The sequence below is a fragment of the Ceratotherium simum genome, chromosome 17 (genome assembly GCF_057802395.1).
Source record: "Ceratotherium simum simum isolate JZ-2026a chromosome 17, ASM5780239v1, whole genome shotgun sequence".
NCBI classification, from domain to species: Eukaryota; Metazoa; Chordata; class Mammalia; order Perissodactyla; family Rhinocerotidae; genus Ceratotherium; species Ceratotherium simum.
Window position 1 is genome coordinate 38,496,522 of NC_141916.1, and position 288,358 is coordinate 38,784,879.

Consider the following 288,358-nt stretch of genomic DNA (forward strand, 5'->3'; position numbering starts at 1 on the left):
ACAGCTAGAAAGCAGAGGGACCAGGATTTGATCACGAGCAATCTATCTCAAGAGTCCATCTTCTTATCCGTGATGTTTTGTTCCCTACAGTGAACAAAAGAGCAGCCCAAGAGTGAACTGAATGATTGTGTGTTCGTCTTGGACCTAATAGCACACCACTCTACAGAGATGGTATAAGGCTATTTTGATGGAATCAGTGAATAAATGCCATAACCTTTTGCAGATTTATTATGCATCAGTCGATTTCAAAGAACATCTGACTTTAATTTGATTCTTTATAGTAAAAAATATTTTAATAACAAAAGTAATGTATTCTAAGTTGAGACAAAATCAAACAATATAAAAATTTATAATTTAAGAACGTTTTCCCCTACCAAAGACCACACCCCAGAGGTAACTACTGTGCACAGCTAGTATCGAGCTTTCAAACCTTTTTATGGACATACACACACACACATGCATACATACATACAGTACTTTTTCCACAAAATGGAATCATTTTATCCATATGACATTGACGAACGGCTTTTTCACTTAATTACACATGACTTCTGTCTATTTCAGTGTATGCTCTTTCTAAGGGCAGTGTAGTAGTCCATTCTGTGTGATACTTTACATGCGGTTTCTCACTTTTGTATCATAATTCATAGTTTGCAAAGCATCTTACATTCATCACCTCGTGGCCAAAAAGCTTTGGTTAAACAGATTTATGCTCATTTTAATGAAAAAGGAGGAATGAACATCATTTTTCACATTAGTACTCTCTATGAATATGACCAAGAACACAAAAGAAGCTTACTAGCAGGGTCTGAAATTCTTAGTATTTTAAAATATTTTTAGGAGTGACTCCATCAGCAAGAGATCAAATAGAAATAAGAATTTGATGTGTTTCTACTTCCGCTGTGACCCCAGTGAGCTCCCGAGCACCAGTGGGGGTTGGGGGGTGGGGGGTCGAGAGTAGACGGTATTAGGCAATGTTTGACCACAGGACTAAATTTCCCCCAGTGACTTCATCTGAGCTGTGACACTTTCCCTGATTTCATAGGTAACTCCTTGGGGGCTGAGAGGGATTTGAAAAGCCAACACAGTGTTGGCTGAAAGTAAATCTGCTTTCTATGGCACCATATGGGGGAGGGGGTGTGTTATTTTAACACCTCTCCTACTTAGCGCTCTAGTGGAATGCTCAAGGTCCTTGCATCTTTTTGTGCTATTTAAGCAGCAATTCTATTTTGTGCTAGGAAGACACATCTCCTATAGAAAAGAGCACTCCTCGCATCGCTGTATCCTTTGCTAGAGATACTTAAGGTCCTTCCATTGTTCAGATGCAAAGTACAGAGTCGTCAACTCAGTACCATTTGACCCTCTCTTAAACACCCTGGTGTTTAATTTCAAACCATCTAACATGGCTTGAAATTTACACCATGACACTATTAGAGTAGGCAAAGGCCCTAAAAGTTCTTTGTCATACTTTAAAAATATACATAGAATATCTGAATTGGCTATCTTTATCTCCTCTGGCTTTCTCCCATTGGTCCAATAGTAAGCATCAGTGATACACAACGCTGGCCACATTATGGCTCAGCCAAAACATGCTTTTCCACCAGTTTTTCAGAAGACTTAATTATCATTAAGGAAAGCACAGAGAGTCTCACCTAATAAGAGGAGATTCAGCATAGATATTTATTAGAGAATTGAAAGGGAAACAGAAAACTCAGTGTAGACAAGAGTCATCAGAGAATGTTCTGGGCTTCACATTGCAAGGAAGGGCAAGGCAATCAAAGAAGATGGATATCAAACAAAGAAAGGTAGAAGGGAAAGAAGATAAACCACGGTGGCAGCTTTGACCATGGTCTTACAATCCCCAAGATTGTGTGTGTGTGTTTGTGTGTGTGTGTGTGTGTGTGTGTGTGTGTTATATCCATGTTGGAAAGAGCTGAATTGTGTGTGAAATCTTGAATTTCACTCTTTCTAGTAACATTGCCTTATCTCAGGATGACAGGACTTCAATTGCTTCACTTTGACTAAACGTGTAGAAGAGAAAGCTGCCTGGAGAATATTGTATTACACACAGCAGTGAGGACGGCCTGTGCAGAAACGTAAGGCATGTGATAGATGGGTAAGGCACGGGTGGCACTCTACCAGCTCGTGATAAGTATCTGGCACATCTGCAGCATCACCAAGTGGTCTCTGATTTAGCAAAAGCATCATAAAGATATTCAGTGTCGTAAAAGTAACACTTTATTTAACCTTTCTGTACAAACTTTAGAAGCATTAATCTGTCACAGTAGGCTCTATCTTGTACATGTAAATGGATGAGACTCTGTAATCAAATCCTAAATGTGTATTTGCAGCAATATGGCTTTTCAGAAGAATGTACGATGGGAAGCCACAGACGGAGCAGGGGACAATTAAAGGGATGGCACCACGCTTGGTGAGATCTTTTACTCCCTGAACGGAATATCCCAGGACTATGCTGATTTCTGAATTTTCATGTTTATTTACCAGGCAGCACAACTTTATTGGGACCCCACGAGGCCTCTCCTGCTCTGTCACCTGCAATGGAGACTCATTTAGGCAGAGAGAAACCTTGCACGGATGTGATTCAAGGAGCATTCTAATTTCCTTTCAATGCCAGCTCCAATTATGGACTGCAGGTATGTGTTCTAAATATTTTGAGTCTGAGAACAGTCCTAAAGAGAAAACACTTTGTGAGTCGTAGACTTGAAAAGGGCAGGCCGCGGCTTCAGGTCTTGGGATTTTGGCTCAGTACTGTTCCCACCCAGATTGTCCCAGAGAGGAAGGAGGCATTCACAGATGCTGCCAGGCCCATTGGATATCTGCCAGTCTGTTTGGAGCTTATGATTTATCGAGCCTTAAATTTCAGCCACCAGAAACAAATTCCTCTTGACCAAACTCAAAAATCTTAGATTGCTTTTGTATAAAATATTCATTGTTAAGGGTTGGGACAGAGGAGGAAAGCAATGACTTAGATTTGACTTCAGATCAGAAGAACAAGGATACATTAAATGATATTGATGTGAATAATATCAGCACATTTTCTTCTCAAAAATCTTTGCAAGATTTGCATACGTGTTTATTGTGCAAAACATATGCATCTTGCCTGGGATATATTTCATTGTGTAGCATATGGTTCCTTTCAGCAAAGGATCTTAAATGACTTTAACAGAAAGAGCTCCCCCTTTCATTCACTCCCAGAGAGTAAGGTGCTATTTAAGAGGCAATAACTCTTTCCTGAGGGCTCTACTTAGGCCCTTAGTAACCGACTTGTAAGTTGCACACCCATCAGCTTTTCTCCCATCACTCTCTCTTGGCAGGGCAGGCTGGGCTTAACTGCCCCGGGCAACCCAGGCACTGCAAATCCATAATGGAAAGCAGGAGTGTCTCTTGCTCACAGTCTAGATGAGGGATTCCCAAAGGGAAATCCAGAAGAATTATAACTTAGGGCATCACTGTCCAATAGAATAATAATATGAGCCACAAATATGAGCCATATACACAATTTTGAATTTTCTAATAGTTACATTTTAAAAAGTAGAAAGAAGCAAAAGAAACTAATTTTATATATTTTAAGCAATCCACTGTATTAAAGATATTATAATTTCAACACCTAATTACTATAAAAATTATTCATGAGATATGTCACATACTTTTATTGGTACTAAGTCTTCTAAATCCAGCATGTATTTTATTCTTATGGCATGTCTCAATTTGAATGAGCTACATTTCAAGTTCTCAGTAGCCACATGTACCCACTGGCTACCATATTGTACAGCACAGTTCTAGGAAGGATGCTGAAGGTGAGCCACAGAAATACATCCAAGTGAACGCTATTCTATGACACAAGAGGCAAGTGACAGGGGCTAAGATGACGATGATGATGGTGATAGTGGTTGTGGTGATGATGTCATAACAATTTATACTTACTATTACTTTTTTACTGTTTACTACTAGTATTATATTTGTTTGTTATTATTTTATATGTTTATGTGTCTATTATTTACCACTACTATTACTATAGTGGGCTGTTTTAAAAGTGTTATATGCATTTACTCAATTTTCAAAAGATCCCTAAAAAGTAGATAATGTTATTACTCCCCCATGTAGATGAAGAGACTGAAGCACAGACATAGGATACTGAAAGAGTGTGAAAGGACCTAGTGGATGAGAGCAAGGGGCAGCAGAGGGCAATAGGTGAATGGGGACTGTCTACACTCAGGCTTCTAGGTCAGTGGCTCTGTATTTTCATGCACTCCTAGTGTTCAGTGCCGTGAGGGGTTAGGTCCATTGCATCAGCTCTGCTAAACTAAATGGCGTCTGAGCCACCATAAAATTAACGCATTTCCCCAGGTAGCTAACTTACTGCCATAAAAGGTAAGTTGAGAGAGAAACTGAAGATAAAAAGTGTTAACAGAAGTTTATACAAATGAGGATAAAAGTATATTTGGAGACACTCTTCCATCCTCAGCCCCCAGTGTAAATATTCTGTGATTACCTGTGCCCAGGTCACTGGAGGGCAACTTTCTTGCATAGACCTTGATGTGTGTTATGTCCAGGGAGCTGTGGCCCTAGAGACCCTGCGCTGTGCTCTTCTCCAGGCTGTTCTGGTCTGGGAATGTAAGGATTACCAAAATGAATAAGGCATAGACTGCAAGGAGCCCCATTTAGTGGGGAGGATGGAATCTTTGCCACCTAATTCTAAGACAACGTGATGGAAGGATATGTAAGACTCTTAAGTGATAAAGAAGAGGAAGTCAGGGAGAAAGTTAGGGGGAAGGAGCTGTGTTGGGGGCCAGGCAAGGTAGGAGTTAACACTAAGCAGAAATTCAGAGGGTTGAGGAGTGCTCCCGGAGGGAAAGTGGGAGAGGTATCCCAGAGATGCAGTCCTACTTATTCATCTTATAAATTGTGCTGGGAGCACACCAGCACTTTTTAACTGAGCAACAGGAACACACATCCAGTCAAAAACTGAGTCATTTGGCATTAACAACATCTTCACATGCCAAAAAACACGGCCTGACCCACATCACTCTTTTGCACACCGAAATATATATATTCACTCTAAGAAATGATGAGAAGTAGTAATATTTTTTTTTTCTTCTTCTTTCCATGGCAGCACTCTTGCTCCACACCCAGACTCTGTGCAATTTACACGTGGGAAAGATTGGAAATGTCATGTGACATCAGCTCAGCCCACAAGTTGGAATGGGAATCTGTTGGCAAACTGCAAATTATTGGTCCTGCAAAATTGAGATGGGAACATTGACCTGAAAAGAATGTGTCTTTTTGTTTTTACAATGCCATTTAGAAATATGACATGAATATGCCGAAATACACATTAAGTATGTGAATTTTAAACTCCATAGAGAAAAAGGGAGAGAAACAGGTAGAATGAAGTGCAGAAAAGACAGCGTACCATTTTTCAGGATGTAACTCTTAGCATCTCTTTTTCCTCCCCAGAAAGTACTGAATATTGATAACAATTGTGAAGACTCTGAGGCCTCTTGGTATTTTGGAGAACATTTCACAAAGCAAACTTTAGTAACGTAAAATGGGTAAACATGATGTGAAATGTATTAACACATTTGGTGAATTCTGCAAATATATTTTTACACAATTAGCTTAATTATTTAGATACATATTAAACTTTGCTTGCCTCAAGCAATTTAACATGGAATGTAATTTCACATATTATCACAGGAAAAACACATTTATAGAAAATCTGTGTCTTTCATTTCATAATAACACTTCAACCCATCATTATTTGAGATATAAATAGATAGTTTATATTTCAAGGATGATGAACACTGTATTTCTGGAGAAAGTGTCTCCTAATGCAGTGAACAAGTGGTCCCCCAAATCCATCTCTGTTAATTTGTTGTGTTGAAGTAGACCCTGGTACTGCTCCATTGGTGATACAATAACAATATACAAAACAGGGTGCCCCCTCATTCTGAACTGAAAATATTTCCTACAATTTATTTTGAGGGGTTTTAGAAGTGAAGAGCATGCAGAACTAATTCAAAAAGACTTGCGAAGGAGGCAGGATGATTGCAGTTCTGCACATTCCCATGCTTACAAGGCAATGGTAGTCACTTCAACTTTAAAAATCCTGCCCTGTAGTCACTGCTTACAGTCTTTCCATTAATTTTTTTTTTTGCCGAGGAAGATTTGCCTGAGCTAACATCCATTGCCAATCTTCCTCTTTTTTTTTTGTATGTGAGCTGCTGCCACAGCAAGGCCACTGATAGATGAGTTGTGTAGGTCCACACCCAGGAACCGAACCCTGGGCCGCCGAAGCGGAGTGTGCCAAACTTAACCACTAAGCCACCAGGGCTGGCCCTTTCCATTAATATTTTCAGTGGACTGTGTGTAGCATTACTTCCTGAGAGGGCAAATTATTTTTGGAAGTCCCTGTATCAGTCATCTTTGCAACATAAAAAAGGGAGCACTAATGACAGGAATATTTTATGTTTGCACAGTGATTAAAAGATCTTTAAAGAGCTTCCACGGACATTATTTTATTCTGAAACAACTTGACGATCTAGGCAGCATTTAGTATTGGCCATTTACACTTGGAGAAACTCCATTTTACAAGGGGAGAAAATAAATCTTAGAGAGAAATAACTTGCCATAGTCACTTAAACTGTGACCACACAGACAGAAGTATTTTTATCAAATATGTTTTTGGCATTTTACTATATGACAAGCAATAGCATTTTGAAGTGAAGGGGAATATATAATATATATAGATGTATACACACACACATTTTCCAAAAATTATGTTTTAATTCCCGGTTATGTAGATTTGATCTCAAAAACAATCACCTTTTCTACATTTTATTTAAGAGCTTCTGGAGGTAGTAATATGAGGAAATTCTCTGCCTGAGGGGATAGATGGGCAAAGAGAACAACCAAAGAGTGGCGTCCCAAGCTGACACGACTGTGAACCTCAATGGCACCCTGCTAGCCTTAAAAGACTTTCTTTTGGGTTAGAAACCAGTCACACAGGAAAAAGGACCCCTTTGCTCCATTTGTGTTGCTTTTCATTTATAACTAAGCTAAAGGAGATGAGAAGAATGTCTCTCCAGCTAGTCTGGGTATGTAGCAAGTAATGACTCAAGGAGTCAAAGGCAAGACTCTATTAGAGAGAATCTGAAGGAGGCGTGGGGCTGCCAGGATGGAGAAATTCACTTGCAGACGTGTGCACAGCTCAGGTTGGTGTTAATGTCAGTTTAAATCCTTTTCCACTTGACAGCCGAGCCTTGAGAAGGGGCTTTAGCTGCCAATCTGACTGAGGGTTGACGCCTCAATTAGAAAAGCTTCTGTTCAGGGAAGATCCCAGAGTGGAAGAAAGAGGAAGCCACCTACCTCATATACCCAGAAAAGGTGGGCCCAGCCCTCTCTGGAGGACACGACAACACAGTCGACCTTTTACCTTCCCAGTTTTAATGTGCTCGTTTTCTGCAAACCTGAGGGCCCCTAATTGAGCTATCTATGATGTGGAAGCCCAGTTTTAAATCATGTTTTTCTGAAGTAAAATGTTCCTTCGTCAATGAATGAGCCTAGCTGACAACCCAGGATCCACCACTCACTATGGGTTAGTTACGCTCTCCTCCTCATCCAGGTGCATTATCTCAGAGGGAGAATTATTTTAAAATGCCTCTATGTGAAAAATGGTCATTGTGTGTGTTGCAGAGACTGCAATCCTCCCTAGACATTCCATTTGCTCTCTTGCAGTTAGGTGGGGTCAAGGGACGGGTCCAGCGAAACGTGTGTGAAATGATATGATAGCCACTTCTGGGCTGCAGCATGAAAAGCTGCATGTGGGATTCTCAATCCTCTCTCTTTCCCTGCAATGGCGATTGAGGAAAGCTTGTGTTCCAGGGGAGCAGCTACAAGACGGCTGAGCCTCTGTCAGGCTGGTTTTCCTCAGTGACCTTGTGGAGCTGAGACTGTCACTCACTCACATCGAATATGGCCCATATGTGTGGATAAATCTAGGCAGGGTTAAGCCACTGAGATTCTACCACTGTTACCTGGCCCTTCCTTACTAATGTAATAGGAGAGCTACAACTTTAGCAATATTCTAAAGCAACTAAATGGTGAAGTGAAGACCCACATCAGGAGCCTATAAAAACATGTCTATGTTTGCAGAGTTGAGGTTTGTCCTTTTCTGTTTCAGCTCCTGATGGAAAGAATTTAGCAGTAGAGAAACAAGTCAAAATTAACTATTTAGTAGCAGGGCCTTTTGGAAGACTCACAACATCTAATTGGTTGCCAACTTTGGTATGTTACCTACTAAACGTATGACACATCTGTTCATTTCTCTCCAATTCTATTAGCATTAGCTGAAGCCACCATCGTCCCTCATCCAGAGTGTGGCATTCACTCTAGGTTACCCTCTACTCCAGTGACCTCATTTCAGCCCAAGTTCTTTTCACTCCCCTGGTTAGAAATCTTCAATAGGTTCTCATTGCTCTTAAAACAAATTCCAAAATATTGAATATTTCTTCAAAGGCCCTACATGAATGGATGATAAGGACGAGAGGCATGAAAGGTCTTCCCGCTTAACTTACTCCATGGTTCCAAAGAGTCCCTAGGGCCAACTTGTCTATACCTAGTCAGCTAGTGGAGATCTATCTCTGGGTTCAAAATGGAACCCCTGGAAATAAGCTATTTAGTGTCTAGCAATACTCATTTCCAAAACTGAGGATGAAGAAGTGGGAGGAGATAAAGATACGCTTACAATGAAATGGATTAACATTCTTCTAAGTCTCATGCTTCCATAAAATTTAGCCTTTTGGTCAAAATTATTTTCCAAAAACTCATTTGGATCTTGTGACCTCCCACTTAAAATTCTCTCCTAGTCCTTACAATGTTCTGGCCTAGGCATTTCTCTTTGTCCCCAAAATGCACCATGCCCTTTCACAATTTCGTGCTTTTATATGTGCGTATGAGGCAGACGGGAGCTGGAAGACCATTTTCCCCTTTTCATTTTCTACTTTCTTCACCATTTTCAAGAACTGACTCCAATGTTACTCTCTTGTGAATCCTTCTCTGAATCTCTCAGATTTAATGGAGCTCTTCCAGCAATGGGTGAATAGTTCTGCACCAGGTTCAACCATGTAGTGTTATCATCGATATCATTATAATTATGTCATATAATTATCAACATACATTATATCATATCATTATGTGTATATCATGTCATATTATTATGTGCTTCTTTCTTCCTAGACTATGAGTGTCATGAGGACAGGAACCCCATATTATCTAGCTCAGCGTCTCTCCCTCTTCCTCAAAATCCATAGACCAATTCTAACATCTAATGTGCATCATAAACTCTCAAAAAATGCTCTTTTATGTATCTTCCTTTTGGATAGTGATAGAGGAGAAACAATAAACTATTGGGAGATATATAGATATATATTTCTTTTTTCTTTTGATATCCTGAATGATTATATCACAAAACCTTATTAATGGACGTTACTTAAAAAGATTGTTATTACTTTACTCAAGATGCTTTTTGTGAGGTTCCCCAAGATCCTTAAATGCCAGGAAGAGTCAAAGGGCAAAGCGTTGCTGGGAACCACTCTGAGCAATAAAAATGGTGCATCTGCCATCTAGTGGTGATCCTCTGTAAATGCACCTGGACCTGATGAAATGTCGAGGGTCATCCTATGGTGAACAGAGTCAAAATAACACGTGAACATGTATTGAGCTCCTACTAGGTCCCTGTCACTGTGCTTAGGATTATCTAATTTAATATTCAAGACCATCATATGCACTAGACCCTATCTTTACACCCATTCTAGAGATGAAAAGTTTGAGGCACTGAAAAATTAAGGTTTCCAGCCCTAGCCCCCTGACTTCAGAGCCCATATCCTGAAAAACTATGCTATAGTAAATGATGGTTAACTGAGCTAAGCTCTACGCAGAAGCATTATTTCTGTGTTAATAGACATAATAATTATTAAAACGTTTATAATTTTAGAGTTGGAAAAATATATTTACATTTGTTTTAAATTTATAATAGCCCAATTACTATTATCCTTGTGGTACAGATGGAGAAACTCTATCTCAAAAGAAATGAAGTAATCGCTTAAGGTCTCACCGCCAGTAATTGACAAAGCCAGGATTCAAACTTCGGTTTTATTTTCTAAACTCCATACTGTATCCACTGCATTACATTTCAAGTATAGTGATAACAAAATGTCACAAAGAATTTTTAGAAGCCTATGTTTTTAAAAAATAGGTTTTCAATCTTCAAATGTTTAGTGTCTCAGTTTCCTTGAAGGTTGAGTAAATCAACGGTTTGAAGAAGAGCCTGGGACCATCAGAGCACAAACAGGATTGAGCAGCCAGTTTTCTTATGGAGGCTCTCCTGTGCTGAGTGTTCTATCTGCCAGAACATTGCATCTACCGATAAATCAGATAACCAGCACCAGCTTCCAGACCCAAGGAAAGACCTGTCTCTCTCTGAGCATGGCTGCCTTATCCCATTTAAAATAGAATGTTTTTGTTGTCCTGACAACCACCAAATAACTGATTGTCACTTCCTCCAAACATTCCAAACCTCTTAGGAAATCTGCTCACACACTGCCCCAGTTAGCCAGTGGGGAAGCTCTAACCAGCTCCTCTGTCTACTGTGCTCAGGTCAGAGGTACATGTAACTTTATAACACAAATCTCAGCTTCTGGTTATAGAATATGTTCTTTCCCCTCATTGAAATGCCCTCTATGTTCATTTTGGCCATAGTTCAACCTTTCTCATCTTTTGTCTATTCAATACTTCATTTTATTCCTTCTGGATTAAAATCCTGTTACATAGTCCCTAACTTCAAAGAGCTTGCAATCTGGTAGAATGATATATACAAATTAAATTAATAGACAAGATAATTACAGATTGTGCTGAGTGACAAGGAAGAAAATAAACAGCTGACGGATGGAGAGTAACAGTGTTTCTGACATTTGAACTGAGACCTGAATGAATAAAGGGCAGAGAAGTAGGGGAAGTTACAATTAGTGGGAATGTCTGTTTGAGCCCCTCAGACTTGCTTCCATGGTCTGCTGTCACTGCAATTTCGCCTCTAATCTCCTTCCTACCTTCTCATCTTCCCATTTATCTTCCCGATCTCTTGGTATTTATAGTCTCTCAGTACACGTCGGTACATAGATTCACACATCCCTGCCCCTTATATTTGTGCATCATGCTTATATGCAAGCTCTTTAAATCTCTGTTTTCAAAGTTCTTCATATTTATACTTCTCTTGACTGCCTTGGTGTGGTGGTTGAAGTAACAGAAAAGTAACAGGCAGATTTTTGTGGTGAGAGAAAGGAAATGGAAAAGGGGTAAAAATATCTGAAGGAAATGATTCTGTGTAGACAATGGGTTTGATTATAGAAGGCTCAGGGCAGATGAGAGCTACATGATCACAACATTGGCAAGTAAAATGCTCTAAAGAGGAAGAATTTCAAGTGATATGAAACTAGTTGTTCTTTTAGCACATGGATGATTTTGAATTACTTGTATTTTGTGACATCGAATAAGAATTAAACTCTTAAATATTTTGCTGCCCACAGAAATTATCTCTTTATCACAACAATGACAAGTGTGTGGGTTGTTCTTTGGTGAGGTGCATAGAGCCTCAATTACCATCCCTTCATAGAGAATGTATTATGTGAAGAAGAATTCAAAGTGTCTCTATAAAAGTAGAACTTTCGTATTCAATAATTTTGTGCTCTGTGTTTTCAAGTCCCATCCCTTCACTTTCTTAGTCCCTTCCAGAATATACAAACAAACATAAAACAATGACCAAAGAGAATACTCATTTTTATTTATTCTTCTTAGGCTAGCAGAGCCAGAAAATCCTTCACAGAAGAGACAAGCTAGATTATATTCAACCTCACGCACCATCAACACGATTGTCAGCCGTGTAGGCTGTTCATTACAGTGACGGTATAAGAAGCAAAGTGAACACAGCTGGATTTTCAGATCCCAGGTTGAGTCCGCAGGGCTGACTGTTAGAAACATCATCTTTTCACTTATACACTGAGAAAATTTGATCTGAAAGTCATTGAGGGAGAATATGGAAGCCCCATGATGTCACTCTGACTGAGTGACTTTTCTATTTCTGAGCTTTGGTTCAACACAAACAACTGGCAACATAAACAAAATGATTATTAAAATGATATTTATAGATATATAATTACATGATGTTTAGAATTTTGTAACAGATATGTTTCTTTCAGATAATTCAAAATTCTGAACTATTTTTCAAAATAATTAATTCCACACTTTAAAAATTTTATATATTCTTTCCTATTCATTACCACCCAAAAAAGCCACTGTTTTTCTTTTAGGGAAAACCACTGTAGCTGGTTTAATAGTTATAGTAACAGCAGTAAAAGAACTTTCTAATTGTTTGTCTATTATTGATCTTTGGTTGAGGATTTAATTTTTACTATGTTTGTTTTTAAATATCATATTTAGAATTATTTTGTTTCAGATCTTAAACAAGTGGACCTTTGTTTCTGTTCCAGAAGTTATTGAAATGCAAGCCAAGGTATTCCATATGCTTCTTTTTTACTTAACTGCTTAATCAAACCATTCTTCTGAAGGAAAGGGGATCATTTCATTCATTCTTTACTGCCCATTTAATTAATTGATTCTCTTCATAGAGAACATGAAATTGATGTTTTGAGACTATCTCCCTGGAAAAAGAATGAATATAATATCTGCATATATATGTCTTTCCATCACTCACGCATCCTTCTCTCCCTCCCATCATATAATTCATAAACAGCCGGCATTGACCTGGCAACGTTGCAAAACACGTGTGTTACATTCTGGAAACTTAGATCAAAGTAGAGTGTCTCCGGATTGTTTCTTGGATTCTCTAAATGTCTCAAGACTCTGTTTCATGGTGTAGGCTTTTCATCTCATCTAACTCTCAGTTCTCTGCGATGGAAACATTCTTGAAGAAATATATTCTAAAACGCGCATGCTTATTTCTCATACGACAAGCCAACTAGCTGAATCTTTCACCTTGAGCTACTGTACACAACTCAGCCATTTTCATTTTATTCAAAATGAAAATTTCTTTAACATATTACCCATCTCCTGACTCATTCTATTATTTATTTTCTTCATTGAACTCCTGTATTTGTGCAAATCATTATGAACCTTAATTAGGACATTAAAATTCTCTACAATGATCCTCTTTTGTCACAGGGATAGAAGAGCTATCTCTTGGCACTTCCCTCACACTGTCCTTTAAAATATTTAAAGGCAAAAAATCAGAGACTCAGCTTACGCAATGCACTTTATCTTTGCTGAATCATGATACAAAGGGCCAAATCTTCATATACTGTCAGCTGCTATAACATGCAATAAGTCCACTTGTGTCAGTTGCCTATTTTCCCAGTTTGAAATGAAGATGCTTTTATCACTTTAAAATATTCAGCCAGAATTGCTGAAAAATTAAGAAAACAGAGAAGAAAAGTACTGTGTCAAACAAGATATGTGTCCCTTCTGATTTCAATCAGGCCTAGCCAGTTTGTTCCGTCCTTGTGGTTTTACTGCCTAAGGCAAGCCAGTCGCTTGCACTGGGAGTGCCTGGCTCTCTCTCTCTGTCTGTCTCCTGTGTCTCTCAGTCAAGCCAACCAGCCTCATGGCCAAAGTTTCTGGCTAGTGCATCAATTCTGGATTATATGGAGTCTGTGTCCCCAGCGATCATTAAATGGGCCAGATGATGAAGCAACCGAGTTCGGGGGAATTAACTCCTCATGTATGAACTCTGACCAGTGGGTCAGCAGATGGAGAGCTGGGTAGGTATTCTACGTCCTTTATTCAGTCCATGAACTGCTCTGAGGTCTTGTCATGCAGTCTGTCCAGAGAAGTATCAAGTGTCCTACTGAGCAGATGTATCTGCTAAGTGACCTTCTAGGTCTTTGAAGGTCATCATGAAGCACTGGCTGAGTAACAATGTACCACATTGCATTGCTTCCTGTACCTTTCTACCTCCTCTCCTCTTTCTCATTCTCATTTCCTTGGGTTTGTACCTCTAAGTAAAGCATCAGCACTTAATTCTTACCTCAAGTTCTGCTTTCTAGGGAGCCTAGGCAAAGGCAAATACAATAAAAGCAGTAGGCCTATTTCTCTTTTTCAGTTTGAGAGTCTATAAAAATTACTGAGAAACATTAGCCTCAATGTTAGAATCTCTAATGGTGCATTCGCCCCATATGCATGAATTTCAAAGTTTGACTTAATACTCCCACTGATATGTGAGTGTCCTAGCGTAAATTATTTAGTACCTGATTTCATTTAATATTCATATTTGGAATGTTAAAAGATCTAATCTTTTCTTTATGGGTTTTTTTGTTTGTTTTTCTGAGGAAGATTCTCCCTGAGCTAACATCCATTGCCAATCTTCCTCTTTTTTTTTTGCCTGAGGAATATTAGCTCTGAGCTAACATCTATGCCAATCTTCCTCTACTTTATATGTGGGACACCACGACAGCATGGCTGGTGAGTGGAGTAGGTCCGCGCCTGGGATCCAAACCTGCAAACCCTGGCCGAGCGCAGAACTTTAACCACTTGGCCACGGGGCTGGGCCCTATTTATGGTTTTAACAAGTAATTTATTTGAAATATTTGTTTTTTAAACTGGTATCACCTGGGAAAATGTTGACTTTACAGTAGACAACCTTGGCAGACTCTAGCTTAATCAGTTGGTCAAACGTAACGTCATCAACATTGAAACAATCCAACATCATGTGAAGAACAGCACATCACTATTGTGGTATTCCTGACCCAAATACATTATATGAACCTAACCATGAGAAAACGAGAAAACAAGCCTAAATGGAGAGACATATTCTAAAAAGTAGCTTGACTGCACTCTTCAAAGCATTAGATCAAATAAGATAAGAAATGCTCAGGAGTCATTTCTAATTAAAAGAGGCTAAAAAGATGTGACAAATAAATGCAATGCATCCTCCTTGATTGGACCCTGAAGCAGGGGATAATAACTATAAAGGATAACATTGGAACAGCTAGTGAAATTTCAATGTGAACTGTGGATTCCATAATATAATTGTATCAACATTAAATGATACCCAAAGAGGGAAAGGTTGGGAAGAGCAGTGCACAGGAGAGGCAAAAGGTTGAAGAAAGAGCAGAGTGTGTGTGTACTCATTACTTAGGCTAACACCAACTATGATAACGAACAAACCCAAAATTTCCAGAGGCGCACAAAAGAATAGTTTATTTCTTGCTTATATAACAACCCATGTAGCTCTTCTGGCTGATGGACAGCTTTCTTCCACATGGTGATTCAGGCATCCACTCCTTTCCATTTTGTGGCTCCTCTATCCCTTAGCATCTCATGGTCGTCTTCATTCAGCAGTGGAGGAAAGAGAACTGATAAGACGTGATTGTTTCTAAAGTCTTTGGCCTGTTACACATCACTTCCATTCACATTGCGTAGGCAATGATTAACACATGGCCACACCTAGATACAAGTGGGGCTGAGAAACGTAGTTACTGGCTGGGCAGCTGCCTCCACTCAGTAACAAAACTCTATGGAAAGTGGAGCACAGATTTTTGGTGGATAGGGCAGCAGAGGGAAAAGATTTTCCTGTGTTATATAATTTGCAATCAAATAACTATTTATTGAGCAGTTACTGTGTGTCAGACATGATGCTAAAAATTTTACTGTCATTCTCAAAATTCCAATGAAATAAGAATCATTATCCCCATTCTACAGATAAAAAGCCAGAAGCTTTGTGAAGCCAAAAGCAACTTGCCCAAGGGCACACAACTGGTTGATGGTATTTTGAGGTTTGCCTCGCTGTCAATTCCCCGTAGTGGTTACATACATGAATTTAGGATGGGAAGTCTGATTCAAATCTTGGCTCTGACTTTTTAGTTCCATGACCTTTGGCAAGTTATTTTGTCTTTTTAAGCAGCAATTTTTCTATCTATAAATGGGAATAATGCTGATCTCATAAAGTTTTTTTTTTTTTTAAACAAGAATGCTTATAAAGTGCTGATCTTGGTACTTCGCTAAGTACAGGGGATGCAAATATTAGGCAAACCTTCCCTGAGTCCCAGTACTGATTCCTATTAGCCCTGGGATTCTTAATCTCTCCCACCCTTGGCTTCCTCACCTGTCTAAATGGCTGTTAAAATTAAATGGCTTAATATATAAAGTGATTAGCTCAGTGTGTGTTGCATAGTAAGCATTTAATAAGTGTTCATATTGGGTTCCTATTTCTGCAGTAACAAATTACCACAAATTTAGTGGCTCAAAACAACACAAATTTATTATCGTACGGTTCTGGAGGTCAGAAGTCCAAAATCAGTCCCATTGGACTAAAGTCAAAATGGCAACATTGCTTCTAGAGGTTTCCAGATTCTAGAGCTGCCTTCATTCCTTGACTTGTGGTCCCTTCCTCCATCTTCAAAGTCATCAGTGTACTTCTCTGCTCTCTGACCTCTTCTGCAGTCCTTACATCTTCTCTCTCTGGTCCTCCTGCCTGTCTCTTATAAGAACAATTGTTATTACATTAGGCCCACCCAGTTGATCCAGGGTAATCTCTCCATCTCAGTTCCTCAACTTAATCACATCAGCAAAGTCCCTTTTGCTATGTAATGTAAAATATTCATAGTTTCTGAGGATTCGGATGTGGCTCTTTGGGGACCATTATTCAACCTACCATAGTGTTAACAGCAATATTTGTATAATCAAAAGTTATAATGCATATATGTGACTAGAACAATTCTTGGTATTCAGTAAGAACTTGATAAAGCTTACCTCCTTCATCTCTCAAAAAATCCTTAACAACCTCTGGTACTTGAAGAGACCATCTTGGTTCCCTAGATAAAATAAGAAGAATCAAAGAACTGACCCAGCCAATTCAATTCGAGAGAGTAAAAGCTAACAAGAAAACAAGCAAATAAACAGCTGATGTGTCTGAGTTGGTATAAAAGTTTTGGATGAAATTGAGATGTTTGTTTGTTTGATGTCTTTTTTTGGAGAAATCTGAATATTTTAGCCTTAATCTATTTTGTGCGGAAGACCTGGCTCAAGTCTCCTTTCTATTTTCTCATAGTTTAGCTAGAACTATTGTCTCCAGGGCTTTCTCTGTTGTGGAATGAGCCTGTAGCAAGATTTTGGAAGACGCTGGGCCTTTACATACTCTAGGGACACTTCACCCTTGGGCTTCCAATGGGAGAAGTCATTAAAGACACAGCAGGATTAGACATTTAGAAACTTCTATGTACATGAGAGGATCCTAGCTTAAAAAGTAATAATTGTTTTTAAAAAAAGCCAAATTGCTCAGCTGAACCTGTAAATGATCTGGCTTTTAGTTTCTTTAAGGTGTATTTTATGACATTAGAAACATGAGACCATGTGTTATCTGGCCTGGGGAGGAAAGCAGCACCCCTAAATTCTAATCATTTCTTTCACCATACCAAAGGAAATCTCTTAAGGCTTTAAAAGGTTGGGTTAACAACACTGAAAATATTTTTATTTTTCACACTCCTCTGCTTTTCTTGGTTCCATCTGGGACCAGAAGCTAGCATGTTGAAATACCAGGAGAAAGGCAGTCCTCAAATATTTCCAGCCTAACAAGAGGCAGGAAATAGCAGAAAGCTCAGAAGATTTTCTTTTCTGCTTACAAGATTTCCAGGCTAATTTAATATGTTAACAAGTTTGCATAGGTATTGCTCAATGTGACTTGGGAATACCCAAGTTTTGAAACCTGCTCGAGTTTTTGTGTTCTGAAAATGAATACTCATCTTTATTGTCATTGGGTTATTAACTGTTAATATAAATGATATTTTTATTTATGTAACAACTATCTTGTGGGAATTCCAACATCTTTAAATAATATGACTATGGCAATTATTTGCTCTCAAAAGGTCTCATTAGGAGATCAGAGTTGAGACGGAAAGTTATGATTTTTTAAGACAAGCATGATGTTGGTTTCAGTTCACTGACAAATGCAGCTCAGTCTTTATTTAGTTATATGAATAAATGCAAGAAAAAGTAGGAGGAATACCAATTGTTTAAGAAACCTAAATGGTTTAGCAAAGAATGTAAAAAATATCTCAATATTTTCTGCACATAAGTAAACTCACCAACTCAAAGTTCTCCAAATATGGCTTCAGAATGCTTTGGAGGAGCCAGAGCCAACTCTCATGAGTCAACAAAATAAAAATACCTTGAGAGAATGATTTAATAGCTACTTCCCATTCCTGGTTGTAATAGAATAGGCCTAATTTGTTTTTTTTTAAAAATCTACAAGACATTGTGAAATTGGGCTTTGTTTGATGCTTGGACCCTTTTCATACACTCATACTGAAAAACATGAGCGACTCTAGGGAAAAGAATAATTTGCAGCAGCAGCTTTTAGTCATAAGGGATTTAGAGATCATGGACATCAATGAGACTAAGCTTTCACACTTTCTCAAAACAGTCCAGAAGCACAATGGATTTAATTCACACTAAGCACGCATTCATGTGAAATTTGTTTGTCCTGAGTCTTTTTAGATCATCAACATGCTGAAGGCAGGGCTGTGTCTGTAATATATCTCATAGAGCATCTCCAGTAGGTTCTAGTCATGGTTCAACATTTATGAAGCAGCCAGTCCTAGGTCCCAGAAACTGGACTCTATTAGATTAGAACCATGGCTTCCTAAGCATTTTTGATGAAAGGATTAATTTATGTATCTCATCATAAAACGTTTATTGGCTTTCGACTATATGCCTTAGATGAGACTGTGCTTTGGATATTCAGGGATCTCTGTCTTTATGGAGTTTACAGTGTCACAAGAGAATACACACAAAAACAGTTTAACAAACAAACGTGAAATTACAAATTTAGAAAAGTGCTGAAAAAGAGAAGAACAGAATGTGGGATGGGAGAAGAGGGTTCAGGAAAAGCCTATTTCTTTAGATAATAATTAACATGCAACCTGGATTCTTTAAAAGAACCAAAGAAGAGCATTCCAAGGAACTACATGACCTACTCATGTTATAGGATAGTGAGCGACCTGGCCAGCTCAGCCTTTGGCTCATTGATCAGAGAAATTGCAAAAATATGTCACCCATCTTCTGACCTGAACCCATCTGGCTTCTCAAGAACATTTTTTGAGTCCCTTAACTCAGGCTTGCTATGGTGTACTCTCTTCCTTATCTACCTACCATCCTCCTGGCCCCCGGGGAAAAGTCAAGCTAAGTGTTCTAGCCAGCATTAAGTGCCTTCCCTACTGTCCCAACAATATGGCCTCCCAAGCCCACATTTGTCTGGTACTATCATTTCCCATCACTTCTAAGTGTCCTCACAATTTCAAAAGGTATAATTGACCTTCCCTAATAATGCCATCACAAGAAGGAACAAGTCTGGAAAGTTTAAGGGGTCATGAAGTCCTCATACCCAGTACCCCTTTGTTTACCCTAAGCTCCATGTTCCTGATTCATTTATGGTTTGATTCTCTTCTCATTGAACTTGTGTAGGTAACCATGATGGAAATAGGTTAAACTCAAGCAGGAGAGTGATAACGTTGTTGACATGGGTTCTCCAGGAAGAATGGAACTATGCCACAAAGCCACAAGTATATGGGGTCCACAGGCAGATAAGATGGAATTTTGTTTGAGGGTGAGACTGTGTTTATAGCCAGATGAGAGACTACAATTAGATTTTGAACTTCTAGCTCTCTTTCTAATGCATTTTTTTAAATAAATTTGCTTCAGTTACCTAGGCTAGGATTTCAAGAATTAAAATACTTCATATAACTCTGAAATTTAATTTTTAATGATGTTAAACCAATAATTTAAAAAAATTTAGCGACCAACTTTGAATTTTTACCTGCCATCCTAATATTAGGGCCAAGTCTCACTTGTAAGGCAATAAATTGAATTAGGATTAATACGCAATGTTATGGAGCCACCTGCCTTGTTTAGACAGGGGAAATAAGCAATTATAACTTAATTATAATGCATCTCTAAAAAGTTGGCACCAAAGAAGGATGGAGAAACATCTTTAAACCACGCTTGTCCACTTTTCTGACTCCAGTCAAGTTCTCTTTTTATTGATCACACCCTCAAAGCACTAAAATGTTTCTCAAAAGAGAGTAGCCAGGCTAGTTAATGACCTCACCTTTCCAGAAGTGTTGGCTGAATTCTTCCCCTTGTATACTATTCCCTTGTGAAAAACATTTATCGTTGCGCCTTTTAAGGCTTAGAATTAACCAGTTTTTTCTGCCTTTTTGCAGAACACATAAATATTTATGTGCTTTGATATGTCAGTTTTAGGCCCTGAATTTTTGGTACTAGGGCTTTATCAATATAAAAGGTATGTATTTTTAGGTGGTTTGATCATTGTATAATCATAGGAAAAGGATACAGAATCTTATCCTTTATGGGCATCATTCCCTGAAAGATAACAGTTTCATCTTATGATCTTATAGTTCCATTATGTTTTTTGCTATTGAGGGTTGTTATATTTAGCTTTATTTTGTGGATAGATAGTTATTGAGGCTGTGTCAACAAAGGTAAAACATTCACTCTTTATTTAACAAACTTATCTGCTTAGAGGTAGACATACCAAGATAAATAATGCGTGGCCCTTGCCCTTAAGATACTCATGACTAGTGGGAAGAGAGTCAAGGCAACTCAGATGCTATGAGTGAAATGGAGGATGTCAGAGAAGGCTTCCTAGACTACATGGTCCTGGCTACTGTCCCGATAGATGAATAGGGATTAACAGGCAGAACAAAAGGGAAGGACATTCCAAGAGGAAGAAATAGCATCATAAAGGAATGGAGGAATGAAAGAACATAGCATATTATGGGAAATGAAAGAGTAGTGTGGAAATGAACGATGACGTCCATATGGGGAAATAGCTAGAGATGAGTGGGCAGCTTGTGGAATTTGCACTACGAGGCTAAGGAGCTTGGGTGTTTTTGTGAAGCCTCTGGAGAATCATAGAAGGACTTTAGAAAGGAGAGCAACATAGTCAGATTCCTAATTTAGAAAGACATTCCTGGTGGCAAGGTGCAGGTGGGATTGGGGAAGGTCAACTAGAAATGGAGATTCTTCGGATACATACTGTACTAACATTGGAGAGCAGGGAGTCAGGCTAGAATGGAGGCTGAGGCAACGGAGATGGAGAGGAGAAGTGCTGTGTTATCTGTAGGAGCTGGTGACTGGCTGGACGTGGGATTGAGGGAGTTGGAGAAATCTAGGATATCTCAGAAGCTTGGGAGTTGCCTTGGATGCAGAAGAGCATGGAGCAATTTGTCAGTGGGTGCAGTCCGTATTATGGCCAAAGTGGATAATTAAAGCAATGTCCAAATTGCTCTTTGCTAGTTACAGTAATAGCTAACAGGCAGTGTGGGCTGGCCCTGTGCCAGGCCCTGGTCTTAGTGTGTTCCATGTGTACAGTACAAGGATTGAGAGCACAGACTCAAGATCCAGACTGTCTGAATTCAAATCCCACCTTTGCCACTAACTGACTGTATGACCTTGGGCAAGTTACTAAATCTATACTTCCGTTTCCTCATTCATAAAGTGGGGGTGATAATAATAAAACTGACTTCATAATATGGTTGCAAGGATTGAACAATTTAATATAAGTAATTCACTTAGATGAGTGAATGGCATGTAGAAAATTTTGACTGTGTTGATTATTATTATCACATGTATTAACTCATATAAACCACACGAAATCTAGAGATAGGTACTATTATCTCTCTTTTCCAGAGAAGGAAATTGAGGCACACAGAAATCATAGAGCTAGAAAATTAAACCAAGCAGTAAGCCTCAGGAGACTTTTAACTACTTCACCATAGTCTTCTGTGTAGTGTTTTGGGAGCTAAATTCAAGGTTATTAACTGGAAGGGCCTGTTCCAGGTAGAGGCAGGTAGAGGTCTGAGTGGTACAGGGAAAGAAGTCCCAGCACTCACCATTCTATTCAAAGCAATACCTGAATCTGACACTCCTCTGGAGGTGCTGACAGCTGTAATAGTCGTGTCACCATGCTCACTTAACAGCAAGCACTCAGTCCCTCTTAGTAGAGAGGCAGAGCATCTCCCTCCCCCACCCTCCGGCCATTCAGCTGATTCCTGCTTCCCCGCGCCTTGTTCCAGGACTGCGCAGACAAAGGACATGTCTAACACACCACTGCTATAAATCAGCTTAGTTTGTTCCACTTTCAGCGTTATTTTGTCTGTCTAAATACGTAATAGCCTTTGTGAAATTTGGAGTTTTCAAACTTTATTTTTGTGGAAAGAGGCAGTTTAGCATAGTGGTTAAGAGTCTTAGCTTGGGAATTGGAAAGACTTCTCTGGCTCTGCCAACAACTAGCGAAATTTAGCAAATAAAAATGCTGGATGCTAAGTTAAATTTGAATTTCAGATAAACATTAAATATATATTCTTTAGTATTTCAGTATATTTGTTATATTTCCTGGGACATTACTTATACTAAAAAAATATATCCTTTATTTATCTGACATTCAAATTTAACTGGGCATCTCATAATTTATTAACTTCTCGGTGCCTCCATTCTCTCACTTACATACAGGGATGATAAAAGACAGTAATAGTGACCATGATTGATATTTGCTATAAATATTAAATGAGGTAATATGTATTAAGCACACAGGAAACGCTCCATGTGTATTGATTGTTGTTATTGTTATACTGGGATGATGGTAAGCTGGCAAAGCGCGAGGGAATTTTTCAGCACTGATTCTTTTGATAACATTTTAAAAAGCTTTAGAATTGGAAATGAAAGATGTTCTGCCCAAGCTACCTTTGTGCGTCTCAAAGACGAAAATATAAATCCAACTTCCTTTTTCAGTTTTTTCACGAGAAACTGGGTAAATAGCTCTTATTTCCCAACATAATTTTCATATTTTCTCCTAACTCTTCTGCCCATAAACTACCTGCCAAGTTAACTATATAAAAACGAGAAGGTTCCAGGCACTCAGGCCTTTATCACTAAAAATAAAGCGAAAGTAAGATGAAGTAGAGCTCATTAATCTTCCCCTATTTTCTTGGGAAGAATTTGGCAAAAACAGATTCTACAGACGCAGCCAGCCATCTCTGAAGGCTATCTGCCCTGAGCCAATTAAATATTACACAATAAGTATACCCAATAATTAACTAATGAATTGGTTTCTTTGGGAAATGATCAGAAATGTCAGGGATGGAAGAATATTTAGATGGCTTCTATGAGTCCTGCTGAAGAAACATCTGGTTCTTTTTTCTTCCATCAACATGCACCCTGACGGGTCCCAAATTCAAAAATGATTATATTTCATGTCATTTATGTGCCTTACAGTTTGACAAATTTAACTTGTAAGAATAAGTGATTCCGTGTTCAATTTACGTTGATCCCATTTTCATCCAAACATCCAAAGAGAGAGAACCATTATAGATTGATAAAAGCTGCTGATTGATCTATTGATTTCCAGACCTTAAATCTCCTAGGGAAGTCTTTGTAAAGTTCGTGTTCATAAAATTCTTGTTCTGCCACAAAAGCTCCCAGTGGATTGTGTTTCTCAACTACAAGGAAAATCATCAGGGACAAACCCAGAAAATGTTTCTTTAGTATACACTACGCAGGAGGGCCTTCCAAATTCAGTCTCAATCTGGTTTCTTCAAAGGTTTATTTTTATTTCATTTTTGAAAACTTTTAATTTGAAGAGGGGGGAAAAAGCCCTTTAAAGCATAACAACCCGCAGTGATGTAAGTGCCTTTCTGTCTCATATATAATCATGTCTGTTTGGACGTGCTGGGTGTCATGTCCAGGGCTATGGTGCCACATTGAGAACAATATTGAACTAAATAGTTTTGATAGAACAGCCAGACCTTTTCTTGGGGCTCCTGCTATATTGCATATCTGCTTCTTTGTACACAACGGGGTGAGCGAGTGATGGAAGGCAGAGAGTTCAATTGTGGTTAGAGTCCAAAAAAGAGCCATCAATGGAATCTCTTTACTGATTTACACTAATACCTGGAGACAGAGTACAGATGAGTATATTTTCCAGGTTATCAGGGATAAGAAAAAGGAAAATTATTTTTCTAAAATGTGCACTCTGGTACAATAAATGCTGTGGGTTATATCCATGCAGATTAATGTCAGCCTGTGTGGGCTAGGCTGAAAGAACTTGGTTCATCTCAGCTCCTCTTCTCCATTGCTTTATGGAAGTAGTTTATGGGTAGTGGGTTGTGTGAGTGAACTCTAGATGCATTTGTCTCTAGGCAGAGTGTTGTATGTATTTATTGACAAGGAGCTTCATCTTTATGATTGTGTAATTTACTGAGATAATTTATTGAGATTTTAACTCAATAATATTAAGTGTTAGTGCCACTCTCCAAGACCTCCACTCCCATCCCAGAGGGTAGGTAGCTCAGCTTGTAGTTCTGTGTGCCTCAGGGTAGACATAAGAGGCTTTATTTTAAAAAAAGAGCTGAATTGACCAAAGGAAAGGAGAGGCTCAGAGAGCAGAGAGGCAGAATCTACGAAAATTGGTAGATATTTTCCAGAAGACACAGAAAGAGGATGGGTTCTGGGGCCTTCATGAGTGATGGTAGACCTGTATCAGGCTCCCAAGCAGTATTGAGAGAGATGACAAACGTCTAATGGGGCAGTGTGTGGATGCTGATGGGACCTCACTCTAAGGGCAATGTCCTTCTGAGTCTCACTGAAGGATCATGGTGCCCCTACTTGGCACAGAGGGAAGGATCTTCTTACCTTGTGTTGGCCACGAAGGCTTACTCAATGATCACATGGCCTTATCCATTTACTACAATGGACTGAAGACTGAATCCCATTCAACTGATAGTAACAATTATCTTCCCTTGAGTACTATTTTGATTCTTGCACCAGAAGTTTTACCACTACTAGGAAATTTGGAATCTCCTCATCCTGGGTTTGAGGTCTTCCCAGCATGTATAGTGAATAAAAATTTTTAAATTAGAGGTTGCAATTTGGCAATTTATGGCTAAAAGTACAGCCAGTAGATACATTTTGTTTAATTAGCATGGTGTTATTTGAATTTGAGCAACATTTAAAATTTTTTAATCAGAAGATTTCTTTAAAAATCTAGATTTCTGGTTTCTTTTAAAAAAAACAAACAAACAGATAATCTGGCATCATTAGGCCCAGATTCCCACTGTATCCATCTTTCAGAGTTGGATACTGAATATGACATAGTTTTCCAATTTACTACAATTCTTTCTACTCCCTTGTCTCCTTACCCAGGTCTGCTTCTCTTGTTTGCATGTGTTGCATGGTCTTTGTAGGCATATTTGTTCGCAATTTCTTTAAACTGAACAGAAATAAATGGGTTAACTGGAATCAGGGGTGAAGTTCAAGGACTGAAATGTGAAAAATTGAACTCTCAAGGAAAGGCCTTGATGAGTTCAGTTTAGCTTACTAATTGGGGTTAGAAACATGGAGATTGGAATCTAAGTGGAAGGAGATGCAGCAACGTATTAATATATTAGTCTATTGCTAGGCAACAAATTACCCCAACACTTACCAACGTGAATCAACAGCAATCAGTCTTTGTCTCTCACAGTTTCTGTGGGTCAGGACTATGAGAGTGGCTTGACTGGTCAGTTCTGGCTTGGTCTTACATAAAGTTGCAGTCAGACAATAGCTGGGGAAGGGATTCTCGTGAAGGTTTCTTCACTCATGGTTCTGCAGCCTGGGGAGACCCTCTTGGCTGGAATAGCTGGGAATCCTCAGGCGTGCATCTCTATTTCTGTATGATCTCTCTACCTGGTCTCCCCAGTGGTCAGGGCTTCACGGCCAAGTGTCTCAAGGGAGAGAGCCAGGTAGAAGTTGCATTCTTTTTATGACAGCTTCAGATACCCCATAGCCTCATTTCTGCTTCACCTCACGGGTTGGAGCAGTCACAAGCCCTCTCCTACATTTGAGGGAAGGGAGCATAGACCTTGCCTCTTGGTGGGAGGGGGCATCAGTCAAGTTGTAAGTAGAGCAAGTGGAATGGCAGCCATAGATGACATCCACCTTTGGAAAATGCAATTTACCGTGAACAGAAACAGGAAATAAGGTCAAGACTCCAGAAAATCTGAATGATATAAAAGCAAATAAGAATTCAGGTTTCTTGATAAGAACAAAAAATAGAAAAGAACGTCTGAAGACTGAAATATACACTTGCATGTGTTGGTTTGGTTTTTCTCCACCTGACCATAGCCCAAAGGTTAACTTGTGCATGCCCCTGGCCACTTAACATCACCAGGTTCTGAAACCCTCTCGTATTCCCACCCGGGACAGTACCACTTGTTGTTACCCTGTTCTCTACTTCAGCTAGGCACACTGTCTCACTATCTCCTTTGAACGACCAGCCTCTCAGCCTCTGCCTAGCTTCTCTGATCTGGGTTGCTCTCCCCTCCTTTATTCAATCTGCACCCCTTCTGCCTTTAGAATTTGGGACGACATTCTCCTCCAGGCAACCTTTCAGCTTCCGTCCCTTCGGGAACCACCAGATTGTACAGATTTCTCAAGCACGGTAACTGGCCCTTGACTATTTATGTACCTCTTTAAAAATGTGAGTGGGTTTTAAAAATCATTATTACCCTTTCTTTTCATTTCAAGAGAATGTTTGACAAAGAAGGAGCCTCCATTTTCTCATTTTGCAGGTGGGGAAACAGAAGCCAAGCTAGATGAGGAGCCTGCCCAGGCTTCCAGAGCTGGAACTTGGTGGAGAAGAGCCACAGCCTGCACCCCCTGACTTGTGGTTTGGAGCTTTTTGCTTCTCAGAGGTTAATTGGGGGGTAGCCCACAGGCCTGGACAAGCCTGGCCCACAGACAGGTCTAGATTGGCTAGCACACAATGTTGTGTTTTCTTTTGTTTTGTTTTTAAGGCTTTAAGTGGGGCATGTACTTTACAGTTCTCTGCAGACTCCACTAATCTCTCCCACTAAGTCACTCACATAGCTCATTAACTGCCTGATCTCTGAAGGCATTTGAGCTTCTGCACGCCCCTCCTCCTCCATGCTACAACTTTGTATACTTCCTAAAGGGAAGAATTTTCCTCTAATAACAGCTGACACTTGCTGATCTTCTACTATGTGCCAGGCAATTTACATGCATTAACCCATTTCATACTCAGAACACTCCTATTGTCATCCCCATTTTATAGATGAGAAAACTGAGACACCGAGAGGTTAAGTCATTTTCCCACATTCTAACCTATAGTAAAGACTGAGAGCTGGAATTTGAATCCAAGCACCTTGACAACAAAACTCATAATCTCAACCACTCTGTTGAAAAAAGTCTAGGTAGACAAAGGGCGATAATAATAAATGTGTGTGGATCTAATCAACATTGTTTAAAATAGTTATGTTTTCAGATTGGTAAAATCTATCTGTAGGTTTATATTTGAAAAACTAGGATGATAGTGTACTAATGCCTTAATGCGGCTCATCTGCTAAGTGAAATATTATTGTCTATGCATCGTGAAAGATGACTTTCACTACCTCAAAAATGCCCACCATCTGGGTTTGATTTTTTAGGCTAAAACTCAAAATTTAAGCATTTTAACCAAATCACCATCTAAATCTTTGTTTTAGTCTCCAAATGCTTTTGTGGCTAGTATATAGATGAATGGAATTCGAAAGTGGCCGTTAAGATTACTATTGCATGATGGAAACTAGAGTCTACCACATAAATCTAAACCCTTCCATAAATTTTAAAAAAGATTTACTGCTCAAAAATAAAAATATAAATCATCCTCATTTTCTAAATCATTGCTGCTGATGATCATACTCAGCGTGGCGAGAGATCACTATATTATTCTGGATATAGTACCACGTCTAAATTTTCCAAGTAGTCTCAACTGCCCATGGGATTTACTACTTCATGTACTTGCCAAGACAGAAGGTATTTCTGCATAATTCCTGTAGCTGAACGTTACTGATGCTCAAAGTGCATGGAACATTTAATATGTATAGCGAGTCCAACATGATTAGTTATTGACGTGAATTACGATTTTTACACCAAATCATTGAAGGCCCAATTAGAAAATTGATCAGTTTTGAAGAGTCTGTCTCCTTAATCTCTCCTATTTACAGAACAGGATTTGGCAGCAGGGGCAATTCTCAATAGGGTCAGATACTGGTGAACCTTAAAGACCAGAGTAAAGCACTTGAACCCTTACAGATAACAGAGGACCATTTAAGGTTTTTTTTAACAAAGTCAGTGACATGATCAAAGAAGTGTTTGGGGAAGGTTCATCTGGCAGCAGTGTGTACAATGTTCTCCATCACGTGGTGACAAGAAAATGGCTGTGTGGACAGAAAACAGTGAATTAACTCATGTCAGCATGTGAAGAACAAACTAAGTTCAACAGCTATCAATCCAAACCAACATTCAGGTCTGTTATCCTGACTGCTCTGATCCCTTTCAAGTCATAGCTTTAAAACTCTAGATGGTTACTGACTGGAGGACTTTGCAGACTGTACTTGGAGGTCTAAGGAGAAAGAGAAGGGGCAGGAAAGCTGAGAGGCTGTGATGCAGTGAGAGGAACACCTCGTGTGTCACAGGAATCGACTGGAAGAGGACAGGTGAGCCACAGTAAGTCTAACTTCATTGAAGACCTTTTCATGGGGCTTGGGATTATTTCTCACTTCCTGTTGTTTCCCTGAGCTGCTCCGTTCCTTTCCAGATTAACCCTTTTCTTGTACCTTCTGCAGCAGATGCCCAGCCATCCAGGCAGTTTTGATTGGTTTATGTACTGGTACAGTCTGGGGAGGTGTCTACTCTATCTAGTGCTAAGTGGGTGGGCAGGCATTTCTCAAATAACCCATCACCTAAGATCAGCCGTCTTCTACGATGCCAATGCAAAAGAGTTGACAAATCACTCATCCAAAATATTTTTCTAGCCAGTTTGGATGATACTGTTTTATTGTTATACTGTTTCAGAAAATTCACTGGAATTGGGAACTGCTCTCACATTAAAAATCCCTGATTTTGTTACTTATATTCCAGCATGGAGCCAGATCTGTCTTAAATCAGAGGAGAGGAAACTCTTGTCCTTAGGGCAGCCCAGCCTTCAGACATTTTACTGTGTCCCAGCTCTGCACGGCCTGTCTAGAGACTTGAATCAACCAGCTGGAAGATAAACAGGCTGGGCAGCTCAGAGACTTCTGAGCTAATGCTTATCTCAGAATGAGATGAGTCTCTTTTTTCACGTTTTTTTCTCTGAACTTCCCCTCTCTTGTTTATTCATTCAGCAAACAGCCATTGGGCATCTATGGCATGCCCATATTACACCATGTGATTGGGATGCAGAGGGAAAAAAAGAGAGTAAGGTACCTGTTTTATGGGCCTTATTGTCCAGAGGGAAATGCAGATATTAAGCAATCGAACAAACAACTGAATGCAGAATTTGAAATTATGATAAGTTCTATGAAGGAAAAGAACTGGGATGGATAAGAGAGAGATCTGCAGGGCCCACCTACTTGAGATAAATTGCTCAGGGAAAACCTCTCTGAAGAAGTGATGTTTTAGCTAAAGCCAAAAGGATTAATAGGAACTAGTAGGGTAAAGGGGTTTACAGGAAAGGACATTACCAGTATAGGAAATAGGAGGTGCAAAGGCCCTGGGGAGGGAAAGAGATGCTGGTAAGTGCAAAGAACTAGGTGACAGAGTCTGTCTGTCTGTCTGTCTCTCTCTCAGTTTCTCTCTCTCTCCATCTCGCTTTCCTTACCCTTCAATTATCTCTATTTTTCCCTTATTATCTCATTTTCTATCATATTCTTTTTGTTACTAAGATTCCTCCATAAATTGCTATATAAAACACAAACATTTTTAGGGAATTAGGGCCATAATTCCAACCTGTATTTGCTATTTAGAAGTTAGGCAACACTTCTTGTAGGTCATCTACATGATCTAGGCCTTTAAGTTCCACTGTGGGAAAAGGTAATTCCCTGATTTTAAGAGTCCCAGAACCTCATAAGGAAAGACATAAATCCATCCGTTAATGAACATGGGGATCTACCGACATGTCTGAAGAACAGAGGGCCTTGATGGAAGCCACATTGTGAGCTTCTGCGAGAAAACCAACAAAGACAAGAGGGATGTATTGGGTCACCGAGATGTAGAACCCAAATGCTAGAGGAAATTGTGGCTTTTGCAAAGTACGAGACGGTCTGAGAACTTGCTCTAAATCAGATTTCTGCGAAGCCTCTCTGCCCTGGGAGGAGAGGGCTGACTTCAGAGACTGCTAGCTGTCTTACCAATCAATAGCCATTGTCTCCTGCTGTCTTAGTATGAAAGCTCAATTTTGCTTAGAGTGGTGTTGTGCGCAGCTAAAGGGCTACGTATCTCAGCCTCTTTTGCAACTGGTGTGAGCATGTGACTAAATTCTGGCCACGTGGTAGTGTTGTATGGGCCTTCCAGAAATATTCCTTAAAAGGAGCTGACTCAGCCAGGAGGTGTGCCTCTTTTTACCCTCTTCTCATTTTTCATCCTGCTGGCTGGAATGTGGCTATGATAGCTGGAGCTCTAGCAGCTATATTAGGTCATGAGGTAACCTTGCAGAAAGAAGCAGCTTTGGGTCCTCATGACAATAAAACTTCCATACTAGCCCTGACCTGCTTACCTTGACATTTATGTTACATGATCAAGAAATACACTTCTATGTTATCGAAAGTAATGTTTTGTTTTGTTGTGGTTTCTTCTGTTTTATGCATGAAGGGTAATTTCTTAAATATGCAACCAAACCTAACCTTGATTCAAGGTTGCATGTTTAATTCAGTTAACTATTGTAGACAATCATAATTTATTATTTCTCATGATTCTGTGGGTCAGGTTTTTGGGCAGCACATATCTTGGCCATTCTCTGGTTCTATGTAATGCCAGCCGGCGTCACTCACGCAGCTGCATTCATCTCAGAGCTTGGCTAGGGCTGGGACAGCCAAGCTGGCCTCTGAATCTCCAGGACCTCTCTCCACGTGGCCTCTAGGCACTCAGTAGTTTTGCTTGGACTTCCAGAATGCCAGCTCTGTTCCAAGAAGAAGAAAGAGAGGGATTCTAGGTCTCCTCAACCTATTCTCAGAAGTCCCAGAATATCTACTGTACCACATTCTATGGTCAAATCAAGTCACAAGCCCAATCCAGAGGCAAGAAGAGGGAAATAAAGTTACTTCTTTATGTTAGGAGCAGCACGCGTGCACAAGAATGGCAGTAATAATTGGCAGCCATATTTGAGGACTACTTTACCAAATAGTTAAAGTAATAACAAATCACCAGCCATTTGAGCTCCTCTGCTGCAAAACTGCCTGCTGACCTCTGGGTGGAGAAACTGAAAACCTATTCTGAGGGTACTATAAAGCTGGTGAAGATGATGTTGCAAGAGACGACAGAGAGGCTCCTAGGGGGAGATGAAAGACAGGTCACTACCACCAACAGTGTGACCCAGGGTGTTGCAGGGTGACATCAGTGTAGAACAAGACACAGCAGTGGATTCTGAGAGCAACAGCGAGAGCAGAAAGATTCCGGAATCAAAGGAATTGGTTCAAATTATATATGAGAGCTTCCTCTTCTTTCCCTCTCCTAGTCTCCTACCTCCATCTTCTGGTCTCAGCGCAGACCTCTGAAGAGACTTAAGGGTTTGTTTCCTCTGTTTGGAAGATGGGACAATTGATTAGGTGTACCTGGTGGCACAAATTGTTAAAGTGACCTTCCTAGGATGCACAAACTGGTGTTGTCCAAGGGGCGTTTAAGTTACATAAGGGTATAATATTTGCATATTCTTCCCTCTTAATTTAAATGTATATTTATTTATATGTTTTTTCCTATATATACCTACCCATAGGAAAAAGCCTGAAAGGGTATATACAAAATTGTAATGGTTACTATCACTAGGTGAGTTTTTCTTCTCTTTACTTATCTATACATTTTTTACTTTCTAAAATGAACATGTATTATTTTCCTAATTTCTAAGTTGTTTTTAGTGATTATATGTAATTAACTATTTCATGTTTCCCTGAGGAAAAAAATGAAGTTACTTCTCGCTTATAAGTGGCCTTTAAGTGATCATTTTCACAGCAAATAGGTAGTCATCGTTGCTAGGAAAGGTCCCAGTCTCGCCTCAGATCTGCTCAGTGTAACAGTAACACTCCTGCACAAAGATTCTCAATCCCATGATATACATCTTAGGTATTTCAATGCCAAAAATTAAAGAAATTTCAAAGGAACCACCAGAAAGTTGAATTATTGAAATGCTAAGGAAGACAGGCCCTCAGAGAACATCGCAGGGAGTCTTCACAGTTTTTAAGGCTTTATCTGAAAGACCTTTGCAGAATAAACATGGTACTCAATTTATGTTTCTCCAAAGGGCTGCTGGAATTTGAACTGGTGCTCCCAGAGAGTATTTCAAGGCACATGTTACATCACTAACCGATAAAATTTCCATTTGGCATCCACATGATCCATGTGTTCAAAATAAGAATTTTTATTTAATTTCAAAATGAACTAATTCATGCAATCAGTCTACAGATGTATAGGATGTTGAATGGAGTAGATCGGCCTGGGCAGGAGGAATAATATACTGCTAGGAAATGTTGCATCATATTTACATAAAAAGTTGGCATTCCAACATTAAAATTCCATTAAAATACTACATATTTTAAATGATAGTACTTTTATAAGATGACACCTCCCAGTGAAGTAAGGATTTTGTACGTTTACTATTCTTCTTTTAAATGTCCCTGTCGTAAAGGTAATTATATACCTCCTTTCTTTTAAAAAACCTATAGGGGCTGGCCCCGTGGCTTAGCAGTTAAGTGCGCACGCTCTGATACTGGCGGCCCAAGTTCGGATCCTGGGTGTGCACCAATGCACCACTTGTCCGGCCATGCTGAGGTGGCGTCCCACCTACAGCAACTAGAAGGATGTACAACTATGGCATACAGCTATCTACTGGGGCTTTGGGGAGAAAAAGGAAAAAAAAAAAAAGGAGGAGGATTGGCAATAGATGTTAGCTCAGGGCCTGTCTTCCTCAGCAAAAAGAGGAGGATTGGCATGGATGTTAGCTCAGGCCTGATCTTCCTCACCAAAAAAAGAAAAACCCTAAAAAAAAAAAACCTATAAAAACAATCAGACACAAATAACCTAAATGACTATAAAGGTACCTCTAGAAATATTTTGAATATGATATATATCTATATGAGTGTGTATGTGGATCGATGGAAGGAAAGATGGATAGATGGGATAGATAGATAGATAGAGAGATAGATAGATAGGTAGATAGATAGATAGATGATAGATATAGATATTCTATATACAATATACTATGTGCATAAATGTACACACCTTATAGGAAATACATTTATCGGCCAAAAATACCACCCATAATCATAATTAAAATATCTCCTTATAGATTAAAAATTATATTTTTCATATTCTTGTTATTTTGAGCTCTAAAATTATTTGAATGCCATGATATAACAATCAGAGGAAAATTCAACCTTGTATATCTTTCCTGGAACACCAGAGAAGAAAGATCAAATACTTTGACCCTCATTACCGGTAGTTTTTCACGTATGATTAAATGATTTTTAAAAAAGTCATCCTGTTTAGGAACGCAAACATAGCAGTGTAATTCACATGTAGTGTGCTTGGGCATTCATGTGCTGTCAAGTACCCATAGACTGTAGGCTATAGGCTACAATAAATTCTACATGGCAAACCCCTGAAACATTTGAAAGGAAAAAAGTCAGAAATTATGATGAAATGAGAACTCCATTAGCCACCAAGGGAAAAAAATGGCTAGTGCAGATGCAATGCAAAGGTCTTCTTATAGTTTGCTGTGTTTTTGCCCATTTTAATGACCACACAATGTAAAATTGTTGGTGGACCAGACTATCACATGTTGCTGTGCTCACATTTTCTCAAATTTTTAGACCAATGAGCAACCCCAAGTTAGAACTTAAGTGACACTGATTTCTTAAGAAGATTCTTTACCCAACACAAACTCAGAAAATTTATTCCCATTCTTGCCAATTGAGCAGTTTCTATGATTTTGTTCTTAGTTCTAGCATGGTTAGATTATTGTGATAAGCAGCTATTAGAAAGAAACTGACAACATAATACATGGAAAACCTCTGTTGATAAGATTCCTTGATCTAAATTTATAGATCCAATATACATTTCCAGGGCAGCTAAAGTTTAATGGCAGGGTGACCATGGACATAATAACAACAAGACTCCAACAGCTTGATATTTTGAGTTTTAAGGCATTATATTTCAGAGGAGAGAAGACAAATGTTATCATCTCAGTATACTGAGAATATGAAGCAATAAGGTTCCAAGTCTTATCCAAAGACTCATGCAAATCCAATGCACAAGCAATTTCTCCAGCTCTGCATTCATTGATTTATTCATTCATCCATTAAACAAAAAATGTATTGAGCTATGAGCTAGCAGGGATTATGGTGAGCTCAGCTATAGAGCTATATTATAGCTCTATATTATAGAGCCTCTGCTCTAGCTGCTCCCAACTAATGCAGGCAATAATGTCATAAGTATGGTGATATATATATTGGTGCTCTGACAGCCAGAGGAGAGAACAAACTAAATTTCCCTGGAGGAGTTGGGAATGGTCTCAGAGTAGTGACATTTGAAATGAGACGTAGAGGATGAGTAGGAGTTTACCAAAGAAGGTTGCAAGAAGGGCATTCCAGGTGGAGAGAACAGCAGGAACATGGAAGCTTTAAAGAGAATTGAATGTGGAGAACTAATTAGCAAAGGTACACAGGGTGAAAGGGAAAGAACATGGAATTAGAAAAGAGCTACTTAAAATTTATTTGGAACCAGTTGGTATGGAGTAATTTAAAAGATGATAGCAAAATGTGGTTTGCACTTCATTGTAAAGACCAACACACATCCCAGTTTTTCACTCCTTGTGTGGTAGATAGATGGGTTACGGATGTGCTAAAATATTGGTCTCTTAAGCCCTTCTTGGGTCAGCCAGCAGAGTCTCCATGAGTCAGATATTCCAGGTCCCACCTCTGTCCATGAACAGCCTCTTCCATTCATCACAGTACACTCTAAAAATATTATCATCTTCTATACCTGTTATGCACAGGCAGAGGTTGTGAATCACTGGCCTACTGAGCTAAAGAGTATGCATTCTAGGCAATAGAGAGCCCGTGAAAAATGCTAGGCAGGAAAGTGGCAGTGGGAGTCATTAGAGATGGGAAGTTGGCCTCAGAGGTTATTGCAATAGCCAAGAGAAGAGAGGGTAAAGACTTCAGATATTTCTCAACTGGGTCACTCTTGAGCTCTCTTTGTGTCATTCTGTTGAACAGAATTCATGTTCTGCATGGCAAGACCTTATCTTAGAGACACAGAGACTCTGGGATATCAGACCAGGACCACAGAACTGATTTTTGTAGAGAGGCCTCCACTGGGGATAAAAGAGAATATTTAGGTCTAACAATCAAGATTTGGCTCACAAAATTACTACTTTGAGCAAAAAAGGTGAGGCTGAGGCTCTTCCCAACCTTTAGGTGTTAGAGAATGTTTCAAAAAGTCAGCTTTCTAAGAACTAAGAACCACAGGTTTATGGCTCAGGCTGTGACCCAATTGACTGTCTGTGAGAAGAAACAGTTTTGACAGAGACTAGAATGTAAACTCCATGACAGTAGGAATCTGGTCTGTCTGGTTCACTGGTCCTCATTGCCTAGACTAGTGCCCGACACTTTTTAGGCATTAAATAGATACTTGTTGAATAAGGGGATGACACTACGGTGTCGGATACTGACATGTAAATATCCTGTGGCTCAATTCATGGGGAATATGTTCATTTTTCTATAGGAGGGATTATAAACTCAAAAGATAGGCAACCTAAAAGAAGTGTTGCAATTCATATATCTATATCTCTAATATATCTCTCTATATATCTATGTAGAAAGAGAGAAAATGTGGCAATTTCTATTTTATATATATATGTATACACACACATATATGTGTCTACGTATATATACGTATACCTATGCATACAGAGAGAGAGAGATTTCATTTATTTAGACCGAAACACCCAAGGATGAACAATGGAACTCAATTCCACTTCAAAGCCAGCTCAGCACTGATGGCAGTGGCTGCATTTGAAGAAGCGACTGGGAATGCAAACAACAGCTAAGGAGTGACTAAGTGACAGACAGAAATGATGGAAATCCAGGAGGCATAACACCAGCAGGGCCTTTGGCAGCAGTCAAGTCACACAACAAATTTTCGAGGTAGATTGTGAGCCATTGGTGTCCCCAAGTTTGGAGAGCGCATGGAGATGGGGAAGGAGAAGGTAGAAATCCAGGAATAACAAGTCAGTAATGGGTGAGGACTCAGAGAAAATTGTCATTATCCATCATACTCATGGGTATTCGCTAAACCTGCTGGCATGGTTCAGGGAAACAAGGGTTACACATGCATTTGCAAGGATCTGAATCTGCTGTACTCCAGCTGTAGCAACACAGAGCCAGGGAAATGGACCATAGTATGGAAAATATAGTGTGTGATTTACTTCTGTCATCTTGTAAAGCTGAGACAGATTTCTGCAGCTGCATTGGACAAGCAGAGATCCATTGAGCTCATTAAGATGTCAATGACCAATCATGTGCACCATGTTTTTCGAGGTCCATAAGTCTATTCACAATTCTGAAGTTCAGAATCCTCCAGAAAGCCAAATTTTTTATTTTTTATAAATTTGATGATTGAACACATGTAAGGCTACTTTCAATTTTTATCTCATTTACTGTGAATATCCACACATTTCGCTGCTGAAATTTAATGATTGGGTGCTGCCCCAGACACTGCTGGAGGTATTACATAATGTATGGTACGTGCACCAAACTACCTTTCTAAAATCTTAAACATCCTGGATTCTGAAGCCCATCTGGTCTCAGGGGCTTCAGATAAGGGACTGTACATCTATATTCTACTTTTTCTCCCATAGAAAGAGTCTCATTTTGGATTTAGAAGCATTTTGTAGTAATTATTTTTGTTGACCCTTTCCCAAAATAGAGTTGTGCTTCTATTCTTAAACTTGCTTCTAATTGCACACTTCCATGCCTTCCAAAAAGAAAACAGTAACAATAATAGCTAACACCATGTGCTCACTATGTGCTCGACCCCGTGCAAAAGTTTTATATTTGTTTTTCTCTTAGTGACATGTAGCTGGACCTAGACCCTGGCACCTTACTACAAATACCAAGGACACACACTTGCATTCCTCTTGGCTCCTGAATGACCATTGTCACTGAATCTTCTTTAGACCTCTGCCTTGGTGGTGCTGAACAACTCCAACAGCTCCTATAGAGGGTCACATTTGACTCCATGGGATTCCTCAGGCCCTCACAGCACCTCGTTTTTTCTATTCATAGCATTGATCATATTTGTCATTGCATTTTTGTTTCTCTGTCAAATGCCATTCTCCTCATCATACTTCTCACCTCCCATGAGGTGAGCACTCTGTCTATATTAGTCACCATGGTTTCTGGTGCATAATAACTGGTTTCAGTTAATTATTGCTACATAATAATACACCATCCCCAAATGTAATTGCTTAAGAAAGAAAATAAAATATTATTTTCACAATCCTGTGGGTTGCCGGGCAGCTCCTCTGCTGGTTTCACTTGAGCTCATTTATTCAGTACACAGTTGTCTGGGCTAGATGGCCCAGGATGGCCACACTGACACGTCTGGTAGTCGATGCTGGATGATGACTAGGTTGGCTTCCTTGCGTGCAGGTCTCAGGGTTTCAAGAGAGCGACAACAGAAGCCTCAAGGCCTCTTGAGGCCCAGGCTTCAGAGCTCACACCTTGTCACTTCTGCCACATTCTTTTGGTCAAAGCGAGTCACAAGGCCAGTCCTTTCAAGGAATGGAGAAATAGAACCCTTGATAAAAGGAGCAGCAAAGGAGCATGCACACTGGGATGGGTGGCATTTATGCTATGAAACAACTTACCACATTCTACCCTCTGGCCAAAATTTCTCATAATCCTCCCACATGTAAAATATGCTTACTCCTATCCCAATACCTGCAAAAGCCTCATCCCCGGTATAGCATCAGGCTTGAAATTCACCAGCTGATGCTTCCCCTCTGATCCACAAACAGATGAGGTTTCTCTGTGGAGCCCCTCAGCTCTCCAGAGACCTGTGAACCAAAACTATAAGGAATCTGTCCTCTCTCACTCAAATATCTAAGAAACAAAGATGACACACAGAAAAAATAACCACACTGAATATTCTTTTTTAAAAAGAGAAAGAACTGGAAGCACGTAGCTGTCACTGGTCACTGGTCACTCACAAAGCAACTGTGACATCCAAACAGACACATGTCTAGGGACAGGGAATATTGCCTGATTGGGACCTATTTCTTCTTCTTTGGAGTGGTTCTCCAATCCATTTTGTTCTAACACTCTGGACTGTTTGCTTAGCCTTCTAAGTCCTTCTCTTTCCATAAAAAATAGCCCATGCTTGCATCTAAGTGGTTCTCTCAGCTTGCTTTGTGCCTGTTGGAAGTTGATGGCCCAGAGGCTTCTTAAACTGCCTCTGTCCTTTTTAATCCAAGTCCATAGAGCTCCTTTAAAATTCTTTATGGGATTTCTATGAATCAGATTAGAGTCTACTCCATTAGACAACAGCCAGGCTCACTACAGTCATGCTCTGCATGAGGAAGTTTTGGTCAACGATGGACTGCATATATGATGGTGGTCCCATAAGAGTAGTACCATATAGCCTAGGTGTGTAGTAGGCTACACCATCTAGGTTTGTGTAAGTACAATCTATGATGTTTGCACAAGGACAAAATCGCTTAATGACGCATTTCTCAGAACATATCCCAGTCGTTAAGTGACATGTGTCTGTATTCTTGTCAAAACAGGCTTCTCTCTAGTTTTGGAGATGTGTCAAGTTTGAGTGATGTGTTTGGATTCACAGAAGATCTTTTGTTTCAGTGAGAGGTCTACTAGGCACTACCTTAAATTATTCTGAGGTTTTATGAAAAGATCTTACAGCCACATCCTTCATTTGATCTTGCCCATCAGGCCTCATTTTATTCAATGTAGCCTGGAATGAATTTTTTACCCACATTTTAATTTTCTTTGATAATCTTTTCCAACCCAGCACATCCTGGGTCTTCTCTATTTTCTCTAAGTTCTCCTTGCAAACTAAACAGTTCGTTCTTTATTACTCTTGCTCTTCCTGCATTTTATTACATGCGGCTATAAAAAGCCAACTCATACTTGTAGCATTCTGCCTGGAAATCTCCTAGCCAGATCCACAAGTTCATTAGGAAAAATTTGCATCTTCCAAGTACAGAAGGCAACATTTTGCCAATTGTTTGTCCACTATACAACAAGAGTGGTCTTTTCTCTACCCTCCAACAGCAATTTCCTTATTAATCTCCCAGCATCTACTAATCACCTCCTCACTGCCTCTCTAGACACCAGTTTCCTCCACTACCAAAGCCAATGCCACGTTTTAGATTTCTGTTATGACAGCAGCCCACCTCCATGTACCAACGTCTGTTTTAATTAACTATTTCTGTGTGACAGACCACCCCAAACCTAGTGGCTTATACAACAATGATTTCTTACTTTGTATACAGTTCTGCAGGTTGGCTGGTATGTTCCTCTGCTGCTTTCATGAGGTTGTTCATGCTGGAGGTTGTCTGAGCTGGGAGGTTCAAAATGGCCTCACTTATCCATCGGATGATTGGTATTGATTGTGGCTGAGGAGTCTTCATTCTCTTTTTTGTGGTCTCTTATCTTCCAGTAGGCCAGACTGGCCCTCTTAAATGGTGATCTCAGGGCGTCATTCCAGGAAGGCAAGGGCAGAATCTTTAAGACGTCATGAGGACCAGGCTCTGGAACTTGCACAATGTCACTTCTGCCACATTCTGTTGGTCATAGAGATTTACAGAGCCGGTCCAGATTCAAGGAGGTAAAGAAACAGAGCTCTCTCTGGATGGGAGAATGGCAAAGCCACAATGCAAAAGGATATGCATACTGGGATGGGAGAAATTTGTGGCCATTAAGCAATCTATCAGACTAGAATCTATTGAATGAGTGAATGTTTAATTTTTATTTAGGGTGTGAACATGGCCTTAGTCTGTGATCTCTACTTCTTGACTCTGGCTCCAACTCCATGGCAGTGTGTCAGTGCTGGCCTCTAACAACAGACTCATAATATGAGACTTCCCCAATGACTGTTTATTCTCTGATCTCCCCCCTTTCTTAATCCTGTCAACAATGGACCCTCGAATATCCTATCTCCGCTGTTTCTCCATGTCATATTCTAGACCGATCTGGAGGAACACGTACATCTGGTTTAAAATCCTGGCTTTACCATTTATTCATTATGTGACCTTAAGCAGGTTATTTAAATTATTTAAAATATTTGCCTCATCAGATTTGTGGGATTAAATGGCACAACGAATTAAAGTTCCTGGCACATAGTAGTAAGTTAATGAATGCAAATTTCTTTCTTTGTGTCGCTAGATAGCAAAGGACATCTAATGCAAGATTAGAAGTACGGATTTACAGGCAATGCTCAGCTGTTGATAGTTTGTAAACTAGGAAATTACAAAAAGTAAAGTGGTTGAGGAATTAAATGCTCAGCTATGTATGACTTCTATATTATACTATATTCTTCTACATTATTCTGCAACATATGTATAATTTCAGAGTTTGTAAAGAAGAATATTGCCATAATCCCCATCCAGTAATGGATTATTCAATTAATCCCTAAAGATATGTTTAAGATGCTAGAAAATTAGGGCACTGAAGAAAAATTGGAAAATTGTGATATTTGATGATTTTATAAAGGGCTATGAAATAGTTACCAAGGGAAAACCCAAAACTTTGTCAGACTTTCCTACACACACATACTTTAAAAGTTTGTGTTGTTTTTATTTTTAAATACACAGTGTAGAAGGTACTATAGTTATAGTCTTCTCAGTGCTTTGTGTCTCTGATCCAGCCTTTCCTTCACATACCATATAAAATCTGAGTCTTAAAACAGCATTACTAGAGATGAAACGGAGACTAAATATGAAACACATTTCATGGTAAGAATAAATGATAAATCTTGGTTGCTGGTGGATTGTGAAGATTGATGGCAAGGGAAAAGTTAAAGATCTCACTACAATCACCATTCAACCAATATTTCACATCACCCAAATCATCAACGCTAGGTCAAATAAATTAAATACCTTGACTTATTCTTATATACTCTATCTTATTACATATCAAGTTTTCTCTTCTCTGAATGCTTCATATTTTCAGCACTAAGTCTATTTTAAACATTATATCTTATTTAACCATTGGATCTTTGAAGAAAGTGCCAAATAGTAATAATAATAATAATAATAATAATAAAAAAATACTGCCATGGATGATGCAATTGTCTCAGTTTGCCACATTTCTTCACCTCACTACTAACCTCCATCATTCTCTATCCCCATCCCTCCACGAGGCCAGGAAAGACTGAGTAGCTGGGGTCAGGGATTGAATTCCATAAGATCAGAATTGGGAAGGACCTGGAGGGTTAAGATGGCAATAGTAGAATATGGGAACAATGAAGCCAAAGACCTGGAGAAAGACAGAGTCTGGGGCGAGTACACATAAACTCTGGGTCCTGAGGGCTGCAGATAGGGATGACACCAGGATCACAGAGTGAGGAGTTTAGAGGCAGGTGGAAGCATAATCAAAGCAAAAGCAGGTATAAGAACCAAGGCCAGCCCAGGTTATTTTGGGTTAATGTATGTAGCTCCCTTTTATAGCAGATAGATGAAGCATAATAGGTCAGACCTTCAACAAGGTCAGGGTGAACCCAGAATAGAAATTCAGTGGGTATATTTTTCTCTTAGCATGCTTGATGTTGTGTGGCTTTAAGCTTTGAAGACTTACTAAAATTTGTGTGTCATCCTTTATGATGCCTTTACATTAGTAAGACTCATCAGTCAGCCCTGAGCTCATAGCAAAATTAAAGGCCTCCTCAGTTATTTATTTGACAGTTTAGACACATGTCCACAAAGGCAGTGGGAAGAAGCAGCTAGCCTTTTGGAGAGTTGTGACTCAAGTGAATTTAACTATATGGCAGAAGTCAGATTCAAATTTTATCATTTGCAATGACGCATTCGAGAAAATTCTATAAAATGAAAAATCATCAACTGTGATCGAGGCACATCTAGAACTCTATAGGTAAGATATTCAGTTTGACTTTTTATAAGGTACTTTATCCACATGAAGTAGGTCAGCTTGGTCCCTCAGTTTGAGCTGAATATGTTGAGTCAAACAGTAGTGACCTCACCTAAGAGTAATATCATCAAAGTGATGTTTTTCTTCTTTTACACATTTTTGAAGCCAGGAAACCTTTCCACTGTGTTTTTAATGCCCCAGAACTCCTAGACCTATGGGACCTGAAGGTAATGGAGCAGACACAAATGAAACATGTCCTTCATGACCATACTTTTCTTTCAAAAACCCCCAGAGATTTGAAACACAGTTTGAAAACCAGTGGACTAAGACAATGATTTAAAAGATCTCTTCTTTTCTCTTGAGATGTAGGTTTAACTCCAGTGTAGGGATCCAAAGGAGACAGTGTCAACTGATTTTTATATGTGTACTGCAAGTTTTCTATTTTTCCAAAGGGCACATGAGTTTATTGAAAAAGCACAAAGTCAGAGTGTCTAAACTCTGCAGAGGTGCTTATATACTTCTGGACCTTCTTCTAGTAAACTATATACTATTGAAATAAAAGTGCTATGTGAATTGAAACTATATAATATATACACACACTCACTCACACACATTTATCCCAGGAATGACAAACTCTTGTGTTGTGTTTTTAAAAAAAACTGATCATTATTTCATTCTTCAGATAGCTCATCTCCAAATGTATCTTTTGGGATGCAGGTAGTATTCTGAGGCATATCAGAAATGATTCAAGTAGCACAGACAAATTTCTTCTCTGGCATGAAGCTAGGTCTTAGATTCCAACAGCAATTCAGCAGTAAGAATCCAGTATAAGAGTTATTAAGTGGGCCTCCACAAAAAGCCTCCTCTTGGTAATTGCTACCTCTTCTTCCTCTAAGCCTTGAATAGAAGAGCATGAGAAGGTCTTATACTTTGTGATTTGAGGTAATCAATGTGTGTATTACTTATTTAACTATGAATTTAAAATGCTATTAAATATATCTTCCTGGGGCTTCATATCCAGATATATTAGCAGTTTTTAATTGATCTTATGAAACTCAACAAAAGCTATTATGCTTGTTTAAAAAAAAAGAAAAAGAAAATCCTCTAGTGAACATGTAATAGTGAGTTCTAGAAAGCCAGATAATTTCTTTGCTTAATAATAGTTTTCTTTCCTCTTGGCTGCAGATTCTCATAACTAGCACGATGCCAAACATTCGAAGATTGGATTATGGCCTGTCGTACTTGATTATTTTTGTCAGCATGCTGACCCGGGGTGCCCTTTTCTTGTGTTGTTCCTTCTGTTTCCATTTTTCATGTCATCCAGCTTTTCATCTTGTCAATCAGCTTTTGACTTCCTGATTAAAGTGTCTGTCACAGGAGCAGCCTGGTCTCCAGTCAGTTGTTTAATTTGTTCCTCATGGCATCCAATTGAGTTATTCATCTGGCCCAGCTGTTCCCAAGTGCTTCCAGCATCACTTTTTCATGTGTTTGGGTTTAACCTCTATATCTATGTACAACAGTGTGAATTGTTCCATTCATACTGTTGACTGTGGATTGCTTTGCCTTCTAATGTCTTGACGCTACTAGGCTGGCTGCTACGCTGTGGCCAAACCAACAGAAAGAAGCAATATTTCAATCTGATGTTATGGTAACAACTACAACTAAACAGACTAGTTTTCAAGAATTATAGCAGGCCCCCTTTTTAACAATTAGGACGATGTAATGGAAACTCTGGACTGTTCGGATTCAGATCCACCCAAAAATAATGTTGATGGTACTTGGCAGAGGAAAGGAAACATTAGTCTGCCAACATTGTGGATATTGCCACGAATGCTCCAGGACCTATTTGTTGCATTAGGTGACATAAGATACTCTCTTGGCCTGAATTGGTGCAGATATCCAACTGGAAAAATGAAATTAAGTAAATCTGCTGAGTTTGCAAGCTAAAACTTGTCTTCTAGTGGTAAGATGATTTATATTATGCAACATTCAAGAAGCCACATAATGCAACAGGAAACTGGAGAAAAAGAAAACTAGGGTACATTTCCCCACTCTCCCTTTTAGCCACTCAAACTTAATCAATTCAAAATTCCAATAGATTGTTTATGAGTGAGCCATTCCTTCCTGCTATTCCTATCATGTTTCTCCTGCACCCCTTACAAACTTGAAATGGTAATTCCATTACAGCAGTCATGAAAATAACCGGAGACCATGTGCCTAGGACTTAAAAGGATGTAGAATGAGTCTAATGAGAATCAGGCAGCAGGCTTAGCACAACTTCACAACCTACCTCCCATTTTGGCTTGATTTCATGGAAACATTTGCAAGGAATTCTCTTGTTCCTATAAGAATATACATTTATTTCCTTAGGCTAATAATATGGGATATAGTGAAATGATGTACAAATCCCGAAGAGAATAAAAAGTTTGTAGCATGATATATGGGGAAGGCTATTGCCAATCAAACAGAGAAAATAAAATCATTTTTCTGACTATAAGTTTCACAAAATATTTTGAATTTTCTCTGAGAGGTATTGTACATATACTAACTCATATTATTAACAATAATACTGCAACTTCTTTACAGAGGCTTAATATATTTCATTTTTAATTAGAAAAACTATTGTCAAGTAAATCTGACTTCAACCATTAAAAATAAAATGTTTGGGGATCACAAATCATGGAGGAAAATGTAGTTTGAAATGTATATTTCTAGTTTTCTTCTGGTCAAATAAACCCAGAGGTCCCCCAGTGGAGGTTTTCCATAATGTATTTCTCAGGAAAATAATTTTTTCAATCTCTTCCCTGGGAGATTTTTCTTGTCTTTGGTGGATTCACTTTTCCAATATTTCCAAATTCACATCTCTGGAGGAGTATCCCCATGAATCTTTTCATTATTATCCCCAAGAAAGTGAATACAGAGAATTGGTACTCAATATTCATTCCATCTTTCTTCTAGCATGTCTTTCTGTGCTGCAGAGGCTACAAAGTTAAAAATCGCATTTGCTGGACTCCCTTGCAGCTAAGGTTCCAGATATGCTTTAGGTCTGTCCCATCAGATTTACTTGTGAAAGATTTGGAAAGTGTAAGTGAGATAAAGGCCACTATTTTACCATTTCTATTGACTATGCTTGCAAGCATAGCCCTGGAAGTACTGAGTTTTGCTGTAGCAGTGTTAGCAGATGTTTCTGTGTCAAGAGGCAAGATGCGGAATAATCATTGTTTGCTGGGGAGAGACCTAATAGGCACAGGACGACTGTGAAGCCAACAATTGTGGATGCAGTGACCTAACTCGAATCATACCTAAAAAGTGTGCCCCAGGAGCTTACAGTAACAGGCAGTGGCTTTCTGGTTCTCCACTTTTGCGATTGTGACTCCCTTGCTGGGCCAGGTCTATGTTATTCCTCAGGGAGTTGTTCCTTGAGTTCTAACCCAGAGCCTGCTCTTGTAGTCCTTCCAAAGGTTTGCAAGCTCCTTATTATTCCTTGTATCAAATACCTGACTTAAAAAGAGTAATTTTTTAACTGCAAATTCATCCTGAATGATACTATTCATCTTTACACTTCTTCAAAAATCTCTTGTTTTACTGTCAGTGTCATAGTGCAAAGAGCAGATGCTTTGGAGTCATACACATATTTATTAATTATGTCACCTTGGATAAATTTACGAGCTTATCTAAGCGTCAGTTCCTTCATCTTACAAGATGAGCAATAATACTTAAAGGCACAGCTGGATATAAGGACAAAATGAGATAATGAGATAATAAATGTTTAGTGCCTGGAACACTGATGCAAACACTCAACAAATGTCAGTGCTCTTCTCCAATGTTTAAATTTGAACAGTCAGTTCCCAACATAGTATTTCCCACTAAGCTGATCAAGGATCACATTTAGTGAGGAAAAGAAGACTCTGGGACAATATTTTATATTTCTTTAAAAGCACACTCCTGTGTCAATCTGGATCCAGTGAACCAACTACCCGTGGAAACCAGTACTGAGTTTTATACAAGAAATCAGATGCACTGAGATTTCCAGGTTGCTATACTGAACTTTTTGAAAAATAAAATCAAACAAACTTTTGTATATATTCCTTGGGAATAAAGAGCACCAGGTGCTACGTGTGTACATGCTTGCTTAACACCATGAAAAAAGGAAGTGACTGACCCTCAATCCAAGAAGGCTAGGTTAGAGATAATAGTAGAATTTGAACCCTACCTCTGTGCCTAAGCCTAGGACACTTTTTCAATTAGTAACACAATAAAACCACACTCGCATTCTTTCAAACAGAATAACTTTGGATTGTCAGCTGGTATTTCCTTTCAAAAGGAGTCCATTCCAGCTGCATGATGCACTAAGGCATTCCAGAATCCTTCTCAATCTTCTCACAAGATGTGAGAACTTCACTATATCCCATATTATTAACCTAAGGAAATAAATGCACATTATTATAGGAATAAGGGGGGGAAATAGAAAGATGGACTCACAAGAAAGAAAGAGAAATACCGAGATGCTGAAATAAAAATGGACCTGAAATCCAGCAGGCATATGGGTTAGAAGATACTGCGGTCATCTGGGAATAGGTTCTAATCGCTAGAGGCTTCAGTTTAAAACTCGATAAATGTCACAAAGAGAAATAAAGCTTCGGGCATATTTGAGTAGGAAGGTAGAAATGAGAATTCTATAAGCCAGAACCATCAATGGCTTCATCCTTGGTGAAAAGAGATACTGGAAACACACACACACACGCACGCACACACACACACATTGGGCAAGGGAAATGACAAGGATCCTTGCCTCTGCCTGGGGATCTGGGTCAAGAAGAAAAAAAAAAAAATTGATACCATGAGACATGAACAAATGGGGCTTGATTTTGCACATTTTGGGAGACACAAGAATTATCAAACCAATAACTATGCAGGGAAAAAAACTGATATCAGGCATTTTGCATAAGCAAACGCAAATTCAAAACTCTTTTGAAGAAACACTTCCACAACTAAAGCTCATTTGGGACTCTCACTCTCTCTGTCTCTCTCTGTCTCTCTCTGCCTCTCTCTCTCTCTCTCACACACAAACACACACACACACACACACAATGCCTGCTGCTGCTGACTTCACAATCAAAAAATTTTAAAGACACACAAGAAGACAATCCATCATTAGCAAAACTAAATACACATAACCCCCAAATTTGAGATTGCAGAAAAATCTGAAAAATCTGCAAAAATAAATATGCTTAAAATGATAACAAAGGGAATAGAAACCATAAGGCAAAAATGACACTGAAAAAAGAAAATTGAAAAAGAATCAATGACATAAAAAAATAATATATATAGCTATTAAATTAAAAACAAAATGGACATATTAAAAAGCAGATTAGATACAAGTCAAAAAACCGGTAAAATGGAAAATAGATCTGAGGATCTTATGCAGAATAGGCACATATGTATAAAATGGTGTGAATTGCATAATGTTGAGAGATGTGGAGAATAAATTAAGTAAAAAATAAAAAGGCACCTATTGGAGTTCTGGGACAGATTAGAGATAATGGTAGCAGCATACTTTTCAAAAAGAAAAAGAAAAAACTGAGACCTTTCCTAAATGACATATATCTTCAGATTCAACAATCATGATGACTAAAGAGAAGTACAACAACAAGTCCCCCCATACAAGACACTGTCAATGCTCTGCCCATATTCCTTTCATCTCTTCTTTCTCCCCACCCCCAGTATCAGCTCCTGGTGTGCCTTCACTCCCCGCTCTAACCTGCATCTCTTTGGCAAGTGTTCCCTTTACTACATATCCTCACCAATACGTGTTATCCCTTGCTTTTTTGATAATAGCCATTCTACCAGACGTGAGATGATACCTCATTATGGTGTTGATTTGCATTTCTCTGATGATTAGCGATGTTGAGCATTTTTCCATGTACTTGTTGGCCATTTGTATGTCTTCTTTGGAAAAATGTCTTTTCAGGTCCTTTGCCCATTTTTTTTTTTTTTTTTTTTTGTGAGGAGATCAGCCCTGTGCTAACATCTGCCAATCCTCCTCTTTTTTTTTGCTGAGGAAGACGGCCCTTGGCTAACATCCGTGCCCATCTTCCTCCACTTTACATGGGACGCCGCCACAGCATGGCTTGCCAGCAGTGCGTCGGTGTGCGCCCGGGATCCGAACCAGCGAACCCCGGGCCGCCGCAGCGGAGCGCGCGCACTTAACCGCTTGCGCCACCGGGCTGACCCACTTTGCCCATTTTTAATTGGATTGTTTGGGTTTTTTTTGCTATTGAATTATATGAGTTCCTTATATATTTTGGATATTAACCCTTATTGGATAGATGGTTTGCAAATATTTTCTCCCATTCCATAGGTTGCCTTTTCATCTTGTTGATCGTTTCTTTTGCTGTTGAAAAGCTTTGTAGTTTGATGTAGTCCCATTTATTTATTTTTGCTTTTGTTGCTTTTGTTTTTGGTGTCATATCCAAATATCTTTGCCAAGACCAATGTCAAGGAGCTTTTTCCCTGTGTTTTATTCTAGGAGTTTTATAGTTTCAGGTCTTATGTTTAAGTTTTTAATCCATTTTGAGTTAATTTTTATGAGTGGTGTAAGAGAGGGATCCAATTCCATTTTTCTGCATGTGATTATCAAGTTTTCCCAGAACCATTTATTGAAGAGACTATTCTTTCCCCATTGGGTATTCTTGGCTCCCTTTACAAATATTAGTTGACTGTATATGTGAAGGTTTATTTCTGGGCTCTGTATTCCATTCCATTGGCCTATTTGTCTATTTTTATGCAAGTACCACCCTGTTTTGATTACTACAGCTTTGTAATATATTTGAAATCAGCAAGTATGATGCCTACAGCTTTGTTCTTCTTTCTCAGGATTGCTTTAGCTATTTTGGGTTTGTGGCTCCATACAAATTTTAGGGTTGTTTTTTTCAACTTCTATGAAAAGTGCCATTAGAATTTTGATGCATTGAATCTATAGATAGCTTTGGGTAGCATGGATATTTTAACAAAATTAATTTTATGATCCATGAACATAGGAAATATTTCTTTTTTTCGTGTCTTCTTCAATTTCCTTCACCAAAGTTTCTTAGTTTTCAGTGTACAGATCTTTCACCAAGATTATATTTATTCCAAGAAGTTTATTGTTTTTGATGCTATTGCGAATGGGATTGTTTTATTTTTCAGATATTAATGTTGTTAGTGTATAGAAACACAACTGATTTTTGTATGTTGATTTTGTAGCCTGAAACTTTGCTAAATTTGTTGATTAGTTGTAACACTTTTTCAATGGAGTCTTTAGGATTTTCTGTATACAAGATCATATCATCTGCAAACAGGGACAATTTTACTTTTTCCTTTCTGATTTGGATGATGATAAAAAAAAATCTCACTTGTGAATGCAATGAACAAATAGGAAGGGTGCTTTCCTCTTACCCTGTCTTATGCGTCCAAACTCATATTTTTTGTTCCAGTGGTGTGCTGGAACTTCTCTGCTGTACTCCTGGATTTCCACAAGGCTCTCTCATCCATGGGTGATTGTCTAAGATAGTGTTCTCCAGGGGATCCTGGACCACAGCCAAGAGGGGCTGGAGCAAGATCATGGGCTACCGCAGGGTCCACAGCTGGGACCAAAGTTTGTATGTCTATTACCTGATGCATGACAGGCAAGCCTCCTCCCAGGTCCCTTGGTGTATGGTGCTGGATCCCTCATCTCCCACAGAGGCACTTTGGTCTGTGGATAGATGCCAGATTGCTGCTGAGGGGGGTAATATGAGCGAGGGATGTCTTATTCAGCCATCTTGCTGATGTTACTCAGACATAAACTTCTGTAGAAGAATATAGTCTAACATTCTAGAAATAGGGTTGAGGTAGATATTATTTGTGATGGTTGTGATGGAGTTACAGTATTCTAAGATTTCTGCATTGATTGGGAGGAGGATAAAGCTATTGATTAACTTTAGACTTTCTAGGTGAAGCATAGAAATTAAAACTCAAAAACTGCTGTGAGAATAGAGAAAGAATGGATATTTAATGTGTAAGTCAACAGAGAAGAAAAGGAAATAAACTAAAACTTGATCAATCAATAAAAAGCAAAAAATATTTTTTTTTCAATAAAGAAGCAAAGAAAATCAGAGGAAATAGAAAAACTAAATGAGATTATAAAAATGTATTTAGATAGATCAGAAATCATAATAAATGCAATTATTGATGCATTAACCTTGCCAGGTAAAAAGAAAGCGGTTCCCAGAAATGTAATGCTTTAAAAATCTAACTGTATTCTTTTTACTAAGAATTCTTTTTACTAAGAGTCACACCTAAACAATTATAATACAGCTAGGCTGAAAGAAAAAAAAAGTAGAATTAATCCCAATTAATATCAAAAAAGTCTAAAATAGTCACATCAATAAAAAACAAAATATATTTTGAGAAAAAATTATTAATGATAAATAGGAAAACCCCATAATTATCAAAAGAAGTTTGTCTAGGAATATATAATCCTGAACCTATACATGCCTTACAAAGGAATGTCAAAATATATAATACAATTATTTCAAAAATCACAGGATAAATTAACAAGTTATATGCATAATGCTTAAATTTAACATCTCTCTCTCATTAATAAATCAAAAAGCCAAAAATTTAATAAGAATATAAAATATACAGACAACCCAAATAGAAATTTTGGTCTAAAGGATATATGGACAACTCCATTCATAAAATTAGAGAGTATAATTTAAATATTGTTAAAATTAGGGAATATTTTTTGTTTTCAAGTATATATGGAGCTATACGAAAATTGAACACAAAGGTACAGAAACCAAATATCATAAAGTCAAACACCAGTATAATATAGACTTCATTCTTTTAGTGCAATTAAAATAAGTGAGAATGTATTATAAAAAATAAATTGGAAGGTACATTACTACCAATTTTTCAGTAAAAATATTAGCCCAAGACCAGCTTGGGCTTCACTGGTGAATTCCACCTAGCATTTAAAGAAGAATTAACACTGATACTTCACAAATTCTTCCAAAAATTAGAAGAGGAGGGACCAATTCCCAACTCATTCTATGAGGCCAGTATTAATCTGATACCAAAACTAGATAAAAAATAACACAAAAAAAGAAAACTAGAAACCAATATCCTTTATGAATATAGCTGAAAAAATTTCTAAGCAAAATACTATCAAACTGAACCCAGCAATGTATAAAAAGGATTATGCCATGACCAAGTGGGATTTATCCCAGGAATGCAAGGTTGGTTCAATATACAAAAATCATTCTTTGTAATACACCTCAATAATAGAATAAAGGACAAAAAAATAACCCATATGATTATCTCACTAGATTCAGAAAAAACATTTAACAAAATCCAACACTCTTTCATGATAAAAACACTCAAGAAGCTAGGAGTAGGATGGAACCTCCTCAATATAACAAAGGGCATTTATGAAAAATCTAAAGCTAACCATAATTAACAGTGAAAGAATAAAAGCCTTACCCCTAAAATCAGGAACAAGATAAAGACATCCACTCTAGTTACTTGTATTTAACATTGTGCTGAAGGATGAAGCCAAGACTATTAGGCAAGAAAAATAAATAAATAAAAGGTGTCCTGATTGGAAAGGAAGAAGTGAAACTTTCTCTATTTGCAGATAGCATGATCTTGTGTACAGCAAATACTAACAAATCCAATAATAAACGTTAGTACTAGTAAATAAATTCAGTAACGTTGCAAGCTTAAGAACATACACAAAAGTCAATTTTATTTGTATACACTGGAAATGAACATCTGAAATGAAACTTAAAAAAAATTCTATTATATTAGCATCAAAAAGTATAAAACACTTAGGAATAAATTTAGCAAAAGAAGTGTAAGTCTTATACAACAAAAGCTTAAGAAAAAACACTGTTGAAAGAAATTAAAGAAGACATCAGTGGAAAGACATTCCATTTTAATGGATTGAAAGATGTAATATTGTTAAGATGGCAATACACTCCAAATTGATCTACTGATTCAAGGTTCCCTATTAGGATCTCAGCTACCTTTTTTTGCAGAATTTTGCAAAGTTGTCCTAAAATTTATATGAACACACAAGGGAGCCAAGAATAATCAAAATAATTTTGTAGAAAAAGGAAGTTAGAGGACACACACTTTCTGATTTCAAAACTTACTACAAGGCTACAATAATCAAGACAGTGTGGTAGTGGTATTAGACAATAAACCAATGGAAAAGAGTTGAGAGTCCAGAAATAAATTGTTAAAGTTATGGTCAACTGATTTTGAAAAGGGTGCCAAGACTATTCAATGGAGAGAGGATAGTCTTTTAACAAATGGTACTGGGACAAACAGATATCCATATACAAAAGAGAGAAATTGAACTCTTATTTTATACCATATACAAAAATTAATTCAAAATGGATCAAACACTTCAATGTAAGAGCTAAAACTATAAAACTCTTAGAAGAAAACATAGTTGAAATAGATTAGGCAACATTTCCTTATATATGACACCTGAAGTACAAGCACCCAAAGGAAAAAAAAAGCAAACAGATGAACTGGACTTTATCAAAATTAAACTTTGTGCTTCAAAGGATACTATTAAAGAAGTAAAAAGACAACCATGGAATGGAAGACAATATTTGCAAACCATTGTGTTATAAAAGACTTAAACCTAGGTTATTTAAAGCACTCTTACAACTCAACAACAACAAAATAATAATTCAATTAAAAGCTAGACAAAAGATATGAATAAATATTTCTCCAAAGAAGATACATAAATGGACAGTAGCACATAAAAAGATATTCAACATCATTTGTCATTAGGGAAAAGCAAATGAAAACCACAATGAAATACCATTTCACACCCACCAGGATAGCTATAATAAAGTAAAAAAATAAATAAAGGACAATACCAGGTGTTGACAAGGATGTGGAGAAATTGGGAACCTCACGCATTGCTGGTGGGAATGTATAATGGTGAAGCCATTTTGGAAAACAGTTTGGTAGTTCCTCAAAAAGGTAAACGTAGAATTACCATATGACAGCAATTCTACTCCTACATACCCAAGAGATTCGAAACATATATTCACACAAAAATATGTAAATGAATGTTTATAACAGCATTATATATAATACCTAGAAAGTAGAATGTCACGATGTCCAGCAACTGATGAATAGATAAATTAATGTTGCATATCCATACACTGGAATATTATTCAGCCATAAAAAGAATGAATGCTACAATATGGATGACCGTTGAAAACATTATGCTAAGCAAAAGAAGCTAGCAACAAAAGGCAACTTAGTATATGCTCTCATGTATATGATATGTCCGACTAGGCAAATCCATGGAAACAGAAACTAGATTGGTTGTTGCCTGAGGGTGGGAGGAGAGGGAGATGGGGAATGACTGCTAATTGGTACAGGATTTATTTTGGAGGTGATGAAAATGTTCTGGAATTAGAGATTGGTGAGTTTCATAACCTTGTGAATTTAATAAAAATCCCTGAATTGTACATTTTGAAAGAGTGAATTTTATGGTATGTGCATCATACCTTAATTTAAAAATCAGAAAAAATAAATGAAAAAACTATATAACACGAGAAATTTTAAGACACATTTTAAAATAATTATTAATCCACAAGCCAGGGAATGATGTGAGGGTTCACATATCATGTGAACCTATAATGCACTGAGAGACTAGGGAAATGATCATTGAATGTAAATCTATAGACCCACTGGACCAGCATGGACTTGGGCCAAGATCCACTTATCAACTAGCCTCTGTATCAATTCTATTCTATTAATACTATGATGACATTTTGGGTCCTCTTGTAGGTGTCAGACACTGGTGAGAGATCATAATTTTCCATTATAATGGCTGATATCAGCTGTCTGCCCATTTTTCGTTTTTTGGCTTACAAAACTCAAGCCATCCCCTCATTGTGTGGCCATCAGTCTTGCCCCTGGGAATAACATGGTATATTAGCCATTGCTAACAAATCCCAGAGGGCCTAAGCATCTTGGTTGCCTCTTCAACTTTGCTGCTTGTTACAGTAAGTATGCTCACTTACCTTTAACAATTAAGTGCCTCCACATGGCCTCTTTGGTCACAGACTGCTATCATTCCCTTTGAAATCAAGAGTGGAGTTCTAGAGCAACATCTGCTACTGTTAACTCCAGCCTACAGAGGACAGTTACCCCTGAGCGTGTAGACAATGCTTGAGTCACCCTCACTAGCAAAGCAAGGATCCTCCGGGTCCTCCTGAGGAACATTCTGCTGGAGTAGAGTCCTCTGAGAAAACTGTCAGAACACATCTCAAAAATGTCCTACCAAGTAGCAAAGAAGCTGTGGTCTTTTCTACCAATTCCTATCTCCCATTGGTTGAAAATTACTCCTGGCGATGTAAACGCCTCAGCACTATTAGCCTGTTCAGCACACCGCAGATCTCAGAGGACCGGAAAAAGCCCCAGGCAGAGAGATGCAAAAAGTTGGAGGAGGGCAAAAAGTTTGCCCACTCTGCTGTGGGCAAAGCTGCAAGAATGTGCTGAAGGAATGGGGGGGGGTGAGTCCCCCAATGTTTCTGCTTCTTATGACATAGAGAAATTCAACTACATGAGCCAACCTTAACTATATAGAGGGATGACTATATTATTGCTGTTTGCATTATTGGAGAAAAAATGGAAATAGGCTAATTATTCATCTCTTGGGGAATACTAGGGAATGGATAAATAAATGGTTTATTTATCAATATAAAACACTCAGCCATTATCATGAATGAACTAGATTTACTTGTATTATTAGGGACAGATCTAAAAACAAAATATTGAGCAAAAAAATAACTTGGAAAATTTATATACAGTAAATATATATATATTTTAAAACCTAATTCTAAACCAATACTAAATAATGTGTTATTTATGGGTATCTGCGTATGTAATAAAATTATAAAAATGTGCATGGAACAATATATATAAACTTCAGAATCTTGGTTACTTCTGAAAAGGAAGGGCTAAACTCAGACGAGGGGTTAAGCTGTTTTTATAACACATAGATTTTGAAAGAAATTTTAAAAGGTAGTCTGAAGCAAATATATCAAAAATGTTTATAATTATTAAATTGCATGGTGAGTAATGTGCATCTGTTATATTTTGTTTGAAATGTTTCATGACTTAAAATTTAAATTTATTTTAATCACTTAAACCAAGTGGTAGATTAGAAGATATCTTAAGGTGGTGATTCCTAGGTATAGCTGCTCATCAGAATCATCTGAAGAATTTTTTTTAAAAAAATATATGCCTGGATCCCACCCAAGGAAAGTCAGTTTCAGTAGACCTGGAGCAGAGTCCCAGAATTTTGTTAAAAGTTTCTTGAGTAATTTTGATATATATTCAGCTCTGGGAGCTAGTGACTTTGAGATATATTTCTTCCTCCAGGAAATCTAACTTATTCTAGTTTTTGGTTCTATAATTAGAAGTTAAGCAATTCACTTGTAAACATTTTCACTAAGTTATAGCACAATAATTTGCCCTTTATTTTTAGCGAAATAACAAAGAAAGCTTTGGGATTTGCTGTAAAATCATTGATGAGTACATTGTCAATTGTGTTATTTGGTATCATTTTACAAACTATATTTTTTAAGAAATGACATTTATACTTCAATGCCAAGAAAAAAAATCTGTCTTTTGAATAAGTTATATTTTTCCTTTTATCAGTTAATTATTATTATATAAGTAATTATGCATAAATTTTTCACTGGGCTGCCAAAAAATTCAGAATGAAATTTAATACTTAAAAAAAATCATTATTTCTATTTTAATAGCTTTAATGTAGTTGTGTCTTTTAATGAAAGCCACTTCAAATACTTTCTTCAAGTAGGTTTGGTAGGAATAATTGATGATGATGATGATAGCCACTGTTTTGAGGGGCTTTTGCTAAGTGACTGCATAAACTTAATTTTTTAATTTGATCCTCAGCTCAGCCTCCTAAGGTAGGAATATTGTCATTTTACAGAAAGCAAGTCAATTAGCAAAATAGCTTTTCTTCACTGATGAAGAAAATCGGAATTACAGTAAAAAAGGAGAACTTATCAATGTACATAATAAATTATTTCCCTACGTATCTACCCAACAACTAGCCACTAGTCTATAGCCACTATTGTGTACAGCTTTTGATAGCTCTGATTCTCAGTTTACCCACTTGAAACAAAGGAGATAGGTGTGGTTTCAAAGATTCCTTCCAGTTTAATATGGTCTTAAGGCATGAAATTTGTAAGGTTGACTCTAATACAGTGGCTGAGATGGAGGGCAACTTTTTTCCCATTTGCTCTCTTTTTCGCAGCAGAAACCAAAAGTATGGGCAGAATAGAGTTCTAGGGACTTTGCAATGTTAAAGATAATAAATACAAAGGTAATCTGTAGCCTTGGAACTATATGAGCATTTCCATTCAGTATACTTCCTCTATTTCTACTCTATCTCATCTAAGTCTTCTTCAAATAATGTAGAAATGGATTACGATTAATAAAAATAATAAAATAAATATTGTTACTATATTTTTAGGTGAAAAGCATTGTATAATAAAACATAATTAACATAGTGGATGTCAAGCTGGACGTACATTCAAGAGGTCAGAATCTAGCCCAAAATATTGTTATTCTCTACTGTCCAAATATTTGTTAATTGAAATAATTACAACAACATTAACTTCTTGGATGTTTTTGTATGACTGTGTCACAAAGGTTCTCACCCCTTTTAGTTTGTCTTGTTTATACTAATGGACAGAAAAACAGCGGGTTGCATTAAAGGACATTTTAGAGTACGCTCATGTTCTACTTGTTGATGTATTCATATCGAAAACCATTACGTCTTGAAGAGCAAATTTGTTGTAGGGTGTGCCAGAAGAGAACTGAAGCCTAAGGGCTTGGATCTGCACATGCTGGGTGGTGGTACATTTCTGACTCACCCAGATTTATAGGAAGTACCCAAGAAATTGCTGGGACTGTTTTTAGTTACTTCTGCTTGGTGATCAGACAGGCATATAACCAGAGTCTTCAGAACCATTTGGGAGGGCCAGGAAGTTATAAATATTCCTGGGAGATCATAAAATAGGTGCTTCTCAAAGAGCCTGACAGTATTTTCTCCGAATCAAGTGGCATCATTGACAGGTGAACACTTCTAGGGAATCTGAGGGCCACAGAAGCTTGCCCATCTGACCTGGAGTGCTTCTGGGTCCCTGTGTAGCCATCTGTGTGAGAAAGTCGTGTCACCTTATGTACTTGAAAGCAAGTTTACCCTTTGCTTTGTCTGTTGGTACCTTTGTATCAATCATATCACCACCACACTTTGACAACCATTCATGGAGTTACCAAGAAATCAGACATAAACTCCACCACTCTCAAACTCACCCATCTAAAAGCATTTATGAGAAGTCCTAACAGCAAATGAATTATTGTAAAAACTTTTAGATCGTGTTTGGTAAGTGACATGGAAGATACAGCAATCACACCTTGTTCCTCTTTTTTTCTTCTTTCCAAGTGGATTGGAACAGTGCAACCGAACCAGAGAGAAGCTCCTCAGCTTTCTTATCATCCCCTCAGGAGCAAGGGTCCATTTCCCTCTTTCATTCATTTATCACCCAATTATCAAATATTTATTGAGTGCCTACTATGTGTCAAACCCCATGTGCTGTCAGGCTCATGTTGATCCCCTCTGCCTGAAATATTCTTCCCACATTCTTCTTTCTTGGGTGAATTCCTCCTTAGCCATTAAGTACCATCTAAAAGTCTCCCTCTGTGAGGGCTTCCCACACTCCTTTAGGAAGCCAGGCTTCCCCTCTGCTGTGCTAGGGGAGCGTCACTTCACACTCCTAGGACAAACCTTATCACATCTGTTGTTCTCATTAGGCTGTGAGTTTCAGGACAGCAAGGGTGATGCTTTCTTCATCGTTGTGTCATTCATTGAACTTGGTATATCTGTATCGAGCACATAGCTCCATATTATTTTTTATTCAAGGAATAAGTAAATATATGAATGAGAGCTAAGTGATATTTCCCATGCATTGGATTTTACGTGGAACTTTGGACAATTCACTAAATCGCCTTTTTGATTTGGGCTTCCTCTTTGTATAATTGAGTGATAATACTTATCCTCTCTCCTTCTGTGAGATGTCACAATGCTTTAAAACTTTGAGTATAGAACCCTAGAAATGTCTTATTGTTGCTATTAGATCCATTGTCGCCTTGCAGTTGACTTTATGGCCTCAAAGATTTAGAAAAAGAAATAGTAACGATAGGGTCTATGTGCTGTGTCTCACATTTATTAGATGGTCAACTTCCCCATGGCCTGCTTATTAAGCAAGAGCTGTTTTAGTGGAATTATAGGGCAGCAAGAAAAACTGAAGCAATTTGAGGACTAAGAGAGAAATGAGGAAATAACAGCATCATGTCTAGATAACTCTTTGACAAAATTGATTCTGAGGTTAGAGGGAGAAACAGAGCCGTACCTGGTGAGGAATAGGACCAGACTCAGTTTGTTAAGAAGGCAATGTGGGAAACAAGTAGAAGGATGCTCATTGCAACACCATTTGTAATAGCAAAAAGAATGGAGGGATACTTTAGTATATTCATGCGATGAAATAATACGTAGCAGGAAACTATAATGAACTAAAACTGTGTGTCAACATGAATAGATTTCACAACATAATATTGAATAAAATATCAGAATGACGTACATACAGCATATTATTTGTGAAAAAATTTTAAACTCACAAAGTAGTGCTATATATTGTTTCTGTATACACTGATTTGTTGTAAACACATAAAGATTGGAGAGGAAGGATGCTCATCAAATTCATGAGGATGGTTGCTTCTGGGTAAAAAAAAGAAGGAAAAGAACTAGGATTGAAAAGGAAAACAAAGTGTACTTGTTTTATGATTTAAATATATTTTGTCCTATGAAGTGTAAATCTAAGCATAAATTGGAAAACATTAACCATTTATTAATTCTGGGAGTTGGGTAAATGAGCATATGTAATGTTGTTCTCTTGAATACTCCACAGTTTTTAAACAAACAAAGAAAACCAAAGTCAATAGGAGGGACCCAGTTAAAAGAGGGAGCCATTGGAAGTGAGAAAGACTAAATGTAAAATTTCTCAAAAGCAAGTAAGGAATGGGATCCAGAAAAAAAAGTGGAATTCATAACCTTAGGAAAAAGGTTATCAGAAGCTGATGGGGCAGATTTGGGTGGGATATTTGTTTAAATTTAGAATGACAAGGGATTTCCTACATGCTAGGGAGTGGCAAGAAATAAGGAAGTAAGTTGGAAAACAGCAGAGAATACTTTAAAAAATAATTTCAGGGAGTAAGTGTGAATTGACTAAAGAAATGTTGCAAAGCTGCCCAGAAATGGGGTTTCCTTTTTGGTGATCATGAATTTCTAGTGAAACCAACTTGTCCTATTGTGTAAATTTCTACAGCAGTATGCAGGCCCAAAGAAAGCAAGGTTACACTTTTTTAGAATTTTCTCGATGCATGTGACAAAAAGAGAGAGGGGCCAGTAAATTCAGGTTTTAGGGAATATTATTACTTAATGATGTATGAGGGAGTCTAAGCTGGATAAGAGGGAAATTAATAAAGAAAATAAAGAGAAAGCTTACGAATTGGGAGAAAGCAGAGGATTCATAAGACTGGAGGTCCCATTGAGGTCACAGAATGATAATGGTGGCAGAAACTGAACTAATTGTGTAATTAGTGATTTGAGAGGTAGAACAGTTATAGATGATAACGTGAATTAGTGATTTGGGCCAAAGGAGGGGATAGCTAAAGTACAGTGGAAGAGAAGCTCATGGAGATGGGAAGTTCAAGAGTTTATGTGGCTATTGGGTCACAGGGGCGATTCACATAGACATCTAAATCATACTGGTCAAAGACAGGGCTTGGTAACTCTTTCACTGCAGAGATTACAGCTCCCTTATGTCTCTGCTTCTAATTCATCTGCCACTATTGATACATTTTCTGTGTTTCCTATTTTTTTTTAAAGAGGATCTGTTTGATTTGGTCTGTCATCATCCAGTTTGTGGTTCCCTGTTGGAATTCTGAGAGTCATCCATGGCCTAGGTCACTGGCCAGTCTACACAGGTTGTCTTTGAGTTAGTCTTTGCTTAGCTTGTCCAGTTTCGATTATAGAGAACATGAAGACCTATGCAAGGTCCTCAGAAGGAAACCGTGAATGGGTAAACGCAATAAGCATTGTGTGTGTGTGTGTGTGTGTGTGCGCGCACATGTGATTGTATCACAAGCCATTTCTTCATATACACTCATGTTCACATATCTTTATTCAACCAGGCAAGATTAAATAAAAATATTTTTAATTGCTTCCCAAAGCTGCTCACCAGTATCTTTCCACTGGAAATGCCAGGGGAAGGAGAAGTACCAGGGCACCTTCAGCCAAGCAAGGCATAGGAATTACCAGTTAGCAAGCACACAAAGCAAGCACACCTTCCTTTCAAAGATGTCCAGGATCTGGGAACTGTGGGAGCATTGAGGAGTAGAGGGGTTGGGCCTGGAAGAACAAGGGCAGCTATGTGTAGTTGGCCAGAGCTGTGGTTTGATGCCCAGTGGCATTTATTCCGGGCATGGAGGCACCTACCTATATGCATGACTGATTTAACTAATATAAAAAGTTCTTTCTTATTTTTGCACCTTGAGCACAAGGAAAAAAAAGGGTGACAGAAATCCAAAATAAATGAATAAAATCAATATATTTTTTTTTTTTTGCTGGAAAATACGAGTGAACTATACAGTAAACCCTCACAATATTTCCATCTGCTAGGTAGATGAATCCAGAATCGTTTTACATTTATAATTACAGAGGGAATGTGTGAAAGACCCTTAGTCCTTTTTTCCCTTCTCTTAAAAAAATGCTGAATAGAGCCTTTAATACTCAATCTTAAATGAATGTTGTATATTTTGGCATGGTGTCAAAGTGTTAACAGAACCTGTACTATGTGTATTATGGTCTTCGAAAGGGAAAAAACAAATAGTTTAACACTGAGGTATTTTGAAGCAGGTGCTCTGGACAATTAAAGAACTTTGTGGCTTTTGAAGGCACCCTTCCAACAACTAGAAATCTGAAAAATGAATACCACACTGTCACTTTGATAAAATATCTGGTTTTTGCTTCTATTGGGGAAAGAAACCAGAACTCAAAGAACACAGAGCAAGTTATGTTTAATAAGGTGTAATGCACAAGACACTACTTGAAAGCTGCCAGTAGCCCAAGAAATAACAGTTTATATTCCTTAGTTATTTAGATCCAACAACAAAACACCAATAGTTTAGCTACTCTGAAATTTTTGACTTCACTTATTATCATCATGAAACGAATCAGAATGTATAAAAATTACAATTTAGGATAGACCAGGCTATCATTGAAACTGGAATTTTGTAATATAAAGCAAAGGGGAAATATGTGTTAAGAGAACAAATAGCAAATGACATAGAATTAAAGGAAAATAGGAGAAGAAAAAGAAAATGTAAGAAAAACGGGGGTGCGGGGTGGGCAGCAGGGAAACTGTAGGACAAAATGTAAATGAAAGAAAATGGAAAGAAGAATCACTTGGATTGTTGAACAAAACCCAGGTTCTAGACCTGGATATTTTCAACAGAGACAGACGTATTCTTAGCGATAAATAATTATCTCAAGTAGCACTGAGACATTAGGGAACTAACTCAATGTTTTTGAACATCAATCAGTTTTATCACCCTTAAGAGGAAAATATAACCTCTTCTCTGTATACCTTACGTGACTTTATTGGGTTTCCAATGAGACAATGGTTGTTAAAACACCATGAAAACATCAAGTGGATATTTTTGTGAAGGTTCAACCTAGAATCCTATAAAAGCAAACAAAGAACAGTCTAGAACAACACACCATCAAAACTCTGACGGCAGATGGTGACCTAAAGAAAAGGAAAGAATAACAGCCCAGCAAACAATGCCCAGCTCCCCCTGGGGGAAAAAATCTGAGCTGTGACTCATTCTCAATGAGGGAAGTAATGACCTTAGGCTGTACATTCTTCCTGAATTCAGAAGATGACACAACTGTACTTGTAACTCATACCAATTGAAATGCCTTACTGTGGCCTAAACTAGTCTTGGTCCTATGGGTGCATAGATTGTCGTTAACTAGATAGATAATTGTACCAACCTCTACTTCTACTGCAGTATAGATAAGGCTTTTAAAACAAGTCGTTTAACCCATTGTGCTTTCAGTAACTACTATAACCATTATAGGATTTTTAAAAAATTTAAGATGAGAAATTTCAGTATCTATACTCTTGACTAAAAATTGGGGGGCAGGTACTAAATTCCTTGCTAAAATTCATCTGGAAGTTAGAGTCTAAACGTATTTTCCCAGACATATTCACTTTATTATTTTTTATTACCCTTCAATTCCTAAGAAGCTTTCTCAAGGTCTATTTCATTTTGTATCGTATTCTCTATGTTTCAATTAGGCATTTGCACATTTGTCTTCATTACTATATAATTATATAACATTTATAAGTTTAGCTTTTCTTTATGAAACTCAAAGCAGTTAATGGGTTTTGTGTAATTTATTTTCCTCCTCTCCCCCCCCACTGAACTAAAGAATGCATCATCATGCCTGTTTTACTGATCAATCATCAATTTGCTTCTGTCTCAAATGCTGGTCAAGGCTCCATGTTACTCAGGCTCTCATTTCCCAGGTCCAGTGGTTTTTAACCCTTGTCTCACTTAGGAATCACCTGTTGGGCTTTTGAAAAATAGCCATGCCCATGCCCTACCTCAGACCAATCAAAGCAGAACCTCTGACAGTGGGGCATGAGCATCAGTACTCTTTTTAAATGCCTTAGGTGATCCTAAAGTGCAACCAATGTTCAGAAATATTGCTCTAAAGCAGTGCCTTTGAAATTTTAATGTGGGTAGAAATCATCAGAAGATATTGTGGAAATATTGATTCTGATCTAGGTCTGGATGGTCCCTGAGATTCTGCATTTCTAATAGACTCCCAGGTGATGCTAATGAATCAGAACCCAGAACACAGAAAATTATTTGAAGGACTATCTTCTCAATTCTTCCAAGGATAGTACACAACTAGGACTATTCTAAATGCGTAGGAGGGAAGTTAGTTTACCACAGACAATGGACTCCTTAGGATATCGGGGCTGAATTCTTACAAAATCTGAGTTGAGAAAGGCGACTTCATCTGTGAATGGAAATTAACGTATAAAGATCACTCAATACATTTCACACCTTGACAGCACATCTTAGTCATTTCTATCCTTATAACTTCCACTAACTAATTTGCTAACCTGGAACTTTCTAGAGTCACAGGACATTAATACTTTCTTCAACCACTTCTACACTTGCATCCTCTCATTTATTCAAATTCTATTCATCCTCAAATCCCTAAACTTTGGCCTTTTCTCCATGACTTTACTGAAATCACTCCCTCCAAGATCAACAACTTCTTTGGTTAAATCCAATGAACTCTTTTAACTCCATATTATTTGACTTCTTTTTCATCATACGGACTCCTTCAACCTTGAAACCTTCTCCTTCCTAGCTTCTATGCCACTGAAATCCACTCGTACCTCTGAGCTTACTCTTTCTTCCTCTGTCCGTTCTTCCTCTTTTTCCCTTCGACTGTCTATCTCTTATGCGCTGGCTAACCTTGAGGTTTTACGCTTGTCTTCTCACTCTACTCACCCTTCCTGAGGTATCTTGCCTAATCCTATTGCTTTCTTCAACGTGCTGATGACTTCCAAATTCATGCTGACTTCCAAATCCATGTCTCCAGACCAGAGCAATTTCTAGACTCATATTTCAATTGCTTATTATATCTCTTGGCCTGAATATCAAATCCTTCATTACCTAATCTCAACCCATCACTATCCTCAACTCTCTCTTTTTCATGGATCCTCTATAGTTAACATCGTAAACACTAAACATACAAGTTAAATGAGAAATAAGAGAGGTGTTGACAACCTGGGGAAGGACAGCAGGGAAGTAACACCTTAAGAATTTCCCTAAGTCCAAATTCTGCCCTTCAGCTTTACAGGTTCAGAAGGCTTATTTTATCAGGAGCTGCCTCACAATAAACCATTATCATCAAACCAGTGCATAAAATCTGTAAGCCAAGTTATTTTAATAAATTGCAGCTCTAATTTAATAAATTGCAGGTCCCATCCGTGTGACCAGGACATTCTCTTCTTATAGAAAAACCTACACGGGAAGTCAAATTATAACCAAATGTTTTCTCAATGAGCATGGAATCAGTGCAGAGGAGTAGTTAAATGATTCAAAGGTACAATAGAATCAGATTAAGATTCAGTCCTTCTCTTATTCTACAAATATTAATGGAGCACAATGACTGAAGCTTTGCTAAGGATTATAATTCTTAAAGTTTGTCATCCAATAACCCCTCACTCAGCAAGCTGCTTCCTGACAGCTGCTGGCCTTCATGACATTTCTTTTTCTTTCTTTCCATCATTGATTGACCCCACCTCTACCTCCACCTATACTGCCTGTTAATTGACACAGTCACTGATGTCTTCCTGTTTTCAATTTTCTTTCTATCTATTCCAGCCTCAATGTCTTGGAAGCCATTCCTATTCTTTAAAATAGTTGCACTTCTCTACTCTAAAATTATTATTTATTATATATTTTAACTCTCAGAGAGAAATTTTATTTTTAACTTCTAGGGTTCCTCATTGTCCCCTAACCATCACCTACAGATACCATCATTCACCTATTTCAAAATCCTGGGTATTGTAGTGACTCCTTTTCCTCTTTCATTTCCCCAAACATTTAGATACCAACTATGGTAACTTGCTTAGCCCTCATCTTTTCTCACTAGGAACACTGCTGTAGCATCTATCTGCCCCCCCACCTTCAGTATGGAACTTCTCCAACCCTTTCTCCTCAATGCCTCCAAAGTTCGGAAGTAGAAACTGCTCTTGTTGGGACTATCAACCCAGGCCACACAATAGCTAAGCCTGAAGCTGCTGTGTCTAACACAGTGGTTCTCTAGTGGGAGATGTTTTCCTCCCAGGGGACATTTGGCAATGTCTGGAGACATTTTTGGTTGTTGCAACTTGGGGGATGCTACTGGCATCTAGTGGGTAAAGGCCAAGGATGATGTTAAATATCCTACAATGCACACGATGGCGCCCACATCGAAGAATTACCTGGTGCAAAATGTCAGTAGTTCTGAGGCTGAGAAACTGATTAACATCGTCCTAAGCAGAATAAGGCATAGCCACTGTACTCATGCCACTCATCACTATCTTCATAAATATATGCCCCCAAGCTATTCTCTACCACATGCCATCAGTTCCTAATGTTCTGAAATTCGTTTTCTCAGGCTTACCCTTCCACTCTGCCCCCAACTCCTCTCCCTGTGCCTCTTAAAATGCCACCTATAGTCTGGGCACTTCCTATATCCTCAGCCTCTTCTCAGAGCATCCCTCCAACTCCCTAACTTATCTGAATCCTAGTAGTCCCTGAGGAGACCATGTCTCGTGTTAGTCTTTTAGTTTGTTTATTCTCTCACACTTTATAAAACTCAAGACTGAGAAGTGGGAATGTTGTTCTCCTCTAACCCCCAACACCGCCTACATCCAAACCATTTCACCTCCACAGTCTGGTTCAGAATTCTGCTTTTTCTCTCTCTTTTATTCTCATGTTATTTGTCTATATGCTCTCTTCTGGTCTTCATTTTTGTCATGTATAGCCGTCCTGGTCATTCTTCTTCATTCATTGAAAGTGCTGTCTCCTGGCCATCATTTCTGGGAACTTAAGCATTCTTGTGAACATACTGCAAATCCTGGTCTCTCAGTTCCTACACTATCTCATGCCCAGTGACATTCTCCTCCACTCCCACAGTCACACCTTCTCATACTTTCTCTGTTCCTCTATTATTGAACATACTGTTTCCCTCCATGGATATCCCTTCACCCTCTACTTTCTTTGAGTGACTTCTGGTCACATTTCAGGACTCAGCTCATTCGTTAGCTTCTCAGGGAAGTCTGGGAAATATGGCCAGATCTCCTGCTATGAGTTAGTGCAAACATCCAGTGAAAACACATATCTTTGCATTTAGAAAACTTTTTAATGATTTCTTATTTATGCATCTGTCTCTCTCAGTTGATTTTACCCTCCATGAAAGGACCACATGTCTAATTTGCCTTGGAATCCCCAGCAACTAACATAATGCATGGCACATAGCTGTTGATGTGGCTTTCTCCACTCCCCCAGGTGGTTTCAGTTGTCCTTGGAAGTTTTAACGGGAAGAACAGTCAAGGCAGCAGGCTACACCAATTTATAAAGACCAATAAGAGGATAAATGCTGCTGACCAGTCCTGGAGTATGTCCATGCAATGACACTAACTGGTTGCATAGTGTCCGATCCGGTCAGAGACACAACAGGCTTGCATGTCCCTTCTTTGTTATAGTCCTAATATGCTAATACAATGCTGGTTGGTTTTCTTCCAAGTGTTTGCAAACAATATTATGTTCCTGTGGTCAAAACTATGCAGGATCTAAATGTTCTCTTCTCATTATATCTCTCTAATGCCAGCTTGTATGAAGTTGGTCTGTTTTTTTTTTTTTCATTCTCCTTTTATGTTTGATTCTGCTTTTTAGCAGAGGTCCACATTTCTCTGCATATGCCTACAGATTTCTTAAGTACTCAAGATTCCATTTCTATTTTATTTTACTCTCTATAAATAGCAGGCACTTAATAAATGTTGATTCCTGAGAGGATCACAATTTTGAGAAACTCACGGTCCTTTTGTGGTAGAGTAGCAGATGAACTTCCAACCTAGAGAAAAAGTGCCAATCAGCCTGTGCTCCCAGATCAATGACCCAATATGACCTAAGATTCATTTTCATTTTTCTTTTTCCTTCTGCTAGACATAAACTCCTTGAAGACAGAACTCCATCTTATGCTTTTGGTACCCTTACCTTCTGAATAGTGCCTCTCAAAGAGTGGACACTCGAAGTTTGTTGGATGAATAAAACAGTGAATGAATAAAACAGTGGATGAATAAAACAGTGAATGAGGAACAGTCTCCTTCATACAACACCCTTATGCAATATTGAGGGAAGCCATCTACAAACTTAGAGCAATTAACAAGCACACTAGCATATCCGCCATGTTTATATTCTGAAAGATTACACCAGTAGAAATTCTTGTGAAATAAGAACTCTCACTCAATGGTGAAAACACTACCACTTAGAGATTCTAAAGAGAATTCTCCTCTTTGTGTCTCAGTACAAAAATGTGGAACTATTTGTTATATGACAATCATTAGATACCAATAATTTTTACAAGGGAATTTATTATAAATAAACAATTTCAAATAAAATTATAAACAATATCTATTCAAAATCTTTAAGAAGATGCTTTTTCCATTTTTTTACTTCTTATGTTGACAAGACACAAACTGGGTTTGTCTGATGTAGATCAGTGACTTTAAAACAAGTTCTAGTTCTGATTTATACTTCTTCCATTAAAATCTAGGTGAAATATTAGACAGAACTTCAAAAAATAAGAGTTTTGAAAATGTCCACTTAAAAATAGTATCTTACATTTCTCTGGGCTCTGTTGGTTTTTACAACAGTATCGTAAAATTCATTGTATTGACTTGTTATGTGGCTGTTAAACAACTGTCACATATCTTCATTTCAGGCATAACTATTTTAAATGATGAGTGATGTACATATACACACTAAGACAAAGTGTTGAGAAGTTGATTCTTTGGAATGAAAGGCATACACAGTCGTTAATGTTCTGCAGTTAGAAATTCCGTATTGAATTTTCATTTCAGATCATTTTAATAATACTTCATGTCGTGATAAAACTAAAAGTTCTCTCTTTAATATGTTTAAATTCCTAATTTATTTAAGCCCTCAATGTCAGTATTGGATTAAAAAACTTTAAGTAAAAGATTTTTTAAAAAACTGAAAAAATCTCAACACTACTTCCACAATTAGATCCTGCTCCACTCTAGCCAAATTATTGAACTATCTTCTTCATTATGACCAATTCTTTACTACCTGCTTCCCATTATGTTTATTAAGGAAAGAATGCCAATTGGCATTAATTATTTTATTAAACAAGTATTTATTTGCCTACTATGTACCGAGCATAATTCTAGACCCTGGGAATGCAGCAAATAAGAAAAACAAAATAGACAATATCACTGCCTACATGGGAATTTATATTTTAATGGAAATATTTAGAAAAAGAAATAAGACAATGGCAAAATAGAATATCAGGCAATAAAAGTGCCAACTGGAAAAATAGAGCAGGATAAGAGGATAAAAAATGATGGTAATGGCATTTCTGAGGGAGTGAAATTTGGTCGGATACAAGAACGAATTAAAGAAACAACGTAGGCAAAAATCTTGGGGGAGTGCCTCAGCAGAGGAAACCACACTACAAAGGCCTGGGGCAGGAACATATTTGATATTTTCCAAGTGGAGCAAGAAGTCCCATGTGTCTGGAGTAATGTGAGTGGGTGGAGGATGGTAGGCAATCCAGCCAGAGGACGGATTATGAAGGGCCTGGCAGGCCACTGTGATAAGGACTTTGAATTTCATTCTAAGTGTGAGAAGAAGCCATTGGAAGACAGAGGAGAGGAGTGTCATGATATGATTTGGGCTTTAAAAGGCTCACTCTGGCTGCTACGTGAAGAGTGGAATATTGGAGAGGAGGTAGGAAGAGAGAAAGCAGAGACACTAGTTGGAAGGCCACTGTGGTTATCCAGGTGAGAACAATTGCTTCTTGGATTAAGGTGTAAGAGATGTAAGTGGTGAGAGGTGATCAGGCTCCAAATATATTTTTTAAATAGCACTGACAAGATTTCTGATAGATTAGATATGGTGTGTGAAAGAGGGAAATTAAAGATACTTTCAATTGGACAAACGATGGTGCTATTCCTGAGAAGGGAAACACTGATGTCAGAAGAGCAGGTTTACAGTAAGAATAGAGCAGAAGGATAATTTGAACACTTAGTGGCTGATACAAAACTGATGAGTGACATCAAGCCATAGATTCGAGAAGCACTATGAATCTCAAGCAAGACATATTCCAAGAAAATCACTTTCAGGTCCATCATAGTAAGGAGAAAATCTTACAAGTAGATAAAAGGAATAAAAAAGATTTTCTTCAAGAGAATAATATTTAAACAGACTACTGCCTTCTTAACAGAAACAAAGCCAGAAAGGAATGTAATACTATCTTTAAAACCCAGACAAAATATCATTCCTATCCTAAAATTATATACTAAGCAAAAATATTTTTGAGAAGAAAGAAAATAAATATGTTTTCAAAAAGTAAATATAACAGAATTTGGCACCAGCATAACTACCCTAAAGGGTATCTTCAGACAAAAAGAAAATGATCCTAGAAGGAAATCTGAAGATGAAGCCAGGACTAAATAGCAAGAAAAAGAATAAAGGATAAACAAAAAGAATATTAACTGTAAAATAAATAATCATATTTTCTTATGCAGTTTAATATACATAAAATTAAAATAAGTGACAACAGGGGCTGGCCTGGTGGCATAGTGGTTCAGTTCGTGCGCTCTACCTCAGTGGCCTGGGATTCGTGGGTTCAGATCCCAGGTGCAGACCTACACGCTGCTCGTCAAGCCATGCTGTGGTGGCGTCCCACAAAAAAAAATAGAGGAAGATGGGCACAGATGTTAGCTCAGGGCCAATCTTCCTCACCAAAAAAAAAAAAAGAAGAAAGAAAAAGTGACAACAATGTCATACAAGTCAGAAAAAAGAATAAGTTGAATTAAAGTATTTTACATTATTGTGTTGTCTGGGAAGAGGATAAAAGTATCAAACAACAAATGATTTTGATAAGAAAAAGATGCACATGGTAACCATGAAAAAAAAAAGTAAAAGAGCACATAACTTCCAACCTAAATGGGCAGGGAGGAATGAAATAATAAAAATTTACAATCATTCCAAAAACAGGCAAGCAAGGAGAGGGAGAAAAGAAAAAACATAGAACAGTTGGGACAAATAGGAAGCAAAAAACAATCAATATTTAAATTAAATGTAAATGAACTAAATGTTTTAATTAAAAGGCAAAGTTTTCAGACTGAATTTTTAAAAATGCAGTTTGAAAGAAACATATCCAAAATATAAGTATACCAGAAGAAACAGAAAACATGAACATTTTTATAAATATTAATAAAATTGAATCCATGAGGTAAAACTGATCACAAGGAAAATTCCAAACATAATGGGATTACTTGTGAATTCTGCCTAATGTTTAAGGATGGAATAAGGTCAAATATACACAAAATATTTCAGTGAATAGAAAAGTGGGAACACTCTCTATTTGTTTTGTGAGACCAATATAAACTGAAAATCAAAATTTAATGAGGACATTATAAGAAAGGAAAATTGTAGTTCAATCTCATTCATGAACATAAACGATGTGATATTAAACAAAATACTATCAAACCAATATAACAATGTGTAAAGAGAAAAATAAAACTTGACAAAGCCTTTATTCCAGAAAGGAAAATTTGGTTTAACCTTTGAAATTTAATTGACATATTTCACCATATTAACAAAATAAAGGAGATACAATACTCATTTATGAGAAAACTCTTGCAAAGTAAGAGCGAAAGAAATCTTTCTTAACCAGATAAAAATATCTACCAAAATCCGAGAGCAAATGTTACACTTGATTTTTGTTGAAAACTTTCCTCTGAGATTGGGCAATTCAATATGATTGACATTTTGAAAGCTAAAATTTCTCTGTGAAACTAGAACAAGATAAGGATGTCTGCTTATCACCTTTTCTATTCAGCATTTTTGGTGGTCGTAAGCCATGTAGTAAGACATGAAAAAACATACAGAAGGACTATAATGGAAGAAAAATTGTTTTATTGTTTTTCAGATGGAATGATTGAACACATACAAAATTCAGATGAACCTACAGATAAAACTTCTAAAATAATATGTTAGCGTAATAAGATTGCTGGACTAAAGATAGAAAATAATATTTAAAAAGAATTCCATTTACAATAAAGTTCACAAAGTAAAATATCTACAAAAAAATCTAACAAAAGATGAATAAAACTCTTATACAGAACTTTATAAAATGCTATTAAGAGAAATTAAAGAAAATTGAAATAAATGTTCATGGACTGAAAGACTTAATTGGTCTATAGATTTAATTCAATTCCATTAAAAATATCAAGATGGCTGTGTGTGTGTGTGTGTGTGTGTGCAAGTGTGTGTAATCTGACAAGTTGACTCTCACATGTATGTAAATTGAAAGAACCAAGAGTAATTAGACACTGTTGAAAAAGAGAAACATAATGGAAGAAATTGCTCTGCTACATGTCAATTTAAAGCTAAGTAATTAAGACAATGGGATATTAATGCAAGAATAGACAGATCAATGGAACAGATGACAGATCCTCGAATATATGAAGGATTGATTTATGAAGAAGGTACAAAAGGGCAGAGCACTGGGAGAAATATAAAAACTGTGATTGAGATCATAGGATAGCCAATGAACAAAATGTACTGAATATCAACTCCTACGCAAGTTATAGGCAAAAATGAAATCCAGGTGCATTGTAGATCTAAATATGAAAGGAAATCAATAACGTTTCTTGAAGTCACTGCAGAGAAGTATCATTATCCCTTCACTGTGTTAAAATAATTCTAAAACTACTAACCATAAAAGACAAGGTTGTTAAATTAGACTATAGTAAGAGTAGAACTTTTGGTCACAAAAAGACACAAATAAAGAGTGAAAAAGCAAACCACAGAATGGAAGTATTTATAACACATGTAACTTACAATAGGCTTAGGTCTAGAATATACGAAGAATTTTAAAAATCAAGAAGATAATCTAGTAGAAATATGGGCAAGAGGCTTGAACAGTGCTGCACAAAAAAAGGATATCTAAATGGCCATAAAGGTGTAAAAAGATACTTATTGGTTGTGAGGAAAATAAAAATTAAAACCAAAATAAAACAATGCTACAAACCAAAGTGCCTCAGATTAAACAGACTGGCAATGACAATGTTGTCAAGAATTTAGAGTAATAAGAACGTTCATTCATACGTTGCCAGTGGGAGTGTAAACTGGTATAAACATTTTGGAAATAGTTTGGTACTGTATCAGTTAAGTTAGGCCATAATAATGCTATTTATCAAACAACAAAAAAATCAATGGGATGTACCAAAAAGCACCGATGTAGCTCACGCATCTTATGGTGGCTGGGCTCAGCTGATCTACGTTGGCCTCTCTCTGCTGGGTGTTGTGACAGGGCCGGCTGGGTCCCTTGTCTACAGATCACTTAGGAATCAGATGATCTGGGCTGGGCTTAGTTGCAACAGCTCATCTGGCTGGGCTCTGGTTCTATCGACTCTCTTCCTTCTGGACTATTATCTTTCCACCGGAATTTATCTTTGTCAATGAGATCTGTAATGAGGGAAGATTTAAGTTTGACTGAACTCTAAGCAAATAGCAGTTTGAGCTGGCTGAATATAGTTATTTGAAGAAAGTGTAATCTCTTTTCTTTAGAGCTGTTGCAAAATATTTGAGAGATTTGCACAAAAGGTAGAAAAAAGAACAAAGATTAATCATTCTAATTTTAGTAAAAGAATGTTCAAGACTTGGCCCTCTCCTCTTTCTTCTAGAAAAGGAATAAATAAATAAATAATACATCTCTTTTTCTCTCCAATTCCTTCACTCCTTCCTACTATTTACCCATTTACAGTACTGTTTTCTGGTTTTCTAAAAGTATTTAAGTACTTTCTTGAGATTTTATACACATTTTATCCCTTACCCTCAGCTATTGCTCTTATTCATTTCACTGCAATTACCAAAATTTATAACTACAGCTACAGTTTTTCAGAGTTAATTTTCTTCCACATCTTTTTCTCAGTCTTCCTAGAAAAGATGAAGAAAGTGGGAGGAAGGTGAGAGCTTGTTGATAAGCCTGATTCTTATTCTGTCCTAGTGATGTCTGAGGTGTTAATCTTGTCTTTTCTTTTAATCTAGGTAATGATAATGGGTTGTTTTCAATATTGTCCCAGCTTCATTAATATGTATGCTGTCTGCTGTAATTTCTTTTTCACTCGACAGTACTTTGAAGCTAACTTTATAAGCTTCTCTCCTGCTTCAGGCCTAACTTTGATTTTCTTTTTTCACTCTCCTATGTTTTCTCTTCATTTGCCCCTTGTGCTTTCGGTTTTATATCTCATTGCAGCTCCTGCTTCCTCTAGTCACTGCTTGAGCATTATTCGTTCTGGCTACTACATATTTTGTGTTTTATGTTTGGTCTTTCAGTATCTCATCAATTTCATGCTTATGAAAACTTTATAGTGAACTTTAACAATAGTAATTCTCGATTATGCATTTATTCAATATGTTAGTGCTTATCTTGTGGCAGACACTCACTGTCCTAAGACCATCTCGCACATCACTTGGACGACCCAGTGCTCCTACCTCACATGAATGAAGGAATTGGGGATACTGGCACCGATATGCACCTTCACTGGGTAGCTGGCACCCAAGTTCAGCCTGGGCCCCCACCCCCATAAGGCTGCTCTCATATTCACAAAAGTCCCCATTGTCAGTCAGACATTGTCTAAAAGCAGAGTGGGGGTCTCCCTCCTAGAACGCTTTCTGCAGAGCGTCCAGCTGGGATCTACTCCCTGCACCCGTCACGGTATAATGCCGAGAACATGAGGTCTTCACAGACCCTTCAGCCAAGCATCTGCCTTTAAGTTTTCTCAATAAAGCTTGCTTTGTGCTTACATGCCATGAAACAGGTGTTTGCCTTCACCTACAACTCCCGAACATGGAACATACACAAAAAGTCCCTGTCTTTGTGGAAGCTCAATGAATGAGAGATACTATGCAAATAGAGATCAAATTTATTTTAGGCTGTCAGAGAGCATTTTGGTTATTAATTTTTGCCTGGTAAACTCCATTGGTTTGGATACTTTTAGCTTATTTCCATTCTGGTTTCCTTAACAACTTGGCTCTGTCCCATGGCAGATACCTCCTGCCAAGTCATCCACTTTGTGCACCTATAGGCAACGGAAGAAGAAAGTTAAGAAAGTAAATAAATTAGACCCAACTCACAAAATCATTGAAGAACAAAATACCCTCAGCCAATAGTCAGGACCACTGTCTCTTTACTTGGGAAGCAGCAGCTAGTATTTGTCTCATTTTCTTCACTGAGATTTTCTTTTTTCCTTTCCTACCTAATTTATAGGAATTATGAATGAGAGGAGGAAAAAGAGGTTCTAAAATTTAAATATATAGAAATGGATAACTTAAATTTTGGGTATTTATTATGAGGCTATAATCTTCCAACATAATCTCCTAGCTAAAATAATAAGCACAGAATTGATAAGATTAAACACTGGTAAAAATTTTCTCAGGAAGAACTAAGACATTCATTCAATCATTTATTTCTTCATTGATTTACTGATTAAATACCAATTTCAAGGTGGATCAAGCCAAAGTTTTAAGTATTGGGATAGTGTAGCATGAAGAGGTGTTGGCCAGGGTTGGGGAGAATTCAAAGATTGACAAGACACATTTCCTATCCTCAGAGAGATCACAGCTTCGCTCAAGGTGCCGAGAAGTGTGATAAGTGCAATAATAGAACATGTAGTAAATTTTTCCAGTTCTAGGACACCCTGCGTTGGTTTTGGTCGTCTCAGATTAATAAGATAAACACAGTAACAACAAAAATAAATATAGCTTATGAATTTTTAAGGTAAAATATTGACTGCCAGATGTTCACCCACAGCATAAGAATCTCCAGCACAACTCCACATGGTAAGTTTTGGAGACATTTGCAATAAAGCACATCCCTAGACTACGACGCCTCTGTCAGTCTACTCCCAGTTTGGTTGGTCCAACTCTCCTTACAGTAACAACCTGCAATCCATGAAACAGTACTGATGCATCTCTTGTTATCTTGTGTTTTACTGCAAACTATCAGCAAGGAAAACTCCCCATCTGGTAGTGTGTGGTCCTCCCACCAGGCAGAAGAGATATTATGTAGACAACTTCATGTCCTTCTAATATCCTTTCTCCACCATCAAAGTTAAAGCATCCCAAAGATTGCATTTATAAGTCTACATTGCAGGCAGGGAGAATATGAAGAATCCCAGCTCTGATTCTCTAACTATACCCCAATCATTAAAATAATCTGTTAAGTATTCCAAGATAAAAACAGAACGCAGGATGCTGAAGGTATAGCTCTAATCAGAGGTAAATAAATAAAGGATGTTAAAAAATTATTATTTATTACAGAAGGTACACAAGAGAACATAAGAAAGGAACATAAGAGAGAGAGAAAAGTCAACCTAACAAGAAGTATGGTTGCAGAATTATCATGAAGCTAATGAAGCTTAAGCTTCAAGACCTCTCATTTGCGTTGGACCCTCCAGGGCCTTGAAGAGAGGGACCCTAGAAATGTGTTCACTTCATCATATGTAAAATTTGCAAAGTGATTATATTTTTAGCAGCAGTTGGTTGACTGTTATCTTTTTCTATTCCAACCACACCTTTCACACATTTTTCTGATCCTTTGAGTGGCTTTGGAGTAGTTTCAGAAATTTTGGGGATCTGCCTAAGAGGAAGAGGAGTTGGAAATAATAGATTATGTTTGTATGGTTCCCAAGCACTTTCATGTATATCTACATCCTACAATAGGCATTGTCCAGGGATACTCCTGAGAGCCCACTGACAGTGCTGCTCACCCAATATTGTGGATGAAGACATTGCAGAATTTGTAGACATATTAATCTCATTGGAGAAAATGATGCCTCAATAATACTTGAAGATGACCACTTTGGTATTTTGTAGCAGTTATGCTTTCTTTTGGGTTCTTCTTACAGTATAATAATTTTAAACACACATGCCAATTTGAGTTTTTCTTACACTTACACTCTTAAGCATAAAAAGATGATCTGCCCATGATAAAGCCTTTCAAGATTTGCAACAATGGGTAAAATGGCATTTTAGGGGCTCTAAAATATATTTAGAAGATTTGAAAGAGAATTCATTTTCTGTCCCAGTTGCCCCAGCTATAAATGGATTTAACCATTGTAGCTACCTGATAGGATTGTTTTGATGATCAGGTGAAATAATACATTAAAGCAGCTCTAAGAACATTACATTAAGAAGCTCTAAGAACAGTGACTGAACCATAGGAAGCCACTGTCTTGTTCCACACACATTTGTTAAATGTGCACAAATTGCACCTACAAAGAAGCCTAAATATAATCTCTGCCCAGAAGGAGGATGCCATCTCAGCAGAGAGATAAATATGTTAACAATAAGGTGACATAAATGTTCTAAATACAAAAGAAAAGAAAGAATTGGGCGAAAGTTATGACTGAGGAGGAAATACAGTGAAGAATAAATCCAGGCAAAGTGTTTGGTGTTTGGTGAAATTTTATTTTAATAGCCCCTCAGAGTATTTTTATTTCCTAACACAGGCAGATAAAAAGCTCAACAAATAAACTGCAAATCATATATTTTTAATTATTTGATAAACTGAATCACACCAGTTTACATGAGTAAAAACCTACATCTGATGCATCTACAAGCACTGAGATTAAACCAAGTTTGGTAAGTGTCTATCTGTAAAATTAGGAGTTGCCCAGAAGGGGACTCAACTCTGACTAAAATTCTATGTCTGTCATTCTTAGTGAGGTCTTTAACCTGTGGACACATTGATTTCCTTGCCTGTAAATGGGAGCTGATGATATTTATGTTCTCTACACACCTCCAAGGATTGTTGCAAGGGGTAAATAAGATAATGGACATAAACACACTCTAAACTTTGGGAGTGTTATATGTGACAGAGCATTATCATTATATATGGGAGCACAGCATCATTCAGAAAATCATCTGAAACATCGAACCCTCTCAAGCTGTGGGCCAGTGGATTGCCAGAGGTAGCTGCAGATGCTAAACTTATACACACACTGTATGTATATAATCCTCTTCTAATCTCAACTCAACTCCACTAGAGCTTTGTAGCCAAACAAAAATTTGAAGGATCTTCCTGGGTTTTTGAGATTAGCCCTGATCTGTGCTCCCACATCAGTCCATTACTGGAAAAATCTCAGTTACAGATGTGGATACAGGAAAGATGAGGTTATGATGTTAATTAGAATATAGAGTTCAGTGGATAGAAAGTCTGTTGATGTGGAATGGATACAGATAAAGAAAAATCTAGCTGTACTGCACTCTATCTACTAATTAGGTCCTCCAAGACCATTGGAGGTAGTGTAAGGAAGCCTAATCTGCTATTGCCTATGTTGGCTAATGAGCTTACTCAAAAGGTTAATAAAAAGATTAATAGAGAGGTTAATAAAAGTCTTTCATCATCAAGTCAGAATAAAGCCTATAATATTAATTTTTCTAAAGTTTTTAACGACTTTCTATCATAGGTACATATACATAACAGGTAAAAAAAATACAATTTAACAGCAAAAATATTTTCTTTAGAAAAACACTAAATTCCCACATTATCTGTGGCTCTTCTAACTGTAGTCCTATTAAATATTTAAATGCCATTGAAATAATAAATTGTCTTCTTTTTAAAATGTAGCTTTTTAATTGAAAGAAAAATGTACAAAGACATTGAAATATTTTATTAATGGTCATCCAATTTCATTGGAAGTTTAGAGCCTTAGTTCTTATTTCTAACTTTGCTCAGCTCAGGAAGATGTAGATTTTCTTGGCAACAGTTGCTGTGTAAAATATTCTGAGATAGAATTTTTTATCATAATTAATAATAGATGAAAATTTCTGAGTTTTTGATGTTCTAAACTCTATGCTGTTTGATTTACGGTGTCTTTATAGTTGTTTTTCTGGTAATGCTCAGCCTCTTCCTGTTGGTATAAGGGTTAGTCATCTTTTTTTTTCTAGATGGGTCTGATATTTTTTTCCTTTTTTCCATACCTTCATGCTTTACTTGTGTATATAATTTAATAAAAAGACCAATTTTGTCATAATGAGACTGGACTACAAGTTTTCTAAGTTTCAGGTGGAATTTTTAGCAGATCAGTATATGGCTACCAAAACACTCTTGCTGTATGCATCCTTGTAATGTAAACACTACATGGGGGCGTCACAACTTTTAAAACTTCATTCCAAAAGAGATCCTACTCTAGTGGCAATTATCAAAGCTAATACATAAATCTCCTTCACTGTGAAGGGTTTAGTACAAGTGCTTGCACAATTTTATCACTACATTATCCTTTTCGTTTTTTTACTTTTTGTAGTTATTGGGGCCATTTAAAATGGAAAGTTGAGATATAGTTTCCATTCAAACAGTCCAAATAGGAATTTTAAAAAAATGCTTTGCATGGAGAGCAGTCATAGAGACTGTAATCCCCAATTGTCTTCTGTTTTTCTCTATGCTCTCTCTCTTTTTTTGAAATATAGGTTCTTGAGCAGGCGGCAAGAATATATATTTCTATCACGTGCTCCCTTCCCTTTCCTTTGTCTTCTCCCTCGCTGGTATCTGCAATCTGACTGCTAATTTGCACCTCTGCAATGGGATAACTTCATTGTTTTGATGTCCGATTATCAATTTGCACCTCCTAAGACATGCAATGTGTGTCAGATTTATTGTTGAGCTTCTGTGCTTTTCAGTGGAAATGGATGACTCTCTCTGCCTATAGCCTATGAGGTTGTAGTCGAGGCAGAGCTTGCTGGTTTTTAGCCATCTACATCTTAATTTATAACACTGCAAATTTTGTTAAATATTTTGGTAGAAAGGATCATGAGTCATAGCTAAGCGTAGTTACTCTAAGGAAATCCAGCATGACTGACCATTTTTAGTTTTCATCATTATAACTTAATAAATAACCACTTATTTTTCTTCTGATAACCTCGGGCAATAACATTCTTTGGTAAATGTGGCCTTGTAAAAACTATGCTTGGGTGGTCTATGATTACTACTATATAGTCAGGCAATTCTCAGTTAGTAACTCTTTTTCAAGAATTAGAAAAATGCTTAGTGAGAAAATAGGTTCTTTGCAAACAGCTGCATGTCTGCATGTTTGTTAGGAAATAAAAAATTATGCCCAATGTAAATTGAGGCATTTCCATTCTCAAAATGTGATAATCGTTTTCCTCGAAGCCTGAATTGGCAAAGTGTTCACTACAGTTCCTGATACACAACCGTACTTCTTTGTAATTTTTGCCTGTTCTAAAAACAGCTATTTTCACATCAGTATTTTTGGGTTGAACACCTTTCAGGGAATACTGTGTCAGTCTTGAAAATCAAAGTTACATAGTTAGAGGCCATAAAGAGGTAAAATGCAATGTTTCCATCCTTCCTAATCTAAAGAGAACAGGACTTTAAGTAATAGTTTAGTGCAGAAAAATTAATTTCAAGGAAAACATGGGCCCAAACCTTAATAATAGTGTAAGACTTTACAAAGTATATGTGCCTGAATCTCTCTAGCAGGAAGTAAACAGTGAATTGTGTGTGCGTGTGTGTGTGTGTGTGTGTGTAGGCGTATGCTTAAATCCACCAGAAAAAAACAAACAAACCAGATTGTTTAAGTGCAAAATACAGTATAGTAACTTGACGTCTGAAGAAATAGTTAACAGTTTACCTAAGATTAACTGCTAAAACATATAAATCATTAGATGTTAATATTAAGAAACATAGTTCCCTGGTATAGTCAGTCAACTCTAAATTATTGCATTTAAGCTTTAATCTTTCATTTACTTTGTTAAATATATTGTTTTGTCTACATGTTTATCTTGTACTTGTATCCTGTCACTTAGATATCAGAAGCTTTTTAAAAAAGTATATAGAAAACAACATGAAAATTTTCAAACATAAAATAAATTAAATCTTTTGTAAATGTTCATCTTGAAGTCTCTCTAAATATTGCTGGAGATTGGGAATAATTTAATTAAAAATTATATATTTATTGAAACATTTAAGAGAATTCTGTAATGATTAGAAACTTCATCAGACTGTGAAAGGGGCATTCGATTGTGTAAGGACATGTGTCCCAGGGATACCACTGACAAAGACCATGAACTTAACAACACTTTTTCCCACCCTGAGACTCTAAACTGGAGCTGAACTTGAACACTAAGGTCCCTTCTCACTCTAAGTTGCTGTCATCTTTTTGGATCACAGTAGACACAGAAAAAATGAGATCTGGTCCATGAGCAAAACCACACTTAACACCAAAATACCATTTCAGCAGGCTGATTACTCTCCTTTAATTTCTCAACTCTCATCTCTCTGGATTTCCCATTGCTCTAGTCAAGACCAGAGAAGATCTGTTGATCCTAAGTCCCTGTGCTTTTACTTACACCTTTCCTACAACCAGTATATGGTCTAACCTTCTTTAAGAAATAGCTATAACTTCACCTAACCCAGGAAGTACGTGTACCAGGATATTAAATGCAACTCTTCTGCTTCTCAGGATTTCAGCAGAGGCTTTGAAGGCCAATGTCATAGCCTGGGTTCCCCAGAAAGGAGAACCACAGTCTGAGGACTTATGTGGTATTCCTTTATTAAGGAGGTGGAGGGAGGAAATGGGCCATAAATCAGGGAAGGAGAAAGAGCAAATACGAGGATGCATGATGGAGATCGCCATTGCTAAATGTAACTGATTGCTTCGTCTTTCAAATTGTCTTCTAAGTTGTATAAACTACATCCAGGATAGTCTGTCCTAAGTGGGGAAAGATGAAGAATGAAGAAAGAATTTATCCACCATCTCCTACTGAGACTTGCCTCATAGGGCAACAAATCTCCTGCACTTCCAGTTTGCACATACATGAGTGTTGATGGGGTCCCATGGTTTCTCACACCTCCATCTTGGTAAGGAAAGGCCAGTACTTGGCTTGAGTCTGTGCTGAGGCAATGGGAACCTGCTTTTGCATGAAATTCCTTGGAACCTATGCAGCCCTGGTTGCTGCAGCGTGCTGGTATAGAAACAGGTGAGGTTGAGAGGATGTGAAGTCTGTTAGAGGTATGTGGTGCCAAGGTGCCAAATAGCCCTACATTCTATGCCAAGGTGCTAGACCACCCATGCAGGACATACTAGGGGATTATGAAATTAGCTCTGCTAAGATTAGCCCATCATCCATTTTCAAACTAGATAGGAGAATGTAAAAAATTCATTGGGAGAGGTAAAATGATTGAGAGTGAGAATTTCTTGGGAGAACTGTTCAATATGCTACTATTCATTCCACCCCATCCCACACTCCCACAATAAGGAAGAGGAGAAGTTACATCCCCCCACCTCAATCTAAGTGAGGGGAGCTTGACATGTGATGCATAGATTTGGAAGAACTTGGGAAGTAGTCTCTGACTCACGCCAGCTTATTCCGAAGACGCAAGGCTATGAAGCTGTCCCTCCTTGATGGCAAATCAAACGGAGGGAGGGCTGCAGGGAGAATTGGCTGCTTTGCCACTTAAGGCAGGGCAAGGGGGCTAATCTCCCATGGACCAGATGTAGACTGTATGGGAGGAGACCAGACTGTGCTGTCTTGAAAGGCACTCTTCCTAGAAGTCTCTCTGAAGGGGATGAGTGACTCCAGCCTAGGGTGGTCCCTGGGAAGCTAGCAAGCAGAGGGAAAAACCACAAACCACCATCAGAGAGGAGAGCTCTAAGAGAGATATCTCGTACCAGAGCGAGTCTGGAGGGATGAAGGGAATGAACCAGTTTACCTGCATTCAGATTACACAGCCAGGTTACAACTCTACCCATCTAGTGAGATCTCTCTTCACCTCTCTTTCATTGCAAGTTTTGGTGGGATCAAATAGCAACTAGCAAGTGGTAGGGGAGAGAATGGAAAAAAAAGAAGGAAAAAAACCCACCATGTCGCCTACTGCAGTTTTCCTTGCCTGAGACAGGCAAGAACGGTGGAAGGAAGAACATTTAAGTTGGATAAAAGATGGAAGTGTCCACTGGATGGAAATTTTTAATTACTGAAATGGGATTTTATGACTAAAAGCAGACAGAAAAGCTACTGGAGGTGCCCAAGGTTTTGACAAAAGGTGGGGAAAAAAAATAATCCAGAGCGTGGGATCTGAAAGGGGAGTAGGATTAAAAAATTTTTTGACCTGCTTGCCCTCTATATACTCAAGCTTATTCAATGACATGTTTAGATCACACTGCCCCATTTCAGTCTTGTTCTGCCCCTGATTCTGGGCCTCCACACGCCATTCAGACTCTTTCACTTTGAACCTTGTCTGTGACTCTGCATTTCGTCTCCATTTTATCCTTAAGCTAGATCACATACTTCTTACGAGCTCTTATACTTCGCTTCCCATAGCATCTTCCCAAACTATATTGCCACACTTTTATCAGTGACTGTAGGATAAGAAAGAACTGTGGTTGGGCAGTTGCTGCTATGCATGTATCACCATTTCTTTTCTTTATATAGAAAGCTCACCACCTTCCCACACTCAACGCCATGGCCCGGAGATTCCCCATGGTAAACCTTGCTAAAAGTCTCCGAGAACTGGATAGTATCAAAGAAAAAACCTTATTGATTATTTTTCTATTTAAATATTGCAGCTAAAATAGCTAAAAAGCATATTTTATATCATCAAGTAAATGTACAATAATGCCAACAGCTAATATTTATTGAGTATTGCTTATGTGCCAGGAATCACACTAAGTGCTTACATGCATTATCTCATTTAATCCTGAGAGCAAGCATTTATAGCAGATAGAATTTTCCCCTCATTTCAAGGATGAGGCTCAAAGAGGTTTGGAGACTTGTCAAAGGCCAAACATCCAGAAAAATGACAGAGATGTGAGTCTGAGTCCAGAGACTGAAATCTTAACCACTAGGTTACACTATTTCTCAGTGACAATAAATTTTAAAGAGAGGAGAACTTGGTAAAAACAGAAATGAGGTTTCTGTTTTCCACCAGGAATCAGAGGTCTGCTCTGAAATCCAGCAAAACTAAGTTTCTTGACACTGTGGGCCAGTTGTCACCAACTCATAAGAGAATTTAACCTAAAGTTGAGACAAATCTTCCAGGCATGAAGGAGAGCTTGAGGTCACTTGTAAGTCTAGAAACAACCCTACAGGCCCTATTCATCTCTGCTCTACTGGGGATTTTATTTGCTTTGTAGCATCTATGTGGAAAGAATTCTTAACCTCATTTAATCAATGAGGAAACAGGACAAAAGTATTAATAGACCCAGCCAAGTTCACAGCCTCAGGTTCTGAGCGGCTGAGTTCCTAATGTCTGGCCTTTTAGAGCATTGGGCAAGAAATTGCCACCTCGCTGTGTGACATAATAGTATAAAAACACGTGCAAAGTTAAAGGGTTATCCAATTTAACTAAGCATAAAAGATACCCTATGACCTATAGAATACTGCAAAAGGCTTCCTTAAACACATTCTCTATTTAATTAATTCAGAATGTATTTATGGGGCCTCCACAGTGGGTGAGGCATTGCAACTCTGATGTTGAGGGAAGGTAAACAACTCTGATGTTGAGCAAGACTTTGGAGGAGCAAGACTTTTGACTCAGTCTACTACTTACACAGCATCGCTGCTCTTATGAATTTATTAAGAGTTTATATACGTATGTTGTTATGTCAGGGGACGTATGGAGTGATGTAGATAGAAACGGACCCCACCCTCCAGGGGCTTCCAATGTGGGGTAACTTAAGTCATATCCCTCCCACCTCTCTAGTTTAAAATAAACATTAAAAACACCTAAATTGGGGGCCGGTCCCATGGCTTAGCGGTTAAGTGCACACGCTCCACTACTGGCGGCCCGGGTTCGGATCCCCAGCGCACACCAACGCACCGCTTGTCCAGCCATGCTGAGGTGGTGTCCCACATACAGCAACTAGAAGGATGTGCAACTATGACATACAACTATCTACTGTGGCTTTGGGGAGAAAAAGGGAAAAAAAAAAAAAAGGAGGAGGATTGGCAATAGATGTTAGCTCAGAGCCGGTCTTCCTCAGCAAAAAGAGGAGGATTGGCATGGATGTTAGCTCAGGGCTGACCTTCCTCACACACACACACAAAAAACACCTAAACTGGATGAATTAGTTTTCATATTCATAACAATTATATTTCACCACTGGATTTCTGCAAAATGGCTTTAATTGAATCTACCATAATTGTATATAGCATATAGAATGCTGTCCAAAATTTATGTTCTAAGCATAAATGTGGGTTGCTTGCTTTAAATATTTTTACTGTCTCCTATACACTATTACAGAGTAAATTTTTAAAATTTGTATGACTTTGAGTAAAAATGTGTATGCATTATCAAAAATATTAGTGAGTTAAGACTAAAATAAATTATTACAGTATGAGATTTCTAAAGATTCTTTTCTGTAACATCTAAACCTGTCATCTTCCTTGCTTCCTTCCTTCCTTTTATGAGAAATTGGCAGAAGTTGAAAATTTAGTATATAAGAAATATTTAAATCTGCATTTCTGATAACTGCTTATATTTTAGATTTAATGCATGCATTAGTTAGAAGCACAAATTGGTCAATTAAAAAAGTGAATGTTCTTTGAAGATCCTTTGTAAAAGAAAAGACAGTCACTATTTCTGGAGAATTTAACCTGAAGTTATCTTCGTCAAAGGCCAGAGACTTACTTCACAGCACCTAGTATTTATTGTTTCCTCTAAGTCTTAAAAAAACATCCTGAAGAAAGGAAGTATGTGAGGAGCACGGGAAGGGACAGAAAACTTGGCAGAGAAAGAACACATAGCTCACTGGAACAGCTTCGAGGAACATGTGGGCTGCAGAGAGGGGGGTAACTTATGGTCGTTGTTTCCTATATAAAGACAGCATGAGAGAAAGGTGACAGGAGTAGAGGTGATCCCAAGCAAGTTTCAAAAAACGCTCAATGTCTTTTCTGTCCAAAATAGAGCCTCCAAAAGTCAAGAATTCTTTATTTTCATTGTAATCAGGCTATATGCTACAAATAGAGAGCTCATCAGAATTTAGGAATAAATTCAGCAAATGTCACCATCTGAAATTGAGGCAAATAAGAATCAACATAAAACAGAAGAGCTTTGCCATCTGCAGAAGTAACTCATCGTCAATATATTGCTGATCAGAACACAGGATTCCCCATTTCCAATTGTCAAGGTTCCGGGTATCACCCATAAGGCATCAAGGTGACCATGTCAGAAAGACATGACTAAAATGTTAAAGTAAAGAAAGCCACGGCCTGCATGACAATTATATAACACCTTTGGCATGAATGAACACTGCCTCTGATGACAAATAAAATGTATAATTTGATATTAAGAATTTCCCTGTTTTTAGGGGAAAAGGGCTCTTAACATTTAGTTGATCAATCCTGGTTCTTTAAGCAGAAATATTTTAGAAATGAGAAAAATAATTCCAAGTAGACTTCTATCCCCACTACTCCAATGACAGTTCTCTAGTTCCAGTCACCAGTGAGCTCAATCTTGCCAAATCAACTATTTGTCCTAACCTGACATGGATTCTCAGCAGGATTCCATTCCTCCCTCTTGAGGCGTTCCCTTTTCTGACACATCCCTCTCCAGGTTTCTTTCCATCTCACCGGCTGTTTCATTTCCTTTTCCTTTGCCAACTTCTTTACTGCTTAATCTATAAATATCAGGATTCCCTGAGGCTTGGTAGTTTGTCCTCTTTTTTTCTATATCTACTTATTCTTTGTAAGTGATCTCATTCAGACCCATGGTTTTAAATACCATCTATGTTCAGGTGACACTTGATAGTACATCTTGAGTCCTGAGTTAAAGATTTATAGATCCAACTGTCTATTTGTCATTTCCACTTAGATGGGTAATGTGTATCTCAAAGGGAATATAACTGATAACACACTTTTCATGCCCCAATCTGCTTCATTTCAGCAAACAGCATCTTCATTTGTCCAAGTGATCAAGTTGTAAACTAAAGCACAGCCTTGATTTCCCTCCCTGTCTTGCACAGGTGCAGTCTGTTAACCCAATTCCAAAGCATATCCTTAATCTGTTCACTTCCCTCAACTCAAACAGTACTCTAGTCCAAGTCATCTGGACTACTGAATTGGCCTCAAAATTGATCCCTACTTCCCTGCTGCATCCCTCCAGTTCTCTCCTGAGATCTTTAACAGATAACATCTCTTCCCTCTTTAACTCTTCACTGCCTTGGCATTGCAGTCAGAATGTAAACCCAAGATTTTGGCCGCTAGCCCAGGTGAAATTCCAAGACTTTATCTTGCATTATTCTCCCCCTTACTCACTGGACTCCTGTTTGCACACTGGCCTTTCCTGTTTGCAAACACACCTAGCTCATGCCTGACTTCTGGACTTTGCACTTGCTGTCCTTTCTCCTGGTAGCAGTCTGTCCCCAGATGCTCATGTGTCCAACTTCTCTATATCATTTAGATCTCACCACCAATGCCACTTCCTCCAAGAGATCTTTCCTGACCACACAGTCTGAGGTCGTCTTTGTCCTACCTGAGTCTTTCTTATCACATCACCATGTTCTGTTGTCTGTGCAATATTTATCACAATCTGAAATCTCCTTGTTTATTTATTTAATTGCTTATTTTCCATCTCCCTCTCTATATCATATGATCTGGAAAAGTAAGGCCATTTTCTGTCTTGTACACAGTTGTATCTCTATCTCCTGAAATACAATCTGACAAATAGTATAAAAGCTCAGTAAATTCTTTTAATTGATTACTTAACTATCTGGAATTATATATATGTGTTATATATATATAAAATGTACTACCCTCACACAACCCTACAGGGCAGGTACTATTAAATTTACTTACAGTCAAGTGCCAAATGACGTCTCGGTCAATGACGGACCATGTATACGATGGTGGTCCCAAAAGATTAGTACCATACAGCCTAGGTTTGTAGTAGGCTATACCATCTAGGTTTGTGTACAAAGCACACGAGTACACTCTGTGATGTTTGCACGATTACAAAATCGTTTAACAACACATTTGTCAGAACGTATCCCCATCGTTAAGCAATGCATGTCTACATATCCATTTTAAAGAGGGGAACACCACAATCAGAGCAGTTAGGAGTTCTGAAGTCTGCTTGTGAATGCATGTTGAGATTTAAACTCTTGTTTTTAAAAAAGATTATTATTCTATAATGTCTTCCTAGAAGGTTAAATAAATCTAGACATTTTTATTTTGGTTTAATATTAACTTTGTGAAAGTTAATTTATGTGGCTCAGTTCCTCCTCAGTTCCTCAGGGTCTCGTAATCTGTGGGTGTTCAAATAATTTTGCATTCCTGGACCTGCAAAGCTGAGTCTAGATTCTAGATGAATGGTAACTCCACTTAGGAACTGGCATTCCGGGAGGACTGATCTCAATAGTTAGCCATGCTCCCACAAGTAATTTCACTGGCTTTATCTCTGGTTCCCTCTCTGTAGCCCAGAAATCATGACAAAGCTAGTCTGGACAGCGAAGATCAACCTGAAAAGGTGAGAAATCAACTAAACCTTAGTACAAGAAAGTTTAACTCTTTTGTAGCAGAGAACAGCAATATGTCATATCAGCGGTTCTTTAAGGAATGGTAAAGACTCAGAGATAGATACGTCTTCATTCCCTTGTTGTTTTACTCTTTAGAAAGTGTCTAAATCAGTTTAGAAGGGAGAGGAGATAATCAAGAAGGGCCCTACCTTGTTACAATGCCAAGTACAGGTTATTTGAGAGCTGTAGGTTCTGAAAAATTGCTTGGAAGGAAGGGTGATATTTACATATTAAAGCCCTTGAAATTAATAATTCCTTTATTTAAATATATGTTTTATAATATCTAATAGAGTGCCATGTTTACATGGAATGCCTAATTTGTGCCTTAGACAGATAAGGAAGAAATGAATTGGTTGTTATAATTGATGTATAATCTCATCTTTTACTTGAAGAAGTGGGGCATAGAAAATTATTCCTGGATAGAAAAAAGGGGGGAAAGAGAAAAACAGAATGGAAAACCTCACAGCCAAAAATGTGGAATGTGAAGCTCAGGCAAAGAACGATGAAAGTCAGTGGTGGTTTTTAAAAGAATATTGTAATGACAGAAACTCAAGTGCTTTCAAAAATGAATTAATAAGCTTCAATCTGGGATTCTCATAGCTAAACCATGCACATACATTACTTTCAAATTGTAAAAATGGCCTTGGTGTGCAAAAGAGGTTTTCAGTGTTTAGTTATGAATTTGAAAGCACAGTATTATTAAGCTGATAAAGCATATTTCTTCATAAAAATGATAACAAAATTATGTACAGGTGAAAAAACGTACATTTTCTTAAGCTAAAGTTTAGTAATATAATATTGAATCCCAATAATAAATATGTTATGAGCTATTACAAACTTATATTCACATGATCTGAATTATATTATTAAAATATGTTATAAATATGTAAAACAATGAATCATAAGTGCTTTAAAAATAAAACCTTAATATACACACAATGGTATTCACATGTTATAATCCTCTTGTATACTGAATTTTTTACCAAGCACAATTCAATAAGCTAAACATTGACAGAAATGTAGGCACATCCAGTACTATTTTAGCTCTATTGTTAATTTATTTTGGTGATTAAATCATGACTTTTTCTTATGCTAGGCAATAAACCATCTCTTTCAAACCATTAAAGGTGACATAGAGAACTGAGGTAGAGTTTCTAAATAGCTTACGATGGGTAGGGAGATTACTAAGCACTATTGACTCTTGTCATCAAAACATGACCCCAATTCACATTCTGTTGAGAAAAGCACAGTCTAGTCATATCTCAAGTTCCAAGGAAATTGATGTAGTAGCACCATCTTTCTTTAGCATTGATGTAAGAATCTTGAGGTAGGCATTAATTTAGATAGGGTCTTAATGTTTGGTTATGTGATCATGCAACAATATACAACAGACCACCTTGACAAGACTCCCTTTATGAATGAATTACTTCCTCCTTGGTTTTAAATATCTGTATGAAGAACATACGATCTATGAGCTGGGGAGGGTAAAGGCACAATCAAAATATCTAGTGTATGGCAAATCGAGTCCCATTCCTCTTTAAATTCCAGTGGCTAGGAGAACAGATCAGGGAGGAGAGTATCTAATCAATCAGATGATAGGACTCTCGCAGTGCCCTTCATGCAGGATGATCACAGGGCACTTTAACTTGAAGGCAACTCGCTTTCCTGACTACAGCAGAAGGGAGGCAGAGTAAAACAAATTAGTCTAAGACTCAAAAATGCCAAGGGCCCTATTAAGTATAAAAAGCTAATAGGGTATGTGCTTATACCCACAAGTGTGTGCACGTGTCTCGGAGAGTGGCAGTGTAAAAAGAAATTAGCAGCACATGCTGCTTTAGCAAGACCATACAGAATTTTCCTGATTCATAAAACCTGACTTACGAGCAAATCTCATACAAAACCAAAGAGCTTTAAAAGAGGAGCTCAGATGGAAAGACAACAGGGTTACTTAGATGCAAATGTTACTTTTTTTTTAACATCACCAAAGCAATTCATGTTATGCTTTGATGCTATATTGCTGGGATACTGAAAAAACAGAAGAAAAATAAACCACCCATGTACAAGTATTATGTGTATCTGGAAGAAAAATTAGTTAGAAAGTTATTTTTAGTAGCAATATCAAATGAAAACTTGGTGATTATATGCAATTTTACACCCCCCATTATTTCCTCTTTATTACTATTTCATTAGTCTAGTCGTTTTTTCTTATTTAAAAAATATACTGTAATAAAGGCATCCACATGATTCCGCGGACATGTAATTGAAATCTCTAACAGTGGCAGTTGCTAAAACTATATCCAAAAGATAGGCTGCAAAATACATTGTGATATGTGTATTGCGACTGTAATAGTATAATTAAAATGTAATCCTCTAAAGGCCCTGGTATGAAAGAAAACAAGTTAGGTCCTTCTGCATATGTGTTTCATTTCTATTAAGTGAATAAAATATGAAAAAATAAAATAAAAACATATTACATATTTTCTTACAAATAATGTTGCAAAATTCCATTTTTTATAGAGTGAGAAATCACAAAATGAGAGGCATTTGGGGATCTGTTTTAGTTAGTAAGAAAACCAGATGGTTGTAAGCTGGAAAGCTCAAGATTATAGGCTAGTCTGACAAATAAACGGTCACTAAGAATTTATCAATCCTTTCCATGTGTCCACTGTTATGGAATTGCCATTATCACCAATCCACACCCAAGCCTCTGGCCAAGGCTGACCCACTAGAAACATCCATGGTGAGAATGATGCAGGACTGGGAGGCTCCCTCAGAACTCCCAGGCAATTTTCCTAGTGAGAAAGCCCTCCCCTATATTGTACATTATAGATTCTCACAGTAATTATCTGTGACCAGAAATTGTTCCATTTCACCATTTAAGGAAACAGTTCATCTCTTAATCACTGTCGCAGCAGGTTATAGAAACTGCCACCAATCGTGTAGATTCACCACTGTACTATTATAGGTCATTGAAATCCACATCTATCCAAATTATTCTTAATATAGTAATAATAATGACCAAGATTTTTTAGGCATTTAAAATTAGGTAGGCACCACTACATTCTCTATTTTACAGATGACGAGCCAAAAACTAACAGAGGTTAAATCACTAAGGTCGTAACTTTTATAATGGGTGAGCTGAGATTTCAACTCACATATATTTTATTCTAAAATACACATTTTTAAACCACTATTCCAAATTAGGCTAATTAAATTTTTTATTAAAGCAAGCATAACTTATGCTTACAACAACTCTACGACAACAAAAGCAAAGACAAATATATGAAGAAAAGACTAAATTAAAAAGAACCCTCTCATTCACTTGCCTAAGTGGCTATCTGCTTATCTTATTGATTTAATGCAATCTGAATCTTAATGTCATGTCAGAAACCTCCCAGTAACTTGTCCTCAATTCTCAAAAGCAGATGCCTCTTTAGAAATAATCTGGTCCCTGAAAGCTTCTGAACTGACTAAGGAGAAAGTGTTTGTTTACCTGTCTGGCTTTCTCGCTGTGATAATAATGGCCATGCCTTTCCTCCCAGCTCCCTGCTAGAGGCGCTCGGCTCTTCACGAGGAAGACAGAAGGAAAAGAAAAGGAAGTCAGAGTCTTTTGCTTCCCAATGCCCCAACTCTTTGTTTGAAGGCTCCTTCATCACAGCTACTTCCATCTCTGTCTATTATATCTGCCCAATTTGGGGCAGATATTATATATATATTATATATATATATATAATATATATATAATATATATATAAACTCCTTACCTTCTAGGAATGGAGTAAAATGATCTGCTTTTCCCTGCAATTACTAAAACACATGATTTACTCATTGTTTTGTTTTAGAGGTGCCTTAGGTTACCATTCAATGGCATTTTTTGTTTGTTCTGATGAGGAAGATTTGCTCTGAGCTAACATTTGTTTCCAATCTTCCTCTTTTTTTTTTTTGAGGAAGATTAGCCCTGAGCTAACATCTGAGCCAATCTTCCTCCACTTTGTATGTGGGTCTCTGCCACAGCATGGCTTGATGAGCAGTGTATGTCCGTGCCCGGGATCCCAACCCACGAACCTGGGCCGCCGAAGCGGAGTGCGCTGGACTCAACCATTAGGCCACCGGGCTGGCCCCTCGATGGCATTTTGAAAGAAATAAAAATAAAACTGAATTGAAATTCAACATGTTTTTAATTGGTTCATATACACAGAGCTTAAACTTTTCTCCTGAAGACCATTCAAAAAGTCTCTAAACAGGCACCAAATCTACATATTTTCAATAGGCTGAATATTTAGTGCTGGTGAAAGTTATTAATTCCTCACAAAAGAACTACCATGAAGGTGAGTTTTCAAGATGTGAAATTTGCTTTTAGGAATCTAATATTGAAGTCACACAGAAACAACATATGTGAAGGTGAACAGAGCTCTTTTGGAGACTAACTTTCCATTAACATCCTCCAAAAGTAGAAATTTTAAATGCAGAAGATCCTTGCATGTGGAGATTTACCATTCACAATTCTGAGTATCCATGAGTATTCCCAAAGGTCTCATAATATGTAATCATTTGTGCTTCTTGTTGAGGCATGCATTTCCATCACTGCGAGCTGGTTTGCCTAACTCATAACTGGGTCTTGCCAACCTCCCAGCATCAGCATTTCGTCATGCTTGTCATAGTCTCTACTTATCCCTGGGAACCATTAGTGTAATTACAGTATAATCCAAAGCTCTTAAATGGCCTACAAGTCCCTATATGGTCTGCTCCTTTCCACCCCACCCAACTTTCTGGCCTCATTTCAACTACCCTTCTCTCTTGTTCTTCTACAGCCATACTGGCCTCCTCACTAACACAGAAAGTGCGTCTTGAAGCAAGACCTTTGTCCTTTGTATTTCCTTGAACTGGAGCACTCTTTCTTCCCCCTGCTGTCAACCTGCTTGGCATATTCTCTCATTACAGCAGGTATCTGCTCTTAACGTTTTATTAGGGGCGCCTTTTTTGACCCATTATATCAAAGACTCCCAATACTGATGCTCCTTATCTCCCTTACCTCACTTCATTGTTCTTCATGGTACTTATCACTCTCTAAATTAGTATATTTACTTTTTTAATGGTTTAATATCTCTCTGAACCCTCCATTCCCATCCCACACTGTCCTTCTGCTTCTTGGCCTTCTGGAGCTCCCTCACTTCTGACTCTTACAAAGCCTGGTTGGAAAGCTGGCCTTCAAGCCTCTGGGAGCCCCAGGACATCTTTCTAGAAAAATTCCTTTCTTCTTCAGTTAGTTACACTCTAATCAAAATCAGCTTATACTAAGAATCTTTAACCGGCACATCAGATTTCTGTTTTCTCCTCTCTAAAATTAAAGGGGTCTGTTTACCTTCCAAAAGTCCTTTGGCCTTAAGAGAATCTTTGTAAAATTGAACTGTATGGTTCTTAGGAGAAAACTGCAATCCCTTTGGATGATGAATTGAAGTCATTTTCTAGTTATAATTAGATTCCATGATTTAAAAAAAATAATAGTGGTTACCACACTATTCAATTGTCTGATAATAGGGCACTGCCAATAGGACATCCTGCAAATTAAAGCTCCATAGTTGTAGGATGGGTTGGCGGTACCTTGGAAATCGCATCTGCACTATGGCAACCCACCTCAGTGCAAGTGTTTACATTAGGGATGTGAAGTCCATCATGCATCGGTGCTGCACCCCCAACTCCAACCCGGACTGTTAAGGCTACTTTTGATAATACTCTCTAGCCGCCTCAAGGCAGGAACATCAAAAGGGCACATCAAAGCTCCCAGTCACAGCAGAGAGGAGCCCTGCAAACCGGGTGACGCTTTTTTCTTCAGGCTCCACAACAAATACAAGACTTGAGGCCTTCCCCCAAGGAGGAGACAGTAATTTTTAAAAATTCTTGGCTGCCAGCCCTGAGGGAGGAGAGAGACCCCATCCTCACAGGTAGAGGATAAAGCCACTTCTCCCAATCATACATTTCTGAGAGTTGGAGGGCTGCACTAACGCAAAAAAAAAAAAAAAAAAAAAACCATGCACACACAAGAAATGTTTGATCCATGCTTCACTGGTGTGTGTATTTTAAAATGCAAATAACAAAAGCTGAAAATGATGAAGTGAGCATGTGCTGTCTCACTGACATGCGAGACAGGCAATTAATGAAACTCTGGGCCACAATATCAGCTGCCTGCTGACTTCTGCAATTGAATTAAAACTATCATAAGAATAATACAAGGACTTGCCCTTGTCCTTCTTGTCTATGTGTTTATTTAATTTTCTGTCCAACTGACTCTCAAATAAATTGGAAACAGCTGCCATTTTTTGATTCAGTAGCTCCATTACCCCCTTGTGACATTATTCTGGGCACGAACACTAACAATAGGTCATTATGTAGCAATTACTTTATTGATTTATGGAAGTTTTTAAGCTCCATCAGGAATATGCACATTCAAGGGGAAAAAAGACCACTTCAGTGTTCTCGTTAAAGAGAAAAACTGAATTGCAGTGGCTGGAATAATGTTACTCAGATGGGACTTTCCTTACAAAGGAAAACTATGGGAACAATTCCTGTTTTGTTGGTTTTCTTTGAGTAAAAGAGAAATGGGAAAGACTATAAAGTTTGAACATTATAGTACCCATAACTGAATGAAGTAACTAAGTAAACAGATGACTCAAGTGCTGCTGTTACGTAATAGGATTTCAGTGATATAATAGAAGTTGCTTAAAACAAATTAACAGTGTTCAAACTCCCATGATGAATGGACTTTCTGAGCTCACCCATAACATTTCAAGAATACCGTTGCATGAAAATATCCTTTCTATCTTAATTCAAATGGATATCATAAGACTTCACATTTAAGTTCAAGGCCTGCCCCACACCATTCAGTGGATCATACTTTTAACTGCCTGTCAGCTTTTAATCAGGCTATTTACTTGGGCCCCTATATATAAATAAGCAAGAGTCTCCTCTCTTGTAAATAGCTGGCTTAATTTCGCATTCCTCCAGTTTGGGGAACTCTGATCTAGAGATAAAAAATATAAAAGGAATAATGTGCCCTCTGGGTAGTAACTTAATGGTGAGTTTCTAACCTGATGAGCTGAGCAATAACCTGCCTAACTTTTGAGGAAAATGGTCGTTTCTTGATTGAAATCTGTATCTGAGATTTGTTGGCTCCTACTGGAGGTCGAGAGTTTAATATCCTGGCTTTTCTACCAATGCCCTGATAGAGAAACCATTCTAGGCCAACACCTGGCTTGGTTGGCAATGGCAAGAACAGCTATGTTAGAGACGTCCCTGTGGAAACACGGGGAGCTGTGGCTTGTCCTACATCAGCATCCTGACGGTAAGCAAGGATGCTGAAACTTGTGTTTCAGAGGTAATAGACTTCATATGATGATCTTGAGCTTCTCCTATTGATTTTTTCAGTTCTAACCAGATCCTGAAAGGGATTAAAAAATAAAGAATTATTTAGGAAATAAAGAAAAGTAGTAGGTGAGGCTGCTTAGGAAATCCATCTTCTTAACTCACAGCTAAGACAGATTTTAGGAGTTCTTGATCATTCACAAATCTTGAACCCTATATTCTTAAAATAAATGCCCAAAAATTAATTTAGGGGAGAATGTCTCCTCTCTATTCTGATTCTGAAAAAAACATTATTGAGCATCTTCCAGGTAGACAGTACATCTCAAGGGAAATGATGTCTAGTAAATGCAGAAACTGAGTCCTGCTGCAGAGAGAACAGCTCTGGAGAAAAGGAAAACAAAACAAAGGCGTGACTTCGGACCTCTGGGAGCTTACAGTGCAGCTGGACCCCTAGGTGGCAGTTGAAAAACAACACAGGTGACCTTAGGTAATATAAAAAAAAAAAACACTAGACTTCACATGAGGAGACCTAGGTTATAATCACAATTATGCTATTAGAGATCTTGGATAAAGCACAATTTTCCTAGTACTCTATTTCCCTCAGTTGTGTGTTAAACAAAGTGTGTTAGATAACACCTAGGCCACTTTTAGTCTTCACAAATCCCATAATCTTGATAAATCATATATCACACACTTTCTTGCCTGAGTTCATATGCCATGATTTATGACTATATCCAGCTAATGCCTGAAAACAGTAAATGAATCTGTTTATAATTCAAAAGAATGAGAATACTTTGCTTATGCACAACACATCCTTCACACCTCTGAATGTTGCAATTCTTGCATTCCTCACAAGATAGCCTAAATCCATTAACTCTTTATTGGGAAAACATTTGTAATTGCGCTAAAAAGCACATGTTAACATAAAAACCTTTGTGTTGAAATATCATTTCTGAACCACCAAATTGTGCTTCCTTGATAATTGGTCTTTAGAGTAATATTTATAGAATAAAAATATTAGGAGGATGTAAAATAAAGGGAATACTTCATTTAGGATGATCCAATTCATTGAGATCTTTTTGAAAGAGGTAAATCTGGAGTGAGGTCTTGAAGTTATAGGCATAGCTTCATGAAAGAGAAGAGAAGTCATTCCATGGGACTATAAAAGCAATGACAAAGAAGTGGACATTGCGAGGACAATGAATTTTGTGAGGTGGACCAGGTGACTATGCTGGAGATAAATGGGGTTTGTATGCACATGGTATGTAATAAATGAGGACTGGAATGCCATTAGCATAGATAAAGGGAATCCACTTTGCTTCTTGGGGGAAATGCATGATTAAAGTAATGTCTAAGGAAGGCTGTTTGGTTAGCTATGTGGTGGGTAGGCTGCAGAATAGAGTGATTAGAAACAAATAACACAACCAGAGATAGTCAAGGAATGAAATTATAAAACTCTGGACTAGGATGATGACTATGGAAATGAAAAATAAGGCTCAAATCCAAAAAACCCAGCAAGAAAGAATTAATAGGATATAAGAACTAACTTGATATGTGAAGCCAAATGGGATTTAAAAAAAAGAAAGTAGTAAAAATTAACTACCAGATAAATGTCCTGGAGAATTAATTGGACAGTTGAGTCATTGGGAGAGGAACACAGAAAAGAGAGAATGTTTATTTCATTGAGTTCAGGGCATAAGTGTCCCACTGGAAGTACAGCTAAATGAAAACATCTAGCAAATAAATAGACATGGAAGACTGGTGAAAGGTCAGGACTGGAGCATCATTCTTTCATTCAGCAAACATTTATCAAATATCTCTTATGAACCAGGCACTGTTCTTGATATCAGGAATAAAGAGATAACAGGCATAATCCCTACACTCCAGAAATTTTGCCTAGTGTAAGAGACAGGAAATTACTTAGTTACTCATAACATCTTGTAATCAGAACTATAGAACATATAATCAACATCATTCACTATAAGCCAAAGGAGATGCCCACAGCCCAGATGACTATGTGAGTTTGGGGAAGAAATTTGGGATACCGCCTGCAGCAGGGGATTTCTACTTAAAGAACAAGTTAGGAGGGAGAACAATCTAGAGATTACAGCTTAAATGTAATTGGTAGTGGGATTAAAAAAACATAGAATACAAGGGAGTTTACTATCATCACTTCTATTCAACATTGTATGAGATCCTATTCTGTGCAAGGAAAAGAAATAGAAGACATAAAGATTGGAAAGAAGAAAGAAAACTGTCATTAATCACAAGTAATTCTGCATGTAGACTAAACAAAAAGACTCTACATAGAAAATTTTAAAATTAGTAAATCAGTTTAGCAAGATTACTATATTAAATGTCAATGCTCAGAATTAATGTATGTCTTTGTGCTTCTAACAAAAATTGGAAAATAAAAATTTTAAAAACAATATTATTGGGGCTGGCCCCGTGGCGTACTGGTTAAGTGCGCGCACTCTGCTGCTGGCGGCCCAGGTTCAGATCCCAGGCATGCACCGACACACCGCTTGTCAGGCCATGCTGTGACAGCATCCCACATAAAGTGGAGGAAGATGGGCACAGATGGTAGCTCAGGGCCAGTCTTCCTCAACAAAAAGAAGAGGATTGGCCGATGTTTCTGAGCAAAAGTAACCAGATAAAGTAAAAACATACTCCATGATTCCATTTATATGATGTTCAAAATAAGTAAAACCAGTCTTTCAACAAATAGTGCTAGAACAATTGGGTGTACACATGAAAACAAAACAAAACTTGGATCCATACCTCATACCATATTAAAATTAACTCAAAATAAGTCATAGACCTAAATGTAAAGTTGAAAACTATAAAACTTCTAGAAGAAAATCTTTAAATCTTGGATTAGGCAAATATTTCTTAGATATGACACCAAAAGCACAATCCATAAAAGATTCTGTTCTTCAACAGACACTGTTAAGAGAAAAAAAGACAAGGTACGGATTGGAAGAAAATATTTGCAGATCACATATCTGATGAAGTACTTGTATCCAGAATACATAAAGAACTCGCAAAACACAATAAGAAAACAAACAACTCAATAAAAAAAAATGGCAAAGGATCTAAACAGACCTTTGACCAGAGAAGACATATGGATGACAAGTAATCACATGAAACGATGCTCAACATCATTGTTCATAAGGAAAAGCAAAACAAATAAAACCAGAATGAGATACCACTTCACACCTATGAGAACGGCTAAAATTAAAAAGACTGACCATGCTAAGTGTCGATAAGGATGTGGAGAAACTGGAATTTTCGTATACTGCTAGTGGAAATGGAACAGTATAAACACTTGGGAAAACAGTTTAGTAGTTTCTTAAAAAAGTTAAACATAAACACCATATGATCATGACATTCTGCTTAATATTTACCCAAGAGAAATAAAAAGCATGTATTATGTTCAATGCAACTTTATTTGCAATAGCCAAAAACTGAAAACAACTCTAATATCCATCAATGGGTAAATGGATTAAAAACAAAAATTGTGGTCTATCCATACACTGGAAGCCTACTCAGCAATAAAACAGAAATAAAGTATTGATACATGCTGTAGAAATGTAGATAGATCACAAAATAATTACAATAAATGAAAGAAGCAAGGCCAAAAATTACACACTGTATGATTCCATTTATATAACATTCAGGAAAGTGCAATTAACGGTTGCTGGGAGATCGGAGGGTAAGGAAGCATGGGAGGGAGGGATTGCAAAGAGGCATAAGGAAACTTGATATGATATGATGGATATGCTTATTATCTTGATTGCTGTTTTCACAGATGTATATATGTCAAAACTTATCAAATTGTACGCTTTGAAATATTCCATTTATTGTCTATCAATGATATCTTTTAAAAGCTGTAAATTTTAAAAATTGGCAAAATTAATCTTCAGGGTACTATTTCCTCAGAAGGGACATGACGGAGCCTTCTGATGTGATAGTTTTCTCTACTTCGATATGGGTATATATGCAAAAAACCAAAAAATTTTTTAAAAAATTAAGCTGTATATTTTGGATTTGTGCATTTTACAGTATTTAAGTTGCAACTCCATAAAAATAAATTTTACAAAACAGTGGTTAAGGGACTTAAAGTAGTGAGTATGAGTACAGAGTCTAGAACCATGACTGACTTTCAGAAGGCATCCAGAAACAAAGAACAGAAGAAGAAATGACAAAGCAGAATATACAAGAATACTGCAGCATAGGAGGAACACTCCTAGGCAATGGCAGGTGAGTTTCACTCCAGCAACTTAAATGAACCCATCATGACCAAATGAAAAAGCTGGCATTACGGTCCACACTCCATTAACAGAATTGCTACAGGACACATTTTGTTTGCCTTGTCTCTCACTCTCTGTTGTCATGCTTTCTTATTTATTAATCCCCTTCTTGTATTTGATCTAATCCTGTTAGATCAAACACTAGGCTTTAAATTTTCTCTCTTGGCTTTGTTCTGTGGCATAGAATCTATCTCTCCTGGACGTGATTCTGGTCTTTGTCTTCTGTGTTTATGCAGGAAAACATAGGTGAGGGGTTACCTCTTCCACATGACCCACCATACACCTATAAGACATGCCCCAGATGGGGTAGGTATGATCTCTTACCTGCCACTATCTGATCACTGTGTGGGCTAGCAGGGGTAAGACAAGTAGGTAAGAGGGAGAAGAGACAAGCCTGAATACAGAGAATAAGAAACAGCTGAATGTCCGGGAGTCAAGGAGCAAGAGCATTTGAATGGATCAAATGCTAGCATGGGTCACTAGATTTGCTTCAGGGAATCAGAGTAACCTAGCAGAAACCAGCAACACTAAGGGATAGATTGCAAGAGATTAGGGTGAAAGAGGGTGGTGAGTAGGTGGAAATACTCGACAAAATCATGTAAGAAAGTTGTGAATTTTGGAAATATTTATAGAAAAAGCAGAATTAAGTGCAGGATTTTTATTTTAACATGTGAATGTCACGAATAGAAAAAAGAGAATGTTTGGGGAAAGGATTTAATATAACATTTCTTCTAAATCCACAGGGAAGGAGTGAGCAAAAGAAAGGAGTTTATGCCTCATTTGAAACCCACCCAATTTAACTTCTAGCATAAAATGAAGAGAAAAAAATTTTGTATCTTCCTGCCTTGTTTTTACTCTACAGGTCTGCGTGTGTGTGTGTGTGTTGAGGGTGTCCAGATAGGCATGGTTGCCATGGAATTTGAAAGAGAAAAGACATGATATGGGCTGGAGATAGCCACTTTGAAAGTTAAAGATCTCAAAACTGCTAGAGAGCAAGCTAGTGTTCTGAAAATGAGGAATATAAAGCAGATAAAGGGTTTTGTGGTTCAAAGCAACTGAACCCACCAGTCAAGACAAAATGAACCAAGAGCTCAAAATGCATAGTACTGGAATTGAAATTCCCACTGGAATTGAAATGATCACTGAGAGAAGAATCCCCAAAGTGAGCAGTATTGTAGCACCTGGACAACCTGCACTCTGACTTCTTGCAAACTTTTTGTGGAGTGGGCAGTGCCGAGCCCACAGGTGTATGGGGGGGCAACGGCTGCCAAAGGGAGAGTGAAGTATCATGGAAAGTTGTTACGTTACTTCATATGTTTCATTTTTGGTTACCTTCCAATCTAAATCATCAGTTTGCTAAAGATGGATAAAATGATATAATGCAATTAAAAGCTTAAAACTACTAAGGTTAAAGAGTCATCACACATTTTAATCAAAGCAGATGTGAAGTGGCCCTTTCTAAAGGTAAAAGATCCATGTATAAGCATCACTCTGCTATCCAACCAAGCCAACCTAAGCCTCCAATCCAAGAACGCTAAGTTCTTAAATATATTATGAAATATACTTAAGACATATATACACACATGTGTATGTATGTATATGTATCAAGCATGCTGGTGAGATTAACAATTCCTATACTATAAAATGGAGACAAAAAAGATGCTGCAGGAGAGGGAAGAAGGGAGGGAAAAGACTATATATTCTAGCTGAGATTCTAGTCTTCAACAATATCCCCACTCACCCCCCCATCTATGAACCTGAACTCCCAGTATTTACTCCTTTGTGTAGTCCCTTCCCTTGAATCTGGGCTGGCTCCATGACTCACTTTTGACTAATAGAATATGGCAGAAGTAAGCTTCTAATGCCAAGTCACAAGAAGTCTTATAGCTTTGGCTTGGGTTTCTCAAAACTCTCACCTTTGAGACGCTTCCTCTCAGAACCCAGCCATCAGGCCATGTGCAGAGCCCACAAGTAAGCGCCCAAGTCAACAGCCCCCACTGATCTCCCAGATGCCATCCAGCATCAACTGCCAGCCACCTGAATGAGCCAGCTCAGAAATGCCAGTCAAGTCTTGCTCCTAGATAACATCAACATCCAACATCCTATGGAGCAGAAGAACAGCTCAGCAGAGCCCAGTCAACACACAAAATTGTAGAAGATAATAAATTGGTTGTTGTTTAAGCCATTAAATTTTTAGAAATGGTTTACTTAGCAAGAATAAATAACGAAAATGATTTATCAATGTCTTCATATGGTGGCATACCAGTTATATATTACTGTGTAACAAATCACCCCAAAACTTAGTGATTTAAAACAGGGAATCATCAAACTTTTTCTTAAAGGGCCAGATAGTAAATATTTTAGTCTTTGTAGACCATAGAGTCTCTGTTCCAACTACTCAACTCTGCCATTGTAGTGTGCAAGAAGCCACAGTCTATACACAAACAAATGGCTATGGCTATGTTCCAATAAAACTTTACAAAAACTGGCAGCTGGCCCATAACCATAGTTTGTCAACCCCTCTTTTAAAAAATAAGCATGTATTATTGCTCATAATTCTATAGGTCAGAGGGGTGGTTCTGCTAATCTGAGCCAGGTTTAGCTGATCTCAGCTTGGCTTGTTCACGCACCTGTCATTAGCTGGCAGTTTAGTAGGGAGCTGGCTGGTCTATGATGGCCTCGCATACAGCTGGTGTTTTGCTGGCTGCCAGCTGGAGTTACAGGGGTGATTGGGCCACGTGTCTCTTATCATCCATCCGGCTAGCCTGGACTTGTTCACATAGTAGTGGAAGAGTTCCAAGAAAATAAGCAAAAGCACATAGGCCTTTTGCGGCCTAGACTCAGAATTGACACATTTTTACTTCTGCTCTATTTTATTGGCCCAAGTAAGTCACAGGGTCAATCCACATTCAAAGGATGGGAAAATAGACTCAACCCCTTGATGGAGGAGCTGAAAAGTCACAATGAAAATGGCACGGGTACAGGTAGGGGTGGACAATTGTGCCATCTTTGCAAATCATGAGACTGTGCATATGTGAATCTAAGAGCTGAGATTCTAAATGGGAGTTGTTCTGCTTCCTTTATTTTATAAAGAAAATGAAACTCAAGGAAAGAGATTAACCCATCCAAGTCATTCTTGCTAGACAGGACAGCCTGGAGTTATAAGAACAACTTACTAATTGTGTGTATAATAGGAGGTCATGGTTTTTCTGACCCCTTAGAATGTCCACAGAGGCCTTGAGGGATTACTAACACAAGTGTCAAAAGTTTCTCTACACACAATCCCAGTCAGGTGATCTCCACCTCAAAGTCTCTAATTCCAGTCAAGGCACACCTAGGATGGGAAATATTTGTTATCCACCAAGATCCCTTAAACTCCCCGTTATATCCCAAAAGTCCTTCTTTATTACACTCTTAGAATCGTAATTCCTCATTTAGCATATCTTCATCCCAAAATGTCTCCAAACATCTGCATCACTTGGTCACATGCCATGAATATGGAGTGGCCTGGTGATAATAGGTCCAGTGAGAACCACTCTTACTCAAACAGTTGAGCCAAGGCTTTGCTGTAAACATACTTAGAATGAGGTGGCTACAGGCTACAAATTACTCACCAGCTGCCACAGTTATAGGCAACATCCCTACGAGTCAATTCCTAATCCATAGGGACTTATGAGACTGTTCAAGCTAAAACCTTCCCTTCTACTCTCAATTGCTATGCTGTTGGAAAAACACTGGAATTATCTTTCCCACCCTGATTTAATGGTTTCTGGTAAGGATACAGCCCATGTTAAGTTCAACCTCCTATTCACAGTTTAATAGCTTATAAAAATAAAATTTTCTGCCTTGCTTTACTCTATGGACAGGACTGACTTAAGCCAGAGCGTACGAAGAAGAAGCAGGGTCCCTGACTCCAGGAACTTATATTACAATTTGTTCTGGAATCCTGACTATACTCAATTTGGCTGCATTTCATTAAGCTAATAAGTTGTTCTGATGTTTTGTTTATGTTTTCATGGCTCACAAAACTCTAAAATTCCTCTGTGGCTTGTTTGTAAATCAGCATTCTAGTATATTTGTCTCTATATCAAACATCTTTTATGTAACTCAAAACTTTTAAGAGTCAACCCTAAATCCACTATTAAGCAACAATCTCCTAAACATAATCTGAAACTAACTCTCACACCATGACAATAAACTGTGCTATGAGGCTCCAACATAAGTAATTTTCTGAACTTAGGCTCCACTAGTTCATCATTGCTCTGCTCACTTGTTCTTATGGCTTCAGTGGTTACACTATGGCATCACTGTGCGCCATCATTTCCCTCTACCCACGTACAAGTTGCCAAAACCTATAGATTCTACCTTCTTCACATCTCGGCAGTTGGTTTCTTCTTTTCACTCTCTTTGTCCCCACGTGCATGAACCTCTTACCTAGACAATCTTTGTGCTCCTGCACATGCCATTCCTTGTGATGAAGTGTCTTCTCTCACCATCTCTGCCCACTAAAGTTTCACTTACACTACAATAACACTTGATTTTCCCTCACCAAATCTGATCATTCTATTTATAAAAGCTGTATCTTTTTATGCTTTTATTATTAATGAAAATTATTGTCTGTTTTTTAGGACCATTATTTATTTATTTGTTGGTTGAGGCCCCCGTTCCCTATAGGAATCTAATTTGCCTCTAACTTAAAGTGTGCCTTTAGCATACCCGCCATAGACATTTAACTTTCTAAGGCAGATCTGCAAAGGGCCCCTCTGTAATGCCTACTCCTTTCTGTTGATATAGCAGCAGTTGTACCAAATCCAGCAATAAGCGTCTCATGGGAAAGTAGAACCCACATTTCCACAATCACGTAGGAAGTGTAAAGGCAAAATTGTTAATAGCCTCCCCAGGGTCCTAGCTCTTGGTCCGATGCCTTCCATGATTTCATCGTTGTTTAAGAGTAGTGAAATATCTCAATTCACGTTTTAAAGCATAAAATAAAAATAAGTGTGCTTTAGTCATCTTTTCCAAGACCTAGTTTTGTTATTAAGGCCTACAAGTTTCTTTCATGTTACACGACAGCAACAAAATTAGTTTCTAAGCTAAGTAGTATTAACATGAATCCTGTTATAATGTTTTTAGAGCAACTCTTTGCACAGAAACATTAAATAGTATATAAATATTATATATATATTGTTTTATACCTCTTTTATTCAGTGTAAGATTGGCCTCTTTCCTCTTTGAGCAACTGATTAACTTCTTTAGTAAAGATGTTTTCTTTTACCAGCCAAATTACCACACATTTCTTTGAGATACTGAAACCTGTATGTGTGCAAAGATGAGAGGAGGGAGAAATTCAGTGGTCTCATAGTAGTCTCAAAACAGATATATTATAATTAGGGTCATTAACTCCTAGATCTACAGCAGCAATATCTGAACAAAATTTGTGCACATACCTTTGGGTACATATTTGTGTGCTTAACTGATGCCTGTTTTTAAAAAATTTTTAGAATAGTGACTGAAATCAAGTTTACAGATCTGATCCCACATGAATTAATTAGTTTTGTTCCATTCCACAATTGCTTCCATTTATTGAGTACCTACTCTGGGCCAGTCATCATGACATACTTTCTACATTTATCTCAAAAACTACCAAATCTGGTCCCCTACCTACACTTCCTCTTTCTGTGAAAGGCACCACCCTCTGTCCAGTTGGCAAGCAAGAAACATTCTTGTCTCCTCTCTCCCAACCTTTACTTCAATTCATGCCAAGTTCCATGAATTTTACCATCTTAAATAATCTCCAAAATACTGAAAGAGCCTACAAACTAGTTTTCCTGCATTTACTCTTGGCCCCTCTTATCCACTTTCCACCTTGGTGCCTGTTCAAGTTTTTGCCTATTTTTAAGCAGAGTAGTTTGTCTTTTATTATTGAATTCTAGGAGTTCTTTGTATGTTCTGGATATACGTGTTTTTTCCAAAATGTACAGCCAGTTCTGGGCAAACAATAGGAAGTCAATATTCCTTGTTGAATAGATGAATGAATAAACACTTTGGAGCATAAATTACCCCAGTTTATGGCTAAAGAAACAGATTCTCAGACAGATTAAGTTACTTGAACAAGGTCACGTAACTAAATTGCAGAACTAGGTTTGGAAACCAGGTCTATCTGATTTCAAAGACAGCTCTTTCCACTGTGTTGTATTGATTCCCAATTCATTGTCACAAAAATATGCCCTTAAATTTGTTGAGCCGTCTTATAAATGTGTGTCTTTGTTAAATGCTGGATAGGGAAGGTGTGGGGGGGTGTTAAGGGAGTGTAAATGAATAGAGATATAGGTGCTATCAGGAATGGAAAAGTTATGCAAAGCTTATGCTCTATTGTGATTGGGTCAGTGATCCTATCTATCCATCTATCTACCGTCCATCCATCCATCCATCCATCCATAATCTATTTATATGAAAAGATAGCTTCTCTACTTATAGAGTGTGTGGTCCAAGGCGTATACTTTCTATCCTGATAAAGGAAGCTAATAATATTATTTTTTATATATATATATACATATATATATATATACATATATCATGAAGAGTTATTTTTTACGGTTCATTTTTTGGTAAAATTTGCCTTCAGAAAAATGCATAAATCTTAAGTGTTCAATAAGATGAGCTTGACAAATGAATGCAGCTGTATAACCCACACCACTGTCAAGATAAATAACATTTCCATCACCTAGAAAGTTCCTTTATGCCCCTACCACAGGGGTATCTCAGTCACCCCAGAGGCAATTATTTTTCTTGTTTTTTTTTTTCATCATAGCTTAGTTTTGCCTGTTCTAAAGCTTTGTATGAATGAAGTCATAGTATATACTCTTTTGTGTCTAGCTTCTTTCACTCAGCCTATGTCTTTGAGTTATCATATTGCTATATTTATAAGTCATTTATTCCTTTTTTATAGACAGAGTACTATTCCATTACATGGATATACCACAACATTTTTATCCATTCTCCTTTTGATTGACATTTGGGTGATTTCTGGCTTGGAGATGTTAGGAATAAAGCTGTTATGAATCATTTTGAACAAGTATTTTTGTGGACATATGCTTTTCATTTCTTTTGGCTTAATGCCTAGAAGTGGAATGCTGGGTCGTATTGTAGGGACATGTTTAACTTTATAAGAAATTGACAAAATTTCTTCCAAAGTGGTCGTACATTTTTCATGCCTACCAGCAATGCATGAGAATTCTAGTTGCTCCATATCCTAGTCAAGATTTGGCAATGACTGTGTTTTCCATTTTAACCATTCTAAGTGTGAGTAGTGGTATCTCATTGAGTTTTTGGTTGGCATTTCCTTGATAGTTAGAGATGCTGAATACTTTTTCATGGGCTTACTGGCTATTTTGTATATATTACTCCATGAAACATCTGAACAAATTTTTGCCCATTTTTAAATATGGTGGTTTATCTTGTTATTAGTGAGTTGTAGGGCTTCTTTATATGTTCTGGATATGGGCCTTTGTCAGGTGGATGTTTTATGATTATTTTTTGGCTTGCCTAATCTTTTTTATTAATGGAGAATTTTGGTGAACAGATTTTAATTTTAAGTCTAATTTTCAGTTTTTTTAATGATGATTGATCTATGTGTCTTATCTAAGAAATCTTTGCTCATTACCAGGTCTGAAAAATATTATTTTAGGTGGAGAGATGAATAGGTGGAGCACAGAGGATTTTTAAGGTAGTGAAAATTGTCTGTATACCATAATGATGGATACTTGTCATTATACATTTGTCCAAACACATAAAATGTACAACACCAACCATGAACCATAATGCAAACCGTGGACTTTGGGTGATTATGATGTGTCAACGTTAGGTTCATCAATTGTAACAAATGTACCACTCTGGTGGGCAATGTTGATAATGGGGTATGCATGTGTGGGGGTAGGGGGTATATGGGAAATCTCTGCCCCTTCCCCTCAGTTTTACTGTGAACCTAAAACTGCTCTGAAAAATAAAGTATTAATTAAAAAAACAAAAAATAGCAATGTCCATTGATAAAGCTACCTTATCCTTCAGTGACAAAAAAACATTAAAAGTTCACTGTCAAAAAAATATATATTCTTCTATGTTTTCTTCCAGAAGCTTTAAAATTTTACCTTTAACATTCTATGAGGCATCTTGAATTAACTTATGTGTATCATGAACTAGGAATTAAAATTACTTTTCTCTATATATTTTTCAGTTTTTTATTGGTTTAAATAACTTTTCATTCCCACTTTATTTCTTTGGCACCTTTGTCAAAAATGAGTTTGGTCTCTAGCTAGACTCTCTCTGAATATATTTTAATATCCTTGTGCCAGTGCCACACTCTCTGGATTAATGTAGCTTTACAGTAATTCTTTAAGTCAAGTAGTCTAAGTTCTCCAAATTTACTGGTTTTTTACAAGATTGTTTTGACTTTTCTGGGATATTTCAATTTCCATATACATATTTTAGAATCATCTTGTCAATTTTTTTTTTGGTATGGAAGATCAGCCCTGAGCTAACATCCCTTGCCAATCTTCCTCTTTTTCGCTGAGAAAGATTAGCCCTAAGCTAACATGCGTGCCCATCTTCCTCTATCTTATATATGGGATGCTGCCATGGCATGGCTTGATGAGCAGTGTGTATGTCCACGCCAGGGATTCAAACCTGCGAACCCTGGGCCACTGAAGGGAAGTGCGCAAACTTAACCACTACACCACTGGGCCAGCCCCAATCTTGTCAATTTTTATTAAAAGGTCTACTGATATTGTGTTGATTATATAGATTAATTTGGGGAGAATGGACAACTTAACAGTATTAAGCATTCCATGAACACTTAGTTAATGAACATGGTATAAATTTAGGTTTTCTTTAATTTATTTTAGGAATTTTAGTGGATTTTACTGTAGACGTCTTGCACATTTTTTTGTTTAACTTACTCCTATGTAATAGTGTTTTCAACAGTGTAGTAAATGGAAAATTTTTTAAATTTAAAATTTGCGTGTTCTTATTGTTTGCTGTTAGTATTTAAGAAATACAATTGAATTTTGAATATTGAGCTTGTGTTTTGCAGTCTTGAGAAATTTACTTGCTATTTCTAGTAATTGCTTTGTAAAGTCTTCAGGACTTCCTATGAAGACAATTATGTCTTCTATAAAGAAGGGTAATTTTACTTCTTCCTTTCCAATATTTATGATATTAGTTCTTTCTCTTGCCTTATAGGTCTAGCTATGACTTCCAGTACATTGCTGAATAGAAATGATCAAAGCAAAAATAATTGCATTGTTATTTATCTGAGGTGAAAAGCACCCAGTCTTTCACGATTAAATATTAAATATATAGATTATACATAGATGTCCTTTTTCAGGTTGAGGAAGTTCTCTTCTATTACTAGTTTACTGGACATTTTATCACAAATAGATATTTAATTTTGTCAAATACTTTTTCAATAAAAACTGAAATGGTTATATAATTTGTCATTTATTCTGTTAATATAGTGAACCACATTCATTGCTTTTCCAATCTTAAACCTTGCATTGCTGGAATAAACCCCACTTGGTCTTGATGTAATATCATCTTTATACATTGCTTGATTCTACTTGCTATATTCAACAAGAATTTTTACATTTATGTTCTTGAATAGTGTTGGTCTGTGATTTTCCTTTCTGATGACATCTTTGTCAAGTTCTGTTAAGAAGATTATGCTGACCTCATCAAATAAAAAGTTTATGTAACATTGGTATTATTTCTTCCTTAAATGTTTGATAGAACTCATCAGTGAAACTATCTGCCCATTTCACCTACATTGTCAAATTGGTTGGCATGATTGTTCCTAATATTCTTGTATTTTCTTATAATACCTTTAGCATATGTAGCGAGAGCCCCTCCTTCATTATTGGTATTGGTAATTTGTGGATTTTTTTCTCTGTTTTCTTGATCTGTCTTTCTACATGTTTATCAAGCTTTTCAAGAAACCAAATTTGGCTCTTCAATTGATTTCTGCTCTTATGTTATCATATTTTGCTCATTTTTTTTTCTTCCTAAGGTAGAAACCTAAGTCACTGCTTTTAAAACACCATTATTTTCCAATATAAGCATTTAAAGCTATAAATATCTCTTTATATTGCTTTAGTTCTATACCACAAATTTTGATATGTTGTGTTTTCATGATCATTCAGTTTTTAATATTTTCTAATTGCTCTTGTGATTTCTTCTTTGACCTAGGGGTTGTTTAGTAGTGTGTCGTTTAATTTCCAAGTATTTGAGACTTTTCTTGATATCTAAATATTATTGATGTCTAATTCGATTCTGTTGTGTCTCAGAGATTTCAGTCTGTCGGAATGTACTGAGACTTGTTTTATGGCCCATTACATTATTTATCCTGTTAAATGATTTGTTGTGCACTAGAAAGGAATGTGATTCTATTGTTGTTGGGTTTGGTATTATATAAATGTCAATTAGGTTAGGTGATTGATAGTGTTGTTCAGATTTTCTTTATCCTTACTATTTTTTTGTCTACTTGCATTATCAATTGTTTAGAATAGCATGTTGAAATTTTCCGCTATATTTGTGAATTTGTCTATTTCTCTGTTTAGTTCTATACATTCATGCATCACAGGTTGCACACTCTGTTACTAGGAACATACACATTTATGATTGCTGTATCTCCCTGATGAATCGAAATTGATCATTTAATCATTATAAAATATCTGCCATGTCATTAAAGTTCTATTCTTTTTTTTCAGTCTTTTCTCTCTGTTGTTCATATTACATAATTTATAGCTCTCTACTTTCAAATTCACTGTCCTTTTCTGCCATTTTGAATGTGCTATTAGGACCACCCATTGATTTTTATTATTTCAAATATTATATTTTCAAATAAAATTTTCTTTTGATTACTTTTAATAGTTTCCAATTCTCTGCTGAGACTTTCCTTCTGTTCATTCATTATCAGCATATTTTCTCTTTAGTCCTTAAGCATATTTATAATTGTCACTTTAAAGTTCTTATTTGCTAATTCAAACATCTAGGTCATCTTGGTTTATTTATAATGATTGATGTTTCTTTTGACTATGGGCCATTATTTCATGTTTCTTTGCATGTCTTGTAACTGTTTTACCACTGTAGATGATATGCAGCAGGGAGTCTGGAGTGCATGATCTTCCTTTAAGGGATGTTGTATTTCTTCTGGCAGGCAATTAAATTACTGGTAGGTATATTTAAGCCTGTTATGCTTGATTTTATTTTTTGATAAGGTGGTTCTATTTCAGTTTTACGCTTAGTCCTGGTGCATGCTCCATGTTGTATGGTACAGAGTCTCAACTGAATACCTAAGTCTCTTAGTGAGGTCTGTCTATTCTGATGGGGCTGAAACTCCATCTCCCATTAGCGCATTAGGAAATCTCTGCTAGGCCTCTTGGTATGTTGTCTTGAGCATGTACTTCTCAAAGATTTTTCAAGAACATGCAGTAAACCCCCACACAAACTTTTAGGCACCACCCCCTATGAAGATTTTCTTCTTAGGTACCCTGCCCAGTGAATTCCAGGGACTGGAACAGCCTGGAACTCCAGTATGGTCCTCAGCAAAGTGAGACTGTTATTCTACTTAAGTTCCACATGCCTGGTCAATGGCAGGAAAGTGGCTGTAGGAAAAAGTATGACCATTCACAAGCATTCATGGGTCTCACCTCATGTGTTTTCCTTCTCTCAAGAATCATGTTCTTGAACTACTTGTTATTCAATTCCTAAAAATATTTGCCATATTTATTTTGCCTAACGTTATCATTTTTTGGTAGGTGGACAAGTTCAGTACCAGTTACTCTGTTAAGACTAGAAGTGGAAGATGTCAAGGCATAATCCTTTAAAATATATACAATTAACTCTTTGTTATACACAATTCTGTTAGCTGCACGTTTCCATTAATCAGTGCTTCAGCAAATATATAGTAAACTGATAACTGTAATTACAGATGGTATGATAAGGCATTTGTTGTTAACCTAATAAAAGTAGACTTCAATCCACACAAATGCAAAATTCAAAAATTGGAGAAAAAAATATATTTTATATATATTATATATATATATATATATATATATATATATATATATATATATATATATATGTATTTCCCAAAGTAGATATTCATGGCAGGAAGGAAGGATTGGACGACTTGGCCCAGGCAGCAACTCTATTCTCATATATAGTAAAACCAAGAGTGAATTCTAGGACATAGCTCAGTATATTCTGTACAGATATATGAACGCTGTCCTGGAATATGTGAGCTTAAAGTTAACCAGAGGAATAATAAACAACCCTCCAAACAAGGAAAGTGTGCCTCCTTTTGTGTAGTTTAATTGAGGACAGGGCTTTTGAGAGAGTCAGACAACTTTACATGTTTTCTCCATGAAAAGAGAAAGGACAAAGTGTCGAATAACAAAATATTTTCCCAGAGGTATAGTGAAAGTTAGACACTCATGATATTTGGCTATAAGTAGACATTAAGGGTCCAAATACAGGAAAAAGATAAAGCAAAGGGAAATAAAATAAAAACAGAATGCCAATAGTTTTTCAAGTCAGAAACATATCCTAAGAATAGAGTAAATGATAATTACAAAGAAAAAATTCTAAGTTTCAAGTAGTAATATGGGATAACTATTTGAACATCACAGAGGAATGAAAAGTAGGAGGAAGAGGAGGAGGAAAAGGAAGAAAAAGAGGAAGAAGAAGAAGAAGCAGGAGGAAGAGGAGGGCTTCACTATCTCTAGTTTCTATATAATGACTACCATTGTAAGCTCTTTTCATGTATTCACTTATTTAATCCTCACCATGACCCTACAAATTAGGCTTTGGCAAAGAGGCTAGCTGATCACCAGAGAATCCTGCGTTACTTCCTTAGAGGAGAGTTGTTGCTGGGAAGCAGCTGTCCAGTCAGGACTACGTTTCCCTGCTCCCTTATATATAAGAATGGGGTGTGTAACTAGTCCTCACCAATAAAGTGTGAATGGAAGTGATAGGTGTCATCTACAGGCTGAAACTGTTATGCATCAGTTCTTCCTTCTTCACAGTCTCTTTCCCCTTCCTCTGAAATCTTGGAAGCCACATGTGAAGATGATAAATCCACAATATGGAAGTAACCTGGGTCCTTGAACCACTTTAGAGGCAATCTACCCAACCAGGAACACCGACACTAGATAAGTAATAAATTTCATGTTGTTAAACCATTGAGAATTTGGGATTTTTAAGTTACAGCCACTGGCATTATCTTAACAATAATGGTAATAAGGTAAGAGATCAAATATGTGATCTTCATTTTATGGGCAAGGAAACTGAGACACAGGGAGAAAATATTGCTATTAGCAGAAGAAAAATAATTTCTATTTCAGGGGCTGGCCCGTTGGCGTAGCAGTTGAGTGCGCGCGCTTCGCTGCTGGCGGCTGGGGTTCGGATCCCGGGCAAGCCCCAACACACCGCTTGTCAGACCATGCTGTGGCGGTGGCCCACATAAAGTGGAGGAAGATCGGCAGGGATGTTAGCCCAGGGCCAGTCTTCCTCAGCAAAAAGAGCAGGATTGGCATGGATGTTAGCTCAGGGCTGATCTTCCTCACAAACACACAAAAAATAATAATAATAATAATTTCTATTTCACTTAATTACTGCATTAATTACAATTTTCATAAACAGATGATTGTAGTCAAGAGAAATAATGACCTCTACCCATTGACTCGACTTTTGAATCAATATAGAAGTTAATAAATTATATTGTCCTCTATAAATTGATAACAAACATGTTTCATTAGAACAATAACAACAAAAAGGATTGATTGATATGATTGTTGGATCAGCAACCATGGCTATTATTTTAGAATTAACACTGAAAGTTTCTTGTGTTATTTGTGAGATCAGATGTGTGGGTTGGAATGACTCAGGTTGAGACAGAAAGGCTGAGCTGGAGGCAGAAGAGGAGCCTAACTGATGAGCTTAGGCCAAACGAGTCCAAACAAACAAAACTCGGGCACTGGCTTTGAGACCATCGATATAATTTTGTCCCAGAGCCAAAAACTGTGATTGGAACCTCTGCATAAATATTCCTCTATTCTAGACGTTTTGATACTGTTTCTTTTTATATGTTAAATATTAAACATACAAAACAGAGAGAGAATGCTTTAGTGAAGAATAAATCAGCCACGGACAAGTTCTCGTTTTACACTGAAATGCAGCTTTCTCATTGCAAGACAAATATTTCATTTACAAAGGTTAAATAGGTTAATACTTAAAAGAAAGACTTCCACTGAAAAAAGAATCTAATCCAAACTATTCTCTGGCACTGTGTCTATTGTGCTTTCATTTGATTATCTGTTGGATCCATTTTCATGCACTTTAATTCTTTGCCATCCTGTATTGTATAATTCTCCCAAAGCATATTTTTACACATCTAAAAACTCCTCTAGCTCAACGATTCTGCCTTCCACAGTATCTATTTTACTTTCATTTATTCCTATCTTAAAATAGATCAATGTTTGTAGATGTGTTCTTATTGAATGATTGTGCCACTAGAATTTATTAGGGGCATGGTCATTTATGAACCAAGTCTTATCCCATTTTTCCTTGTGTATATCCACCATCTTTTAAGCCAATGGCTGGATAGAAATCTCTGTCAAGTTTCAAGTGTTTCTCTGGTCTTTGCTATTCCTTAGTATTTTTCAACTCTTTTGGTATTAACACGGCTGTAAGTTCCCATTTCTTACCAAAACGGCTCTAAGCTCAACTTAATTTTTTTGAGGCATACAAATAATTACATACTTTTGGGGAAAAGACTAAAAGCTGTTAAAGGACATACAACAGAAGAAGAACACAGGTAGGTAATATTCAAGTAATTATCAACTGCCATTTCTAAGAGTACCACAAGAAAAAAGACCTTCGATGCCTTGAGACTTGAAGGAAATATCGAATCTGGACTGGTAAAAGGTAAATATTTCAGAAGAGAAGAAAATTATATTTTATAAGTTCATTCAATAAATAAGTTTCTGAGTCCTTAGGTGTCAAGATCTGTTCTAAGACCTAGGGAATGAGATTGTGCCTTGCAAAATATGCCCAATCAAAGGAGCACAAGTGGGCACCTTTTCTAATTCTTACTAAGGCTTCTTAATGCCAGAAGAGGCCTTGATTAAAGCAGATATGGCCCTGCCCTCAAGTAGCTTGGAGTCGAGGAGACAGACATAAACAAATAGTAAGTAAAACAACGTACAGTTACAAATTGTGACAAATGCTGTGAAGGAAATAAGTAAGGTGTTAACAGAGAGAATGACAGGGACAAAGTGAACATTTCTTAATCAAGATTCCTTGTCATCTCTCTGATAAAGCGATATTTGGGCTGAGACCCAGTGGATGAAATGGAGTCCGGTTATATGGAAATAGAGGCTTGTGGTGGGCAGTCCAAGCAGAGAGAACAGCCTGCACAAAGGTCCTCAAACTGCAAAAAACTCAAAAAAAAAAAAAACAAAGTCCTGAAAGAAGATCAGAGTGACTTCAGTTTCTATTGGATTAGTCGAAAAATGGCACTGAAAATGTGGTTTTGGCTGAGCCATATGTAAAGTATTTACACTCTTCCATTTTAACACCAGCTCTTCCAACTTCTTACCTTCTGTTAATTCCTTGACAACAGGTCCCTCCTTACTTGGAAGCATCTGGAAGTAAGACATTTTGTGAGTCAGGGCACAAGTCCACAAATTCTATCTTATCCCAGAATGCAAAGCCTACTACTCCCTCCTGGAACAATGCAAACTCAAGCATAGCGGGGCCTCTGGTTTGACAGCCTAACCTTGAATACCTTGCAGGCTCACAAAGTCTGGGCTGACCTGTAGGTCCAACATTAGGGGTCTAACTTGGATGAGAGATTGAGGTACTTGAAATAACCTTCCCTGCTAATGGCAGAGAGAGTTGAGGAGTACAAGTTTGGTCGTAGAGGTCATAAGGGAAGGGCAATATTGAAGTATGGCAAATCAGATTCTATTAACATTATCCTCTAGTCTGTTTTCATTGGACACTGTGCCTGGGAGAGGCCTGGGTGGGGAAGTGGTTAAAATAAAAGAGCTGGAGCACGAAATCCACTTAAGATATGAATGAAATTCACAGAAAGGGTAAAGGCCCCCATCTCCTTCTTTGCCACTGAAGGTCATGAGAGCACAAAACAGTGGGTGGTATAGCATCATAGACACTTGGATTGGAGGTGGCTACAGGTGAGTGAAAAGGACAGGTGATTAATAAGCGTCTATAACGTGCGAGGCACGTTCCAGGCTCTGGGGGCAAAACAGACACAGACCCTGCCCTCACAAAGCAGAAGAGAGCCACTGGTCAATAATTACGCCAACACATAAATATAAACTATGATAAGGTCTAGGAAAGAGCTACATAAGGTGCCAGACAGTCCTATTAGTTGTGTGGCCTTGTGCATGTTACTTAATTTCTATGAACCACAATTTCCGTATCCATTTTGTTGTTCTGTTGTAGTGATTGAATAAGATAATGTATGGAAACCACCTGACGTGCACTTCGTCTGTGGTAGGGTCAGTCAATGGTACCTCTTAATAACATTTGGGGAGTATATGAGAAGTCTGCAATTAATCAGGTTGTGGCTGATCTAGAGAAATGTTCTTTGGATCACTGTTACCATGATCCTATTTTGACTCCCAGCTGTTTTTGCCTGGGGAAATACAGATTGCACAGATATTGAGGGGTTTAGTAACTGTCACAAATTTCCTTTATACACCTCCATTTTTCCCCTACCACGGAGCACTGGGACATGGGTGCAGACTCAGATCTGTGAACAACTCTAGGTATTTTAGTTTCTCAAGGTAACAAACTAAAATTTGATAATGACTCTGGTTGTGTTTCTAGTCTCCAACAAATGGCCCCTTAGCAAATCGCACACTCACTTCCTGAAAGTGTTTGGAGTTACAAAACTAAGCTTACTGGAACAAGGCATTTAAAAACATATTTAAACTGAATATTAAACAGTTATAGCATAGGGTTTTACCACATGCACTCAACGGGAAATTGTCAACACTTTTTAGTCTGTCTTGTGGGAACTCCTCCAGCATCAAACTAGGGCTATCACTTTTCATTAAACAAATGAAATAAGCTCTATACCTTTATAAATGTGCATCATACTTTAAACAGATATAGCTGCACTGACCTAGCTTTAAGCTTATCTTTAAAATATAAATCACAAAAGTAGGATGTGAGTATAATATATTAATCACAACATGTTGAAAGAACACCTCTAGTTTCCAGAAACCAAATCAAAGACTAAATTCACAAATATTTCCACAAGACAATCTTCTGTGAGAATCAAGCTGGCTAACTAGCTAGTTTAGAAGAGGGGGGTGGCCTTAGCCATGTGAGCATTACCACAAAATGCCTAGTACAGTGCCTGGCATATAGTAGATGATCTTTTCATGGTGCTCCATTATTTCTGATGCTCTGATCATGGATCCAAATGTCTACACTGATTTTACATATGTAGATAGCTTTGTTGAAGTATCTATCTTTATATCCCTGAATTTTCCAGATAACTAAACCATTCTCTTTGAAATTGATTTTTTTTTGAAGGAAGCATTTTGGAAATGTAGAAGCATATCCTGTTTTTCTTAAATGTAGTAGCTTGAACATTATTTGGACCTTTCTTCATGAATCAGGGTCATTTTTATGAACATCATCATCATCCTGAACTGTGCAGCCCTTCTTGGGAACCATTGATTTTTCTCATCTGTGCTCTACCCAAGAATTCTGGAAATCTCTTCTTAATGCAAAATGCTTATCTCTTAATGAACCAGTCTATTTTTATACATAAAAGTGCTTGTTCATTTTTCATATTTTTCACTCATAAGACTATATCTATGCCTATTCACATACAAAGTATGGCTAGAAAGAAAAAAATTGAGCCCATGATGAACCTATGGCTGAGATAAGGTACCATATCACCAAATTGCTGTCTACAACATTAGGGGAAAAAACGCCTCTCCTATTATTGGGTATAAGGAACAATATCTTCCTTCTTCCCACTTCTATTTGGTCATCAATAATCTTATTCATTTACTAATTTCCAATGTTAGACCACTTAGGAATGTTCATTAAAAAGATAACTTATCCAGTTCTTATAAAGTCCTTGAAGGCCAGGTACCATATTTGAGCCAATAAATAAATAAAACACTGCAGCTGGCAAGTACCAAACTTATCAACCCACAGAATTATTTTACCAACTCCCCAGCCCCTCAGGCTACACAGTCAATTCTTTTTCTAGTGACGTAAAAGAAAGAAAGACAGAAAAAGAGAGAAAACAACCAAAAACACAACAAATTAAAGATTCTGCCCCACAACAAATTGGCCTCAAGCATCCAAGTGGATAGTTTGCGAAACTACCCACGATTTTGTATTTGTCTCTGTTTTCTATTTATATTGTTAATAAATGTCCCTGCAAAACTTGTGCAGGCTTTTTTCTACTTCAGAAGTCTTTGGTTACCAGGGCATCTACACAAAACACAAGAGAGTTTTTAGTTTTCACTCATGTTGAGTGGCAGCAGAACTTTTTGTAAAAGCTACACTTTGCAGAGCAATAGCAGAAAATAATTACTAGGTCAAGTAGACCCTTTATCCTTAGTAGCCATCTATCCGAAGTCCCACTGAAAGATCTAAAAATCTTTAACTTTTCTTCTAAAAAGTTCCGTTGGATGCAAACCTCCTTAAAGCACACTATGAAAGGTCAGTTCTAGAAGGCCTTCCAGTGACAAAGGGAACGAGGCAAATTACGACTCCTAAGCTTATATTTCTCTGTTAGATATTATCTCATATCCATACATAAAGTCTGATTTATACAAATTGGCTCTCTTTCTGAGGATTTGCTTCTATTTTAAATACAGCTTTTCAGTCAAACTTCACTTTCGTGGAAACACATTTTTGATAGCCAGGGCCGAACATAAAATTCCATTATTTAAGTGGCAAAGAGTTGGTAAGTCAAGTCCACGAGGCCTGTGGCAGTAACTTACTCTGTTTGTGGTTTCTACTTTGTTAGACTCTGTGGAGCCATGAATCTATCTTGTCCTTAAAAAACTGAAAGAGGGGGCTTTTAAAATGAATGTAATGCTAAATTTATGTGCCCCGGGAGCAGCGTATCAAGGCCTTTGGACTGATTAGACCCAGATGTCGGTAACAATGTTAGTGTTATGGACCAACTGCAGGTGTGGGAATAGATCCCCTTCCCTGGGACCCTCAGCAATCAGACCAGTGGTTTCTTCTGGCTCTCAGTTTGGAGTTTCCAATTAACACTACAATGGTATTGTTGTTCTCCAGTATTAGATCATATGTCATGTAAATGAAGTTGAATATACAGTTAAACTTGACAAGGTGATTTAGGCCAAGGATACATGTGTTCAGTATTATAACTTGATTGAGGTTAAATAATAATAATAAAAAAGCCCTGACATGCTATAAAGTTTTTATTATTTGGCTTATCAGTAGATTTTCACATTATGCTTTCATAAAACAGAATGTCATTTATAGTAGGGCGAGATGCTTATGAAAAGGGAGACACGAACATACTTACAAATGACTGAAATGATTAATTCCAGATTGGATGCTTTTATATAGTCACTATGGCAATTGGAAGTTTTCTGTGTGCTTTTTTATTTGCTTCCTTCCATTTTCGAAAATTCTGTCTTAGTTCTTTATCTCCTCCTTTAACATGAGTGATCAGTGCCCACATAATCACTCCCATTGGTGAGAGCAGCAGTAGTGTTTGGGCTGAAATTGTTCTGAAATATTACTTGACTTAAAGCAATGAATCCCGCACAACAATGACCAGGACCATATTCCACCCTCCTATGGGTATCATGTTGCTTAGAAGAGAAGCCCAGCTCACTAAAACTTATTCCGATAGCTGTCATCTCTTTGAGTTAGAGTGTAAGCTTCTCAGGGCAGGAACCTCATGTGCATGTGTTTATAGGCACCACAGATACTGATCATCCCATGAATAAATATCAATAAAAACAACCTCGCAGGTCCATTTCGTACTTCACACTTGTAGAGCATTTATAACTCGCGTTAATGTTGATGGACCATGCACAGTACAGAACTTTTGCATTTTACTTATGCCTCCGTTCGTTGCAGCCATCTCTTAGAGACCAGACCATGTTGTAAGTCAGCTCAGTAAAATGTGCTTTGGTGTGCCAGCATGTAGGGAAAGCTTTATGCCTCACGAATATGTGCATTATAAATGTAAAGAAAGACAAGACTCATTTTTTTCTGAGAGAATTAATAAGCTCATGGACTAAATTCTTCACAACCCAATACTATCACAACTCAGATGTAACTTTTTCAATGAATGATAAATCCCTCAGAAAATGAAGTTAGCTCCGAGAGTCCCATCTTCTCTGTTAAAATCAGGAAGGGCTGATGGTATTCCACTTTCTTTTCATTACAGTCCATTTATGTGTGTGTGTAGTATTTCCTCTTTAAATTTAGGAATTATTCACTATGGCTAGAAACATTGATTCCTGGTATAATTACAAATACTTTGGTAAGTTACTAGTGAGTCTCAATTTACCTACCTGCAAAAATAAACATAATGTGAGATGGAATGAATGAGCTAATAATCTCTGAGGGACAAGTCAAGTGTTCTTTATGGATGAAGTGTTTCAAGGCACTACATGTGGTTTGGTATACTCATTCATTCAGGCATTTATTCAGCAAATGTGGAGCATCTGTAATGAGCAAAGCATGGTGTAGGGCACTTGGATATAAAGATGAATAATGCACAGTCCTTTCCTCAAGAGAAGACAGACACATAAACCTAAGTGCCACAAAACAATTCGATAAATGCAATGATAGAGATACACAGAGTATCATGGAAAATAAGAAGAAAATAAGCAAAATTAAGAAGTGGAATTAAACACTTGTGAGTGTATAATTTTTAAGGCTGCCCTATTTGTTCTTAATACAAAGGAGACAGTAAGCAATGATATTTACATTGTGGCAAAATATGATTTGAGTAATGCTGTCTGATACTGTCAGGGCCACTGTCAGCACTAATTAAAATGAGTGAAAATGTATGACATGAAAAGTGAAGATGTTAGGCCACTGACATAAAATAAATTCTTATTCCTTACTCTTCCAGGATATCCTAGGTATATTTACCATTAATTTTCTAACTTAATTTTTATCTAGGTATGACTCCTTATCTAGCTTTTCCTAAGGCCCTATCATCAAATCTTTATAATCTATGGAACACTACATAACTGTCCCCATGTGCAATGATAAAATGCAGCCCATTGATTTTTCTGCCAAGTAGGTAGAAGAGTTATGAATACAGTTATTCTATACTGTATGACCCCCACATTACAGTAATGTACTCTTTCCCCCCTCCAATGGTGTCCGAAAGCTTGAAGAAAATGAGAAGTAATGATGTTAGTGACGAAATTACCATTGGAAAAATAATTCATTGTGTCACTTAAATTTCCAGGGCAGTTTCTGGAAGCCAACACATTTACTATAGTGGAAAGTGGAAGCATAGCAAGAAAACATTTTTGTTACAAAGAAACCAAAGGGTAAATTGGTTTAGGATAGTCACTACTATTTTCAAATCACTTTCAAAACAAACAGTAGGCAATTACTTTCTCTCTGAGAAAGACTACAATGAAACTAAGGAATTACTTGTAGCTTGGGTTTAGCAACATTGCACACAAATTATTCCAATAACAGTTGTGCCCCTGTAAGGGGAAGTATTATTCATTCTTTACTGACAAATGAGAAAACTGAGGACCAAATGGCAATGTAACATCTATTGTCATATGCGTCTTAAATTGACCAAGAAAGCAATCATATTGCATAATTCAACTTTAATTCCCTGTTGCAAACACCTAGTGAGCCTACTCAGTGTAAGCCATTGTGTTAGGAATGGAGTAGGACACAAAGGTGAATAAAACCTTGTCTGCTTTAAGGAGCTCACAAAGAAGTTATTCTGGACTTCTGCATATTAACAAGACTGGGGGACTCTAACAAGATGTACAACAAGGAAACATTTTTTTCCTTAGGCTCTCTGTTCTTCATAATAGTAATCTCTACCAATTGCTATACCTAAGGACTACCCATGTATTACCTGTACTGCCTCCAGGACTTTTCCAGAAGGTAGAAACTCTTCAGTCCGTGTATGAATGGTTCAACCTTGAGCTGGTGCTGCCCACCTGTTGTTAGAGGAGGACTCTTGTCCATAACCACAGAACACCAAGTGCTTGTTTTAGCAAAGCATATTAGCAATTTGACTCTTTATTATCATGAACAGAAATTTTAGGTCCATGAGAGAAGCCAAATACAAAGTCTTTTTGCCCTATTTGGAGTAAAAAGAGACAAACCATTCTGTAATCTATACATATCAAGAAGAGCAAGAAAACAAGCACTATTTCTTTAAAGGGATTTGCAGATGTTATTTATTTTTCCCCAGAATAGATATGGAAAGGGCAGTGACAATAGCACAATCACACTCTATTATTAGTGCCATCTGCTCCTATAAGAAGGAAAAATCACTACAATGTTGTATCGAGTCTTAGGCACCATTGGAAGTTTTCTTGAGGCTCTCTCAAGAGTAAAAAAATTTATTCTTAAAACTAAGCCATTAATCCATTCTTCTGTTTTCTGATAAGGGTGTCATATTTCATAACGTTGTTGAAAAAATTCTGTATGCTCTACATTTCCCTGCTTAGAAAGCGGTAGGTGAGGAAAGGAAGAAGATTGAACTGTCAGAGTTAGTGGTCTTTTGTCTCAATATGTGGAGGATAAAGTGGATGGACCATCCACTGACAAGTAGAACACATTTGTATAGCTTTGGATATGCAAAAACGGGACTTAAATAAAATAAAAATATGGGGCTGAGAGTAATTTAGAAATAAGTAGATTGAGCACAGAAACACTGGGTTTCTGCCAAAGATGATCTACAAAGAGTTCATTCTGGCATCCATAGATCATGAGAAGGAACTTTCCAGCTCTTTCATATTTAGATTCAGAGAAGCACAATATGGTTTGCACAGACTTGGAAAGAATCCAACATTAAGGTTATTGATGTAGTGTGCAGATCTTTGAGAACTTCTTGTATGTACATCTATATATGTGTATGTATCTTAAATTATAAAGATAAAGAAATTTTCTAGGAACATATATGTACAAAAAATGTAAACAGTGGGCCCCCTGGAAGTAAAAATAAGAAATTGTGTTGGAGGGAGTAAAATATTTACTTAAAAAAAAATCCTTCTGTACTATTTGAATTTTTTAATAAGCATATTATATTTATACATTTTTCATCTTTATTGAGATAAAATTGACTAATAAAATTGTAAGATATTGAAAGTATACAAGGTGATGATTTAAAATATGTGTACATTGTGAAAGTATTTCCCCCACCAAATCAAATAACACACTATAAATAAATGTCCATCACCTCACATACTCTTTTCTTTTCTTCTTTTTGGTGAGAACATTTAAGTTCTACTTTCTTAGCAAATTTCAATTATACAATACAGTGTTATCAACTATAGTCATCACGTTATATATTAGATCCTCAGACCATATTTATCTTGTAACTAAAAGTTTGTACCCTTTTACCAACCTCTCCCTATTTCTATTCCCCACCCCACCCCAGCTCCTGGCAACCACTTTTCTACTCTGTTTCTGTGCATTTGATTTTTTTTTCTTTTTAGGTTCCACATATAAGTGATACAATGCAGTATTTGTCTTTTTCTGTGTGGCTTATTTCACTTAGCATAATGTCCTCCAAGTTCATCCGTATTGTTGCAAATGACAGGATTTCCTTCTTTTTTAAGGCTGTGTGTGTGTGTATGTGTGTGTGTCTATATATACCACATTTTCTTGATTTATTCATCTGTTGATGGACATAGGTTGTTTTACACATTTTTTTTAAACTTATAATTACAAGAGTTGACTAGAACTAGCTATGTGCCTTAAGCTCAAAAAATTGAGACAAGTAACACAAGAAAGTATATCACCGAGTCTTGGAACTAGCTTTAATTATGGTCTGGGAGAGACGAAATGATTTTGCCCACACGATAACAAGACTATGTGTCTTGAAAGTAGGAGAATGATAAATGCTGGCTTTTCCATCCCTAGCTTCCATCTTTCTGTACATGCAAGAAAATATATCCAAATAAGTATCACTGTAAGTGGCTTAGACTGAATTAAAGAAACACTTTGAAAAAGAAGTTTCAATCAGAAACTGTCTTTAAAATCTTGTTTTGCCTCCTCCTCCTCTTTTGGTTGACTTTTCGTCCTTTGCACTTGCCCCTTTCGGTGTTTGTTTCCATCCTTGTCGTGCTTATTTTCCCAGTACACACCTCCTTCCTGGGCAATCTGTCTCATTTACTGGCTTCAGCCACCCTCACATATGCCAGTGACTCCCAATCTGTAGCTGTCACCCTCAACTTCTCTCCTGAACTCCAGACACAACTTCGATCTGTTAATGAGCCATCTCAACTGTGATTTTCTACTTCATATTTAGCTCATCTAAAAGTGAACTCATCTTCTACCCAAACATGTTCCTTTCCCGATTCCTGCCAGCTCCATTAACAATATTATCATACCCAAGTGAGAAGCTCTAAAGTCATTATCTAATTCTCCCTCTCTCTTACCGTTTACATCCAACTGTGTCAATATAGCCTCTAGAGTGTTCCACAAGGAAAACCAAACCAACAAACCCAACCCCACCTTTGCAACTGCTTTAGTCCTCTCTTGTCTAGTCTATTGCAATAGATTTTTAAAAACTATTCTCCCCCTCTTTAAAGCTCTTTTAACTTTTTCTTTCTCAGTGCCACTAGATATTGAAATGCTCTACTAGAAAAGTCTTCAAAGACACCCCACTTCCTAGAGGATTAGCATAGACCCAACCTACCTGTGCTGGTTTATCATCATCATTCTGTATCTCAGCCAAACAGAACGGCTTGCTTTTCCCCTGGACTATGGCATGCACTTACATGCCTTTGCATCTTTCATCTTCAGCTTCCTTAGCCAGAAATATGACAAGTTCTGTGGGGTCGCATAAGGTGGTATCTTTTTCTAAGCTTCACCTTCCGTCCCCCATCTGGTGGCAGTGCTGTGTTGGAGGTGGGAAGATGAGCCAAGAGAGTGAAAAAAGACCTCTTGCCAACTCATTTCCAGGAACTGCTTTGTCAAAGAATGCCTGAAAAGTCTTAGACACCATGACAACTGTTAGTCAAAGAAGTTGAATAAAAGTCACAGGTGTTTCTGAGGATTATCCAGCATAGGGGAGGAAGAAACATAAAGTTGGAAAACAAATTGTCATTTCTTTGCATCAGGATAGCTGTGAAATAATTACTGTGGTCTCTGCTGACTTGGAGATGCCATGATTCTATACATCTTACTCAGAGAGAGATAATCAAATGTATTTGTCTGATGACAAGGGAGAGATTGTTCTGTGTAGTGAATGCATTCTTATGAGAAAATAAAACACTAACCAAATGCTAAAGTACGTCTTCAGATGTAAGTAAACTACAGAGCAACACAAATCAACTGTATTTAAGTAGAGGGAATTAAATAAATATAGTATACCCACTGTAAACAGACCCCAGAGAATACTGCTAAGCCAAGACAGTCCAAAGCCATTTATCCTAAAAATCATGCAGTACAAGGGCACATCACTCGAAAATAATACTTCAAGACTCTGAGCAAATATACTTGCCTTCTCAGCAAAACCTTTCTGTATTAATGCTTCCCTAGAGACGAATCATGTCTCCTTAAAAAAGATTAGAAAAATAGGAAATATTGTTTGGTCCATTGTATTTTCACATCAGTGAATATGAATAACTGAAAGGATGAAAAACAGAGATAAAAGAACATTTTATTTCTGAAGACAAATCAAATAGGTGTGCTTCGTAAACAGGAAGCAATATTACCTTTAAATGTATGAAATAGCTCTTATCTGAAACACCCTCCCCCCCCGCCACCGTATGTATCTTTGTATTAGCCTGGCAATAGGTGTTCACCTTCAGAGATCTATGATGAGAAACTGCTTTGAGTAACCAATATTCTTTTCCTGGTTGTGTCTACCATCCAGATGGTAGGGGTCCCACAGAACTCCCGGAGAGAAGCCACCCAGAATATTTCTTATCATTTCCTCCTGCTCTTGGGAGCCAAGATGAAAGTGGGACCAGTCAGGATGATTCAGCTGAACATCCAGAAGGATAAGGCCCTACATTCCACTTCACATACGCTTCGACCTCCTACCTTGCTTATTCCACTCGTCCTCATTCCCTCCTGTGGCACTGTACACAGCTCTCAAGACTGCTTTATTAAGTGATGGGAAAAAAGACCATGTTGGTCTCCCCTTTTCTCTGCCACATTTCAGGCTTGTGTCCTCACTCCGACCCAAGTTCAAGCCCAAGACTGTAGAGAAATTCAATCTTTAATAGTTAGAAACCAATTTATTGTGAAAGACTGATTGCAAAAAACAGCCCCATTTCCCTACGTAATCATGACTTTGTGCTACTCTCTTCAAGATGGGTCCGAGTCTATTTTCCCACCCTTTGAATCTGGGTTTGTGACTTACTTTGGCCAAAAAAGGTCAGCAAAATTGGCACTGTCTCAGTTCCTGAGCCAAGGCCTCAAGTGGCCTTGTGTGCTTTCTCTCTTTCTCGGAAACCTGCACTGCCATGCAAATAAACCTGGGCTGCCTGCTGGGAGATAAGAAATGGCCATGGAGTAGGGCCGAACAAGCCCAGTTGTCCGGGCCTAGGGCCCAGATGTGTGAGAAAGCCCAGCAAAAATCAATAAACTGGCTTTGCCAATGATTTGCCAGCCAACAACAGAACTGCCCCATCCACTCACAGACTCATGAGCTAAGTAAATGCGTACCATTTTATACTACTGAGTCACGTGGTTGGTTGCTATACTGTATGTTGTGGCAGAAGATAACAGATACAGTCATTTACTTTGAGAATATGCCGATCTGGAGCTATCTGTAGAAGCCTGCTCACACTGGCATAAATCCCCTAAACTGTCTGAGTGCAACAGCAGAACCCCAGTAGCACTAGCCTTATAGAGACCAGAGATGAGCCCAAGAACTCACAACTAGATCTTGGATAGACCCATAAGTCAGGAGGTTGGGGCAGATATCAGGGTCCAATGGCCAAGAGTTGAAGCAAGAGTCACAAACGGAAGGCCAGGCAGAGTGAACTAATTAACTAACCCAGGCAAGAATTCTATCACAGCTGGAACCAATAGAGAAAGAGTCAGAGTAAAAACCTGTGATATAAGGTAGAAAAAAAAAAGATCAGTCTAGGGAAGGCAGTTAGCATAGGAAAGAACCCCAGGAGAAAACAGATATAAATAGGCAACTAGTTGAATTCCTGCCTTTTCATATACAGATGTCTGAATGCTGGCTGATTAAGAACTAGAATTATATTGACCAATTGGGCATATTACTTTATTACACTAGATTGTAGTCTCCGTAAGAACAAAAGGTTTGTTTGTTTGTACTTCATTTGTTCAGTCTCAGCAACTAGTACAGTGCCTATATATACTAGACGCACAACAAATGTGTTGACTGACTGACTGAATGAATGTACCTGCAGTAAACATCTGACTTACAGCCAAGTCAGCCAAGCTCTGGCACTAAGAGACACCAGGGAAAAGGCTGATCCACACGGACAATTAATAAGACAGAGTTTTCAGATCATAAACTTTCATGATTAGAGTTTTTATGATTGTTTCATAAACCTGACTTTGGATCCCTGGATCTTTCACATAACAGACATTTAATAACGTTTGTTGAATTGCATTAAAGGGCATATTTTCTCTTCATTTATTTTAGGTATCATGAGCAACCGGGAATTATCCAAAACTATCTCCACCCCCATCACCTTCCTCAAGCAAGTACAGTTCTCCATACTTAATGCATTCATGTGCAACGGCACTGGGGTCTGGGCATAATATCAGAGTGGATAGCCCATGGAAGTTGCTCACAGGATCCCTTCAGGGTTGCCTTCCTCAAAGCCCAACCCCCAGATATATTCCCCAAGATTATCAAGAGGCCCTCCCTCCAGGAGTGTAGGCCAACAGAGGCTAAACTTGTTGCCTGTTCTTAAATGGACATTTACCGGGTAGCACAGTGTGACTTTCCTTGAAACGTGGAAATACATTATTTCATGCCTTTTGTACTTTCAAAAGGCTGAAATACTATGTATCAACATAACTGAAATGTAGAAGTGAATCTGTGCATTGATTGGGATTTCACAGACTCTCCTTAAAGGACACCCCTGCTGGAGGTTCCTATAAACAAAGGCCAGGGAGGGGCTCTCTCCTTCTGCTGTCCTGTGATACTAGTAATCAAGCGGCTTTGGTGAGTAATAATACAAACAGTAAGACCAATCATAGTTCTGGCGTCATCAGTTGTAGAACTTATGATCCTTGGTGATGGGCTTCCTTAATTGCCTAGCTTCTTTCACACGATAGTCAAGGATGAGGGGAAGCCTTTCCAAAAGCTTTTCATTAGCACTAAATGTGTCATTTTCAGTGATATACAATGGAGTCAAAGTTTTAAAAATGTAGGCTGCAAGTAAAATGATCCACATTTCTAAACAGGGCACAACAATGGGGATAAAATAGCTATCATTATATGTTGTTATTTTCTGCTGATTCACTATAGAAAACAAACTGAGTCCACCCAGGCAAAATATTACCAGGTTTTCGTAGACATATAAACCTCTAATCACATGCATCATCCTAAACATCAACCTCTAGAATATTTGGGTATATAGAAATATGGGACGGATTTTGTGTTCTTTGGATAATATCAGAACAATCACCTACTGTCTATGAGTTCCACTACTCCTTCTCTCTTTGGCAGTTTTAGGAACCTTTTTATGTTTATTCTCTCTTATAATGCTGTGTGTGTGTATGTGTGTGTGTGTGTGTCTGTGTTAAAGCCTTATACATATACATCATGTAGCACTTTAGGAGGATCTCAAATTACTAAATTACTTTCTGATAGATGTTAAGAAAAATCTTCTCACCATCCTCTTTGTACTCTACTATCAAGATCAAAAATGCTTATGTTGACTCTATTACTAAACTATTTTAATGGTTATAGTCATATCCATTTCATGGATAAAGTCATATCAGAAAGACTTGACTTTTCAAAACTGGAACTGGAAAGTCTGTTTGAAAAGCCATTCTTAAAATAGTTGGTTAATCTTCTTTCCCAGCCCAAATTGCAAAAGGTGAAATTACTTAAAATGGAGAAAAGTTAACAGGAGTATGTATGTATCTGTGTGTTTTTCAAATTTTTGATTCATGTTGGTAAATCTGAAAATTGCTTCATCAGATTTTCATAAAAAGCAAATAATTCTGCCAAAATTGCAGCATTATGATATAAATATGGGTATTGACAACTTGAAGGGGACTCTTTGAACATCAATCTAATTAATTGCTTCTCTTCTGTCATAGTGATGATTTTCTGTTAGGTGCCCCAAGACAGAATTGCTGGGAGAGTTGGACAGTAGAGAAGGCTAATAGTCAGAAGATCAAATGTAGCAGGAATTTATGGAGGTGAACTATAGCACTTAATTATGCCTAACCTCCAAATGTGAAATCTTCTGAGCTTCTGATGACACATCACTAAACTGAGATTTAAGAAGAAAGTTCTAGTCTAATAACAGAGTTGACTTTGAACTTATACAGATAGTGATAGAGAAACAGTGATAGAAAGATGTGGTGGGAGTGGGCTGAGGGGTGGGAAGTGGAATGTACAGAAAATTCAAATCTAAAGGTAAGAAAACACATATACATCATTGTAAAGCACTCTTTTAACCCAAATTTGTAACAAGAAATAACATCACCTGATTCTTTTATTTTACCAGGTAACCCTTCCTCCTCGTATGATTACCAGTATTTTGTTATGACGAGTAAAAGTAAATTGAATGAGCAGGAGCCAGGATAAAAAGACAAAGAAAGGAGCTTTGATAGAATCCACGCTAGTTAAGAATATTCTGCTCAATTCAATTCAGCAAATACTTATTAGTGTCTATATTGGGTTTGGTGCTATACTTGGTACCATAGAGACAAAGATGAATGCAACAAGGCTCCTGACCTCAAGAAATTTATTGTCTAGTGGGGGAGAGAAACATTTAGACACACAAACAAATGTTCATGTGATACATGCAATATCACAATCACAGAAGTAAAACAGAAGAAGGGATGAGTCATTCTGTCCAGAAGGGAGAGAAAGTAGAAAGTGCCTCCTGACCAAAGTTTTGAAGGATGAATAAGTTTAAGGATAAAATGTAAAGGGACTTCTAAGCAGATGGAACAACATATGTAAAAATACAGAGCCAGGGAGCAGCAGGTGTTGTAAAGCGAGCTAGGGGCAAATTTTGAGTAAGTTACATAGAGATAGATAAGGACTGAGATATGACCAGAGTCTTGAATTCCATGCCAAAGAATTTGCTTTAATGTCATCCCGTAGATGATATCCAAAATGGAAGAAGACGAAACTTGGAACTAACAGGGTCAGATTCACATTTTAGAAACTGTGCCCAGGGCAGGGAGGAGGAGAGATGGAGGTGTTGTAAGAGTAGAAACATGGAGACCAACAGGAGCCTCTGCTCCAGGAAACCTCTTTAATTTTCCACCTCACCAATTGTGTTCATTGAAATGGAGACCTTTCTACTTTCTACAAAACAAGGAAAGGCTTACAAGGCAACACATCTTGAAGCCAAATTTTCAGATATCTAAGGTCTCCAAGATTTGGACTTGTAAGAAAAGAAGAGAAATGCTTATTTTAAAAGCATAAAGTGATCATGACAATAAGAAGCATCATTTATGTTCAATATTGCCTGGCATATGGTGGGCACTAAATGTTTATTAAATGAATCAATAAATTAATAAATATAATTGCCCTTCAGATTGGGTCCCTTTTCATATTATTTACAAATCATTCTTAGTAATTTTTCACTTTTAATACAAAATAGAGTTAACTCAGCTTAAAATACTTAAAAGTAATCAAACTGAGTTTATTTAAAATTTTTTTCTGTAAATCAGACTTTTATTTAGTCAGGCTGCCCTTTACCCCAATTAATCCAAATCAGTGAGCTTTTACTGTAATTGAAAGTTGTGCATACTGCCATTTCTGCTGACCCGCTAAGAGCCTGTAATGGCAATTGGAAAATTTCCAAGGTGCTGGTACCTTTAATTTCTCCTTTACTCTTCTTACAGACAATAGAAGTTTGCATTGTCAAATGTAAATCTCTGAAAATGCTCCCTCATATCCTAAATATCTCCTTTAGAAGTTTTGCTATTTCTTAACCCTAGCTTTACCTAACAAATCCTTTACTTAAATCCTTAAGAAATTAAGTAAATTCCTTGTATTCACCATCTCCATTCATTTGAATTATGAGCCACCGAGATAAGAGACCTGAGTCGGCCTCAGCTTCTCTCTTCCTCACTCAGGCAATCACTTATCCAGCCCTGATTGATGTACTGCTGAAATGCCTCTGAAATTTGTTGTTTCCACTCTCCTCCTCTGCTATTCGCTAACCTCAAGCTCTCATCATTTCCTGCCCAGAGCTTCCCAAATATTTCCCACCTCAAAATTCATCGCTCTCCAATCCATTCAGACCATTGTCCACTGTATTTCTTCTCTCAGATGCAAATCTGATTATGTGACTTCTCTCAGTGGCTTTAAAATCCTTCAGGGGCTCCCCACTATTCACAAGCCTGAATCCAAACTCTTTGGCATGGCCCAAATGGCCCACATGTGGTCACCAGACCCCATTCACATACTTTCACATCTCCGTACTTTTGCAAATATTTTTCCCTCTGCCTGAAATTCTTCTCTGCCTGGCCCCCTTCTTCAACCAGCAAACTCACATACATCCTTTCAAGATGAGCTCGAGGGGTAAGGAGATGTAATATCGTGGGTAAGAGCATGGGCGTCAGCGCACTCAAACCTCAGTGTGAATCTAGTGCTGGTTCCAGCGGCATCTCGGCTCTACCACTTCCTGGCTCTGGGACCTGGGGCAAATCACTCAGCCTTCCTGAGTCTCAGTGTCTTTTGTAAAAGAAGAGTCATTTTACAGGGTGTTGTAAGGATTCAATGAGACCAAGTCTCTCAAGTGCTCATTTCAGTGCCCGCAACGTAGTAACTGTGTAGTACTGACTCTTATTTTTCAACGTCATCTCTTCAATCTAAATACCATTTCCTTAAGTCAGAATTGACAGATTCTCTTCCTGTGCTCTTAGAATGTTTTGTTTATGTGTCTTTTACTGTAGGATGCTTATTTCTTTGATAATAACCATAGTTTAACTATTCATTCAGCACTTTCGCCACATGTCACTTTTGTAAGCCTCTAACATGTGTTATCTAGATTAACCCTTGGCAACTCCATGAGGTAGGTATGATTATGATCTCCATATTAGTGATGAGGAAACTGAGCCAGAGAGGCACAAGCTATTTGCCCAATGTTACTCAGTTGGGTGGTAGCAGAACCAGCATTCGAAACCAGGTAACCTTGCTCAGAGCACATTCTCTTAACCACTGTATAGCCCTTTGGAATATAAGTTCCTGAGCACAGAAATCATCTACCTCTAGTCTCTGAGTCATTAGTATACGCACAGCTTCCACAGACAAGGAAGGTTTATTATGAGCCTCTAAAGAGACTGCTGGAACTCAAAGCCTGTTCTGCTGCTGAACCCGCGATGTACTGAAAACCCAGGCACGAAGCCATCCGTCCAGCCTTGTTCTTCTCTTTCTCTCTACAGAACCAATTCCTCTGCTTTGATCCAAGGAAACTATGGCAAATCTTATTATACTAAATGTGGTCCAGTACCCTGCCCCCTCTACAAGGGAGGCAGCAAAGGGAGATTTCTGTGAGTTGAGAAGTTACTCCAAAACATATGGACTATACCCAGTGTACATTCCAGCTTTGTATGTTTTAGCAAGCAGATGAATACAAAATTGTACTTGGCAAGCTAGTCTCAAAGAACCCTTTGTTACTGTGGAAAAATTTTGCCACTTGATAATTGACTGAACTTAAGAAAAGAAAATTCTAGAGAAAGTATACCTTCACATGTACATTCAGAAAGATGAGTATAAAGAAGCTATATATAATTTTTGAATTCTTCAGTGGGAAATCGCATACTTCTGAAATGTGAAGTTTTTACCAACTAAAATTAACTGTGTTTGACACGGGAATAGGATTGTATATAAAGGCCCAGCTATACATTTCATCATCTATTTCAGCTACTTGTGCTCTTAGTTCCATTTATAAAGTAGGTGAATATAAAATTCCCCAGGATTGCTCTGTGTAGTTTAAAAAATTGTGAGCCAGTGTATTCTGCGTAAAATTCGTATCTGTGTTGTGAACATCACTCAATAAATCTCTAATTTAAACACACAATGCCTTAATAATGCCTGAGTTCTTGCTGGGTCTGAGGTCGTATCATCAGCATGTACACGTTCAGAGCATTTCATGAACTATACGATGTCTTCAGGTCATTAATAAAAACTGAAAAAGTAAAAAGCCCCATAATTAGCTCCTGAGGTAACTTTGAATGTAACATTTTCACCTCAGATTCAACACCATTAAACAAAATGACTGGGGTTTATTCACTAATGTAGCCTGAGAACCATTCCACTATAGTTAAACTTTGCCAAATTGAAAGACACTCAAATAGCAATATGTTGTGATTCATTGAATCAAAGGCCACAGACAAATCAATAGAGATAGTTGCTGCATAAAAAATGATAATGAACAAATGTAACAATATCACCAAGGTTACCTTGAGAAGAGTAAAGAAGTGGTTTAAAACCATCACTAAAAATAGGGTCAATATATCAGCCTTCAGTGAAAAGCTCATTAATTTTTTTCACAGATTTAGGTAAAACTAGAAAAAAGCAAGTAAGTAACCACTGAGGAAAAATTAATTTATCAAGATATATTGTAAGAGTCTGGTCTCTTAATATTATAAGTAATCTGAGATGTGATAGACCCACTAGCAACAGATTAAGACCTTAACATGACAATTATAAAAGCGAATTGTAAGGAGGAACAGACCCAGTACACCAAATCAGTGAGCTAATACATATTTGTTTAAAAAGTCTTGAAGTAAAACAGTAGCATATTAGTCAAACGACAGACAAAGGAAAAAAGTATGTGAAATCCTCTAATTCTTTCCTTATTCTAACTCTACTTGATTATTTATCTTTGAACAAAGCCCAACCCCAGAGGAGATTATAACACTTACCTGAATTACTCAAGTGGCTCTTTGGATGATTTGTTAACATAAAGAATACAGTAGCAAATTATCAACAAGCAACTCATTGCTTATTCAGACAAAAAGTGTTATACCGATGTAAACTTAATGCTTTAGACAGCTGGTGGGAAACAGAGTCATCGTATTTTTTCCAATGACAGAAGAGTCTAAAATCGTACAGCTAGAAGCTGCCTTTAAGATTGTTTCCTCCAGCTCAGCATCAGTCACTTCCTTCTTTTATAGTCCCCTTTTCTCAATATATTACAGAATTAAAATGCTTTTTGTATTGACTGTTCCCTGAGTGAGTTTCTCTAAGTAATTTTTCAACATTTCAACAGTAGCAATATTGGCAAATTTCACCCAATATTGAAATATTTTTCTAAAGCACAAAAATCAGTATATATGAAACTAAATCTTAAAGCAGGTAAACCTCATTTAAAAAAGTAAAGGTGGGGCCGGCCCCGCGGTGTAGTGGTTAAGTTCAGCGCGCTCTGCTTCAGTGGCCCGGGTTCGCGGGTTCAGACCCTGGGTGTGGACCCACACTATTCATCGGCCCTGCTATGGTGGTGACCCACATACAAAAAATAGGGGAAGACTGGCACAGGTTTTAGCTCAGGGCTGATCTTCCCCAAGCAAAAAAAGAGGAAGATTGGCAATAGATGTTAGCTCAGGGCAAATCATCCTCAGCCCCCCCACTCCCCAAAAAAGGTAAAAGTTGAATTTAAGGTTGATCAATGAATGTTATCAATCAATGAATGTTAAACTCTTAGGAAAAGGCTACAGGCAGGTAAGTCACATCTTCTCAGTTGTGAATTACCTTTTCATCTAGAATAAGAAATTTCAATAATTTGCTTTGTATTTTAGCAACACAGGATAAACAATTATTTCTTACACAATAACAAGGTTTATAGATTGCTTTGATTTTGAGCTCTTGGGGTAATATTTAGTCTTTAGAAATCATCATTTTGTTTAATACACATACAAACATGAATTTCTCAACTATTTTATCTTGGAAGCCCAGCACAATGTCCACATTGGTGTAGTTTTAGGGAACTCATAGCCCTAACCAGCTCTGAACAGAAATTTTTTTTTACAGAGCTTCAAGCAGGAATAGATGTGTTTATTTATCTAAGGAGTCATAAGCAAAGTTTTATAAATGTTATGAATCTGGATGACCATCCAAACGATGACCAAAGTTAAGTGTTACAATTCCAGTTTACAGTATGGTTTTATTCACCATCACAGAACTTGAGATTATAACCTTTCCTTTTGTGTCACTACAGACAGTTCTTAAGGCCACCTGATAGCTTCTGAATTATTGATTGTTTTCAGTAAAGCCCAATTTAAAAATGACTCCTTTCATTAGGACTATTTAATTTTAACTTCCAAAAGTCAAATAGGATGCAAGGGCAGAAAGAGAAATAGGTAATTTTGCTACAACATAGCAAACAAAGACAATGCTCTGGCACATGACTGACTAACTCTTGACCTGGGTGGGACCACCTGAGGATATAGTTTATTTAACTTGCTGAATTTTGCCTTTGAAGCTAATACTTTGAAAATACGGACTTCCTAACCCATACTGCAGAGCTTTGCAAGCTGGATGGCTGAAATTACTTAACAGCTGTGGTTCTTAATCATTTGAGAGACACGGATCCCTTTGACTACCTGATAAAAGCCTCAGACCCACTCTCCTAAACATCAGCCTGCAAATACAAATTTTTTCACACTATTGCAGGGGTCAGGGACCCCCCGGCTGAAGCCCATGCACTGATCCCTGCTCTAGGCTGAAGTCAGCAAAATTTGAAAACTTTCTTTTTCAATTGAAAATTAGCACATTATTTTAACTAACATGGCGTTTGAATGATGTTTTAAACATGTGCTGGTTTTCATCAATACAATTTCCTTCTATTTCATTTGCTAAGTATGTAAAGAAATGATGACATCAGATGTTTTGGTCAAGGATCTATATACAATGATGGATAAGCATCGTTCTATAGACGCAACACTTCCTTACATACCTTCCGTAGCACTTTAAATACCTAACCTCTCTGAAATATGAAGGACAAAAAGGAAGTAGAATTTTGGTAATTTCACTTAATATATAAAGTCTTGCAGATATGAAGAAATTGGCATAAATTTTGGAATGTAAAATTGCTACCATCTATATTAGTCTGGCCAGACATGAAATGGTTTCAATTTATACAGAAAACTCCTATAATGAAGCCTTATGTCACTATAAGGAAGATTTTCTTCCTGCTGAGTATCTGGCTTGTCTAAGCCAAGTTATAATAGTTAGCAGCCACATCAGTAAGGTTTGGGTATGTTCTGTTCTCTCTAACTTGCAGATGCAAACATCCGCAGAAGAGCAGCCAAAGAACCTTTCACGTCTACTTCCATCTGTCTGGATATTAGATAACTAGCATCAGAATCTACCCAAATCTCTGGTCTGGGAGTTACAGAGGCCAGCATTCTAGCACTCTCTCCTAAATGCATGCATTATTCAAAACAATCAACCAACAACTACCCACTGAGTATTTCTGTGCCAAGTATTGTGTTTAGGAATGAGTTAATACCAATAAAACAATTAGAAGAGTGCCTACCCATTGTAAGCACTTAATCACTGTTAACTAGTATTGTTATCATTATTATTGTTTTTGTGGTTGTACAAATTCAAATGGGTCATAATTCCTGTACTCGAGGAGCTGTGATCTAGTGAAGAATTTCAAATAGAGTATGGTTAGATTATGATGGAAGTATATAGAATTGCCACAGGAACCATGAAGTGGGCTGTGGAAGTTCATCTATTGAGTCATGGAAGTCCATCTAGTGAGTCCCAGGAGAGAAAGAGTAGTGGTTAGCTAGACAAATCAGGAAGGATGTGTGGACTTTTAGGGAGGCAATTATGTACGCAAAGCATGATACATCACATATTTGGGTGACTGCAGTAGTTTAGTATGGTTGGAGCAAAGATTACATGTGGAAATTTGACAGAGATGAGGCCAGAAAGGAATGAAGGGGCAAATTATGACACGTTGTTAGGTGGTAAGCTAGGGAGTTTAAATTGAATGCCACAGAGTTATTTAATAGACCCTTACACAAGAGAGTTCTGCCATTATTAGCGGTGTAACTGATTAAATCACTTAACCTTTTTGGGTTTGGGTTTTCATATGTGACACAAATGAAACAGTAGTGTTCTTGGTTGTTGAGGTTCCATCCAGCTTGACATAAAAATGATTCCATTGTTCTTATGTCAAGAATGATCAAAATAAAAGGAAGATTAAAAGTTCTCATTTTGTACTAACCAAATACAACTGCAGAGACAGCTGTATGACTTTTGAGCTTTATATTTAGCTTATCTCTGAATGAAGTAAACAATTACTTTCTGATTTTGGCTCATGCCCTTTGCTCTGTAGGCAAATAAAAACAAAAACAGGCTTCCAAAAGTTCCAGATATCTCCTTCAACATAATAATCAAAACATATTTGAAGGCCTACTTATAATTTGCATGACATATTTTTCTGTTTTGAATTTGCAAAAGGAGATAAAACCCCTACAAATTATTTCTCAGTCATTAACACAGTCAGGTACCACTTCAGTGGCTGATATTCAATCAGCCGATTAAAATCATCTAGTCAGTTACCTTACGATTTTCCAATTTTACAGTCAGATCAGTTGGAGATGTAAATAATTAATACATATCTAAACTATCAACAGTTTTAGTTTTGTAGTGTCTCACTAAAATTCTAATTTGATTGACAAGTACAAAATTTAACTTTTCTTCTCAAGACTTGAGTATTTCAATTGTTTTATAGAGATTAAAAGTGTTCTTCAAACTGCATCCATGCCTCAAGCAAACACATGAAATCTGATGAAACTGTTATAAATATATTCTGGCCATCCTCCTCTGTGTTCTTCCCCTGACCATTTCTTGTACTTAAAAACAGAGCCAATCAACAAAAACTAGAAAAATTGTTAGGTTTTTTGGCAGTGGAAGGTAGGCAGAAGATGTAAGAACCTGATAGTGCGAAAAAGAAAGTTTAAAAGCAAATTAACAGAAAATAAAGGGCAATTTAACAATTTCTCATCTATCTGTAAGTAAAACTCCTCATTCTTCCTGAAGGACTTACTCTCAATCTACTGCTACTCTAACCTCATTCCCTAAATCCCCGTTCACTATACTCAAACGTCCTACTTCAAGGGTCAAATTTGAGTGGATTTTGTATTGTATTGGAATGTCTTCTCCCCTTCCTCCACTTTTCAATTAAAATCAAGAGCCTTGAGGCCAAACTAAGCATATTTAGGTCTGTTATCTCCATTTCTCCCATTGTTCCTGTCTTCTAGCATATTCTTCCATGCCATCTTCTCTACCCATAACACTTTATTTTCATCACTTGACTTTCTGCCCAGCTTTCCAACTAGAACTTGCTTAAAATTGCTGTCTTTCTGGAAGACTTTCATCACAACTTGAATCTAAATATGAATTCTACACTATAAGCCCCTTTATCTAGTAAATGTCATCCTTCTTCTCCATTTTGTCTAATTCTCCAGTATTTTGTCCATTTATATTGAAATTTCATCAGGCAAAGACCAAGTCCACCTTAGTATATTTAGAATTTCTGGGTTTCTGGTATTCAAACGACTTTCTGCTGTGCTGGCCTGGCTGTCTACAATGCTGGTCTAGGTTCTAGTCAGCCCAAACAGATTGGAGAGAAGATTGGGGGTCATGTTCACCCCCATCCCTAGCCTATCATATATCAAGACCCTCCGAAGCTTGTGCTCGGATGCTCAAGTTTGCACCCCAGCCTTTCCAGTCCATGATGCCAATAACTGTCCTCTCAGCTACAGAATGAGCAGTGTGGGTATAGAGTACCCCTCTATAGGTAGTGCTAGCTCAGAATATGTTATTGTTTGGAAATATGTTTTCCCCAAAGTTTCTTTATCTCCTCTGTGTGATTTGCCCTAAACAAGATAAAAATATGCTTAAGTAAACACAGGGTAGCTCAAGTGGGATTCCCAGAAAACCAATCCCTGGGCTCTTTTGCTAGCTTCTTCTGGGTCTTCCCATGGGACCACTTACAGGATTATGCACAGAGGCTGTAAGGACAGAAAACCTATCTTTTAGTAGTAGTTTATGAGAGTACATGATTCTAGGAAGTAAGGGCATTTCCCAGAAACCACTTGCTGTCAACTTAGAGTCCCCAGGCGGCCCCTTGATCTTTACCATCCTCACCTCCTCTGAGCTTACCTACCTGACAATGGACTTGTGTACATGTTTTGTCTCCCCTTGAGGGCAAAAACTTTGTCTTAGGTAGCTTTCTGTTCTCCATAGTCTCTTCCATTAGTAAACAATATACTTTAGTTTTTCATTAAATATGTTTAAAATGAATATATGGAAAACTGAAGGTTGGTATAAAAGTTATGTATTTTCTGTTTGAAATATGGGTCATCCAGTGAAATAAAAATCTTAAGAAAAGATAAATTCATTATGGTCAGGGCAAGCTTCTCACATGAACAAGGTACAAAGGGAGAATGAAGCATGTATGCCAAATTACAATGGGCAGGAAGTGATGCTGTATGACTGGCTAAGACCTCAGGTAAGGAGGAGAGTTACTCCTGAGAATAAATGACTTCTAAGCTTCATCCAGTTCTAGAGTTTTCTATATTTCCCTTTTTTCCTTACTTTCTCTCTTTTTTAGTCCTTCAACCTGACCTGATACTAAAACAAACATCTGGAATGAAAGCAAGAGTCAACAGCCAGATGTATATGGATTGAGGTAACTATTCCCTCTTCTCAACACCTGCTGCCCAGAGGAGTGAATAAAAATGGCAGCCCTTCATCTACTATTATAACCAAAATATCCTAATATATCAGGCAATGAGCCTATATATTAGCAAATGCATCTATTACATGAAACCAAAATAATTAGGGGCCACACACAAAAAAGACAAATCAAAATAAGATCTAATTAATGTTGATTAATACTTTTGAAAGAGAAATAAGAACTCTTGTGTGGTCTTTGTTTTAAGTGAAAATTAAAGACCAAGCAATTTAATAATATAATCTGTAGTATAAAACATACTCCAGAATCACATTTATTACCTCTTAAAATAAAAACGATGTGATGAAAATAAGTAGGTATAGAGTGGGAGGATCATAATTATCTACATTTTCTTTAATTTACCTCTTCTTGTTCTAGAATCCCCACTCCTGCTAATGTTTGTGGCAGTGGAAGAGAACGGTGGGGTGCTAATGCTAATGGTGGGGTGAAGTATAAGTGGCAGAGTCCTTAAATTTGACAACTAAAGGCATTTTGTTTACTTGCCAGGGTCTCATCTCCCATCTTTCCCTTTTGTTTTCCTGCCTCTTCCCTTCCTCTAGTAGAAAGAGTGTTTGAGTGAGAAGGTGTTCCTATTGAGGAGAACCTGAGTTCTTCCTTACTCTGTGATTTATTCTGTGTCAGTCCTTAAGCTTTGGTTCTCAGTATTTAAAGAGAATTTCTTTTAGTGTTTAGGAAAATTCCTTTCTCTTGTTGGCAAAGTTTCCTTTTGAGATAATTGAGTCAAAACAAAATCAATTTAGGAAACTGACTAGGGTTCATTAAAGTCCTCTTAGTTCTAGGTGGTGGCCTTTTTCTCTCGAAGCAGTCAATTGGCAACCAGGCATGTACTTCATGAGAAATTTTAAAAACACATCAGTCTAATGATGGATAAAGCAGATGTGGATGACTGGAAAAGAAAGTGGAAATGTGAATGGAGAAAAAGAAAAAAGAAAGGCAAAAGAGATAGAAGAAAAAGAAGATGAAGATTGGAAAGGAATCAGCCAACAAAGGAGGAGCTAGAGAGAGAGCAACAAAGTAAGAGAGAAAGAGGAGGACACGTGAAGGCCAGAACATATGTGCCAAGACATTAATGCTTTCCCACCCAATGGGAAGCTGGAGGGGTCTAGTCCTGCTCTCCTTCCTCCCACCGTCCACACTGCTGCGAGTGCTCTTTCCTTGAACAAATCACACATGGCCCCTCTGCTGCAGGCCTCCAGGCCTCCAGTGGCTCCTCTAAGATAGGATTTACTCTCTGCAGAGCCCTACAAAGCTGTGCCATAGCCATGCCACTCTACAGAAGCCATGTCAATGACACACATTCTCTCTCCTCTACGGTCCCTCATCCTGTTGAGCTGCTGAGCCATTGTATGATTTTTCCCACTGCCCCTCCCCCCCTTTATCTATCTGAATAATTCCTAGTCATCCTTAAAGACACTGCTCAAATGACACATCTTCCAGAATGCCTTCTGCATCTCTATCCATCCTCCTATATGCCCTTATGACAACGCATGAATAATTCTTGTAGTTATAAAAATCTGCTTGTCTGCCAAACCCATACAACTAGGCTGAAGTCACTTTTTTCTTTGTAGCCCTAATGCTTAACTCAGTGACTTATGCACACATAGTAGGAACTGGGTACGTACTTTTAAATAAGTTAATTTCAATCGGTTTTTTATTCTGTAAGAGTTGGCCCCATTGCCCTATGATACTGATGGAGACAAGAGTAGAGGGTGACATCCACCCTGCTACTCAGCCCAATCCTTTTCTTGTTTTACCATCCTGATTACCCTCATTCTCCAACTCTTGTGTGGTGGTTTTGGTCCCATATCCTATGCAGGCCCTGGGTGATACACATTAGAGTAGTCAACTCCTTATATCAGACATGAAACACAGTTCTAGCATTCCATACTTAGCCTTCACTCTTTAAAATACAAATACTGTCTGGCTCATCTACACAAACTATGTCTTTCAGAGAATCACAATCATTTTTTCTTGTCCCTTCAAACCATTCCCATGCCCTAACACTTCCATTATCAAAGACCCTTTTTACATATAGTGATTCTCAACCAGTGGCCTGTACATTCCTGGGGAAATGTTCCAGAATCCCAGGGAGGCAGGGTGAGGTACATCTACTTGGAAAATGCCCCTTTGGGAGTATAGACCTGCAGTTTAGAATCACTGACCAATAGGGTGAGAAGAGGAGCACAGAGTAAAGGCAGCCTTCAGTTCAAATGTAGGCATTGGCTGGGCTGGAACTGATGCAAATACTTTCCTAAAACATGTTTGTACCCAAGAGAAAAGTGGTAAGTTGAAAAATAAAACCATGTCTGGCTCCTTTCTAAAGGTACAACTTTTTCAGAAAACAGAAAATCCAAACTCCTTGGTTTTTGCTGGCTGTTGTATGATTGAAAAGGCAAGAGATAGCACATCAGGAGACTCTAAACGCCATGGAGCAAACCAGTATAAATGGTGGAAATTCAAGAGGTAACAAAGTCTCTGTGAATAAGACTACACTCTAAAGCTTTCTGTGGGGCCGGCCCAGTGGCGCAGTGGTTAAGTTCACGTGCTCCACTTCGGCAGCCCAGGGTTTGCAGGTTCGAATCCCTGGTGCAGATCTCTGCACCGCTCATCAAGCCATGTGTAGCGGCGTCCCACATACAAAATAGAGGAAGATGGACACAGATGTTGGCTCAGAGCCAATCTTCCTCACCAAAAACAAACCAACCAACCAAACACACACAACACACACACATGATAAATAAATAAATAAATAAAACTTTCTATGTCTACAAGTGTGTCCTACAATTGCAATGGCAAGGAGGAAAGACTGTATCCCTGGCTACAAGTGTTCCTAGAATAATTTCTGGGCTTAATGTTACATGGACAAGTTTCTTCTAGTTTTCAAAATCTCTCTGTGCTCATTTGCTATCTTCTACCATCAAAAGCTCTCATATTCCCCAACTTCAGGTCAAAGTAGCTGTCTCATTCATATAAAATATTGCCTTGCAAAAGATTATTACTTCTACTGCCTCATGACCTGTATATGTGAGTCACACTTACCTCAACATACTCAAGACATTTTACTTTTTTAAAAAGAAACAAAGAAAAATAACTATGAGTACTCATTAGCTAAAAAGAAGAAGGAGGCGGAGGAAAAAAGAACATTTCAGAGTCCTACATTGCGTCAAAGAAAGATTTCTCCATGTCTTGTATATGGATGAAGGAGATTTTCAAAACAAGATAGTCATTTCAAATAGTCTGCCCCCTGCTGATAGGTGTCCTACTCTGACATTGGTGCAGTGACAGGCCTTCTGATCTGAGAGTTACTGGTGATGAAGCTGGAATTCTCTCCAACTAGGGTTGCTAGATAAATGACAGGACATCCAGTTAAATTTGAATTTCAGATAAACAGCAAGTATTTATTTAGTGTAAGTATGTATTATGCAATATGTGGGACATATTTATATTTTAAAATGTAAGGATGTGGAGAAAAGGAAACCCTTGTGCCCTGTTGGTGAAAATGTAAATTGGTGCAGGCACTATGGAAAACAGCATGGAGGTTCCTCAAAAAAATTTTTTAAAAATTAAAAATAGAACTACTATATGATCCATCAATTCCACTTCTGGGTATTTATCTAGAGGAAACAATAACACTAACCTGAAAAGATATGCACACCTCCGTGTTCATTGCAGCATTATTTACAATAGCCAAGACGTGGAAACAACCTAAGTGCCCGTTGATGGATGAATGGATAAAGAAAATGTGGTATGTGTATATATACACACACATACACACATATACAATAAAACATTATTCAGCCATAAAAAAAGAAGAAAATCCTCCTATTTGCAATGACATGGATAGACCTGGAGGACATTATGCTAAGCGAAATAAGTCAGACAGAGAAGGAAAAATACCATATGATCTCACTTATATGTGGAATCTAAAAAACAAAAAAAAACCAAACTCATAGATACAGAGAACATATTGCTGGTTGTAGGGGGTGGGCGAAATGGGTGAAGGTGGTCAAAGGCACAAACATCTAGTTATAAAATAAATAAATGGAAAAAAAGTTCGTTGTTTATCTGAAATTCAAATCTAAGTGGACACCTTGTGTTTTTATTTGCTAAATGTAGCAGTCTTATTCCAGACACTCTGGGGACTTTGGACAACCCAGCCAAACCATTGCTCAACACTTAGATATGGTAACAAATCTCATACCAGGCCTAATATCTTTCAGATACATAAGGCTATTCTCTATTTGGCTACTAATCAAGATTTGGGCTTCCCTGTGGTAAGTATTGCTCACTATTGCTCGTCCCAGGGAAAGCTACTGTCTAACTTGGTCTTTAAAATCATCTGGACACCACTGGACTCTATTTTCAGTTATACTCATGGCGAGAGGAATTCCGGGATAGGTCCTGCTGCAGAGATATGGGAGCACATGATTCCTTCTCCCAGGAACAGAAATTACACCAAAAAAGCAAACTCAAAACTTTCCTAAGCAACTCTTGTGCTTCCAAACATCTCTCCTATTACCTCAGAATCCTGTGAGTGCTGGGCTCCTCCCCAGACCTGGCAACTCATGCCAAGAGGAGAGGAGAGGAGAGGAGAGAAGAGGGGAGGGGATGGGAGGGGACAGGAGGGGAGGGAAGGGGAAGAGAGGAGAGGAGAGGAGTGTGTGTGTTTGGGGGAAGAGGATGCACTTGTTCTCTGATTCTTCTCCTTTGGCCGAGAGGTATGGTGAGCAGAGAACACCTGCCTGACCAGTATATGTTCCTTGGGCCCAAAGATAGGGACTCCCTCCTGGAGCTACAAGCGCCAAATGGACTGTGGACCCAGAGAATCACTAAAAGGAGGAGGGGCAGCATCCAACAGCGGGCCAAGGAAATCAGAGAACCGAGGAGAGATGAAAGCAGGAAATAATATACTCGACAATAATCATCTTTGATGATTATATCCAGCAGGAGTTTTTCCCCAAGTGTCTTTTGTATCCTCTCAACCTGATGGTGAAAGGTAGAGACAGCCAAGGACTCAAGGACAGGGCAGAAACGGGCCTGAATTACACGACGCTCAATGTCACCCAACTGTTTGCTTTGTCATAGCCTGGCCCCAACTTTAATGGTACAGGAAAAGGTCTCACTTCCATTTCCAGAAGCCGTGTTGTCAGGACTTTGTAATGGAGCTTCTGTATGTATTTGAGAATGAGCTTAAACTCATTCCTAGATTACCAATTCTCCAACTGTCCCCCAAAACTAAGTCCTATTTCTCAAGCCTTATAACATTTTCATTACTCTTCTCTGGGATCTTTAATGTCAACATGTACAGAAGCCTTATCAGATACTGGTAAGATGCTATTGTGAAGAGAGCACTGGGTTAATAATCAGAGACCTGATTTCAACCCTAGGCCTCTGGAGTTCCTGGTACACAGGCTCTGCCCTGCCCCTAATGTACTGTGTTATCTGCGATCAGCCACCTAACCCCTTTCAACTTCAGTTTCTCATAAAACAGGAATACCAACACTGCTACCACCAATAACAACAAAAATAACAACAATAAACATGACATATATCATGAATAATACCAATAATAAAATAATAAGAGTCTTTTCTGCAAATAGCAGGTAAGAAATATTTGAAGACAAATATTTTTTTGTCCCCAGGATAACAAATCTTCCCCCAGTGGCAATACAGCGGGCCAGCTGGAATGGTACTGTCTTCTCATATTATGTTTGTAGGGGAATCTTTGGGAAAATCTCTTCCCAGGGACTAAATCTCCAAGCTCCTGACATGCAATGATTTTTCCTTGCTAAGGAAACACAGACTGTAGCCATTTTTTCAACTGAAGTCACTGTGTCCATCTCAGTAAAATATCTGCACTGAGGGAGAATAAATAACATGTGAAAATCTCCAGCTTAAATATAAGTCTCTGTAATCTATTGAGAAAGGACGTGGCCCTTTTGTTTGAGGTCAGCTGAGACTTTGCCTGAGAGTAGGACTTGAAGGAGACATTTTATTTTTAATAAACCAAGTGGGGTGGAGTGGGGAGGTCTGAGATCAAGTTAGTCTCTTTGCTTGCTGAACGGTGGCCCAAAATTTCCCTGCTGGGGCTTGGCTGTAGACTGAAGGCACCACTCTATTTTCATGCATCCTTACTTACTGAGCCATGCAAGGCAGACAGGGAGGTTCCTATCATCAGACAACAGGGCTTGAGCACATTGATGGGGTATCTAAATATCACATAGGCAATGCGCACAACCAAGAGTAAAAGAGTACATAAGCCCTTTGACTGTCTTTTTCACTATGGGGCTGAAATTTTTTTTCTATATATGATTACAACATTCTAAATATGATCTAGTCCAGAGAAGAAAAATTTCTTAATTTTAAATTCCTAAATCAATTTTCATCCCTTTATGAGAGTATATATGTCCTTGTCACTATAAACTATACAAATGAACCCCAGCACACTGATGGAATAATGGATGCAGGAGAGCAGGAACTCCCATTGAAGCAGGAACACTCAATGTTGTTCTTAGGTTTAATCTTAAAAACAATCAAAAGATCATGAATCTTCCAGTAATATCCATTAAAATGAGCTACATTAAGAGTCTACAGTCAAGCTAATAGATTGTTTTATATTATCCCGCCTCCAGCATAATTACTTTGTTTTTAATTTTTTGGTGAGGAAGATTAGCCCTGAGCTGACATCTGTTGCCAATCCTCCTCTTTTTCCTGAGGAAGACTGGCCCTGAGCTACAGCTTTGCCCATCTCCCTCTATTTTATATGTGGGACGCCTGCCATAGCATGGCTTGATGAGCAGTGTGTAAGTCCATGCCCGGGATCCGTACTGGCAAACCCAGGGCCACTGAAGCAGAGTGCACAAACTTAACCACTACACCACTGGCCTGGCCCCATAATAATCAGTTTTTAAAATGATTAACTTCTCTTAGTGTCTAGACCTCCTCAACAGCCTCTCTTTATCATAAGAGAGAAGAAAATTTTGACAAGGCCTGAGATTATCCACAAGAAGACTTTTAGAACTGAGAAATGTACATTTTAAAGGACTCAGAACCCCAATTTAATAATTCAGGCCTGTCTAGAACTCTAGGAACAAAAGGAATGGGGCGCCTCAATCATTTATGATTAGAAACCTCATCTTCCCACAGAAAGAGTCCTTTCCATCAATGGTGAACAGGCTCTTCCTTGTAATTGCTCACTCACCTACTGCTGTGGGTCAAATTGTGTCCCCCTAAAGATATATTGATGTCCTAATTCCCAGTACCTCTGAATGTAACTTTATTTAGAAATAACGTTTGTAGATGTGATCAAGTTAAAATGAGGTCATTAGTGTGGACCCTAATCCTATATGACAGGTGTCCTTATAAGAAGAAGAGAAGAGACAGAGACAGACACACAGGGAAGAGTGCCATGTAAAACAGAGGCAGAGATCGGAGGGACGGAGCTGCAAGCCAAGGAACGCCAAGGTTTGATGCCACCACCAGAAGCCAAGAAGAGACAAAGAAGGATTCTACCCAGAGTCTCAGAGAGAGCATGGCCCTGCCAACACCTTGACTTTGGACTTTTAGCCTCCAAGACTGTGAAAGAATACATTTCTGTTGTTTTAAGCTATACAGTTTGTAGACCTCTGTTACAGCAGCCCTGGAAAACTAATACACCTGCCTAAGGGAAAGAAAACAACTTGACGGGCAGGTTCGAATTCTTAATGAATGAGTTGATATATACACAGATTAGACTTTTACAAATATAAGATTATCCCCACTAAAGATCCCTGAGGTCCTTCCATCCATAGAACCTCTCGCCTTTCTGCCACCAATGTCTGAATGCTTGCAATCTGACAGTCACAGTGCTAAACAGTTTACATCCATTGTTCCACTTAGTCCTTATAGTAGCCCTCTAAGATACGCATAATTTTCCCTATTTTGCAAATGGAAAAAAAATGAGTGTTGGAGAGGTTAGACAAGTAACTTGCCTCAGGTCACAAAGCTAGTAAGTAGGGATCCATGATTTAAACCAGGTCTGTTTGATATTCATTTCCAGGCTCTTAACCATAGCACTTACTGATTTTACTTCTCACTTATCCAACAATATTTAACCTCCTCAAACGTTCTTTTCTACTCATGGCATAGAACACTGTTTCTAAATTGGGCATAGGGAAGTGACCAGAATCATCTCATGGGGTGCTTTTTCAAAACTTGTAACACCTTAAAAAATACTAGCACAGAACTTCAAATATTTTCTCCTCTCTCTCTAACATTCCACATAACCCCATAACCCTCCCCCCACTTTCTCAGGCTAAATACCACTCACCCTTCTTGCAAGTGTCCATTTAAGTGTAATTTATTTATTCAGTGATCTTTCCTTGATGTCATAGTCTAGTTGGGGCCTGTAATAATACAGCCTCACAGCACCCTGCACTTCTCCTTCAAGGCACTTATCACAATCAAAACTAAACAATTATTTGGGTAGCAGGAGAGACCTGCTAACTGGTCTAAGGACCTGTTAGTATGACTCACATGGAAGTCTGAGTAACTGACTCTTATACTAGCTCCATTGCTCCAAGGTTAGGAAAATGTGTAGACTAGGCTGCATTAGCCTGGGGAAGCTGAGAGTGATCAATAAGGAGTGTATTCATGCAAAAGTGTGCTCTTAGTACTGTCCTCTGCCATCGTATCAAACATTTATAAAAATGAAATGGCTCAGTTGAATGGTCCTGGTCATGTCCAGACTAGACAATGTGCACAACTGCTCTTGTCTTAGGTATGGAAGGCTGTGCTTAGAGGGAGGCAACTGATTCCAGAAGATGTGATGTGACCCTCTCTCTCTCAGTCTTATCAACAGCTGGGGTATCTGCAAGCTGCTATCTCTGCGATTGGAGATTATTGCCATTCTCTCTGCTGTGTGTCTGCCTATGCTGATTTCCTCCTGAATACTGCAGAGAAGTAAATCTTATTTAATTCCCCAGGTGATGTTTGCTCTGTAAAATAAATTACTGCATTTCTCAAGACCTAGTAAGCATGGGATATTTCTCTCAATAATTAAGATTCCCCTTTCAGTGTGAAGAAGGATGAAACATTAAATATAGGTCCAAATCTTCTAACTTTTCTCAGGAAGTCTAAAAATTTTTTACTGTAACAAACGTAGATGAAAGAAAACAAATTCCTTCTCTAACAATTAGGCCTATATGTATAAAATAGCGCTCACAGAGGAAAATGTAGGCCGATCCCGTTAATCCAAGTAAATAAATAAAATCCAAATGAAATCTCTCATTTCACTCCCCCATCTTCAATTGTTATATGCCTTAGTTTATATATCTCTCCCGGCAAGGAGCACAGAGGTTGTTTAGGTGTCAGGCCTTAAATTAACAACCTCTTTTCTCTAAATATTATATGCACCCAAGATTTGACATAATTTTTCCCCACAGATCTAAATGCTGGGATTGGCAAAGACATTGCCAAAGGTCCATCTCACGAATCTCGGGATGTGGCCTGCCTGCATGCAGTCTGTAGGTTTATAAATCTATTTTTAAATTTTATAAATCTATAAAGATAGATTTATCTAACTTAGTCTGCAATGTTTTCTAAAGAATGTTTAAATTGGTCAGGATTTGCCACATAACAAACAACCCCAACTCTCAATGACTTACAACCACAAATATTTATTTCTTACTCATAGGCCTGCCTCGTGGCTGGGGCTCTGCTGGGCTCAGCAGGAATCCATTGGCATCTGCTGGGTTTGACTGAACTTGGTTGCAAACTACAGGTAGGGTTCCTTACTGCTCCACGTGTCTCCTCAGTCTAGGACTGCAGAAGGAGCCTTTCTCAAGGTAAATGCAGGAGAGCAAGTGGGGTGAGAGATAAAGGCGCTTTTTAAAGCCAGAGCTGACTTTGTCCCTCATTTCATTAGGCAATCCAAATCACATGACCAAATCCAAAACCAATGTGGTGAGTGATAAATATTCTATCTGTTCTATTGGGAAGCCCAAAAGAGTTACATGGTAAAGGCTGTGGATGTATCATTCTACTACCAGGAAGGGATGAAAAGTTGGCAATGATGACCCAAACTAACACAGTTGTCAACGTTTACAAATTGGCATGTTGTCCACAAAAAATCCGAATTTCCAGCTTTTCTTGAAAAATAAGAAGATTTAGTAATATGAGCCCAGAGCTCAAAATATAATTTACCCCATTTTCACAGAGGAATAGAAATAGGACTCCCAAAAGAAGACAAAGCAGCTCTTATTTCTCTGAATCATGATCTATGAATCAGTAATCATCCACACGAGCAGTCACTCTTAGTCTAAGGGAAAGCCCACTGTGTCTGGGCTTCAGATGTCTGGGTTCAAATCCTGGCTCACCACTTACTACCTGCATAACATTGGGCAAGTCACTTCATCTCTCTGAACATCCATTTCTTCATCTCATAGAGTTGTGGTGAAGACTAATTGAGATAATATATGTGAAAGTTGTTCTGTGAATTGAAACATGCTACAGATGTTAGTTGTCATTATCAGCAGGGCTCACCTAGTGAAACTCAAATTACTATTTAAGGAAATGACCAATTTGCATAGCTACCTGGATTTTTACTGTCAACGACTTTGACTGGGATTCAAATGCTTTAACAGCAGAGTTATTTCATTCACTGGAGATCCAGCTGGTGTAGCAGTTGAGACGTGCACTAAAAGATGCTTGGAAATACCTGCTGGTCTTTTAGCTATTGTGCTATAAAACCAGGTAGGGGAATCCTTTTATCATTTCCACAGCTGAATATGCTTTCAACCCCCTAACAGAGCCAAAATTGTCAGACCAAATTCCACTTGTGATGAAATCCAACTAGGTTAACATGCTCTTTCCTTGTTAACCACCCAGGCTTTTCTGGATGAAATCCTGCAGCCCTAAAACAGGCAAAACTTGACTTAACTTCAAGGAAAGTTTTGGATTTCAATGGACCTTTGAAGTCCCTTCAAAAGAGATAACGACTTCAATGAGAGGTTTGCCTATACAGAGGACCACAGAGGCAGGCCATTTGTAGAAATTCAGTTCATCTGGGAGCAGAAGTTGTCTGGTGAAAATTGGTTCAGTAAGGAGGGGCTAAGTGAAGCATGTAAGTTCAAACTCAGGAGAATGAAAATGAGTCTATTTTAGATCATCAAACTTTGTTGTTGTGTATTTTTCCTCTTGAGTTTATTATGAAAGCAAGCCTTTTATTTTTTTTGCCATGAAGGCCAATCAATTTAATAACTGTGCTTAAATTAGAGCCACAATATACTATACAAAATTTAGGAAATTCCTAGCACATGATAAGTTTTCAATATATATTTATTTAATAAACAAGTATTTTGAAATAAAGATTTCCACAAAGGCTGTGAATTCAGGCTTTGACTCATGAATAAAGACCTTCAATTTATATTACGTGCATTCTTCAACACTAGATAAGCTGAAGTGGCAATTCTTCAAATAGTTTTTATCACACAATATTTTCCAAATCAAGCTAATAATAATTGCATAGTGGGGATCTTTATCTCAAAACATTTCTATCAGGGCACGTTATGCTGTAACTAAATCATTTTTACTGTGAAAGTTATTGTTTTCTAAGCTGCAAGAAGTGTAAAATGGTGCCACAGGAAGTTAATTATAGCAAATGGATTTAACCAGAGCTCACTGCAGAAGAGATTTCATCAAATAACTGTAATGCATTTATATATATAGTTGACATTCCATAAGAAGAGTTTTCTTTCTGGAAAATGTGGTTCCTGAATATGTATTGGAATTCCTGGAGTCCCTTCAATTTGAAAGACAGTAACTCCAACAGGTATGAACCAAAGGATGCTCTCTAGCTAAGAAAGTTGTTAATATACTAACTCATATCCGCTAGAGATTTTTAGAATGTTCTTCAGCTGGACGTTGTACTGATTCAGCAATGGTCAAAACACAAATTCTAAAACACAATACTTTTTTCCAGAAAAAACAGCATATTGTATTCTGTGCTGAATTCTAAGGATTTTATTTAGTCTGCAGATTAAGATCTCAGAGTAAATATAATAAAAATACTTTAAAGGTTGTGTATCAACAAGGTGTCAGTGTGCATAAGGATGAAGTATTCTAGTCATAATTAAATTTCAAATCTAATTATAATTTGAGGCGTCCTTTTAATTACATTGCAATATTTTCTTTTCCTAGGAAGATGAGTGGTATAGCATCTTTTATCTGTAATTTTCATTTAATTAAAAATGTAAATAAATCAAACCTCCTTCTTAAAAATATTTACTTTGCACATAAAAAAGAGGATTTATAAAGTTAGGTTTTATCTAGTTAATCATATTTACTTTGAACCGTAAACATATGATGTATGAATATATAGGAGTAGCGATCTAAATTTCCCTGAATATTATGAAGTGAAGAAAAAAAAGTGTTGCCAGTAATTATCTTTCCTGCCAGTGAGAATTCTTCCACCACTTCTGGCAAAATCCTATTAATCCTTCAAAGCCAAGTTCAAATGCCACCTCCTTTGTGTGGAGGCTTCCCCATCTCCCAAAGCCAAAGTCAGGGGTAGGCAACTGAGCAACAGCCAGCAACTTAAATCCGCAGGGGACATTGAAATATCCCTGGGATTTTACTAAATCCCTGGGGAAAAGAGTCTTTACCAGAGTTCCCTCAGAAAGAGGACTACATGTTGTTAAAAAGAAACTGGAACCATTTGGGGGAGGAGGGAAACTGTGCCCCTCCCCCAAGTGGCATATATGAGTATCAGAGAGCACTAAATGGCCTCCTAAAGATCCAGCTTCTTGGCAAGCTTCAACTCTCCTCTGTGGGATGTACAAGTATAAAGCCAAAATGGGATTCTTGGACAACAGAGGACAGGCTGGGAATAGGCTTGAGTGTTTCTCTTCTGCCCTACCCCCAGACAGTGATAAACCTCTTCTCTAAGTTAATGTTAAACAAATATTTGCAAACACCATCTAGTCCTATTTCCTTATACTACTCCAACATCAGACCATAGAATATAAACTAGGAAAAGAGGGATATGAGAACGTGAAAGGGTAAGTCACAGTGAAAAGATGATAAGATCAATGAATGGCAGAACCTATAAGCTGGGAGGAATTTTGGAATGGAGAATGAGCTGGAAACTTAGGAGGGGGTGATTAGAGAGTGGGAACTTGAATTGAGATTGTAGGGAGATTGTAATTATTTGTAATGATCAAGGTTTGGCTATGACACGGGAGCCAAAGACTGAGCTAGGGTGGAGGATAAGGTCACTGGAGCAAAGGAAGCCAAGAGGAGCAAGCAGGTGGAAGGATTGTCCTCAAGAATAATGAAATCACCAAGAATTATGACAGACAACATTGGAGTCAGTGACAGTGAGCCAGGAACTCAAATGTTCAAGGAATTAGGGAGAGTAGCCCAGGGTGCCTTAGACGACAACAACAAAGAGAAGGTAGGAGGTAGTTTGATGGTTTGATGACTTCAGACTCAAAGTTGGGGTTTATAATCAGAAAGAAGGAAGAAGGGCTAGAAGTAGCAATAGGAGCAGAAAGGCATCTAACCTACCTCCGCACAACAATGAGAGAGAGAAAACAAGTATCAGTTGAAAGAGGAGGCAGTGTCTTTAGGGGAGAACCAGGTTTTTCAGCTAGTGAAATAAACTAACAGGGATTCGGAAATAAAGGGAAAGTTCACAAAAGAGGTTGAGGATATAAGGGATTTTTGCTGATGGCTGACTATGAATTCCAGGAGACAGAGTCCAAGTGTTGGTGGTATTGGAGAGAGATAGGCCATGGGATCATGAAAGGGGCTACACAGAGCTATATGGGCAGTAAGGTGTGGAGTTGTGGGATTACCTTGCCATGTTGGGCTTCTTGGGGTACTGAAATAAACAGGGTTAAAGAATGAAATTAGATTAGTCCTGATAGTCTCAAGTCAGATGGTGATTATGAGGCCTTGAGTGTTGTGCATGAAGAGGGGACATGGGTTAGCCAGGATCTATAAGACCTAGGACACTTTCTTCCCCCCTGCCAGTTTGGAGGCCGTGACAAGGTAGTCTCTGTTAGGGCACTGGGACCGCTCTGGCACCATCTCTTAACAACTGGAGCACTCAGGGCAAAGGATTTTACCCTGAGCATCTGGGGCTCTTAACTCCTGCTCCACTATGACCTTTATTTTTTCTTTAAAAAATGGAGATCCAGGGGCCGGTCCCGTGGCATAGTGGTTAAGTGAGCACGCTCCGCTGCTGGTGGCCGGGGCACGCACTGACGCACCACTTGTCAGGCCATGCTGTGGCAACGTCCCATATAAAGTAGAAAAAGACAGGCACGGATGTTAGCTCAGGGCCAGTCTTCTTCAGCAAAAAGAGGAGGATTGGCATGGATGCTAGCTCAGGGCTGATCTTCCTCACCAAAAAAAAAAGGAGATCCATTAAATATTTTTGAGGTCAAGAATGACAAAATTCAAGTTATGTTTTAGGAAAATCCAGTCAATTTCAGAAGTTGGTCTCAGAGGGCCAATGGGCATTGATGATGGATCGCCTCTAAGATTTCACACTGGAAGGAATGTCTTCTGATCATTAACAGCCCGGATGTTGCCCCTGCCTTTTCAAAGGGCCATCAATGATCAGAAGATATTCCTTCCAGTGCAAAACCTTAGGGGCTCTGGATTTTATTTTATTGAGAAGCCATTATTTCCTGAAAGGAAACCACACTAAAAACTACTGGATTCACTGATCCTTCTGTGAAAACACTCTTCCCCTAGAAACATTCTCTCACCCTGTTCGAGTTGTTGATCACAGGTTACCTTCACAGCAGGCCTCTGGACCACCCTATTTGAAAACGCTACTCCTACTCCCGTCCCCGTGTTATATTCCTCCATAACATACTTTACAGCTCTTTCATTTCTTTGGCTGCAGTCTTACCACCCCCATCTCCAAAGTAGAAGATAAACCTCCACGAGGACAGGGATGTCTGTTTTTTCTGTCCCTTTTTATATTCCCAGAGTACAGTGAGTACTCAGTAAATGTTTGTTAAATAAATCTGGTTTCACCTCTACTTTTCCTGACTCATGTTCCACCCCACATCAAATGATTCTACCTCAGCAGACTAGTCAGGGCCTCCCTATTTGCTGGGCCCTTCCATATCTTCATGCTTTTCCTCAAGGAATTCCCTCCACCTGCAATGCACCTTTCCCACATTGTCCATTTATGGAATTTCTATTCACCTTTTAAAACCCAATTTAAATATTTCCTCATTCATTAGGGTTTTATTTGAAATCAGTATTCTGATGCCAGTATCGAGATCAGTATTCTGATATCACCAATCACAATGTATTTTTTTCCTTCCTCATTATTCTCACAATATTTAATTTATATACCTATTTATATTTTTATTCTGTTTATTATTATAGCTAGTTGTTCATGAGTCTGTATCTCCAACTAGAATTTATAAGCCTCTTGAAATCAAGGATTATTCCCTAATCATGGTTATATTTTAAAGGATTTATGACAATACTTGGCATAACACAAGTCCTGGAATGGATTGAATTACTTTTGTACCTTGTTTTGTCTGTGTACTCACCCCAGCCATTTTTTTTTCATCTTATTCCATGATCCAGATTCTGGCATCAATCGGCTCCTCACTTGGCTGGAAGCTATTGTATAATCTAAACGTAAAATGAGAACAATAGCATAACATCAGTTCCACGTGCTTCTCAACTGTGATGGTTAATTTTATGCCAACTTCACTGGCCACAGAGTGCCCAACTGAACATTATTTCCAGGAGTGTTTGTGAGGGTGTTTCTGGATGAGATTAGCCTTTGAATTGTGGACTCAGTAAAGTAGAATGCCCTCAAGGGTGTGAATAGAACAAAAAGTAGAAGGAGAAGGAATTCACGCCCCTCCTGCCCCTTATTTTTTGCTTCCTGCCTGCTTAAATTGAGATATCTCATCTCATCTTCTCTGGTCCTCAAACTAGGATTTAAACCATTGGCTCCCCTGGTTCTCAAGTCTTCAGACTCAGTCTGAATTACACCACCAGCTTTCCTGAGTCTCCAGCTTGCATAGGGCAGATTGTGGGATGGCTCAGCCTCCACAATCGCATAATTCTTCTTAATCAATCAATCAATCAATCTCTCTCTTTCTCTTTATATATATAGATATATATATATATATCCATATATATATCCATATCTATATATATTATATCTATATCTATATCTATATCTATATCTATATCTATATATCTATATCTGTAGATAGATATAAATATATATCCCTCCTACTGGTTCTGTTTCTCAGGAGAACCTTGGCTAATACATTGACCTTGGAGCTCCCTGACTATCTGACTTTACAGGATATAACATAGCCAGGTTACACTGTTGGACCCAAAGAGGGAGCTCAGGTTTCCTCATGCCTTCCCTGTGAATGGAAAAAAGTGAGAATAAGGACATGTTACGGTGTGTGCAAAGCCTCGTTGGGGCAGGGGTTGTAGTTTTACCAAGGTATAAAATGGGTTAAAAGTTTGACTACGTTTTAGTTGGTTTAACTGTGGTTTTCTTCCTTTTATGAAATTGAGGAAATAAAAGAGTTAGAGGTAGGGTTGGTGCTTTAGTTGAGATGGCTGAAATTAGAGCAAATAAAAAATTCTTGATGTCCTGCAACCCAGGAGTAACCATACCCCCTGAGGTTTCCTCTTAGAAGCCAATCTGGAGTAAAAAACTAAAAGTTTCAGATTCTGAAAATAACTCCTTTCCTTCTTTTATTCAATCAACAAACTTTTATTAAACACTGTGCCCTAACCTTTGCACAAAGAGGCTCTGTGGACACAAAAGCAAATAAAAACAAGCTCCTTTCTTTTAAAGGTCAATAACATGATCGGTCCAATGTTTCATCTATGTACACGGAATAAAAAAGAGACACATCTAATATACATTTGCTGAGCATCTGCTGTGTACTAGGCCCACTCACAACTAAACAGTCCCTGCCTTCCAGGAGTTCATAATCCAGTGGGGAAAACAGTTTAATGCATTTCCATATGGAAGAATAAAAACCTATTCTATGTATGTACTAGTCCTATTGGACACAGAGTGGGAGGAACAGGAATAACTCTACCTGGTTTGGAAACAAAGAGAGGCATGTGTGTTTGAAAGTTTAAAAGTCTAAGGTCAGGTTAGAAAGATGAGAAATTCACTTATGTACTGCAGGGAAGGAAATCACCCAAGCTTGCAAAAGTCAGCTTGTGAAGGTCCCCTATAGCCTCTTAAGGAGTATCATAGAGGTATTCGCAGAGATGACTACAGAAAATGTCTTGAAAGTGAAACAACCTGAAGGTAGGGACCCCAGTTAGGAATGATTTCTGAGGGTCCCAGAATTTTGGATTTGGGCCTGTGAAATCATTTTTAGATCTAGGGGTTTGAAAAGAATTGAGCTTAATTAAAAAGCTTTTATTAAAGAGCTTTACTATACAAAATAAGGGAATTTTACAAAAGCAGTTTGTCTAGCACTACCATGATCTCATAATACAAAAGACATTTTAAAACTTATTTGTGGAACCATCCCTGTTGGCCTAAAGTTTGGCACGCTCCGCTTCAGCAGCCCGAGTTCGGTTCCTGGGCGTGGAACCACACCACTCATCTGTCAGTAGCCACACTGTGGCAGCAACTCACATAGAAGAACTAAAATGACTTACAACTAGAATATACAAGTATGTACTGGGGCTTTGGGGAGGAAAAAAAAAAAACTTATTTGTGTATAATATACATAGCAAAAAGCTCATATCCTAAGTGACACATATAATGCACATAAGTGACAGCTCAATGAATTTTTACAAACTAAACCCATTTGTGTATCTAGCACTCAGATGAAGAACTAGAACATTACCCATAGCCCAGAAACCCCCTTATGCTCCCTTCATTCACCACCCCACTCCTCAGTGACTTTTAACGTTAAAGATTAGTTCTCCTTGTTTATGTAAAATAAGGGATGTTTTAGCAGCAAAAAAATAGGAAAGTGATAATTACAAATTTTAAAAGTCAATGTCTTTTAGTTGAATAAGTTTGGATTCACGAAAAACTCACCTTTTAAAATATTATTGATTTTTTTTTCATTTTATTGTAAATTGGTGAAAAATTTATCATGGATCTGTATTGGTCCATGGACCCACCTCGAGAAATCAACGGTCAAGGTGAAAGATGATGGAAAACCTGAATTTTATTAGTTATAATGAGAACAAAGAGAAAAAAGAGAGATGTAGATGACTAAAAAAAAAGGGCTCTTGACAGTTATATAAGTGTGTGTTGGGGAGAAAGAAGAGTCTAGAATAAATATCAGGTTTCAGGTTTGAGAGTCTGAGTGTGTACTGGTTCCAATAATTAAGAAAAAGGAATAAAGGAAAGGGAATTTGGTATCTGTAAAATAAGATTTTAATTTAAGACAATGAATTTGAGGTTTCTAAGGAACACTCAGGTATAGATTCCTAAAAAGATTTGTTTTTAAGAATAAAGGTTGGCATATCTATTGTTGGGAGACCATTCTCCATGGTTCTCCCATGTTTCTACATGTATTGTGAGCAGGGCACTTACCGCCCTTTGTTGCAGACTATATTTTTAAGGATGTTTGTATGAAAAACAGCCTTGGAAGATAGAGAATGTCTCCCACCAGAGCAAAGGGCAGGCATGTTTATTGCCTATTATAAAAGATTCAGGTTCCCTAAATTCAATATTCCTCTCATGTAACACAACCCACTAAGTGTGAGGTGTCATCTGTCCCTGTTTGTAACACTCTGAGAGAATTGGGGTTCAGGGAATCAGTGCAAACTGCTAACACTCTGGCTATTGCCGTTGCTGTAAGTAATAAACTATCCATTGTCTCTGATTCAGGAGTCTCATATCTTCTACCAACACCCATAAAAATAGGGCAGGTTAACATGTTAACTTGCAAGTACAGTAAAATCTTAAACCCTTCAAGGGTCTTGCCATTTATCTTTAAAGTATTCCAACATTTTAATTTATATAAATCATCTTACTTTTTTCAGTTTCGGACCTCACCACATTAAGGTCTTAACAGTTAACTGACAGTCTAACATTTTTACAACTCTTAGCAGGATTAATTCTGACAGCTGAGGAAATGACCGTCAGCATTCTGTAGAAGGAAAAATCAAGATACCACTCATACATGGTTGTTTTACTATTACAATTACTTGGCATCTAACACATTGTTTTGTATACGGGCTCAGTAAAATGTGAAATGAATCTAATTGGCTAAAATCTGATCAAATCTTGACTAAAATTCTTCAGAATCCCAGGATCCACAGTGTAACATGAATTAACAGTATAATAGAAGTCCAAGGAGAATAAATATCGAGAAGAGCCCTGTAATGATCCCCCCAAAATGTCCATATCCTAATCTCAAGAACCTATAAATATGTTACCTTGCGTGGCAAAAGAGACTGTGCAGATGTGATTAAGTTAAGGATCTTGAGATAGGGAGGTTATCTTGGATTATCTGGGTTGGCCCAAGGTAATCACAGAGGTCCCTATAAGGAAAAGAGGGAGGCAGGAGTGTCAGAGTCAGAGAAGGAGACGTGATGATAGAATCAGAGGTCAGGGAGAGAGAGGGCGACAAAGAGAGAGAGATTTGAATGTGCTACACTACTGGCTTTGAATATGGAGGGAGGGGCCCTAACCCAAGGAATGTAGGCAGCCTCTAGCAGCTAGAAAATGAAAGGAAATAGATTCTCCCCTACAGCCTCTATCCAAAAAAATGCAGCCCTGTTGACATCTTGATTTTTGGATTTCTGATTTCCATAAACATAAGAAAATAAATTTGTGTTATTTTAAGCCACTGTATTTGTGGTAATTTGTCACAGCATCAATAGAAACTTCCTTGGTTATTTTTTATGTTTATATTGCTTTCTATTTCTAATGTAACCCTTAGGCAACACTGGGCTGAAATGAATTCTGCTTTATATACTTGCTCTTTCTCACTAAGAGGTAGAATCGCTTCCAGAAAAGTGGGAGAAGGAGAGGGAGTTTCTCTAAGTAGTGAAAAAAGAAAAACCACCCCTGAAGCTTTCATAGTTAAACAAATAAACACACAAAACAAAACCACTTTCCAAGTATCAACCACAGGCCTACAAGAGAGAAATAAATGGAACAAACATATCGGTACTGTGGTAGAAAAAAGATGCAGACTCCCCAATTCCCTTGACTTTCTGCTTTACCTAGTTTCCAGTCTAGGTTGGGACTCTAACCAAGCTGTCTGATTATTCTCTCCCTGAAAAAGGAGTCATGGTATGGGGAATAGAAACTGAGGTCTAGCCAGGAAGCATATACTGGGGCATGCGCATGGGTGTACTATCTGTAGTGCCCATAGGCATGAGATGCAAAATTCTTGAAAGAAATTCAATCCACATGATGTGGTCTATCTAGCTCTCAATCCAAAGGAACTAGGTTCATAAGGAGAGTACAGATATGAGTTACTGGACAGAACTTTGGACAGTGGTTGAGTGGGGATTTGAGAAGGATGTAGGAGGGAAAACCTGATGTAATCATTACGCAGACACAGTTTCATAAGATTTCTGTGGTATCAGATGCAGGCAAGCTCTGAGGGCTTAAGGGCAGAGCTTAGAGCTGGCCAGAGCTGCCTCTGAATGGTAGGCTTTGCTCAGTGCTGAGCTGTTAATACGAATGAACTAATATGCATTTTCAGCATATGCTGCTGGGCATTCCTGAGCTACCTGTTCAGGCAACCCCCAAACTGCAGCTCCTCCCACTTAAGCTGTGCTGGAAGTACCCTCCCTGGAAACCACTGTTTCTGTGTGCCATCATGTACCACTAGCATCTCAGGAGTGTCCTCTAGCTCCTGTCATCCTGCCGAGCTCTTTCCTTTATCTCTTTGGAAATGGTCAGTACTCCTTATATAGTTTCTGCCTCTTTTCGGTTTCAAAGTGGGGAGCTCATTTCAATATTTGACACTCCTAGTGGAGGCCAGAAGGTTAACCCAGTTCAGTTTAACAGTGACCACTTACTATGTGCCAGATACCATGGTAGTTAGGCAGGAAGAAATTAGAGACAAAAGCATGCTCTTTGCCGTTAAGGAATTGACGATTGAATGATACTTCAGCTCTTTCTGGATCTGCAATCCCTCTTCCATAATTGGAAGGGCAGGGTAACTACAGCTCCTCTCCCCACACCCCTGCCCATAGACAGTTCACCCGTCCTTATGATTGTGTGGCTGAGGAGCTGCTTCAGCCTTCCTCAATTGTGCACCGTCCATGACTCAACCTACAGGATCAATGTCTGTGGGGTTTAACAGGCCCTTTTGTGTAAACATTCTTTCATCATAAAAGTTTCTCTATTTGGGAGATGCAGGAAGTGTGAAATCATATTTTCCACATTGCCTTAATCAGACTTCGTTTTTATCCTAGACTTTCGGATCCATTGGAGCAAACAGTCACAAGTTCTCCATTTTTCCAGGAAAGCCACGCAACTCCCAGGGAGAGCAAGACAAAAGGTCATCACAAGGTCTCTGGCATTTTTTTTTAACTCTGAGTCAAAATATGTATACCACCATTGTCTTTCATCCTAGAAATCTGCATTGCTAAATATTTTTCAGTGACAAAGCTCAGAGCCTACAAGTATATTAAAAGCAAAACCAAGCCTCCCACCAAAAAGAAAGAAAAAGAAAGAGAAAGCAATTTCTCACCAAACAGGCCCATACATAGATAAAAGGCACTTAGATTTTTACCAGAATTGTCACAGAATAGATTCAAAGCCTTTCCAAGACAAATGGAAGGTCGTTTTCTGCCCTTGTTTTGGTTTAACATACTCACATAAGCAGTTACACCTGTGCCTAAGGGTTTTTCTGGACTTCATCTTTTAAAACCCTTGAAGTATTCTTTCTTTACTTGGCATCTTATTTTTGCACATGAGGAGATTTGGATCAGAAAGACCTTGATGGAAGTACTCAGTGGTAGTGTTCTTTTTCTAACTTGGCTTGCATAGCTGCCATTCCTCTCAATTCTCATGAAAACACACATGATTCCATGATCCTGCCCCCTCTCAGTGTATAGTACCATCCTGCAGGCCGCTCACAGAGGCACCCGGGACTTTCCTACACTAATTGTCTCCCAGCCAGTTGCTGCCTTTCCTACAGCAGCCCAAGCCAGACTTTGTTGCAGCCTGTGAGTATTATTCACTCCAGTGTGTGATGCCAAAATCATTCCACAAGGCTTGCTCCAAGTTTTCCTGTCAAGATAATCTTCCAGCCTGATGTATAGTAGATTAGCATAGAGCATTAAGACTACACTCACAATCTTATAAAACTGGCATCACAGCTTCCTAAGTTGAACAATGGAATAGATCTACCCTTTAAAACTGAAGGGTAAAATAGATTTTCAGAAAGGGTATCAATTTCTATAAGACTGACTGACTTAAGGATTTAGAGAACTTAGTTAAAACTAATTTTTAAAAGTGATTATTATTTTATACACACAAAAATAATATTTTATTACATAAAGTTATCAAACCACAGCAGCATTTACAAATCTGCCCTTTGTCCATCAGATCTTATTTATTTCTGCTTCTTACAAACATTTAGAAAATAGATGTCTACATGCCAAGGTTCTTCTGTCAGTATGCATTGTTTTAGTAATAACCAAAGAGAAAAATCATGCTGACTTAGAACAACCTAGAACAATAGCTTGGCTTTTACAACAGTGACAAGTGACCACTGTAGCACAGGATAAATATCTTCCATAAAGGCAAACTATATATTAACAAATATTTATTATCTAACTCGAAACAAATTATTCATTTCTGAATCCCCATTGTCTAGTACCATGCCTGATAAGGAGTATATTTATTTATTGAATGAATAAGAGAATGAATAAATGAATGAATACCCCATTTCCCCTGAATTTGCTAATTTACCCACTCATCCTTGAGCATATTGATTCTTGAAGACATTCCAAGTCCTTGGATCACAAGTTCTCTATGTTGATGACTCTTAGGAAACCACTTTAAATCTATGTTTAAAAACCTGTTGAGTTTTCTTTCTGCTTAATTTATATTGTTCTGTGGTTTAAAAAAAATCGATACACTGAAGGGCTTCCAGAGAACAATCCTGGCAGAATTTGAGAAATTAGAGTCTCCAAGTTCTACAAAAGGAAGCTTTTGAGTTGCTAAGAAAACTAGGAATGACTCTCTTCTTAACTCTTGTGTCACTTCCTTCAGGAAGCTTCTTTGAACCTCTACCTCCTTTTTCTCTGTACTCCCACTCCTGACTTGAATGTCCCTTCTTGAGGCTCCCTAAATTCTGGTGCATATCACTGTCTTTTAACTGTCTCCCATACTAGACTGTGGACTGAGTGTAGACAATGACTGGGAATTTTTCTTGGTACCTTCAGTTCCTGGCATAGATACTGGCACTTAGTGAGTGCTCAATGCATGTTTGAACAAATAAATGAAGGAGTGAACCATGGTATTAAACTTACCTGAGACATTTGTTCATCTAGAGGCTGGATAACATTTAGAATGCTTTAAGAATGGAAAAGTTACTTTCTACTGTTTGGAGAAAAGATCAAAGGGTTTTAGCCTGAGAAGAGGCCTCCATATGGTTTTTATTGTCATCTTTCTTTTTTCTCCTACTGATTAAAAATAAAAAAAGAGAGAGTCCAAAATAATCTGAGAGACTGGCAGAACTGTGAAAAGACTGTGAAGCCATATTTTTTAGGGCCTTCTGGTGATCCTTGTCAATCCAGGCAAAGCTGGCCCGGGGCCCGGGGCCCGGGGCCATCAGTTCCTAGATGCATTGATGGACGGCTTGCCTCTTGAAGGACATGTTTCAGGGGCTCCTCAGAGGTTGTTCTGTCAACTCTGCTCTCTTGCTGCCAGTTCTACCTGCCTAGCACTCAGCAGGGCCCACTGTTGCCCTCTTGCTCTGTGGACTTTCCAGTGAACGTTAGTATGACCCCTCTGCTGCCTCATACATTCTACCTGAATTCCTACATCTCCTGTCCTGATCGCTCTTATTTTGTCTGTCTACCTTGGCCCTTACTCTGTATTCCTAGCAGAGATTTAGACACATATCCTGATCTTGAACAGGATCCATCCCTTCCTGGTCCACAGATTTCGTCTACCTGAAGAATCCGACAGGTGTAACTATTCAAAGCAGAGTAAGTCATCAAACAAATCTCTCTGCCTAGGGCGGGCACTGAAGACCACAAAGGCAACAGGCTCAGATTCTAGGGAGATAACCAGGGCAACAGGAAATCTAGAAAACAGGCAGGGAGACTATGCTACAGGAAATTAAAAGCTCAAAGAATTAGTGTCACAGAGGGCCAGGAAGCCAAACAAAGAGCGTGGGAAACAGCTTCAGGGTTACAGCAACAAGCCCTTGTTTCTGCATTAATTCTTTGCCTCTGTCAAATAAATTCATAGTTATGTCCTATTAGTGAAGGAGACAGAGCCCAGGAGTAGGACCTAGTTTATGGTTTTGAATTGAGACTCTCCACACTCGTGTTCTTGTGTTGGACTAATTAACTAACCTCTCTGCCTTGATTTCCTCTTCTGTAAAATGGAGCTAATAATACCTACATTAGGAAGTTTTTCTAGGCATTAAATGAGATAATAGGTAAAGCATTGGCATATCCCTGTGCAACAGAAAGCTCTCAATGAATACTAGTTGTCATTATTATTAGTTTTTAGTGTGACTAGCATATGTCATGCTGATAGAAGTTAAGGTTTTAGGATCCCCTGAATAAAAATTAAAAGAGCCAGCAGAATAACATTTGCTCATAGGTAGCTCTGAAATGAAAAAATATTAGACGTTTAGTTACTTTTATTTAGAGTGATTTTTATGGCTTTATTGAGGCTTAATTGGCACACAATAAACTGCATATTTAAAGTATACAATTTGATGAGTTTTGACATATGCATACACCCGTAGAGCCATCACCACAATCAAGATAATGAACATATCCATCACCCCCAAAAGTTTCCTCCTGCCCCTTTGTAATCACTCCCTCCCACTCCTCCCCACCCCACCTCCTATCATCCTCAGGCAGCCACTGATCTGCTTTCTGTCACCATAGATTAATTTACATTTTTCTGGAATTTATATAAATGGAATCACACAGTATTTTTTTTTTTTTTTTGGTCTGGCATCTTTGACTCAGTGCAATTATTTTGAAATTAATCTATATTGTTGTTTGTGTCAATAACCCATTCCTTTTAATTGCTGAGTAGTATTCCACTATATAGCATGATTTGTTTATCCATTCATCTGCTTATGGACATTTGGGTTGTTTCCACAGTTTGTAGCTATTGCAAATAAATAAAGCAGCAGTGAACATTCATGTACAAGTCTTCGTATGGACCTAGATTTTCATTTCTCTTATGTAAATATCTAGGACTAAAATGATTAGGTCATATAATCAGTGTAGGCTTAACTTTCTAAGAAACTGCCAAACCGTTTTCCAAAATGATTGTACCATTTACATACTTAATGGTCAATTGTGTTTTCAATTATTTTTATAAGGGCATGAAACACCTTGGTTCTTGTCTCTTTCTGGATCAAAAATTGCTGGCTAGGTCCATGGGACCTAAATGCCAGCCTCCCTTGGAAATTTAACCAAATTGTTCTGTTCCTCTGAGGGAATAACTTTTTAAAATGCAAACCTGCAAAATTAAACAAATCAAATGATAAAAGCAAGTATCATAACGAACTGTCGGGTAAAGCATTTATTTATTTAACTTCTGTCTCTTTCAAGAGGCAATAGGGGATGCTGGATCAAACAATCCAGCATGTTCTGAACAAATCACTTATCACCCCTCGTCCCATAGCCTTCCAGCCCATCCCCCTAGGTCATTGTCACGCTCTCAGACTGAAGAGTCATGATAGAGTGTCAAGTCCATCAAGCATGTCTACAAGGTCTGAGGACACCATTCCATATTCTTATTCTCAATGTCACTCCCAGCCTTCACCTCAGAGGATGCCACATGTGACTGCCCAAAATGGTGTTCACGTAAGTGGGATAGGGAGGAATTCTCAAACCAAATTCAGACTGTAAGCATACTGTATTGTTCAAAATAATTGACATCTCCATTCCAAAAGATTAGAAATCTCTGTTCTAAGAATCTGATTTAAAGAGAAAATAAAACCCTTATGGTGCCAACTGGATGTTCTCATAATAGAACCATCAATACTACTGCATTTTTGGTTGGCAGCTCCCAGCATAAATCACACTTCTCTCCCTCCACATCCCCTTCCCACACCCAGATCCCAGTTTCTTCTCTCTCTCACACACGCGCACACACACACACACCACACACACATTACATGGGAATTCTGGTTTCCCAACTGAAGAAAGAAAGAAGAGATTTTGGTAGGGAGAAGGGCCAGGAAAGTTGAAGAGAAAAATGGAAGGTAAAAGCTTATGAACTGGGTTTAAGCACCTTTGGTTAGAGGAGTGAAGGTCAGAAGCTACTCAAGAGGGACTTTGTGGAAGTTCAAGTATAAGTCAGGCTTCTTGGTGTCCAGGGCACAAATGTGTGGCATAAAGTCATGAAAACAAACATCGTGGTACCCCAAGGATGGAACACTTGGGAAACTTTCAGAGGCTACACCCTGGCGTGGATATTGGCCTACGTAGCAAGAAAGGGACTTCACCAAGCAACTTTACAGGCAGTAGATGTGGGTTATGACAATAATAGCGCTAACAGTGGTTAAAAAAAATTAGCTCATATTTATTTAAGCTAACATTTATTAAACTCTACTGTGTATTAGGTATCATGCTGGCTGTCTTACAAACATTTTATAGTACTTTCAAAATAAACACATTGCCCTGGTTTCATAGATGAGGAAATGAAAACGCAAGAAGGTTAAGTAACTTGCCTAGGCCACATAGCTGGTACATCTGGAGCCAGAATTAGGTGCAGTCAGTGGGCTTCTAGAACCTGAGATCCCAGGGAATTGGGAAGGAAGGTGGAGGAGGGAACAGACCCATGGCAGGCTGGCAGGCTGTTGTGTGAGAACACACGAGGCCCCCTTTGGAAACTCCCAGAAATAAGTAGGGGGTACTCTGAAGAAAGAGGGAGGACCCCCAAGATTATGCAGATGTGGGCTACCTAGCACAAACATCCGGGCACCAGAAAAACCTGGCAGGTGCCAATTCCAGCAGAAAGTCTTAACCGTAGGATTGTGTCTATTGGGGATTACACTTTATGAAACATGTGACGATTTTTAAAGATGTTGTTTGTAGCGGAAGGTTCAATTTAGTCAGTTATCAACATTCCAGAAAACAGACATGCAAGTGTAATAATCTCAGGTCGACTAGCAGCAAGAAGGAGCACTGGCTGGAGCAGTTACTGGAGAGAATGTTCAAGCACAGCTGACAGAGGAAAGCAGCTACCTGAGCCTGTCTGAACTGAAGGCCGGATAGGACTCATCAAAAGCTCCATTCCTGAAACAGATCTCTTTAACCACAGGAGTCACTACCTCCCAGAGAGATTTGAAGGTTTAGGTGGCTACAGATTACTTTGAGGCCTGCAAAGAAATCTGCCTCTGACCTGTGAGTTTTTCCAGCTTCAAGTCCCAAATTCAGGTTCAAGGACAAAGCAAGCAATTAAGCTCTGCCAAGACCCAGGACTGAGCTCCAGTTCCACTCCCCTGTGCTTGCCCTCACTGCTCCTGCTCTTGCCTAGGAATGCCCCAGGCCCCCTCATCACCTAGCAAGCACCTCCTGGAAAAAGCCTTTCCCAACATTCTCCTTTGCACTCACTATCTCTGATAATGAAGGTGTGACAATTGACGTATACGATGTACACCTGAAATTTATATAATGTTATAAACAAGTGTTACCACAGTAAAAAAAAAAAAAAAAAGAAAAAGAACGAAGGCATGACAATGGGGAGTTGGTACAGACTTCAACAAAGGAAATCAGACTTGCTAGAAATCCTCGACTCTTTCCTGACTTTCTGTATCTTCCTCTAGGCCAGAATCGTTCCTCCCTAACTACAGGGTTTAGGAAAACTGGTAATAATATGTGACAGGTGGACATTGTCCTCAGAACATCTTCAACAAGCCCCAGGCCTCAAAGGCACCCAATTGACAGTTCCCATGATGGATGAGATTGCTTGAAAAGGAGAGGCCAGCCAGAGCTGGCAATGCTAGGGCTGATGCAGAGAGAGCAGGGCAAACGGGAAATTTAGGGATGTCAGAACATAGTCTGTCAATGTAATCCCTATCTCTGTCTAATATGCTGCCAAACAGGCCAGAGCCCTGTTCGGGCATGACTTAAAATTTGAGATATAAAGATAAGACTCTCCTGGAAATAAAAGATGGTACCATGGCATTGTCACCATCATCACCAAAAGCTTGGGCATTCTTTTGACGTGTAGACATATCCTCAGAGAACAACACCCTCCATCTCCTTCCTAAGAACAAGATGAATGGAGGGCAAGAAAAGAATTAGTTCAGAATATATTTATCCTGGCATCTTTTGATTTTTATTTTCTCTGCCTTACCTGAGTTTCCTCCATGACAGTAAGAGCTGTATCTTTCTAATCATTCAATTTATAGGTCCATTAGAACATGGACCACTCCTGTGCAGCTTCTAGCTTTTAAGAATATTTAATAAAATGTAAATTACAATAAAAATAAAACTAATGTTAATTATATGCAAAGTTTTCTTAAAGGAGAGTATAGGACTTCCTGAGGCTTAATTATACCTAAAAAAGATTTTGTTTTCTTTGGGGAGTGGGAGTGTTAATTTACCATATTGATTCCTCTGAGACATCCCTTGAGCTATAAATTGATGTTAATTATTTATAGCCCAGAGAGGTCCTATATTAGGAGAAATTTTCCATTAAGACTTAATTCATTAGCTCAACACTTTAAGAAGTTGATGCCCGGTGATTCAGAGGTAGAAATGTACTCTAGTCACGGCAGCTGTGGGGATGAGTCTGACCTGCCTGCCCCAATGATCAGGGGAAATAGAGTGCAATCGACTAGGGAGAGAGAAATAAACTAACACAAATCTCCCTCTTGCCTACATTATTTACAGAGACGATCATTATCATTACCACCATCCAGATAAAAAGACTTTTGGCTGAGCCCCCAAGATCATCTTCCTCAATAATAAAGGACTTTGTTCCCTCTCTTCAGGTATCTTTTGTGCCCACTTTTCTTGTTTTTATTATTTGCCTACTATGACGAATATGCTCACAAAAATATTCCCCAATCTGGCTCCTCCATGGGGAATTGACTAGAGGTCATGGACCATGGAATGACATACTACATTATCATCCAATCAAACAAAAAATAATAAACAGGAGGAACTAGCTACGAGGTCTTGAAAGCATAGACCTCAGAGCCAGCTCTGTCTTTGAAGTCTCACTTTTGTATTCAATACTGATGTGGTGTTGTTCTTAGCCTATGACCTCTGTGCCATCCCCTGCAGATGGTGGAGATCTGAGGGCCATTGTTGTGGAGTGTGTTCATTAGATATGAAAAAAGAGACTGTGAATGAATGAAACAAAATGTCAACTCCCTTCAGATTCTTTAAGAATAAAAGCAAACAAGCCAGATACTGAATACTGCTGGGTTTTATGTGTGTCAGGGAACCGAATTAATATTATCTATTAAATGTATTCTATCAAAGGGGGAGAAAAAACAGGAAGCAATCCCCAAATTAAGTCCTTTATGATGTTTGCCAAATCTAGGTGATATTGTTACATCCTTGTTAAATAAAATACCATTTGTACCATGTGTAGAGTGTATACCAAGGCTTCCTCATGTGACGTTGAAAGGGGATGAAATTCTTCAACAGATGGAGGAAGAATGGATGCCATAGACAGAGATAATCCATATGCTAGAGAATGTTGCTAAATAGCTCACTTCATGGAATGGAAAGGTCAGTTGTTAGGATGAAAATTCAAATTTAGCAGGCCCATCTCTAAGTTTGTGTCTTCTTTCATTTATTCTTTCAAATATTTATAGAGTGCCTGCTATCTGCAAACACTGTACTTAGCCCTGTAGATAGAGCAACGAGGAAGAACACATCCCTACCCTCAAGAAGATGACAGTCCAGTCTGGGTATAACTGCCTACCACACCCTCGTCACTCTAACTATCTGGTGCGCCACAGAGCAAGGAAGAATTCCTGCTTATCAAGGATGCATAATAAAGCATGACACTTATTTTTAGGACTTACTCATAGTCCTTCATCAATTCCTTCTTTAATCCTCCACAGGACTGGAAGGAAACATCAGCCCTCCATACAATGTCCACTGCCCACCTCCCACTCCCACCTGTTCAGGATGTTTTCTCTTTGGGCACTTAGCTTCTCCCTCCCTCTCACCCAAAAGAAGAGGTCTAGCTTTTTGGTTCACAAGTTTTTGTGAAAAAGAACTGGGAGAATGTGTAGAAAGTATCTAGGGGCAGAGGATGGTCAAGGAAAGGATGACAGAGAGAGGCACAAAGATAAGTGCCTCACCCCAGAGTTTAAGGACAAGCTTGGAGGCAGATTTGAGAGCAAGGGGATGGGCTTTCTTTTTGCTGGTGCAGCCACAGCCATGAGTGTGCTCAGGCTTCAGAAGAGGCTCGCCTCCACTGTCCTCCACTGTGGCAAAAAGGTCTGATTAGACCCCAATGAGACGAATGAAATTGCCAATGCTAACTCCCGTTAGCAGATCTGGAAGCTGATCAAAATGGGTTGATGATCCAGAAGCCTGTGACTGTCCATTCCCAGGCTCAATGCTGGAAAAACACCTTGGTCTACTGGAAGGGCAGGCATATAGGCACAGGTAACTGAAAGAGTACTGCCAATGCTCGAATGCCCAAGAAGGTAACCTGGATAAGGAGCTTTAGAATTCTGCACCGGCTGCACACGAGATACCGTGAATCTAAGAAGACTGACTGCTGCATGTATCACAGCTTGTACCTGAAAGTGAAGGGGAATGCGTTCAAAAACAAGTGGATTTGCATGGAACACATCCGCAAGCCGAAGGCTGGCAAGAAGATCCTGGATGACCAGGATGAAGCCCGCAGGTCTAAGACCAAGGAAACACACAAGTGCTGTGAAGATCAGCTCCACGTCAAGAAAGAGGAAATCATCAAGACTCTGTTCAAGGAGGAAGAGCCCAAGAAATAAAGCTCCCCCTCTCTTGTCTGTCCATAGAGGCCTTGGCAATTCCATAGATTGGTCATTCAACAAAACAAGCCTTTATTTGCCTTAAAAAAAAAAAAAAAAAAGAAGTGAGGGGATGAGAGAGTGATGCGCTGGGACAGAGGCAGGATGGGAGAGGTGTGGATGAGAAAATGAAGGAGAGATTTTAAAACACTGCTGTAGGTTACGAGTTAGATTCCCTTGACGTTACTCAAGAGATGCAAGTAACAACTGGAGTCACCTTCTAAACCTTCTTGTCTTTTCACCAAGCCATGTGAGGACCAGAGGTTTTCGAGTTAATAGTAGTTATTTTCATTTTCCAGTTGAGATAACTGAGACACAGAAAAATGGAGGGATTTACAGAGTCACGCAGCTATTTAGGCAAAGGCTTCATATTGGAACCTGGATCTCCAAACTTAGGGCCTTGGACTTTTTCCACTAAGAGTACAGACTCTGGAGTCAAACTGCTTACATTTGTATCAGAGCCCTGCTACTTACTAAACATGACTCAGTTTCCCTAATGATAGTTCCTGCCTCAGAGGGTGGTTGTGAGGGTAAACGGGTTAATATAGGAGAAAGTTTTCCAGTAGTCACAGTAAGCACTCAATAAATGTAGGTAGCAGCAGCAGCAGTGCTAGTAGTAATAATAATAACAGTAATAGTAATAGCGGTAGAAATAGTGATAGTAGAAATATTAGTAAAAATCATTTTGCCACAGGTCTTGTATTTTGCTGAAAAAAATTTACGAACTTGGTTCTAGTTCCTTATATGTGGAAATATTACATGCCAATTAAGCTTTCTAGAGATACATTATAATTTTTAAAAACAATTCATTTCCCTTCCAAAATTACAGCTACAGGTAAACTTTTTAGCCATTGTATCAGAATACAATCAAGTGAACATGGAAAATGGTCCTTTAAAAATTCCATGTTGAAAGGGGACCTGAGGGGCTCTGCGGCTTGGTTATATGAAGAATAACTTCCCCACCCTGCTTTCCTGAATGGAATGATGTTCAGAATTCTGGATCTTGACACACATGAATAGCAACATACTTTATACTCATTTTTCCCTAGAAAAGAACGAAGGAATTGGCCCCTTTGTTGGAAATCAGGACCCATAGCTGATGAAAGTTTCATACTGGCCAGACTCCCACAACAGTAAATAACACAAAGAGAAAGCTGTTAGACGTCCATCTTTTGCCATGTGTTCTGCAACTTAAAAAGTTTTAAATTATGTCCTTCCTGCCACGGTTGCCATTCGCAGGCCCCCTAGGAGTAGGGCTCAGAGACTACTCTGTGCTGGCCAATTTCATCTATGCTATCTCTTTTAATCCTCACAATTCTCTAACATAGGCATTGCTTATCCTCACTGTAAAGCTGAGGAAATTGGGGTTCAGAAAGCCTTAAGTGCCTTCTCCAAGGTCAAAAGACATATCTGGGTGCATTTAAGGTCACAAAGCTCGAAAGTGGTATGGGGGTCAAAGCTTGACTCTCAATTCAGACCTCTTTGCACTGTATCACAGTCTCCAGGGCTGGAAGCATGAGATAGGGCTGGACTTCTGCAAAAGAACGTAGATACCATTAGCTTTTAAGCCCTAGCCATCGAACTGCTCCCAAGGGCTGATCTCCTTGCCAGCCTTCATCAAGTTGATTTTCGTTCTAAACTTTAGGCCTAAAACATCCTTCTCAGATTAACAACATTTTCCTGCATCCAACCTATTCTTCTACAGCTCTTACAAGTTATTTGATGAACTAATTTGAGTTTTACACCCTTCTCACCCTCCCATCTGGGTAACATATGTTCATCCAGCTACTGAACATTTACTGAGCAATATCGTATGAAAACATCCTTACTAGGTATCGACAGTCTAGAGAAAAAATGGATTAAACAAGGTCCCCGTTCTGCAGGAGCTTATCATCTGGGAAGGAAGTAAAGGGGAACAGAAATGATCACAGCAGAAAGCACGAAATGCTGAGTGCCTCGGGAGTACGACAAACATAAAAGCATGTCCGCAGTGATTTTTCTGGAGAGAATGTTTCCCTAACATGTAAAGCTTAGATTCAGGGACACCACAGATCAAGGCAAAAGCAGGTCAATAAAAAGTCAATAAAAATCTGCAATTATGCAATAAAAGGGTAGGACAGACACAGAAAATCTACTGAAGATGTGCAAGGCACATTGCTATGGAAGCTGTGCTCTTCCAGAGATAGAGCTTTCACAGGAGGAAAAAAAAAAAGGAGAGGAAAAAAAGGCTTGATATTGATCTAGCAACACTGCCATCCAGGAACAGCAGGTTATTTTGTTCCGAAAATCTATAATGCAATCAATTCCTGATTAAGAATTGTTTATTATTATTTTTAGAGATGATTTAGCGTTTCTACATCCATACGAACCAACCAATTTCCACTTATTCAATTTTAAAAAGAGATGTGGACTGTAGATGTCTAAAGAACAAAGAATGCACAGAGATTAAGCTGAGGTGGTGTTTGAACGGGTGTTATGGTCTTTTGTTACGAAAGCATATTGCTCCAGTGCCTAAATCCCATCTTTCTTTTTTTAACCTGCCACACTTGAAAAAGTCTACAGAAATGTGAATCTAGTTCCATGATCTGAAGTATTTTTTGAGGCCAATTAGGAGAAAATGATGAAGGACATTAGATACAATGATGTACACGTAATCACTGATTTATGGGTTTCCTCCACTACCTGCTAATTCATTCCTGCTGATAGTCAGGGTTTTCTAGGTCTTCACTTTTTTTCAGATCCCAATTACTCAATGTAAACAAATGAAGAGGAAGTATGGGTATTCAATGTGATGCATCCGAACAGAAGGTAGGAAACATTAGTATTGATGTATTCCAGGGCTTGCAAGCAAAGCACAACTAAATTTAGCAGCCAGTGATATTGATTTGATTAAAAATGGTTTAAGACTTGTAAATGTCACTGGAACTTAGCAAAATGAATATTATTAAATCCTTCTGGTGATGGGGAAAACTAACAAAGGGATTTGCAGTGGTTTCTGTAATTAATTGCTCTGTCATGATTTATATTAACTTACAGTACAACTCCATTAGCTCAGACCTGTCATCTCTGCTCAAGGAACCACCAAGTAATCACTAGCACATTAAAGAATAAATTAGTTTTTGGCTTGGAGCCTAGTTGTAGAATGTTTCATTTGTGTCTGCTGCAGACATATGTACCTAATAACGTTGGGACGAATGAGTTAAAGTACATATATATCAATGTCAGCGGGTTATATTTTAGAGACAATATGCTCAGCATTGTTCATCAGGGCTAATGAATCATAGTCTTTCAGCCACATCACCTTGTGTTTAGCAAATGCCTTCAGGTAAGCTGAAATGCAAAAGAATCCTTGGAAATAGGTACGTCTCCAGAGAGTTTACCCTCTTAGCAGTCTGTGGCCTGTGGTTGTAATAGTAGCTTCATGTGGTTTTTGTTAACACTTCATTACCCTAAAGTTGGATAAATTATCCTTCTGCTTCTGCCCTACGTGCAAACACAGAGCCAAAGCCTTAGCTACTATACTTACCATAGTTTACAGGGATTTGTAAGGTTCTATCAAATCATCTTTGAGTTTGATAGTTGGATGATGCCTTAAGCAGCGCTTGATAGAGGACTGTTTTACATTTCAAAGAAAGCTCCAATTGCCTCGAGGGTTTGTAAACTAAAACTTGAACCACTTCCTTTTCATTTCAGGCCCTGGAAAGCTAAACTGGCACTAGGCTGGCCAGGATGATAACCGACACGGAGGTAGAGCCTGTGGGGCACTGTCCTGTGGAGGCTGTCCACAGGACAGCTTGCGGCCCCAAGAGTTCACTGAAATCTGCAAGGCTCCAAGGGCAAAGTCATTTCAGCTCAGAATCTTTGGGCACTACCCAGACGTTCATAATTTGTCCTGGATCATTTCTGCAATTTGATTCATCAGATGTCAGTGACTCCTTCACAGATGCTACGCCTGCAGTGCAAGGAGCTTGCACAGGGGCTTCTCCTGCCTGGCTGAATAGAGTGACAAATGTCCAAAATGCAGAGAGATTGCAGCCTTAGCCAGCTGGAAAATGCATACATTATTGAAGATAAAATATGAAGAGTGTGAGTCAATTTGTGAAATATGGGGAAGCTTATTTTTGGTCTTATAACGTGCTAAGTGATTAGGTTTCACATTTGCAATGAGTGGTGGTGATGGCTTTGCATTTAATTGAAGGAAAACCAGGAAACACACCCCCCCAAAATATTCTGTGTGTGTCCTTGTTATTATATACCCTGGACTTCATTGTAAATAACTAACAAAGTAAAAAAAAAACATTTCCTCCTGAAATAAAGCAAATGTTTAAAAAAAGTGGTGATGAGGGAAGAAGAAAAGTAAAGATAAGACAAGAAAAAATATTGAGGGGGGTGATGACTGGGAGAATGGTAACATAAGTAATGGTGCAAGGAGGATATACAAGTTTTTTGTAAAACAGGAATCATTTCTAAATATTTCTGAACATTGGTTTTAGCCAACTAAAAAATGAAGAAGGAAATACTCACGAAGCTAGTCTTTCTATGAAGTTTTCCCCTTAATATGTGATGTCCTTACTAAAATCATCCCATGTACGCAGATAGGATTTAAAAGAATGTCTGTGAAATTACTTCTCAGCTAAGTAGTCTCATGTTTATTTTTCTGGAATTTTACCGGGATTTACTTTTGATCCCAACATATCAGCAATTAGATACAAAAATATATCCCAAACCAGACTTTAATAGTCATAACAGCAAGCATTGAACATTTGTTCGGTATGGAGTAAAACATTTCCCGAAAGCAAGAATAAAGTGAAAACAGGGGAGACAAAAAGGGGAAAAAAATCAGTCAATTAGTCAAATTGATTCATTTAGCTGATTATTTTGTATGAAATTGCCCCCTTATCTTCAGGTCTTTCTTGTTTTCAGTTGCTCTTAGAGCAAACCCAATGCCTTCAGAGAATTTACAGTCTCGTGTGCAGACAGAATTAAGAGCCACTCTGTATAACACAAAGAGAATCCTTTCCTTAGGCGGTGCTTTGTGATTCCTGCCCTTTTGTTTATGCTTCCTCAAAGGATATGGAAATATCAAATATAGGTTCTAAATCTATTAGAACAGTAGATTCCCTATGGACAAAAAAGCACATGCAGTTCAAACATCTGGATTTTCTAATCTTTCCTCCATGGGTAACACAGAAGCAACTACATTATCCAAACAGTTAAAAAAATATGGGTGATTGAAAAAGCATTGACAATCCCATCTTTCATATTCTTTTGTTTAATCCAACTAAGTAATAATCTAGAGAGATAAATTAAAATTTTTTTTTTCTTGTTTCTCACTTCTGTTGGCCAGTTTTTGTGTGCTTGACAACTTCAAACAAATTATAGAGCTTTCTCCCTTTTTTTCCCTCCACTTTGAGCTCTGGCGGAAGTTTCACATGCAGGGTTGAACCCCAAGTCCTTCAGTAAAGCAAATGTTTCATTTTCAGTGGAGCCCACATATTCCATTCAGACTCGTTTCTTTCACTTCTAGATGTAAAGAGCAGCTGTGTCTCCCAGTTGCTAAAGAAGATCTTATGTACAAAGTTAACAAAACACAGCTCGGACAATGGATTTGATCTCTACAGCAGGGAAGCTGTACTTTTCAAATTCAGCTCTTTCTGGCTCCAACAAATTACAGGTCCCTGAAAAGATCTGGTGACCCTTTTTAAGTGAGCTTGTTCAACAAGCTCAGAGGTGACCATATGATTTAGTGCAGTGTGTTAACATTTTGCCAAGCACTATGGGCCAGGATAGACCATCTATGGAGTACAGGCTCCCTCAGTTGGTGGCATATAGGGGATCCATTAACTCTGCACAAACTATTTATTCAACCATTTTTAACTGATTGATGGAACTATTTACTTCTCCACAGATAAAACTGGATGCAGATGTTGATAGATAGCTACCTTCCCCCCTCCCCCAACGAGATACTCTTTTACTACCACAAAATGATGTTCTTTAAATATTTGTTCCTCATTTATTTGATGGGACTAGGAAAAACATAACTTTATTAGGAAACTTAAATAGTCCCATATTTACACACCTGGGAGACATATTCAAGCACTTGGAGTATAAATAATAAATAGGTCATTCCTATGGAAAAGCATTGTGCCACATATTAGTCGAGTTCGTAACTTCACGTGATGGGCATTTATGGGTTCGGAAGTAGTGATGAAATCTATACAACTTGCACATGTGTCTTGCAAAAGATATTCAACAAAGTTAGGTCAAAGCTAGAAAGGGTACTTTTTAATTTCTACTTCAGTTTGTGGCAGAAACTGTATTAATTCACATTTTTTTTTTCCAATTAGGTAGCATATGTGGGAACACAAGTTGAAGGGTGCTAATTGTCTGATTTAGTGCACTGATTTTCACTGCCTCTTCAATGCTGGCAGCCTGGCCAGCTGGTTAGGCAACCCAGTCCCTTATCTGGCTCTGCCTTTATGTCTTCACATTCAAAGTTGCTCATCTTCTCATGTGTTGGACCTTTCCCTATTAGCAGAAAAGGCACATTCCTCTCTCTTGAAGAAAAGCTTCCTACTGTATATTTTTCCACATCTTACTATCAATAGATACATGTTTTTAGTTCTTTTTGTGAACTCACAATAGATTGGATTCTGACTTCTCTGTTCTCCCTCTGTATCCAACTCACGCTCTAGAACTTTATGTAAGAACACTCTGGGCATGAAATAAAGATAATGAAAATGATAATTCCATGAAAACTAAATTGGAATATTGTGACAAGCAAACATCCCACTTATCCTTTCAACTTCTCTGTCTTTACTGTCATTCCTACGTGTTCTACGAACCCATGTTTGCATGTGTGAATGCTGGCTATGAGGAGTGTCCTAAAAGTGGCACCCAGTTGGCATCAAAATTGCTTCAGGTGATTAATGTCAGGGAAAATGTTTGCTGTCTTTTAGGGTTTAAAAAAAATCTGTTAACCAGGCTTATTTATGCTCTGTACAATGGAAAATTAGTGCCCTTTCTCTAGAGTTAATAGTAATTTGATGGCATTAAACTCAGAAAATGTCAAACCAAACAGGATCTGTTTCAAAACACAGATTCATGAAGATGGGTAATAAATCTACTTATATAATGACAGAATAAAATTTAGAAGACACTCTAAAGAGTCTATCTTTAACTAATTAATCATCCAGAGAGCTTGAAATGAATGAAAAAGAAACAGTGAAAAAGTGGAATGTTCTTATTTGAAAACTATATTAGAGCTCTCTCTCTCACTATCTTTGCTCTATGAAGAACCTATAAAGAGTAAATATAAAAGATCTGCTATTTGAATTCATTTAGACAAGGTGCTAAAAAAAAAAAAAAAAAGCCATGAGCTTAAAATTTGTGTCAATCAGCTTTATCAGCTATGATGTCTCAGAAGATGTCCTGGCCCAGCTGACTGACCAGCGAACTGTTCATCAGATGAGAATGTCAGTGTGAAGGAAGAGTGTGGGGGAACTGGCACTACATTATTTACTCCTACATTTTACCATGAATACATATACGTTTTTAATTCATTTCATCCACTCACTACCAGAAAGATAAAAACATCTTTAAAGCACATATACTCTAATAAGGATGAATCCTGTGTTAATTACAAAGGAAACAAACATATACAGGAATTTGGTATAACTTGGCCTGGACCTTTAAGTCAACCCTGCCTACACAATTTTGGTCATCACATTCTCCCAAAGCTAAAATAGAGAATATAACATCTCCTAGCGCTGTTGTGAGAAGCACTCAATAAGTAGTAATTATTCAAATAGATTTAAATCTTTAAATCTACACTTATTGTAGATGCTCTCAATACAAAGCTTCACGCCCATCTTCCTTGTTCCTCCATTTAGGTGGTTCTCCATATAAATGGGCACCGATGTGATTCTTGCCTGTGATTTCATTTTGTCCATTAGTGCTTAGGAGACTAATTTTGTTGTGTACAACTTCAAAGACGTAAAACATCAATTACAGATATCACAACAGGTACATACCTCCCTTATAATGACTCATCACTGTGAGTGAGTCATTTACTGCTTGGGATAACTGCCCACCTGGGGTTATTTTTGGACCCTTGATCAAAAAAATATCTCCCCCATAAATTTACTAGAATGACTAAAACATAACCTGAATGGACAGATGCCATGGTAGATGAGGCAGGTCATTAGAGTAATAAGGGAGGACTCTGGGTGGCATGCTAAGAAACTAGGCATTATCTGAGGGGTGGAAGTAATGCAAGGTTTTGGAGGGGAGTCACATAAACAAATCAATATTTTCAAAAGAAAACTCATCCCCCTAGGGATGAATTGGAGAGGCAAGAGTTTGGAAGACTAGAGAATATTATGAGTGAATACCTAGAAAAAGAGACTATCAGTGGTATTAGAAAATACAGTATGCATTGGTAAAATTAAGAAACACTAGCGGGGCTGCCCCGTGGCTTAGTGGTTAAGTGCGTGCGCTCCACTATTGGCGGCCCGGTTTCGGATCCCGGGCGCGCACCGCTGCATGGCTTGTCCAGCTATGTTGAGGCGGCGTCCCACATACAGCAACTAGAGGGCTGCACAACTATGATGTACAACTATCTACTGGGGCTTTGGGGAGAAAAGGGGAAAAAAAAAGAAATATTAGCAATTGGCTGTCTGTGGGCAGGAGAAAGCTGAGGACTGGAGAGATGCAGAGATTCCAAGCTGGATGTGGCTGTTACTCAGGGAAACTGGAAAGGAAGAGCAGATTTGGGGAAAGGAAAAATATGTAGGTTGGTTTTGGACATTGAGGAAAAGAAGATAGAAGAAAAAGAAAGAGGAAGAAGAGGAAAGGGAAAGGGAGAGAAGAACAGAAAGAGAAGAAAAATAGCAAAAAGAAGAGAAGTTAATCAGAAAAGCAGGCATTTCCCAAAACAGAGTCAGTTTTAGTCAAAGTTAAAGCAGTAGTTTCAAAGCCTAATTTTTTTGATGTCATATGCACAGGAAAACCAGTTGATTTTTTTTTTAACTTGTCAATTGTATCATGATTTATCACTATCTTTCTTGCAATGATATTCATCTATCACTAAACTATTCGAATTTCAGATTACTCGTTCAAAACCATAATATAATGGGTCAACTACAAATGCATTTATTCAAAAAATATTTATTGAGTGCCTACTATATGCCAGGTGCTGTGGTAAGTGCTGGGTACACAATAGTGAATATAACAAAAATCCCTGCTCTCGCAGATTCTATCATTCTATCAATTGGGACTTTGTGTCCTTTGAAAAAAGCGTGTCGAAGGAAAATAAAGTTGTCAAATTAAGACCTTGTTTCTCATTTTCACATGAAAGGAAGTTAGACACACTCATTAATATTTACAATGGAAGTTTGAGGACATGAGATTTTATGGCTGCAGGAAACTTCAACTCCTTTAAGGAACATTGTCCTTTGTCAGTCCTGGCTCTGTCCCCTCTCCTCCGTGATCTCTCTACTCATCCATGAAACTGAAATAGCTTAAATTAAAATCAGCAGGTTCCTAACTGGTTATTCATTAGGATCACCTGTGGGAGTTTACCACACTAAGGAGCATTGGACCCACCCCAAGTCAAGTAAAGCAGCATCTCTGAAAGTGGAGAGTTTTCTTTTTAAAGATCCCCCATGATTCTAAAGGGCATCACCAGGATTGAGAATCACCAGCTGTACTGTAAATTCTTGGTTTCACAGAGGAGGAAACCGAGACCCCCTTTCCCACCTACTACATTATACAATCCCATAGTTCTACATGACCAATCTTCAGGCTCTTAGGTTTGGACACACTAATTTCTTTGAAGGAACACTTCATTATACGTTAATGAGCTGTTTGTTCCTACAAGGCAACCCATGCAATACTAGCTGAGGTGGAGAACTGGCACCTCTTCAGGAATTTGGGGTAATTGTACAGCCAATCTGGGTAAATCAGAATAATAGTACATCACATACCTACAGACAATATTTTCTTTTGCTAAACCCTTAAAAAATAGTAAATACAGATTTTTAGTCCCTAAACATCTGAAGAAGTCATTTATGTAAATATTTGTTCTGCAGGAGGCCATACACAAAGAAATATTATTGATAACGAGTACTAGTATAATATTTCTTAAATATCTATGTGTGTAGCAGACTCTTGCATTCCCTTAATAATTGATATCCTTTCACTTCAGTCAATACTGAATGGACCTTTCCAGAAAGAACTGCCATCTTCAGGCTTTTAACTGAAACACCCTTCAGAAGCCTAAGGTCATATTGCCTTACCTCTAAAAACTATTGTTAAGGAAGGTCTAATAGAAAATATGGTCATGGCCTTAAAAAAATGTGGAATTCTGTGGAATCCAAAATAAAACTAAGTTTTCCTGATCATAAGTCCAAGCTGATGATGTTACTTTGCAATTCAATTAATCTAAAATGTCTTCTTTTATTCTTCTTTCAAATTACCCTCACCATCATAGAGCCCTAAGAACTCAGTGCCTCAAATGGTTTGATTAAAATTGGTTGTTAAAAGTTAAGATCAGAGATTCCTCTTCATGCATTCACGCTCTGCTTCAGTGGCTTCTTGGCTTTACAGGAGGCTCATTAATAGACCTGCTTGCCCAATTTGTCATCTAGTTCATTATGCAAAATACATATTTTTCAATTACTTTTCCTGTGTGAAAATCTCTTAACTCTAACCTGATATAATGATTTCTTAGGGTTTCTTCTCAACCTCTGAATGGCACAGCTTTCCTAAAATCTCAACTGGGGGTACTATCCTTGGAAACCCTGATGGGAATTAATTTTAATGTAATGATCTTTATGTGCCCATTAAAATAGGAGTGAAATAGCTTGCAAAGCTGACCACTGGGTAAAGCTAGTATTGACCTCAAAGAGAGAAAAAAACTGTTTAAAGCTTTCTGATCATTTTGTTTAATCTATTTAACACGGGATGTAAAGAAGTTAGCCCTAAAATAAAGCTTTGGTTCACAACATTAATTTTATTTCAGTTCTGTGTGTAAAGTGGAAAAAGTTAGATCAGGATCCTCTCATCTTCAACGGTTTTATCTAAAGTTAAATCTTTTACATCAGTAGTAGCTGGAGTGACATACACACATACACAATAAGAAGCTGTAACAGTTATTACAATAACAAGTATTTGGTGGACAACTATGCTCTCACTTTCAAAACAGCTTTCATTTACCAGGTATATTCCTCCTTCTATAGAAGAATCTGGATACCTCAAGAGTTGCCCAAACAGATCTTTCTGGCTGTCTTCTAGGTAGACTTAGACCTATTTACATGCCCACAACTCTACTCAACAGGCCCCCATAATATATGGGTGCATTTACCTGGATATCTTGGCCCACCTGATCCAAATATATTTTACTTCTCAAAGCCTTACTGCACAATAAATTTTTTAAACAGTACTAATACTCATCAAAATTATCTAGTTATTAGGAGACATGAAAAGCAAGTCTCAAGATTTTCCTTTATTGTCATGATTTTTCATTCTAGAAACAAGCAGGCAGTGCTGGCTCAGATGATGCTTTTGTGAAATTTGAGGAAAGCTGCAGCTTCCTTAAGACACTTGACTGTCATCTGCCTTAAAATTGCTGTTAATCAATACACAAATATATGATATTACAAATGTGAATGGTGTCCCCTAGAGGTGTGAGATGCACAATTTGCACAACTGTACATAGCAGCCCTGGGAAGGAGTACAAAGAAGACAAAAAATCCTCTTCTGATTTTGCTTCTATGAGGGTTCATCCTAATTCAATCAGGCACTAGAAAAAAATGACTTTTGTTATATGGCACTCTATGAAAGAAAAATTGAGACTATATACTTTCCTCAACAGGAAGAAATCCTACTTCTGAATCCCTTGATTTGGCACTTATGGCACAAAAGGCCTAGGGTACATTTAAGGTGATTCCTCTAAAACCAGTAGTGACCTAGAAAAATCCATCCTTATAGTCCACATTGTCTGAAACTTGGTTGAGAGCAGAATTGACCAAATCAGGGAGAGCTTGAAGGGCAGGAAATAGGTATGCAGAAAAATGGAAATTAAGCTTGGAAATTTCCAGAAGTGAACCTCTGAGAAATTCAAGGTGGGCAGGTGTGGTCAAGGGATTGCAGTGGGAAGTCCAGACAGGCTATGGATGTCCCAGCAGGTGCAGAAAGTATCAGCTCAGGCTTCTGGAATTAGGCAGAAGATAGAGAGGCACAAGGCAAGGAGCTTTGATGCTATACAAACACAATTCAAATCCTATACCTACGTCTTACTCACTGAGTGACTTAGAGAAAATTACTTAATTTCTCTGATCTCAATTTCTCCTCTAAAAACTAGAAATAAAAATATCTTTCAGAGTTACTCTAACTAAACAAGCAGCAAGTTCCCTATACCTTTCTTTTTCACTATAATATGAAGTATAGCAGGTAATTAAACAGACCTAATGTGTGTGTTTGTGTTTTGATATTCAAAATTTAGAGAGAAGACAACATTGTTTAAAATACTTGTCATTAAACAGCTTCATAATAATTCTAACGCCTATTCTTTCCTTATAAAAAATATACTTGGCACTAGCTATTTTTTGAGCACATGGATTAAACAGAGTATGCAACAAAACATAAGTGTATTCATAAGAGAAATATTCCCCAGTAATTTATTAATTATATTTAAAATTGAATCACATCCATTTAGCGCTTTTCCTGTCACAGCTGACCAGTGTGCACTGACAAATTTACTGATATAAAGTCACTGTGCTCTTACATAAAGAAATAAGGATGTCAAAAATATCCTACAACTGCAAATGATAAAATAGGCAATGTCTGGAAATGAGAATGCTATTACCAAAAGTGCCTCATCAGTTACCAGAGGAGGCTGGCAGTGTGTAGGATGCAATGACTTCACTGTGATTGACTATGACACATAAATGTTGCAAGAACCAACCCCCACCCAGAGACTGACCCTTCATTTTCCCAGTAAATTATTGATGACACTTCTGTTTGACCAGAAGGAAGCTTTGCTTGACTTCAGTTAGGCCATATAATCCAGAAGATCTCAACTGGGACAAGTCTGGAGGCAGAGGGGAAAAAATGTTTTATCAAACTCATTCCACACTTTCTCCGGGAAATTGGCACAGAGAGATTGCAGTCTGGTTTGCCAGATCTGTCTGAAATAGGCAGAATTTATCCAAATGACAGACAGACACCCTATTACTCTGAGCTAAACAGTAATGTTCCTAAATATACAGATGTTGAGAGCATTGTAATAAAATTAATAATTAATCACTAAATATTTATCAAAACCCCAGTACATTAGAGGTATTCTGCTAAGCTTTGTTTGGGATTTAAAGGAAAATATTATCTTATTCTTAGAAACTAAAAATTTATATTGAACAAACCAACATTTATATGTATCTCCACGGTAAGATAACCATCAATCAGTTTAGCCTTAGCTATGCTGCATTAACAATGACCCCAAAATCTTAGTGGCTTGTAAAAACAAAGGTTTATTTCTTGTCCTTTATCCATTATCATCAGCTATGACCCTGCTCCATGTTTCTTCAGTCCAAGACCCAGCCTATTGGAGCATCCTCTCTAAGGGATGTTGCCGATCTTATGGAAGAGGGAAAAGAAAATGGAGGCACCAAATAGATCTTAAAGCTTCTGCTTGTAAGTGGCACATGTCACTTCTAGTGTGACAAGCTTGTGCTTCGTCCAGTACTTTCTGTGTTTTAGCAGTGAAAGTCATACATTCCAGGAATCCCCTCAGTCCCAGATAAACCAGGATAGTTTGCCTGCACTGTTCTGGTTTTAAAACTGAGAGTCTCACATCCTGGGACCTCGCTCAATCTTGATCAATTGGGACAACTGGTCAGCTGGACTCACTTCCACTCATATTTCACTGGTCAAAGCAATTCATCTGCCCATTTTGAGTTCAACAGCAGGTAGTTACATATTTATCCCACAGAGAGGGGCACTATAAGTCACATAGCCAACCCTGATGTTGACGTCAATGGGATGGGAAAATATAAGCCTTCCAGAAAAGGACAGCAAAAAAATTGAAAAACAATACAATTAACCATAAGAACAAAAAATAAAAAAGGCATATTTAAAACTCAACACAATTTTTTGGTTGAAAATCATTTGTTCAATTCCTATCACATGTCAGACTCTACATAGGTCTGCGAACCTCAGAGACAAAATGATGCTGCTCTTGTGGAGGTCACATTCTAGTGGGAAAAGAGACATATGAACCATAATTGAAGTGTCACATGGTGAACATTGAAATAAGATAACCACACATTCCTATTTTCCCAAGATATATCAGTTCAAATCTGTTGTCTTGATGTACTATTGAGTCTCCTTTTACTCTCAAACGTGCCCCAATTTGGATGAAAAAATACTTATTTGTCTGAGGAGAATAGAGAAGAAAGTAAATTCTTGAAGATTTACCTCCCCAAGGTAGGTGATATTTAAACTAAGTTTCAGTGGATGAGTAGGTGTGTGCCAGGTGGAGAAAGTAATAGCCAATCATATCAGAGAAAAGGTTTGCCCGTGCACACACACACACACACACACACACACACACATACAGTAAGCCTCAAACAACATAGTTAGGAAAACTGCAGCAGTCAAATATTGCTACATCTCTAAATGATTCTCCATCTCTCTATAGATACTAAAGTCCAGAATTTTTACAACCCCAAAGATCTTCATGATCTGGCCCTGTGGTCTCTTTAAGTTTGTCTTCTGCCACTCTCCCCTTGCTGACTCTACACCAGGCACACTGGCCTCCTAAATATTCCTCAAGCACACTTCCTCCTCAATGCATTAGCATGGTCTCTTCTTTCTGCTGGAGCAACCCATTATATCTGCATGACTTGTTTCCTCACTGCATTCAGGTCTCTGCTGAAATTTCTCATTGTTGGGGAAGCCCTCCTATATAAAATAGAATAACAATAGTTCTATATTCCTGCTTTTTTTTATGTGTAGCGCTCACCATCACTCAACATGGTAGAAAGTAATGTTTTGCTTACTGATTGCCACTTGCACGTCCACTCAAGCTCTTTGAGGGCAAAGGCTTTGTTTATTTTGTTCACTACTATATCCTATTTCCCTGGTACCTAGCATTCCAGGCACGTAGTAGGTGCCCAATAAATATTTCTTGAGTGAACAAAGTTTAAGAGTCATGAAGACAATAAAAAGTGGTAGCAAGAAATGAAGTTAGAGAGTTAAACACATTCTAGAGGACTGACGTGTGTTCAGAGGGAAAAGGAATCTATAATAGGCATCCATCATTACAGACCCACAGGACATCAGAACCTTTATAATTTGATTCTTAATTTTCCTAGAAAGCTGAGTGTTAAAATAGAAATCGGTGAAAATGTTGTATTTGTCCTAAACTTTTATTGTTCTATATTTATGAATACAATCAATAGATAACAAAAATGACAAGATCCAATGAAACTCTTAATGGTTACCAGAAAGCAATCTGCATTCCTCTTCCTTTCTTGCATTCTACAACTTCTTCTAAAATGCCATAAAGTGCTTTCCAGACCAGCTTGAGTGTGTGTGACTTACCTATTGCTGCATAATACCTCTAATCAGAGCAGCCTAAAACAACAAACATTGACTTTTTCTCAGAAGTCTCTGGGTGCTTCCAATAAGCAACCAGGCCAGGCTTGGATGATCTCTCCTGGGTTTCCATGAGTCTGAGTTGACACATCAGGGAAGGACTGACTAGACTAAGCTAGCCATTCTGTCTCATGTGGTCTATCACCACTCAGCAGATTATCCCACACTTGTTCCCATGGATAAAGAGTACCCAACAGAAAGAGAACGTGTGCAAGGCCTCTTGAGACTTAGGCTTGGTACTGGCACACAGACACATCCACTGCATTCTATTGCCAAAGCAAGTCACAAGGCCTGTCTAGATTTAAAGGGTGAGGAAAGAGGCTCTATCTTTTGATAGAAGGAACTACGAAGTCACATTGCAAAATGTGTAGAAAAGGAAGGGTGAAGAATTGGAAGCGTTTTCTCAATCTATCCCAGTCTGCCCTCTGGCCACAATGTTATTCATATTCTTCCCATATGTTAAATACACTCACTCCCTCATATCAGTGAAACACCTGCTCAATGAATTATCTATTAACTTATACTAAGATCGCTTTTTAAGCTTACATTTCAAGAAGCATAGTAACATCTGGCACAACTAATAAGTTGGTTTAGGAAGAACCCTGCATGCATATGGAGCTGACTATTCATAGCTCCTGAGATTGAGCTGTCAGTGAATAATATTTGCCAAGGAAAAAATAGGGGGAGAGAAATCAACACAAACCACGGTTGGTAGAACCATATTCCCGTTTAGAAAAAAACGTAAGTTATGGAAGATGATGGATAATTTATATATATTTATAATATTTTATATTCCCAGTCCATGGTAGAATCAGCAGGCTCCTAGAAAACCTATTGGGAGTAGCCAGGGAACTAAACTATAAATTATCTTTGCAGATCTGTCCTTTCATGTCACTTAAAAACTTGGCAAATAATTAAATTATTTTACAGTAATAGCTTAACACAAATTGGAAGACTAGGCTTCAACCTGAGAAGTGTAAATGTGGCTAGTTTAAGAACCTTAATTTTCTGCCCAAGCATTTGGCCACCCAGAGGCATATAATGAAAAGAAATTGAACTTGTTTCTGTAAGACTGTTTACTCCCTTCAGTTGTTGGGTTTATGGACCCATTGTTCAATAGTTCTCTCTTGGATTTCAACCCATGCTTGATTGGTTGCTAAGCAAAAATATAAACAATGCCAAAAAGTGTAGTAGGTATTTGGACAGATTAGGTGATAAAGTACCATAATTATGCAATCAACAATTTTAAGGCCAAATTGGAAATTTAAAAGGCTGGTACCCAAATTTTTGTTTGTAGTTATCATCCCAGTATATGCTTGGAACAATGTACACCAACATGCGTGGGCAGCCAATTTAAATCTTTCAAACAGTGCCACCACTGCATTTTCCCTATCTAGAATGCCCTATAATGTAGCGAACCCAATTTAATAAAATATATGTCATAGAAGAGAGCTGCCACTATTATTCCAGGTTCATATGCAAATTTGTGGCTGGTAAAATTGAACTCTTAAAAACACTACTGGGAAGGTAGTTTGAGAGAAGCTACTAAGTAAGTGGTAATTCACTGGACTAGAATTTTAGCTATATTAATTCCAAGTCCTAGCAACTTTCTTTATGGGAAGTAGGAGCAATAACCAACTCTACTGTTATCACACAATATAGGAGCTGTGGAAGATTAGTACAATAATATACCTTAATGAATCATGCCTCCTTTATTGAGACTATTGTACCATTTCCTCCCACATTATTTCTGAGTTTGGCCATTTGACTTGCTTTGATCAATGGACATTGGCCAAATGACATAACCAAAGACTTGAAAAGTGCTTGTGCATTGGGCTTTATCCTCTTGGAATGCAGTTGCCGTGTGAAAAAGTCTGAATTAGTCTACTAAAGGCACCTGGTTTAGCCAACAGGCAGCAACAACTGCTAGACATGGGAGTGATGCCATCTTAGACCATCCAACACCTGTTGAGATGCCAGATGATTGCAGTCACATAAGTGACCCCAGCAAGAGTTGCAGAAGAACTACCCAGCTGAACTCAGCTGAAGTTATTGATCCATAGAATTGTGATCACATAAAATGGTTCCTGTTAAGCTACTACATTTTGGTGTGGTTTGTAATGTAGGAAGAGATAACTGATATGGCAGCAAACTATCACAGCCTCCTGTTCTTCTCTTAAGGTTGGATCATATGTTTGCTCATATTTCCAATCCTGCCAGTTTCTTCAGCTTCCCAGGCTATTCTATCAATCCTCAATTGCACCTGTCCTTAGTCTCTGAGATGCTATCAATTCAATTCAACTCAACTCAATTCAACAACTATTTATTGAGCATTTATTCTTTGTTCTGTCTTCTATTAAATTACTAAAGATGCTATCAGTTACCCATTCACTAAATGGGCTTCTATTCTGGTCTAGCCTCTTTGTGTGACTATATGTTGGACAATAGAAGTATCACAGAGTTAAGTTATATGAAAAACAGTTGATTTTTAAGAGAGAGTTATAGCCAATAAAGGGAGCTTAACAGTAAACTCAAGTGAAAGTGAGTGTTGGAGAATAGAAAGTGTGGTGAGTCCATGAATGCATAACTACGGGTGGTGGGACTGAGGGGAGGATGGTTGGCAGGAAAATCAAAAATCTGCAAAAGAGCCGTGGGAATCAATATCAACAAATGTCATGTCTTTGCTTTATGTCTCCAGTCATCCTCGTTCCTGATCTCTTTTCTTACAATTCCTTATTTTATTATTCACTTATTATTTTATTATTATCTTCTTGTACTTCTCTTACACTTCCTTCCTCTTCCAGGCCTATTCTAACTATCATGAAGCTTCAGTATAGATAGAAAACTATATAAAATACATTAATTTTTCTTGAAATTCTCACAGGGAAAAGCACAGTAGTCCACTGGCATCTCCCCTACCATAGTGTTTATATCATCATTAGCCACAAAATCTGGTTGAAAGTGCAACAAAAATAAAGTGGTGGGTGAGGATGAGCCACATGGCTGGACATGTTTCAACAGCAGGCATCTGGCCAGCCATGTCAACAAATGTGGTCCACATGGCACAGAGTTGTGCAGTAGAAATGGGCCATGCAGAAGGAGAGGAGAAATAGCCAGTCCTCTTTTCCAGTGTAGATGCTGTCCCCAAGTACACGCCTCTTTGTTTAGTCAGCACCACCACATTACACAATTCTGGGCAAAATCATCTGGAATCATGCAGTGTGGCAGCTCAGTTCTGTCACAGGAATGGAAATTTAAAATTTGTTCTTACATATTACGCTTTTTTCTTTCCTTAATTGGCCATTTCTACCTAGTAACCATGGAGAAAGATGCTGCTTCTAGGTAGAACAGAACCTACATTGGGTTCTGGACTATATGCAGCACAATAACTTAGCATACAGTGGGGCATTGTTATTTTGCAGATGGGACAACAAAGTCATTTCATGCCACCGAATTTTGTTGGACTTTTATATGTCCAAGCGAGGTTAGCCGTAATAGCTGAAAACCAGTGCAAGGCGTGGTTAGGTTGTCTCAGCACAGCAAATGAGGGACATTTAGTTTAGAAATTCTCAAATGAAATGGAAAAAAACAAGTTACAATTCCAAACACAGTGTCTTAGTAATCACATCTCTATTTACTGTGTTAGTCTAACTCTTTAAACCTTATGAAGAAAAGTATGAAAATATTCCCAGACTTCCTTTTTTTTTACGCAAGAAAAAACAAGAAATGGTTTTACTAAAGGAAATTTATTGAATCAAACTATAAATCAAAATCTGTAATGAACTGCACTACTCTGCTGATTCCAAAACAGCAAAACTAAACCCACATATTTATCTCCAAACCAAAATTACTTTTAAAATTACTTTAATTTAAAAATATTTTACCTTCTCTAATTTCAATTGTTATTTGCAGTCCTTTCCTTCACCTTCCTCTCTAGCTCCATTATTATAGTTAAGCATATGTTTTTGTTTTGTGAGGAAGATCAGTCCTGAGCTAACATCCATGCTAATCCTCCTCTTTTTGCTGAGGAAGACCGGCTCTGAGCTAACATCTATTGCCAATCCTCCTCCTTTTTTTTCCCCAAAGCCCCAGTGGATAGTGATATGTCATAGTTGCACATCCTTCTTGTTGCTGTATGTGGGACGCCGCCTCAGCATGGCTGGAGAAGTGGTGCATTGGTGCGCACCTGGATCCGAACCCAGGCCGCCAGTAGAAGAGCGCGCACACTTAACTGCTAAGCCACGGGGCCGGCCCATAAGCATATGTTTTTCTATTAATACTTTGCATATATTTTGTCCTTTACAGTTATCCAAACAATTTCTCACTGTGTACACACAGAACTGTTAGGGCATTTTTCAGAGGAGGAAACTGAGATTTGGTCCATTTCAACAATTAGGTCACACTCACAACGGGGGAACAGTGGCCACGGGGCCCAAGTCCAGGCTGGATCCCTGCTCTTTCTCCTGCACCAACCTCCTCCTCTGCTCTCTGGTGCTTCCCCCAAAATGGTCATAGGACCACTTCGTGTAACAGACTCGGGCAACATGTGCCCTCCAAGTGTTGTCTATGGACGGTATGTTTTCATTTGCTTAGGTTCTGTTTTTGTTTGTTTGGTTTTACTATCTATTTGTATTTACTACAATCTGTTTCTCCACTCTTAGTTGTGTTTGGAATGCTCAGGTACTGGGGCCTTTGTAAGAGAGACACTTGTGACACGTCAAATTTAAAATGCAAACCGTGATAGAATAATGTCTTTTCACTTTAGTACTTGTGACACGTCAAATTTAAAATGCAAACCGTGATAGAATAATGTCTTTTCACTTTAGTATTTTATGATTTTTCTGGAAACTGAATTGACCAGTAATTCTGGTAGCTAAAGTAAATATGTGAAAAGAATGTGTTCTTTATCTTTATAACTGTAGAAAAGATTCCCAAAATAGGAATTTGAAAAATACCTAAAAATATATTTAAGTACTACATACTATAATCTATTTTTAAAGACATTAATACATGAAAAAGAAAAAAATTCCTATGAAGTATCCTTTGCATTTAATTCTAAAGATATTATTCCTTCTATAAAACCAATGGCTTTTATATGTCATCAAAATATTAAGTAAAAAAGGCCAGGAAACAGTAATAGTCTAATTATCAAAGAAATTGGATAAAAAGATTGAAACACCCTTTCTACACTAAAAAAGAAAAAAATTTTTTTTCCTTTAAGAACATTTTTGCTTACCTATTCATAACAAGGAATTAAAGTATGTATTTTTTATCTAAAATACTATTATGTATGTTGGAACTATTAAGTATGTTATGTCTAACATCAATATTAAGTCTGTTTCTTGTACTTTACTTTTTTTTATCCTTTAGAGTTATTTGAAATCCATCGTAGTGTTTAAATCATAAAATCAAGCTAAAGATATTAGAATGTGTTGTCAATTTTTTCCTTAAGTAAACTACTTAAAACCTACATATTTTTCAAGACTCTCAATGGTTACATGAAAATATTTTCTGATGCAAACTTGAACCAGACTATGTCATTTAAGCCTTAGATAATGAATAAAAATATGTGAAATTCTCATGGTACTTTATCACTACAAAGTACCAATTTAAAAAGATGCCTGTTTTTTTAATTGAAAAATAAAAACAAATATTTAACCTTGGATTATTTTTTTGCCTTTCATACTGAAAAAACTTGCACAGAAATACTTGAACTGTCTTCAGCATAGATGGCAGCTAAAAAGAGACTGAAGAGACAAGAGAAATGAAAACAGAAACAGAGATCATAAAAGAGAGAAAGAAAAAGTACTTCTAAAAGATAGGGAAATAAGAAAAGAGGTTTAATGTAAATGTGATACAGTCATGATGAATTAACACATAAATAAGTACACAGGCAAAAAAAAATGGCCACATAAATGTGCTGGGTAAACTTTAAGGATCCAGAAAGGAGCCCTTTATTGCTCTGTAACCTCAGCAGCAAGCTAAAATTATTTCCTAAATAACAGATTTCCAGTCTTGCTGAATTATTGTGTAACAGAAGGGCAATAACTTCCACTGAATCTCTCCCTTGGCTATCTGTAAAATGAGCAACATGAACTAGATCCAGGTAATCTTAGGTGCCGTTTTCCAAAAACTCAATCCTTAGGAACTTTTCTATGGAAAATAGTCATCAAATCTCTCAGGTATGGAGAGTTTTAATTAATTACCTAAGTGATTAAAATCTAAAGAATAAGAGAAAATAGCAACATGCTAATTAAAAAACTTTTAATAACACTTATGTTATTTTCCTTTTTATATCCCGTCACCATGAAAAAGTAAGTTAAGTTTGACCTGATATTTTTCAGAACCTCTATTGCTAGAAAATATTAACTCAGATATCATAAAAAGTTTCTCTCATGAAACACTGAGGTCTCCAAAGAACACTTAAATCTCCTAACAATGTCATACGTCAATTTTAAAATTTGCTTCTATCACTAATTGGAACAATAAGTGAGAGATGACAAATTTATACCAGTTTTTGTATTAATTCATTCATACATCTATTTAATAGATATTTCACCTGATTTAGACATATGGGTTTGGCCAATGGAGTCCTTTTTTTTTCCTTTATTATGATGCAATTTCAAATTTAGTACAACCTACCATTATGGCTTTACTGGTTGGTGGTAATTTTGTCAAACATTACAATCCTTATTTGAGAATTCTTATGAAATTAAACGATTTAGATATAGATTCAGATAAGTGCACATATGTCCTTAATTATTGATATATAGGGTTGAGAATTTAGTCAATTTTTTTTACTCTGTAAAAATTTCAACATTTTTTATAGCTCCGTAGTGGTACATTGTACTTTTTAAATAATACTTCAAAAAGCTGGAGAAAATAAAGAGAAAGAAAATAAGCTTAAATAATATGTCTTATGAATAAAAGGTAAAGAAATTAATGTTATTAAACTTGGAAAAACTTTATTATTTAGGTAACTGTTGATCCATCCTTTATAAGAAATTGAATAAGTGTTAAAACTTTAAAGCCCTATGTCTAGTTCTATTTTATGGAGGTATATTGAGCACAGGCTGTGGCCAACCATATTCCCTGAGAAAACATTGTAATATAACATAGAGAGGTTTTTAAAAAATGAAACAATGGAGAAAAGCTACAGCTGAGAGTATGTGCTATCTTCGGAACTGCAGAGGGGATGGATGTTGATCTGCCCATCGGAACACTAGACAGACTTTAGGTTCAGAATTGAAAGATCCAATGGAGGGAAAGAGTTATAAATGAGGCTAAACACAGAGAATTAATTGAATGTTTCTTTAGGCATCAGGCAGACAGCATTTACCTCCAGGCCAAAAAAAGGAGATAGAGGTTTCCTATAAATAAATGACAGAAGATGTTGGAAGAAAGCTAAGGACATTGGTCCCTCAGAGTAATTGCACTTCTTCTGGAATTTGGAAAGCCTTCATCCTGCCAATAAGAATTTTTCCCCCTTATTCTAAAGTGAAGCCTTCTAAAGGACACATCTCACCCCACTCCACTCCACTTTACACAAAACTTCAAGTTATGGGAAAGACTTAATGGGAAAACAACTGGCTTACATGTACAACAGTAGAGGAAACCCACACCACTCCATATGCAATTTTTTTTCTTAAAATTTGAGTGGGCAAAACAAGGCATATTAAGAGAATCAGTAGCAGTAGCATGAAGAAAAAGACTAAGATGAACAGAAAACCTCCATAGAGATAATTCAGGGAATAGAAGAAAATTTATAAAACCAAATAAATATTCAGAGATTTGAACAGATATTACATCCATGAAACAAGAATGGTTTGCAACGAGAAAGGCTCAATCAGAGACCAAGAAAGAGCTCTAAAAATGAAAACTAATTGGAGAAATTTAAAAATTCAATAGAGAAACTAAATAAGAAAGTCAAGGAAACATTACAGAATATAGAACAGAAAGACAAAAGGAAAAACTTAGGGGAAAATAATATATATACATATATATCAATGTAGGAGTCCTAGAAAGAAATAATGGAGAAAGCAGAGGGAAAAAATTATCAAAGAAATAATAGAAGAGACTTTCCCAGACTAAATATAGTCATAAGTCTGCAGTTTGAACTTGTATACTGTGTCCAGCACATTAAATGATAAAAGGCCCACACCTAGACACATCCTTGAGAAATTTGGACACCTCAATGAAAAAGAGAAAATTCTAAAAGCTTTCAGTGACAATAATCAGTAACTACAAAGGAAGAAAAATCAGATAAGCATTAGACTTTTCATCAGCAACACTGGAGACTAGAAGGCCATGGAACAATGTTTTCAAAATTCCAAACGAAAATTATTTCCAACCTAGAATTCCATACCCAGCTGAACTATCAATTGAGTATGAGGGAGAAAAAATAAAGACATTTGCCTGTATGCAAGGGCCCAGAAAAATATAACCTCCCTCATGTTTCTTAGAAAGTTAGTTGAAGATATGCTACAGTAAATTGAGGAAGTAAACTATAGACTCAGGCAGAAGAGTAGAGGAGTCCTGAAGAATGGCAATATAGCTGACCTAGGAGATGAAGCAGGCAGAGTAGAGGAGAAGGAAGGGTGGGTTTCATAAAATGGGAAGACTAGCTCTAGGATAAAAATAATTAAGAGCATGGATAACCTTTAGGATTCAATAAAAGTAGATTATGCCAAAGAGGTAAATTAAAAACCTCATTGAATGTAAAAACATTTTACAAGAAATTCTCAGACTGATTATTAAACAAACCAAAATGTGGCCATTAATTGGATACAAGAAAAGAAAATCCACTTATCTCGATGCTAGCAACATTGTCCTCCTATTGGCCTGGGACACAGGACCTGAAGAGATGTAAATGTAACAGCGAACTGGCCCAGCAAAGAATGATATTTACAAAGTCAAAATAAAATATATATAATTATTGTCTGCATGTGTATACATATGATTATTGGTTCTCAAATTTTAGGTCAACACAGACAAAGCCCAGAATCCTATGACAGGATAAAATGTAAATTTAACAACTCTGACAACACAAAAGTATAGCTGACAGAATGTGAGATGTGGCAGATAGGGGCAAAATTACCCTCATCTTTCAGATTGGGGAAGGAATAAATATCGTCAAAGATTGTTGAAACAAGAAATAGAAATTTTACTATATTTTTAAAGTTATAAATACAACCAATAAAATCATGGAAATATAATAATATATAATTAAAATATAACTAACAAATATTGAAAATAAGAACAGGAGGAGAGAAGTCAACATTCAGTGATCTAAACGTGTGACTTTAACAGGACATGTTCAATGGATGTGGCATAAAGTTAAGAAATCAAGAAATCAAGAAATGTAAAGAAATATTACCCAGAGATACAAAGAGGATAATCAATAGAAAATCTGAAAATGAAAATGGTTGACTTTGCCTCTGTGGAATGGACCTGAGGATGGCTTTGACTGTGGCTTTGAATGATATGCCCTCTGTGCTATTTGTTACAATATTTATATGTTACTTTGATAAAACTCTTTTTTGCAAAATTAAATAATTTTGAATCATAAAGATATTGCTTAGACATAAAGAAGAACTATCAAAACAATATAATTCTCTGCTGGTCCATCTGCCGGAGAAAATGATTATAGCTACTATTTCCTGAGCACCTACTTTGTGCAAGATGGGAGGCTACCCATTTTATGTTGCTGGTTTCTAAAGATCACAACAAGGTAGGAATTATAATGCTTATTTGACCGATGTGGAAACTGAGCTTCAGGAAATTTAAGTAACTGGTCCGAGGTAACAAAAGAGTTGAGTGGTAGAGCCAATCCTATTCCAAAGCCAAAATAAAATTTAAAAACAAAATGAGTAAGGTCATGTTCGATTGTCCTTCAATCAATATTTCAAATCCGACATTCTCTGATTCCACAAGCAGAATGAGATCAAAGTCTACTCAGTTTTCCATGTCAACCTACAAGTCCATCCAGACACCCAAAAGGATGTGGGTAACTAGATAAGGTTTCATTTCCAGAGGTTGTCTGTAGGGTCTAAGAGATTCGTTATCTAGCACAGGAGCAGGAATTTTTCCTTGCAGGCCCTTCATACACCTGATGTGTGTGCGTCACATTTATATATACTTTATTCAGTTAACATTTTCTTGAACCTACAATATTTCTGCAGACAAAAATATTACACTGTTATAGTATAACAGTAAAGCAAACAACAAAAAAAAGTGTCCCTTTATCAAAGCTTAGTCATATTTATTTTAAAAGTGTTCAAAAATCCACTCCATGCGGTTAGGTTTTACAGCTCATGAAAACAAGCTCCAAATTTACAGATATTTCATAACATTCCTATCAGCATATAAGAGCTTCTTTCACAGCTGGCACAGAGTGTCCTTTCTTCTGTCTCTTCTAAATCGGTAGGAAGCTCCTTAGATCTCCTTTTGCGAACATTTTCTCTCCTGGCAGTGGGGAATCACAAAGGGGATGCTATTGATCTGGCACTGAAGTGACAATTTCCACACGATGAGATAGCTAACATAAGTACAAGTTCAGGCAGGAAACCAATGATTTTATTAATTATTGCTGATTGTGTCATTATTAAAAAAATACTCAGGTTAAAAGGAAAAATACAGAATGCGAGTGTGTGTGAGTGTGTGTATGTGTGTGTAAGAATGAGACAGAGAGAGAGAGAAGAGAAAGGGGACAAGAGACGAGAATGAATGCCATCCTGTAGACACCCCACCAGCACTCACCAGAGGAAATCAAGTTGCCGCCAGTTTGGCTAGGATTCAGCGCCATCTGCATAGTATTTAAAAGTGAGAGCCAAACTCTGAGCTATTTTATTGGAGTTAGTAAGGAAGCTCTCCAATCTATATCTGAAACTCAACCGTTCCAGCTTCTGAGCATCACTAAAAAGAGCTTACGGAGGTCGAGGAACTTAAAAACAGCACGAGGAGCCGCTTTGCAGTCCATATAAAACTAGGAATCAGTAGCCTGAGCATTTGAGAAGACCATTCGGTCTCTAATGAATGGTGGGAAAATCCTGAGGTGGCTCTCGGGAGAAAGGTATGAGATAGAGGATGGTAGCAGCACTAATAGGTAAAATATACAGAGTACTTTCTCGGAGCCAGGCAGTTTTCAGGTTTTTACATTCACTAATTCATTCAATCCCCACAGTAACCTTGTGTGTAAGTACGATTATCATCCATATTTTGCAGATTAGGAATCTCCCAGGAGGAGTTCCTGTGATAGGAATTCTCTCCCACATGTTGGTTTTTAATTTTTGCTCCCTCAGAATCCTGTACTTGTTTTTGTTCCCAAGTGACTCAGAAGCATGTAAATGTGATTCTCAGCTTCTTTCACTATCCATGAAGCATTTAAGAAAAACACAGATTTGAATAGATTAATAAGACTTATCCAGACATATAGTTAATAGTAATAATCGTTAACATTTATTGAATACTTTCTATTGACAAGCTCTGCTTTTCATACAATAAATTAAATTAATCACTGCAACAAACCTGTAAGGCAGGTGCTATTATGACACCCATATACAAATGAGGAAATTAAGGCACAAAGTATTAGGTCACCTGCCCCAGATCACAAAGAGAGCAAGTAGCTGAGGCAGGACTGAACCCAAGCCAATCGGGCCCATCTTTGGAGACCAGTATCATGTAACTACAATTATTTGCTGCTTATACTGTAAACTGCAGAGATGGAGATTTGAGTCCAGTTTGAACAAGGAAAAACAATGCTGCTGAAAATAAGTACAGAGGAAATCCTTTCTAAAATAATTGTCTTTTTCTAGGAGAGAAATCTGCAGTGGTGGCACTGAGTTGTCTCAAGATGTTATCAGTGAGAGGAATTCCAAAAATGTCTGGAAAGCCTCTAAGCCTCATTAAGTAAGATAAAAATTAGCATTTCCCTATTCCCTCACTCTTTGGAACAAAGTTTAAAGTCTCCCTAGAATGCAGGCACTTTCCTGTTAACTTCTTGTCCTAGCTCTGCTGCTAATTAGCCTTGACCAAGTCACTTAACTTCTTGGCAACAGTTTCCTCTTCCTTTAAAAAGTGATTATTAGTATTCTCCATCATGGAACTGATGGGAGGGTCAAATGAGATTAGGCACATGAAGGTGCTTTGAAAACTAAAAAGCAAAGTACTTCTCACTACTGAATCCCGCTATTGGTGGATTATTGGTTTGATGTACATCTCCTCTTCTAGGCTGTAAGCTCCATGATATAAGGGACTGTATTGTACACTGCAGCATCCTCGTTGCCTAGAACAGTGCTGAGCCCACATTTAAGAAGACCATATGCCTTATCATCCAAGCAGGAACACTTTCAAAAATGAAAGGGGAAATTTTTAATAATTATGCTAGAGACTGACAGATATAAAATGGACATATGGGCATCTTATCCTAGTAGACACTCAAAAAAGTTTGTTCAATATAAATATTGTTTATATTAATCATTTTTCTTATTTATTTTTGTTCTTTCCTCATCATGGATCGTGTCCTTCTCTCTGATCTCATCCTTCCCTCACTGTCTCCAATTTTATCTTTATTTCCGAAGTCCGACCTCAAATTCTATCCCATCTCTAATGACAAATTGACTCGTTCACTAATAGATTATCACTACTCTGAATGCCAAGCTACGTCCCAGGAATTAGAGTTACATTTTATTAATTCCATCTATAATTGTTTAGTGCCTACTACATAGCAAGCTCTGTCTTAGCTGGAGTAGGCAGCAGTGACCAAGACAAGCAAAATCTCTATGTTCAGAGAACTTACATTGTTGTGAAGTTAGACAGACAATATACGTACAGATATGACAATCTCAGACTGTGGTAAACTCTATGAAGGCTATAAAATAGGAAGATTTGGTAGTCAGTGATGCAGGTTTTAGAAAAGGCAGTCTAGAGAAAGGAGACATTTAAGATGAAATCTGAGTGAATGAAAGATCTAGGCATATGAAGGGCTAGGGAAAGTTCTAGAAGCAGAGAGAGGAGCAAATACAAAGACCTGAGAGAGGATGAGCTGGGCAGCACATTAAGGAATGGAGAGAAGTCATATGGCCAAAGCCTAGTGGACAAGGGGGTGGGTGATAGAGTTGTGGTTGGAGAGCTCTGGCTTCAAAGTCAGATAGATCCACATTAGAATGCTGTCTCTCCTTATCCCGATGGTCTGACCCGAGCAGGTTATTTACACTCTCTGAGCCTAATTTCCAGGGTTGATGTGAGGATTAAACAAGATGTGAAGGGTCCTACACATAGTAGATGTCCTATAAATGGGGCATGCTACAGAGTTACAAAATTATCTTGAGTTTCTCAAATGAATGCTTTTAGAATAATTATTCATAAAGAGCCGTGTTTGTAACCTACCAACCAAGAACTAGACACAAAAATTAAAAGTAATATTATCCTTATGGTTTTTTGTTTTGTTTTTACATTTCCCTGATGGCCATTGAAAATTCATGTATGTGGTCAATCTGAATATACGTTGGACAGAATATAGATTAAGATAAATCACTTATCATTTCTGGAAACTCCTCTGGCATCCCAGGCCTGGTGCCTTTTACCTGTTTTCTAATCCTTTGTTTCACTGCCCCTTACACATCGTTATTAATTCTCCAACTAATACAACCAGTACTCAGGCAGCAGGTTCCCTATACTCTTTTTAACCCTCACCACATCCTACTCTGTATCTTTCATAGAATAAAATACTGCTGTTTCTAAAGAAATCTCAAGCTAGTCAGTTCGTGCTGAAAGGGATTACGCTTTCTAGTTGGAACTTGGCCTTTTTGTGCTTGTCCTGAGCTGCACCTGTTGTGCAGGTGCCGTTCCGGCTGCTCTCCACTGAAATGGACAGCGTATGAACTCCTTTGTGCGGCTCTGCAGGTGCATTAATTATAGACTACCTGGATGCATCTAGAACACTTGGCAGTAGCAAGACTGTAGTTAATGTTCTGTTAAACAATGTCTCCAATGGTGTGTATTATGGAGAATTATGAGAGACAGTCAGATAATGGCTTAGTATAATCCAGGAGTCATTGATCACCCCAATTGTGTCCCTACTCAATTTTGTTGTAAAATAAATCTTTTTCTTTGATGACAATTCTTCAAAATTGATGGTAGGTATCAGCCTTGGAACAAGGTATGAGAGAGTTATATTTACTGCCATGAAAATAATTTCTAGTCAGGGAAATTCATTAGCATTACTGAAATGTTGGCTCTTGTAGGAATGTGCCCTAGTTCTTCTCTGAAGCCAGGAATCCCAAAGGCATTTTCTTACTTTGATTTCAAATGTGGAAAAACTCAGTACTGCCAAAGATTGCATTTTTTAAAAAAACATGAATCTGAGTGGATTTTTTACCAAATGCATAAGAAACTGAAGCAATTTGAATGACCTGTGTTGAAAATTAAAAAGCACTCACGTAGAAGAATCAGCATGTGGATCTCTCATTTGAAAAAGAATAAAGGTAATTAAATCATCTTTTTTTAGTTAGTCCAAGGAAAACTCACTAAGATGAAACCAGTTTGCCAGCTCATTAGGTAAAGTACATAAAGGCAGTAAGAATTATCTTAGCTTCCTTGAAGCTCAGGGTAAGGGAATGGACCAAATAGTATAGAAAGACTGGTGAGGTACATGCCCTCCCCACCCAAGGAGAATATCATCTTTGCCAGAGGGATAGTCTATTTCCCTAGGCTTATTTTTCTTTAGATAACAAAGATTTTTTTTTTGAGAGTAACTCTTTGCCTCATGGAGGAAGGTGCAGGCGATGGCAGGGGCTGGGGATTTTCTTAGTAGAAGGAAAAGAAACTGAAAGAATCACACTGTTGGAACTCCCCAGTTTTAGAGAAAGTGAATTTTCAGTTATTTAATATCATTTGTCTTATAATAACAATGAAGAGATATCAAAGAAGGATCTACAAAAGAAAGATTTTTTGTTTTTTTTTTGCTGAAGAAGAGTCGCCCTGGGCAGCTAACATCTGTCGCCAATTCTCGTCTCTTTGCTTGAAGAAGATTCGCCCTGAGCTAACATCTGTACCAGTATTTCTCTATTTTGTATATGGGTTGCTGCCACAGCATGGCCACCACTGAGTAGTGTAGGTCAGTGCCCGGGAACCAAACCTGGGCCACCAAAGCAGAATGTACTGAACTTAACCAGTAGGCCATGGGGCCAGCTCAAAAGAAACATTTCTTTTTTTTTTGTGAGGAAGATCAGCCCTGTGCTAACATCTGCCAATTCTCCTCTTTTTTTGCTGAGGAAGACTGGTCCTGGGCTAACATCCATGCCCATCTTCCTTCACTTTATATGGGACACTGCCACAGCATGGCTTGCCAAGTGGTGCGTTGGTGCATGCCCGGGATCCGAACCGGCAAACCCCGGGCTGCCGCAGCGGAGCGTGTGCACCCAACCACCTGTGCCACCAGGCCAGCCCCTCAAAAGAAAGATTTTTATGGCTAAGATTTAGCAGATCAGTCAGTTTCCTCATCAGGCCATTAGTTTTGACTAGTGAAAACAGACATATTGAATATGAAAAGGGATAAAATAGAGAAAACAAGAATGGAATTCTTGGGGAAACCAAGCAGACATGTGCTAATACTTAAATTTAATACTCATTGTGAATTATATCCTTTTCTTGTTCCTCCATGTTTGCTGCTTCCAAAGGACATAGCCCAAGTCTCATGAGAAAAAAGCTGACTTTCATCTCATTCAGTAATTCTACTTAAAATCCCATCGCCATAGACTAGGAAAAATACACTGACTTAAGGGAAACACCCCTTAATGGAATAATGGTATTCCATTTACCTCTGGAATCACGAAATCACAAATATAAGAAAAGTATTTTTCTTGGGCCCGCCCCGTGGCTTAGCGGTTAGGTGAACGCACTCTGCTGCTGTCGGCCCTGGTTCATATCCCGGGCGCGAACCAACGCACCGCTTCTCCGGCCATGCTGAGGCCGCGTCCCACATACAGCAACTAGAAGGATGTTCAGCTATGACATACAACCATCTACTGGACCTTTGGGGGAAAAAAATAAATAAATAAAATTAAAAAAAAAAAAGTATTTTTCTTAAAGTTAAACCTTTGAAGTTGATGTCGAAAGCCACAGTCATATTCCCTAATCATCAATACCTATATTGTGTCTCAGCCCCAATCTCACTCTTTATTAAGTCCCATGTGCAGTTTCCCATAAGATATCACCACTGGGATAGCTCTTCAGCATTGGAATTTACATTGAATCCATTACCTCCTCTTCAGTTTTCCCATTACGGCACAAACAGACCTCCAGATTCTTACACTTCTACCCTCAGAATGATTTTGGAGATATTGCTCCTCTTCTTCATGGATAATTCAATTCCACTTATTTCAATAACTATATATTGGACCTTAATAAGTACATGAGATATAAAGCTGAAAAAAAAAGAACAATCCTACCTTCAAGAGACTCAAGTGTGGTGTGAAAGAAAGACACCTACGCAAGTGACAACAACACAAGTTGGACTAAGATCAGTCTAGCGTAGACACGCAGAGTGAAATGACTGAGGAGTAGAGTTTCAACAGGCAAAATGTGAGGGAAAGCATTCGAAGCAACTGTGACAACATGAGCACAAGCAAAGCGTGAGCATATTCAAGGAAATGAAAGCGATCTGTACACGGATTGGATGGTGGAGTGCGGTCAGAGAGGAGGCTGGAGAGCGAATCCATGCTCCCAGTCTATCAGCACAGATCACCAACTGTGAGCCTTCCTTTCCCAACATTCTTCTAACCAGTTTTCTCTTGTTCACGTCACCAGAAGATTTTTTAGTCAGTTCGTCTCTGTATGTTTGAGCTGTTTAATTAGACTATAAATCCTTAAGGAAAGAAACCATGTCTTCTATGCTTTCTGTGTACTCCAAATAAGAGCAAGTATTATACACAAAAAGCAGTCCCCACTTCTTGGTGATTCTATGTGACACTGGGCACACTCCACCAGTGCCCACGGTTTTACAGGCAATTTTCTTCACAAGTGAAGACTCCAGGAGAGAAGTCAACATCCTTAGGAAGTATCACTAGTCACCAAGGTGGGGGCAGGGGGAGGAACTCAATTTTTGCAAAATAGAAGGAGGCCTGGAAGATTATAACATTCGTGATTCCCTGATTATTAGAAAAAGGGAAAAATCTTAAAATGCTGAAAAACTCATACTGCCTATTCCAATGACTATTTCAAACTAGAAACAATGGATTATGAAAGTCCATTTTCAAGATCTACTAAAAATCATCAGCCTGAGACATTTTATTCTTTTTTTATCTCCTCCTACAACAATATTTCACAGTTCAAGTTTTGTCTTTACTTGTTCTTTTTACAATCTTTTTCACAATTTTAAAGACTGTAGCATGCATTCTGTGGAAGGAAAAAAAAAAGACAGGATAGCACCAGATTTACTCTGACCTTTTTAGGGTTCCAAATTTAGTTAGTTAGCCATTTCTATCCTCCTAGCTTTTCAGACGCTCATGTGTTAGGGAGAACTAAAAATGGCAAACCCCTCCAAATTACCAGCATTTAAAAGGTTAACCAGTTTATTTTTATCCCACTAGCAGAGAATTAAATCTCCAATGTGTCCGGGCTTGCTATAACAAAGATCAGGGCAAGAATCTAGACATTATCTGTTCTTAACCCTTTCCATTTACAACCCTCAGATCTCACGTGGGATTTTCTTCCCAAATTTTGCAAACTGTTAAATTGTGGCTTTCAGAATTGGTCACAAGGCAGCAGAGCTGCTACTTTTCTTCCTCAGAATTGATCATCTCTCTCCATAGGAACCCAGAATGCAGGATTCAAAGTCCCCAAAATATAGAACTCTCACTGGCAACAAACGGACTCCACCCTCCGGGCTGCTTCAGGGAGCATAGGATTTTTCTAGGTAGGGCAGTTTTCCCTCAAAGGAACATTCCAGTTCAGGTTAATGAATTGCTTTCTCTGTGATCAGAAATAACTATTTTCAATGATATTAAATGAAGCAAGAACCAGACTTATATACCTTTTGTGTAAAGAGGCACAATGACATAAAAAGCCAGTCAGGAACTTCAGGAGTAAATACCTCACCATTTTTAAGGTATATGCTTTACTTTCTCTCTTGCTCCCTCTCTATCCAGCTATCACTCCGAAGATTAACTCTAACAGTTACTTTTCTAAATTCCCCTCTTTGGGGCACAGATGCAAAAAGTGAGAATCCCAACAGTAGATGGTGGGGGCTTTGTCTTGTCACCTATGAATTAAGCTTGTGTGAGACTTCACCTCTTTCAAGAGAAATGGGGTCACTAAAAGGCAAGGTTCAGCAAATGAAGGGACACATCCAGCTACTTAACAGCTTTGATCCTTTCTTCCCCTCCTCTGGACTCCTCTCAATTTTCTACCAAAATAGCCATGGCTTGTCTTTTCTTACCGATTTCAAAACCTGCTTTGAGAACACATAAATGGATGGCATAATTTCCAAGCATGAGAAAAGTGAACTACCCATTCTCCCAAAACAAAGGAAGCCCACTGGGCTGTTAAAAAACGAAAGAATTAAAAATGGATATTTTTCCTAATATGAGAACACTTGGTTTGGCCTTTGAAGGCATGGTTTAGGCTTTTGTGACCTACACTTTGAGGGCCAACCTAGAAGGCATAGTTAGGAGGCGTAGTTAAAATATAAGTCTTAGATAAAGAAATAAATTCGCTACTTATGCAAAAGTGATTCTCTCTGGGGTCCTAAAACTACACTTCTATTCTCAGAAAATGAAAACGTAAGTGATAATAATGTGTTACGTTCCTTGAATGTATCAGCCTTACAAAACCACCGCTAGCCTAGGTTTTAAAAAATGTATTTGCTCTCTTTAAGGGATTTTCCTGCATTATATGAAAGTTCTCCTTTTTGCCCCATTTAAAGCACAGGGATGATGGGAACACAGGGAGTCAAATCTTATGTGGAGTTAGTTCTAAATTCAGCATGGAAGGTGAAAATTACATAGTCAAAATTACCCTTGAAAATCCCTCAAATTATCCATAAAGTAGAGTATACATATTTTTCTATGTACAACACTATACAATAATTTTTATTCATGATAAATTGTGGAAGCTTCAATGCTGAATTAATGGAAGGAATAACAGGAAGATCTGTGAAATCTATACAGCTCTCTAGGCATTCAAAATATTCTCTAGGAAAAGATAGAGAATTGTTAATGGTCCATTTGTTTGCATGGTTCACTCTATTCTCTGTTACTATTTAGCCTCTATAACCTTAATATATGATTATAGAACATTTTTTGGTGAGCATTAAACAAAGTAGAGTCAAATCATACCCCAAAACATGCATATGCAGGCTTGATGTGGCTCCTCTGTAACCAGTTATGATTTTACAATTCTAATCATTTTATAAAACGTATTCACATCCATTATGTTATCTGATCCTTATTAGGTAACAGGAACAGGTATGAGCATTCTCATTTGTAGATGAGGGGAAGAGGACCTGGAGTTTAAGCCACTTGTTCAAGGTCACTCTGCTGATTAGGGGCAGAACCAGGAATTCAAGCCAGATCATCTCATTCCCAGTTTAGTGCCTCTTCCAAAGGATCCCACTTTTCAGAAGCCAGTTGACACCGAAACTTAGTGTACCTTTGTTCAGGGGATGGTAGGGTATGAAAAAAAATGGAAAGAGCAAGGGAGGAAAAGCAAAGCTGGTTATGGTCACCCACTTTGAGATCCACCTTTGGGAGGAGAAGGAGATTTGTGAATAAACAAGAAAGACATGACCAAAAAACAATTATAGATGGCTTATGAGGATTCTAGGGAAAAAGAAGAAGTAAGATCCTAGTAATCTGGTGATGTTTGGACCTTCAGTTACCTAGAAAGACTTACCCTAACACTAACCACGGCTGAAATATGAATTTTGTGCTCACCCTTAAATACTTCCCAAACACATCAAGGAAGAAGAAAAAGAATAAAAATGAAAAAGAGGAGGAATAGAAGAAAAACAGAGCAATATATCCTCAGAAGACATTTCCTCAGAATCAGGAGTTCACTCAGAGCCCACTCTCTCCACTCAACTCCTCCCCACCCCAACACCCACACACAAACACACAGAAATCATCTACATTTATGCTTTAGCAAGTGTGGAGAAAAGGGAATTTTACTTTTGAGTTATTAAATAAAAGCAATAAACGTTGACATTATGAACTAAGCTGCCAAGTGGTTTGTTTTCTATAGGATGGTTGTGTTTTAAAGTTGGCAAAGGAAAAAAGACTGCTCTTTGGTATTGAGGAAATTCATTCAGAGGTTTTTTTTTTTTAATTTTTTGTTTATTGCAGTAACATTGGTTTATAACATTGTAAAAATTTCAGGTGTACATCATTATACTTCTATTTCTGCATAGATTACATCATGCTCATCACCAAAATACTAATTACAACCCATCACCACACACATTTACCGAATTATCCCTTTCACTCACCTCCCTCCCCCCTTCCCCTCTGATAACCACCAATCCAATCTCTGTCCCTATGTGTTTGTTTATTGTTGTTATTATCTACTACTTAATGAAGGAAATCATACGGTATTTGACCTTCTCCCTCTGACTTATTTCACTTTGCATTATACCCTCAATGTCCATCCATGTTGTCACAAATGGCTGGATTTCATCGTTTCTTATGGCTGAGTAGTATTCCATTGTGTATATATACCACAGCTTCTTTATCCATTCATCCCTTGATGAACACTTAGGTTGCTTCCAAGTCTTGGCTATTGTGAATAACGCTGCAATGAACACAGGGGTGCATGTACCTTTAGAAATTGGTGTTTTCAAGTTCTTTGGATAAATACCCAACAGTGGAATAGCTGGATCATATGGTAGTTCTATCTTTGATTTTTTGAGGAATCTCCATACTGTTTTCCATAGTGGCTGCCCCAGTTTGCACTCCCACCAGCAGTGTATGAGAGTTCCCTTCTCTCCACATCCTCTCCAACACATGTTGTTTCCTGTCTTGTTAAGTATAGCCATTCTGACGGGCGTGAGGTGATATCTCATTGTAGTTTTGATTTGCATTTCCCTGATAGTTAGTGATTTTGAACATCTTTTCATGTGTCTGTTGGCCATCTGTATATCTTCTTTGGAGAAATGTCTGTTCAGGTCTTTTGCCCATTTTTTAATTGGGTTGGTAGTTTTTTAGTTGTTGAGATGCATGAGTTCTTTATATATTTTGGAGATTAAGCCCTTATCAGATGTAAGGTTTGCAAATATCTTCTCCCAATTGTTAGGTTGTCTTTTCGTTTTGTTGATGGTTTCCTTTGCTGTGCAGAAGCTTTTTAGTTTGATGTAGTCCCATTGTTTATTTTTTCTATTGTTTCTCTTGCCCAGTCAGACATGGTGCTTAAAAATATGTTGCTAAGACCGATGTCGAAGAGCGTACTGCCTATGTTTTCTTCTAGAAGTTTCAGAGTTTCAGGTCTTACATTCAAGTCTTTAATCCATTTGGAGTTAATTTTTGTGTATGGTGTAAGGTAAGGGTCTACTTTCATTTTTTTGCATGTGGCTATCCAGTTTTCCCAACACCATTTGTTGAAGAGACTTTCTTTTCTCCATTGTATGTTCTTGGCTCCTTTGTCAAAGATTAGCTGTCCATAGATGTGTGGGTTTATTTCTGGGCTTTCGATTCTATTCCATTGATCTGTGTGTCTGTTTTTGTGCCAGTACCACGCTGTTTTGGTTACTATAGCTTTGTAGTATATTTTGAAATCAGGGAGTGTGATACCTCCAGCTTTGTTCTTTTTTCTCAGGATTCCTTTAGCTATTTGGGGTCTTTTGTTGTTCCATATGAATTTTAGGATTCTTAGTTCTATTTCTGTGAAAAATGTTGTTGGAACTTTGATAGGGATTGCATTGAATCTATAGATTGCTTTAGGAAGTATGGACATCTTAACTATGTTAATTCTTCCAATCCAAGAGCACGGAATATCTTTCCATTTCTTTGTGTCTTCTTCAATTTCTTTCAGAAATGTTTTATAGTTTTTGGTGTACAGATCTTTCATCTCTTTGGTTAAGTTGATTCCTAGGTATTTTATTCTTTTTGTTGCAATTGTAAATGGGATGGTATTCTTAATTTCTCTTTCTACTACTTCGTTGTTAGTGTACAGAAATGCAACTGATTTTTGTATGTTGATTTTGTATCCTGCAACTTTACCATATTTGTTTATTACTTCTAAAAGTTTTTTGGTGGATTCTTTAGGGTTTTCTATATATAAAATCATGTCATCTGCAAATAGTGACAGTTTCACTTCTTCCTTCCCAATTTGGATCGCTTTTATTTTTTTCTGTTGCCTGATTGCTCTGGCTAGGACTGGCAGTACTATGTTAAATAGGAGTGGTGAGAGTGGGCATCCTTGTCTGGTTCCTGTTCTTAGAGGGATAGCTTACAGTTGTTCACCATTGAGGATGATATTAGCTGTGGGTTTGTCATATATGACCTTTATTATGTTGAGGTACTTTCCTTCTATATCCATTTTATTCAGAGTTTTTATCATAAATGGATGCTGTATCTTGTCAAATGCTTTCTCTGCATCTATTGAGATGATGATGTGATTTTTATTCTTCATTTTATTAATGTGGTGTATTACGTTGATTGATTTGCGAATGTTAAACCATCCCTGCATACCTGGAATAAATCCCACTTGATCACGGTGTATAATCTTTTTAACGTATTGTTGTATGTGATTTGCTAGTATTTTGTTGAGGATTTTTGCATTGATGTTCATCAGTGATATTGGCCTGTAATTTTCTTTTTTTGTGTTGTCCTTGTCTGCTTTTGGTATCAGGGTATTGTCGGCTTCGTAGAATGAGTTAGGGAGCTTCCCTCCCTCCTCAATTTTTTGGAAGAGTTTGAGAAGGATAGTATCAAGTCTTCTTTGAATGTTTGGTAGAATTCCCCAGGGAAGCCGTCTGGTCCTGGACTTTTATTTTTGGGGAGGTGTGTGATTACTGTTTCGATCTCCTTACTGGTGATTGGTCTGTTCAAATTCTCTACTTCTTCTTGATCCAGTTTTGGAAGGTTGTATGATTCTAAGAATTTATCCATTTCTTCCAGATTGTCGAATTGGTTGGCATATAGCTTTTCATAGTATTCTCTTATAATCTTCTGTATTTCTGAGGTGTCTGTTGTAACCTCTCCTCTTTCATTTCTGATTTTACTTATTTGTGCCTTCTCTCTTTTTTTCTTGGTGAGTCTAGCTAAAGGTTTGTCAATTTTGTTGATCTTTTCAAAGAACCAGCTCTTGGTTTTATTAATTTTTTCTATTGTTTTCTTGGTCTCTATTTCATTTATTTCTGCTCTGATTTTTATGATTTCCCTTCTTCTACTGATTTTGGGCTTTGTTTGTTCTTCTTTTTCCAGTTCCTTTAGGTGCATTGTTAGATTGTTTATTTGAGATTTTTCTTGTTTGTTGAGATGGGCCTGCATCACTATAAACTTCCCTCTTAGAACCGCTTTTGCTGTATCCCATAAATTCTGGCATGTCATATTTCCATTTTCATTTGTCTCCAGGTATTTTTTTATTTCTTCTTTGATTTCTTCGTTAAGCCCGTTGTTGTTCAGTGGCATTTTGTTTAATATCCACGTATTTGTGGTTTTTCTTCCTATAGTTGATTTCTAGTTTCATACCGTTGTGGTCAGAAAAGATGCTTGGTATTATTTCAATCTTCTTAAATTTATGGAGACTTGTTTTGTGGCCTAATACGTGATCAATCCTGGAGAATGTTCCACGTGCATTTGAAAAGAACGTGTATTCTTCGGTTTTTGGATGGAATGCTCTGTATAAATCTACTAAGTCCATCTGTTCTAGTGTGTCGTTTACGGCCAATGTTTCCTTATTGATCTTCTGTTTGGATGATCTATCCCTTGGTGTTAAGTGGAGTGTTAAAGTCCCCTACTATTATTGTGTTACTGTCTATTTCTGCTTTTATGTCTGTTAATAATTGCTTTATATATTTAGGTGCACCTACATTGGGTACGTAGACATTTACAAGTGTTATATCCTCTTGTTGGATTGTTCCCTTGATCATTATGTAATGCCCTTCTTTGTCTCTTTTTACAGTTTTTTTTTTAAAGTCTATTTTGTCTGATATGAGGACTGCTACCCCAGCTTTCTTTTCATTGCCATTTGCGTGGAGTATCTTTTTCCATCCCTTCACTTTCAGTTTGTGAGTGTCTTTAGGTCTGAAGTGTGTCTCTTGTATGCAGCATATATATGGGTCTTGTTTTTTATCCAGTCAGCCACCCTATGCCTTTTAATTGGAGCATTTAGTCCATTGACGTTTAAAGTAGCTATTGATAAGTATGTACTTACTGCCATTTTTAAACTTTGTTTTTTTTCTCAGTGTTTTAGTAGTCCTTCTCTGTTCCTTTCTTCTTCTATACAGAATTGATGGTCACTTTAGTTTGACCTCTATCTGAAAGCTCTACTCTTTAACTCCCCTCCTCCCTCCTTTTATGTTTTGATATCATATCTAACCTCTTTTTTGTACATTTGTATCCATTACCCTCTTATCATGGAAATAGATAATTTTTCCTATTTGTGATCTTCTCTTTTCCCCTTAAATCAATCCCTTTAACATTTCTTGTAGCACTGGTTTGTTGGTGACAAACTCCTTTAATGTTTGCTTGTCTGGGAAATTTTTGATCTCTCCTTCCATTTTGAATGATAACTTTGCTGGGTAGAGTATTCTTGGCTGTAAGTTTTTTCCTTTTAGCACTTTAAATATAGCATGCCATTCTCTTCTAGTCTGTAAGGTTTCTGCTAAGAAGTCAGCTGATAGCCTTATGGGGTTTCCTTTGTATGTAACTTGACATTCTCTTGCGGCTTTTAGGATTCTCTCTTTATCTTTAATTCTGGACATTTTGATTATGATGTGTCTTGGTGTGGGTCTCTTTGGGTTTATCTTGTTTGGGGCTCTCTGTGATTCCTGTACCTGGATGTCTGTTTCCTTCCTTAGGTTAGGGAAGTTTTCATCTATTATTTCTTGAAACAGATTCTCTGACCCCTTGTCTCGCTCTACTCCTTCCGGGACACCTATAACATGGATGTTAGTGCGCTTGATGTTGTCCCAGAGGTCCCTTAGACTGTCCTCACTCTTTTGAATTCTTTTCTCTTTTACTTGTTCAGCTTGGGTAATTTCTTCTAGTCTTTCATCCAGCTCACAGATCCATTCTTCTGTATCCTCTACTCTGCTTTTGAGTCCCTCTAGTGAATTTTTCATTTCCAGTATTGTATTCTTCATTTCTGATTGGTTCTTTTTTATATCTTCCATTTCTTTGTTGACATTCTCACTGAGTTCATCTATTCTTCTCCCCACATCAGTGAGCATCTTTAACACTCTTAGTTTGAACTCTCTGTCAGGTAGGTTGCTCATTTCTGTTTCACTTAGTTCCTTGTCTGGGGTTTTGTCCTGTTCCCTTACTTGGAATGTATTCTTTTGCCTCCTCATTTTGCCTCTTTCCCTGTGCTTGTGTCTACGTATTAGGTAGGTCAGCTACATCTCCTGCTCTTGGATAGGTGACCTTATGTAAGTGATGGCTTAGGAGGCTTCCAGTGTGCTTCCCTCCGTTCTCAATGTTCCAGGGGTGACCCCTATGTGGGCTACGTGTGTCCTTCTGTTGTAGCCTGTTTGCTCTCCTTGTAGGCACCCAGGGAGGCCGAGTTATGCTCCTGGCCAGCTGTTGTAATGCTCAGCTGCTTGTAGTTGTTGTGAGCCCTTCAGTCTCTTTATCAGGTGTGGGGAGCCCCAGCACAGTTGGCTGCAAGTTCTAATACCACATTTGTGTTGCAGTATTTCTTTTAAGTGAGTAGGCCCCAGCGTGGCAGGTTGTTAGGCTCAGGGCCTTACAATTGCTATAAGCCTCTAGCCTATTAGGTCTCTTGACAGCTCTCTGAGGATTGCAGCTGGGTGGGGCTGGCCTCAGGCACAGGAGCACCCAATTGTTTCAGGCTTTGCAAGGTGGGGCAAACCACCTATGGGGGTCTTTGAGAAGCACAAGTCTTCTGCAGCTGACAAGCCCTGCCGCCCACAGGTCCACACACACAGTCAACACAGTCCTGCCCTGTGTTCATGCCTCGACCTCCCCAAGCGGACCCAGTATCTCCACGGTGGGAGCCCCACACACTCCACCACCGCCCCACACTCTCCACCAGCTCCTTGTGCACACCCTGCCCCGCTCAAGTCGGCTCAGTTGCCAGACTGCAGAGAATCCAGTCACCAATCTATGCAGGCCCACAAGTTGCCTGAGGGCTTGTTGTTGGGTGGGGCCAGTCTCTAGGGTGGGCTGCCTGCCCTGGCTGAGCTGAATTAAATCGGTGCTCTAATGGGTGGTGCAGCCCTGGGCTAGCAGGCCTCAGGGAGAACTCCAATGGCATCTGTGTCAGCACCCCCACACCAGGCCACAACAATGGCCGCCGCCAATGTCCCAGTCCCTGGAGAGGTCTCACCCCTCACTGAGATGGACTCAGGGCCTATTAGGTGAGTCTCTTTTCACCAAAGCACTGTGCACCTTTCTTTCTGGTGATTTTAGGATGCTTTCTGAAATGGATGAGTTTGCGCGCAGGCCCTTTAAGAGCCGGTTTTAGTTCCTTTGTGAACCGGGTTTTCTGGGGGTACTCCCCAATGCTTTAGTAGCAGGCAAAGTCAGTTATTATGCCACTCATCTCAATTGTGCTGGGTCCACAAAATGCCCACAGCAGGGGCGCTCCCCGGCTCAGGGCCCCACTCCTCCAGGGAGGCTGCGTACCTGTGAGCTGCTCCCAGCGGCCGTGAAGCTGGCGGCTTGTGAAGGCGGCATTTTTCCTCTCCAGAAGGGAGTCTCTGCCTCTTCCACCTCAGTTAGGATTGTCCGTTGTTGCAGGAGTTCCTCTTATCCAGTTTTCAGTTCTGTCTCAGGGGTAATTTTTCCACGAGTAGTTGTAAATTGGCTGTGTGCAAGGGAGGAGGTGAGTTCTGAGTCTGCTTACGCCGCCATCTTGACTTCTCTCCTCATTCAGAGTTTTGATAGTCTGTTTTAATCTAATGAGGAAACAGTCGATGCTGGGAGTAACAAAAAGGAAATTTTTTTCCCTGGAATTACCTAGTCCATTTCTATGTATTAGCAGCAGATATTTCTCTTTCTCATTTCCATAGTAAAATGGAAAAATTAATTGCACTCCAAAATTTCTCGGAATATTGGGAAAAAAAGTTTTTGATGAAAAAATTAATAAGATAAATATTTTATCACCCAAGTAAGCAAATGAATTACAATCAGTATTAACCTGGAGTTGAAGGGATCCAGTGAATCTCACAAGTTAAGCACTTATATTGGAGGTAAAGAATGTGTTCCTTTAACAGAGTGCTAGAATTCATGTTGATAAACAACTTGGAGGAAAGAAAACATGGATGAGACGAGGGGAAGAGGGGAATCAGCAAGAAGAGGTAAAGTGGGGAATTCTCAAGGAAGTGGCCAGTGAAAATTTACCATAGTGAATTTTAAGAGTTTAGGGAATTTCTTAAGAATTTAAGAACATTTTAAGAATGGAATTTTCTAATGTTCGATTTAAGTTATCGTTTCAATTCCTTCTGTAATTTAAAGCTCTTTACTCCCCATCCCAATGTGTGTGTGCATGTATGTGTACCAAATGGGAGTTAAAGTCTATTATCTCTATGAATGTTTTGTATGGAAGATACCTGGTTGAAATTAATGAGTTGAGTTTCTCGTCTTAGTTTTCCAAGTGTAGGATAAAGGAAGCAGAGACACAGAGGCCATAATTAGCAGTCATTCCTTCTTTTAATCAGGAAATATTAATTGAATAGCTTCTATGTACTTGCTGTATTCTAAGCAAGGAGGATAGAGCAGTGGACAAAAAAACAAATTCCCTTTCCTCATGGAACTTAGACTCTGGTAGGTACGAAAGATAATAAATCAAAATAGAAAATAATGCTAAGTAATAGTAAGAAAGATAAAGAGAATGTCTAGAAAGCAACCAGAGAAAAATGACATATTACACACCATAGAACAATGATAAGTATTCCCACTGGCTACTCATCTGAAAAAGGAGAAGTCAGAAGACAATGGATCAACATCTCTCAAGTGCTAAAAGAAAATAATTGTCATTTTAGAGTTCTTTATCACAAAAATATCCTTCAAAAATGAGGGTGACTAATCTGAGAAGGCTATATACTGTATGATTCTAACTATATGACATTCTGGAAAAGGCAAGACTTTGAGACAATAAAAAGATCAGTGGTTGCTAGGGGTGGGGGTGGAGGGATGAACAGGCAGAACACAGAGGATTTTTAGGGCAGTGAAAATACTCTGTATGATATCATAATGATGGATACATGTCATTATACATTTGTTCGAACTCATTGAATGTACAACACCAAGGTTGAACCCTTAGATAAACACGGACTTTGTGTGATTATGCGGTGTCAATGTAGGTTCATCTTTGATAAAAAAAAAAAATGTACCATTCTGGTGAGGGATGTTGATAATGGGAGAGACTATGTATATGTGGGGGCAGGAGGTATATGGGAAATCTCTGTACCTTCCTCTCAATTTTAACATAAAATCTAAAATTGCTCTTAAAAAATAGTATTTTTAAAAAGTGAATAGGACTTGGTCTTGAAAACCAAATGTGATACCATTTAACGACCAAGTTGTGGATTCTCGAATCTAGTCCTGATGTTAAAGGACCAAATCTGTAATGAGGATATGGGAATTTGATAAAACACAGTTAAAAGCAGTGCTTAGAAAAAAATAGAACCATTTCCTATTTATACTCTGAATGATTTTTAAATTCTTCTATAAACATTACATATTTTAAAAACGAGGATGAAATAGAAACTTTTTCGGATAAAAGAAAACAGAGAATTCTCTGCTTCCCAAAGATCTGCATTAAAAGAAGTTCTTCAAGCTGAAGGGAAATGATACTAGATGTAAAGTCAAATCCATATAAAGAAATGAAGAGCACAAAAAATGGTAATTAAGTGTGTAAATAAGAGACTTTGTCATTTGTTTTCTTCCAGAAATTTTCTTAAATGACAATTAACTGTTTTAAACAAAACTATGGTGATGAAAGTCAGAGAATAGTTGTTATCTTAAGCAGACCAGTAGTGATGCAAATGTTCTATATCTTGATCTAGGTTGGATTATATGGGTATATATGCAAGTTAAAATTCATCAAACTTATGCAAGTCATACTTCATTTTACCGTACGTAATTCTACTCCAATAAAATAACGTTAGAATGAAAAAAACAAGGACACAGAAAGGTTTAAAGTCAAGTGACATGAAAAGATGTCAGGAAAATAATAATAAAAGAAAGTATTGTAGCTTTATTAATGTTAGTGTAAGTAGTCTTTAAGGAAAAAATATTATAGGTAAAAATGTGTGTCATATAATAAGAAAATGTTCATATGCCAACATTATTTAAAGATGTAGCCTCAAAATATAAAGCAAAAATTGACAGAACTACAAGAAAAAAATCTACCTTCATAGTAGAACATTTCAACACATCTTTCTCAGGAATTGACAGAACAAATGGAAAAAAATTCAGTAAGGTTATATAAGATTTGAGCAGTAAAATTAATAAGCTTGATCTAATGGACATATATAGACTATTCAACCCAACAACTGGAGGTGCACATTCTTTTCAGGCACAAAGGGGACATTTACAAAGATTGTCCAGGTGTCAGGCCATCATTCTAGCAACACTCAACCAATTCCATTTATCTCAATACAATTAAATTTAAAAGTCAATAATCAGAACTCTATTAGTTAAGAAATCTGAAAAAATGCACTTCTAAACTATTCATTGGTCAAAGAAGAAATAATACTAGAAATAAGAGAATCAGAGGTGGGAGTTTTGCTATCAATTGGAGCAAAGAAATGGTGTGGGTGTTGGAAAAGAATGTGGAGTTCATGGAGGTATTTGTTTTTATTTTAAGATGGGGGATATTACAGTGTGTTTGTGTAATGATGAGGAGGATCCTCAGCATACAGGGGGAAATGATGCTGGTAGGGGGAAGGAGTGTATAATTGAAGAGGCAGAGTCTTTAGGAAAGCGAGATGGATCGAATCCAGTGCACAGGCGGAGAGGGTTACCTTGTCCACTGTAACAGAAAGGAAAGCAGAGGCTGCAGGAACTCATGCAGGTAGATGGGGAAATTTGGAGGTGCAGAGATTAGACGTGATCCTCTGATTGCTTATATTTTCTCAGTAAAATAAGCAGCAAGGTAAGCAACTTATAATGAGGAGTGGGGAAGTTTGAGGAAAGAGGACAATGCCTGTGACATTTGTCTTGGTGATGGGATAAGGACTTGACTAGGGAAACACAGTGACATTGTCATAAGGCAATTCTAAGGGCCCCTTGAGATTTTTACTTATAAATTCAAAGAAAGTCCAGTCAGCCAGCCAGTGCGTATCCTTCTCTAGCCATAATAAATTGTTCCGGTGCATTGCTAAGTGTGCAGTGACCTAGATATATCCAAAGGTTGGGATTTTGCCCAGAGAGGAAGAAGGAGAGAGAAATTGTCAAGAGAAAGACAGAAGGGATCACAAGGATGGACAACAGAATCTAAATTGGGTAAGAGAAACGTAAGGCTCAGGGAAGGTCATCAACAGTATAAAGGTGATTGGGTCAAATGTGATCTGAAAATACAAGCCCACCAATCCATTTCAGAAATCTTAAATTTCCTGAGGTCATGGAAACAGGGGTTCTAGTTTATTTTCACTATATTTTAGGAAGCAAGATGTCATACCTGACATCTAACAATGAAGTTTTAAGCCATCTTATGTACTGTATCTAGTTTGATTTTAAGAAATTAGAGACTTAAATTTCCTGGGCTGGTGACCATGTTTATCTAGATCACTGCCATATTCCTGGCTCTTAGTAAAAGTACCCAGCCAACAGCATATACCTAATAATTATATGTTCAATATGTATTGATTAATTCCGAGTTTAAGAAATAAAAGATGAAAGACAGAAAGGTTACACAACTTTTCTAAGGTCCAAGAGGCAAAAATAAACAGAGCCAGTCTAGAACTCAGTTTTCTGACTTCTAGACCGATTCCCTTTCCACTGTCCCATGCTACCCCAGGATAACATGAGACCAACAGGGAGGCAGGGAGTTATTCCAAAGAAACCAGCTTAACCTCCTATGCTATCCCTATGTACTTCTTCCACAGTTGAGCTAAAGGAAAGTACAAGGCATATGAAAGATGGACAGATAGGGAGGAAAAAACTCAACAGATAATCCAACATAGTCACATCCTAGAGCAATGGCTTCCAAAACTTTTTGACTGTGATCCACTGATAAGATATTCCTTGTCTTAATCACCTCAGACTGTTATAATAAATGGCAAGACCGAGTGGCTTAAACAACAAACATTTGTTTTTCACAGTTCTGGAGGCTGGGAAGTTCAAGTTCAAGGTCAGCAGATTTGGTGTCTGATGAGAACCCACTTCCTGGCTTGTCGGTAGCCACCCTGTGGCTATATCCTCACATTTCTGAGAGAGGTCAATCTCTCTTTTTTCTCTTTTTATAAGGGCACTAATCCCATTCATGAGGGCTCCACCCTCGTGACCTAATTACCTCCCAAAGGCCCCACCTCCTAATACCATCACACTAGGACTTCAATATATGAATTTGGAAGGAACTCAAACATTCAGTCTATAGCATACATATTACAACACAACCCAGCATTTATACACATACGCACACAACACACACACACATACACACAATGAAACAAAAGTTTCATGAAGCAAAACTTGTCCTCACTTAAGGGTACTTACCCTTACGTATGAAACATGAACTCCGATATTTTCTATTCTATTCTATTATTTCTATTCTATTTTTTTAAAACTGCTAGAAGCAACTAATTAATTTGATTTCACAACTCTAGTAGGGAGCAATCTAATGTTTGAAAAATACTACCATTGAATGACTTAAGTCCTTGCTCTTCTTTCTCCTCTCCTGCTTTGCAAGTTGAAGGCAGTGGTCTCAACAGTTTTTTTACAGGCTGTGGGAGAGCTCATAATCACCATCATAATAATGCAGCCACCCTGCATTTACAAAATTCTTTGTAGTCTTCTGAATAATGACTCCTACTTTCTTTCCTATGCAACACCCCCAGCCTGGTGATTTAAGCAGAGAAATGCATTATCCACATTTTATAGCTCAGGGAACTAAGGTTAAAAGATATAAAATAATTTGACCAAGGTCACAGAGTCAATTAGCAGCACACCTGTAACTAGTAATTAGTTGTTCTTCCTCCAAATCAGTACTCTCAACGTGTCTCTAATCACCAAAAACCAAAACGTAAGATGAGAACCACCAAATTCTGCCACCTTTCTGGGACACCCAGAATAAAGGAAATTAGGAGAGGTAAACAAAGAAAAAAAGGATCCTGGTTGGAAGTCTCTCCAAGAGGCACATGAGAAGCAAAGTAAATGCTAATGTCCTAAGGACGAAAGGATACTATTAATATATACGTATATGCATACATACAAAGTAGGATAGCTTATTACTGAGATCATTTAAAACAATAATTGCTTATCCTTACTTGCCACCTAATATATAGGGGAATAGCATTCAGACTTAAAATGATGTCTTTGTACTAATTATCAAGTTAATAGAGATCTGGTTTTCAACAATAAAACATGAAAAAGAAAAGGCTATTCAAAAGATCTTGCCTTTTTAAAAAATCATGCCTTCCTTTTCTTCGGCATCATGAGAAATATTCCCTCAGGAAATTAAGAATCATCCACCATTGCGTGCCTATCTTACTACCATGTTACAATTACAGAAACACTGAAGATGAGAAGACAAAGGCTTAATTGTTTTTTAGAGACAAATTTATTTCCTGTAAGAACATAGATTATCTCCTGTGTTCATATACATCTTTCAGATCCTAGTTGAAATAGATGGCGATAACAAAATAAGCCTCTATTTAAACTGAATAATAGTAGAAAGTTAACAAGCACTGGTTCCAGATTAAAAAACAAAAAGAAGCACATGTGTTTTCCTTACACTACTGTCTAACATTGTTGGAAACCTCACACACAGCAGTGATCCACCCTAGGAGCATTTTTCGTTGCCAGCCTTGGCGAAGCAGCTTCTCTATAAGATTTATCAAGTACAAAGTTGGACCGCTTCTAAAAAGGATAAACTACTTTGGACATGCCATAATACCGATCGTAAAGTTGTTTCAAGGAAGGTTTTAAGAATGCTCATTGGAAGCCAATGGATGGGTCAGAAGTGGGGAGCTCTCTTGAAAGAATCTTGAATTAACAACTTTAGGAAACACTTTTAAGATGATTTAAGGACAGCCCTTTGGAACTGATTTTAAACAATGAAAACTAGGTTGTGTCTCTGTATGGGAAACCAAAGATTTAATTGGAAAAGCATTTAACGTTGTCTGCTATGTTATAGCAGTTCTTTTGTTGCACACTTTTTTGATTATTATTAACTACTCTCTTTGTATAATCTTGCCCCGTGTTTACCCTACAGTTCCCTTTTGTTTCCTTGTCAACACACTAACTACAAACAAGAAGATTCTATTATTTTAGCTTACTCAGTGGCTTTTAGATTGTTCATTGAGATCACATCACATCCACCACAGCTGTTGGCAACATGTCTTGCCTGAAATAAACAAACAGATTTCATTTTTTCAATATAGAGTCCAGCTAACTTATTTTATCAGTGAACTCAAATGTCCTTTTAAAAATCTGAAAGATTTTAAATTTAAGTTTCCTGAGTATGCCAGTTTCTAATGTCTTTTTCTAAGGTTAGGAAAGGGATATGAATATCCATACTACTATTTACACATACAAGCTACATTTTTGAAACTAATGAATACTCTGCATTCCACTTTCAGTTACCAAATTCCCACCATAAAAACTGTTATGCCAAGTGGAAATACCTGATTGGCTCAAAGCTGGGCACATGACTCAGCAAGGCCAATCAGAGAGATTTTTGCTGGAACTAAGCACTGGGCATTCTCTTTTTTTCTGTGATAAAAGCTACTGAAGACCAAGTAATCCCAGAGCTGACAGGTACCATCTTCACCAATGCATGGAGGTAGCCTGTCTGAGAAGGAAGTCAACCTGAAAGAAAGCAAAGCCAGAGACAGAAAGAGCAGTGCCCCCAATAATATCGTTTCACCACCTGGATCCAGCTGTGCTTGAGCTAAGTGTGGACTTTGATATTTGCTTTTACATGCTCCGAGTTTCTGTCGCTTGCAAACAAAATGGCTCTGGCAAATGTTACAGATAGCAAAAAAGATGAACTGGTGCCTTTCAGTCTATGCCATAGTCACAGAAACTGACATGAAGAAAAATGCGAGCTTGATCTTTTTGCCCCCGGCCTCCTGTCATGCTCTTTACTCTACTCTGGGCCTCCTCTCAGCCCCATGTCAACTGCCCACCTCTGGTCCTCTATGCTCCAGGCTCCCCTTTCCCGAATCCAAACCTACTCACAGGCAGAGCGCTGATAGTGTAAACATATTCACTTCACAACCCTCTGAGGAGTATTTGCATGTTAAAATTGATCTCCAGTTGTAGAACAGAGGTCATCTTCGAGTTTCTCGTGTTATCCTATTTTATTTCTGCTGACACCACCATTCAATCTCCAGGGCTAGAAATCTCAAGTAGCATTTCACTCTATCTTATTCATCTTCTCCAGTCAATCTAATGTCAAGTCCTAATTTTTTAAAATTCTTTTGCATTACTTTTAAATTTGTCCCTTTATCTCATTCAATTCCTTATCATTTTAGCCCTAGATAATTTCAACTGACTCCTAACTAATGTCCCTGCCTGACCTCCTTCTAATCCATCCTATTGTCAAAATAATATTTCTCAATGACCATTTTCATCAGGTCACATTAACAGTGATTTCATCTTCCCAGTTACACAAGCCTAAAAGCTAGGATGAAACATCCGTTCCTCTTTCCTCGTTTTTCATATTAAGCTGGTCATCAAGTCCTGTCAAGTCTCCTTCTATAATGTCATCTCTAAATATCTTTTTTGGGAACTAAAATATGAGGACATAGCTTAAAAACAAAGAAATGCAAACAGTGCTTAGCCATATAAAGTCGTACTCAGCCTCATTAATAATGAAAATATACATTAAAATTACACTACTTCAGACCTACTAGGATGGCTATATTTAAAAAAAAAAAATAAGTGTAGAGAAATTAGAACTATCCTACACTACTGGTGGGAATGTAAAATCATACAGCTGCTATGGAAAACAGTTTGGCAGTTCCTTAAAAAGTTAAACATAGAATTACCACATTACCCAGCAATTCCACTCCTAGGTACATATCCAAAAGAATTGAAAACAGGGACTCAAATAGATATTTATGCATCAGGGTTCATTGCAGCATTATTTATAATAGCCAAAAGGTGGAAACAACCCAAGTGTCCATCAACAGATGAATGGATAAAGAAAATGTGATATACATACAATGGCATGTTATTCAGCCATAAAAGGAATGAAGGTTTGATACATGCTACAACATGGATAAAACTGAAAAACATTATGCTAAATAAAATAAGCCAGTCACAAAACAACAAATATTGTATGATTTCACTTATATGAAATATCTATCATAGGCAAATTTATACACAGAAAGCAGATAAGAAGTTACCAGGCATGGGAGGAGGGGATGCTGAGAAGTTATTGCTTAATGGTTACAGAATTTCTGTTTGAGTGATGGAAAAGATTTGGAAACACATAGTGGTGATGGTTATACAACAATGTGACTGTAATTAATGCTACTGAATTGTACACTTAAAAATGGTTAAAATGGCATATTTTATGTTATATATAATATATACAACAAAAGAATTTTTAATTACACTATGATATGTCTCTCCTATCAGATTGGCAAAGGTCTAACATTTTAACACCAAATTTTTGTTATTGAAGCTACATGGAAATTGGTAGTCTACCTTATGCTGGTAGAGATGCAAAAATGGTACAACCCCTGTAGAGGAGAATTTAGGAATATCTAGCAAAATTTCATATGCCTCTACCTTTTAACTCAGCAATTCCACTTATAGGTATCTATTTAAAAATACACTACAAAATTACAAAATGACATATTCCCAAGATGGGTCATGTCAGTACTATTTATAACAGCAAAAGGCTAGAAACAAGCTTGAAACAGTAGGGGAATGGAGATGATTCACAGGTTCCCAAACTTTTTTTTTCTTCTGCTTACTTTGGATTTAATTTGCTCTTCTTTTTTCTAATTTCCTAAGGTGGAAACTTGGATGATAAATTTTAGGTCTTTCTTTGTTTCTAACATATGCATTCAATGCTATAAGTTTCCTTCTGAGCACTACTTTAGATGCATGGCACAAATTTTAAGTTGTTTTTTCATTTCTTTTACTTTTCAAAATATTTTTTAATTTCTCTTGAGATTTCTTCTTTGACCCATATGTTATTTAGATGTATGTTGTTTAATTTCTACATATGTGGGGATTTTCTAGTTTTCTGTTATTGATTTCTAGTTTAATTCCATTATGGTCTGAAAGCAGACATTGTATGACTCTGTTCTTTTAAATTTGTTAAGATGTATTTAATGGCCGAGAAGGTGGTCTGTCTTGGTGAATGTTCCATGTGAGCTTCAGAAGAATGTGTATTCTTCTGTTGTTGGATGAAGTGGTCTATAGATGTCAATTATATCCAGTTGATTGATGATGTTGTTGTGTTCAACTATGTCCTTACTGATTTTCTGTCTGCTGGATCGGTCCATTTCTCATAAAGGAATATTTGTGTATCCAACTATGATAGTGGATTCATCTTATTCTCCTTGTAGATCTATCAGTTTTTGCCTCACATAGATTAATGTTCTGTTGTTCATATATACATGTTAAGGATTGTTATGTCTTCTTAGAGAATTGATCTCTTTGTCATTATGTAAGGCCCTTCTTTATCCCTAATAATTTTCCTTGCTTTGAAGTCTGCTCTGCATGAAATTCATATAGCTACTACCACTTTCTTTTGATTAGTGTTTGCATGGTATATTTTCCTCCATTCGCTTATTTTTAATCTATGTGTGTCTTTATATTTAAAGTGAGTCTGTTTTTTGATCCACTCTGACAGTCTTTGTATTTTAATTAGTGCATTTAGACCTTTGAGGTTAAAAGTGATTATTGACATAGTTGGATTAATATCTACCATATTTGTTACTATTTTCTATTTGTTTCCTTGTTCTTTGCTCTTATCTCTGTCTTCCACACTTTTTCTGCCTTTGTGGATTTAAATAGCATTTTATATGATTCCATTTTCTCTCCTTTCTTAGTATATCAGTTATACTTCTTGTTTGTTTTACTGGTTTCCCTAGAGTTTGTGATATACATTTGCAACTAATCCAAGTCCACTTTCAAATAACACTATACCACTCCACACGTAGTGTAAGTATCTTATAATAACCAAATAATTCTAATTCCTCCTTCTCATCCCTTGTATCATTGCTGCCATTCATTTCACTTATACATAAGCATAAATAAGCGTGTCTATGATATATACATGATCATACATAATTGAATATATTGTTGCTATTATTATTTTAACTAAACTGTTATTTGATCAATTAAGAATTGAAAAAAATAAAAGTTTTCATTTTACCTTTATTTATTCTTTTGTCAGTGCTCATCCTTTCTTCATGGAGATCCAAGTTTCTAACCTATATTATTTTCCTTTTCTCTATGTTTTTTTAAAATTTTTTGTTTATTGCAGTAACATTGGTTTATAACATTGTATAAATTTCAGCTGTACATCATTATACTTCTATTTCGGCATAGATTACATCATGTTCACCACCCAAATACTAATTAAAACCCATCACCGCACACATGTGCCAAATTATCCCTTTCATCCACCTCCCTCCCCCATTCCCCTCTGGTAACCACCAATCCTATCTCTGTCTCTATGTGTTTGTTTATTGTTGTTATTATCTACTACTTAATGAAGGAAATCATATGGTATTTGACCTTCTCCCTCTGACTTATTTAACTTTGCATTATACCCTCAATGTCCATCCATGTTGTCACAAATGGCTGGATTTCATCACTTCTTATGGCTGAGTAGTATTCCTTTGTGCATATATACCACATCTTCTTCATCCATTAGTCCCTTGATGGGCACTTAGGTTGCTTCCAAGTCTTGGCTATTGTGAATAACGCTGCAATGAACACAGGGGTGCATGTATCTTTAGAAATTGGTGTTTTCAAGTTCTTTGGATAAATACCCAGCAGTGGAATAGCTGGATCATATGGTAGTTCTATCCTTGATTTTTTGAGGAACCTCCATACAGTTTTACATAATGGCTGCACCAGTTTGCACTCCCACCAGCAGTGTATGAGAGTTCCCTTCTCTCCACATCCTCTCCAACATATGGTGTTTCCTGTCTTGTTAATTATAGCCATTCTGACGGGCGTGAGGTGATATCTCATTGTAGTTTTGATTTGCATTTCCCTGATAGTTAATGATTTTGAACATCTTTTCATGTGTCTGTTGGCCATCTGTATATCTTCTTTGGAGAAATGTCTGTTCAGGTCTTTTGCCCATTTTTTAATTGGGTTGGTAGTTTTTTAGTTGTTGAGATGCATGAGTTCTTTATATATTTTGGAGATTAAACCCTTATCAGATGTATGGTTTGCAAATATCTTCTCCCAATTGTTAGGTTGTCTTTTCGTTTTGTTGATGGTTTCCTTTGCTGTGCAGAAGCTTTTTAGTTTGATGTAGTCCCATTGTTTATTTTTTCTATTGTTTCTCTTGCCCGGTCAGACATGGTGCTTGAAAATATGTTGCTAAGACAGATGTCGAAGAGTGTACTGCCTATGTTTTCTTCTAGAAGTTTCATAGTTTCAGGTCTTACATTCAAGTCTTTAATCCATTTGGAGTTAATTTTTGTGTATGGTGTAAGGTAAGGGTCTACTTTCATTTTTTTGCATGTGGCTATCTGGTTTTCCCAACACCATTTGTTGAAGAGACTTTCTTTTCTCCATTGTATGTTCTTGGCTCCTTTGTCAAAGATTAGCTGTCCATAGATGTGTGGGTTTATTTCTGGGCTTTCGATTCTATTCCATTGATCTGTGTGTCTGTTTTTGTGCCAGTACCATGCTGTTTTGGTTACTATAGCTTTGTAGTATATTTTGAAATCAGGGAGTGTGATACCTCCAGCTTTGTTCTTTTTTCTCAGGATTCCTTTAGCTATTTGGGGTCTTTTGTTGTTCCATATAAATTTTAGGATTCTTTGTTCTATTTCTGTGAAAAATGTTGTTGGAACTTTGATAGGGATTGCATTGAATCTATAGATTGCTTTAGGAAGTATGGACATCTTAACTATGTTAATTCTTCCAATCCAAGAGCACGGAATATCTTTCCATTTCTTTGTGTCTTCTTCAATTTCTTTCAGCAATCTTTTATAGTTTTCCGTGTAGAGCTCTTTCACCTCTTTGGTTAAGTTTATTCCTAGGTATTTTATTCCTTTTGTTGCAATTGTAAATGGGATGGTATTCTTAATTTCTCTTTCTGCTACTTCGTTGTTAGTGTATAGAAATGCAACTGATTTTTGTATGTTGATTTTGTATCCTGCAACTTTACCATATTTGTTTATTACTTCTAAAAGTTTTTTGGTGGATTCTTTAGGGTTTTCTATATGTAAAATCATGTGATCTGCAAATAGTGACAGTTTCACTTCTTCCTTCCCAATTTGGATCGCTTTTATTTTTTTCTGTTGCCTGATTGCTCTGGCTAGGACTGGCAGTACTATGTTAAATAGGAGTGGTGAGAGTGGGCATCCTTGTCTGGTTCCTGTTCTTAGAGGGATAGCTTTCAGTCTTTCACCATGGAGGATGATATTAGCTGTGGGTTTGTCATATATGACCTTTATTATGTTGAGGTACTTTCCTTCTATATCCATTTTATTCAGAGTTTTTATCATAAATGGATGCTGTATCTTGTCAAATGCTTTCTCTGCATCTATTGAGATGATTGTGTGATTTTTATTCTTCCTTTTCTTAATGTGGTGTATTACGTTGATTGATTTGTGAATGTTGAACGATCCCTGTGTACCTGGAATAAATCCCACTTGATCACGGTGTATAATCTTTTTAACGTATTGTTGCATGCGATTTGCTAGTATTTTGTTGAGGATTGTTGCATTGATGTTCGTTAGTGATATTGGCCTGTAATTTTCTTTTTTTGTGTTCTCTTTGTCTGGTTTTGGTATCAGGGTAATGTTGGCTTTGTAGAATGAGTTAGGAAGCTTCCCCTCCTCTTCAATTTTTGGGAAGAGTTTGAGAAAGATAGGCACTAAGTCTTCTTTGAATGTTTGGTAGAATTCACCAGGGAAGCAGTCTGGTCCTGGACTTTTATTTTGGGGGAGGTTTTTGCTTACTATTTTGATCTCCTTACTGGTGATTGGTCTATTCAAATTCTCTACTTCTTCTTGATCCAGTTTTGGAAGGTTGTATGATTCTAAGAATTTATCCATTTCTTCCAGATTGTTGAATTGGTTGGCATATAGCTTTTCGTAGTATTCTCTTATAATCTTTTGTATTTCTGAGGTGTCTGTAGTAACCTCTCCTCTTTCATTTCTGATTTTACTTATTTGTGCCTTCTCTCTTTTTTTCTTGGTGAGTCTAGCTAAAGGTTTGTCAATTTTGTTGATCTTTTCAAAGAACCAGCTCTTGGTTTTATTAATTTTTTCTATTGTTTTTTTGGTCTCTATTTCATTTATTTCTGCTCTGATTTTTATTATTTCCCTTCTTCTACTGATTTTGGGCTTGGTTTGTTCTTCTTTTTCCAGTTCCTTTAGGTGCATTGTTAGATTGTTTATTTGAGATTTTTCTTGTTTGCTGAGATAGGCCTGTATTGCTATAAACTTCCCTCTTAGAACCGATTTTGCTGTATCCCATAAATTCTGGTATGTCGTATTTTCATTTTCATTTGTCTCCAGGTACTTTTTGATTTCTTCTTTGATTTCTTCGTTGACCCAGTCGTTGTTCAGTAGCATTTTGTTTAATCTCCATGTATTTGTGGCTTTTCTGATTTTCTTCCTATAGTCAATTTCTAGTTTCATACTGTTGTGGTCAGAAAAGATGCTTGGTATTATTTCAATCTTCTTAAGTTCATGGAGACTTGTTTTGTGGCCTAATATGTGATCAATCCTGGAGAATGTTCCATGTGCATTTGAAAAGAACGTGTATTCTTCGGTTTTTGGATGGAATGCTCTGTATAGATCTACTAGGTCCATCTGTTCTAGTGTATCATTTAAGGCCAATGTTTCCTTATTGATCTTCTGTTTGGATGATCTATGCATTGGTGTATGTGGAGTGTTAAAGTCCCCTACTATTATTGTGTTACTGTCTGTTTCTGTTTTCATGTCTGTTAATAATTGCTTTATATATTTAGTTGCACCTACATTGGGTGCGTAGATATTTACAAGTGTTATATCCTCTTGTTGGATTGTTCCCTTGATCATTATGTAATGCCCTTCTTTGTCTCTTTTTACAGTTTTTGTTTTAAAGTCTATTTTGTCTGATATGAGGACTGCTACCCCAGCTTTCTTTTCATTGCTATTTGCTTGGAGTATCTTTTTCCATCCCTTCACTTTCAGTTTGTGAGTGTCTTTAGGTCTGAAGTGTGTCTCTTGTATGCAGCATATATATGGGTCTTGTTTTTTATCCAGTCAGCCACCCTATGCCTTTTAATTGGAGCATTTAGTCCATTGACATTTAAAGTAGCTATTGATAAGTACGTACTTACTGCCATTTTTTAACTTTGTTTTTTCTCAGTGTTTTAGTAGTCCTTCTGTGTTCCTTTCTTCTTCTATACAGAATTGATGGTCTCTTTAGTTTGACCTCTATCTGAAAGCTCTACTCTTTAACTCCCCTCCTCCCTCCTTTTATGTTTTTGATATCATATCTAACCTCTTTTTTGTGCATTTGTATCCATTACCCTCTTATCATGGAAATAGATAATTTTTCCTATTTGTGATCTTCTCTTTTCCCCTTAAATCAGTCACTTTAATATTTCTTGTAGCACTGGTTTGTTGGTGACAAACTCCTTTAATTTTTGCTTGTCTGGGAAATTTTTGATCTCTCCTTCCATTTTGAATGGTAACCTTGCTGGGTAGAGTATTCTTGGCTGTAAGTTTTTTCCTTTTAGCACTTTAAATATATCGTGCCACTCTCTTCTAGCCTGTAAGGTTTCTGCTGAGAAGTCAGCTGATAGCCTTATGGGGTTTCCTTTGTATGTAACTTGAATTTCTCTTGTGGCTTTTAGGATTCTCTCTTTATCTTTAATTCTGGACATTTTGATTATGATGTGTCTTGGTGTGGGCCTCTTTGGGTTTATCTTGTTTGGGGCTCTCTGTGATTCCTGTACTTGGATGTCTGTTTCCTTCCTTAGGTTAGGGAAGTTTTCATCTATTATTTCTTGAAACAGATTCTCTGCCCCTTTATCTCACTCTTCTCCTTCCGGGACACCTATAACACGGATGTTAGTGTGCTTGATGTTGTCCCAGAGGTCCCTTTGACCATCCTTGTTCTTTTTAATTCTTTTCTCTTTTACCTGTTCAGTTTGGGTAATTTCTTCTAGTCTTTCATCCAGCTCACAGATCCGTTCTTCTGTATCCTCTACTCTGCTTTTGAGTCCCTCTAGTGAATTTTTCATTTCCAGTATTGCATTCTTCATTTCTGATTGGTTCTTTTTTATATCTTCCATTTCTTTGTTGACATTCTCACTGAGCTCATCTATTCTTCTCCCCAGATCAGTGAACATCCTTAACACTCTTAGTTTGAACTCTCTGTCGGGTAGGTTGCTCATTTCTGTTTCACTTAGTTCCTTTTCTGGGGTTTTGTCCTGTTCCCTTACTTGGAATGTATTCCTCTGCCTCTTCATTTTGCCTCTTTCCCTGTGCTTGTGTCTACGTATTAGGTAGCTCAGCTACGTCTCCTGCTCTTGGATAGGTGACCTTATGTAAGTAAGTGATGCCTTAGGAAGCCTGCAGTGTGCTTCCCTCAGTTCTCAATGTTCCAGGGGTGACCCCTATGTGGGCTACGTGTGTCCTTCTATTGTGGCCTGTTTGCTCTCCTTGTAGGCACCCAGGGAGGCCGAGTTATGCTCCTGGCCAGCTGTTGTAATGCTCAGCTGCTTGTAGTTGTTGTGGGCCCTTCAGTCTCTTTATCAGGTGCAGGGAGCCCCAGCACAGTTGGCTGCAAGTTCTAATACCACATTTGTATTGCAGCTTTTCTCGGGGTACTCCCCAATGTTTTAGTAGCAGGCTAAGTCAGATATTATGCCACTCGTCTCCCTCGTGCTGGGTCCACCAAATGCCCACAGCGGGGGCACTCCCGGCTCAGGGCCCCGCGCCTCCAGGGAGGGCTGCGCTCCTTTTGGCCACTCCCGGGCGGCCGAGAGGTGCTGCGGCTTGTGAAGGCGGCGTTTTTCCTCTCCAGAAGGGAGTCTCTGCCTCTTCCATTTCAATTAGGATTGTCCGTTGTTGCAGGAGTTCCTCTTATCCAGTTTTCAGTTCTGTCTCAGGGGTAATTTTTCCACAAGTAGTTGTAAATTGGCTGTGTCCGCGGGAGGAGGTGAGTTCAGAGTCTGCTTACGCTGCCATCTTGACTTCCTGGAGTCTCCTTTTCTCTAAAGAACTCCTTTTAACACTTCTTGCAACGCAGGTCTTCTGGCAACAAATTCCCTCAATTTTTGTTTTTCTGAGAAAGTCTTTTTTTTGAAGACTTTTGAAGGATAGTCTCCATTTTTAAAGGATAGTTTGCAGGGTTGAAATTTTTCTATTCCTAGGTTTTTTTCTATCAACACTAAATATTTCACGCCATTCTCTTCTTGCTTGTATGGCTTCTGAAAATATGTTATGTGTAATTCTTATCTTTTTATTCTATAGATAAATTGTGTTTTCCCTGTGGCTTCTTTCAGGAATTTTTATTTATCTTTGATTTTCTGTATTTTGAAAATTATATGCCTAGGTGTAGTTTTTTGTATTTATCCTGCTTGGTGTTCCCTAAGTTTACTGGATCTGTGGTTCGGTGTCCGATGTTAATTTGGGGGAAATTCTCAGTCATTATTGTTTCAAATGTTTCTTCTGTTCTTTTCTCTCTTCCTTTTCATTCTGGTAGTCACATTACATATATGTTACACCTTTTGTAGTTGTCTCACAGTCCTTGGATATTCTGTTCTGTTTTTTTCAGTCTTTGTTCTCTTTGCTTTTCAGTTTTCGAAATTTGATGTATCCTCAAGCTCAAAGATTCTTTGCTCAGCCATATCCATTCTACTAATGAGTCCATCAAATGCATTCTTCATTTTCTGTTACAGTGTTTTTGATCTCAAGCATTTCTTTATGGTTCTTTCTTATGAGTTCCATCTCTCTACTCACATTGCCTATCTGTTCTTGCATACTATTGTCTTTATCCATGGAGCCCTTCACATATTAATCACAGTTGTTTTAAATTCCTGGTCTGATAATTCCAACATCCCTGCCATGTCTGGTTCTGATGCTTGCTCTGTCTCTTCAAATTGTGTTTTTTGCCTTTTACTATGCTTTGTAACATTTTCTTGATAACCAGACATGATGTACTGGGTAAAAGGAACTACTGTGCTGTAAATAGGCCTTTAGTAATGTGGTGACAAGGTGTGGGGGCAGGAGAAGCATTTTATATATTGTTCCAGTGCCTCTGGACTGGGAACTTAACAAGTGTTTCTCAGCTTTTTTCTCCCCTCTTTTAGATGGGACAGGATGGCTAGAGCTGGCTGGAGTTGGGTATTTCCCCTCCCCCAGGTCAATTAGGCTCTGATAATACTCCAGTAGGTTAGGCTCTGGTTAACTAGTTTCTCCTAAGGGCCTTATTAAGAAGAATAGAATGCTCTGGCATATTTCAAAATGCTTCACTTTCCCCTCCCTCTGCTGGAAGCACAAGGGGATTTTTCTCCAATATTTACCATGAGACCTTGGTTGAGCTCCTGGAGATAAAACTCACAAAAGTGTGGGACACCCCTGATGACTGGGTTCCCCTGGAGTCTTTTTATCTCTCAGCTAAAGAGAGATTTACCTTTAAATCTCTCTTTGTCCACACTGTGCCAGCAATTCATCAAGCAGAATTCAAGTTTTTCTACCCTAGCACGGTTCCCATAATAGTTTCTGCTTGTAAGTCTCTAGTCTGGTTAGTCATGAATCCTTGTATTCATCCGTCTTTCCAATCTCAAGTCCAGTGGTTTGTCTGTGTCCTCACTTCCCTTACAGATCTAAGAAGAATTGTTGATTTTTCAGTCTGTTCAGCTTTTTACTTATTAGACGTAGTGGCGACTTCCAAGCTCCTTATATGTAGAACCAGAAACCCAAGCTTTCTTGATTCACAGCATCCTTAATGAGTCCATAGTTTTTTTTTCACAGCATGCCTAAACCAAAAGAAATACTTAACAGTTCTGTTTATTAAGTGGTTAGGCCGAAACAACTTAATATTTGTGTCCTAACATCGTAGCAGCCATTTAAAAATGAATAATACACATTAATTGAGATAAAAGATAATATTTTTATTTTATTCTTAAGTAACCACAATTACGTAGAGAGAGGATGAGTGTACCTGTTAGGCACTGCACAACTTCTTAAACCTTGAAATCAGATTGAACTCCAACTCCCTCATTTTGTACTCTGCATTGATTTTCATGTGGTGTTTGCTTTCTATCACAACATCCAAAAATCCAACTTTGCAAAGATATGACATCATCAAAAGGAATATAGCATGATCTAACATTGAAACAGTGATTTACCTCAAGCTAGTTGTTTGTGCAGTCTCAGAAGTATCAAATATTACCATATGTCTCTCATGAATTTAAAATACCCCACAGTCTGGGCTGGTCCAGTGGCATGGTGGTTAAATTCGTGCAGTCCACTTTGGCAGCCTGGGGTTCGCAGGTTCAGATCCTGGGCACGGACCTCATCAAGCCATGCTGTGGCGGCATCCCATATACAATATAGAGTAAGACTGGCACAGATGTTAGCTCAGGGCCAATCTTCCTCACCCAAAAAAAAAAAACCCCACAGTGCCCCCGAGTGATTGCTGCAGTGCCCTGAGGATTGATAAATGGTACATCCACCCAACAGAGTCATATGCAGCTGTAAACACTTGTGAGGGAGTTGGTGTCAAGATGGCGGCATGGACAGACTCTGAACTCACCTCCTCCCACAGACACAACAGATTTACAACTATTCTTGGAACAATTACCCCTGAGAGAGAACTGAAAACTGGATAAGAGGAACCCCTGCAACAAGCAACAGTGCTGACTGAGGTGAAAGAGGCAGAAATTCCCTTCTGGAGAGAAAAAAAGCCACCTTCACAAGCTGCAATGCTTCACGGCTGCCCAGGGGCAATCCAAAGGCACACAGCCTTCCCTGGAGGAGTGGGGGACCTGAGTTGGGGAGGGTTGCTGCTATAAGCATTTTTTGAACCCAGCACAACTGAGATGAGTGTTATAATATCTGGCTTTTCTGGCTACTAACATGGCAGAGAATACCCCCAGAAAAGCTATCGGACATAAGAAAAGAAAAGCTGACTCTTAAATGGCCTGTGCACAAATTCACCTGTTTTGGAAAGCAACATAAAATCACCAGAAAGAAAGGTGTACAGTCATTTGGTAAAAAGAGACTCACCTGATAGGCTCTTGATGAAAGGTGAGACCTCTCCAGGGACTGAAACAGTGGCAGCAGCCATTACTGTGACCTAGTACAGGCGTGCTGACACAGATGCTGGCAGACACCATTGGAGTTCTTCCCCTGGCCTGTCAGCACAGGGGTCTGCCCCACCCACTAGAACACTGATTTAATCCACCTCAACCAGGGCAGGAAGCCCACCCTAGGGACTGGCCCCACCCAACAACTGGTGGGCCTGCATAGACTGGGTGCCCGGACCTCCTGCAGCCAGGCTAATGGGTCCACTCTGTGGGGCAGGGCATGCACAAGGAGCGGGTGGAGTGTGTGGGGTGTTGGTGGAGTGTGTGGGCCCTCTGCAGAAGGGTGACTGGGCCCACTTTAGAGAGTTGGGGTGCACACACGGGGCGAGACTGTGTTGAGAGTGTGTGTGGCCCTGTAGACGGTGGGGCCTGTCAGCTGTGGAAGACTTGTGCTTCTCAAACAGCCACATAAGGGATGGGCCCCACCTTCCAAAGCCTGAAAAATTTGGGTGCTCCCGTGCCTGGGGCCAGACCCACCCAGCTGCAATCCTAAGAAAGCTGACAAGAGCCTTGTAGGCCGAAGGGCTACAGCAATTGTAAGCCCCGGAGCCTAACAACCAGCCATGCTGGGGGCCTATTCAATTAGAAAAAATGCAACAGGAATGTGCTATTAGACCTTGCAGCCAACTGTGCTGGGGCTCCCCACACCCAATAAAGAGACTGAAGGGTTCATAGCAGCCACACACAACTGAGCATTACAACCAGCCACCCAGGGGGACAGCCCAACCTCCCTGAGCAAGTACATCAAGAGGAACTCTGCCACAACAGAAGGACACATGTAGCCCACACAGGGGTCACTACTGGAACATTTGGAACTGGTGATGAGAGGGAAGCACACTGCTGGGCCTCATAAGGCATCTCTTACATAAGGCCACCTCTCCAAGATCAGGAGACCTACCTAATACACAGATATAAGCACAGAGAGAGAGGAAAAATGAGGAGGCAAAAGAATATGTTCCAATTAAGGGAACAGGATGAAACCCCAGAAAAAAGAACTAAATGAAACAGAAATGAGCAATCTGCTTGACAAACAGTTCAAACAAAGAGCCATAAGGATGCTCACTGATCTTGGAAGAAGAATAGATGAACTCAATAAGAACATCAACAAAGAATTGGAAAATATAAAAAAGAACCAATCAGAAATGAAGAATACAATACTGGAAATGAAAAATTCACTAGAGAGGCTCAACACCAGAGTAGATGATACAGAAGAATGGATGAGAGTGCTGATTGAAAGACTAGAGGAAATCACCCAAGCTGAACAGGTAAAAGAAAAAAGAATTAAAAAGAATGAGGACAGTCTAAGGGACCTCTGGGACAACATCAAGCACACTAACATCCATGTCATTGGTGTCCCAGAAGAAGAAGAGAGAGACAAAGGGGCAGAGAGGCTACTTGAAGAAATAATACCTGAAAACTTTCATAACCTAAGGAAGGAAAAAGACATCCAGGTGCAGGAAGCACAGAGAGCACCAAACAAGACAAACCCAAAGAGGCCCACACCAAGACACAGCATAATGAAAATGTCCAGAATTAAAGATAAAGAGGGAATCCTAAAAGCCACAAGAGAAAGGCTACAAGTTATATAGAACCCACAAGGCTATCAGTTGACTTCTCAGCAGAAACCTTTCAGGCTAGAAGAGAGTGGCACGATATACTTACACCGCTAAAAGGAAAAAACCTACAGCCAAGAATACTCTACGTGGCAAGGTTATCATTCAGAATGGAAGGAGAGATAAAGAGTTTCCCAGACAAGCAAAAATTAAAGGAGTTTGTCACCACAAAACCAGTCCTATAAGAAATACTACAGGGACTTATTTAAGGGGGAAAGAGAAGACCACAAATAGGAAAACTATTTATTTCCATGATAAGAGGGTAATGGATACAAACACACAAACAAGAGGTTAGATATGATATCAAAAACATAAAATGTAGGAGGAGTGGAGTAAAAGAGTAGAGCTCTTAGAAATTAGTCAAACTAAAGAGACCATCAACTTAATATAGATTGCTGTATATGTAGGTTATTATATATGAACCTCATGGGTAACCACAAACAAGAAACCTATAATAAATACACAAAAAACTAAGAGAAAAGGAATCCAAACATAATACTAAAGAAAGCCATCAAATCACAAAGAAAGAGATCAAGAGAAGAAGAAAGAAACAGAGAAGAAATACTAAAACACCCAGAAAAAAAGTTAAAAAATGTCAATAAGAGCATACTTATCAATAGCTACTTTAAGTGTCAATGGACTAAAAGCTCCAATAAAAAAGCATAGGGTGGCTAATTGGATGAAAAAAAAAAAAACAAGACCCACATGTATGCTGCATACAACAGACACACTTCAGACCTAAAGACACTCACACACTGAAAGTGAAGGGATGGAAAAAGATACTCCATGCAAACACCAATGAAAAGAAAGCTGGGGTAGCAGTACTTATATCAGACAAAATATACTTTAAAACAAAAACTGTAACAAGAGACAAAGAAGTGCACTACATAATGATCAAGGGAACAATCCAACAAGAGGATATAACACTTGTAAATATCTATGCATCCAACATAGGATCACCTAAATATATAAAGCAATTATTAACAGAAATAAAAGGAGAAACAGACAGTAACACAATAATAGTGGGAGACTTTAACACTCCACTTACACCAATGGATAGATCATCCAAACAGATCAATGAAGAAACGTTGGCCTCAAATGACACACTAGACCTGAAGGACTTAGTTGATATTATAGAGAACATTCCATCCGAAAACCAAAGAATACACATTCTTTTCAAATGCACATAGAATATTCTCCAGGATTAATCACTTATTAGGCCACAAAACAAGTCTCAATAAATTTAAGAAGAATGAAATAATATCAAGCATCTTTTCTGACCATAACAGTAAGAAATTAGAAATCAACTATAAGAGGAAAATCAGAAAAGCCACAAATATGTAGAGATTAAACAAAATGCAACTGAACAACAACTGGGTCAATGAAGAAATAAAAGAAGAAATCAAAAAATATCTGGAGACAAATGAAAATGAAAATATGACCTGCCAGAATTTATGGGATATAGTAAAAGCGATACTAAGAGGGAAGTTTATAGCAATACAGGCCTACCTCAACAAATAAGAAAAATATCAAATGAACAATCTAACAATGCACCTAAAGGAAGTGGAAAAAGAACAAACAAAGCCCCCAAATCAGTAGAAGGAGGGAATAATGAAAATCAGAGCAGAAAGAAATGAAATAAAGACTAAAAAACAATAGAAAATATCAATGAAACCAAGAGATGGTTCTTTGAAGAGATAAACAAAATTGACAAATCTTTGGCTAAACTCACGAAGAAAAAAAGAGAGAAGGTGCAAATAAATAAAATCAGAAGTGAAAGAGGAGAAATGACAATGGACATGTCAGAAATACAAAAGATTATAAGAGAATACTATGAAAAGCTATATGACAAGAAATTGGATAATGTAGAAGAAATGGATAAATTCTTAGAATCATACAACCTTCCAAAACTGAATCAAGAAGAAATAGAGAATTTGAGTAGACCAATCACCAGTAAGGAGATCAAAATAGTAAGCAAAAACCTCCCCCAAAATAAAAGTCCAGGACCAGACTGCTTCCCTGGTGAATTCTACCAAACATTCAAAGAAGACTTAGTGCCTATCTTTCTCAAACTCTTCCCAAAAATTGAAGAGGAGGGGAAGCTTCCTAACTCATTCTACAAAGCCAACATTACCCTGATACCAAAACCAGACAAAGAGAACACAAAAAAAGAAAATTACAGGCCAATATCACTAATGAACATCAAGGCAAAAATCCTCAACAGAAGACTAGCAAATCAAATACAGCAATACGTTAAAAAGATCATGCACCATGATCAAGTGGGATTTATTCCAGGGATGCAGAAATGGTTCAACATCTGCAAATCAATCAACATGATACACCACATTAACAAAATGAAGAATAAAAAGCACATGATCATGTCAATAGACGCAAAGAAAGCATTTCACAAGATAGAGTATCCACTTATGGAAAAAAATTCTGAATAAAACGGGTATAGAAGGAAAGTACCTCAACATAGTAAAGGCCATATATGACAAACCCACAGCTAATATCATCCTCAATGGTGAAAAACTGAAAGCTATCCCTCTGAGAACAGGAACCAGACAAGGATGCCCACTTTCACCACTTCTATGTAACATAGTATTGGAAGTCCTAGCCAGAGCAATCAGGCAAGAAAAAGAAATAAAAGGGGTCCAAATTGGAAAGAAAGAAGTGAAACTGTCACCATTTGCAGATGACATGATTTTATACATAGAAAACCCTTAAAGAATCCACCAAAGAACTTTTAGAAATAATAAATGAACAAGGTAAAGTTGCAGGATACAAAATCAACATACAAAAATCAGTTGCATTTCTATACACTAAAAAAAAAAAATAGCAGAAAGAGAAATTAAGAATACCATCCCATTTACAATTGCAACAAAAAGACCAAAATACCTAGGCATAAACTTAACCAAAGAAGTGAAAGATCTGTACACTGAAAACCATAAAACATGGTTGAAAGAAATTGAAGACACAAAGAAATGGAAAGATATTCCGTGCTCTTGGATTGGAAGAATTAACCTAGTTAAAATATCCGTCCTTTCTAAAGCAATCTATAGATTCAATGCAATCCCTATCAAAGTTCAAACAACAGTTTTCACAGAAATAAAACAAAGAATCCTAAAATGTATATGGAACAACAAAAGACCATGAATAGCCAAAGGAATCCTGAGAAAAAAGAACAAAGCTGGAGGTATCACACTCCCTGATTTCAAAATATACTACAAAGCTATAGTAACCAAAACAGCATGGTACTGGCACAAAAACAGGCACACAGATCAATGGAACATAATCAAGAGCCCAGAAATAAACCCACACATCTATGGACAGCTAATATTCCACAAGGGAGCCAAGAACATACAACGGAGAAAGGAAAGTCTTTTCAATAAATAGTGTTGGGAAAACTGGATAGCCGCATTCAAAAAAATGAATGGAGACCATTATCTTACACCATACATAAAAATTAACTCAAAATGGATTCAAGAATGTAAGACCTGAAACCATGAAACTTCTAGAAGAAAACATAGGCAGTACGCTCTTCGACATCGGTCTTAGCAACATATTTTCAAGTACCATGTCTGACTGGGCAAGGGAAACAATAGAAAAAATAAACAAATGGGACTACATCAAACTAAAAAGCTTATGCACAGCAAAGGAAACCATCAACAAAATAAAAAGACAACCTAACATTTGGGAGAAGATACTTGCAAATCATGTGTCTGATAAGGTATTAATATCCAAAATATATAAAGAACTCATACATCTCAACAACAAAAAAACGAATAACCCAATTAAAATGGGCAAAAGATCTGAACAGACATTTCTCCAAAGAAGATATATAGATGGCCAACATGCACATGAAAAGATGTCCAACAAATGCAAATCAAAACTACAATGAGATATCACCTCACACCTATCAGAATGGCTATAATTAACAAGATAGGAAACAACAAATGTTGGAGAGGATGTGGTGAGACGGGAACGCTCATACACTGCTGGTGGGAGTGCAAACTTGTGCAGCCACTATGGAAAACAGTATGGAGATTCCTCAAAAACTTAAGAATAGAACTACCATACGATCCAGCTATGCCACTGCTGGGTATTTATCCAAAGCACATGAAAACATGAATGCGTAAAGATACATGCACCTCTATTTTCTTTGCAGCATTATTCACAATAGCCAAGACTTGGAAGCAACCTAGGTGCCCATCAAGGGACGAAAGGATAAAGAAGATGTGGTATATATACACAATGGAATACTACTCAGCAGTAAGAAATGATGAAATCCAGCCATTTGTGACAATATGGATGGAACTTGAGGATATTATGCTAAGCAAAATAAGTCAGGAGGAGAAAGTCAAATACTGTATGATTTCACACATATGTAGAAGATAAAAACAATAACAAACAATCACATAGAGACAGAGATTGGATTGGTGGTTACCAGAGGGGAAGAGGGGAGGGAGGAGGGCAAAAGGGGTGATTAGGCACATGTGTATTGTGATGGATTGTAATTAGTCTTTGTGTGGTGAACATGATGTAATCTACACAGAAATCAACATATAATGATGTACACCTGAAATTTATATAATGTTATAAACCAATGTTACCGCAATAAAAAAAAATAAAAAAACAGTTGTGAGGAATATCTCTATATCCTTCTATGAAATGATCTTCAGTATGTGTTGTTAAGTGGGAAAAAAATGTATATAAAGCATATTAGCAAAAAATAGACACAAATATGAATATAAATACATCTTTTTTTATTTAAAAAATGGAAGGAGAAACCATAAAATTGTTTCTAATATTTACCTGTAGGCACAGGAATATAACAAAGTGGAGGAGTCTGAGATAAAAGCTACACTTTACTAAATATACCTTGTTTTTTGACTTATGCATCTTATACATGTTTTACATAATTATGAGACAATTTTTGAAAGCCATTAATCTCACAGTTAGGTCCTGGGCCTAATCTTCAGCACTATCTGCCCTCTTGCTTCAGAATGTGAGCTTCTCTTTAAATGCTACCCACCCTAGAAAACTCTGGTTTCACATTGTACCTTAAGTTGATAGTTGGCTGACCTGAACCATTTATTTTCTTCCTTCGGCACGTAACGATAAGCAACCAAATTCATAATTTTTACAATTATTATCACCCGCATATCTCTCAACTACTAGAAAACTTGTATAAGCCATGTATCTCCTTCCAGCTATTTCCAAGACAATTAACCATAGGTGAGAGTCTTGGTAATTGTGATGCTACAACATATCAAGTACTATTATCACCACACTTCCACCAGAAATGTGAGTTATTGTTGCCATGTGGTCAACATTTATCCAATTCTAGAACCCCACTCCCAGTATCAACTGTTTTGGTTGGTGTTCTCCCAGAAGCAGACGCTGATAGGAGGATTCAATGCAAGTAGTTCATTTCTGAAGTAATCCTAGGAAATGCCGGTAAAGTAGGGAGGTAAGTCAAGGAAGAGAAGGAAGCCAGTAAAGTGTATATTATCAAGCAATTATAACCATGGATAATTATAGCTTAATCCCACAGGGGACCTCTAAAAAATGGTATAGAATACATGCCTCCGAGTATTTCCACCTGAGAGGCAAAGGTTCTGCCATTCATTAGTTGAGAGTCATGTGAAGACGAGGGAAGTGCACAAATTTCCCAGCACTGCCATGCTGCCCACAAAGGTTCCTGTGACCAGAGAAAGCCCCCAAAAAAAGAAATAAGAGGCTGGCAGTTGGAAGCCACCAATCATGAGCTGAATCTGGAAGGGAACAGGAATATGAGTGGGGCGTGTCTAGGTCCATCTTCTTGCTCATCTACAGCCACTTTCTGTTCCTTAGAGAACGGAGAGTTTTTTTTTCACCCTAGTGGCTTTGTGCAGGCTGTCTTCTTTGTAAAGAAGACTCTCTTCATCTTCCCCCCATACCTGACTGGATCTGTTGAAATCCTTCCCGGGTTTCAAGGTCTAATTAACCTATCAAGTCTTCTCTCATTATCTCAGTTGACATTAATTTGTCTGTTCCCCACCTTACCACACCTATTACCATAGCACTTTGTTTATATCTCTATCTCAGCACTTTGTACATTTTGCGCAATAATGGAGTTATTTGAAAATATCTATCCTGCCCACTAGATGTGAGTTATTTGAGGGCAAGGGACCAAATCATATTGGAATTTCCAAACATCGTAAAACCAGAACAATGCTTAAAATACAATTTTATTTAATAAGCAACTATTAAATTATTCTATTCATTCATTCAACAAATATTTATTGAGTGCTTACTAGGTACCAGGCCCAGTGCTAACCACTTGGCATATAACGAAGAGCCAGAAAGGCATGGAAGCCACTTCCCACCACCTCCACCAAAAAACTTCCATTTTTTCCTATCATCTACTGCATTAAGTCCAACATTTTTCTGCTCTCTAAGACGTGTATTACTTCTTTTTTTAATTCTTCCCTTGCCTCATCCTCCCCTATATAAATATAATAATCGGTAATAGGTATTACACACATACTATGAGCCAGGCCATCTTGCTTATTTCAATTCATTTAATCTTCATAACAAATCAACAAGAGTTGAATTATTAATTCCATTTTCTAAATCTGGTAACTGAGATGCAAGTAATAAATAATTTGCACAAAAGTATAGAGCTAGCAAGTGGAGGGTGGTGGGGAGAGCTAGGACTCAAAACACTGTTTTATGCTGCCTATGTGATTTCCATTCTTACTGCTCCTCAAAATGCCCTCTGTAAGCATGGTACACCCATGTCTGTTATGCCATACCAAGCGAAATGCCCTCCTACCTCCATCCTTCCAAACCCTTGAACAGTAATTGCTGTAACTGCATCCCTCTCTCATTGTTTGTGTTTGTTTTTTGTTGAAAGCATATCAAACTTTGGCTTTCTCTGTTTTGAGCTATAGAGAAGATTTTCTTTACCAATGATGAGATTTTGATATTAAGAAATTCATTCTCTTTCTTATTATCTTTCTTTGATGTTCTGTACCTCTATGCAATAAACATTTAAACTGCCTTTGAAATACCGAGAGAAGAGAATTATTAGCAGAATCACAATGATAAATTTTGGTTTAGATATTTCACTGTTTTCGTTAGGTTAAACAATAGGACGTGGGGATAGGGTGGGAGAAGGCTAAAATCATATTAGAATAAAAAGCTATGTGTCCTCAGGAAAAGAATTATTTTGACTTCAATGTAACGTAAAGGGCAATGGGAAAATCAAAAGGAAAAAAGAAATTTTAAGTTTAATTCTAAAATTATTTTAATTTAAAAAACAAAATATATAGCTTTGCAGAGGACGTTATTAATGATTTTTAGAGCCCTTTCTAATATAATTTATGTTATTTAATGAGTTTTCAAGTTCTAAATTGTATTAGTGATGCAGCCTTTATTCCATGCATATATTGAAACTGTCTTAAGTATTTTTCAGATTCCATTGTGATGCCTGATGTAGGATTGGCAGTATTTAAATGATTCTGGCCTGCAGCTCATCATCTCAGGCTGTGAATTCATTAAATTTGAAAAGAGGCAGGCGAAAGATTCATTTTGAATGGGAGATATCCAGGAGAATGAGCAGGTTGGTCCAGGAGTTGCTGTTGGGTGCCTTTGAAGAATGGTAGCGCACCTTTTCTAAGTAAGAACTGAGTGTTTCAGCATATGGTGTTTGTGAACACACATGCACTCTCTAGGTAAAATAGAAAACAGCCCCTGATCACCTAAGCAGTCCAAATGGAAATTATCCTACTGTCTCATCCATCATTGCTCGGTTTGAGCACTGTATAATTCATTTCCTACTCTTGGGCCTCGGTATACTATCACAAGTGCTACTGCAATATTTAGTATTTCAGGTTGGAAATGTGAAGTGATGCATAGACACAGTACTTAGTTTGAGATGGTTACAGAACACTGTGACTTGTAAAAGGTTCTCAGAAATAAATGAGTTCATGAGTTAACTTGAGACCTTAACATTAAAAGAATGACAGCCAATGGAATGGTCTGCATTGTCCAAGGATGTGGCTTTCTGGTGAGATAATATAGGATGCTGCAGTTTTTCTTACAGTGAAGTACACTTGAAACTGGCTTTAAAGATTCATTTTGTAGGCTTAAAAAAATCTACCTTTAGGAAAAGGGACTGGCAGGTAACTTAGCATGGAAAGAGAAAGAAATGAACAAATATGTTCACTTTTCTTATGGGAATTCCATGCCTAAAAAGTAATGTAAAGAGACAGTTTGTTTTCCTTTTCTTCTTCAACATCACCATCAAGTGATAATGACCTCAGTAGTCTATGTGTGGCTCATTTGATGTGGTTTGGGCCTAAGGAAAAGCTAAAAGCTAAATGTATTTTAAGTGGCTAAAACCAAGATAAACACATCCCTGAGGTCATTATTTCCATTAGTTGACAGCCTGTATACAATATTAAAAGCATTGTAAAAACAATATACACTTTTCCAATGTTTTACTTTCGAAGAGCATTTATCTACACTCAGTTTCTGAACACTGACTCAAAGTAAAAGTAACGTTTATACCTTAGGGTAAGCAATGTTTAAACAAACAAACAAACAACAAATAAGTAAACAGACTATAGTTTACAGAGTAGAGAAGCTTTGGTTCAGTAAATGCTCTAAACACAGAGCTGCATAAAGCAAGCCATGGAGGCTAATTATAGTGCGTGTTACACGTGCGCAGAAGGGTTGAGCAGACAGTTTTCAGCAGATTTCGTACTTACTGGTCATTATAAAATATATCCTACCTATTTCCAAAATCAGTTTGAGGAGGCAGGCCCAATGCTCAGTATGAAATGGACTGCCATTAAGCTGAGTTTTATTTTATCCACATCTCAATTTAGTTTGGATTAAAAATAATTTTACATTATGATTTTGGTGTGGTCCTTTAAAATTCAACAGATATTAACCAGTCATGTGTAAATACAGTTGTAGAATCTGATTCTGCAAGTCTAAAAGCTGTAATCCCATTATATACGTAAGATTTATTTGATATGTCTAAGTCAACATTCAAGATAGTTCAAACTGAACTATTTATCCCTTTGTGTGGATTTCCTGTATTAGGAGGTCTCCTTTCATATATCTCTGTATTACACATATAGTTCTAAAGATTTAAATGATTCACATGACTCTAAAACATAGCTTAACAATCTTTTCAATCTCTCCTTTCTCCTTGAGCAACTAGAAGTCTGTTTCAACTTGTTTGCTGGGTATTTCATGTTTGTGTTTCTAACAGATTTCACAGGAGTATATTGATTTTGATAAAATTTATTTTATTTTTATGATACTTAGGCTAGTTTTATTTGAAACTAAGCATGCCATTTTGCAGAAAATGAAAGATAACTTTTCTCCAGTGTGCCTATGTGTACGTAAGAGTGGCTAAAATGATAAAGGTAGAAATACTAAATATTGGAGAGGATCTAGAACAACTGACACTTCCATGCATTGCTGGTGGGAGTGTAAAATGGTACAACCACTATGAAAAACTAGTTGGCAGTTTTCACTAATGGTAAATATATGGCTACACTGTGACCTGGCAATTCTACTCCTAGGTTTATTTCTAAAAGAAATGAGTGCATATGTCTACAAAAAGACAGGTACAGAAAAGTTTACAGCAGCACTCTTCTTAATATCTCAAAATTAGGAACAACCCAAATATCCATCAACAGTAGAATGGATAAATAAATTATGATATATTCATCCAATGGAATACTACACAGCAATAAACAAAAATGAACTAATGGTATACGCATCAACATGGATGAAACTCATAGATATTATGTTCTGTGGTGTAGTGTTAAGATTTGGTGCTCTCACCACTGCAGCCCGGGTGTGTTTTCCAGTCAGGAAACCACACCACCTGTTTGTTTGTTGTCATACTCTGGTGGCTGCGTGTTGCTGTGATGCTGAAAGTTATGCCACCAGCATTTCAACCAGCAGGGTCACCCATGGTCAATAGTTTTCAGTGGAGCTTTCAGGCTAAGACATACTAGGAAGAAGGACCTGGCCACCAACTTCTAAAAAAATTGGCCATGAAAACCCTATGAATAGCAGTGGAGCATTGTCTGATATAGCGCTGGAAGGTGAGAGGATGGTACAAAAAGACTGGGCAGGGTTCCTCTGTGCTGTACACCGGGTCACTAGGATTCGGAATCAATTCAATGGCACTCCCAACAAAATATTCTAGATACAAAAGAACATACTGTAGGATTCAATTTATATGAATTTCTAGAACAGAAAAACTAACCAGTGATGGGTGTCAGAATAGCAGTTACCTCTTGGGATATAGGGCACAGATTGGGAAGAAGCATGAGGTGATATTATGCAGTGATGGAAATGTGGATCTTAATTTTGGTGGTAGTTATACAAATATGTATATAAGTTAAACAAAAAAACATTGAGCTCCAGTAAGATTCTTTTTCTATATTTATATGTTAGGCTTTAATATTAAGACAAAGTACATTCATTTATATGTAAACTTCATAGAGATATGATGTCACTGAAGATGACTGTGTATACACAGGCACTGATCATGCTGTGTTACTAAATCAAATTCCCTTCCACCCCTGGGAGGAGAGAGAAAGTGAGGAAAAAACAGGAAATAGTGCTATTGGTAAATAATGACATCTTAAGGAACTATGCAAATACAGTGGGCAGAGTGAATACTCAGGACATCTGGAGACTGTTTAGGGCTGCTCTGGGCCATGAGCTCACACCTACAAGGACACTGGTTTGCACTCCTCTGCTGTCGAGGCCTCTTGATAGAAAGTTTGAAGGGGGCTTCTCCACAAAGTATCAAGGAAAGAGGTGGAGGAAACTTTTTGAAGGGCTGAAACATCAAGCGGTAGGAGAGGAAAATAGAAGAATTTGATGTGACTGGATTAGCATTGTAGAACTAAGAGAAGAACCAAGACTGAGAACTAAGAAAGATCAAGTTTAGGCTTTATTGCCATTTTAGAGAGATCAAATATTTACTGATAGTATAACTCAGACGTGCACAGGAAACATAGCTTCCTAATTTTGTGTTTAACTGACATGGCCTTTCTCGTGGTTTCCTAACTGACAGAAAGTGAGAAAAAACCTACTTCTAGTCCTGGTTATTTTAAAACTAGTCTGATCCAGGGGCCGGCCCGGTGGTGCAAGCGGTTAGGTGCACACGCTCCGCTGCAGCGGCCTGGGGTTCGCAGGCCTGGATCCCAGGCGTGCACCGACACACCGCTCGGCAAGCCATGCTGTGGCAGCGTCCCATATAAAGTAGAAGAAGATGGGCATGGATGTTAGCCCAGGGCCAGTCTTCCTCAGCAAAAAGAGGAGGATTGGCAGATGTTAGCTCAGGGCTGATCTTCCTCACAAAAAAAAAAAAAAAAAAACTAGTCTGATCCAATAATTTAAACTGTTCCTTTAGGTAGGTTCAATATTTTGGGATAATCACACAATCTCTCTATTTCTACCCATTCTTTTATTCTCTTGTACATGGTGACAAATGGGTGTGTGGGGAAGAAAGAACTCACTTGATCTCCCAACAGTTAAGTGAAAGAGGCTTCAGATCTGAGAGGTGTCCCTCTGGTCCCTTCCTGGTCCCACTTGGGGAGGGCTGGTGTGGCATAACCCAAATGCTGTGTCCTATCCACCGAGTCCTATGGATGGCAGATCTGCTGACAACTGTTGCCAATGAATTTACACACCGCTCTTAATTGGCTTCATCAGTACTGAGTGGCCCCTCTCAGCTCTTGCTGGCTATATAACCTGATGAGTCTCTGCCAAGTCCTCTATTCTAGTTCACTAGTCAACCCCCAACCTCATGGAAGACCCAGTCGACCATAACTCAATGTCCATGTCATCAGGGAACCAAAGGAAGCTCAGTTGAACAGACTTTCATGTTTCATGATGCTATTGTTTCATCATGCTACTCTGCCATCTCAACTATGCTGTCCACCCCATATTGTACAGTGATCTCCTGGGAAGTCTCAAACCGGGAATGAGTCAAATGGCTTCCGTCCTTGAATCCTCCTTCCACTCATGTAATACATTTCTCCCTCTTAACCAAGGTCTTAGGAGGAGACACTTGAACTTACATGTACTGTCCACTTCTTCTATCTTTCTTTCTGTTCTCATTATCCCCTAAAACCAGAAGCAGTTGCCTTTTGTTTTTAACTTCCTTTGCTATATCCTTTTTCTGTCAGATAGCAGCAACCTTTGTGTCTTCCCTGTTAAAGTTGAAAGGGTTATCTTTCCTAAATTCTGGTAAAACTGCTAAAATTCAGTCCATTTGACCTAGATTTTAACATTTAATCACAGTCAAAGGAAAATCTTTCTTTGTTGTTTTTTTTGTTGTTGTTGTTTTCAGCAAAGCTAAAGTTTCAAGTCTATTATCTTGATGCAAAATCCTATTTTGAATTTCAGAAGCTGAATTTCAACTCTTTCTCTTTTTCTTCCTATAGCTTATTCCCATTTGCTCCTATCCAACCGGTACCCACTCTCATCCAAGGCAGGTGAAGGGTTGATTAGAAGGAAAATCTTACATGTAGAACACTCATATTTTTTCATAAAATATCACTCCCATCAAATTTAAGACTGTTTTTTTAACACGATTTACATCAGGGGGCTTAAGAACATGGCTTTGAAATCAGACACTCCTAAGATACAGATTCTGTTCTGAAACTTCTTGGCTCTTTTCAGACTTTCTAAACATTTACTACTGCTTACTGAAAGGAAACAGGACTATAAGAGAAAGAGAGAAGTTCCAAAGTTACAATCATCAGAGCAACATCATCATCACTTTCATTCTCCTCCTTCTCACAGCTGCTATTAACTACCCACTGAACTCCTATTATGCCCTAATTGCCTTTGATGGAAAAACCAAAGCTCCATGAGATTATGCAACAGAGTCAGACAGCCTGAAAGTAGTAGAGCCAGGATTTTAACCTAGGACCATCTGACTCTGAAATCTATGTTAAATCCAGTGCCCATTTCACAGATTGTGAAACTGGAGCTCAGAAGATTTAAATAACTCGCCTAAGTCAACACCACCAGTAAATTTATCCTCAGCCTGTGCTCTTTCCACTAGGATATCCTATTGCCTCTTAGCAGTGTGGAGCAAGCACCATGCCATATACATTCCTATACTGCCTCCCAAACACAGCAGAGTGCTCTGAACATAGGAGAGTATCAAAGAATGTTAGAGCTGGTAGAAATTGCGAAACTAAATAGAAATCGCTCATTTTGCATGTGTGAATTCTGAAGCAAAGCTACATGGCAAGAGCCAGCTCTAAAACCCAGATCTTCTGATTCTGTGATCTGCATTCTTTCTCCTTCCTCCCTATGCCCACTAGATGTTTGTTTATTTTGTCCCCTTCCAGAGCCTAAGAGAAGAGAAACGTAAGGGAGAGAACAGGTGGTAGCAGTCAGAGGAGAGTGGGTGGACCAATCCCTGCAACTCTTAAGAGAAGAAAGGGGTGCTGGCCCAGGCCCAAGAAGTGTCCCTGGGGGCTTATGTCGGCAGGAATCCCTGCTCCTTCACATACAGATCTGAGAGAAGTGCCTGGCAGGTTCACTCATACAGTGACTCAAATGTCACAGCAGGACTATAGAGAAAGAATAATAGTGGAAGCATGCCGGCCAATTTTCAACAGAAGGGCTCAGGATAGGGAAGCTTGAGAAAATTGCTGAGGAGAATGATAATGACAATAATAACAACAAATAGCTACCATTTATTGAGCGCTTGTGTGTCTGGCACTGTGCTACACACTTTACATATCAACCTGATGAAGTACAGTGATTATCCCCATTTTTTGAGGAGGAAACTGAGGCGTGGCGAGGCGGAGGAAGTTGTCCAAGGACACACAGCTTGGAAGGGATAGAGCTTGTGTATGAACCCAGGTCTGCCTAACTTAGTCTTCGCACTTCAGCCTGTAATCGTAATAGCAGCCGTTAGTGTCCAAGGCTGCAGCAAGTGTTCGGAGCGCATCATCTCCTTTCCTCCTCACAAAACCCTGCCAAGTGTGTATTAGTCTCTGCATTTCATAGGCGAAGTAAAAAGCTTGGAGACACTAACTGTTCAAGGTCACACAGTAAGTTAGTGACAGAGCCAAGATTCAAACTCCAATTTTTTTTATTCTGAAGCTCATCGTGAGCATGGAAATAATCGCAGCAAAAAGTTACACCTGGCTAAAAACAATTTTAGAGCGAGTTGTCCATTTGACGTATTATTCATAACTAACTCCTAGTAATTCTGATAAGCTGCCTGCAACCCAGGCCCAAAAGCACTGAAACAAGAGAAGCAGGACGTTTATTTAGCCATTTTCTCTGTGAATGTGGAACCACCTCTCTCAACAGCCCTCACCATCCTAGGTGACAAGAGCAGACATTTGTGTAATCATCAACGCTCTTAGAATAAAGGTATTCATCCCTTTCCCATAGGCTCTTGATCTAACCCCAAACCACTTTTAAGACAAAAAAAAGATACAGTTAAATATAGAAGATACATATAGCAAGAACCCAGGAAACTTTTCTTTCCTTGGAAAATTATAGAAATTACCCCAATAAAAATTCAGTTCCATAATCCCAAAGACGCCTACTCTATTAGCCTTTACATCTTTCATGTACGAACAATTCACCGAAAAGGTAATACACATGGCTCTTAAATATCTAAACAAATGCTCTTCCTCACTCATAGAGAAAGGCAAATTAAAAGCACACAACAAGGTCAAGTTTAACCATAGAGTTTTGGAAGTATTTTAGGGGAAAATCATTTCTAATCATCGATGGTGGGAGCATAAATTCATACGACCCCTAGGGAGGACCATTTTGCAACATCTATTAAATTTATAATTCATGTACTGTTTGACCCAGCAATACACTCCTGAGAATTTATCCTACAGATTTACTTACACGGGTACAAAATGACCTATTTAGAAAGTTATTTAGTGTGGCATTGTTTTTAACAGCAAGAGATGTGACTCAATGTAAATGTCCATCAGTAGGGGCCTGCTCCTAAATCATGGTTCACCCATGCAGTGGAGCATCATACACCACAGAAGGAGTGAGAAGATCTTTATATACAGAGATGGAACAGATTCTGAGATCTATTGTGAAGTGAAATATGCAAGGGACAGGACAGGGAATAGTCAACATTACTATGTGTGTAAAAAGTTAGGAGGAGAATTAAAAAATATGTACTTATATATGAATAAAGCATGTTTGTAAAGATACACAAGAAAGTGCCAGCATTCGTTGCCCTTCAGGAAAGCAAGTGGATGCCTGAGGAACAGAGGTGGGAGGGAGACTCACTTACCCACCTTGTACCTATTGAATTTTTAACCATGTGACTATATCTCCTACTCAAAAACTTTTTTAAATAAAATAAAAACAAATGATTTTTTAAAAATTGCTTTCCCCATGGTGGATGAGGTGCTGAATAGACCAAGAATAAGAAAGATATATATTCTCTTTACATATTCCTGAATTGTTGGTTATAAACACATATACTTTTTTTGTGTGTGTGTGAGGAAGATCAGCTCTGAGCTAACATCCATGCTAATCCTCCTCTTTTTGCTAAGGAAGACCAGCTCTGAGCTAACATCTATGGCCAATCCTCCTCCTTTTTCTTCCCCAAAGCCCCAGTAGATAGTTGTATGTCATAGTTGCACATCCTTCTAGTTGCTGTATGTGGGACGCCACCTCAGCATGGCTGGAGAAGCGGTGTGTCGGTGCACGCCTGGGATCCAAACCCAGGCCGCCAGTAGCGGAGCATGCGCACTTACCCGCTAAGCCATAGGGCTGACCCCCCATATACTTTTTAAATTTAGAAAAACTCCAATAAAGATTAAAAAGATAAATTTTCTTTCGTAATTCCTAATAGAATATTTTTTGACTATTAACAGAAAACATCAATTATTGTCCTCCTAAGTGGTCAAAAAACTAGATCCAGCTATATCTCTTATTTTCCTTAAGATTCAGTTTCTCTTATTTTCGTTTTGGTAAAGTGTTTTTGTTTTTTTCCTAGAGTAACTTACAGTCCAGCTCAACATCTTCTTAGAAAAATAGTGATGCTTGAATCTAAACTTGAGATGTTTCTAGAGGTTTCAACGCTCCCAACTGTGGCTTTCCTTTGCACATCAAAGCGTTCTGAAATTTGGTCATCCCTGGCCGTACTCCGATCAGCCTCCTCCTTAGAAAAGGCATCAGTGAAAATTCTACATTTTCACTTTCATTTGTGAACATGGCCCTAGAAAGCTTTTTGATTCTTTAAATGTTTTCAAATGTTAATTGAAGAGCAGAGCAGCTGTACTAAGTCATAAGCAGCATATCTTCAAGACACTCCCTCTGTTCCTTATGAGTGACATTTCCTACCATCCCAGGAAAATGTGAATAGATAGGAACTAAATGGCTACTAAGTCCACAAACAAATAGCTTTTTTTTGATATGTGATTATAATGTACATGAAACATAAAAAATTTCCCATTAGTCACGAACCTGGTAAAATGAAAACTGAGTTAGTGGCCAATGACACTACTGTCCTAGCTAAGTTCTAAGGAACAGGTATATAAGACAGTCAAAGAAGCTCCAGCTTCTGTTAATGTGTGAATACATAAAACAGAACCAAACCTACACATGATCATATTCTGGCCCCATATATGGATGGACTAGATATTCTTTAAGCAAAACACTGGGGGCTGGTAAGTGGGACAGGAGACCAGTACAGAGAGCCTATTAGAAGATGCCTCTTGAGTATTGTTTGTATTAAAAGTAACTTAGAACTCGGAAGAGTAATAAAAAGGTAAAACCACTTCACAGGAGTTGTGGTAGGACTTCATCTGTAGCTAGTTAGTGTAATTGGAATCCTGGTGATCCCCAACACTGGTATTGCAGCCCTATCCAACTATCCAAATTGCTAGTATGAAATCACATAAAACTTAAAAATTCAATGTGTATTTTGTCACTACAGGGTAGAGAACCTTGCTATTCGAAGTGTGGTCCAGAGACCAGCAGTATCCGCATTACCTGGGAGCATGTCAGAAATGTAGAATCCCAGGCCCCCCTCAGACTACAAAATTAATCTACATTTTAACAAGATCCCTAGGTGGTGATTCACATGCACATTAAAGTTTGGGCAGCACTGGTATAGAGCATGAACACAAAAGGCAGAGAGGTCTACGTTGAAACCACAGCTCTGGCAGTTAACTTTGTGAATGAGCAAATGAGGTCACCTTTTGAAGCTCCAATTTCCTTATTTTGAAAATGGAAATGATAACAGCTGGCTTATAGGCTTGTGGTGACAGTTAAATTAGAGCATACATGGAAAACACCAAGCAGAGTGCTAGGCACCAAGTGGTTGTTCCATGAATATTAACACTCTTTCTCTACTCTTCTTCCCATTTTAAGAGGAGAGAAAAACATACAAAAATAAAAAATAACCATACAAAGACCACAACATTTGGAAATTTTTAAATTACCCTACAATATTATTGAGAACTAAGGGAGGACATCATCCACATCTGAGCCAAGTGTTTTTGACTTATCATTAACACAGACTGGACCTCATGATCTTACACAGTCATCACCACTATATTCCAGTTGCATTTAAAAAATACATATGGAAACAATAACATAAGTTTATCATTAATGTTACAAAAATATTCAAATTGCATGCCCTACTGACTCATTTTCATACACAAAGACAAATCATATGTCAACATTCAGAAGCAAATTTATATATATTTATATAATCACACAATCAATTACAAATATTGCACTTACTATCTATAAGTGTTGATATGTTACTACCTTAGAGTGGCTTTAAAGAAATGGTAACATTAAAATAATAATAACAGACTCGTTGTATTGCATACCTACTCTTGTGTTAGAAACTGCATTAGGCTATTTACATATTTGCGGCAAAACTGTGTAAAGAGAAACATTACAGTGGGTTGTGTCATTGTAAGAAGCACCTTAAAGGAAATGTTGCAAAGTCACTGAAGAAATTGAAAATGTTTTTCTTCATGGTGATGTAGGGGAGGAAAAATAATTTTCCCTCTACCCTTCTGGGTTCTTAGCTGAAATCCCTGTAATAAAAGATTAACAAGAGAAAAACAAACAGAAGTTTATTAACACGTATACCTCATGCATACATGGGAGATACCAGGGAAAAATGAGTAACTCTCTGAAGTGGCACAGATTCAGGATTAAATACTATCTTAATAGAGAAAGAGGAGGGGGAATATAGGCCCCTTAGGGGAGAGTAAATGATTTTAGTAAAGAGGAATGAACCCTTAGAAGAAGAGACGGGAGGTCTGAGAGTTTGTGACAAAGTTTGTCTAGGTGTGGTGTCCACTTCTAGTCTCCTCTCCTGTGATAAGAGTCAATCTTCTCTGGTCAATGAAACTCCTGGGGAGGGGATTTATGACAATTCAGTTCCTTTTAGAGGACCTGTCTTTAGGCAGATAAGGGGAGTTAAAAATAATCAATATACCAAAGCAGCATACTTTGGGTCAGTATGTCCTGAACTGCTAAAGCCATATTTTAGGGTGGCATATGCTGCTACCCTTCAGTGAAAACACAAATAGCACAAGTAACTGGCTCTATTCCTATCTACCTCTTCCCCCAATCCAACCCTAGAGAGGCCACAGAAGTAAGAGGGAGGGAAATGTGTTTGGTAAATTAATAAAAAGACCAAGAAAGTGGCCAGGTTGAGATAAGGGAAGAAGCAATAGTCTAGAAGGGAAGTGAGTTTGGCGCTGCTAACCGGGAGATGGAGAGAGGGGGAAGCTTTTAGGAATGCCCGTTGTTTTACTCTACAAACGCGTAAGTGGGGCACTGCCTGCCCAGTCACTACTGAAAGAATTAGAGCAGCAGCAAGCCCAGCAGGAGGCAGGGAGTGTGAAGTAGCGTTGGACATTCAAAAAGCCAGTTGGGAGCAATGATCAACAGATTTGCCCGGCTCTGAGGCTTTCTCCTCCCACCCGGTCCCACTCAACCAGAAGGCCAGGGTGATTACAACTGACCAAGATATTGCTTAAGAAAGAAAAATGCCGGGGCACAAGCTCTCAGTCTTGAGGAAATTCTGCTCCAGCCCACAGGCAGGACACAAACTAAGATTAGGCTTTAGCCCTTGTCCCAACAACACATCACCAGAAGAGGCTAACATCTCTAAGGAATATGAGCTCCAGAGAAAATTATGGCTCCATCTTAGCAGAATAACAGCTATGAAAGAAAGGCAACAAAGGGACAACCCATGGCAGAGAAAGCAGAATGAAGGGACAAGACCAAAGAATAATTTTAAATAATCTTAATAAATAGTCTTAGAGAGATAAGCAAACCAGAAGCTGAAACAAGAAGACGTAAAGAAGAACCAACTGGGCATACTAGATATGTAAAATATAACGATTAAGATAAAATGGATTTAATAAGCAGATTGTACACACAGTAACATACTGTTGAGAGAAAATAGATCAAGAAGAAATAATCACCATGGACATACATCAACCTAGCAATATGTGCACAAAATATATAAACCAATCAGAAACCTGAGAAGTAAATCTCAGTTTTTGCACTTTATGATTTTAAAATGCCCCTCTCAGAAACTGAAAGATCATACACACTCCAAAATAAGTAACTGTATGGAAAGGCTAAATAACACATGGTTAATTTTGAATTTATTGATATATAAAACTTTATATCCCTAAAATAATATCCATTCTTTTAAAACACGTGCAGATATTATAAAATTAACTATGTACTCAGTCACAAAGGAAGTCTCAATAAATTCCACAGAATCAACATCATGGAGACTGTTCTCTAATCATGACAAAATAAAATTTAAAATCAACCCCAAAGGATAGATTTTTAAATCTGATAAGTCAAAAAATAAAATATCATACTAGTGAACAATCTTTATGTTTAAGAGGAAATTATAAGGAGAATTATGAAATATTTTGAACTAAACAGTAATAAAACATCAAAAATTTGTTCTGCAACTAAAGCAATACTTGAAAGGAAAGTTATAGCTTTAAACACATTTATCAGAAACCAAGAAAGCACGAAAACAAATGAGCAAAGCATTCAACTCAAAATAAAAACAGGAAAAGAGCAATAAGTAAACACAAAGAGTCATGTCAAAAGGAAATAATAAAGATAAGGACAAAATCAATGAAATAGATCATTGAAAAAACAAATAGTGAAGTTTAATAAAATCAAAAGCTGGTTCTTCGAAAAGATTAATGAGATCGATAAAGTTCTGATAAAAGTGCAAAAAAGAAAATAAGCAAAGAGCGGAATGAAGGCGGAAATAACTCAGACACAATAGACATTTTAAAAAATATAATAACATTAACAATAATATGATAATGAATTGAGAAAATCTGGACAACATGGATAATTTCTGAGCAATTATGAAATGCCAAAAATGGCATTAGAAATACAGAAAAATTGAATTTAAGTTCAAAGGAACTTTAGACAACCCAAAAAAAGACTGTGACAGTTTAACAGAAGACATTTGCAATGTCAAAATCAATGAGAAAATGCTATACAGATCACACAAGGAACTGGAGCTAAACAATGAGAAAGAGACAAGAAATCTAGTCAATAAATGGACAGAGGAAACGAATTGTTGGTAATCCACAGAAGGAGAGAAACCAAATGGTTCACAATGCTTGACCCTACTTGGAATAAGAAAAATACAATTTAAAACAATTTTTTACCCTCATAACATTTTACACTCTTCAGATTATTAGAAAGAAAAAAAAAAGAAGCAAGTCAGAAATTGCCAAGTGTGGACAAACACGTAGGGAAAAGGGAACCCATGTGCTGCTGCTGGGAGTGCAGATTGGTGAAATTATTCTGGAAAGAAATTTGGCAATGCTTTCTGAAATTAAGCACGCATAGCTTAAGCTCCAGCAATCTCATGCAGAATACATATGCTCCACCACCCAAAGAAACCCAGGCATAGTTCCACAAAGGTACATGTACAAGAATCTCCCATGCAGCCTCTTTGTGGAAGTGGATTGTTGGCTATCACTCAGGTGCCCATCTCCAGCACCATGAAGGAACATGTGCATGTATAAGGAACATGTGGTGGATGAATACATGAAGCAACAAACTAGAAATGCATACAGTAATGTGGACTGATGATAAAAATATATTGTTGAAAGCAATATGTAAGAAATAAAACCAGAGCTATATTATGTCAACCCAAATAAAGAGGTAAACTGAGGCAAGCTCAAGTTACCAGAAATTGAGTTTATTCAGGAACAGCAGAAGAATTGCAATTCAGTAAATGAATGCTGTAATAAACTACTGGCAAGTCTGTTGAGGGTTTGAGGTGGGCTGTATTTATGGACAAGGAGTGTAAAGAGGGGGAAGTCCAGCCAGAGTCTAAGCAATAAGTTCATCGGCTTGGGGATGGGGAGAGAGTCTTGGTGTGTGTTCATTGGTCAGGAGATAAGTCTTAGTCTCTGTAAATCAGACATTTAATGGAAATCAGTCTGTTGGTTCTTAAGTTCCATTCTTCTGAGAGCACATGCATGAGATTCTCCCTTTCACATCCTCTGGTTCCATTTTAGATTGAAATCCTTTCACAAGTAAAATAGCACTTAAGTAAATTTTAAAACATACATTCACAAAAATAAATACTATGTATTTTTCAGGGTACACACATAGCTAAGCGCATATACTACTTACACACTTATATATCAAACATATTACCTACAGTGGGGAGGGAAGGAGATGGAGGTGAGGAGCAATAAAGCAGGAAAAATGTAAGTGTGGAGAGAGACGGCAACAGGTTAGAAAGGCGGCTGGGTTTCCTGATCAACAGGAATCCTACTTGTGCTCTGCAGAAGATCCATGGATTCAAACTAGGCAAGACAAGCAGACTCTGCCCAGCCAGCTCTGCCCAGAGACTACAAGCAGTTTACAAATGCCAGAAGCATGGACAGCAATGCAAGACCCAATAAAGAGCTCCTTGGGGCTGAAGGATGAATACTGGCCATTGTAAACTAGATGATAAAACTGGTGCGGTACAATAAAAAATAAACATTTGGTCTTTGTCTCTGGTTTCTTGCAAAGAGTTTCTAAAACCCTTGGAATCTCCTGAATGATGTGTCTTTTTATGTTAGTGAGCTGATTCCTGGCCAGGCCTTTAAATAGCTTCAGGATGGAGACTGGTCACCAGAAAGACCAAGCCATCATCAAAGGGTTGGAACTTTCAGCTCACTCCCCCCTGACCTGTGAGGAAGGGAAAGGGGCTGGAGATTGAGTTCAATCACGAATGACCAATTATATCTACACAAAGAAACCTCCATAAAAACCCCTAAATGATGGGGTTTGGAGAGCTTCCAGGTCATTGAACACATTGATGTGCTGGGAAAGTGGCTCACGCGGAGAGAGCACGGAAGTGCCACCCCACCTCACCCTCATACGCTGCCCTATGCATCTCTTCCATTTGGCTGTTCCTAAATTACATCTTTTATAATAAACCAGTAAACATAAGCAATTGTTCTCTTGAGTCCTGTGAGTTGTTCTAGCAAATTAACAAACCCCCTGGTTTAGAGCCAGTTGGTCCGAAGTACCAGTGGCCCAGGATTTGCAACTGGCATCTGAAGTGGGGGCAGTCTTGTAGGACTGAGGGATCTGATGCTAACTCCAAGGAGACGGAGTCAGAATTGAATTGAATTGAATTGCTGGACACCTAGTTAGTGTTGGAGAGTTGGAGAAGTGGTGTCAGAGGGAATCACAGAACCAGCCAGATCAGTAATTGGTGGCTTCAGGAGTGAAGGATTTGCGAACTTCCTGTGATAATCACCAAATAAAAATAGTGTGATATTATTTTATGTCAATCAAATGTATTAATGAACTCTAGACTTTAAAGAGATGGTGGGTAATGAAGATCTCTCCCAGTTCCAAATATGTAACACAAACGTGTGACACATACCAAAGTGGGATAAGCTTAAAATTCTAATTCTCTTCCCATCTTGGCAGCAACAAGATGCATGAAAGTTACTTATTAAGTAAAATACGCTCCCCAACTCCCCAAATCAGTTTGCGCTGGATTGAACAGGATTTTCTTCTGACCAGAAAGTCCACTAACACACTGTTCTATCTGCATACTTTTCCACTAGATATAGAAATAGCAAACATTAGCATGTCTGATGCTGATAGAGTAGTTTGTTTTTTCAGTCAAGCTGCTTTCATAATAGCAAAATGGCCTCTCCACATTTCAGTGTGGAAAACCTGGACTTGGCCCAGATTTGTAGCATTTGCTTAATGACCAGGTGGGCTGAAGCCTGCTTATCCAACAATGAACATTTTGTGGGCTGCCATTATAACTATAAAGATTCTTTATCCACCCAGAAGTTATGTCCTCTTGTAACTCCATGGGAATTCTGTCATAAGGAAAAGAAAACAAATATTTTATACAAGGTATGAAATGCAGGCCACAAACACAGGTGTGCAAAGTGCAACCTTCTTTATTATTCCATAATCCTTTAATTTCCAGCTTGGGCTCCCAATTCTCCAAAGTCAACTTGGGGTTGGGTCTAAATTCTGGGGGTCTGAGACAAGTGTTAGTCATTGAGAGGGTTGTGACCCTCGATGTTGCTTGTCCTCACATGCATCTTCTGAGACACCAGCATCCCAGTGGCTGGTGGGATACACTGGCTTGTCAGCACATGCCGGTTAATGCTGAGGAATCCCTTGTACTGGTCTACATGCCCCTTCAGATCCACCTGTGCTCACTGCTATGTCTATGCCACCCTAGAAGGCACAGAGCCATTCTGCTGGAGCCCAGGGATCTCTGTGCCGCTGACTGTGACATAATCTAATTCAGAGACTTGCATACCTCCTCAGAGCCCTAACCCAGAAAACAGGCTACAGGGCCCCTATATTTGGGACATTGTATACCTCTATCCCACTCACATCTCCATTACTCCTCTTCTCTCCTCTCCCCATCAGCCTACGAGAATGTCTTCTGCTTGAGAGTCAAGGAAGCCTCCTACCCTTCAAGGTGCTTCTTTTCAACATTCTGTCCATGCCCAATACCCAACGTCACATCTAAGATCCTGAGAAGCAGAAGCCACAAAGAGCCTTTTTGCTCTGCTTTCCAACCTGTTGCGAACTTCCCCTGAGGAAATAAGCACAGAGGAGGATCTTACTTGAAGGGAACAGGGAGAGTGAGAGAAAAGTGGGAGAGGGGAAAACGTGACTTCCGGGAGAATGAATACGGCTTTCCTCTCAAAAATGCTTTTCCGCAATATTAGTACCACCTCTCCCTAGATAACACGCTATGTTCCGTGTCTAGAATAGCACCAGGCTTAAATAAGCACTTAGTAGACAATGATTGAGGTTTCCTTATGTAGAATATTGAATTTAAGTCAACAACTAAAAATTGCTAAGGATTAGACATAGAATTTTTTGCATTCCAAGCCGCATCACTGGCAGATAATTTACCTTCTAAAATGTATACTTGCTAGCATGAGATTCAGCTGTCAATATCCATAATGAGATTGCTACTTTTCAAACTCTGAAACTGAAGGAATTACACTGAAACTTCCACCTAATATATTACCAGCGGGACAGAAATATGAAGGAGCCTGGTACTCGTTCAAGGTCACAAAGATGTGCGAAAGCAAGATAGAGTGCAGTGGTTAGGACTTATTAAGGTGTAACTGGCAGAACTCCACCTCCAACTGGCTTAAAGCCCAAGAAAATTTACTTTTCATGTGACCGAAATGGACAAACACAATGCAGGCTTCCCACTGAAATCATAATGTCACCTTAGTTGAGGCCTTGGTTTCTCTAAGGGTCTCTTGCCTCTGCCCTCATCCTTGGGTCAGCTTCACCCTCCAATTGCTGCCAGAGCTATATTCATTCATTCAACAAATATTTATTAAGTATCTCTAATGTGCCAGGCACCATTCCATGTCCTGGGGATACAGAAGTGAACGAGTGAGATACAGCACACATTCTGGTAGGAGAATTGCATAATAAACACAGAAAAAGACAGACATAATATATGGTGTTAGATGGAATAAGTACTCTGAAGAAAAATAAAATAGGGCAAAAAGGAGTGACAGGAATGCTACTTTAGCCAAGGTGATCTGGGAAGTCCTCTCTAAGGAAGAGACATTTCATCTGGGTCTTAATTAATGTGAGGAAGTAGCCATAAGACATAACAAAAGGGTCTCCAGCAGCAGGAACATCCACTGCAGAGACTGGAGAAGAGGGGTTTGTGTGGCTGGAGGACTAGCAAGGGGGTTCATGTAGTATTCTGAGCAAGGAGAGCAGTGTGAAATGGGGAGAGGTGAGAAGCCAAGACACGAAGGCAGGGAGTGTAGGCATGGTGCAGATGTGGGCTGTTACCACAAGGGTGACAGGAAGCCACTGGAGAGTTTGAGCAGGGGAGTGTCTGACTTATGTTGAAAAGATCACTGCACAATGTGCAGAATAGTTGGTCAGGGTGAATGGGCAGAAGCAGGGGGTATAGTGGCTTGGATAGTGGCCTCCAAAAAGATATGTCCAAGTCCTGACTCCTGCAACCCACAAATGTGACCTTATTTGGAAAAAGGGTCTGTGCAGATGTAATTAAGTTAAGGATCTCAAGATGAGACCACTCTGGATGTAAGGTGGGTCCTAAATCCAATGACAGCTGTCTTATAAGAGAAAAGGAAGGGGGAGATTTGATACACAGAGTCGGAAAGAAAACTCCTGTAAAGGCTGAGGCAGAGATTGGAGCTACACTGCCACGAGCCAAGGAAGACTTGGGACCACTCGAAGCTGGAAGAGGCATGAAGGATTCTCCCCGAGAGCTTTTGGAGGGAGTGTGGTCCTGCTGACACCTTGATTTCAGACTTCTGGCCTCCAGAACTGTAACAGAAAAAATTTCATTGTTTTAAGCCACGAAATTTGTGGTAATTTGTTACCTCAGCCCTAGGAAACCAGCACAGGAGCTATTGCAGTATCCAGGCAAGAGACACTAATGACTCAGTGAAGGATGATAGTGATGCGGGTGGTGTGATGCGGTTGATTGGGCTTAGAACTTGAGGGTGAAGACGAAAAAGAACAGTTTCCTAGAACTAATAAGATTTGCTACTCTACTCTAATCCAGAAGAAGAGAGAGGTCCTCTTCCCACATTCATCAAGCAGAAGTTCTAGATGTTATTCTGACTGGGCCGTTCTAGTCATAAGTCCTCCCTGGGCCAGAGGGATGCCATGCAATGAAGGATATATGCCTGGGCTGTACACCTGGAGTGGACACTGTGTCCTACAGCTAATTCACCTTTCCTAAAAGAATCCAAATTTACCTCTACCATCTGCCCTCTTGCAGATAGCCCACACCCCTCAGAGAAAATCAACCCCATCTCCAGGTCCCAGGTTGATCCAAGTCAGTCTCAGAAGAAGATTCCCACTCATGTCCTGCAGAAATGAGTACTTTGAGTGCTAAGTCACTGAGATCCTCAGTGATCATGGTGGCCAGGGGGACCAGAGTCAGTCACAGAACCCAAGACCAGTCACTTCTAGCCCCAAGCCTTTTAGCCCTGTCCTTGCCCTAGGGTATCATCAAATATTCTCATTTCAAACGTGTGCCATCACATGAAAAAGAAAATGAGACTGCTGAGAATCCCCACTCTGCCAGTAATTTAAGAGCCCCAACCTAAGCTAATGAGTTCATGAGCTCATGGCGTTTCCCCATAAGTGCTGCTGGTCTGAGGTGACCTTGTCAGCACGGGGAAGAACATTCTCTCTCTCTCTCTGGACATGAACAAGGAAACATGGGCCCCTACTTCTACTAGGAGCCACCTTGTGATTCAGGGCAGAGATAAGTGACACGTGGAGAATGATACAGAAACAGACCTGGAGGCCTGATCATCCCATGTCCTCATCCCACACTTCCTTCCTCTCTGGACTTTCAGCTACAGAAACTAACAAATTTCCTTATTTTAAACTTGTTTGAATTAGGTGTTCAGTTACTTGTACCATCTTGACAAATCTAGCACCTTTCCCAGAACCACAGAGGCAGGAGGGAGAGTTCAGTCTAACTGGCTTAGCCTAATCAGGGGTCACTTTGGGAACAGGGAGGGGGTCAACCGCATCTAAGTCACATGGCTAAAATGTCCAACCACAATGTGGGTTAATCTGTACAATCTTTAAATGATACGTTACTTTATTACATTTTTCAATTAGTGAAGGAAAACATGGGCTTGGAAGAAGCTCTTGCTACAGCATGTCCAAAAAATTGGGGGGGTAAGAAAGTTAACACTATTTTATTCTCCAAATTCCTATTCTCTAAGGAACTGATCTAGTTAGTCTCTTTACAGATATCAGCACCAGATCCATCAAAAAATATTACACAGAGTGAGTGCTTCCATTTTTATTTTTGTAGATATAACAGTTGTTTCCCTGGCTGTTAACCTGGGAAGGGACAATCAGGGCAGTGAAGCAACTGTTTAATGGCGAAACAAACCAACCAACAAATACTGAGCCACGAGCAGCGTATTTGATACAACCCAACTTGGTCCCAATCCTCAAGCCACTTGTCCCTGAACAGGCACAGAATGAGGTATAGGTGCTTATTACTCAAAAGCACCATAGACTGTGCTGCTCTGAGAAGGAAGAGCCAACAGAAGCCAAAAACTAGTCCACAGACACGTCTTGTTTCACGTGTACTGTGTATATTATTAAAATTATCGTTATTATTGAGCCTCCATTAAAAATCGAGCAATTTCACATAAAAATATGGATTTTTGGTTTCTTTTTAAAAATTGGAAGCTCAGGTGTAAGTGAGTCCATATTCCCATGTGGTGACAACTGGCTGGAGTGAGTGCACGAGCTCCAGTTTGCTATACTCCCCACCAATCCCTGTTATCCCTCCATAATTCCTCAACTACTTTTCCTCTTTAACCTCTAGGCATTTGAAGTTGTGACCCCGGGCTAGAGGCTGCTGGGTTGCCAGGGCCACCGCTACATCTCTGTGAGGCTGGGAGGCATTTCCTCTTACTTGCAGAGCTCCTACCACATTTTGTCATTGTTGTCACTCTCACAATTGTCTCAGAATCACTTTTCTTTCCTCTTAACCCAGATGAGTTGAGTCTTTGCAACATAAAGTATTCTTAGGGATGCACTGAAGAAGACAGTTTCCATGAGTTTCCCTTGGGTTTAACACTAGGGATGAATCTTCCACAATATGTCACTCTAGGGTTGTGATGAGAAGATATCCCAGCCTCGATGGAAAGCACGTGCCTACTCTCATTGCCTCTGCATAACACCTGATGCCATAGGGGTACAGTTTCCTTCCCTATCTCAACACTGCTCCTAGAATGGAAATTAGCACTATTGACGACAGGGAAGCAGGAAAAGAACCCAGAAGGACCAAACAAAAATATTCAGTACATTCAATGAATAAAGTATGTCCTTCCCAATTTTCCATAGCAGTTTCTCTTCCCAAACAGACAGCTTTCCTCCTTGTAAGGGGACCATCCTTAAGCTGGCAAATTTAGTTTCTCCTCTTTTTGAGGACCTAAGCTACAGCTTTCATATTTACTCTTTTATTTGATTTTGATATGAAATCCTGTAAACAGTCTAAGGCAGTGATCATTATCCCTTTGAGAAATGAGAACTTTGGGACAAAGGAGTCAAGTGGCTCACCCATGGTCCCATTTCTTAGCAGGATCCGGCCCAGTGGTGTAGTGGTTAAGTTCGTGTACTCCACTTCAGCAGCCTGGGGTTCACAGGTTCGGATTCTGGGTGCAGATCTATGCACCACTTATTAAGCCACGCTGTGGCAGGCATACCGCATATAAAGTAGAGGAAGATGGGCACAGATGTTAGCCCAGAACAAATCCTCTTCAGCAAAAAGAGGAGGATTGGCAACAGATGTTAGCTCAGGGCTACTCTTCCTCACAAAAAAAAAAAAAAGGAGGCTGTTTCAGAAGTGAGCTCTGCAAAATCCTATTGCATAGCTCTTTCCACTGAATCACGCCGTGGCTACTCACTTCACTTCCCCCCCTTAGATAGAACCACTGTATTGCCATTATTGTTCTGTATATAAGTAGTGATGCTTAAGGGAAAAGAACACGAAATTGTGATTTTTTTTAAGCAAAGAGTGATGAAAGCTTGCCTTCTTTCTGAAATGCTCCTGATTCGATAGTAAACGCTGAAGTATATGGATAAGCCATTCTTGACATATGAAAACAATGCTCCTGAAAGATTTTATGGGGACAAGTGCTTTAAGTTACATTTTTATTAGTGGTGTCAAATTTGCCTTGACTTAGCCATTCTATTCCGCCTTATCAGAAGCAATGGCATGGCAGAGTTTAGGAGCACAGTTTAAGGCATAAACTGACAATATTAGCCCTTTAACGTAATGATTTAATAGACTTGACCAGTCACCAATGTAGCATTGAGCAAATTTCTGAGCAAAGATGAATTAGAAAAGGGAGCAAAAATTAATAATAATATTTATTGAAGTCTAGGGAGAAAATTAAAAGAAAAAAACAGTCATCCACATCAACATTTGTTCAGAACGTTGATGCAATTACTACCCAACCGCCGGAATGACGGCTGCATGGAGCACAGAAAGAAAAGTGGCCACTGAGAGAGGTCAGAATCTAGGTCTTAGATTTCAATTATATCTCAACAATACTGTCATTTTATACTGAGTGGAGGGCATTGGCTAGAATGACTACTAGGTTAAAGACTAATTCTAGTACAAAAATTTTTCCACAGAATTAACAAACTATCCAATTTTAGCTGTGATTTCTAAGACAGTTTCCTTCTGTGACACCACATTCAAAGATCCATAAAGCAGCCTTTTTTGGATTTATTTCACATTCCTCTAGCAGATCCCACAGTGTTCAAAGGAGCGATAGCCAGAATTGGCACAGTGGTTTCCGGTATTTTCCTTGTATCTGAGGAGAAACAGGTTGTAAAGGACTAATCAAATGCTGTCCTCGCAAGAGCAGGAGACGGAGACGCAGGGAAGGAAGGCACTTCCTGCCAGTCTCCACTCCCCCTCCACCGGCCCTCACGCACCTGCAGTGACCCCCAAACCCCAGAGGCTAGAATCAACATAGAGAGAATCCAATTAATATTTGTGAGTAGACAAAGTAAAATCTTCATAAAATATAAGGGCAACCTGAATTCATGCTTTTTACGGGGAAAAAAATCATTAAGATAATTGACTGATCTATGACAAGCTGCAGCTGGTTTGCTTCCTGCTGGATCCTGGGTTTGCCCCGTGCAGAGAAAACCCCAAGAACTCATTCAAATGTGTCACTCATCCCTCTTGTGACAGCTCTCACTAAATAGTTGGGGTAGAGAGTCTCTGAATGGTGCTTTTATTTTTTCCTTCAAGTCATTCTGCGTTTGCAAAATCGAGTTATTTTCAAATGAGTGGATTTTAACTTTTTACTAAAAGTCACAGAGAACTATAGCCTGGGAGGAATGTAACGGCCCTGGAATTAGTCTAGCGACTGAAGGGGTGCCGTCCAGCCCTTTTCACGCCTATTCAGATACATTGTGATCCCATGGAAATAGGATGGCCGCGGGTATGGAGGCAAGCTCAGAGTTTCCCCATAATCACAATGAAAAACAACAGGACGTGGAGGCCTGATGGAGAGCGCGAGACTATTATGGCTTTGAAAGGCATAGAGTTAACTATGTTCGTTAAGAAGATGAGGAAAGGAAAGAAAAAAGAGTAACACTGGGGAATCAGGGCCTTGTGTGAGTCCAGCTAAAACACCAAAGATTGCCCATGTTCCACTGAGACCTAAAATTTGGAAGATTAAATGGATTTATGGAGGAAGAGTGAAAAAAAAAACCATCCTATCATGCATGACTAGTAGAGAGGGACCACAGTGTGAGAATAAGCCCTGAAAGCATCCATCCAGTGTGCCCACACAGGCTGAATTGGAAGAGCTAAGATAGGAGTGTCCTTACAGCAGTGAAAACTTTCTTAAAATTTGCAATTCAATTTTGCGCAGACTGATACTTCAGTAAAATAAATTTAAAATGAATTATTAGGAAAATAATTATGTGCTTAGATTCTCTGGCAATGCCAGATTGCTGTAAAAGTGTGAAATGCTTACTCCTAATTTCTCTACTGATCTCATCTCTGACCAGCAACTCATAGTTCAAAGGCGGGCACTGGTCTGTGGACCACACTTTGAATAGCACTGGCTTACTCCACAGAGACTGATCACACAGGATTCCATACGCAATGCAGCCTTCAACTTGGCAGATGTGAGCTTCCATGGACGCACTTTTCAAAGGTAGAAATTCTGGGTCCCAGCTCCCCATAAATCCTAGGTACTGGCAACAGAAGATAAGGTGCAGAAGATAAGGGTAGGTAGGAATTTGTTAAAATAGAAATGAGACCTCAAAAAATAGTCAAGGGATCCAAAGATGCGCCAAGAGGAGCTAGGGAGAGCAGGCAAGAAGCCTAAATCATAGGTGAGTAAAGAGAAGAGTGCCCATAACAGCAACTGCAGGGGCGGGAGGCAGTTGGCTATTGAAATGGCCTGGGTGGCCGTTTTGTCTAGTGCCTACCCAGCGGCCACAGCCTGAGCTGCCCTGAGTCAGTGCAGGATCGCGCTGCTCAAGACTCTGTCGAAATGAGGATGCCACCATCAATACCTGCCAGGAGGCCGCAAAGAGGCTCAACTCATCACATTCACCCAAGAAGCTACCCATCATTGTCCTGTATCTATTTTCCTGTTATCTGGAGTCACATGTTGTCTCTTAATTTTACTTATGTGTTTTGGAAGCTTCGCAGCTTCTCCGTTTATTAAATCTTCTCTCTGCTTCTTCCCAGAAGCTCCTCTTTAAAAACACATAAACAGTTCAATGTGAAAATTAGCTGTGGTTGATTTATAATTCGTTCTGGAGGAGCAGCTTTTAAAAAGACAGAGGGAATTAAGCTGAGCCTTAGGCTGGAGATGTACGTGCCTCCCTCGGCTTTTGAATTAGATGTGTTTAATGGCAGCGTGGACACTAGGGCTGTGGGTAGTGGATAAAATCTATTGGCCCTGCTGATACTAAACATTCCAGCTGCGAGTGGAATTCATTTTGGAATACATAAAGTGAATGAGCCTGGACGGGCTTTGAAGTACCATTAAAAAGACCTGGCCTCTCCCTACCTTCATGGGTCCGCCAGGTGCCTCTTCTGTTGAAACACTGCTCTTGCTCAAAGAAAAGCTCAAATCCCAAAGCCCTTCATTGTAGCCATCAGTGAAAAGCAATTTTGAAATTTTTATTGTAGTTCCTATCGAGGACCAACACTCCCTCCAAACACTGATGGGTGGGGCTGTCCCTGTGGTTAGCAGGTGATGGCCCCACAGCCCCACATGAGGAAGCATTAGCCACAGGTGGACACTAACACATCAAAGGAGTCTCAGAATTCAAAGACTTGAGAGAGAGAAGGAGTCTTCCTTCTTCCTTCATCTACATTGTGTTAAGTGGTATTAGCAAAACTCCCAAAGCAAACAACAAGAAAATTTGAGCAGAATTCTGTTAGGAGAAGGGAAAGCAGGATAGCGACAAGAAGGTGAAAGGAACGCCAAAAAAAGAACTTTAAAGAATGTTTCAGCGATTCACCTTTGACTAAAGTAAAAACACTTCCAACTGCTATGCATGAGGCAGTTTCTGACAAGTTTATCTATTTTATTTTTAAAAGGTTCAAAATGATTTTAGAAGACAAAATCAGTATCTACAAGAAAAAGACAAAACAAAACCCAGCTTCCATAATAGGGCCATGCTTTCATATCTTGAGTCCAGAAGAATTGCTCCAAAGGATGATACTCCTGGTTGATGAGTCCAGGATTTTGAGTTTGATAGTGACCCTCAGGGGCATACCTGAAAGAGCTTGGTCATGCTGTTTGAGGTCACCCTGAAAGGGTAGACTGGTCCCAGCTTCTCCAAGGAGCCTCAGTCACTGAGAAAAGTATGCATACCCTATCAGAGTCCAATACCATCCCTTGGTGTTCCATATATTTAAAAGATTGTTTTCTGCTCTGAGTAGTAATTCTGATCCTTATTTGTTTACTTTTTTAATGTTGTGTGTGTGTGTGTGTGTGTGTGTGTGTGTGTGTGTGTGTGAGGAAGACCAGCTCTGAGCTAACATCCAATGCCAATCCTCCTCTTTTTGCTGAGGAAGACTGGCCCTGGGCTAACATCCATGCCCATCTTCCTCTACTTTATATGGGACGCCGCCACAGCATGGCTTAACAAGCGGTGCGTTGGTGCGCTCCTGGGATCCAACTGGTGAACCCCGGGCCGCCGCAGCGGAGTGCGCGCACTTAACCACTTGCGCCACCGGGCCAGCCCCACTTTTTTAATGTTTTGAGATTTAATAAACAAGTCAATTTTTTACCTTGTGCATCCCTTTCCAGAATTTATAGATTTAAATGTCTCTTTAAAATTTTCAACTCTCCAGGATTTTTTTGTTTTGTTTTTAAAAATTTCTCCACACATGAATTTGTCCACACATGACATCTGTCTTCTCATTTAGTTGCCCTTTTCTGGAACTTTTCTGGTTACAGTACTCAGAAATTAAATATATGGTTTAACATTGTGACATCCCTCTTATTAGCTGTATAGTTTGGGGCAATTGTAATTTTACAGACAGAGCTGAAAACTCCCTCACGCTGCACTAGGTCCTCATTTCCTGTAAGCAACCTAATCTCCCTCCTGAGTACTTCGCTTTCCAGAGCAGTAAGAGAAACACACACATACACACACACACACACCACTGCTCTGTACTATGCAGTTTCACGTACAGTGTCTCTTTTAATCCTGCAACATCACTGTCAGGCCCCTTTTACTATCCTCATTTTACAGTCAAGGAAACTGAAGCTTAAGAGGCAAAGTGAATTGACCAAAACTACACAGCTAGTAAGAGGTATAGGCGTGATGTTAAACCAGGTCTTCTGGTCTCTTCATTTAATTTTCATTCCTTTATTGCATAAGGGAAACATGTACAGTTTAATAAATAATTATAGAAAAATGTCATGACACCACTAGCCAGATCAAAAAGTAGAATACTGCCAGTAACCCAATGAAGCACTCTATGTGCCCCATCAATGATCACCATCTTTCCTCCCCAGAGGTAACCACCATCTTGATTCCTGTATTAATAATTTTGTTTCTTTACAGTTTTATCAACACTGAATGCATTCCTAAACAACATACTTCAGTTTTGCCTGTTTTTTGAAATTCATGTGAGTGGAATCACATGGTATGAATTATTTTATGTCTTGCTTTTCCTTCTAAATTTGTGTATATGCTGTTCCCTATAGCAGTAGTTCATTCACTTCCATTGTTGTGTGATATTCTACTCTACGCAGGGCTGATCTTCAGGAACATGTCTGCCCCTTACAGTTATTTTCAGTCAATGTCATCTTGACTGGGTCAGCTTCTATTCTGATTGGTCAAGCCAAAGTCATACCAGTTTGAACATTGCTCTGATTGTATGCATATATCACAATACATTTATCCCTTTCTACTGTTGAGGAATATCTATCCTTCAATTTTATACGAATATTTATTATTATTTATTTTAATGGTAAAAAAAAGGCATGAAAGGAAATACCTAACTCATCAGAGAACCCCTTTTTCTACTAAACAGCTTTATTGATATATAATTTACATACCCTAAAGTTCGCCAGTTTGAAGTGTGTATTTACAGAATTGTGCAACCACCACGACTATCTAATTCCAGAACATTTTTATCATCACCAAAAGAAGCCCTCTACCCATTAGCATTCACTCCTTTCTCCCTCCCCCACCCTAGGCAATTAGAAATCTACTTTCCACATCCATGGATTCCCTTATCTGAACATTTTATATAAATGGGATCATATATTATGTGGTCTTTTGTGACTGGTTTCTTTCATTTAGCATAACGTTTCAATGTTCATCCACATTATAACGTGTATTAATACTTTATTCCTTTTATGACTGAATAATATTCCATTGTGTGGATATACCACTTTTGTTTATACATTCATCAGTTGAAAGACATTTGGGTTGTTTCTGCTTTTTGGATATTATGAATAGTGCTGCAATGAGCACTCATATACGGTTTTTGTGTAAACATATGTTTTCATTTCTCTTGGGTAGATATCTAAAGAAGAATTGCTTGGTCAAATGGTAATTCTACGTTTGAGATTTTGAGGAATTTCCAACTGTTCAACAAAGTGGGTGTACCATTTTACATGTCCACCAGGAATATGTAAGGGTCTCAATAGCTCCACATACTTGCCAACGCTTATTATTGTCTTTTTTTTATAGCTATTCTAGTACATGTGAAATGGTATCTCATTGTGATTTTGATTTGTGTTTTCCTAATGATTAATGATGATAAGCATCTTTATGTGAGATTACTGGCCACTTGTCTGTCTTTGGAGAAAAGTCTATTCAAATCATTTGCCCAATTTAAACTTAGTTTATTTGTCTTTTTATTATGAGTTTTTTATATACTCTGGATATAAGTCTCTTATCAGATATATGATTTGCAAATATTTTTTCCATTATCTGGATTGTCTTTTCACTTTCTTGATGGTATTCCATGAAGCACAAAAGTTTTTAACTTTGATAAAGTCCAAATTATCAATCTTCTCTTTTATCACTTGTGCTTTTGGTGTCATATCTATTAAATTATTACCTAATCCAAGATTATGATGATATACTTCTGTCTTTTTATCTAAGAGTTTTATCGTTTTAGCTCTTACATTAGGTCTATGACCCATTTTAAATTAATTTTTAAGTACAGTGTTAGGTAGGGATCCAAATTCATTAATTTGCATGTAGATATCCAGTTTCCACAGCACCATTTGCTGAAAAGACTATTCTTTCCCCCACTGAATTGTATTGGCCTTTACCTATAAAATTATGTAATGGTAAATTTAAAAGTCAGTAAAAATATTGCTTATGAGTATGGTTTGTTGTATAGGACAACCATAAAAATAGAAAAATTTTAATGATTATATATATATAATGTTTTAATAGCATAAATATACACATAGATGCATACTATGTATAAGACGATGATGGAAGAGTGTTGACTAGAAGTGTTATTTCCTGTGATTGGGATGGATGGGAGTGCTATTGAGAAATCATCTGAAATACTAAAAGAAAACTCTCTTGTTAAAGCAAGAGGACCAGATTACAGAGAAAATGGAAAACCCATAAATAAATAGGGAAACACAAGAGATCCAACTTTGGTGAGAGTTTAACAGCAAGAATTGATAAACCAAGATCAGGTCTATCCTTCATAAGTCAGGCTGTGTCCAACTGAGGGGATACAAACTTTAAGTATGCCAACCCAAAGGGATCAGGCTCACTGATTATGCTCCACTGAAGCTCCTGAAGGGTGCCCCTACTGGTTCACTCTGAGCCCAGGAAAACTGTACAAGTTTGTAATATTAGTTATCAGAATCTGAATCCTTCAAGCTGTAAACCAGCTAAAACAGGCATAAACTCCCATCCCTTCCACAACTTCCTTTTCTGGTGTTAATTCTCTGAACAAATATCACTGTGGAGAGGAATTGGTGATCTTTTAAAGACTTCTTTTGTCCTTGTTCCTTAGTTGCCTTGGTAAAAAACTTTCAGTTAAAAAGAAAAAAAATTAAAAACTTTAATTAGGGTTTTTGAAATCCAAATGCAAAATAATCCCTAAGAGCATTATCTCACCCTTGTCAGCATTAAAATTCATCTGCCACTTGTGGACCCACTAAAACAGCCCTTTAAGATCTCTCTGTCATCTATCTCCATCTGCTTGGCTCTTCTAGTTTTACAACTTCTGCAAACATGAAAATTTCATGACTTCAGGATCCCAGGAAAGTTTTTCGTTAAGAATAGTCCTACCAATAATGAGACAAACTGATTGAATCCTGGATTGAGGAGGAGAAACTATAAATGGTTTTTTTGGGGACAGTTGGGAAAATTTTAATATGGACAATCTACTAGATAATTTTATTGTGTCAATCTCAAATTTTTGAGTGTGATAATTATGTTTGCTTATGTAGGAGGATACTTTGTTCTTAGGACATAGCTGCTAAAATATTTGAGTGGTGTCATAATGCCTGTAACTTACTTTAAAGTAGTTCAGAAAAAATAAATTACACACACACACACACACACACACACAGAGAAATGTAAAAAGTGTAGCAAATATGGAAAATGTTTCATTTGAAATTGACATTATTATACATCTAAAAGGGTCAAATACCAAGAAATGTATATGGTTCAACCTAATACATTAAGAGTATATGACTAAATCTAAATCAGAGTTTCTAAACTTTGAGACTACTGACATTCTTTTAGTTATTGTAGGAGGAAGCTGATCTGTGAACTTTAGGATGTGTAGCAGCATCTCTGGCCTCTGCCTACCAGATGCCAGTAGCACTCAACTGTGCAACCAAATATGTCTCTAAACATTGCCAAAGTCCCCTGAGGGCATAAATCTCTCCCAACTGAGAACCATTGACCTAGAGAAATATATAAGGACATATAGATGAAAGGTACTTTCCTTTCAACGTTTCTGTGGATTAAAATTTTTTCAAAATAAAAAGTTAGAAAAATAATCATAAATAAAATAATAGATAATGTGATATATATTAATAATATTAATAATTGTTGATTATTAATAATTTATAAAACTAGTTCTGGCACCAAATTTTGATGAATTTTGTTTTTTACACTTTTAAAACATCAAAGCCCTTAAAGGACTTAATTCATAGACTCCTCCAGTACTTTCACTTGACTCCATACTTGAAGCTGAAACTCTTCACTGGGCCCCTTTACAGCGAACACAAGAGAACAAAAGGGAATTAACATTTGCTGAACACTACGATATAGCAGGTGTCACTTTATATCACTTATTAAAATTATTTTGAGGCATGATTCCATTTGTACAGATGAGGAAACAAACTCAGAGAACTTAAGCAACTCGATCATGGTGATAGGACTTGTAAGAGAGTGAGCAGGAATTGGAGCACAAGACTGGAACTCAGGGGCCAGCCCTGGTGACCTAGCAGTTAGGTTCAGTGCACTCTGCTTCGGCGGCCCGAGTTTGGTTCCCCGTCGCAGACCTACACCATTCGTCTGTCAGTGGCCATGCTGTGGTGGCAGCTCGCATACAAAAAGTGGAAGATTGGCAGCAGATGTTAGCTCAGGGTGAATCTTCCTCAGCAAAAAAAAAAAAAAAAAAAAGACTGGAACTCAGGACCCTCCAACTCCAAAGTCCACATTATTTCACTATACTAACGAAATTTGCTGGCCCCTGGCCTGTCTCTGTTACAATAACAACACAAATGCTTGTTACATTCAAACAAGTTAAAATTGAGTATTAAACTTCTTATCTTTAAAATTCTTACTTGAACTACTCTATGGTTTAGTCAGCTCTTCTTTTTTCTCTCTGTGCCCCCTCTCAGCTAGTGGCTCTCCCCTTAATGCCACATTCCTCTTGATTTTTTCATGTAAGCCTATTCTCTTCCCCCCCTCCCCCCTTCTCGCTCTCTCTCTCCCCTCTACCTCTCTTCTGTTTGGTGTTTTCTCCAATTGACCACTCCCTCAGGGAATTATCTTCTGCACCTTCTGCCCAACAAACACAGGCTAAAACAATAATTTTTCTTGAGCGGAATGTTGGTGCTAGTTGCTACTTTTCACTTTGCTATCCCTGGAAGTTGTCTAACACCTTTTCTTTCAACTTCTCTGTAGATTTAAATTTTTTCTAAATAAAATCATTGGAATATAATAATGCCTTGCACATAGTAAGCACTTAATAAATGTTAGATGCTTCACTGTTGTTGTTGTTCTTATCTAAGAGTATTCAATTTTCCACCAGGAGTTTCTTAAAACATAAAGAAAAACAAATACAATACAGTTCTGGTAATTGTACAATTAAATTTTCAATTTGATTTAGAATATCTTTTGATTAGCTGCTATTTGGTATGGTAACTTTCCTATTTGGGCAGATAATTTGGAAATTGGTTTATCCTTTGGAATCTACTACCACAGAGTAAAACTAGAGTTTTAAAAATAACCATTCATTGGAGATACAAGACCATATTTTAGAAAATGTCCTTTTTCTCTCTTCCACTATTTTTGAATCACTCACATCACCCAACCTGCCTCTTCTCCACCATCCATTCTCTCTTACACACTTATTTTACCTATATTTATTACCTATATTTTACCTATATATATTTACCAAGACATCACAAATTATGTCAGTATGAGACGAAGGCAAAGAGAAAACAGAGCAGAATCTATTTCCTCACTTGATTTGAACTTCAGACAATGTAAAGGCCCTCTGAAGAGAAGGAAATAGGACTCAGGAGGGAACTATGTAGAGCTCCAAAAGCAATGACTAGAGAAAGAAGGGGTTCCATCTCTGTGTGAAAGAAATACCTTCAATCTTGGACCCCAACTTTCTTCTTCAGGCAGTCTAAAATTGGTGTAAAATCTTCTCATGGTCATATTTGGGTCAGACGAGGATGCACTACAAGTGCCAAAGGGATATTTTTTTTTTTAGGAAGGTTGGCCCTGCGCTAATATCTGTTGCCAATCTTCCTCTTTTGTCTCCCCAAAGCCCCAGTACAGAGTTGTGTATCATAGTTGTAGAGTTGTAACTCTTCTATGTGGGATGCCACCTCATCACGGCTTGATGAGCGGTGAGTAGGTCTGCGTCCATAATCTGACCCAGCAAATCCCAGGCTGCCAAAGTGCAATGTGTGAATTTAACCTCTATGCCAGCTGGCCGGCCCCAGGGGTATTTTTTTCTAACGATATGTCCACACAGATTAATTTATCAGAATTGAAAAGACAGAGAGTGTTATAAAGGAAAAGGTAGTATTGCAGCTTGGGAGGGGTAGGAAAGAGAGGAGGGAGTGTAAGGAGAGAAGGAAAAACATGTCAAGAGCATTGAGCATGTATGAGAAGCCAGACATAGGGGGAAAGGGCACGCATTGGGAGAAGTGTCCAAAAGCATGATGAAAACAAACCCTACTTCACACCTTTGTCTTTGGAAGGAGTGCTTTGTCAGATTTCTCATGTGTGGAAGACTCTACTTCAAAGAGACCTCAAATAGACAAAATGTTTTCACTTCACACTATGGTGCACATTGTGTTAGCGAGTACCCTTTGCAGATCACACAATTGCAGGTCCTCAGTGTCCTCCCAGACTCTGAATCTTTGAATCCTCCCAGATTCAAAGCAAGGACTAAGTTGGAATATCTATCAAATTGGCAAGCCGGAGGGAAAATAAGTTGGAGCCATGGAGACATCTTACTTCCTGGGAATCACTCATAGTTTAATGGAAAGAACACAGTAGAACAGTATCCTTGTTCTGTCTTGGCCATGTTCTTACTGGGTATTAGACAATTCACCGACCTCAGATGACCCAGGTTCTGAATAAAATGGAAATAGTAGTAAGAATACATACATCAAGATTTGTTGTGAAGCACAAATAAGAGAAAGGTATAAAAGTGTTTTGTGAGCTTTAAAATATTATAAATAATAGATTATGGTTGCACATATACCACCCGTTAGGCCTTGGCACAAGGCAGATGCTGCTCCATTTCTGCTCAGACAGGATTCCTCTACATTCCTGCCTGAGTGAAAGTTTCATACTTTGTAGTTTTTCTGAACATCATCAAGAAAAAAATGAAGAAGAGGAAGAAAACAACTAGTTGAATGCCAAGACCATCCCTAAAGTAAACAGCCATTCTCTTTAAGCAGGGAGAAAAACAGCATTTTACTGCTCAAAGCTCTAGGTAGCTTCCCTCTTTAGGGAAAGATAAGCAAGCTGTGAAGTATCTGCCCTGGCAACAAATTCATGCATCACTACAATTACCTGTTTCTTTTGGATATTGGATCTGCTCATTATCCACAAAAGTTTAGATTGGACAGCTGCTACCTGACTTCATTTAGTATCCAATATGGAATGGTTTTGGCAGAGAATTGGTTTCTCTTTTCCCACCAGGAAAATGGAAAATGAATTGGAAGACTTGACTAAGAATTAGTAAAACATAAAAAAAAATAAAACTGGAGCTCTAGGTGTTTGAATCTTGGATTAACTGTTAAGGGTTCAATCACTGGGTCAGGAAAAAATGCTACTTTATTAAGTGAATGATTAGTGGAATGTGGATTAAAAATGGGAGAACTGATCAGTGAAGACTAGAAATGCCAGCAGGTTAAAAGAATAACTTGTGTGTTTTAACAAAATCTGTATTTAATTTTGGCATATATATGAGAAGAGACATCTGGAACTTGGGTGTTGGTGTTAAAATTACCAGTAGCATCTGTTCATCCTTCGTTTTACCCCTTAAATCAGAGGAAAACTACATCGCATTACAGATATCTGGGTAAAATAGTAGATGAAAATATGACATGCTCCATTTAATATGCAAGTGTAAAATAATACTATAATAATTTTCTAAATTTAGTTTTAGGTTCTATTTTAGCCAGTAATTAAAATATGATTAATAAATGCTTTCATTTTCTATATAATTTATTATTTATGCTTGATGGAATTATCAAATATAAAAGCTAAGTTTTCTATTTCTGTGTTTACTCAAGTGATTAACAACTAGGAAAAGCTAAGTAACTTAGAGAGTTGAGTCAGCAAATGCCCAATAGGCTGTATAGAAATTAGTTTACCTAAATTTTTTTTTTAATCTTGAAAATATTTAGCGTAATTAAACCAGATAAACCATCTACAGCAAAAGGGCAAGGGGGAGCTTTCAAAACAATTGTCAGAGAATACTCTAGATGTGTGTCAGTTATGAAGTTTCACTTATCATTAATGGAAAATATTGATTTCCCTTACCCAACACGCTTAACAGAGAAAGGAAATCTTGCCCAAGCATGCCCAACCAACCAGTTGATTTATATCCTAAAAGCGAATCCTTTGAGTGAAAAAAGAAACAAATTTTTTGTTGCACAATGGCTCTGTCACCATAAAGACAATTGAACAGAAACAAAGTAGAAGATACAACAGTAACGATGTTCTGGCCACTGTATACAAACAGGCAAAACAACAAAAAGATTCAATCAAGATTTTCCGAGTGGCCCAACCCCCTCCCTCCCTCTCTTTCTTCCTTCCCTCGCTCCTTCCCTTCTTCCTCCCTTTCCTTTCTTCCTAAAGTCTTTTCTTCTTTCTTTCCTTTCTTCATCACTTCACTACTTTCTCTCCTCCTTTGTATTTTTTGACATTTTTAAAGTTAATTTTGAGATTTTTTTAATTTCAAGGATCAATTTTCAACCAATTATAGAATTTGAGTGTTCAAATAGTCCCTCTCCATCATTTCATAATTGAAGAAACTGAGGGCTAGAGAGAGTCCCCCCTCTATCAGCTTGTTGCAGGGCAATGATGAATACAAGTTATCACTACTGCTGAGTTGTTTTTATTTTATTTTTGAAACTTTTTATATGTACGTATATAAATTTTAAACTTTTGACATTTTCCAGCAAGTTTACACTTTTTTCTAACAGGATCAACAATGCAAGGATGTTTAAAGTAAAGACTAATTATCTCTCCTCCCCACCCCACTCTGGTCTCCATCCAACCCACCTCAGGTATCCGATGTTCATAGACTTGTATGGATCCTTGTGTAACTTTCTCCTTGTTTATGTATGTGTATATGTATATATATATATATACATATACACACACATACCATAAATATATATATTTATAGGATATTTGCTTGTATCTTCTCTTTTTTCCCCAATATTGAATCATAATATATATACTTTAAACACTTTTCTCTGCTGTTTGCTTTTTTACTTGATAGCATACATGGACAACCCTACAAGTCTGTGTGCATGTGTCCATACATTTTTTAAATTTATGCATATATAAATATATAATTTTATATTTAGGCAAAATCATACACATTGGGGAGTTTTCAAAGCAGTATTGATTGCTTTCTTCTTTTTTTGTTTTTTTGTTGTTGTTTTTTACTGTTGTTTGCCTCCTACCATACTCTCCCTCTCTTCCCTGAGGTCATCCATTTCCATACACACACACACACACACACACACACACACACACCTGTTTTGTGGATTTCTATACCTTATAATCATATAATATAAACATACATATGCACAAAATGGCAGGCATCCTTTCTCTCTCCTCTCATCACAGAAACACAGACTCACAGACACACACACATGCACATGCACACACACATGCACTTACACACATTCAATTTACCAGAAAATCATTGACCTTGATTCCCCAGTGTTAAACTATAATTTTCAAAAAGTAAAATGCAGGACTTTCAAACAAATTTAGAATGACTATATATCAAAGATTTATTTAATTTATTAATGAGGGAACCAGCAAGATGGTAAAGCTGCTTCAAAGATAGAAATCAAGAACTAGAGTTTTTTATACAGTCAGTTTGGATAGGGATACTAAAATGAATTTGCGGAATTAGGGGCAAGACCAGTTAGTATCCTGCCAAGCAATAAAACCATAATTTTTGGTGTCTTCTCTACCTGGAAGAAACATTTGCATCTAATGGACCAAAATTTGCAAGTTAACAAGTAACTTTACAGTGTCTGTGTCCTAACCAACAGTAAATAGTAAGTAAAGCAAAGGTACATCTAGTCTGAGCCTACTAGGCAATGCTCCAGTGTGACATTGAAAGGACATGCAATCATCCTTTTGCCTTATTTCCCAGTTTTGAATAATTTTTCTTAACACCAGGCTGACATCAGTAGACTGTGGAACTGTGCCAAGCTTGAATCACACCCTAAGAAAATTTAGAGATTCCTCCGGATGACCACTTCATATTGTTCCTCCTCTTGTTAGTCATGATGACACCTGGAGACCTGTTTTTTGGACCACTAAATTATATAAAAGCCAAACCCTTGCTGGTTCCCATTAAGACCATGGTCTCTTCTGTCGTCCTTAGTGGACATGAAAAGTAATTGCTCTAAATCTTTCACATAAAAAACCTTCATAGAACTGATGAGTTTATTATTACTGCAAACAAATTTAATAGTTGTAATGATCTAAAAAAATTAGTGTTAATTAGCACTTCTCACTGACCAACATAAAAGAACTTTCTAGTAAAGGGTTTATATTTCAAAGTTGCACTAACCCCGTTCATTTTTGTAGCAAAGAATGCATGTTTATACTCTTTTAATGTATAAATTTAATGGTTTTGCCTTTCTTCTCTTCCTTAGCTAGACTAGAAGGATGGAATCAAATATTTCTTCTCATTTCCCTGCTCATGAAGAAAAGGCTAACAATTTAACCTTTGTGTTTAACGAGCATTAACATTCTATTGTGAGAGAGCAAAAGAGATGATAGTTTAAGATTAGTGAAGTAGGGAAGAGAAATGCCTCAAACTGCAAGGGAATTAAGAATCATGGGACCCTTTGCAGGCAGCCAGCCCTCAGAGTGGATAATAGCATGATTTGCTTAGAAAGGTAAGACCCATGCACTAAGGTTCCCAGCTTTGGCCAAGTTTCCCCCACCTGAAAGGTATAGAAGCAGAAAGCACCCAACTTTAAGACACCACTACCCATTTGAACAATAAGAATGTCTACAGCTACTATGACAGACTGGACATCAGAGACCCTTCTCCTGGGTTCCAGGTACCACATAAGCCTTCTGAATTCTGATGCAACTCTAGAAGGAAGAAGAGAAACAGAGGGGAAGGGAAGAGGAGAGGGGGAAAGGTAGAAGGCTCAAGTAATAGCTGAGATAGAATGTCCCATCTGCCCTAAGGATGGGATATCAGTCATCAATTAAGTTGTGTTAAATTAAGAGGTGATTTTTTTGTGCACTTGAGTTTACTGAGATTTAAATCTGTTCATTTTTATCCAGGTAATGATGCTGGCTGCCAATATTGAACCCCCATAGTCATTATAACCAATTAGAACCAACCTCAGCATTTGGTTATTTGGTCCCAAATCATATCTTCTAGAGATCTTTCTGTAGTGAGAAAAATAAGTGAATCTCATTCCTCTGAGACCTATTATAAGTGGGAGAGGGGGTGAAGGAGCATGACTGAATGGAATAGCATCAGATTAGAAGTCAGGAGACTGGGGACATTTATACTGCAACTAATGCTATGTGTAAATTTGGACAAGTGACAACCTACTTGTTATCAGCAAAATATCTATTCTGATTTTAGAGTTATACATGTCTCACCTTCTCTCAATACTTACTGGACCATCACTTTTGGGCATAAGTTCTCAGGCTTTCCCCAAGGTATTGGATATGACTATCCATTGGGGAACACTACTGCAATAGCTTTGCTGCTACCCCCAAAGGAGTCTTAGAGTTTTGAATTGCTCAGCAGAATTGGGGAAGAGTGGTTAGATAGACTTCCCTAGGACTCTAATAGAGTCTCTACTTTCCCACAATTCCTAGATGCTTCCATGTTAAAAGAGAATTCTGTTTACATTTCTCACAGCCTCTTACCTACAACTGTAAGAGGCTCTAGTTGTTAGATAAGTCTTCTACTACCTAGAACAGGAAAAGAGATCAGAATAATATATCTGAAGATGATAATGTAAGAAAAGGAAAAATAGTTTTTCCTCTACCCTTCTAGGTTCTTGGCTGAGACTCTCCTGTAATAAAAGAACAGATTAACAGGAAAAAAACAAATTTAATTTTGTACATACGTATGAAAGTCCCACAAAGATATGAAACTCAAAGGAAATCAGGCAACTGAGGCTTATATACCATCCTAAGCTAAGGAAAGGGAGAAGGGTCTGTGGTTTCAAAGGGGAGGAAGACAATTCATGGGAAGATGAGACAAGTAAACATTTGGTAAACAAACATTTGCCCTGCTGTAGAGATAAATCTCTCAAATGAAAACGTTATCTCTGGAAATATCTCTCTTCCTGGTACAGACCCCCTTTCTAAATTCTTTTCAGCAGTTAAGGGGGAGGTAAAAAGCTTTTCCTGAGTCTGCTGGTTCTTGGCTGCCTTCAGCTCAACATAATCTTTATGCCAAAGAGATATATTTTGGGGTGGCATATTCTACTCCCTTTCAATAATAAGTAATAATAATATAATCAGTAAAAATTATTGAGGATTTATCAAAAGCCACAAATATATTGAGAGCTTTATAGGCATAATTTAATTCTTAAAGGAACTCTACAAAGCATGTTCTTTTACCAGCCCTACTTTACAAAAGAGAAAATTGAGAGGAAGCAAGGATAAGAACATGATCTCATGGCTCATAGGTAGCAACTGGCAGAGCCAGGCCTCAAGTATAGTTTTATTTAACACCACAGTCCATACCATTTTCTGTTAACTTATACAGCCCAATAAAGTAAGTATGATTGGCTTTAGACAAAAAGGAATGTAAAATTCTGAAAAAGACAGAACAGCTCATTCAACAATTGGCAGCATAAATCAAAAGTGGACAAGATAAAAACTGTAAATACTTATTATTTATAGGACTCTCACTCTTCTAAAGAAGACGGATCCTTAAGAAGGCCTATGATTTGCTCAAATCCAAGTCATTCTCCATAAAATGGTCATTCTCAATAGTGAAGATAGAGTTCAATGATGTGTATAGGAAATTAATTGTTGGAGAAGCTAAAATAATAACATTGCTCTGGCCAAGAAAGAAACTAGAACTTGTATATCTAGATAGTCAATGTTGAAGGAGAAAGAGATCAATCAACCGAGGGCAGAAAAGGAAATTTAGCTGAACAGAAATGTCTGATAGGTAATCTCAATTAATTTCTGTGTAATGAAGTTTGCATCTTTGTCTCTGCCTGTCTATAAAACATGTAAAGTTGACATTACTAGTCAATACTCTTGTAGTTGGAATTGATCTTAAATATGTGACAATAAATAACTGAGTTTTGCCTCAAAGGAGAAAGGGGTGAAATCAAATGTGAGCCGAAGTTGTCTCCTGCAACATTCATGTTAAAACATAATAGAACAAATTAAGATATGAGATCAAAGACATCTCAGCACACAAACAGGCTGACATAAAGAGAAAGAAGTGTCAAATACTTCTACACAAAGAGCTATTAAAGTTCACAAATGATTTAAATAAATGGAGAGATATACCATGTTCATGGATGAAATAATTTAACATACTAAAAATTTCAATTCTCCTAAAATAAATCTATATTAAAACATCCTTATAGGATGGGTTTTTTTAATAGAAATTTTAACTTATTTTTAAGAATTCAACAAATTCTATATTTTAAAATATAGATTTAAAAGTTTATGAATAACTGATTCAAATTTTTAAAAAATAGAATAAGATGTGGAAAATTTCCACACCAGATATTAAAACAGATATGTCCACAAATCCATAATAACAAAAACAAGGTGGTAATTTACAGCAATGGACAACTACAACACTGAAAACAAATATAGAACATAGAAACAGACACAGAAATATATGGAAATTTGAAATACGATTACAGTGGCAATATCCAATGATGAAAAAAGCCTGGTTGTAGATAGTGTTGGAAAAATGAGTCATTATATAGAGAAAAATAAAGCTAGATTCCTACCTTGCATCACATACAAAGAGAACTCCAAATGAATTAAAGATCTAAATAGGAAGATAAAAGTAAGAAGCTAACAGAAATGTAGAAAAATATGTCTATGATGTATTAGTTTTCTGTTATTGCTGTAACATATTACCGCAAACTTAGTGGTGTAAACAATATTCATTTATTTTCTTACAGTTCTATAAGTCAGAAGTCCATCATGGGTCTTACCTGGCTAAGATCAAGGTTTTGGTGGGGTTGCATTCCTTTCTGGGGGCTCTAAGGGGACAATCCTTTTCTTTGCCTTTTCCGATTTCTAGAAACCATCTATCTTCCTTGGTTTGTGGCTCCTTTCCTCCATTTTCAAAGCCAGCAATATAGCATGTCTCTGATCCTGCTTCTGTTTTCATATCTCTTTCTCTGACAAACCATAGCCAGGAAATGTTCTACACTATGAAGGATTCACATGATTAGATTATGTCTATCTGAATAAATCAGAATAATTTTCCCTATTTCAAGATACTAAATCTTAATTATATCTGCAAAATCCCTTTCATCATATAAAGTAACATATTCACATGTTCCAGGGATTAGGACATGGACATCTTTGGAGGGCCATTATTTTACCTGCTATAATGACCTAAGAGAATATTTTTATAATCTAGGTAGAGGAAAAACTTTAAAAATCTCCAAAAGTACAAATCATAAGGTAAAAATTTAATGGATTTGACTGCATCAAAATTAAAGATTTCTGTTCAGTGAAGAATATCATAAACAAAGTTAACAGAAAAATGACAGATTGCAAGTAAATATTTCAAAGTCAAAACCTGGCAAAGGGCTAGTATCTAGTTTATACAAAGGATTCTACCTTATTAGTAATTACTTTAAATGTAAATGGACTAAATGCTCCAATAAAAAGTCAGAGATTGGCAGAACGAATTTTAAAAGGTCCAACTATATGCTATCTACAAGAGGCATACTTTAGATTTAAAGACACAAATAGGTGGAAAGTAAAGTATATAAAAAGTTATAAACCAAAGACAGCTGGAGTGGCTATACCAATATCAAACAAAATAGATTTTAAAGCAAAAATTGTTACCACAGACAAAGAAGGTCATTTTTTAATGATAAAGAGATCCATCCATCAGGATGACATAGCACTTATATGCATACAAGCACCTAACAACAGAGCCCCAAAACACATGAAGCAAAACTGACAGAATTGAAGTGAGAAATGGATAATTCAACAATGATAGTTGGAGAGTTCAATACCCATTATTCTATACCATATAGGATAACTAGGAAAAGATCAACAAGGAAATAGAAGACTTGAAGACAGTATAAACCAACTAGAACTAAAGATATCTATAGAACACTCCACCCATTGTCAGCAGATTACACATTCTTCTCAAGCGCATATGAAGTATTCTTCAGGATAAACTATATAGTTGGCCATAAAACAAGTCTCAATAAATTTAAAGGATTGAAATCACAAAAAATATGTTTTCTGACCACGTGGAAATTAAATTAGAAATTGGTAACAGAAAGAAATTTTAGAAATTCATAAATATGTAAAATTAAACAACACACTTCTAAATAAAAAATGGGTCAAAGAAGAAATCACAAGGGAAATTAGAAAATACATTGAGGAGAACACACATACCAAACACAACATACCAAAACTTATGGGATGCAGCTAAAGCAGTACTTAAAAGGGAAATGTGTAGCTATAAGCACCTATATTAAAAAAGAAAAGAGAATAAAGATCAGTATCTTAGCCTTCCACCTTAAAAAACTAGAAAAAAACAGAGCAAACTAAACCCAAAGCAAGCAGAAGGAAGGAAATAATAAAGTATAGAGTAGAAATGAAGAAACAGAGAATACAAAAATCAACAAAAACAAATGTTGGTTCTTTGAGAAAATAAAAGCATTGACAAACCTTTAATTAGACTGACTAAGACAAAGAGAGAAGACTTAAATTACCAAAATCAGGAAAGAAAAAGGGCGCAACACTAACAACCTGACAGAAATAAAAAGGATTCCCTTAAGATTAGAAATAGGAAAAGGATGTCTCCTCTCAGCACTTCTATTTAATGTTATATTGGAGGTCCTAGAAAGGGCAATTAGACAATAAAAAGAAATACAAGATTGGAAAGAAAGAAGTAAAACTATCTCTAGTCACAGAAGACATGATCTTGTATATACATATATAGATAATTCAAACAAATACACATATACACACACACAGACACAATGATTAGAGCTAATAAATGAGTTCTTCTAGGTTACAGAATACAAGATCAATATCCAAAAATCAATTGTATTTTTATACAGTAGCAATGCAATTTGAAAATGAAATTAAGAAAACATTCCATCCATAATAGCATCAAAAAGAACAAAATCCTTAGGAATAAATCTAACAAAATGCAAGTTTTATACCCGAAAACTACAAAACGTTATTGAAAGAAATTGAAGAAGACTTAAATAAATGGAAAGATATCCCATATTTGTGGTTTGGAAGACTTAGTATTGTTAAGGTGGCAATGTTCTTCACAGAGCCAAAACAGTCTTGACAAAGAACAACAAAGATGCAGGACTCACATTTCCTGATTTCAAAACTTACTATAAAGCTACAGTAATCAAGATTGTGTAATACCGACAGAAGGATAGATATATAGTTCATTGAAAGAAAATTGATAATCTAAAAATAAACCTTCATATTTATGGTCAATTGATTTGTGACAAGGGTATCAAGGCAATTCAGTGGGGAAAGAATAGTCTTTTCAACAAATGGTGCTGAGACAACTGAAATCTACACGCAAAAGAGTGACGTTGGATCCCTACTTCACATCATACACAAAAAGTAACTCCAAATAGGTCACAAACCTAAATGTAAGACCTAAAACTATCAAACTCTTAAAGAAAACATAAGAATAAATCTTTCTGACCTTATATTAGGCAATAGCTTTTTAGATATAGTACCAAAAGTGAAGAAAAAAAATAAATTGGACTTCATCAAAATTAAAAATTTTTCTGCTTCAAAGGACATCATCAAAAAAGTGAAAAGACAATGCACAGAATGGAATAAAATATTTGCAGATTATATTTCTGTGAAGGAACTTGTATCCATAATATATAAAGAACACAAACTCAATAATAAAAAGAGAAATAAACCATTTTTTAAAAGGTGGAAAAAAAATTGAACAGTCATTTCTCAAAAAAAGATATAGAAGTGGCCAATAAGTACATGTAAAGATGCTCAACTTCATTATTCATTAAGGAAATGCAAATCAAAACCACAATGTGGGGGCCAGCCCTGTGGCCTTGTGGTTAAGCTTGGCGCACTCCCCTTTGGCAGCCTGAGTTCACAGGTTCGGATCCCAGGAGCAGACCTACACCACTTGTCAGTTATGCTGTGGCAGTGACCCACCTACAAATAGAGGAATATCGGCACAGATGTTAGCTCAGGGTGAATCATCCTCAGCAAAAAAAGAAAAAAAAAAAGCAATGAGATAGCACTTTACACCCACTAGGATGGCTAAAATTAAAAAGCGTTGATGAATATGTGGAGAAATTGGTACCTTTATACATTGCTGGTATGGATGAAGACTGGTGCAGCTGATTTAGAAAACAGTTTGGCAGTTCCTCAGAAAGTTAAACTTAGAGTTATCATATGACCTAGGAATTCCACTTCAAATATATACTCAAGAGATTTGAAAATATATGTACACAAAAAACTTATACACAAATGTTTATGGTAGCATTATTCATAACAGCCCAAAAGTCAAAACAACCTAACTGTCCATCAACTAATGAATGGATAAACAAAATGTGGTATATCCATACACTGGAATATTATTCAACAATAAAAAGGAATAAATTACTGATACATGCTACAACATGGATGAGCTTCTAAAATATTATAGTAGGTAAAACAAGTTAGAAACAAAAGGCTATATATTTATTATTCTCTTTATGTGATAAGTCTAGAATAGTCAAATCCACAGAGACAGAAAACAGATTAGTCACTGCCAGGGTCTGCAAGGAGGGAAGAATGGAAAGTGAATGCTTATGGGTTATAGGGTTTCTTTTGGGGGTGATGAAAATGTTCTGGAATTAGATAATGTTAATAGTTGCACAACTACGTTAGTATACTAAAAACTGTTGAATTGCACACTTTAAAAGTGTGAATTTATGGTATGTGAATTATACCCCAATAAAGCTGCTATTTTTAAAAAGTCCATTAGACAAGGAAATATGGAACCTGGATTCTAATCTAGGTGTTGTCATATTTTTATAATACGACTTCAGACAAGTCTTCACTCTTTCTGGCCTCAATCTCCTCAGCTGTGAAATGAAAAGTGATGTATAAGTGCCCTTCCATACCTGACCATTTATGGTTCTATACCTCTGTCACTTCCTTTACTACGTCCTTTGCCCAACAATCTAAAGGTGATCTCTCCCTGCTTTGAACTCTAATAGTAACATTAACCACCCTGTATTACTACTATTTGTGCTTCATTTTATTTCCTCTACTAAAAATGTGAGCCACTGAAAGGAAGACTCAGGACTATCTTGTATATGACAGGGATTCAACAGTTCTTTACGTGACTAGATACATGAAATTATTTACATTTAGAAGACACTGTATCAAGTGAAGTCATCAATCAAAAAAAATCAAACTTCTTTGGTTTACATGTCATCAAAATAAGTGATTGATAATTTTCCCTAAATTTGGCAGAATTTAGTGTTAATTTTTGGTGTGATAGAATTGTAGACTTGATAGAGAGTTTGATACACCATATTAATTCCCTTCTTACCCCATACAGATGAGCTTTCCTCTATTTCAAAATAGATTGCCTGTACCACAGCAGCTTCATGGATGTTGATACTAAACATGATGAAAATAATCCAAAAATGACAAAAAATAAAATGCTTAACCCAGTGTTATTTAATTGCAATTAATCAAGTCTTTAGTATTCCAGTAGGTGTCCCAAACCATATTGCTGCTTTTAAGCGATGAAATTTTACCAGTAAGAGACCTCAGTAGAGTACATTATTACTAACTCTGCGTGGAGAGGTTAGGCCACTGTCTTCCTGTAATCATTATCAAGTTTGCAAATTTTAAAAAAATAGAAAATTATACAGGTTTCACTGCTTTATATAACTTTCCATAGTGTATGTTTTACAAGTTGAAATTTTTTAGCTTAAAGAGAAAGTTGAGTAAAAATGTAACCAATTGCTTTCTTATTTCTTTTTTCTTTAAATACAAAAGACAGTTATCTAAGGGGCCGGCCAGGTGGCGCAAGTGGTTAAGTGCGCAAGCTCCGCTGCGGCAGCCCGGGGTTCGCCGGTTCGGATCCCGGGCACGCACCGAAGCACCGCTTGGCAAACCATGCTGTGGCGGCGTCCCATATAAAGTGGAGGAAGATGGGCACGGATGTTAGCCCAGGGCCAATCTTCCTCAGCAAAAAAAATAAAATAAAATAAAATAAAAATAAAAAAGAGGAGGATTGGCAGATGTTAGAACAGGGCTGATCTTCCCCACAAAAAAAAAAAAACAATTATCTAAAAACTAATCTTCAATTTTGTGTTCTTTCCTCCACTGATAGACTACATAATTTAACTCAAAGACATTTATCCCTCATCAATAAAAATGCAAAAGGAAAAATTATGAAAAATTACTCATAACCTGATAAAATTTAACTATACCCTTATAATCCTACCACATTCTTTTTTTATTCTGCATAATAACCAATTCAGAATACTGAATCCATTCCTAAATGCAGACTTCAGAAAAATTATTTGAAACTAATGGGAACAAATTAAGCAACATCAAAACATTTTAAGACAAATGCAAAATTAAATTTGGAATACAT

At 38.0% G+C, this 288,358-nt stretch overlaps 1 long non-coding RNA gene and 1 pseudogene across 2 annotated transcripts; one reads left to right on the plus strand and one right to left on the minus strand.

Moving 5' to 3' along the window:
* Positions 1 to 15,275: 15,275 nt before the first annotated feature.
* LOC147914777 (uncharacterized) lies at positions 15,276 to 155,396 on the minus strand. Of its 2 annotated transcripts, none has more exons than XR_015554894.1 (3): positions 155,273 to 155,396; positions 16,840 to 16,901; positions 15,276 to 15,416 (listed from the first exon to the last, which is right to left on the minus strand). It is a non-coding gene; the product is annotated as an uncharacterized LOC147914777 (long non-coding RNA). The 2 variants fall into 2 exon arrangements; XR_015554893.1 differs by lacking the exons at positions 15,276 to 15,416; positions 16,840 to 16,901 and adding exons at positions 104,736 to 104,847; positions 115,187 to 115,232.
* Positions 155,397 to 170,267: 14,871 nt separating this feature from the next.
* Positions 170,268 to 170,845, plus strand: LOC101388865 (large ribosomal subunit protein eL19 pseudogene; annotated as a pseudogene).
* Positions 170,846 to 288,358: the final 117,513 nt, after the last annotated feature.